At 37.4% G+C, this 288358-nt stretch overlaps 5 protein-coding genes across 7 annotated transcripts in view; 3 read left to right on the top strand and 2 right to left on the bottom strand.

Moving 5' to 3' along the window:
* SLC44A5 (solute carrier family 44 member 5) overlaps positions 1 to 42141 on the bottom strand; it is a 377555-nt gene extending 335414 nt beyond the window's left edge. The window contains exon 1 of one of the 2 annotated variants that reach the window (XM_082676569.1): positions 41940 to 42141. In XM_082676569.1, the coding sequence (XP_082532695.1) occupies positions 41940 to 41973 (34 nt within the window). In that variant the 5' untranslated portion in view covers positions 41974 to 42141. Of the gene's footprint in view, positions 1 to 40920; positions 41050 to 41939 lie in introns of those variants that run through there. The other variant, XM_082676570.1, reaches the window with a different exon arrangement.
* Positions 42142 to 82634: 40493 nt separating this feature from the next.
* On the top strand, positions 82635 to 131582 carry ACADM (acyl-CoA dehydrogenase medium chain). Its single transcript, XM_082680889.1, has 12 exons — positions 82635 to 82753; positions 92346 to 92433; positions 94620 to 94717; positions 94834 to 94903; positions 95535 to 95635; positions 96613 to 96693; positions 105631 to 105761; positions 108114 to 108222; positions 112319 to 112459; positions 113020 to 113115; positions 129257 to 129505; positions 130807 to 131582. The coding sequence occupies exons 1-12, from the start codon at positions 82724 to 82726 to the stop codon at positions 130876 to 130878; spliced, it is 1266 nt and encodes a 421-aa protein (XP_082537015.1). The 5' UTR covers positions 82635 to 82723; the 3' UTR covers positions 130879 to 131582.
* Positions 131583 to 146559: 14977 nt separating this feature from the next.
* Positions 146560 to 153852, top strand: RABGGTB (Rab geranylgeranyltransferase subunit beta). Of its 2 annotated transcripts, none has more exons than XM_082673570.1 (8): positions 146560 to 146664; positions 147306 to 147503; positions 148640 to 148745; positions 149591 to 149643; positions 149722 to 149832; positions 150397 to 150522; positions 152262 to 152415; positions 152820 to 153852. In XM_082673570.1, exons 2-8 carry the CDS (start codon positions 147315 to 147317, stop codon positions 152954 to 152956), a joined length of 876 nt encoding a protein of 291 aa, XP_082529696.1. In that variant the 5' UTR covers positions 146560 to 146664; positions 147306 to 147314; the 3' UTR covers positions 152957 to 153852. The 2 variants fall into 2 exon arrangements, with proteins under 2 accessions (XP_082529696.1, XP_082529695.1); XM_082673569.1 differs by having other exon boundaries at positions 146562 to 146664; positions 152262 to 152411; positions 152816 to 153849.
* A 4253-nt stretch (positions 153853 to 158105) lies between these two features.
* On the top strand, positions 158106 to 251744 carry MSH4 (mutS homolog 4). Its single transcript, XM_082668963.1, has 19 exons — positions 158106 to 158273; positions 164183 to 164343; positions 165639 to 165749; positions 168787 to 168902; positions 169795 to 169968; positions 174821 to 174993; positions 182152 to 182219; positions 199952 to 200026; positions 209288 to 209352; positions 210479 to 210648; positions 214484 to 214620; positions 215616 to 215719; positions 216968 to 217092; positions 218327 to 218527; positions 233394 to 233512; positions 234800 to 234928; positions 245723 to 245897; positions 247261 to 247349; positions 251548 to 251744. The coding sequence occupies exons 1-19, from the start codon at positions 158261 to 158263 to the stop codon at positions 251737 to 251739; spliced, it is 2397 nt and encodes a 798-aa protein (XP_082525089.1). The 5' UTR covers positions 158106 to 158260; the 3' UTR covers positions 251740 to 251744.
* Positions 251745 to 258802: 7058 nt separating this feature from the next.
* Positions 258803 to 275913, bottom strand: ASB17 (ankyrin repeat and SOCS box containing 17; the record flags this gene model as incomplete). Its single annotated transcript, XM_082665526.1, has 3 exons — positions 275288 to 275913; positions 262601 to 262880; positions 258803 to 259009 (listed from the first exon to the last, which is right to left on the bottom strand). Exons 1-3 carry the CDS (start codon positions 275686 to 275688, stop codon positions 258803 to 258805), a joined length of 888 nt encoding a protein of 295 aa, XP_082521652.1. The 5' UTR covers positions 275689 to 275913.
* Positions 275914 to 288358: the final 12445 nt, after the last annotated feature.

Raw genomic sequence — 288358 nt, 5'->3', positions numbered from 1 at the left:
CAGGTTGTAGGAGTTGGCTGGGTCACAAAAAGGACATCTCTGGCTTTCATGGTCAGTTAGCATCAAGCACTGGGTATGAAAATGTTGGACAATTAAGTTAGAGGCACTGAGTACTATTTTGAGAAGTCTGAATCTGATCTAGTGGACGGTAGGTAATTATTGGATGTAGTAAAGAAGAAATGAGCAGTCAATACACGGATGAAGACACCTAGAATAATAATAAATAGTGTATAATAATAAATAATAATAAGCCTCAAGTTTGAGGGGAAAGATACTAAAGCCTTGATGGACGTGAGAGAGTGGCCAAGATGTCAGTGAATTACAGAGAAGGGATAGGGATGATTTCCAGATAGCATGCAACTCACACGAGATTTGGGGGATCTATGACACACAGAGCACGAGAGAATGAGCAGGTTCCATGGGAAAGGGTTCTTTGGAAGAATCAGGTTTCTGAAACAGCAGGGAAATGGTAGAGGAAACACTCACAGGAGTGAGGAATTGGAAGAGTTGGTGGGATTTCAAGTGGGATCTTATGAAAACTAAATGAAGTAATTTATGACACATAAATGATTGAATGGCATATCCAGGGCCAGTGTTAAACCTCACCCTCACACCCTTACAGAGAAGTTCTCATTCTTTAAAAACCAAAAAACTCTTTATGAGTTTAAGTGGTGGGTGGGAAGAAGAGGAAGGAAATCTTCTTAGTCTTTCTAAAAAATACTACCTCATTGCATTTCCATCCATACTTCTGAGTGGCTTGATCAGGGTCCTTAAAATCACAGTAGTTTCATGAACATTTATCCCTTTACCATAAAACATCCTCTCAAATATAATGAAATTATTCATGATGGTTTATGATGTAACTTCAGAAAAGTTGCCAATCCCTGGACTCACAGAATGGGAGAAAATATTTGCAAACCATATATCTGATAAAGCACTTGTATCTAGAATATATAAAGAATTTTACAACTCTACAGTGAAAAGACATATAGCCTAATTAAAAAATGGACAAAGAGATCTGAAGAGATATTTCTCTAAATAAGATATACATATGACCAATAAACACATTAAAAGATGTTTGACATCATTAGTCATCACGGAAATGCAAATCAAAACCATAACGAGATACCACTTCAAGTCCACAGGGATAGCTATAATAAGAAGACAATAACAAGTGTTGGTGATAATATGGAAAAATTAGAACCCTTATAAATCGCTGATAGGAATGTAAAATGGTACAGCCATTTTGGAAAACAGTTTGACAGTTCCTTAACAAAGTAAATGCGGAGTTACCATATGACCCAGCAATTCCACTCTTAGGTATATTCCCAAGAAAAATAAAAATACAGTTCCACAGATAAACTTGTACACATATGCTTATAGAAGCATTATTCATAACAGTCAGAAAGTGGAAACTCAAATGTCCAGCAACTGATGAATGGGTAAACAAAATATGGCAAACATTTCTAAACAACTGAATTTTATTTGGCCATAACAAATCTGAATGAAATGTCCAGGATAGGCAAATCTATAGATATGGAAACTAAGTAAGTGGCTGCCTAGGATTTGAGGGGGTTGGATGAATGAGGAGTGACGGCTAATGGGATTGGAGTTTCTTTAATGGGGGACAAAATGTTCTAACGTTGGATTGTGATGATGGTTGAACATCCTGTGAATATACAAAAAAAATCTGGACACTTTAAATGGGTAAATGGTCTGGTATGTGAATTAAATCCTGAAAAAGAATATTTCACAAGAAGTTTTAAAATTTTGGCAGGTTTATGTTTTTCCCAACAAAGTTTTATCTATAGTGGATTGGGTCCTCTACCTTCCTGTGCCCCAAGACTGAGCAAAAGCCTTCAGGAATGCAGTAACCTCAGTTTCTGCTCAGTTCCTCAGAACAAGCTAGTCCCTCAAAAAATATTTATTTATCACCTACTGTGAATCACCTACTCTACTGACAAATGGGCTTACACTTTACTGAGATTTCTAACAGTTACATTTTAGATGTATGCATTCAGTGACCAAAACCTAAACCAGGTTCATAATAAATTAAGTACTCAATCCAATTTAGCTACATCTAATGTAAAAATTCTAAGAAGATTAAAAATCACCCCTGATTAAAACTGTTTTGCTCCAAGACTCCCATACATCTGTCCATGGGCTAATTCAACACTCTGCTAGCCATTTATTTGTGGCTTCTGGCAGCAAACAAGATGTCAGTGTCTATTTCCGTGGATCACTTTTGCCTGAAATCTTTTCTATGCATGATCCAAATTTACTGGAATCACAATCTGCTCTCTGTAATATGTGAAAAAGTGAAGAAACCAATTATGTGTAATTAGTCATGGCGTCTCACTGTACTATCAGAGTTTATTATTAGCAAATTCCTTGACAATAGAAAGGACAAGAATAGAAATATTTTATTTCAATGAAGCTAGGCTAGGGTAATTTGTTCAAATTATTCTTACCCTAAAAAAAATTACTCTTACCCTAAAAAAAATTACTCTTACCGTTCTTAATATTTCCTGATAGTAGTTAATGCAAATTGGTATACTTTACATGCATTTGTCATTTCTTTTTATTGTCCTTCTTCTCCCAGGGAATGTGGATGCTATGAGAACACTAACCTTGGTATTTTTCACTACATATCTCCAGCACCCATAACATCCAATACTGCAGGGCTTAATATTCCAATATTATAAATGATCAATAAATATTTAATGAATTTGTCACTTAGGAGGGAGTGAGAGAGTCTTATAATCCTTGGCTGAATAAAATTAAAAACAGAAAATCAAATGCTTTAAATTTTAACTATTTTATATCACGAAATCCCTCCAATTTCCTGAGGTTCCCTGATCTACTATAGGCAGAATAAGATCTGACATTTTCAACAAACACAGTGATCAAAAATGTTTGAGGTTATCATTTACTGTCATATTATGGTTATTTTTAATTTATTGATTATTTTTATAATTTACCATGAAGTGATGGCTATAATCTGATTTGCACTGGAATAAGGGAAATGCAAAAATTTTATTTGGAGATACAGGTTACATCTTATCAAGAGCCATGTTAATGTAATATTTTTCATTATAACAAACACAACTTTAGGATCTTTCAATAAAATTTTGATACTCTCCTAGTAGATAGTCATGTTAGGTTCTAATATTTCCCATTTTTTATTATTAATGTTTTCTTTCTCCTTTGCCCCACCCACATCATCACCCCAAACATCTTGTTTAGAAATAATTCCAAAAATTATATCACCATTTTCACATAATTTTCTTTATTATTTTATGACAGTATTTGAAAGTAATTGCTAAGATAATACTGTAACTTTTATTTTTCTCATCCTTATGAAAATTTCCCTTAATCTTTACCTTCAGCCAGCTCAGAATCTATATCCTCCCACAATCTCTTTCTCTATCAAATGAGTGACATCACCCACTTTTCTTAGCTAAGATTTTTTGCTCCTACGATTTCTTCTAGCTATCATGACACCACAGTAAGCCTCAATATGTGAAACAACTCAAGAAACAGCTCACAGGAAAACATGTGAAGTTTATCCAGATATATTTGTATATTATATTTCAAAAATTGTGTCTGCTTTGAGATTGTTTAGAGTTACTTTCAACTACTGAAACTTCTACATGTTATTTTTTTCTCTTTGACAGACAATAATTAGATTCTATGGAATTTTAAATATAGGTTACACATATATTAATATCATTAAGATAGTATAGTTTAACATAAGATAGTTTTATACAAGACCATTTCATAAAAGTATGAAAATATCATTATTCACAGTAGCAAGATATGGAAGCAATCTAAGTGCTCACTGATGGATAAATAGATAAAGATGTGGCAGGTACACACACATACACACACACACGAACATTACACAGCCATTAAAAAGAATGAAATCTTGCCATTTATGACAACGTGGATGGACCTAGAGGTATTATGTTAAGTGAAATAAGTCAGACAGAGAAAGACAAATACCATATGATTTCATTCATATGTAGAATCTAAAAAATAAATATAACAAAACAGAAACAGTCATAGATACAGAGAATGAACAGGTGATTGCCAGAGGGGCAGAAGGTGGGAGAATGAGTGAAATAGATGAGGGAAATTAAGGGTATAAACTTCCAGTTACAAATAAGTAAGTCAGGGGGAGGAAATGTACAGTGTAGGGAATACAGTCAATAACGTAATTAATAGGCTTCTCTGGTGACGCAGTGGTTAAGAATCTGCCTGCCAATGCAGGGGACACGGGTTCAAGCCCTGGTCCAGGAAGATCCCACATGCTGCAGAGCAACTACGCCCGTGAGCCACAACTACTGAGCCTGCGCTCTAGAGCCTGCGAGCCTCAGCTCCTGAAGCTCACACGCCTAGAGCCCATGCTGCGCAAGAAGAGAAGCCACCGCAATGAGAAGCCCACGCACCACACGAAGAGTAGCCCCCGCTTGCTCCAACTAGAGAAAGCCTATGCGCAGCAACAAAGACCCAACATAGCCAAAAATAAATAAATAAATTTATTTTAAAAAATAATGTAATTAACACTGTTGTATGTTATATATGAAAGTTGTTAAGAGTAAATCCTAAGAGTTCTCATCAAGGAAAAATTTCTTTTTCTTTTCCTTCTTTTTGGATCTCTATGAGATGTTGGATATTCACTAGAACTGTGGTCATCATTTCACAGTGTACGTAAGTAAAATCATTATGCTGTACACCTTAAACTTATACAGCGATGTACGTCAATTATACCTCAGTACAACTGGAAGAAAAAAAGTATGCAAATAACAGAATCCCTGCTTTGGTGGGAAAATAAAAGGATTTTGGATGTAAGTAGAGTTTCACAGTAAAATCTCAGGGATAGTTTTTCTGGGAGATGTAAAACTAAGTTAAGCAATTGCTGAGGTTAACAGTTTAAGACCAGTTTCCTTACCAAGTCACTAACACTGAAGAAAAGTATAAGATGATAAGTGTAAGTGAGTATTTTTTAAATACTCATGTGTATTTTAATGGCACACCTGAATAAGAAAGGGCCTTATTCAGAAACCATTCTGTAAAAGTAGTTTATCTATTGTACCTACTCTGAACTCCAAAATCTTGAAATTTTCTATCTTATCATCCCATTCAGATATGTTCTTTAATGGTCTTTGGAAAAAATTATTTTTATATAACAAATGATAGCCAAAAGGATTAGTTGAACGAATACCGTAAGATAAATCATATATATACATATATATATATACACAAATAACTTAAAATATGCTTTCATTCTCCATAAGACAAGCCAGGGTCATGGTCTTGGTATCAAATGTAAGAGAAATGGTTATATTTGTGTGAGCTCATCATCCTAAACCATATAATAACTGAAAATAACACAACTGTTCCATTACATTAGATATGGAAGCATTTGACTGTTTCAGTTTTCATAAAGGTGTCTGAAAATTACACAAGCAGCTTATGATTTCCAACTCTGCTTAAAACCAAATCACAAGAAGTTTCTTCAAAAAGTTTGATTGGAAAATATTCAGATTAGTAATACAGTACATAAGGCAAAAATCTGAATTATGCTGCTAAAATTTAAAATGTGTACCCTGTAGCATAAAGAAAAAAAAAAAGACTGGTTTATTTCCCATGTCTCTACATACTTAAATGATGTGAAACTATATGAAAAGATTCTTGCCATCAAAGTCATCAAAACATATTTTCACTTCATACAACAGCATACTACCAAATATACTCTGGCTTCTTGTTAAAAGTTATAATATGCCAATGAACTATCTTGACCCAGGAACTAATGTAATCTAACACTAAACCCAAAGAAGCAGTACTGATAGCGTCTACAGGAAAATTAGAGCTGTTTCTCCTTTTGGGAGAATTTGTTTCAAATTAAGCATTCTGATTTTATGCTGAAGTGATCCACTAGGGTGAGGGAAGAGCAAATTTGATTTTTGAGCATCAATCAATAGGCATTAAAGCACAAGCATCGAAAGCTTATCAATTTGGCTATGAAGATTTGTGAATGGATCACCTTCCTCTCATAATACCCCCAGAAGGAATTTCAGTATGTACAAGTGACCTGGAACCATTAATTTTGAGAATGAAAGAATAAATGACTAAAAGTTATTTATAAATTGTTGTCCATTTACAAACGTTTATCTGAAGTTTCTACCTCATATTAAACCTTAATGAGGTTGCCTACCCATCAGCATCACTAAGCGAGCCCATTTTCAGAGACCATGACTGGTGAGGGAGTCTTTCGATCTATTTCCATCTGAATAGTCTCACATTAAATTATGCTGAAGAAAAAGCATTCACATTATTAAAAGGATGCAAAACACTGATTAGCTCATCCTCAAAATGTTTAATAAGATCTCAGCAGGAAATTAAGGGAAGTCTAGAGAGAACAATCAAGCTCTAACTAAATAGGAAAATTCACCTAGCCTCACAAAATTGCCATTAATGTACAAAGTTACAGCAGCAGCAATTATGGCCAATGCTGTACCCTCATGGATGGGAACTCAGAACTAAAATGTATTTCAGAGTGTTTTGTAAGAGTGGGATCATTCAGTAAAGGGATTCAACTTTACGTTAATGTTTGCTATACTGAGGTCCAGCACTTTTCATATTAGAACTTGGCAGAACTGCCCTTCCAGATGGCGCTATTCATTTCCATACTTCACTACACACATTCCTTTCTTCTTCGCTCCAGGCAGTAGAGTGGAAAGGCAGACAGTCTTTAGTGTCAGGTCCAGATTCAAGTAAGTCCTTGCTTTGCACTTATTAGTTTTGCAAATCATTTTACTTCTTTGACTCTCAGTTCCCTCCTCTATAAAATGAGGGTAATAATTCCTACCTCTAGGAACAATTACGAGAATTACAATTACAGATACAATGTATCTGAAGTGTCTGGTACTGGAAAGCTACTAAATAAATATGAGATGCTTTCCCTACCTGGTACAGATAGAGTTTTATAGGTAGTAAAGTAACATTTGAGACACAAACTTTTGAAATTTTGTGCAATTCAATTTGGCTTCCAAAACTTAATATTGAAGGTACTATTTTTCACACTAATGTATTATTCAAATGTAAAAACAAACAAAAAAAAACTAAAAAGAAAAAAACTTTGCTGTCTTTAAATAGCATACATTCTACTTCAGGCTATCTGTTCATGACAATGAACCAGGAACATTATGCAGTAATGAGGCACTTCTGAAATCAGTGTTTGAAGCCTGTGTGAACTGGGAGAGAACAGAATGCCACAGCACCAGAAGTTATTGAGACTCAGTGCCCGATAATTAGAGTACCAATTCATAAAAAATTAAAAGGGGCAGAAGTTTATCCCAGTACTGTTCTATTATGATAAAAATACATGTGATTGTCACCTCAAGTCTACTTGTAACAACTAAAATTCTTCTATAAGATTCAGAAGTCATTTTGATAGAATCAAATTAGCAATAAAAATGCCTTTATTTTTCAAAGGTCTGAGACTGAGTCTATTTTTTTAAAAAAAGTCAATTCCAGCCACAGTTAAAGCAGAATATGTGTTGTCTTTCTTATTGTAATTTTTAACAGTCATGCAAAATAGCACTGTCCCAAAGCTCCAACATCAGCATGAAAATAAACCATCCTGCTAAAAGGTAAATATTTTTATGATCTCTAACAACCTTTTTATTAAAACCTTCCTGAAAATGTAGCTAGATTTTTTAAATAACTTAAACATGTGTATACATGTGAATGATGTGTAAACTATGTTACTAATTTAGTTTGATACAATGCAGAATACAACAGAAAAGATTCCATTCAAAAAGCTGGACAGACAGTGCATTTCTTTGACTAGAGCCAATAAAAGATTTTAGCACAAACTTAAAGAAATGGTCCTTACATATTCTGAAAGTAACAAATAACAACAGCTTACATTTATTTAATATTTAAGATAGTCCAGGACAGAACTTAATCGCAGTGATTCCATGGTGTAGGTATTAATATCCCTAGTTTACTGTTGAGAAGAGTAAAGCAAAAGAAGTTAATTAACCTGTCCAAAATTGGATTACAATTCATAATTTTAAGTGCAAAGTCTAGATTTCAATGTCTGACTCCACAGCCCACACTTTTAGCTACTATGTTAAGTTTCTCCATTTCTACCTCATATTTTCACTGGTCAAGTACTGGATGGGAATGTTGAATGGATGCAAAGGTGGATATTCAATCTCTACGGTCTCTTTCAGGCTCCTAAGCCTAATGATTATATGATCTTGGAAGTGGATAAATTTTGCAAAGTCATATAATTTCTGAGGTATTCAGGTATCCCTGGTTTCTTCAGGATGCTGCACTTTTTTCCACAGCTAGATGTGGAAGGAAAATGTGCTACCTTCTTAAGTGCAGCTCTACCCCATAAATAATAACCTCAGAAGTTCCCCCAGAAGATGTACCCCCTGTCCTGGCATTAGAACTTTTCATATAATTTGCTAAGCAGAAATATCTGACAGTAACCAAGCAGCAATATTCTAATTATATTACTGTAGATTATAAGCAATGATGTATTTTTTAAAAAGAATGGGTGAGATCCGAAAAAAGGTGTTCTTAAGTTACCTGGGGGCTTTTGAGGAATTGTTCGCTCTAAAATCCTAAGAGAGCAGAATTCCTATAGAGTAGCCTGCTTCCATATTGTTGGATGGCAAAAGAAAGGAAAAGAATCTTCAGGGTAAATGAGTAATAGGTAAAAATGTAGAAAACTAGAAGAGTGTGATAACATTTATAGCAGTTGCTAACAGAAGAGACAGTGGGAGGTGACCTTGAAGGGATGTGTGAAATTAAAAAAAAAAAAAGGCTTAAGATTTAGCGTCTGAAAGAGCAACTAACATGCTAGAATAATTCTATCAATAAATGCTGTTTAATAAGGGTGGGGAAGGGAGGCGAAGGCCAGTTATGAGGTAATTTAAGCTTTCCCACTTCTCGAAGATTGTTGTTTTCTGAATTAATTTTATTCCATACAGATATCCAAGGGAGAAGAAAAATAGAATATAGGCTACTTACTATTGGTAGAGTAATTTCTCTGAGATAGTAGCTCATAACTTATTAACGTGTGGCTACAGCTACCTTACAGTTGCAGCAATGAGCACAGTCTTTTCAGCATATAGTTAAATACAGGTAGCTAGACACAGGGTGTCCTTCCCCACTAATAATGCTAATTTCTGGCTTGGTACCTAAGAAATTGACATTGTGGGAAAGCATTAAATTTTGTTTTGTACTTTTTCTCCATACAGGAAGCCTTCACATGGAAGTCAGCAGATCAACTGCTACAGCAGTAAATCAGTTTAAATAGAAATTCTAATGTACAATTTGAAAGCTCTAAGAGTCTCACTTAAGCTCAAGACTTTATTATCAATGAAGGGTGTATTACTTTCTATTTTTTTAATTATTCCCATTGAAACCTCTTTAAGGACTAGAACCAAAAAAAAAAAAAAAAATTTTTTTTTTTTTTCCAAAATGAACCCAAAGCTTAACCTTCAATAGGTTTACACAGTTCCTCACCAACTCTTCTGAAGGACACAAATGATCAGAAATAGTGACAGGATAAGTAGATGATAAAGCAGAGTTCTTCCCAATAACCTATCTAGCTTACCCTCTCAATTCTAACTGGTCCAGATGCAGGCCTTTCTCTTTTTTACTCTGTCTAGTATCTTTCCTACTTTGAGAGATTCCTAAGAGCTTGATGTCTTTCTTAGAATTTTTCCTTGCTTCCCACTTCTCCATACTTCTATCTGCTTTTTCCTCCATATTTCTCAAATTAGCCCTTAGACTCCTAATCCCACAGTCTCCTACAGTAATGCAGACTGAAAAATGACACTCACCTGCAACTGCTTCTGCCTCATCTCCGTTCCATCTATCCCTCACAAAAATAAAACATCCTAAGTCACAACATTCTCCCTTAAATAAGTTTTTAATTTCCCTTCAGGATTCAGAGGAATCTGATGGCTCCCGTTTGTTTCCCACATCAAATCCAAACTCCTAATTATATAAATCAATTATCAGCAACCTCCATCAATATTCACGTGAACATCTTACAGTTTGAGTTAATGAACACACACACACACACACATCTGTGTTTTTATATGTACTCATGCTTGTTTTACATCATTTTGTCCTCTCTCAGGAATAGAAGGCTTCTCTCGAGTCAACCAGTCCTCCTCACATGCCTCTTGAGGAGCGTTTGTGTTCATTCCGTTTTCTCCGCTAGGAATGCCCAGCCCCAGCATTCTGTTTTCAAATTGATTTCTCCTTTACCCAGCTCTCATCTCACTCCCTTCCTGAAGCCATCCCTGATCACCCATCTGCAAATAACTTCTCATGCCTGCTAAGCCCCACGGCACGTACATCTCAGCCTCTCTTAAGAACACTTCAGGGACTTCCCTGGTGGCATAGTGGTAAAGAATCTGCCTGCCAATGCAGGGGACACGGGTTCAATCCCTGGTCCGGGAAGACCCCACATGCCACGGAGCAACAAAGCCCGTGCGCCACAACTACTGAGCCTACGCTCTAGAGCCCACAAGCCATAGCTACTGAGCCCACGTGCCACAACTAGTGAAGCCTGCACACCTAGAGCCCGTGCTCAGCAACAAGAGAAGCCACCACAAAGAGGAGCCCACGCACCGCAACGAAGAGTAGCCCCTGCTCGCCGCAACTAGAGAAAGCCCACACACAGCAACGAAGACCCAACGCAGCCAAAAATTAATTAATTATTTTAAAAAAAGAACTCTTCAAACATTCTACTGCATGGATTATCTACCCTGTAGAACACAAGCTCCTTGCAGGTTAGAATTCAAGGCTAATTCATGAGTCTATCCCCCACAGATAATGCCTGGCCCACGGTAAATACTCAATATAATATTGATTAATCAGATTCAGATTCAGTATAATAAAAGTACTCAAAGTTATCTGTTTCCTCTACCTGAGATTTAATTAAAATTATAATAAAGGGAAAAAAAACTAACCCATGATTATCTCCATTTTGGTTCCTCAGCAGCAGGCTCTTGATAAGCATTCGAATTCAACCAATTTATGTGAGAAGGAATCCAGGAACTTCAGTAGAGGAGGGAGAGCGTGAGTCACGTGAGTCACGGAACAAGGGAGAGCCAATAAAGGGTTCATTATCAAACAAGATACTGTAAGCACCTGGGGCTCAATCCTGCTCAGCAGCTCTGGAGCCTGGGGAGAACTCGCACCTCCGAGATACTCCAACAGAGGAGCAAGGAAGCTGGGGTATTTACCCACCAATTCCTGAAAGCCATCGGTTGAGGGCTGGTGGGAGGGGACATACCCTGGCTCTTCTAGCCGGCCTGCACGGGCCGGCAGCGCAAGCTCCTACAGCCAGACGGCCCCCTCACGCTAAGAGTTGCAGGTGCTGGCAGCTGAAAGATGGGATGGGTACTGGAAAACTGGAGGTGATGAGAGGATATAGGTACCAACTGCATATACCACAATAGCAAAACACAACAGGGAGGGAGCCATTAGTGGACATGAATTTGCAACAGATTCTTGGAAGACAGAAAGTAGATGGAAGGCTACTGACCAAGAAATCAGAGAAGAAAGAAACAGCCCAGAATACAAAGGGAGAAAGGCTGAAGATCAGGAGGGGGGTGGGAGGGGGCGGGATGCAGGGGAGCTCAAACTGCTTTATAAAATCCCAGTCCCAGACAGGATTGAGACTCAGAAATTGAGAGTGAAACATAGGGCAGAAAACAGGGATTAACAGCAGGTCTGTTTTGCAAGAGTTGGCAAACTGCAGGCCACCACCTATTTTTCACAGCCAGTTAGCTAAGGATGGTTTTTACATTTTAAAGCATTGTTTTAAAAAGACAGAAACGGGGCTTCCATGGTGGCGCAGTGGTTGAGAGTCCGCTTGCCGATGCAGGGGACACGGGTTCGTACCCCGGTCCCAGAAGATCCCACATGCCGCGGGGCGGCTAGGCCCGTGAGCCATGGCCGCTGAGCCTGCGCGTCCGGAGCCTGTGCTCCGCAACGGGAGAGGTCACAACAGTGAGAGGCCCGCGTACCACAAAATAAATAAATTAAAATAAAATAAAAAGACAGAAACTGTATGTGGCCCACAAATCCTAAATATTACTATCGCCCCTTTACAGAAAACATTTACTGATCCTTGGTTTAGAGAAGAGTCAAGCTGTACAAGCCCCTCCCCCATCCCAGGAAGGTCCCTCCCACATCCCAGGAAGTAAGACTGCCCGAGGCCAGGCAGGTAACCCAGCACAAAGATCTGAGCTATCTTCTCTGATCATACTAAGAAGTAAGGCATTAAGTCTAAGTGTTAGAGGGCTGATTAAAGCCTTCCTTGGCCTGGTCGTTAGGGATTCCCAAGCTTAATGGCTGGTACCCCAGCCACGAACCAAAAAGCAGAGGATGCCAGTCAGAAAAACATCTCATGTACCCAGAGCCCCCAGTCAGTTTCATTCTTCCACATAAACAGTCCACCAAAATCACCAGGCATTTGAGCAAAGCCTGTAATGTTAAATGAGAAAGATAGGGCTTCCCTGGTGGCGCAGTGGTTGAGAGTCCACCTGCCAATGCAGGGGACACGGGTTCGTGCCCCGGTCCGGGAAGATCCCACATGCCACTCGCCCGTGAGCCATGTCCGCTGAGCCTGCACGTCCGGAGCCTGTGCTCCGCAACGGGAGACGCCACAACAGTGAGAGGCCTGCGTACCGCAAAAAAAAAAAAGAAAGAAAAAAAAGAAAGATAAATATGAACTAGCAGGAAAAAATGACCCCACGAGAAGCAATGATAATCCAGGGGATTTAAGAGAACTTTTTAAAACGTCAAAATATTATTCTCAGATTCCAGAAAACATAAACAGGAAGAAGATATTATTTTAAAAAGTAAATAAGAAAGTGCTTTAGATGAATAATATAATTCAAGAGAAGTATTAGAAGATAAAACCAGGGAAATCTCCCAGGAAATAGAACAGTAGGACAAAGAAACAGAAAATACGGAATAAAGAAAAAAAGAGGATTAAATCCAGAATATTCAATACCCACTAATAAATTTTGGAGAAAAAGGGAGACAGTACATAGAAGGGAGAAGGTTATCAAAGAAATAATATAAGAAAATATCTTAGAGCTAAAGTAAATACATACATATATAAATTGTTTGATTGAAACACAAAGGATAAAGAAAAGGTCCTAAAAAATTCCAGAGTAAAAAACAGGAAATCAACAAATAATATTAGTCTGACATCAGATTTTTTTTCATCCACAAAACGAAGTGCTAGAAAACAATGAAGCAATACCTTCAAAGTTCTGAAAGCAAATGATTTTCAACCAAGGATTCTGATTTCCAGCTAAATGAATGGGGCAATTAAGCATGAAAGTAGGATAAAGACGTTTCTGGTTTACAAGATGTTTTCCTCCTGTGCATCCTTCCTTAGGAAGTTAACTTGAGGATGTAAGCTAGAAAAGAACATAAGATCCAAACAACAGAGAGTGCTGTTCAAGAGAGTGAAAGTTAAGTCTCAGGAGGACAGCTTTGGAAAGGCCCTAGAGAGGAGCCACTACAGACTGGACTCGGGGGATGCAGTGCCCCAGGAGGGAGGTCCCCAGGAGGAAAAGAAGGCAGGGTGACTGAATGGATTGAGAACTCTGAAAGAGGTAAGGATATGATAAAGTCTATTGGTGGGATGTTTAAATAGATAATCCATTGCAATTTGATGCTAGGTACATTCTCTACTGAGTGACAGAGAAGTCCTAACATTAGATCCATAGACAAGGAAGTGTAATACCAACATACTATATATGGCTTTGCAGTAAATATTAATGGAAATGTTGTTTTATTGACTTGGAAGATTGGGAAGTAGAAGATGAAAAGAAATGGAAGAAAGAATTAGAGTTATAATGTGTTCATCTTACAAAGTGGGTAGTTAAGAGTACTGCCCATGGTTAATGGAATAAGAAATGAAGATTTAATTATGTTTTTCAAGTACCAAAGGTAATCTGTATGGAAACAGACTACAGTTGTCCCTCGGTATCCACAGGGGATTGGTTCCAGGACCCCCTGGATACCAACATCCCCGGATACTCAAGTCCCTTATGGCAATGGTGTAGTACAGTCTGCACTCTGAATCTGCAGATTTGGAACCTGTGGATACAGAGGGCAGACTGTACTGATATAATTAATTATATGTAGATAAAGGGGAATGGGAACATGAACAGTGGTGCAAATAAATTCAGTCCTAATCTAACATATCAAGAAGAAAATTAAACTTTTAAAAATTAAATAAATCAAGGTATAGTGGTATGTGTATATATAGGCACAACATCCAGCCACACCCTTTCCTACCCCCAGAGGTGGCCAACCTTTAACAGTCTCTGTTTTGATTCTTCTATTAGTTACTGCTGTATCTCTAGGATATTGTAGCTTTTATTATAAATTGTTCTGTATTGCTAGACTTTTTTAACCAGTGAATTTATTATTTCAATAAAATTTAATGTTCATCAATGCATGGATAAATGAAAATATTCCTTAGCGTGTCCCCATCACAGGTAATGTGAAATGAATGTGTTTAAATGTTGCTGAGTGTGATTGACTCCTAAAGCTGGCAGTGACCATACATAAGTGAAGTGACTCCACCCCAGATAGGCCCTGCTGCCACCAAAAATGATGTAGGTTTATTTTATGAAACAAATAGAAGCTGCTCTAATAAATATCATGTAAATAAGTACAAGAATTAAATGGAGTATAATTCAAGTAATGAAGCCAGAAAAAATGTTTCCTTCCTCTTCCTATGAGAGTGTTTGCTGCTTTGAGAAATATGTACAATGTTTCCACCATACTGAGGTTCAAATATAGGGCTTGCATCTTCTACCTAGTTCTAATATTTATGGTAAATATAATTATGCACCCCAAGCACTGGTACACCCAGTTCATCAGCAAATATGGCTAGAGACCGTCAGCAAAAGTCTCAACTCATTTCAGTCTCAGCTGAATAAGCTTCATGAGAAACATTTGGAAAAAGAGAACATGCCAAGAAAGCAGAATACATCAAAGCCAACACCTTGAATTGCACCTAGGAGTAAACTGTGGAACTAGAGGACAAAAACAATGTTCTCCCTGCGGTTTATCAGGCCTCTCTCATTTTCTAAGTTGCATTTTCAAAAGTTTTTCCAGATAGACTACATTGCAGCAATCTAATCTCAAGGAAGCCTGCCCAGAAAATATACATTGATATTGTTTAGTAAATGATCTAAATAGTGCTACTTGGCTTCAGTCTATCTGACTTAAGCAAGAATACCCTAATAGTAAATTATTATCTGTCACTGAACTTGAGACCTTTTCTTCTTCTGTGTCAGCTGAAATTTTTGCAGTTTTAAATAACAGATAAATCTTGATGAACTATTTAAAATAATAAATATTCCTGGTACTAAACTGTAACCCAGCAGTGCTGATAAAGCAAATTGCTTAATAATGTAAGAGCAGAAGCAGATCTGGCTCTTAGGCAAAACTGTGGAGCAAGTAACCTTCAGTGACCCACCTCTATTGGAGCTTCACTCCTACAGTAAGCACCCCATAATCCAACACCTGCACCCTTCAAGATCAGTGCAATGCTATTTACCTTACAAAGCACATCCCTCCTAGATGTAGCTCTGTTCTCTCCTAGGTTCAGTCATTAGCAAAAGCCGTAAGCCCATATTGGAGGAATAAGTAATGCATGAAAATTATTTAAACAATGAAAGACACTAAAGGAAAAAATTTGATTTGCATTTATGAATAGTTATATGCCACATGCTGAAGAAATAATAGGAGTCAACACAAGAGAGCCTGTTGGGTCTTTAAGTGAATGGTAGCTCTACACATTCCTTCAAGGTCATAAACAAGGACAATGAAGAATGAGGAAGTCTTAGGGACAGGTACTCCGAAAAGCATAGTCCAGGGAAGAGGGGTATTATCGCTCCTATTTTCTAAAGAACACTTATAACACATTAAAATGCTTATTAAAGTTTACACAAGTAGAAATCCAAAAATCATTTTCTTTTCCTAAAACTACTTAATTTCTACATCCTCCACATTTTGAATAGTTAATCAAGCTTCTTAACTCCAAGTCATTCATTGTTTCAATGCACCCTAAGATTAAATTCCCTCAACAAATTATATTCTTTCACTAGCTGCTTCCAGCCACATGTATTATTATTTGTAAGTATGAAATATAATGAGTTCTGACTTTAACAATTTCGTTTAATCATGCAGCAACACAGCATATAATATAGGAAGGAAAAAATTTAGCTTTTATTATATCGTACTTACTCTGATGGGACCAACCACCAACTGACAAATGAATCATATTATTGACAGTGTGCTACATTTGTATTGATTTGGTGAATGTATTGCTGAATAGTTAATGGTATGTCAGCCATTCATTTACAAATACATATTTCTAGGGATGTCATGCCAAGATATAAAACATTTTCTATGAACTAGTAGGAAACTTAGCTCAGATCATAAGTAATTCTTTAAAAAATAAATTTTTTAACTCCACAGTTGTTTGGATGAACTATATAAAGGAGTCCACATTAATGCTATCCTACCTAATATAGAGAGTGTATATTTAAATTGCAATAATTTGTTTTGCTAAGTTATATACTATACAATGCAACACAAGTTATCTGGGCTGTGCTTATATGTGGAGATTAATTGACAAAGAATACCTAAACAGCTGCCATGTGGTAAGTTAAATTATAAGTACATTGAGCCAAATGGAACTGTAAAGATATACTAACCCTGAACAATGCCATAACCTATGGATTCCTAGGAAACAAGGATGTTGGTTCAACATTCAGGAAGTAATCAGGAAGCACAAGAACTGCTTTGAACCTAAGATACTGGAGCGCTTGAGATTAACAGTGCCAGAAATTTGTAGTGATCAAAATAGGAACTGTTTCCACAGCTACATAGAGTTATGTAGTATGGAAAACTCTTTCCCACTCCATCCAGGCAGGTATGGAGAAGTAGATCTCTAGGATAAAGGTGAAGAGGGAGAGAAATAGACACAGAGATAGAGATGGACATGGACATAGTGCTAACCACTTAAATTTTTATATATGGTCCTTTTAAAAGAGCCATTTTAACCTAAGCTGCCAGGTGTCCTAGATCTTACGGTTGGTAGGACTTTTCCATGTTATAATTCTACATAACTCAATACGACCATGCTCATTTCTAAATTCCTTAGATGTAGACCCCTCAGTGTCTAAAATCAGGAGCTGTGGTGTCAGAGTGCCTGGGTTTGAATCTTGCCTCTGTTACTTCCTGAGTGAATAAAGAGAAATTAACCTTTCTATACTCATACTTTGTCTGCACAAGAGGGACAATAATAGTAACTACCTCAGAGAGATGTAGCAAGGATTCATCTCTACTACCTAACAAGCATCTCAAATTCAAAATGTCCAAAACCAAATTGCTGATCTTCCCCTTCCAAACCTATTCTTTTCACAGTCTTCACATCTCCATCGTAATTTCCTCTTTCCATTGCCCAGGGCAAAAGCCTTGAGTCATAATTGATTCTACTCTTCCTCTACCTATTGGCCATATGTTCCAAACACAAACAGAATGCAACCACTTCTCACTACGCTCCACCACTCCACAACCCTGCTCCAAGAACCATAGTCTCTGCTTGGACTATTACAATACCTTCCTGATTGATCTCCTCTTCCAATCCTTGCCCCCACCCCCCACCCCAGTCTATTCTCAGAAGAGCAGTTCAAAGAATCCTGTTAGAATATAAGTCAGATTGTGTCACTTCTCTGCTCAAACCCTTCATTGGCTTTGCATTGCCTCAGAATAAAAGCCCAGGCCTACATGATCAGGTCCCTCATCACCTCCTTGACCTCATCTTCTCCTGCTACTCTCCTCCTCACTTGCTGGTTCCTGCCGCATGGGCTTCTCTGTCGCACCTAGAATGAATGTGTGCAGTTGCTCCCACCTCAGGGCCTTTGCACATGTTGCCCCTTTCTGGGCCTTTCTTCTTCTAGATGTCCAGATGTCTTTAGCACCTACTTCAGGTCTTTGCTCGAATGTCACAGTCTTAATGAGGACTTCCCTGACTAACCATTTTGAAATTAAAGAACCCCACATTCACTCACACACCCTTCCTTCCTTTGCTCCTTTATTTTTCATCATAAAACTTACCACCATAAAACACACTATGTTTTACTCATTAATTTTGATTATCATGGGTCTTCTCCCACTAGAATATAAATTGCCTGAGGGCAGAGGTTTTTTCTGTTTATTGTCCAGTTATATATCCCACAGAGCCTAAACTAATACCTGTCACTGACTAAGTACACAATAAATATTTATTAAGTAATTGAATTCAATAAATATAAAACATTTTAGTAAATATAAAACATTTTAAAATGCGTCTGACACATACTAAGTGTACAATAAGTGTTAGCTATTGTTTACTCAGGGTATTAGCCTATGTAGTCACTTCTAGTTTTTTAAGTCTTCTCAGTCTTTGATCATAGATCTTATCAGCTTCAAAATAGTTCATAGTTTCTTAATTTTTTGCTTTTGTTTTGTCTTCAATATGCAGTAAATCTAACATTAAAAACTCATGATCATAAAGCTCCAAAGACATTCTCTACAAGGATGATCTGTTAAAAACTAGTTTTCAGTAGCCTTTAAAGACATATTTTTATACTCTTTAAAGAGTCCCTAAATACGTTTTCCCTAAGTGCATTTTAAGTGAGGAGAATTATAAAATTCCTAGTGATATATAATTTGTATATATTTATCTATTCATTTTCTATGATTTCTTAAAGGTTATAAAGTTAAATGAGTTTAAACAATTAATTAAAACAATTTTACTCAATCTAATAAATTACTCAAATGGCAAAGAAAAAAATCTAGCATACCATGAGTTTCCTCTATCATTCTCTTTACCTCTTTTTAAATTCCATACATAATAGGATCCTAAGTCAAAAAAATGAGCAGTACTCAGGTGGCTCTCTGGAATCCAACACAAGTAGGGCTCTTCTTAATTAGCACTTCTCTATTATCTATGGCACAATGATAGCAAATGTTCATAGTAAGTATTCTGACTTACTGTTAGAAAGCCTTGATTGTTTTGCATAGTTTTAGAGTTGTAGGCATCTTATTGTATTATAATCTTTGCTAAATCAGTTATTAATTTACAATGTATATGTAATAATCTTCAATTAACACAAATATTTTATTTACCAAATGCCTCATTCTTCTACCTAACCAATAATGTAGGTATATTGTGCCACACATGTTTTTGTACAGTACTTTAGGTTTCCAAGAAAAAAAAAATCATCTATGTTGCCAAATTTCAGCATTTAAAATATAAAAATATTAGTATACAAAATCTATCATATGAATTAAAATGGTACATATTATTATAAATATTCTAATCGATAATAGTAGTATTGATTAAAAACTGGGATCTTTGGGCTTCAAATGTTCCTTATAAACCAAAGAATTAAAACACCCAGTTAAATTTCCCGAAGGCAGGGGTTTCAGTCAGGAAATGAAACAGACTCTGAATTATGACCATTAATTTACCAGGAAAAAGAGTTGGTTGTAATCAGGAAAGTGTTAAACATTTAGATGACTACTGAAGGCAAATCAGAATAAAGGAAAATGCCTCGAATAATCAGCTGGATTTGGGCAGAATACATAAATTTAAGTCAGAGGCTATAGGATAAGAATAAATTCTAGGTCCCTAAACAAAACTTTTAAAAGAATCTCCTTCACTCACTTCCCTACACTAATATATTCCTCTTCATCATGAATTCTAAATAGATACCCTTTTTTCATTGACCCAACGCGTTTAAGAGATGCGTTTCCTACTAATGACACTTCTTGTCAAGAGTCATAAATAGCGGGTTAAGACCTAGAAATGCTTTTGAAATGACAAGATAAAAATAGTTTCTCAGTAGATAGCGTTTGGAGAAGGCAGAATATATGAGAAAAAAATCTGAATTGACTCTATGGACTTTCCTTTAACAAAGAAAGAAAATTTTGAGAAGCCAAAATTCAATTACCTACACTAAAAAAAAAAAAAAGAGTAGTCAACCTATCTCAATCTGCCATCCAAGAGGGGGAAAAAAGGGAGGAATTCAGGGAGATTACACAAAAGGCTAGCTTTTAAGATCTCAGCTCAAGCTTTTGTACAATATGCTTTTTTTATTCATTTATTTTTGGCTGCTTTGGGTCTTCATTGCTGCTAGCGGGCTTTTTCTAGTTGTGGTGAGCAAGGGCTACTCTTTGTTGCAGTGCCTGGGCTTCTCATTGGGGTGGCTTCTCTTGTTGCGGAGCACAGGCTGTAGGTGCACGGGCTTCAGTAGTTGTGGCATGCGGGCTCTAGAGCGCACGCTCAGTAGTTGTGGCGCACGGGCCCAGTTGCTCCACGGCATGTGGGATCTTCCCAGACCAGGGCTCGAACCCATGTGCCCTGCATTGGCAGGCGGATTCTTAACCAATGCACCACTAGGGAAGCCCCCTGTACAATATGTTTTAATATTTCATCCTGTAAGGGGTGAGTACAGCATGTATATTTTTGCATGTCTATCTTTATTGGTTGAACTATAATGTAAAAGAATCTGAAAAAGAATATGTATACATATGTAATATAATTATATATGTATATATATATATAACTGAATCACTTTGCTGTACACCTAAAACAATGCAAATCAATTACACTTCAATTAAAAAAACAGTAGATAAACAATACTCTACTACCAAACATAGCCAGGTGGAATATATTTCCCCAAATCTTTACTTTTTCTTATATTACCATTGAACTTTAGAATAAAAATAAATATTAAAAAAAATTTTTAACAAAACAAATTTTTATTTGTTGAACATTGAAAACAATCTTTTGAGCATGTCTCTATGGTTGTACTCACATTATGTAAGCATCTATCAGTAAAACATTAAAAACAGGGAGTCTCTTATTCAGACACTTCCCAAAACAAACAAACAAACAAAAAAAACCCATCTATAGCATGAAGTAAAAAGACAACATTTCTAGGGTCAAAAGATGCAAATCTATGTCCCAGCTACAACACTAATATTATAAGAAGCAAAAAATAAAACAAAAAGGTGAAATCCTAAGTTAAGCTTTGAAGAATATTTACGGACAGTTGTAGGATCTATGAGCCTCAGCAGTAAGAAGCAAAATTTGCAGCATCCTGAATAGTGAATTGCCACCCTCTAAAACAGAAAAGGTGAGCTTCTCTTACGATTAGCTCTAAAACTTGTGATTTGAGGGCCATATGCAAATATTTGTGTTTTCTTATGTTGTCTCAACCACACGGTGCATAGTCCTTTGTTCATGGAGAGGAAATAGACTAAGCACTAGATAACCAGGCTTATAATCAGAAAGGGCCATGACACTAACTAAAGTTAGTTCTGCTAAAGGGTTTGTAGGACCTAGAGAGAATAATGAGTTAGAACCAGCACATTTAGAACATTGCACAAAGAATTTTTTTTAATCAAAACGTGCACGATAGGATTAGTGCCTGTGGAGAGGAAAGAATCTTCCTTAGATAGCTACTATCCATGATGTCCATCATGCCCAAGTACTTGTCAAAAAGTTAGAAATAGCCTAAGGCAATGAAAGTTTTTTAAACAAACGGCATTATTCAATTTTGCCCATTTAAAACCCATACAGGCCAGGGGCTTCCCTGGTGGCACAGTGGTTGAGAATCCGCCTGCTGATGCAGGCGACACAGGTTCAAGCCCTGGTCCGGGAAGATCTCACGTGCCGCGGAGCAACTAAGCCCGTGCGCCATAACTACTGAGCCTGCGTTCTAGAGCCCGCGAGCCACAACTACTGAGCCCGTGTGCCACAACTACTGAAGCCCGCACGCCTAGAGCCCGTGCTCCACAACAAGAAGAGCCACCGCAATGAGAAGCCCACGCACCACAACAAAGAGTAGCCCCCGCTCGCCGCAACTAGAGAAAGCCCGCGTGCAGCAACGAAGACCCAACACAGCCATAAATAAATAAATAAATAAATAAATAAAATTTTTTTTTAAATCTTAAAAAAATTCCATACAGGCCAGCCCCTGAAGGCTGATGAAAACAGCCAACTTCAACACATAATGACTCCAGTGATATAATTCTTTCATTACCTAAAGAGAGTCAAGGACCATTAGCCTTAGTAGACAAAGGCTTTTTTTAAATGGCGGGAGAAATCACTTTGCTGTACACCTGAAACTAATACAACATTGTAAATCAACTATACTCCAACATAAAATTAAAATTTTTATAAATAAATAAATAGAAATGGTGGAAGATCTAGCACTTATATTACAATATATAATCAAGCTTTATAAAAAACTAAAGCTCATTGTCTAAAAACTGATCATGGAGTCTACCTGTTAAAATTGTTCCACGTTGTATCTTGGCTTTAAAGAAATGATGGAGCTAGCTAACTGAACTGGCCTACATTCAAAAGGCTTGATCTACTGGCATAAAATAATAAAAATGCCAGCTAGTTAATACCACTATTAGGACCAACGATTTAAAAGCTGCACTGTCAGCAGTGAAGAATGTAATTTCAGAATTATAATGAAAACTCTCCTATCATAAACTCATAAAAATGATATATATGGATATGGTGGTGTGGGAAATTTAGACAGTATTCCAAAAATAATATTTGAGCCCCAGTTATGTACAAAAGCATATTGAGAGCTGACAAATTATCCTTGGCCACAGCTTACCGAAAAGGCACAGAACCCCCCCAAAAGGTATAGATTTTTAAAGTTTGAAGGTATCATAAAAATGATCTAATTTAGCCTCGTTTATATAAAAAAGCATTCCTGTACAGTATTCTAAATCGTTTATAATTCAGAAAGCAGAATTTGCTTCCATCTTTTTCTTTTCCTCACAATTTATCTGTTAAAGAAACTGGAACCTTTATTATTCATTATTGCTTGAACTGGACTCAGTGACAATCAGGAAAGAGCTTCATTTTTCTCCTATCACTTCATTAAAAATTCTGTCAGGTCTCCCCTCCTCTATCATTGACAGCATCTCTTTCAGATTTCTTCTCAAAACAGTTTTGCCATCAGGTATTAAAACGTTCAGTCTCGTCTAAATCAAAGCATTAATCTTACATTCGATTTAGAGCTTTTCCCCTCCCGCCAGTTCAGGAATGACTCCTGGTGTGTGGGAAGAGGAGAAGCAATAGCAAGATATGGAGGAGGGCTCTGCTTTGTTCTTTTATGCTCCTTTCTTCCCTCCCCACCCCCATATTTGCCCTTCGCATTTCTGGATCCTGGGAAATGGCAGGTATCAAAAAACGGACGTCTTGGTCTTCCCTGGTGGCGCAGTGGTTGAGAGTCCGCCTGCCGATACAGGGGACGCGGGTTCGTGCCCCGGTCCGGGAAGATCCCACATGCCGCGGAGTGGCTGGGCCCGTGAGCCATGGCCGCTGAGCCTGCGCGTCCGGAGCCTGTGCTCCGCAACGGGAGGGGCCACAACAGTGAGAGGCCTGCGTACCGCAAAGAAAAAAAAAAAAGGAAGTCTTCTTTATAATTCTCATTTGACTATTAAATGCACTCTGCATGGTGGGCTTCCAAATATTGGACCTCACAAGACGTATCTGTGGATCTGGGGGAGCCCTTCAGCAAGGTCCTATGACCTACGTGTTTCCTGCAACAGACAGTAAATGCTTCAACTAACCAGGTGTAATCATCATTACTGGCTCTCAGGCTCTAGTAGGCAGCCCTTTTTCATAGGGTCCACGTGGTTCCCAGGAATTACAATGGAAGTGCAGCTTCACAAACTGCTGACCCATTCCTCCTTGCCCTGCTGTCAAGGGCAGCTCCGCTTAGCTTCTTCTTTTTTGTCTTCCCCAGAGGAGCAGAGGAGACGGGCTCTTATCACACTTTGCTCCAAATTATGGGGGTCCACACATTAGGTTCTCTCAAGAAAATGCTCACACTCTGCTTCCGGAGAGGCCTGAGAAAAGCCTGCTAGATTCTGACATTTTGCAAAAGCAACTGGTCCGTGGCTGAGATGCAAATTCACCATTTCATAGACAACTCTAACTTTTATAAGCAGTACTTGTGGGCTCCCCAACAATTGAGTTAAGGGTGAGGGAAGCATCTCTCTTCCTTCCCTGTAAAAGAAGACAAAGAAATGCCACATTGCTTTCTACCCCTATGAATTCCTTTCAAAGAATCTTAATCGAATCTCACCTCCCCTAAATAGACCAGAGGCAGAGGACAGGACTGGTGATCTGACCAACTTTCAGTAATTCCTGTGGGGCTGAGTCTAGCACCTCTCTTTGAAGTGTAGAAGTAATTGTCACCTAATGTCCTAAGCTTTGAGGTCTCAGATTTTAAGACAACAGGACATCTTCCATTCCATATGTTGTTACAGATGTAAGGTGACTTTTGAATAAAGCTCTTTTAATGAGAATTTGTCTTTCTGTATTGCCATCCAACTACCCCAAAGGAGAGATCCAAAATAAAGAGCCGAAGGCCCTCACCCTAATGGCTCTGTTCCTTTAGAATGAAACTGTTCTTTTATTGAGCTTCACCTGTGGTCCAGCCTAGGTGGAAAGCCTAGGTGGAAAGGGCATAAGCAAAGGTAATTAAAAGGGTTAGGACAGCAAGAGCAGCAATATTATCCTAATTACATTCTTCCTGGTCTAAATAAATCTATCTGCTTCAGTTGCCACGCTAGCAAACTGGTCCAGGTACCAGATTACACTAGAATATAAAACCCCTATCATAGTAAAATTGGTAAATGTATTCTGAATTAGGAATGAATTAGGACACTATCAGTATATCTATTAATTAGAAAAGCTAGAGTCCTCATATTTAGAAGATGGATAATTCATTGACACTTTCTTTAAGCTTTAGGAAAATGAGATCCAACCATAGATACTACGTTAGCTTTGGTTTTTTTTACAATTTCTAAGTAAATTTAATTATCAGTAAGGTAATTAATCCTACAATGTCACATAACTAGCTTCCATGTTCTAATTCTATTCATAAATATACAGTTAAGTAATCATGAGAAAAGTTAACGTTCAGAGTCGAAAAACCTAGATCCACACTCTTGGCCCTAGGTCTTGCTGGCTGAGTAATTTTTGGCAAATCGCTTAATCTTACTCAGCCTTGGTTTCCTAATTTGTAGAACAGCAATGATAATAACATAGCAAAGTTGTATGCTTAGTAAAGGAACTGTAAATCACCTTGCAAATATTAGCTTTCTCTCTCTTTAAAAAAGCATTTTTTTCTGATAGATCCCATAAATAGAATTTAGCTGAATGATCAGGAGCACAGTCCTTGAAGTCAGACAGTCTCAGAAATCATTAAATGTCAATATGTATTTGCTGAGCAAATAATGAAATATTTGTTCAGCCTCTTCCTATGTCAGAACCCCCAGTCATGTATGTAAAATATACAAATACTTCAGTGCTTCTCAATCACAGTACATATTAGAAACCCTGTACAGTAATTTCTGATTCAGTAGGTCTGAGACAAGACCTGAACAAATGCATTTAAGCTTCACAGGTATTTGGAAACTACCCCAGGTCTGAGAACTATATACTAAGCTCCCTCTTAGGGCTGTTATTGGGATTAAATGAGATCATGTATAAAGGTACTGAGTACATGCTTAATTCATATAAGTATGTAGATTATATCCTGCTTGTTTAAAATATTAACATATCTATTTATAAAAGTTAGTTTATAAGACACGTTTAAGAAATAATCAATGGGGAATTCCCTGGAGGGCCAGTGTTTAGGACTTGGCACTTTCACTACCAGGCCCCGGGTTCGATCCCTGGTCGGGGAACTAAGATTTCGCAAGCTGCGTGGCGCAGCCAAATAAATAATAACAATAATAATAATCAGTGAATTATTAAAGTGGTGGTTCTCAAACTTCAGCATGATTTTAATGAGGGGTGGAAAACTTGTAAAAACAGATTGCTGGGCCCTAGCCCCATAATTTCTGATTCAGTAGGTCTGAGGCAGAGCCTAAGAATTTGCATTTCTAGCAAATTCCTAGGTGATGCTGATGATGCTGGTCCAAGGATAAAACTCCAGGAAACACTGCATTAGAAAAACATTAATCATATCTTAAAAATGATGTACATATAAAATAAAAAGAAACAATAGGCAGAAAATACAGTGTCAAAATTTTATAGTTTAGATGTCAGTGAGATTGATTTTGTTGGATGACTTGAAATATAGTCTCATATGGTTACTACTTTCTCAATGAAGCCTTAACTGACAACTTTCCCCTGGGCGGGGCGGGGGCGGGGGCAGGGGGAATGGGAAGGTATAGTCCTATTGCACCTTATATTGAGTTGAGATGTATCACTGCACTTAACAGTTTTGTATGGAAATGAACTGGTAAGGCATTACTTCCTCCCTTTAGTAGAAAGTAAGCTACACGAAGTTAGAGATCAAGACTTACTTATCTGTGTACCCACAGAGCCTAGCACAGTGCTGGCAGACATTCAACAAAATGGTCAAAAACTCAGTTTGGAATAAATTTTATTTATTTTTTTTAACTCTCATTGTAATTCCATGGACTTTCATGGGAAAGTCTAGAGGTATATAGACAACCATCTCCTTTTCACCTCTCTTTCATCAGAGCAGTGGTTCTCAAAAAGGGGGAGGAAGTACCTCCAGACGATGTTTGGCTATGTTAGGAGATATTTTTGTCTATCACAACTGGAGAAAATCCTACTATCCTTTAGTGGGTAGGGTTCAGGATGCTGCTAAACGTCCTACAGTGCTCAGGACAACCTCCATAACAAAGAATTATCCAGCCCAAAATGTCAAAAGTGACTACATTGAGAAACTCAGCATTAGAGAAATCCAAGTGAGCTGATTAGGCAGGGGTCCTAAATTCTCCCACCACCCTCCTAAACAAAAGTTTGGCCTTAAACCAAAGAAAGAGTATCAATAGCAACAATCTACAAGGAGATAACTGTTTCACAGACAGCATTTTGCAACCTAGGGCTCAAGGTCACTCAGCTAGTTAGAGAGATTAGAAATAACACACAGTCTCACTCTGAACCACTCTTGAAGACCTTCTTGACTCTGGGCCAGCCGATCCATTATCTAATCTGAACCTCACCAGTAGCTATTCACCACTGATTGCTCCTGATAGCTCACTTTCTGTGCCTACACAACATTGCCTGTGTCAGGATAACTCTCTCCTTCAGATATTGTTTTGATAATAATTTAACTTATTTTTATCATTTTCCTTCATTCAGTTATGTGGCTCAGCTCTTCTTTTTCAGACTAGGCCTGTTTAAATATTAATTCTAATCTTGGTTCGAAATATTTTGCAAAATAACATGATGGGAAGATAATGAAGCAGCATCCTTAACAGTTGGGAGCAAGAAAAATAAACAGCTGTGACCTTCCCCTTCTTTTTAAACGAGGCCTGAATGTCATCCCAAAGACTGCTCCTGGAACAACCATCTGCAATCAGCACAAACTCTTGGTGTTTTTACTGCCTCGGGCACTCCCAGATTTCCCTGTCCCTACCCACTCTCTTTTCTGCTACCTTGCTACTGAATGCATGTTGACCAACATAGCAGAATAATTGATTTCAGGCACGCCAACGTGGGAAACAGAAGGTAAACCTGGTCAGCTGTAGATACAAATGCGGCAGAGAAAAAGAAGTGTGAGAAAACAGAGGCTGACCTGGGGGCAAGCTTGATGCTGAGGGTAATTTACTGGGTAGAGCGAGCACCTTTGCTGTAAGAAAAAGCTAGCTTTGACTATGCTTCTAACTTTCAGTAGTTCTCAGTTCCAGAAAAGGGAAAGTAGGAGAAAGAAGGAAGGGAGGGAGGGAAGGAAGGAGAGAGGAAGGAAGGAAGGAGAGTGTGAAGAAGGAAAAGGGAAAGGGGAATGAAATGAGCATTTATTCAGTAACTACTACACAAACATGATGCTATATACTTTGCCATTTGTTATGTTATTTAATCCTCGCAGTAGTCCTGTAAGGTACTTACTTATAAGGTAAGATATTGTCTCTGTTTTTCAGATAAGGAAAGTGAAGTTCAAAAAGGTTAAGTAACCTGCCCAAGATCACAGAGCTGGCATTTGAACACATATTTCTGGCCTCAAAGTCCAGAAGAAAAGAAAGGGGGTAGGTTCTGGGAAGATATTGTTAAAAATGTTAAGAATATTCATGTTGCGAACATGTGACCAGGCATGATAGGAAACTGAATTGAGATATGAGGTTGTACTTTCTACAGTAGGATATCCAATCCCTATACCTACTCCATAATGTTTCCTTTTTATAAAATATTTATTCATTAACTTCCTCAACAAATAATTGTGGAGCACTAAGTGCGAGCAAGGCATTGTGCTAATCGCCATCAAAGGTACACCTGTGAACAAGGCATGATAGTTACTGTCTAGTGGGAAAGAAAGACATATATACGTGCAATTAAAATATAGCCTGATAAATGCTATAACAAGTGAAACCCCAAGGAGGTATAAGAACATGTAAGTACTGACAAGGAGGACTGTCAGACACAGTTTCAAGTTGAGACTCAAGGCATAAGTAAGAAAAATTAAAGCACTTTCTTCTATTAACACTAAGTTTGAAAGAACTGCACATGTGTGCACACACATACCACTCACACTCAAAACAATACTCTAATTCCAGGTCATAAATGGAAGACCTCTGTTGCTCCATCTGCCATGCCATCCATAGAAAATAGAGCCAATTTCAGAGCATGTGTTGAAAAGCAACATCGGACTAAAAGCCAGATCCGAATTTCAATCCAAGCTTGCCCAATTTCTGGCTGTGTAACTGTGGAAAAGTAATTTAACCTCTCTGAGCCTAAGTTTACTCATCTGCAAAAGGAATTAAGCTAAACCATTTCTAAAGTCTCTCCCACTTCTAACATATATAACATAGAGCTTTAACTCATAGTTTTAATTCTAATGACTTCTAACTACATATCACAGCTTGCTAATCAGAAATTGGTTGGAAACTATTCAATATCTCAGCATTTTAGACTTTTATAAGGATGACTATTTCAAGTTACATTATTTTTTTTAAACTGAACCCCAGTTGCACAAATTTCACAATCAATGCGAAAGGTAAGAAAAACTGACATCACAGATGGAAATATCAGCTTTTGAGAAATTGAAATAAAATAAAGTTCCAAAAGGGGAAAAAAACAACATGTTTAAATACGGCATTAGAGTCTTCTAAACCATATCCAAATGTCATTACTGTCTCCAAACGAAAAGACATGTTAAAAGATAGAATTTTTCTCATCTTGTAGCATAATACCTGACTGCCCAGGGTAGAAAAATAATAGGACTAAAGGTTAGAAAAGCTGAACTTCAGTCTTAATAGTATTTCATTCATAGGTCAATCTTTTAAAAGTGTCCATAGGTCAAATGTAAAATGACATTCAAAATTATAATGAAATGAGAGTTCCCTGGTGGTCTAGTGGTTAGGATCCGGCACTTTCACTGCCCTGGTCTGGGTTCAATCCCTGGTGGGGGAACTGAGATCCCGCAAGCTGCTCAGCACAGCCAAAATACTATAATGAAATGATCAAGTGATATGTAAACTGACAGTAAGCAACAAAGACTCTATGCTTCCTCATCTTTAGAAATGAGAAAAATTACATCTGCAAACCTTCCCTACCTCTTGAAGATTACTGAGTTAACAATTATAAAGGTTCTATACCTTGGAAGAAAGTTGTAATGCAACAGAAACAGGTAGAGGGACTGTGGTACCTTTTTCTTTTAAATCATTTTAGTAAAAAAGATGATTAAACTCACAATTTTAATAATAACCTAACAAGTTGGTTTTTCAAGGTATAATATTTGGCCCCAAATTTCAGTGAAACATATAAAGTGAACACAAATATATAAATTCATTTGCTAATCCTTACAATTATATTTGATATTAAATATCAGCAGTTTTTAATAAAATCATCTTTAATAAATTACTTTTTGTTAAACAAGACTCACCCAAAATCAGAAAATACTTATAACAAAGGAAGGAAGGGAGGGAGGGAAGAAGGGAGGGAGGAAAGAGAAAATATCTTTCCAGGTATATAATTCTAGAGTAATGAGATTTAAAGATTCTGAATGTATAAAAGTCATTTATTAGGAACTAACTAAAGACTATTTCTAGGTGAGAGTGATGTATCCTCTGGAAAAGACCCTGCCTAAGGGCAGCCTTTCAAACTTTATTCACCACCCATCCCATTGTCTATATTTTTCAATCACAATTTTCCTGTCCAAGCATACCAGATGTCAATATTTCAAAAGCATCTCAAAGGCTCTGACCCATAAGTTACTTATTCCCTGTGGATCATGGAACCAACTTGTTTCTATAATAAAATACATTCAATGAGTTGAGCCTTTCCCTACTTGAAATTTTGAAGTAAGACAAACAGTAATAGTCAATTCCTGATTATCCAGAAATATATTCATGTTATAGATTACTAAGATATGGTCTGGGGATTCTTCCTACTACAGGAAGAAGCAATACCTGCTCTAAGCTGTATCTATGGGTTTCAGTTCAGGGGGGCGCACCAGTACTCTCTTCTACTCATGTGCATAATTTTAGAAGAACTGCATCTTCAATTTCACCCATATATTCATTTGACAAATTATTATTGAACACTTACTAAGTGCTAGGCACCAAGAGAAAGATTTAGTAGTCTCTACTTTCAAGATGTTTACAGCTTAATTTCATATTCATGTGAAAAATTATAGACCTTAGGATTTCCAGTTAAAGGAAGATAATTTAGTATCACTTCGGTACCTTTTTTCTTAGAACTCGAGCAACTATTACATATCTGACCCGAGATTTAACTTTATAGATAACTTTCTGAGAGTTTATAATATTATTACAAGACAGTACTATTATGAGTTACAGCAAACCTCAAATCTTCTAATATCCAATCAGTACAAGTCCCTGGATGTACTAGTAACAAATTTACTTTCTCTTTCATGGGCCACACTTAACTTTTAGACTCAGATGCTACTGAGGCTCTTTAACATAAAGAGATAGTTCAACACAGTAAACATATACACACAAATGCTCATTAGACCATTATATTTGCAAAGAAAACCTAGAAAATTCAGTCAATTATGCTAGTTATATTAAAGCAATGCAATTAAATATTATCAAACATTAAAATTATAGAGAATGAATAAAAATATAGAGAAATATATATGCTTGATTCATTCAATAATATATTCATTTATACTAGACATTTTGGATTAAAGGATAAATATCACACAATCAGGACCCTTAAGACGCTCATAGCCTAGTGGTAGGTATCTATGAAGAGACCTATAGGACAGGACAACAATAGGCACATGGCAAACCCCTCCTTGCCTCAATCCCATAAAACCCAGGTCCAACTCCAGACACATGACAACCTACACAGAGCCAGGTTTGATCCAGGAAAATTAATCCAGGATGCAGAAAGACTGGAAGCAGTCCTAAGAAAAAACAGAAAGTTTCTAGCAGACTGGCTTGGGCATAGGGCACTGTTCTCTCAGGCAAGAAGCATAGACTGGCTGTCCTAAAGCTGAACTATAATTCACCAGAACAATGGGAGGCGGAGTAAACTACAGTGATACTTTGACCCTGGGATGTTAAGCCACTGACTGATTTCCTGTCAGGCTTTTCGCTCCTTTTGCTTCAGGGCAATGGTAGGACTAAAGACCCACAGGAGGACTGAGAAACGAGATGGACAAGTAAACTCAACATTTTAAATCAATATAGGGGCACTAATAGATGTATGTTGAAGATGTAACGGGAGCATCAAAGAGGAAGAGCTTAACTGTGCTCGTAGGGAGTGTCAGAGGGGAAGATGGTGATGAAAGTTTGAAAAAGAAAGTAGGGACATTTGTGCTGAGGTTTGAAGGATAAAAAGAAATTTTCAGCACTACACACACACACACACACACACACAGCATCACAAAGGCAGAGGAGCATAAAAGAATGTGTGTGGTCCCTAGTATCGGAATGGTAGGGTCATTAAGTTTAGGACGGATGTGAGAAGGGGTGAGAGATAAAGCAGGAAGGGTAACCATGGGTCAGATCCTAGAGAGTCCGGTACACCTTGCTATGGAATTTTGATTTTTATCCTGGGTAGAGTTAATGGAAAGCCATTACTTTATTTTAGGACTGTGAAATGATCAGATTCGCCTGTCGGGAGTATCATATTTGCAACAGTGTGAAAAATAAATTAGAGGTGATTTAGGCCTAACTCAAAGAGACCCTTTAGTGTATAGGTGGTTCTAATCCATACTAGACATGATGAGCGCTGAATTATATCTGTGGCAGTGGAGGTAAAGATTAGGATCAATATTAATGACTGACTTATTCAGGGTTGAGCAGAGGCCTGTAAAAGAGAGTCAAGGATAACTCCAGATTCTCCGCTTGTGCAACAGGTGGATAAAGGTGACGTTAAATAAAATCTCAACTATGGAAAATTACATATGAACAAAAAGTAGTGGTAACCTGCAAATGAGAAGTTGGGTTAGGAAAATAGGATCCTTCGTTTCAATGTTCTATTGTATGTTAAAAAAAAAGAACGATTGGGGCTACATCTAGGTTTAAATGCACGCTCTGCAAATTACTAGTTTATAACTTTGAGTAGATTATTTAATTTCTATAAATTTAGTCTTAGACTATATTAATTTGTTTACAATTCATCTTGTTTCAAAGAAGATTTAAAGTAGTTTATAAAACTACATACAATTCAACAAAACAAAGTGTATAAAGAGAGACAATGAGAGGAAAGAAGAATAAGGCTATGAAAAACAAAATTAATCCACAGATGCATAACTTATGATCCCATAGTCTTATGCAAGAAGTGGGCTCATTCCAATTTTGAGCTTCCTAACTGTCTACCCATATGGGAAACTCAGTGAGTTTCATGACTTACTCTGTCTATTGTTAGCTAGTGACATTTCAGAGAAACATCTTCATCAGGTACTCATAATGCAGATACGTCATAAAATAGTGATCAGCATGACAAATAACATCCTTGAACTTAATATGATGTCAAGTTTCTCAATGCCAGTCAGCGTTAGACAGCCAAACACAAATCAGCAAAAGCACTTCTACGTGGCCAAAATAACGACCTAGATAAAGAGCTATCTCAAGATAGCTTTTTCTTGATTACAAGAAAAATTTTAGCATATCTAAAGGAATGAAAAGACTACGTGTTTATTTAGGAAATCCCTCATAAAGAGCACCCCGCCTAAAGTTACTCAAGGACACAATCTAACCTCCTTCCCACCCCAATGGTCTTCTTGAGGATTCCTGAGCCACGGGTTTGCCAGTAGCAGTTCTCAAGGTTCTTCAGCCTCAATACAGACAAAAAACCCAGTTTTCAGAAATACAAGATGCAGCATAAAACAACACTAAATAGGACCAACTGAATGAAAGGAAGTCTAGATTCATGAATGTTCTAAATATTCAAAAGATATTCCAGTCCTTTAATACAATATAAGCAATGAGCTAAAAAATATTACCATTAGAATTCCTCAAAGCCTTGTTTTAGTTAGTTATTTTTAATTAATATACTTTTCTACCATTTAATGCTGCCAAAAACTTGAAAATGGTTTGTTTACCAAATAGTTTAAATAAGTTACATGCCTCTCTTGACCCATATAAACTTATGTATAATCTATTAATTTGCTTATTCTTCATCATACTTAAGGCATTGATTCAGAATCAGGCAGTGAGAATTTACAGAGGTTAAAACATAATCAATCTTGACCTTAGAATTAGGCATGTGAAGCCTGTCTTTTTGTCTTTGTGTTGTTTCTATAGATGACTAAATAAAGTTTATGTGTGATAAGTGTGATAATTATTCAATGCAGAATTACCATAAAGTTTTACAAAGTATACCTTTTAATGTAAGACTTTCTTAATGGTTAACAAGAATAAGGGAAGGGATGGATTCCAATTCTATTCTTTATAACGTCAAGTCTGTCCTACCTCACATAGCTAAGATATCCCTGGACACATTTATTTATGACCAAAGATTCTTTTAAACAACATAATGGTTCTTGTTTAGTCACAGATATTCTTTCACTACAGTAAAGGTGTTAAATCAGCAGAATCAATGTCACTGCCATGGGAAGAGAATGTGATGACATTTTTGTGCAGCCAAACAAAATAAGTGTGAATAAGAGGATGAGAACAGTGGCTAAAAAGAAAAAAAGAGCTTAACTCAAAGTGAAAGATACTGTTAATACCAGAATTTGTGAAGTATGAATGTCTATTAAGTAGCTTTTGCAGTTTTTGCTCATTCTATAACTCGATATTTTTAAACTAATACTTACAAAATGTATATAATCATAGGCTAATTTGAAAATGACTTTTGAAGTTTTTTGTAGGGCAAACCTAGAGTGACAATACATTTTTTATAAAATTTTAATGTCAATTTAAAAATCTTATTTTTGTCTCTGGATTTGGACAGTGAAACACAATCCAGTGAACTACAAAATGTACATAAAAAACCTGTCCTTCAAGTTTTTTAAATACATAAATTTTGAATTGCTTTTTATAAAACTGGATTTAAAATTTTTCACCCTACAGGAAAATTGTCACTCAACAAGTACTTAGGACCACTCCTGACTTTGTTCGGAGTCTTGTCAGGTAACACACACCTTGACAGTAGAGCTATTACGAGTGCAGCTCTCCTCTGAAGTCCTAATGGCCAAGAGAAGCCACAGAAAAGATGGCTGGGAGGCCACCCATCCTTTCTCATTAAAGAGCCAGAGCATAACAAATCATCCTATTCTTGATCTTTTCTTTCACAAAATTGTCAGACAGATGCAGAATAGGAATCAGCAAAGTGACATTGTGGTTCGTCAATTGAACTAGGGATTTTTACCATGACTTTAATGTGCCTCTAATGTCATGTTGCCCTCATGGGAAACAACCCAAGTTTATAAACACAGGAACATACGATGAGAACCAACAGAAGGGAGGAGAAGGGAGTGGGGAGAGAAAGCAAAGGCAAACAAAGGAACTGTCTTTATTTTGAACCCTAATTATTTGTTAGAAAGCTGTGCCTCGTCTAGACGTAGAACAATGGGATAGATAAAGCAGCCTCTTTTGGGTTCCTTTTTCAGAAGTAGCTTCCTAGCTTCTCTCTGGAAGAATAAAAAAATGATGGGGCTAGCCCAGAATTTCTCAACCTTGGCACTATTGACAATTTGAACCAGATAATTCTTTGTTGTGTGGGCCATCCTGAACACTATAGAATGTTTAGCAGCACCCTCTAGAAACCAATAGCATCACCCCAGTAATGACAATCAAAAATGTCTTCAGACACTGCAAAATTGCCTCTGGTCAAGAACCACTAGGCCAGCCCCTACACAAAATATTTTAAACTTTTCTTTAGTCCCTTCTGAGCTTTCTAGCTGACAGAATGGACTGCTATAGTCAGCAACATGATGACTGGCAAAATTTCCTCTCGTGGGAACTTTCTCCTATTGTGGTATATTTTATTAAATATTTTGTCAGGAAATCCATTAAAGAGAATATATTTAGAGAAATAAAATAAAGACAAAAAAGAAACATCTTATAACTAAGTGACTTAAAATCATTGTACACTAATTCCTCCTTACCTCCCCAGGAAACTGTTCTAGAAAGCAGCCAAAATCTAAAATAGTGAAAGAGAGGTTAAAGACCACCTCACGAAGCAAATGGTGACCAAAAACAAGGAACGAAAACTGCGTTTATTTTTCCCATCTTAAGAAAAATTTTTTTTTCAATGACTACGCCTGCTCGCAGCCACAGCACCATCACTTTGCTCCCTTTGGGGAAAAAACCCTCAAAAGAGTTGACTCTGCTGTCTCTAATTCTCCTCCTCCCATTCTCTTTAACCTATTCCAACTGCCCTTGTCAAGGTCTTCAGCAACCTGAAGGCTTAGCTGGGTTAGAGGGTCTGTTTCTAAGGTAGATCACACACAAGGCTGGCAAGCTGAAGCTGGCTCTTAGCGGGAGGCCTCAGCTCCTTCCCCCATGGGCCTCTCCACAGGAATGCTTGAGTGTTTTACCAAAAGTAAGCAATATAAGAAAGCACCAGATATACAAGAGCAAGGCAGAAGCCACAATGCCTTTACATACAACATAGCCTTCCACCATACTCTACAGGTCACACAGGTCAGCCCCAGTTCAGTGTGGGAGGGGAGTATGTAAGGGTGTGAACACCAGTAGGCAAAGAACATTGAAGCCATCTTAAAGGCAGGCTACCACAGCAGTCAAATGGCTTACCATGTGAACGGCAAAATAATTTGAATCTACCTCAGAGGTGACCCAGATGCATGTTTTCCCACTTACACCACTTCAAAAAATGAGAACATTTGTTCACCTTGTCTTGCCTCCCCATCTCTAGAAAGTCCTAAAACCTCTGTACAATATCATCTTAGCATCTGTGAGCAGCTAGCCTACTTTTTATTAGCAATGTATTTCTAATTTTAAAAGTGGATCACAAACAATAAAGTTGTGACACTTCTGAGGAAAGTATATCATCCTCTTGATTCAGCAGGAAAAAAAAGTTTATCTACCTTTCCACAGTAGACTTGACAGACCTTGAGGAAAGTGAACAGATATTAAAATGCTGAATGTAGGCAAAGGGGAGACAGTCATGGGGCTTGGTTATGCCTTTATCCACAGTACATAATTTATTCTTAGACCTCAAGAAAGTACCTAATGTCTTTGTGTCTCAGTTTCCTTATATGTAAAATGCAGATATGATCACGCTCACATGTATAGTGAAATCTGAATATAAATTGGGAACTGAGCTCTAGTTTAAATATATATCAAGATATGTCTATATATGTGTCTCTCTCTACATATATGTCTATATATATAGACATATCTTGACTTATATATAATATATATTACAAATAATAAACTTGACCAAATTCCTTAGATATAGACTATTCATATTTCGCAGCATCACTCACCTCTTCCTATAGCATTGCTCCACAAACTCTATAAACATTGAGCCTTCCTTCTAACATACTATGACTCTCAGTGCTATGAAAAAACTCTGATGTCATAAACACACTGTGTTACAGTATCACTAAGGACCAGATCCATTTTTAGTCACATAATCCCTGAAGTACTACCATTCTTGCTAGCCTCAACAGAGTCCCTTGGAGTACAAAGAAGGAGGGGGAGGGGACTATACAAAGTCCTGAAGCTACAAAAATTCTTAATATATTTTTTATTATTAATCGCTGGCAAAGAAGTAGACAGTTTGGAGGTGGGAGAGGCAGTGGAGGGCTTTAAAATTATTATTTACATCTCCCCTAAATATCATGGCACCTAGGCACAAATGCTTAGGGGGCAGAAAATCAGCCCACAGACCCCATTTCGCCCCCTGCCAACAACTCCACAGCAAGATAGAAATTCAAGAGTGTAATTTGCCTGCTAACTAGATGTCAAGCAGCTACCTCCGACAAATGGCAGTTTTTATCATTAAATTTTTTCATGCGTTTTCATCTGTGAGGTTTATAATCCATAAGAACAAGCTAATAATGAATGAGTAAAATCAAAGAGATCTTTTAAGAGCCTGTGTGCTTTTATTGTTATAAATGCTTCACAAGTAAAAATCAGTCAAAAGCATAAAGGTACCCTGATTTGAACTTCCTTTGTGTTTGAATTAGTGTTTCTCTTAGAACACTCTCACATCAGGCTTCCGCTTCTCTTGGCAAAACCACGAATTGGCTGATGTTGTCTTACAGGCTTTCTCACATCCCCTTTCCCAGCATCACTCCTCTTTCATGGACCCCTTTCCGTTACCTAGGAGCCCCTCATGCTGCCTTCCACATTCCGCCTACTGCACAGTAATGTTCCAGACTCTTTATACTCCTCCCTTCTACCATTACAATATGTTTTTCCTAAGATTTGCTTGCTTTGAGAGGCTTGCTGGCAGGGGGAATGGGGAGGATGACTACCCTAATAATCTTTACTAAAATGCTGAATTAGTCCTCATTCTCTTTAGAATTGTTTTCTTAAGCAGAGATTCCTCGAAATGCTATCAACATCCCAGCCCAAAATATTGCAGGCATTTTGGTGGATAATATGAGGGAATGCTTCAATATAACTAGACCTTTTAGAAAAATGAAGTCCATTAGGTAGCTTTACTTGGCCTAGGGAGCTGACGTAGGAAAGCTGCTCTCCCTGAAATCATCCTCAAGGATAGGAATGTAACCCTAAACATCTAATGAGTATCCAATTGGCTTCTCACTGAACTTAAAATAAAATCTATACTCCTGTTTAGGGCCAGAAAAAACCCTGGCCTCTCCCTACCCGTCTCTACCTCACCCACTACACTCCAGCCTAACTGGCCATCCTTCTGTATTTGAACGTGCCAAACTGCAACCTCCTTCCTGCCTTAAGGCCTGCAGTGCTATCTTCCAGTACTTGGCATGCAAATTACTCTTCATCACTTGGTTCCCAACTAAAATGTCATCTCTTCAGACAACCTAAAGTAACCTCACACTTTCTAGCATATCATCCTGTTTTATTTTATTCACGACATTAATCACTGTGAAATTTTCTTATTTATGTATTTGTTTACCTGGCCTTTCCAGCCCCCTCTTTCAATGTCCCCTTCATTGTCTATCATGTTCATCACTGCATCCCTAATATTTTGCACAGAACCTAGTACATATTCAGTGGCCAATAAATATTGCTGAATGAATGCATGAATAGATGAATCCAAGCATAACTTAACCTTTAAACTTAAGTAATTGAGTGAGAAATCCTTGTTGGACTAATACTGGAAGTCGGGGGGGTGGGGGTGTTAATAGCACTATAACCAATGTAACTAACTTGTGTTTCTATAACATTTATTGATAATGGACTACAGCATTTCTTTTCATTAAAACATTATAAATATTGGATTGATAAATATTCTATTTGCCTTTTCGAAAAGCTGTCCTTTAATGAGATGTCACAAATGAAAGCTAGTATCCCTTGAGAAATACTGCCAACTCATCTTATTCTTCTGTCAATGTTAAGAAACTGCATTTCCCTTTGGCCAATTTCTAGCTGTTCTAGATATGTAGGATCTATTGTTAGGATTTCAGAAGCCAATGAGCAACTTGCCTGTCACGGGGTCTAACAAATGATCTCTCCCCGCATGTAATGTAGCTAAGCAGAGAAACAACTCTCATAAAAGGATAACCAACACAGGCTGGAATGTTGCTAAACCTATAGTTTATTATAGAGCAAAGTTCACCCCAGCCCACCAAAGAAAAACAAAACAAACAAACAAAAAACCCCCGAACACTTAGCAATTTTGTTTTCTACCAGGCAGTCCCAGATTAGTCGGTTGTAACTTAGAAGCAGGCGTCTGAGAGCAGTTCAGCAAGGCTGCAGTTGGATGCTTTTGTAGAGCTCTCCTCTTAAAAGGTAAAATTGAGACAAGTTAATGGCTTCCAACTTCCTGGGCTTGCTTTTGTTATCTATAAACTATCACAGTTAATTGTGCTTTGCTAAAGGGAAACTCCAAGGATTTTTTTAAAGGTATCTTTCCGTCTAAGAAATATTAAGTAATCTGGTTAAAAAAAGAAAGAAACTCAACATTAGTCGAGAGAGAAAAAAACATAAGTCATTAAGCACCAAATAACATTACTTTTAAGTAAAACACGTAGTATGAGAAAACTTTATTTTTAAAGAACTACAATAAAATTTCTCGAGACCCCATTTCCTAGGAAAGCTTGATTATTAATTCCTCCAGAAGAACTCTTAACACTTAAATGACAAAACTCTATTAATTGCTGTTCTTCAATTATTTCACTGTCAAGTTAAGTTTAAGAAAATACACACAATCCTGTCCTGGCTTACAAATCAAAAACTTCTTAGTGTTTTTTTGGGGGGTGGTGTGGTTAGTAATGAGATATGTTTCATCAAACTGTTATACTAGTTCACGTCTCATTAATTTGGTCTCGTTTGTATCTTTTGGCACTTCTACCAAGATTAATCTCAGGTTAAGAATGTCTCAGGTAGCATGTACTGTAAAACTGTAAAATTTTTTTCCACTCTTCACGGACGATTTACAATCTGCAAGGTTTGGGGTGGGTATGTAATGTATTTCTGCCAATGGACAGCCACATCAGCAGTGCTGAAAACCAATCCTCCTGTTTCATTCATGGTGCCATATGGTTCCATAAAAAAGGAGCGAACCAAAAGTGCAGCTAATGCACCCTGTCAATCTGGATTCACACTGATTCTCTGACATTATGATAAGGAAACTGTTGGTAGATGAATATATTCTCTCGTTCTTTCTTTAGTCGTCTACCACTATAAACATGTACTGATTCATTGGGAGAGAAAAAATCAGGCTTAAGGCCTCTTCTATTTTACAGGAGATGTATTATTTTTAAGGAAATAAATTGTAATAAAATTATTATACATATATTATAGTTTCTAGCAGAAAATCCCGGGTGATTCGTAGTAACATCTTCCAAAAGATTGAGGATCATGGTTTGAAACCCTTTTCAATAGGTGATCTGAGTACTCCGGGGCAATGAAAAAGCAAGCTGAAGCACCAAGATAAAGTTGTGTCCCCCTAGTGACCTCTAGAGTGGAGCTAAGCTCCCACAAGCAAGACTTCGGGAAAAAAGGAAGAAGCAAGCCAAAGCCTGGCGCGCTCTGTAAACCAAGACGATATTTTCAATAGTACACCCCCTCGGATCTCAGAGTATGGTCCTATTTTATATAACCTCAAGGCGCAATAAATCTTCGCCTCTCGGGCCATGAGGCCCATTGGGTCGAAATCCAACTTCAAACGCCGCTCATTCCTCCTCCCCACCAAGCTCAGGTCCAGTTCCCCGGCACAGCCTTTCTCACCGCGCATGGTGTCGAGCTGGCTTCCACCTCTCTGCAGTGCTGCAAACAGCCTCTCGGCCACTGCTGGCTCCCCAGCTGGAGAGCCGAAGCGCTAGGAAGCCGGCGAGCGTCGACCTCTGCGAGTCCGCGCTGCGACCGCCGGCGGCCGCTGCACCTGCTCCCCGCGCGCCGCGCTGCGCTACGCGAGTCCTGGGGACGGCCGCACCCCCCGCCCCCCCCGACGCCGCCCAGGAGGCTCCCTCCCGAGTCCAGCTCCCGACAACGCCGCGACGCCTTAAGTCACCCCAGCAACAAGCTCTTCCTCGTTCTCCCTGCCAGCGCCTCTCCCGCCCCCCGCCCCGGAACTTTCCAACTTTAGAAGCCCTGGTTCCAAAGGAGCAACAGGGGCCCTGCTCAGCATGAGTCACTGCCCGCCTCCGCCTCGACAGGTCGGGAAGGGGGAAATAGCCTGCGGGGACCCAGCCCGTAGCGAGTCTCCTTGACCATTGGGGAAAAGGAGAGCCAGACAGCTCCTCTCTCCTCCTGAGGATGGAGGTTGGGAAAATGGATGCAGAACTTGTCACCCTGGGATGAAAGGACGGAGGGTGGAAGGAAGGAATAGCAGAGACCATGAAAAACTAACTCTCTCTCTACACACACACACACACACACACACACACACACACGGCCAGATTCCGAAAAGGTTAAGACCTTAGGAGCCGAGAGTCGCCTCTCTCCCCACTGCCCTGAGGGAGTAAGGTGCAACAGATACCCAAGCTTGTGGAGTAGGAAAGCGGTGGGGTGAGAGAGTCTTCTGGTTTCCCCGGGTTACAGAAAGGGGACAAACTCCTATCGGAGTCTCCCCGGAGGCAAAGGGAGGTGCAGCAGTGTTGAGGTCTCCCCACCTCCCGGAGAAGGAAAACTCTTCCCCAGCAGGCAGCTTTTCACTTGGCCGAGCCTGAGTGTAAACAGGCCAGCAAGAGGAACGGACCGCGGGTGGGAGGTGGGATGGGGCGAGGCGAGGATGGAGCAGAACTCACCCTTAATGCTGGGGGGCTTTCTCTTCTTGGCCATCTTCTGCCCCCTCCCCTCCCCCGGAGCCTTTCCTCCTGCTGCCGCCCAGCTCCGGGAGCCGGCGCCGTGGCTTCCTGGCGAGCTCTCGCCGCGGCTCTCAGATCAGCAAGCTCTTTGTTGCTGTGATGGCATCTGCGAGGCGGCGGCGGCGGCGGCGGCCCGGCTGCGCTCTCGGCTCGGCTCGGCTCGTCTGGGGCCGGCGCCGCCGCCCCTCTGCTCTCTGCCGCGCCGCGCCGCGCTGCGAGGCTCGCGCTCGCGCTGCTGCGGCCGCTGTGGCGGCGGCAGCGGCGGCTGTGGATGCTGCTGTGCTGCCCCTGCTGCTGGAGGGGGGCAGCGCTGGGCTCCCCGAGTGCCCGCCCAGCGCTGACCTCCCTCTTTCCTGCACCCTCCCTCCCCCACTCCCTACCCCGGGTGTCCCGTCTGAGCCGCCAGCTCCAATCCAACCAGTGACGGCGCTGTCATCCGGCAGCCGCTGCTGGGGAAGGCGGCTGTGGCGGCAGCGGGGGGCTGCTGGAGGAAGTGGGGGGCCCGCAGCCATCTGCGGTCCGGGAGGAGAAAGCCAGGCAGCCCGACTCTTAACGGCGCCCGCGTTCTGCCTGCCTCCAGGCCAGGCCTCCGAAGCCCCCGCCCCCACCCCCACCCCCACCCCAGGCGGCAGGGCGCGCTGTGGGCGGCTGCGTGGGCCGGCGAAAGACACCGGTCTCCGTAAGCCAACGAGAACTCAGGCCAACTGCAGGAGTGCCGGCGCCCGCACTCGCGACCCGGCCCCGCCGCCGTCCTCCGCTCAAAGCTGGTCTCGTGCACCGAGCCCGAATTCCAAGCGGGCGATAAGCCCCGGGACGCGCCGATGCCTCTGCCCCTCCGGAACCGAGAAGGGAAGAGGGAAACTGGTAGAGAGGAGAGAAATTAAGTTCCACAGGCAGCCCAGCGATAGTCACCTGGAAGAATGACCTAGTTCAGGCCCTAAACCTCTTATTTATTTATTTATTTTATTCATTTATTTGTGGCTGCAATTGGGTCTTGGTTGCTGCACGTGGGCTTTCTCTGGTTGTGGCGATTGGGGGGGTGGGGGGGACACTCTTGGCTGCGGTGCTCGCGCTTCTCATTGCGGCGGCTTCTCTTGTTGCCAAGCACAGGCCCTACAGTGTGAGGGCTTCAGTAGTTGTGGCTCGCGGGCTCCAGAGCGCAGGCTCAGTAAGCTGTGGCGCTGGGGCTTAGTTGCTCCGCGGCATGTGGGATCCTCCCAGACTAGGGATCGAACGCGTGTCCCCTGCACTGGCAGGCGGACTTTTAACCACTGTGCTACCAGGGAAGCCCCAGGCCCTAAACCTCTTAATAGAGAAGACTCAGGACAGGTCCCTTGGGGCTGTGGAAAAACAGGAAAGAAAGTTCAAGTCGGAGGAATTAGGAGGGGGAGGAGTGACTTCTTGGCCTCCCGTAGAAACTTTTGTTCCAGTGGCCGCGTTCTTTCTTGCTCTGATTGTGAGTTTGGAAAGTTTTCATTATCCGGGAGGAGCTGTCCTCCTCTAGCGTGCTGATCAGAGAAGGAATCTCACCAGTGTCCCGGGACAGCAAGGTCATGCAAAAGTTTGACCCGTCTGAGAATGTAAAGGTAGTAACCGGGCTTTAAAAGAAAGGCGGAAGGGGTAGTGTGGGGAGGAGGTTACCAGTATGTATGCGGGAAGGTGCCAATTGATTTTTTTTCTTTACAGGAGCTGAGGTTTCCCCAAAACCCGCTTTCTAATTCACAGCGATCTTATCAACACGTCTCCTTTCCTCCGCCTACGTTCCCAACCTAATCTGATTATCTAAACATCCAGTGATTCAATTCAGTATCATTAGCCAGAAATTGCCCCCACGTTGATGCGGTGCCCCAGTAAGAACACTGGAGTCCAAAGCCCTGGGTTTGAGTTCTAGCCCTGCATCTTCATAGCTCTGAGAACTTACACAAGTCATTTAATCCCTCTGTTCTTCTGCTTCCTGATTTGTAAAATATCATCTCAAAGATTCCTTCCAGCTCTAATAAATATCCTGAGATTTTTTAGTCACAAAATCATCACGTTATTTTTTGCACTCTTTCTAAATTTAACTTTATACAATGTATTATATTGAAGTAATCTGAAGAAAATGTGAAATACCCAAATCCTCTTACAACAAAGGTGTGCAAGTAGCAAGCTTATATTAATTAGCAAAATAGGCCCATTCTCAGTTGCATAGCTAGAAATAAGACTCAATTTCCTCTTCTGAAAATCTGTCTCTGATTTAATTCAAAACCTTTTCAAACTCTTAAGATGTGTAAATAGTAGGCTTGTAAACATTCTTAGTTTATTTTATGCGTTCATATTTTATCACGAAGTACTAATTATTGCCTATATTAAGATAATGTCTTACAGTTTATTCATTACTTTCACATACTTTATTTCATTTGATCCTGACCACAAACCTGTGAGTTCAGAGGGCAGGTCCTGTCTTCCACGTTTTATAGATGGGGACATGAGGTTCCTGGAGGTGCAATTATTTGTGCACAGCTTCCAGGACTTCTGTGCAGCTCTTCTAACTCAACACCAGCCTCATCCCATGACACCAGCTGCCTATGAAATGGAATATTTCTGCCTCAGGCCAGAGATAGTTTCCTTTCTTCTATTTATTCCTTCCAGGATGCCAATACTATTCTCAGCAGAGGGAACTCAAAATTTTAGTTGACAAACTATGTCTATTTTTTGTACATGGATGTGATTAACTTGTAGAACTTCAAAGTATTTTTATGTGCATTTTCTTAATTGAAGGTCACAACTATCACAGAAAACCGTCAAAAGAGATTTATTGAGCCCAACGGAACAGATGAGGAAACCGACCCAGAGACACTGCAGTCACAACTACTCAGGCCCTGGGTAGCCCACAGTGCATGCTTTTGTTTAAGGATTCAAATAGAATGCCTGTAGGGATCAGTAAGGCAAAATACATCACACAAGCAGTATAAATATGTAAGCTTTATTGAGTAAGGGGTAGGGACTTCGGGGAGTTGAGAGCACATGAGAGCTGCAGGCTGCCTTGTGGGAATGGAAACCTCAGGTTATAAGGATTCTGATTTTTTAAGAGTCAGGAATCCATATTCCCAGGTAAAATATCCTTTTTGATATTGGTTAACATAAAACAAAGCAAAACAACGCAGGCTTAACAGAACAAAACTGCCAGTAATATACAGCTTATGGGCTGTGTATCTGTTTTCACATCCCATCAACCAACTTTTATCACCAAAGAACAGGTACTGAACCGAATCCTTGGATCTAATCTGATTCTGTTGGTGTCTACATACCCTTAGAATTAGAGGTTATCAAGGCTTTTTGTCCACTTAATCATGATTTCTAAAGATAGATTGCAGAGATTGGTGTTTCTAAATTTCTGGCTGTCCTTAGAGCCATCAATGAGAATGACCACAGCAAATCAAATAATTTTTAAGTCACATGTAATTCTGCTGGGCATGAGGAAATTTATACATTTTATTTGATGATGATGAAAAAGTATTGATGATGATGATGGTGACAAGGACAAAACTGGCCTAAACTCTATTTCCCTTTATAGGAAGGTTTTGAATGAATCCTTTCAAAAATTAGTTACAGTGCTAAAATGGTAACTTTAGTTATATGTAGTATAATCATTCTTCTTAGATTATTCCAGCCCTGTCTAGACTGCTTATAGATTAAGGTAATCAGAATGGAGGTAAGGAATACATATTCCTTGTGTGGAAGTATCAAGTGAGCTCAACAGGGAAAATGAACTTGTCATACAAATTATACTAAAGACCAAAGTGAAAATATAATTCATACTACAAAAGTATGGTTGTCATTAATTGTGTGTTACTGCAATTGCAGTAAAAATGTTGAAATTATAACCCTCAGAAGAGTATTTTTGGCTGAAATATTTTATACTGAATGCCTATCCATAAATTAACTACCGTAGTTTAGGGAAAATGAAAAGGGGAAACAAAAGCCCCATGGGTTTTAATCATGTTAACACCAAAGAATATCAAAAGAATCCAAACTTGCCCCATTATTGAAAAAAAAAAAACTAGTATTTTAAAACTTTACATACCATAAAAGAATCATAATACTCACCTCAGCTAAGGTTTTAAGGGAACCTGCCATTACGTGACTAGAGCTAAAGAAAGGTAAAAAGAGAAATGATGGTGGGAACAGAGGGGGATGGTTCAACTGGTGCACTAAAAAAAATTCCTATAGTGCTTATATACTCAAAATCAACATGTGAAAAAAAAAAATCAACATGTGAAGGAGTGGGAAAACTGAGGCTGGCTTCCTACGCCATCTCACACACCATTATGGATACGTGAGACCTTAAATAACACTTCTTCCCTTTCTCTCTGATCATTATAATAGATATATGATATTCACTATATATACAATAGATATATAGATATTCATTAAATAAAATTTCACCTGAATTTAGATGGAGAGTCCTGGAGTGAGAGTTTATAGAATCTTTGTCCCTTTACCTCATTCTAATTCTTCCATTGATGACCCTGACCTTAAGAAATGTGATTTCAGTTATGTATGTTTGAATTGCACAGAAAGACATGAAATTCAGAGATCATTTTGGCAGTTAAATGTAAATTCTAGGTTTCTCAGACAAAACCTTCTCAAAAAGATCCCTTAACACTTTACTACTTTCAGACCAAACCTGTCCGACAGAGATACCCGCCTTACCCATAATACTGCTGTCACAACTAGCAATTGAAGATATCATGCTATATCTATGCAGAAGAAAATTTAATTTTGCTAAGTTCAATTTCCCAATTGTCACCTAACCTCTAGAACTATGTCCTTCTGAAAGGGAGTTAATTAACAGGGAGCTTTATTGTACCCACAATGAAGTGTATACTTAAGAGAGTTCAACCCCACAGAAAGCCACAAGAAACAAAAGAAGGCATTTGGGAAGGCTAAGAAATCCTAAAGCTAGGTCTCTGCCCAAATTACCCAGAAGTTCCTCTGGGGGAAATGGCACAGACCTGGCCTGAGTAAAGCAGTGCATGGACGGCAGGATAGTCAGACATGACATAGAGATAGTCTGCTATGTATGATCCACACTCAAACTCTCAAGATTTTATGCAATATATATAAACAACTAAAATTGTTTTCTTTGATACTCTTTGATACTCCAGTTGGCCTGTTCAAGGACAGAATGTTCAGTTTGACCTCTGCTAGCTTCCAAGTAATCACTTTACCCCCAAAATATTCTCAAGTTGTCTGCAGTAACCCCCTCCATTATAATTCTGTTTATAACATTTTTCCTTTACTGAGTCTACCAGTCTACCAACGGATTCCTCCATATGCAAGTGAACAGTTTGCATGCAAAATAAATGGCATACAAAATAAATAAATGTTTTAGAGAGATTTTTGACAATGAACCAAATTGTATTTTCCATTCTTTTCTATTTCTGTTTATTCTCTCTGACATTTGTATATGTATTGAGTAATATTATGTGCCAGTCATGTTCTAGGTGATTGGGTATACAATGGAGAAATAAAACAACATGGTCCATGCATTCATGGTATTTACAGAGGAGACAGAATTAACCCGTAAATTCCTCATGGAAACAGCACATCCAAAGATGCCAGTAGGAAATTCTGGATTATAGCAGTGGTTCCCAAATTCCAAACTGATAGGCATCTCATCAATTATTGATTAAAAAAAATTGCTCGCCCACCTCCAACTATATTTATTGGGTTATATTTACATTGTGTGTACTATTGTAATAATACATATATACATTATAAAATATACACAAAATTTTGAAAGTTTTAAAGGGTCAGATTTTTGAAAATGGCCCATCTTGATCACCTCCAGACACTACTGCATTAGAGGAACTAAAGGAAGATCAATTTAAGCCAGGGAAAATATGATCTAATTTACCTTTTAAAATAACACTCTCATTCCTGTGTGGGTAATTGGAATAAGTCTAATAAGTTAATTATATGGCTATTGGGTTGGATGAGAGTTAAATTTTCACACCAACACTCAGACATGTTCTGGAACTCCTTATAGGGCCTAGAAGCAGTGCACTCTATAGCAATGCACACAATTGTCACCCAGATCTTGGTTTCTAAATACCATTGTCCACAAGACAGAGACAGAGATCTTTGGAGAAACAACTCCAGGTCTATAGCAGACAAAGTACTAGGTGAACCTGGAACATCTTGATGTGCCAGAACGCAAGGAAGTGCTCAGAGACCAGTGAGGTCATGACAAAAGGACAAATGAGCCAGCTTGAAGTGGTTGCCTACTGCTTAAATACATGAAAATTTGAGCTTCAAAATATATATATAAGGATGATAATGGATTATAATACATTGAATAAAATAGAATAAAATTTAGGAATCCGTAGTGATATCCAAAAGAGAGAGAATTTTAGCTTTTTTTTTTTTTCAGAAGAATTGAGCTAGTGAGTGTAGAAGAAATGATAGAATTAGAAAATCATCATTTGGCAAACTTCCCATATAATAACTAAGGATCATCAATGGACGCCAAAGTCTTTGGATAAAAATTTGTTGGGAACATGATATTCTTATATATTATCCTGTATATTAGTTATTGATTGAAAAGGGGAAAATGTATCTTTATAATGGAGAGTTTGTGTGGTCACCACATTAATCAACGAAATAATCAAACTTAGCATCACATAGTTGAACTATGTGTCATGTGCCTCCTGATGGGACTCAATAAGAAGTACACAACATCACCTATGTAGTTTTCTTGTAAAAAATGTTTAACCTAAATCTAATCATAAGGAAACAAGTCAGATAAAACCAAACTGTGCAATTCTATAAGACATTGTCCTAAACTTTTTTTTTTTTAATATAAAAGTCAATGTCATGAAAAGACAAGGGGACTAAAGAGGCATAAATACCAAATGCAACTGGATCCTGGATCAGGGTGGGGAAAGTGAATCACCTATAATAGACATTTTGGACAAGTAAAAAGTTAAATATGGACGTATATTAGATATTACTGAATTAATGTGATTTGCTTATGTGTGTTGGTAGTATTGTTGTTATATAGGAGAACGTCCTTATTCTTAGGAGATGCATACTGAAGTATTAAGTTGAAAATACAAAAATGACTAAGTATTAGGAATTTCATAAGGTTAAACCCAATATTTAGATATGAATGCCATGATGTCTGCAACTTGCTTTCAAATGCTTAGGCAAAAAAATGAATACATAATAGATAAGTATGTAGGTACGTAGGTAGATCAATCAATTAAGACAAAATGTTAAAAATTGATAAATGTTGGTGAAAGAATAGGAATGTTCATTGTAAAAATCTTTCAACCTCTTTGCTGGTTTGAGATTTTTCAAAATACAAAATAGAAAAAGGGAGGGAAGTGAAAAACTCAGGTTTTCCCAATTAATGGTAAAACAGTTTAAGATAAACCCAGTCTCTTGGGAGATTAATGCTCAATTGTTCAAGGTTTTTCTCCTCTTATTCTTTCTCTTCCCCTCTCATCTTTCAAGATCTGGGCACAGAAGTTTATATAATATCTCAGCAATAGCACAGTGGGGGTATCATCTGGTCTACACATTGTCCTTCTTTCCTGGCACCCACATAATGTGTGGTTGACGCATAACTTGCCTCACCTGAGCACTGGGCATTGGTCCATATGTTTACTGTGATCACTGCTAAAACTGGTTTTTTGTCTGATCTCTTGGCACGGGCAATGCAGGATGATGGCTCTCAAGAAGCTCAGCCATCTCCTTTTGCTGACCAGGCTACCTACACTGATTTTCACTGATGCTGCAAATCCTCTGAACTTTAGCAATATCCTCCATCTGGATCTTGACTTGGAGTTGCCCACTCACAGCTACCACTATTATGTTCCTTTGAACAGAGACCTCTACTGAGATCTCCTCCGCTGTGACTTCCTGGCAAGTATCAATATATTAAAGCTTATCTCTAAATTACCCTTTCATCTCCTCAGAGTTCCTCAGGAACTTCTATATCTCTTCTACCATATGCACCAGCTACTATTCTGCCTAAAACACCATGAGACAATTTTTCTGCTTCTGTGGTCACCCCCTGTTAGCACAGGGTTTTTCTCAGAGGCTTTCAACCTCTTGGCCAGTGAAGTTCCCAAATTTCTCCCCAACTATCAAGCCACAGAGTTGTGCTGTGAGTAAATGACACTGTCTCATCTCTTGCTCACTTCTCTCTCACACACACCCCTTAACTCTTTCCCCAGCACTTCCTACTTTTCATACAATGGGACTTCTCTTGGATCATATCCTCCATCCTTTCTCCATTGTGTTCCTTTTTTAATAGAGGATTAACTTTATTTTCAAATAACTAAAATTTCCCCTTGGTTTATAAAGAGACACTTTTGAAACTTTTTTTTTAAGTTTTTTTTTTTTTTTTTTTTTGTCTGCGTTGGGTGTTAGTTGCGGCACGCGGGATCTCTCATTGCAGCGGGTGGGCTCTTCATTGTGGTGTACGGGCTTCTCTCTAGCTGTGGCATGCGGATTTTCTCTCTCTAGTTGTGGCGCACAGGCTCCAGGGCGCGTGGGTTCTGTAGTTCGCAGCACGTGGGCTCTAGTTGAGGCAGGCAAGCTCAGTAGTTGTGGCATGTAGGATCAGCTGCCCCGTGGCATGTGGGATCTTGGTTCCCTGACCAGGGATGGAACCCGCATCTCCTGCATTGTAAGGCAGATTCTTTACCACTGGACACCAGGGAAGTCCCCACTTTTGAAATTTAGATGCCTCCTTTCCCTTTCAAAAGCCTGAATTTCAAGACAATCGTCTTACAAGGGACTCAAGAAAGTTCACTGTGAGATTCCAAACTGAGCGAAGATCCTTTTCTCTAGGTCGATTATGCCTTCCCAGAAGCAATGATTGCCACTGATTCAATGTGCAAGGAGCCACAGGGAAAATGGTTTATGAGGAATTAAATATTCACTGGTTTCCTAAGCCAAAAGCATTATCCTCATTAGGGTTGTCAAAGCATATTAGATCAGGAAATCTGAGTTCTAGTCACAACTTGTCTACTGATACTTTATGACTTTGGACTACTCCGATGATAAAAAATAATAATAATAATAGCAGCAGCAACTACTGAGCTCCTGTTATGATGGCCAGTGAAGCTTTTATTTATTTATTTTCTGTACTCCTGTCCCAGCCTCCCAATTACTATACTGAATCCTCATCATTCACCTCTAGTCTCTGGCCCCAAGCTTTTTATGTGAGAAAATACAAACTCTTATAGTTTAAACTGCTGTTGTGCTTTCTGGCATTTGCAGTTTCTTAACTGATACAAGTTGGTGTGGGTGCAGGTAAGTTTGTAGATAGTGGTGGCAGAAAGTTGAGAAAGTTTCTGTCTAACGGCTTCTATTTTTCTCTTTGAAGTAAGAGATAAAGTTATCTGCTTAGTTTGAAGGAGTAAATTGTGGGGAAGAACATCTGAGAAGAATAGAATAATTTGACATACGCATTGTGGAGAATAAGAGAAAGAGATAACAAAGAAAACACTGAAAGAATCCTGAGCATTGTTACAGCAAGGTGGTGTTGAAGACAATGGATTTATAGGAGAATCAAGCTGGTAATTACTTTATTTTACTCAGTCAGTGCATAGGACCGGTTAGTGGATGCTTTGTAGGAAGGATTTGAGAGAAGGATAACAAGTTGAAGAGAAAGTAATGTATTATGGAATCTAGCCAGAATAGGGATGGATAGGATGAAGGGAGGAGGCCGATCATCTCACTCTCCTGCTAAAATCCTTGCAATGGGCTTCCACTGCTTATAGAAAAACATCCCAAATCCTCAACATGCCTACATGGGAATGATCTGACCCATGACCATTTCCAGCCTCCTCTGGTGTCGCTCTTCCCTTTGCTCTCTACACTGAAGCCCTGCACAAAGTGGGCCAGAAGAAAGTAATCCAAGTGTATACTTTTCAATGAATTTTATCCCCTTCCCATGTGCATCCCCCCTGCCTGGCTTTATAGTCAAATCTTTTTGGCTTCTGTAAGCTTATTTTTCATTAACCAGGCCCCTTTTCTCTGTTACTAGCAACAGAGCTAATTTTTCTTCTTTTCTTTTCTTCTTCTTGAAGCTTAATTGGTCTCTCTGCCTCCATTCTCTCATCTCTCTAATTCATCTGCACATTCACAAATGCCTTGGTTATCTTCCTCTTACACAGAGCAAAGCATATTACTCTTCTACTCCAAAAGCTTATATAATATAGTACAAGCTCCCTAGGTTATGCAAAATTCTCTAGTATCTGGCCTCAGAGATGGGGGACTAGAATAGGGAGACCCTGAAGACACTTATGAAGAAGAAAGGACATTAGTATATAATAGACATTTAATAAATGCTTTTTAATTGAAGGATTGTTAATAACCCACCTAACTTCCTTTTCATTTGACAGATTCTAACAGGTTTTCCCATTTGCACAGAAAAGGAAAGCTTTCCTTTATTCTTTAGAATATCATTCATTTATTTAATTTTTCTTGAGTGTCTACTATGTTGAATAAGAGTGGTGAGAGTGAGCAACCTTGTCTTGTTCCTGATCTTAGAGGAAAAGCTTTCAGCCTTTGACCATTGAGTATGATGTTAACTGTGGGTTTGTCATATATGGCCTTTATTATGTTGAGGTATGTTCCTTCTATACCAAATTTGTTGAGGGTTTTTATCATGAAACAATGTTGTACTTTGTCAAGTGGTTTTTTAATCTCCTCCAACTATTTAGGAGATTATATGATTTTTACCTTTCATTTCATTAATGTGATTCACTGATTTGCACATGTTGAACCATCTCTGCAGCCCAGGGATAAATCCCACTTGATCATGTTGCATGATGTTTTTAATGTGTTGCTGAATTTGGATTGCTACTATTTTGTTGAGAATTTCATCAGGGATATTGGTCTATAGTTTTCTTTTCTTGTAGTGTCCTTATTTGGCTTTGGTATCAGGGTAATTTTGGCATCATAAAATGAGTTTGGGAGTGTTTCCTCCTATTCAGTATTTTGGAAGAGTTTGAGAAGAGTTGGTATTAAGCCTTGTTTATGTGTTTAGTAGAATTCACCAGTGAAGCCATCTGGTCCTGGGTATTCTGTATTGGGAGGTTTTTGATTATTGATTCAATCTCCTTACTACTAATTGTTCTGTTCAGATTTTCTGTTTCTTCATGATTCAGTCTTAGTAGGTTGTAGGTTTCTAGGAATTTATTCATTTATTCTAGGTTATCTAATTTGTTGGCTTATAATTTTATAGTAGTCTCTTACGATCCTGTGTACCTGTGTGGTATCAGTTGTAATGTCTCCTCTTTCATTTCTGATTTTGATTCTTCACTTTTTTTCTTAGTTTAGCCAATGATTTGTCAATTTTCTTTATCTTTTCAAAAAAAAAAACAACAGCTCTTACTCTTCTTGATCTTTTCTATTTTTTTATCATCTTTATTTCATTTATTTCCACTCTGATCTTTGTTGTTTCCTTCCTTCTGTTAACTTTAGGTTTAGATAGGTTTTTTTCTAGTTCCTTGAGGTATAAAGCTATGTTATTTGAGATATATTTTGTTAATGTACTCAGTTATTACTATGAACTTCTTTCTCACAACTACTTTTGCAGTGTCTCATAGGTTTTGATGTGTTGTTTCCATTTTTATATATCAAAAACCCTGCAGAAAGTAGGCATAGAGGGAACTTTCCTCAACATAATAAAGGCCATATATGACAAACCCACAGCCAACATCGTCCTCAATGGTGAAAAACTGAAAGCATTTCCACTAAGATCAGGAACAAGACAAGGTTGCCCACTCTCACCACTCTTATTCAACATAGTTCTGGAAGTTTTAGCCACAGCAATCAGAGAAGAAAAGGAAATAAAAGGAATCCAAATCGGAAAAGAAGAAGTAAAGCTGTCACTGTTTGCAGATGACATGATCCTATACATAGAGAATCCTAAAGATGCTACCAGAAAACTACTAGAGCTAATCAATGAATTTGGTAAAGTAGCAGGATACAAAATTAATGCACAGAAATCTCTGGCATTCCTATACACTAAGGTTGAAAAATCTGAAAGTGAAATCAAGAAAACACTCCCGTTTACCATTGCAACAAAAAGAATAAAATACCTAGGAATAAACCTACCTAAGGAGACAAAAGACCTGTATGCAGAAAATTATAAGACACTGATGAAAGAAATTAAAAATGATACAAATAGATGGAGAGATATACCATGTTCTTGGATTGGAAGAATCAACATTGTGAAAATGACTCTACTACTCAAAGCAATCTACAGATTCAATGCAATCCCTATCAAACTACCACTGGCATTTTTCACAGAACTAGAACAAAAAATTTCACAATTTGTATGGAAACACAAAAGACCCCGAATAGCCAAAGCAATCTTGAGAACGAAAAATGAAGCTGGAGGAATCAGGCTTCCTGACTTCAGACTATACTACAAAGCTACAGTAATCAAGACAGTATGGTACTGGCACAAAAACAGAAATATAGATCAATGGAACAGGATAGAAAGCCCGGAGATAAACCCACACACATATGGTCACCTTATCTTTGACAAAGGAGGCAGAAATGTACAGTGGAGAAAGGACAGCCTATTCAATAAGTGGTGCTGGGAAAACTGGACAGCTACATGTAAAAGTATGAGATTAGATCACTCCCTAACACCATACACAAAAATAAGCTCAAAATGGATTAAAGACCTAAATGTAAGGCCAGAAACTATCAAACTCTTAGAGGAAAACATAGGCAGAACACTCTATGACATAAATCACAGCAAGGTCCTTTTTGACCCACCTCCTAGAGAAATGGAAATAAAAACAAAAGTAAACAAATGGGACCTAATGAAACTTAAAAGCTTTTGCACAGCAAAGGAAACCATAAAGAAGACCAAAAGACAACTCTCAGAATGGGAGAAAATATTTGCAAATGAAGCAACTGACAAAGGATTAATCTCCAAAATTTATAAGCAGCTCATGCAGCTTAATAACAAAAAAACAAACAACCCAATCCAAAAATGGGCAGAAGACCTAAATAGACATTTCTCCAAAGAAGATATACAGAGTGCCAACAAACACATGAAAGAATGCTCAACATCACTAATCATTAGAGAAATGCAAATCAAAACGACAATGAGATATCATCTCACACCAGTCAGAATGGCCATCATCAAAAAATCTAGAAACAATAAATGCTGGAAAGGGTGTGGAGAAAAGGGAACCCTCTTACACTGTTGGTGGGAATGTAAATTGATACAGCCACTGTGGAGAACAGTATGGAGGTTCCTTAAAAAGCTACAAATAGAACTACCATATGACCCAGCAATCCCACTACTGGGCATATACCCTGAGAAAACCATAATTCAAAAAGAGTCATGTACCAAAATGTTCATTGCAGCTCTATTTACAATAGCCCAGAGATGGAACCAACCTAAGTGTCCATCATCGGATGAATGGATAAAGAAGATGTGGCACATATATACAATGGAATATTACTCAGCCATAAAAAGAGACGAAATTGAGCTATTTGTAATGAGGTGGATAGACCTAGAGTCTGTCATACAGAGTGAAGTAAGTCAGAAAGAGAGAGACAAATACCGTATGCTAACACATATATATGGAATTTAAGAAAAAAAAAATGTCATGAAAAACCTAGGGGTGAAACAGGAATAAAGACACAGACTTACTAGAGAATGGACTTGAGGCTATGGGGAGGGGGAAGGGTAAACGGTGACAAAGCGATAAAGAGGCATGGACATATATACACTACCAAACGTAAGGTAGATAGCTAGTGGGAAGCAGCCGCATAGCACAGGGAGATCAGCTCGGTGCTTTGTGACCGCCTGGAGGGGTGGGATAGGGAGGGTGGGAGGGAGGGAGACGCAAGCGGGAAGAGATATGGGAACATATGTATATATATAACTGATTCATTTTGTTGTGAAGCTGAAACTAACATACCATTGAAAAGCAATTATACTCCAATAAAGATGTTTTAAAAAAAAAAAAAAAGATTTTTTATTTCCCTTTTGATTTTTTTTTGACCCACTGGTTTTTTTGGGAGTGTGTGTAGTTTCTGCCTGATTGTAGATTTTCCAGCTTTCCTCTTGTTTTTAGTTTCATACCAATTGTGGTTGGAAAAGATACTTGATATGACTTCAGTCTTCTTAAATTTGATGAGACTTATTTTGTGGCCTTTCATATGATCTACCCTGAGAATATTCTATGTGCACTTGAGAAGAATGTGTATTCTGCTGCTGTTCAATAGAATGTCCAGTATATGTCTGTTAGGTCCATTTGTTAAGGTATGGTTCAAGTCCAATGTTTCACTGTTTATTTTCTTACTGGATGATCTATCCATATTGATAGATCAACCCCTATTATTGTTGTATTGTTATCTATTTCTCCCTTCAGAAGTGTTAGTATTTGCTTAATATATCTAGCAATATGTGTGCACAAATGTAAGATGTGTATGTATATATTTTTTTATTGGGGTATAGTTGCTTTAAAATGTGTTAATTTCTGCTGTACAATGAAGTGGATCAGTGATATGTATACATATATCCCCTCCCCCTTGGACCTGCCTCCCACCCACCCCCCATCCCACCCATCTAGGTCACCACAGAGCACTGAACTGAGCTCCCTGTGCTGTACAGCAGGTTCCCACTAGCTATCTGTTTTACACATGGTAGTGCATATATGTCAATCCCAATCTCCCAATTCATCCCACCCCCCTTACCCCCCCCTCCATGTCCACACATCTGTTCTCTACGTCTGCATCTCTATTCCTGCCCTGCAAATAGGTTACATGTGTATATATTTGTGATTGTTACATCTTCTTGATGAATTGACCCCTTTATCATTACACAATGATCTTCTTTGTCTCTTATTACCATTTTTGGCTTAAAGTCTATTTTGTCTGATATAAGTATAGCTACTCTCACCTTTTTTTGGTTTCCACTTACCTGGAGTATCTTTTTGCATCCCTCTACTTCGAGCCCATGTCTGTCCTTAAAGCTTAAGTGAGTCTCTTGTAGGCAGCATATATTCGGGTCTTGGGGGGTTTTTAGCATCCAGCTACTCTGTGCTTTTTTTTAATATATATATATTTATTTATTTAGCTGCACCAGGTCTTCATTGCAGCACATGGGACCTTTGTTGCAGCATGCGGAATCTTTGGTTGTGGCATGCAAACTCTTTTTTTTTTTTTTTTTTTTTTTTTTTCATGCAAACTCTTAGTTGCAGCGTGTGGGATCCAGCTCCCTGACCAGGGATCGAACCTGGGCCCCCTGCATCAGCAGCATGGAGTCTTAGCCACTGGACCACCAGGGACGTCCCTGCTCTGTGCTTTTTGATTGGTGAGTTCAATCCATTTACTTTTAGAGTAATTATTGATATTTAAGGACTCACTCATGCTGTCTTATTAATTGCTTTCTCACTATTTTGTTTCTTGGTTTTTGTTTTTTTTTCAAAGGATGTTCCAGCCATCCAACCACTAAAGCCCCCCGTATGTCCCTACAGTGAGCCCTGAGGGAACTCAGGATGGAGATAAATGGACTGAGAATTATGTTTTACAGGGCAGACTTGCTAAGGGCTCACGCCCAGGACACAGCCTCTCAGATAGCTCTGACAGACTGCTCCTAAGAGGTAAGGGAGGAGCCAGGATATATAGGAGTTTTTGCAACAAAAACCAGGCAGTAGGAACATCAAAAGATTACTGTCAGTTAAAGAAAACCAGACATCTCAAGTTAAGGAATTTAGCGCTTTTTTATGTATGGGAAGATGCAAGAGTCTGAACGCACTGAAATCATTCCTTTGATATGCACCTCAGCTATCTGGGGCCAGTATCCTGTATTTTCTCATCCTGAGTCTCCCTCTGGGTACACTGTTGGGGGTGGCTGCAGCCCATTTGTCTCCATCCTGAGTCACCTCAGGCCTTACCTTCTGGGTGGCTGCAGTGGCTGGATGGCCACAACATCCCCTGTTTACGGATAAAGCAGTGTTAGACCTTCGTGGTCTCCTAGGAGTTTCGACTCGCCCAGGAAACAACAAGAGTCGGAAGCCGATGCAAAACGCAAGAGGTTTATTGAAGTCCGGTGCACCGGGGTTCCTTGGTCCTCACGCAGGAGGCCGAAGAAGGAACCCCCCCAGGGCGTGAACATGCATTTTTATAGGTCTTAATTTCCTGTTATGCAAAGTGTGGATTCAATTGTGATTTTTAATGATAGGTTCTTAGCTTCTGTTCGGACCAGAGAGGGAACCTGTCCCAGGCTTCCTGATTGGTTCTTTGACAGATACCTTTTTTACATTTTGTTTATCTCCCTCCTTCTCGGAAGGGGGCCGGACATCCTGGAAATTCACCCATTGTCTAAGAAGCCCTTATTGTCTGGAGAGTTCTTAATCATTAGCTGGAACAATGTCCCTCGAGTCCCACAGCAGCAACATTTTTCATTCACAACCCCACGAACATAGTGCTGTACCAGGGAGGTGAGATGCTAAGGACAAAGCATTTGTTGCCAGTGTTGTCCAGGTCTTTGCTCAAAACCTGTTAACCCCCAGCTTTAGCTGGAGTGAACATAAATCTTTAAGTTAAAGGGTCCAGAGATAAGAAAGGAAGTTACAAACAAACAAACAGAAAAACAGATGGAACTGTTGCAGGAAAGAGCGGGGTGTGAGAGGATGTTCATATCCCAGGTCTCAGGCGAGTCCCTGGGAAGGCCACCGAGTGTGGGTTCTTGGCTTCACGCAGGAAAGAATTCAAGAGCGAGCCACAGTAAAGTGAAAGCGGGTTTATTCAGAGAGATACACATTCCATAGACAGAATGAGGTCCATCTCAGAAAATGAGAGCAGCCCTGGGAGAAACACACTCCACAGATAGAGTGTGGGCCATCTCAGAAGGCGAGAGGCCACTTTCTGACTATTTTGTATTTCTTCTTTTTTTTTTTCTTCTCCCTACCTTTGTGATTTGGTGATTTTCCATGGCGGTATGTCTAATTCTCCTCTCTCTATCTGGTATGAATTCTCTGTAGGTTTTTCCCTTTTGTTTACCATGAGGCTTATCCAAAACATCCTATAGATAAAACAACCCATTTTAACCTGATAGCAACTTAATTTTGATTGCATAGAGAAACTCCACTCTTTTACTTCCCCTCTTTTATGATTTTGATGTCACAATTTACCTCTTTTTATATTGTGTATTTGTTAAGTTACAGTGGCTATAGTTATTTTTAATACTTGTGTTTAACATTTATACTACAGTTAAATGGTTAACACACCCTCATATTACAGAATTAGTCTTCTAAATCTGACTCTATACTTATCCACCAGTATGCTATGTATTTTTGTATGGTTTCATGTTACTAATTAAAATCTTTTCATTTCTGCTGGAAGAACTCCTTTCAGCATTTCTTGCAAGGCAAGTCTAATGATGATAAATTCTCTCAGCATTTTTTTGTCTGGAAAAGTTATTTTTCTCTTTCATGTCTGAAGGATATCTTTGCTGGATAAAGTATTCTTGGCTGTCAGTTTTTTTCTTTTAAAACTTTGAATATATCACTCCACTTTCTCCTGGCCTATAGGGTTTCTGCTGAGAAATTCACTGATAGCCTAATGGGTGCTCCTTTGGAGGTTACAATAATTTTTTCTCTTGCTGCTTTTAGGATTCTACTTGTCTTTGATTTTTGACAGTTTCTTTATAATGTGTCCTGGAGAAAGTCTTTTTGCATTGAGATAATGGAGTAATCTATTCGCTTTGTGAACTTGTATGTCTAAGTCTCTCCCCAGGCTTGGGAAATTCTCAGCTATTTTTTTCTTTAAATAGACTTTCTGCCCCTTTCTCCTCTCTTCTCCAACGGGAACTTCAATTATTCTAATATTTGTACATTTAGTGATGTCCCATAGATTACGCAGGCTTTCTTCTCTCTTTTTCATTCTGAGAACCATACAACACTATTTAGAACTAAAAAATTAGAAAGCATAGAAACAGCTCTATTGAATGTAATTTCAAACTCCAAACCCATTCTAATTTAAATTCCTTCTATCCTCTAACCTATGTGGAGTAGGGGGCCAAAATTAGCTTATCTTCTTTCCTGGCTCCATCTCCCCAATTTGCTAGTCACTGTTTCTAATATCTGGAGGGTAGGAGGGTAGGCATTAGGCAAGTGGCGTACAGTTTTTGTGGCAGGTACAGTTGTAATCCACCGGCAGGGCCCTCTAGGTGGCAGTAGTCAATTGCTGATTCTATGGGGTATCTCTGTGGGTTCCTCATGAATACCATAGTTGGCTGGTCTGTCTTTTTTCTGTCTGGCTCCTGGATTTCTGGGATCCACCCTCTGTATCTGCTCCTCAGGCAGCACGCCTGGTTAAGATTATTTCCACAGGGTCCTTATCAAGCCTCAAAAACATGCACCTTTAACCTGGCATGGGAGGAAGGACAGCCCAGTCTCAAAGTAGTCACATGTGTGTTCAGCCACCAGATGGGGCAGTTCCAGCCACAGCATCTCACTTTTAGAATAGTCCTCGGTAAGACCCTCATGTTCCTAGAGACATGCATAAAGCTCTCCAAGTAGCCCCCAGGAGAAACCTCTCCTTGACTTGAGAAGAGGAGGTACTATCATATTCTGTACCTTTTTTTTTTTTTTTTTTTTTTTTTTTTGCGGTACACGGGCCTCTCACTGTCGTGGCCTCTCCCGTTGCAGAGCACAGGCTCCAGGCGCGCAGGCCCAGCGGCCATGGCTCACGGGTCCAGCCGCTCCACGGCATGTGGGATCCTCCCGGACCGGGGCACAAACCCATGTCCCCTGTATCGGCAGGTGGACTCCCAACCACTGCGCCACCAGGGAAACCCCTATTCTGTTCCTTTTAATAGTAGTAGTAGTAGCAGCAGCAGCAATCATACTGGGCAGTTTGTCAGGTCCAAGTTCAAGGACAGGTGAAAAGACAGCTTGACCTCTATTCAAGGTTTCTTTCTTTTTTGTTATTAAAGGTTTCTTTTACTTCTGTTTACTCTCAAAGCAGTAAATACATTGCCATTGATGAAAATAAAATAAGAAGAGGTCAGTGGATACAGCTCCCCATGCTTTAAGTACATTCCACAGAAGCCCATCCAAAGTTCATTGGAAGTGGCAGCCTACCAATTTTCCAGGTCAGAGAAGGATATGGACTTCATACCAGCTACATTAACACCCAGAAACAACTTAGAACACCAACAGAAGGCAATAACTCTGCTGTGCAGGCAGCCATATTCTCCAGGCTCTGAAATTCTTGCTGTACCAGTGCTGGGCAAACTCCTCTTCTCTGAGCAAGCTCTGCAGTGCCTAGAAGTTTCCATTTGTGTCTATTTAGGGAATTTCTACCTTAGAGGAACACATTCTTCTCCTTCCCCTTCAGAAGAGAGTAGTAAGGTGAGTGAAATGCAAAGTACTCTGTCACCTCCTCTCCAAAGAAATCTCTTTCTCTTCAGCTGTTACCGAGTCCAAGCTCTCTCTGCTTGCCGCACAGCAGGCCAATAAATCAGGAGACAAGGTGTTGAGGCAAGGAATAGTGCCTTTATTGGGGAAGCCAGGCATCCAAGAAGATGGCAGACTAGCATCCTAGAGTACCATCTTATAGGGGTCTGGATGCTAGTTTCTTTTATAGGACAGAGAGGGGGAGGAGGTGAGGAAGTAAAGTACAAAAGCCATAAGTCTTGCAAAACATCTCCTGGAATGGCCAGCCTCAGGGAGGGGATGTGTTAATTTCTTCTTTCTTGCAGCCATTCACAGGTGGGCAGGGTCAGAATGTTTCCCTGTGAGCTGAACAAAGGAACTTTAGTATAACATTTAGGCAGAGGGGCAGGGTCCCCCGAGGGAGGCCATTATGTATGCCAATAGCTATAGACAACATTGTTTTAGTGATTATAGTAATAAAAAGCAACAGAGAGCAAAGTTTAAAGTAAAAATAACAGATCCAACATGGAGTCAGATTTTGTTCTTCCCTGTTATACAACCTCAGCTTTGTACGTAGGCTGGAGGTGAGTAAACAGCTAAAACTGGCAGAACTAGTTTAGCACCATACACTTAGAATGTTCTACATGAATGGTCTGGTACCTATCTTTAAAATGAGAGGCACATATCATTTTGTTGTCAGCTTTGGGGGCCTTCAATAGAGCATCTTGTTATTTGTCTACCACAGCCTATTATTTGTCTACATTATCCTGACTTACATTATTACTGATGGTGTATTCGTGATTTCCTTCAGGCAGAGACTGTATCACCCATTCTTACCTTCTCTGCAGTGCCTAGGAATGGTGTCTCACTCACTGAAGACAGCTCATAAATGCTTGAGAGATTGAATTTAATTTTAAGGAATTAAAAAATTTCTCCCGTCCTCCTTTCTACCTATGCACATACTAATCACCTTTCAGTACAGGAACAAGACTACTTTTTCCATGAAGTAGTTCAGTTCCATTTCAGTCCCATTAATTTCTCCTTGTCTCTGAACTCCTCTAAAACTTTGTTAATATGATGTTTGATATCACCATTCAAATTTTTGTTTATCTTACTTCTTCAGTGAGACCCTGAGCTCCTCAAGGATATGGATCATCTGACATTTCTTTAGAGAAGGTCTTAACTAACATTTAACAAATATTCAAATAAATACCATGTTAAATCAGATAAATATCATCTTCCCTACATATATTTGAGAAGTGACCACTCCTTTTTTTGCTTGTGTTTTACATTGCACTGATCTAATGAAATTCAGACAAGTATCATCAGAGAATGTTAGAGCAAGAGGGACTTCAGAGAGTCCCAGTTCTGCACAGTGTACCCTGTTGTAATGTAACAGTACATTACAGAAGCTGCCTCCCTTCACCCTCTGCTGACCATTCTAGTAACTGCACCTTCTTGAATCTCATTTCAGACTGACCATCATTTCTCTAAGTTCCTGAAATTGTCTAAAGCCAGGTTTTAATTCTACTATATATAATACCACTTGTTTATACTCCAGAAAAATTGAAATTCTATTACTCATAGGGAATATTCATTTAGTCACTTTGGTTCTGGAGCCAGATTGCCTGTGTTCATAAGTCAGTTCTTCCACTACATTGCTTGGATTTAACATCCTAACATCTCTGGTCCCAGTTTCCTGATCTAAAAAAATAGAAGAGAACATCCCTGGTGTCACAGTGGTTAAGAATCCACCTGCCAGTGCAGGGGACATGGGTTTGAGCCCTGGTCCAGGAAGATCCCACGTCATGGAGCAACTAAGCCAGTGTGCCACAACTAATGAGGCTGAGCTCTAGAGCCCATGAGCCAAAACTACTGAAGCCCTCGTGCCTAAAGCCCATGCTCTGCAACAAGAGAAGCCACCACAATGAGAAGACTGTGCACCGCAACAAAGAGTAGCCCCCGCTCACCGCAACTAGAGAAAGCCCACACGCAGCAATGAAGACTCAACGCAGCCAAAAATTAAATAAGTGAATAAATAAATAAATGAGAAGAAGAATAATAATGACCTTGCAAGATTGTTGTGAGGCTAAGTGAATTAATGCCAACAAAATACTTAGAACAATACCTGGGAAAAAACAAGTTCTCATTATTCTTATTGTTTTGTAGTGGCGGTAGTTGTGTTTAATAACTTTCATGCCAAAGACAAAAGTTTCTTATTTGTTTATTCTAGTACACTAAGTTCCTAAAAATGACACACACACTTCTCTATCTTTAAATCCCTAGCACTGTGCTTGGCACATAGTAATCACTCAGCAAATGTTTGTTAAATGCAATGTATAAATAATATGAATATTAAGAATACAGGTTTTGTGTGGCAGGAGGTAGATGAGCCCCCCCTCAGAGTAAGCAATTGGAGATTCGTTCCCTGTGGACCGATATTCCAAGACAAGAATAGCAGGACAATTGAGAGAGGAGGCTGAGTCCTGGCCAGATAGAAGATAAGAGACCACATATTAGTCATTCTCAAAGTCAAGGAGACCTTCCCAACTAACAGCTCCTTGGAGGTCAAAAAGGGAGGGGGCGCCACCCCATAGTAAGTGATGCCAACTACCCTTAGGCCTCTTCGGTGGAATCCATCTTGGCTGAGAGATGCATGTGCACACTCAGGAGGATCCTGAGATAAACCAAATACAGACTCTGAACCAGGCAAATCAAAATGACTGGCCAAAGGAAACCTGGAAGAAATGCCTCATATAAGTGATTTAAACTACCATGAGGGCACGACTCTCTCTCTGAGTTCCCCTGTGTGTCTAGCCACACATACTCTACTCCTTTTTTTCTCCTAATAAACACTTCACTTGTTTCACTACTTTCCGTCTTTGTGGGAATTCTTTTCTGCAAAGCCGAAGGGCCAGGGCCTTGTCACTGACCACTGGTCTGGTGGCTAGGATTTGGTGCTCTCACTGCCACGACCCAACCTCAATCTCTGGCCAGGAACCGAAATCCTGCTTCAAGCTGCTGCAGGCCGAGGCCACTCAAGATCATCTGGACTCAGACTACTTGAGTTCAAATTCTAGCTCTGCCAGTTGAGACTGAACTTTCTGTACTATTATCACATACACAAAATGATGGTGATTATAGCTCCTTCTTCATAAGATGGTTGCAAGAATTAAATTATTGTATTCATGGAAAACACATTAAGCTCTGACACACTGTAAATAATCCATAAATGTTAGATAATCCTATTTGTAAAGGTTTCCCAAAGTAATGTGCGCAAAGAATGTCACCTGCCATTTCAGTAACCAAAGAATGTTGCAGTCATAAAGCTGTCAGGCACTGCAGCCCTCCTGGTGCACCCTGAGGAGATTCAGGATGGAAAAACACCATATTGGTCCTAGAAAGTTAACGTGCATATCAAAGGAATCATTTCAATAAGCCCAGACTCTTTCATCTTCCCATACATAGAAAAGCACAAAAGTCATTAACCTGAGATGTCTGGGTTTTTTTTTTTTCCTGTAATTATCAGTAATCTTTTGATATTCAACTACCTGTTGTTGTTGTTTTTTAAGATGTTGGGGGGTAGGAGTTTATTTATTTATTTATTTATTTTTGCTGTGTTGCGTCTTCGTTTCTGTGCGAGGGCTTTCTCTAGTTGTGGCAAACGGGGGCCACTCTTCTTCGCGGTGCGCAGGCCTCTCACTATTGTGGCCTCTCTTGTTGCGGAGCACAGGCTCCAGATGCACAGGCTCAGTAGTTGTGGCTCATGGGCCTAGTTGCTCCACAGCATGTGGGATCCTCCCAGACCAGGGCTCAAACCCATGTCCCCTGCATTAGCAGGCAGATTCTCAACCACTGCACCACCAGGGAAGCCCATGTTTTTATTTATTTCTTATCTGATCTTTATGATTTCTTTCCTTCTGATAACTTTGAGGTTTTTTTGTTCTTCTTTCTCTAATTGCTTTAGGTGTAAGTTTAGGTTGTTTATTTGAGATTTTTCTTCTTTCTTGAGGTAGGATTGTATTGCTGTAAAACTCCCTCTTAGAACTGCTTTTGCTGCATCCCATAGGTTTTGGGTTATTGTGTTTTCATTGTCATTTGTTTCTAGGTACTTTTTAATTTCTTCTTTGATTTCTTCAGTGATCTCTTGGTTATTTTGTAGCGTATTGTTTAGCCTCCATGTGTTTGTATTTTTTACAGTTTTTTTTCCTGTAATTGACATCTAGTATTATAGTGTTGTGGTCGGAAAAGATGCTTGATACAATTTCAGTTTTCTTAAATTTACCAAGGCTTGATTTGTGACCCAAGATATGGTCTCTCCTGGAGAATGTTCCATGAGCACTTGAGAGTAAGTGTATTCTGTTGGTTTTGGATGGAATGTCCTATAAATAGCAATTAGCAGGCAGATTCTCAACCACTGCACCACCAGGGAAGCCCACCTGTTGTTTTTTTGTTTTTTGTGCAAAAACTCCTGTATATCCTGGCTCTTCCTTTACCTCTTCGAAACAGTTCCTCAGAGCTGTGAGGCTGTTTCCGGGCTATAATCCTCAGTAATGCCCTGAATAAAACATAATCCTCAATGTTAGGTTGTGCTTTTTTTTTTAGTCGACAGTTTTGTTCATAAAGTAATATAAGCAGACACATAAGAGCATTTGACAGACCTGAGTTTGAATTCTGATTCATTAGAAATATGGTCTTGAACACATTACTTAGCTTCTAAGCCCTATGTCCTGATCTAGAATTCAGATATTACCTCCTTTCCTAGGTTGGTTGTAAGGATTAAATGAAATGGAGTGGGTAAAATGACTTACACTGTGCCTGAGGCATTGTAATCATATAATAAATGGCTTGCTTTATTTTGCTGATATAGTTCTTGTTTCTATTATTAATATCTTTGACACTAAGGAATTTAAAATCTAGATAAGAAACTAAGAAATATGTATATATAAATAACTATATGCAAAGTAAATGTAGTAGAAATTAAAAGTTAACAAACGTGAAAGCAAGCAGGGGTCTCCAGAGCCCTCCTGGGTACAAAAGCCCTTCCTTGTCCCCTGTTTCTTATTTGTAGAAAAAGTCTTCAACCTCCTAGACCTTTCCTGAATTCCAAAAGGCAGATTCAAATAATTACTAATCAAGGAAGGGAGGGGATGCAGAAACAAAGAAAAAGCAGTCAAGAAAGGATAGTGCAGCAGTAAAGCAGAGTCCTAGTTACTCCTCAGGGGAGATACACAACAGTGTATCTTTGAGTTCTTCTATAGGAACTAAGGCCCCACACAGGTGGAAGCTGGTAACTTCAGGCTGAGCACAAGATTCCTGGAAGACCACCTTGTTATCTCACCACCAACCAACCATCTGGGAGTTCAAGTCTTCTGAGCATGAGTTGTATTGTACTCCTTGCTGGGCCCTTCAATAACACCATACTTTCCTTCACCACAACCCAGTGTCAGTAAGTTGGCTTTTCTGATTGGCAGGTGAGCAGACCGAAGTTTGGTTTGGTAACAAATGCTTTGATTATTTGAGTAGAAGAGATCAATGTGGGCTACAGCAATAACATTTCCTGAAAGAGATTGTAGGGGAGCAGAATTTGCCACCCTAAAATATGTCTCTTTGGCATATTAATTGTTTTAAGCTGGTTATTTTCTGAGTAACAGCAGACAGGGGAAGGAACCTGAAAACCAAGTAGGAGTTGCCTTTTTGTAAGAAACATTTACATTTGTAAAAGAAATCTCCATTTGTAAGGGTATCTCCCTCCCAGTACCTGTAAGAGGAGGATGACCAAATCTCTAGAAACTTGTATCAATGGAGAAGGCAAGGATGTAACTCTGCATCACAATCATCCTTGTTTACTGTGTTTTCCCTGGTAATCTCCCATAACTGACTCTCCCCTCACTCAGCATCCTCTTTTGTCTTGTGCTGAGGATGGTATTTAAGGTGAGGACATCAGCCATTTTGGAAAGTGCATTAGTTTTCTGGGTCTCTCTCATGTATACTTTTTAAAAAATTTTTATTTATTTATTTTTGGCTGAGTTGGGTCTTCATTGCTGCATGCGGGCTTTCTCTAGTTGCGGCGAGAGGGAGCTACTCTTCGTTGCAGTGCATGAGCTTCTCATTGCGGTGGCTTCTCTTGTTGTGGAGCACGGGCTCTAGGCATGCGAGCTTCAGTAGTTGTGGCATGTGGGCTCAGTAGTTGTGGCACATGGGTTCTAGAGCACAGGCTCAGTAGTTGTGGTGCATGGGCTTAGTAGCTCTGTGGCATGTGGGATCTTCCCAGACCAGGGCTCAAACCTGTGTTGAGGTTTGAGCATTGGCAGGTGGATTCTTAACCACTGTGCCACCAGGGAAGTCGTCATGTATACATGTTATTAAGCTTCATTTGATTTTCTCCTGTTAATCTGCCTCATGTGAATTTGGTTCTTAGACTAGTCAGAAGAACCTAAAAGCACAGAGGAAAATTTCTTCCTCCCTAAGAAAATAAAATTTCCATGAGGAAAAAATAGGAAATAGGTGGATACTCCAGGCAAAAAGAATTACCACACAAGGAAAGGTGAACAAAAGCACAAGAGCAGTAAACACAAGGCTTATTAAAGCAGTAGAGAGAGGCACAATTGGTCGTGTCACCCGAAAACTGGGTTTGCCTCTTGGTGGGTGTTGAGCCAAAGACACAACCTAGCCAAAGATCAGGAGAAGGAAAGATTTATTACTTGTGAAACCTAGCAGGACCCTGTGGGGCTCCTGGGCACAGAAGTCTTTCTGTGTGTCCCTCATTTCTTGTTTGTAGGGAATAGAGCCCAGCCTCCATGACCTTCCTTGAGTTCCAAAGGGCAGATTCGAACAGTTGCTAATTGGGGAAGGAGGGGATACAAAGACAAGGGAGGAGCAGTCAAGAAACAATAGTGCAGGCTTCCCTGGTGGCACAGTGGTTAAGAATCCACCTGCCAATGCAGGGGACATGGGTTCGAGTCCTGGTCTGGGAAGATCCCACGTGCCACGGAGCAACTAAGCCTGTGCACCACAACTACTGAGTCTGCACTCTAGAGCCCATGAGCCACTACTGAGCCTGCGTGCCACAACTACTGAGCATGTGAGCCTAGAGCCTGTGCTCCGCAACAAGAGAAGTCACTGCAATGAGAAGCCTGAGCACCACAATGAAGAGTAGCCCCTGCTCGCCGCAACTAGAGAAAGCCTGCACGCAGCAACGAAGACCCAACGTAGCCAAAAATAAAAAAACAAATAAATTAATTTTTTTTAAATTAAGAAGAAAAAAAGAAACAATAGTGCAGCCTTGGGGCAGGGTCCTGGTTCTGATCTAGGGTGGCCTTGGCCTGCAGTGGCTTGAAGCAGGATTTCAGTTCCCAGCTAGAGATTGAGGTTGGGTCATGGCAGTGAGAGCACCAAATCCTAGCCACTAGACCAGTGGTCAGTGACAAGGCTCTGGCCCTTCAGCTTTGCAGAAAAGAATTCCCACAAAGACAGCAAGTAGTGAAACAAGTTAAGTGTTTATTAGGAGGAAAAAGAGTACAGTATGTGTGGCTAGACACACAGGTGAACTCAGAGACAGAGTTACTTCCTCATAGTAGTTTAAATGACTTATATGGGGCATTTCTTCCGGGTTTCCTTTGGCCAGTCATTTTGATTTGACTGGTTCAGAGTCCGTATTTGGTATATCTCAGGATCCTCCCGTGTGTGTGCACGTATCTCAGCCAAGATGGATTCCACCAAAGAGGCCTATGGGTAGCTTGGCATCACTCCCCTTTTGACTTCCAAGGAGCTTTCTAGCTGGGAAGGTCTCCTTGACTTTGAGAACGAGAAATATGTGGTCTCTTATACTCTATCTGGGCAGGGCCCAGCCTCCTCTCTCAATTGTCCTGCTATTCTCATCTTGGAGTATCTGTCCACAGGGAATGAATTTCTAATTGCTTACCCTGTGAGGGCCCATCTACCTCCTGCTTTAGTTCCACCTGAAGGGATACACATAACTATATCTTTAAGCTCTTCTGCAGAACTAAAACCCACACCAAATGGAAGATGTTAGTGTTCTTCATTCCAGAGAAGGTCACAGTTTGATAACCTTGAGAAACTCATGAGGAGACCACTTGAGGCAAGATTAAAGGAACCAGAGAAGCTCATTAGGAGACCACCTGAAGCCAGATTAAAGGAATGCAGGCCCTGCACACACCTTGATCCTTATCAACAACTCTGCCCTTGAACCATTGCTATAAAACCCCTCACCAAATCCTTCCTGGTTGGGACACACAGTTTTGAGAGTCATGAGCCTGCTGTGTCCCGCTTTGCCTGGCAAAGAAATAAAGCTATTCTTTTTCTACTTTACCCAAAACTCTGTCTCTGAGATTCAGTTCAGCACTGGTGCACACTGCCCGAGTTGTCAGCATCACTTGCAACAAGTAAGGAGAACACCAGGGATAGTTCCCAAAGCCGTGTCTCCAGGAACAGCAAAATTGGGGAAGTTTTAAGCTAAGGGTGCATGTGAAGGAGCTTAAGCAAAGGAGAATTCGCATAAAATTGGGGCAAATGTTGGCAGGCTCTAGTGAACTGAAGTCACGAGGGTGAGCCAAGGTCAACATCATCTTTTCTTAGTCACTAGTTAGTCTGGTGGTTGAGTGCTCAAGGGGGTTTGGATTCTGCAAAATCCAAAATCCAGTTTTTGCTACATTGCGTACGATGTTATTGCTGTATGATAGTGTGTGGACCAAGCACATGTATAATTTCTAGTATTATACATGATGCCGAATCTGGCCTCTGTACCCCAACACCGAATCAAATCTCAAAGACAGAGTTTTGGGTGAAGTATAAAAGGACAGCTTTATTGCTTTGCCAGGCAAAGGGGCCACAGAGGGCTAATGCCCTCAAAACTGTATGTCCTAACCCAGGGAACCCTGTAAGGAGTCTTATAGTCCGGGGGGGGGGGCGGGGGTTGTTGCTGATAAGGATCAGTGTGTGTGCAGGGCCTGCATTCCTTCAATCTAGAGATCTTCTGGTGTCAGGTGGTCCCATGATCTGTGGTTCTTGAGGTTATTGAACTGTGACCTTCTTTCTGGATCACCTTCCATTTGGTGGGGGTTTTAGTTCTGCAGAAGAGCTCAAAGATATTATGTATAACTCTCAAGGAGGAACCAGGACCCTGCCCCAAGGCTGCACTATTGCTTCTTGACTGTTCCTCCCTTGTTTCCACATCCCCTCCCTTCCCTGACTAGTAACTGTTTGAACCTGCCCTTTGGAACTCAGGGAAGGGGACACAGAAAAGCTCTTGTGCCCAGGAGCCCCATAGGGTTCTGCTCAGTTTCAGATATAAATATATCACCAATTGTGATGGTTAATTTTATGTATCAACTTGACTGGGCCATGGATCAAACATTTGGTGAAATATTATTCTGGTTATGTCTGTGAGGGTTTCTAGATAAGATTAACATTTGAATTGGTAAATTAAGTAAAACAGATTGCCCTCCTGAATGTGGGCTTTATCCAACCCACTAAAGACCTGACTAGATCATAAAGGTTGAAAAAAATTCCTTCTACCTGACTGTTTAAGCTGGGACATTGGCCTCAGACTTAGATTGGAATTTACACCATCAACTCTTCTGGTTCTCAGGGCTTTCAACTCGGTCTGGAACTATACCATCAGCTCTCCTGGGTCTCCAGCTTGCAAACTGCAGATCTTGGTACTTAACAGCCTCCATAATCAAATGAGCCAATTCCTTAGAGTGAATCAGTCTCTCTCCCTCTCTCCGTATTTATGATATATATATATAATATATATATAAAAATATATATAGACTACCCATTTAGTCAGTATCAATGGATTGATTTGGTTCAATAAGTTTTTTCTAGGTGTCAACATAACACCATAATGTGTCTATCTGATTATATTATGCATACAGCACAAGTTATAGTGATACCTAAATAAATCATAATTGGTAAATAAATTGAAATACTTATAATTTTGAAATTATACTGTAATTATGTTACTTTATAATTTAAAAACATAAGAATGGACATATTTTAAATTTTGTTTGAAAGCATAATACAATGTAGAATCAAATAGAGATAAAGAAACTAGTAATATTACTGGAATGGTAAAGAAAAAACAGACTGGAAGAAGGTATATTGCAAATATCACCATAACTGGTAATTGAAATTTGCTGCAGCAGAGCAAAATTTAAAAGCTGTTCTTTGTGTAAGAAAATCTATAAATAATAAAGTAGACCATATTGGGGCATAATTTCAGGAATTACATAAAGAATTTGGAAAAAAAATTTCCTCTCAAGAAAAAGAAATCTATGAAATCAACCACTTAGAATCAAGTGTCCAACAAATATGGTTTTAAAGATTTATAACAGGATCTGAGCTTATAACTTTGGCTGGTCATAAATTAGCTTGGATTTTTGCTCATACACAAATAAAATTATGTGGAGAGATGACAAAAGAATAATTATTTTAGTCATGGAAATTGGGAATTTTTGAGAAAAAGACTAAAAATGAAAATGAAATGTCAGAAAAAGTAAAAGATCTACAATTAAGCCACCAAACAATTGTTTCCAGAATGCAAGACCTTTCAAACAATATCAAATACCATAGATTCAAATGTTTAAAAATTGCAAACACTTTTCCTTGGCTTTAGATTAGATATGCAATATGAGACAGTTACAACTGGAAATCCACATGCAAAAGAATGAAGTTGGACTACTTCACACTGTACACAAAAATTAACTCAAAATGGGTCATAGACCTAAATGTAAGAAGTGAAACTATAAAACTCTTAGAAGAAAACATTAAACTTTCATGACCTTGGGTTAGGCAAAACCTTCTTAGATATAACAAAAACACAAGTGACAAAAGAAAAACAGAGAAGTTGGACTTCACCAAAATTAAAAACATTTTTATTCAAAAGACACCCATCTGGGCTTCCCTGGTGGTGCAGTGGTTGAGAGTCCGCCTGCCAATGCAGGGTATATGGGTTCGTGCTCCGGTCCGGGAGGATCTCACATGCTGCGGAGCGGCTGGGCCCATGAGCCATGGCTGCTGAGCCTGCGCATCCGGAGCCTGTGCTCTGCCGCGGGAGAGGCCACAACAGAGAGGCCCGCGTAATGCAAAAAAAAAAAAAAAAAGACACCCATCCAAAAAGAGAAAAAATAGCCCACAGAATGGGAGAAAATATTTGTAAATAATATATCTAACGTGGGATTTATATATAAATTCTTTCAAATCAATAATAAAAAGATAACCAAATTTTAAACTGAGCAAAGGATTTGAGTTGCCATTTCTCCAAAGAAGATATACAAATGATCAGTAAGCACATGAACAGGTGCTGGATAACCTTAGACATCAGGGAAATGCAAATCAAAACCACAGTGAAATGCCATTTCACAGCCCCTAGAATGGCTGTAATCAAAAGGACAGATAATAAATGTTGAGGATGATATAAAGAAATTGGAACCTTCATACGTTGCTGGTGGGAATGTAAAATGATGCAGCTTTTTTGGACAACAGTTTGACAGCTCCTCAGATGCTAAACATAGAGTTATCATATGATCCAACAATTCCACTCCTAGTTATATACCCAAGAGAAATAAACACATACATCCACATGTACATAAATGTGTACATAAATGTTCATAGCAGCATTATTCCTAATAGCCAAAAAAGTGGAAAAAAACGAAATGTCCATCAACTGATGAATGCATAAGTAAAATGTGATATACAACCACACAATGGAATATTATTCAGCTGTAAAGAACAATGAAGTACTGACACATGCAACGTGGGTAAACCTTGAAAACATGATGCTAAGTGAAAGAAACCAGTCACAAAAGACCACGTATTCCAATTCCATTTATATGAAATCTCTAGATTAGGGAAATCTTTGGAAACAGAAAGTAAATGGGAGAAGGTGGAAATGTGGAATGACTGCTAATGGGTATGGGGTTTCTTTCAGGGATGTTGAAATGCTTTAACATTAGGTGGTTGTGACCGTCACATAATCCTGTGAGTATACTAGAAAACCATTACATTGTGCACTTTAAAAGTGTGAATTTTAACGTGTATGAATTATACCTCAGTGAAGCCACAAAGAAAAAAAAAGAAAGAGAGAGAAGGGTAGGGGAAGAAAGGGAATGGAAGAGAGGAAGGTAGTGTCGAAAAGAGGAGAGGAAAGAAGATGAAAAAATGAGAAAAGCAAGAGCTGCTGTTGTGGGTTTTCTCCTCAATAAGAAATGAAGAATAAAGGAGGGGATAGAGAGAGATTTGGTTGTGGTTTTGGAATGGAAGATAATAAATCAATAGAACAAAGAGAAAGGGATTTAATAGACCACAACCATGGATTATAAATTGAATGTCTACAGTTTTTCTGGAGGGATAGTAAAAGATTACAATTCCTTTTATTTAATACTTTTATTTTTATACTATGTGTATACAACTCTGTAGAGACTGGGCCATGTAGGGCCTAACTCTTTATTAACATTATATTATAAAAGAGGTTTGTACAAAGAACACTCAAGAAAAATTACTTGATTTGACAGATAGCTTCAGGAATTTCACCAAAGGTGACATTTGAGCTGCCTCTCATAGGACAAATAAAAATCAGATGGAGATCCAAGAGGCAGGGTATTATGTGCTGAGGGATCTATTCATGTGAAAAAGCATAGCATAGCAGAGAAATATGAGGGAAATGAGGTGGAGAAATTGCACGGGGCAAGGAAGTAAAAGTTCTTTTCTATTATGCAATGAAGTTTTAACTTTATCCTATAAATAATAAGCCAGGGAATGTGTTAAAATGAGATATAATCAGATTTTCATTTTAGAAAGGTAAACAAGGCCTTTATGATGAGGTACATTCCCTCTACACACAGTTTGTTGAGAGATTTTATCATGAAAAGATGTCGAATTTAGTCAAATGCGTTTTCTGCACCTATTGCAATAATCACATGATTTTTATCTTTCATTTTGCTATGTGGTATATTACATTGATTGGTTTACAGATGGTGAACCATTCATACATATCAGGGATAAATCCTGCTTGATCACAGTACATGAGCCTTTTAGCATACTGTTGAATTCAGTTTGCTAATATTTTGTTGAGGATTTTTGCACCTATGTTAATCAGGGATATTGGCCTGTAATTTTCTCTTCTTGAAGACTCCTTGCCTGGTTTTGGTATCAAGGTAATGCTGGATTTGTAAAATGATCATGGAAGTGTCCCCTCCTCTTTATCTTTTGGGAGAGTTTGAGAAAAATAGGTATTAATTCTCTTTTAAATGTTTTTAGAATTCACCAGTGAAGCCATCTGGTCTTGGAATTTTGTTAGGAGGCTTTTGATACTGATGCAGTCTCCTTACAAGTAATTGGTCTGTTCAGATTTTCTGTCTTCATGATTCAGTCTTGGCATGTTGCATGTTTCTAGAAAAGTATCCATTTCTTCTAGGTTGTCCAAATTATTGGCATATAATTGTTCACAGTTATTTCTTATGATCCCATGAATTTCTGTGGTATCAGTTGTGATATCTCCTCTTCTTTCATTTATAATTTTGAGTCCTCTTTCTCAGTTTTAAAAATTGTCTTTTTAGTATATATTTCATTTATTTTCACCCTGGTCTTGGTTTTTTTCTTCCCTTTTCTGACTTCAGGCTTAGGTTTTTCATTTTCTTTCCCTCGAGGTGTAAAGTCAGGTTGAGATCTTCATTTTTTCTTAATGTAGGTATTTATTGCTGTGAACTTCCCTCTTACAACTGCTTATGTTGCATTCCGTAAGTTTTGGTATGTTGTGTTTCCATTGTCATTTATATCAAGATATTTTTCTCTTTTGATTTCTTCTTTGACCCATTGGTTGTTCAGTAGCATGTTATTTAATATCCACATATTTGTGAATTTTCCAGTTTTCTTCTTGTGATTAATTTCTAGTTTTATACCATTGTAATAGTTGGAAAAGATGCTTGATATTTTAATCTTCTTAAATTTACCAAAATTTTTGTGGCCCAGCATGTGATCAACCCTGGAGAATGTTCCATGTGCACTTGAGAAGAATGTATATTCTTGCTGTTGTATGCAATGTTCTGTAAAAGTCTATTAAGTCTGTTAATTCCATCTGATCTAACATGTAGTTTAAGTTGAATGCTTTCTTATTGATTTTCTGCCTGGATGATCTATCCATTGTTGAAAGTGAGTATTGAATTATCCAGCTATTATTATATTGCTGTCTATTTCTCCATTCAGAAGTTTTATTTGCTTTATATTTTTGGGTGCTCCTATGTCGTACGCATAAATATTTACAAATGATATATCCTCTTGATGAATTGACTACTTTATCATTATATAATGACCTTATTTGTCTCATTACAGTCTTCGGTTTAAAATTATGTTGTCTGATATAAGTATAGCTATCCCTGCTTTCTTTTGGTTCTATTTGTATAGAATATCTTATTCCATCCCTTCACTTTCAATGTACATGTGTCCTTAAAGCTGAAGTGAACCCCTTGTAGGCAGCATATAGTGTGGTCTTATATTTTTTAGCATCTTTATGGGAGTATAATTGCTTTACAGTGTTGTGTTAGCTTCCGATGTACAACAACGTGAATCAGCTATATGTATACATATATCCCCATATCCCCTCCCTCTTGCGTCTCCCTCCCACCCTCCGTATCCACCCTTCTAGGTGGTCACAAAGCACAGAGCTGATCTCCCTGTTCTATGCGACTGCTTCCCACTAGCTATCTATTTTACATTTGGTAGTGTATACATGTCAATGTCACTCTCTCACTTCGTCTCAGCTTACCCTTCCCCCTCCCCATGTCCTCAAGTCCATTCTCTACATCTGTGTCTTTATTCTTGTCCTGCCCCTAGGTTCTTCAGAACCTTTTTTTTTTTTTAGAGTCCATATATATGTGTTAGCATACGGTATTTGCTTTTCTCTGTCTGACTTACTTCACTCTGTATGACAGACTCTAGGTCCATCCACCTCACTACAAACAACTCAGTTTCGCTTCTCTTTATGGCTGAGTAATAATCCATTGTATATATGTGCCACATCTTCTTTATCCATTCATCTGTTGATGGACACTTATGTTGCTTCCATGTCCTGGCTATTGTAAATAGTGCTGCAATGAACATTGCAGTACATGACTCTTTTTGAATTATGGTTTTCTCAGGGTATATGCCCAGTAGGGGGATTGCTGGGTCATTTAGTAGTTTTATTTTTATTTTTATAAGGAACCCCCATACTGTTCTCCATAGTGGCTGTATCAATTTACATTCCCACCAACAGTGTAGGAGGGTTCCCTTTCCTCCACACCCTCTCCAGCATTTATTGTTTGTAGATTTTTTGATGATGGCCATTCTGACTGGTGTGAGGTGATATCTCATTGTCGTTTTGATTTGCATTTCTCTAATGATTAGTGATGTTGAGTATTCTTTCATGTGTTTGTTGGCAATCTGTATATCTTCTCTGGAGAAATGTCTATTTAGGTCTTCTGCCCATTTTTGAATTGGGTTGTTGCTTTTTTGATTTTGAGCTGCATGAGCTGCTTGTAAATTTTGGAGATTAATCCTTTGTCACTTGCTTCATTTGCAAATATTTTCTCCCATTCTGAGGGCTGTCTTTTCGTCTTGTTTATGGTTCTTTCATTTATGATTTTATTTAGTTGAGTCTTGTTTTTTTCTTGGTAAGTCTAGCTAAAGATTTGCCAATCTTGTTTATCTTTTCAGAGAACCAGTTCTGAGTTTTCCTGACCTCTTCTGTTGTCTTTTTAGTCTTCATTTCACTTATTTCTCCACTCATTTTTGTTATTTCCTTCCTTCTACTGATTTTGGGCTTCATTTGTTCTTTTTCCAGCTCCTTGAGGTGTAAATTTAGGTTTCATAAAATCATTTTCTATGAATCATTTTTCATAATAATGTAATGTAGTATTCCTGGCTCTATTACTAATGCTAGAGAAGACAGAACTAGAGTACTATTTGAAAAAGGAATGGAAGAAAAAAAAATCAGGTACCAAAAAGATTAATGTTGTTTTGTACCAAATTTATCAGCTTAAAATTACAATTCTATCATCATTTTTTCCCCTATTTAACTGAGAGAAAAATATGGATGCTACCAAGAGTTTTGAACTTGACTCAAAGTTACTTTATCTCAAACTATGGTCATGATTCTTAGTAACCTCAATATCCACAGAAATGATCCTTCCATTAACCTGGCCTCTCAGTCTTTGTCTTCCTTCCCCACAATAATATTGTTTTCCACTCTGCTTCAAGTGCTTATTCCCACGATGATGCCCTAGAGCTTGTCTTTATTTTCCTGCATTCTTCCACCTGACTACTACTCTCTTTTTGGCTCATTCTTTCCAATATTCTAGTTCCATTAATTTTTCAAACTCACTAGATATGCCAACGCATTAGAACGAGTACCTCTGCAGGGTCCCTCATACCTTCACAATCTCACTCCCAGGAAGTTTGAGAAAAAAGAAGATAGTCTATGTTCTTCCCTGGTGGTGCAGTGGTTAAGACTCCACGCTCCCAACACAGGGGCCCTGGGTTCGATCCCTGGTCAGGGAACTAGATCCCACATGCATGTCACAACTAAGAGTCCGCATGCCACAACTAAGGGGCCTGCCTGACACAACTAAGACCAAATAAATAAACAAATATTAAAAAAGAAAGAAAGAAAGAAAATATTCTATACTTGTAAGAGATAGGGTAGGGGATTCCTGGAGAAAGAGAACCAGGCATGGCTTTCTTGACATAGAGAAGCCATTTTTGGCCTAAGCCATTTTGTGACCTAAGCCTGATTACAATACTTATCCTTGAACAGATCTCAGTAATTAATGATCTTAAGGGGACAAAAGAATGCAGAAGCAAATGACTTACTGGGCAAAAGAAGTAACCATAGCAAAGATAATATATCAGTTGCAAAGACTCCCATTTCTGTTTCAGTGGTAAAGATTAGCCTGAAGAGCTCAACAACAGATCAACTGGAACCTAAGGGAGGATGATGTTGACCTTTTCTGACTCCTGTGACTTTAACCAACGAAAGCTTGGACTCTGTTGACCACCCAATCCCCTTCATGTATATGCATGTACTCTTAGCTTAAAAATTCCCCAATTTTGCTGTTTGGGGAGACACTGTTGTGGGAAAGATCCCTGGTGTTCCCCTACTTGCTGCAGGTAAGAAATCCTTCCTTCTCCTGAGCTTTGGCTTGGTTGTGTCTTTTGGCTCAACACCCACCAAAAGGCGAACCCAGTTTTGGGGTAACATACTTACAAAATAATTTTTCATTCTTTTCTCAAATTTCCAATATCCCCTCACTCTCTGTTGATAATCTTACTTCCCATTTCATTGGGAAATAGAAACAATCAGCAGAAAATCTCCAACTATTCCCTCCATCACATCTACCAAATTATCAGCATCTGAACTTACATACTCTTACCTTCTTACCTGTGTGAGTATCTTTTCCTCAGAAATGTATGAAGGAATATAAAATTTTTTCCCTCAACTCCAAAGGAATCTCTGGTCTACCTTCAGCTTATTCAAGGGCCCCAGGTTAAGAACCACTAACCTAAAGAATGGCCTGTCATTTATGTCATATTCCCATGAGTTAGGGGGAGATGGCAGGGAACAAAGGAACATTGGGGAGAGATATTTGAACTGTTGTACCTAAAAATGTAGTAAAAGGTTTGTGGAACAGTGCCCAATTAATATAAAGGTATTTATTAAGAGCCGATTCTGGAACCACACAACCCAGATTGGGACTTGAACCCATGTGCTGGGACTCAAACCCAGCCAAAACCCAGAATGGGACTTGAACCCACAGTCTTTTAATTGAGATCACACACCTGGTCTCAGGACTTAATGAAGCTCAGGTTCTTTTTTTTGTGTGTGGTACACAGGCCTCTCACTGTTGTGGCCTCTCCCGTTGCAGAGCACAGGCTCTGGACGCGCAGGCTCAGCGGCCATGGCTCACGGGCCCAGCCGCTCCGCGGCATGTGGGATCTTCCCGGACCGGGGCATGAACCCGTGTCCCCTGCATCAGCAGGCGGACTCTCAACTACTGTGCCACCAGGGAAGCCCGAAGCTCAGGTTCTTGATGTCTCATCACAGAGAGGACTTCAGTGACAGACAAAGTGATAAGCAAGAAGTGGATTTATCTAGAGAACCACACTCCACAGACAGAGTGTGGGCCATCTCAGAAGGCAAGAGTGGGCCTCTGGGTATGGGGTTGTCAGTTTTTATAGGGGTGGGTAGTTTCATAGGCTAATGAGTGGGAGGAGTATTCCAGCTATTTTGGGGAAGGGGTGGGGATTTCCAGGAACTGGGCCACTGTCCACTTTTTGACTTTTATAGTTGGCCTTGGAACTCTCATGGTGCCTGTGGGTGTGTCATTTAGCTTGCTGATGTGTTATACTGAGGCTCAAGGTCTAGTGGAAGTCGATTAGTCTGTCATCTTGGACCTATTTGGTTCTAATCAGTTTATGTCATGTCCTCGGGCTATGTCATTCTTTTAAAGGTTGTGCCCTGCCCCTTCCCTCCTGTTTCAATTCCATGTCTACCAAGGGGCAAAATTTAGTAGAAAGATTGTTTAGCATAACACCACATATCACTGAAACGGAGGACTCTGATACAAAAGCCTTTCCATGTCCCCCATTTCCTGTTTGTAGGAAAAAGGTTTCAGCTCCTAGCCCTTCCCTGAATTCCAAAAGGCAGATTCAAACAGTTACTAATTAGAAGAGTGAGAGAATGCAGAAACAAAAGAAAGGCAGTTAAGAAACACTGCAGAGATGGAGCAGGGTCCTGGTTCCTGTTCAAGGGATATACATAGCAATCTGATACAAACTCTGAGTTCTTCTAGGGGAACTAAGTGCCCTCGCCCAGGTGGAAGATGGTAACCTCATGCTTAGCACAAGCACATGGACCCCAGACTGGCTGAAACCAAAAGGCTGATAATTGAGATTCCTGGAACACCACCCTGTTACCTCACCACCAACCAATCAGAGGAAGATCACACATAGTGCAGACCTCCCCTCAAACTTTGCCTATAAAAACTCTTCCCCAGAAACCATTGGGGAGTTCAGGCCTTTTGAGCACAAGCCACCCATTTTCCTTGCTCAGCCCTGCAATGAGCATTTCTCTGTTCCAAACTATGATGACGTTTTGGTTTGTTTGGCCTCACTGTGTCTTGGGTACATGAACTTGGGTTCAATAACATCACCCTATAGATTGCTCCTTAATTACAAAGGGAAAAATATACCTTTACCATAGAAAGAAATGACCTTAATTGGTCAGCACGTTAATCAGTCAAACTTACCATCACAAATAATGGGACAAACCTAACATTAAACACCTCCTAATGTGATACAACATGAATTACACAGTATGACAAAAAGTATCCTTGCCAAATATATTTAACCTTAACTACTCGAGCCTCTCATAACTAGCAGTTTATAGGAAATACAAGGTCTAGAAGCAAAAATAAGTACAATCAGACAACTCAGAATTAGGCCATTCTTCAAGACAACTGGTTGGTTTCTTAAGGAAAAAATCAAAATTACTGGATTACAAGTTTTTGGTTAAAAGAAATCAAAGAAAGTTAAAACCTAACTGCAACAGGCAATCACTGATATGATCTTAGTTCAAAAACAAACAGCATACAAAAGTCATTTTGCAGACAACCAGGGAAATCTAAGTATTAACTGGATATTAACTTAGAGAATAACTATTAATTTTCTTCCATGTGATAAAGGTTTTGTGGTTATGTAGGACAATGTCCTCATAGAAGATATATAGCAAAAATACTCAGAGGTGAAGTGCCTTAATGTCTACAGCTTATGGTTCTCACAAAAACAAAAACAACCAGCAAACACAAACACACACACACATATATGTACATACAAACATATAAATAAAACATGACATATAATAACAATTTTTAAATTTAGTGATGGGCATATGTGTGATTTTGTATTTTTTGTTCATCTTTTCTGTGTTTAAAATGCTCACAATAAGAAATTGGAAAAAAGAAGTCAAATCCTACCCATCTTTAACAGTCCATTTTGTGTTTTACCTACCTCTTCGAGAGCTTCCTTGCTGATTCCAGGACAAGTTGCATTCTCCCTTTACTGAATTTCCCTGGTACTTTTAATTTAGCTCTTAATTAATGTTCTGTCTTGTACTCAGTCTGCAATAAATACATCTTAAATTTCCAGAAGACAAAGTGGAAGGTTCTTGTAGGGGAGTACAGTAACAGGATATAGAAGGTAAACAATTGACTTAGAATTAGATTATGGTCAGCCTCTACTAGGCAAGAAAAGTTAAGTTAGTGACAAGATTTAGGGGTGAGTGCTGAGGGCCTAAAATTAGGATGGTACAATAAAAATGAAAAGTCCTGGGAATTACGGGAAACATTTATACTCTCGACTTGCACTGGGCTTTTACTAGCTTTCACAAAGAGCCACCAAACCTTGACAGCTTTAAAAATCCCCCGGCTTTGAAACACCACAGTTATCTCAGAACTCAGGGTCTAACTGGAAAGGGTGACTTTAAATATAATTCTTCAGGCAGACATTGACTTCCAACATTAATTCGCTGAGTCAGAAGCTTTAGATAGGCTCACCTTGCACCCTTATTTCTACACACGTGTACAGTAATAAGTAGCCTTGGAAATATGCCGGAAGATCAAATTTACTTCGTTGATTAAATTCCCTTTGTTTAAATTTTCTTCAACACAAAACATCGTTTAGCTTTGTGTCCAGCGTTTGAGAGTAAAGTATACTTTGAATCGTCAAGGCAGAAATGATTTGGGTTTGATAGGTTTCTCCGGGTTAAAAGTCAAGGTCGAAAGCCAGGGAGACGTCTTTTCGCCAGGCTCCTCACCTCGCCCTCTCACCCAGATTCTCCGCCAGCCCGGTGCCCCGCCAGTTCCCCGCTTGGCGCCAGCAGCCCGCCCAGTTCCCGCCCCCCTCGCCATTGCCGCCCTCCCGGTTTCTTCTCCACACCGCTGTCAGCCTCAGCTTCCCCCCAAGAGGGCGCATCGTCTAAAATCAAAGGACAAGCGGGAAGCGAACCCTTTTCAGGGACCACCCCTCGCGGCTCTTCAGGCACCAAGGCCGCCAAGATGGCGCTGAAGGCGCAGGCGAGGTCACCTATTGAGCGTTCGGAGGCCCCGCCCCCTGGGCCCCGCCCACACCCTGGAGGGTGGTCTGTGCCAGACATGGGCGGGGCCAGACGGGTCCAGCGTCCTACGTGTCAGCGGTCTTGGCACAAACTGGTAGATTAGAGACTGAGTAGCCGGACGGAGAGTCAACATGGCAGCGCTGTTTAGGCGAAGCTGCGGGGTGAGAGGAAGAGCAGAGCTCGGCGCGGGTGGGAAATGGAGCTTGTGGTGTTTGGCGAGGGGGACCTGGACCGGAAATAGGTGTGGCGGGGGGGGCGGTGTGGGAAGCGGTGATAAGGAAGGAGTCCGCTTCGGGGCGCCTTAGCCCTCCTTACCCCACCTCTGGCAGTAGCCTGGATTCCGGACCCTGACTTTCACGCCCACCCCCTCCTCTCCTTGTGGGACGGAATGCTTCCTGCGTTTTCACTTTCCTCTATCCCCTCGGCAACTGCCCCCGATATAGGCGGCGTCCACTTTTGAGAATATCGCTTATCTTTCTCTGGCCCGAGACCCTTCCAAAGGTTTTCCGGAGGAATCCCATCCTATCTCGAAGTAAATCCATCTCTGAATTGGCCGGTGCCTCAGAATTACAACCCTGAACTAACTAGTTTTTGCTGAACTAGTATGTCTTGGGGAAAACTCTCTACTGGCGTTCTATCCCCAGCCTAAGAAGAAGGTCATAAAGTAAATTTTATTCTGCAATTGATGTATACTACAACAGCGGTCCCCAACCTTTTTTTCGCACAAGGGACCGGTTTCATGGAAGACGAATTTTTTCCATGGGGGTGGGGGGATGGTTCAGGAGGTAATGCGAGCGATGCAGAGCCCAGGTGAAGATTCGCTCGCTAGCCCACCACGCACCTCCTGTTGTGCGTCTTGGTTCGTAACAGGCTGCGGCCTGGTATCCTGCGGCCCCGGGGGTTGAGGACCCCTGTACTACAAATTGCAGCCTGCCAAGTCACGGGGAAAAGGAAAACGGAGCAGCTGCTCATTAGGATACTTAAAAAGTTTAATATGCTTTTGCTTTCGTAATATGGAGGGAGACGCCTCCACGTCGTGTACGTTAAAAAAAGAGGAAAGTAAATCATACGGCACAATTTTCTTTGAAGCTTTTTTGTATATTCTAGTGTTGTCTCACAGATTTTAAATTGTCTCAGTCACTAGATATATTTTGCTAGCTTTATTATTTATATAGTCACACAAGACTGCCATTTAAATGTCATTTATAATTAAGAACGTTATGCCCTGTACCAAAATAGTAGCAGATTTAGAATTTAGAGTAATTCTAATGGATTTTTGCCCAATATTTGTCATTGTTATGCAGGTTAATGGACTCTGAATGCAGAGATTGGGGGATTTAAAAAATGATTTTAAACTCTGACACCAGAAAAAAGGAGGGATTTCTCAATCTTGCAAAAAAAGGAAATAGAAAAACCTATCCAGAAAACTTATACCCCTGTATCTCTTGACACTCCCATAAAACTAAGACTAATTCCTAAGAAATATGCAAAAGTCTTTAATTATATCTGTGCTGTTATTGCAGAGTTAATGCTTGATTAAAGTTGCTGCCTTTTGGAGGTTTGGAATTCCATTGTTCTGATCAGAGAGCTCACAGTAGTAACCAATATTTATATAGCATTACGCTTCCAAGATATTATCTTATTTTAATCATCTCTGCAATTACCCAGTAAGATTAGCCTCATTTTCCAGGTTTGAAAAGTTAATTAACAGGGCTTTGGGCATTGTTCCCTGGCTGTAGCTACCTTTGTACTTTGTTTTACATAACATGTTTTCCTGAAAAATCATATGTAAACTTTTTGTAAATTATTTTAGATACACTAATAATTCCCTATTTAAAGTCTCCCAGCAGACCATTTTACCTGTATTGTGAGGTCTAATTTTGTGCAATGCTGTCAAAACACATTTAGAAGGGTCAAGTTTTTTGGTCTGATTTTTGTGGGGGTTTTTTTGTTTGTTTGTTTTTTGGAATCTAATAACCAATTAGGATACTTAAATTGAAAGCGCAGTATAGCAAGGTGGTTGATGGCATGAGTTCATGATAGTAAATGTTAGAATAATAATCCTGGTTCCTAATAGTAAGTAGAGTGACCTTGGCCAATTTTACTTGACTTTTCTGAGCCTCAGTTTCTACATATGCAACATAAGAATAAAAATAGTTCCTTAATCTTAGGATTGACCGAAAGATTCAGTGCATTAATATGTGGAATGTGACTAAAGAAGAATAGGTTTGGTCTATGATGACTGGACAATGAGTATCAGAGAAACCATGTTTTACTTCCAAAATAAAATTAATGAAAATTGCAAAGAAGATATGAATTTTTGTACTCTATTTTTTTCAAAATTGTAGTATAAAGTATGTTATCACTTTGAAAGGGTTATTTAAATTAAGATATTTGACAGTCTTCATTGTCACCTTAAATGTAGATAATTCTGTTTACAAGTTCAAGTTGTCATCTACAAAGTGGACACTTTCTTTTCACAGATTTTGAAAAACATAAGCAAGTTCAATTCTTGATCTTTTAGTATATTGTTGAGTTGCTCTTTTCTTTCAATGTCTAGCTTACTAGAATTTAGTTCCATCAAATTCCTTGAAGTATAAATTGTGTAATTTTGGCTGTCCTCAAACATTTACTTGGGAGTTCCAGTATGATTTCCAGTTTGATAACTTTAATAAATGCGAGTGGTTACTTTTTGTGTACATTGAACTGTTGTGAGTATAAAAATGGATTGCAAAGGAATAATATCTGCTTATATTTTTTATATATATTTTTTGAAGAAATATGCATGTATTTCAGGTATTAAGACAAGTAGTATATTAATGGTTTAGAATAGGGTTGACACTGTAAAGAGACAGTAAATATTTCTGGCTTTGTGGACCTTATGGTTTCACAACTCTGCTGTGAAAGCAGCAATAGACAATATGGTATGGCTGTGTTCCTACAGAATTTTATTTACAAAACTGGTGGGTACCATAGTGTGCTTACCCTTGGCTTAGAATATTCTAAGAATACTTACAGACAACAGCAGAAAATATAGAAAATTGTTTTAGGCTAATTTGTTTTATTAAATAAAGTGAGGTATCGTAGAAAATGGGATCCTCCAAGGGGAAGATTCCCAGAGGCATTCCTGGGAGGCTCTCCAGAGACAGGGTATCAAAGTTGATGGACTAGGCAACTCTTGAATGTATGGTACCATACTATTGTTGCCCCCCCCACCCCCGTTCCAACTCCCCAATCACAAATGTTCTAGAACTTGTAGATGAGATTTCTCGAATAGTGGTTCTAAGTCTACCACTACCCCTGATTGGTATTTGTCTTGGAAACACTCCATGTTAGTAGTGCAAATACTACTAATCAGTTTTAGTTGCATTGCATTTTCTTTTCTTTTCTTTTTTTTTTTTGCGGTACGCGGGCCTCTCACTGTTGTGGCCTTTCCGGTTGCGGAGCACAGCCTCCAGACGTGCAGGCTCAGCGGCCATGGCTCACGGGCCCAGCCACTCCGCGGCATGTGGGATCTTCCCGGACCGGGGCACGAACCCGCGTCCCCCGCATCGGCAAGCGGACTCTCAACCACTGCGCCACCAGGGAAGCCCTGCATTACATTTTTTAAAAATTTTATTTTATTTATTTATTTTTTATACAGCAGTTTCTTATTAGTTATCTATTTCATACATATTAGTGTATACATGTCAATCCCAGTCTCTCAATTCATCCCCCCCCACAGCATTCCCCCCTTGGTGTCCATACGTTTGTTCTCTACGTCTGTGTCTCTATTTCTGCCTTGCAAATGGTTCATCTGTACCATTTTTCTAGATTTTCCATATATGTGTTAATATACAATATTTGTTTTTCTCTTTCTGACTTACTTCACTCTGTATGACAGTCTCTAGGTCCATCCATGTCTCTACAAATGACCCAATTTTGTTCCTTTTTATGGCCGAGTAATATTCCATTGTATATATGTACCACATCTTCTTTATTCATTCATCCGTCAGTGAGCATTTAGGTTGCTTCCATGACCTGGCTATTGTAAATAGTGCTGCAGTGAACATTGGGGTGCTTGTGTCTTTTTGAATTGTTTTCTCTGGCTGTGTGCCCAGCAGTGGGGTTGCTGGGTCATGTGGTAATTCTATTTTTAGTTTTTTTAAGGAACCTCCATACTGCTCTCCATAGTGGCTGTATCAATTTGCATTCCCACCAGCAGTGCAAGAGGGTTCCCTTTTCTCCACACCCTCTCCAGCATTTGTTGTCTGTAGATTTTCAGATGATGCCCATTCTAACGGGTGTGAGGTGATACCTCATTGTAGTTTTGATTTGCATTGCTCTAATAATTAGTGATGTTAAGCAGCTTTTCATGTGCCTCTTGGCCATCTGTATGTCTTCTTTGGAGAAATGTCTATTTAGGTCTTCTGCCCATTTTTGGATTGGGTTGTTTTTTTAATATTGAGCTGCATGAGCTGTTTATATATTTTGGAGATTAATCCTTTGCCTATTGATTCATTTGCAAATATTTTCTCCCATTCTGAGGGTTGTCTTTTTGTCTTGTTTATGGTTTCCTTTGCTGTGCAAAAGCTTTTAAGTTTCATTAGGTCCCATTTGTTTGTTTTTATTTCCATTACTCTAGGAGGAGGGTCAAAAAACATCTTGCTGTGATTTATGTCAGAGTGTTCTTCCTATGTTTTCCTCTAAGAGTTTTATAGTGTTCGGTCTTACATTTAGGTCTTTAATCCATTTTGAGTTTATTTTTATGTATGGTGTTAGGGAGTGTTCTAATTTCATTCTGCTACATGTAGCTGTCCAGTTTTCCCAGCACCACTTACTGAAGAGACTGTCTTTTCTCCATTGTATATCCTTGCCTCCATTGTCATAGATTAGTTGACCATATTTGTGTGTCTGTCTCAGGGTTTTGTATCCTGTTCCATTGATCTGTATTTCTGTTTTTGTGCCAGTATCATACTGTCTTGATTACTGGAGCTTTGTATTATAGTCTGAAGTCAGGGAGTCTGATTCCTCCAGCTCCATTTTTTTTTCCTCAAGAGTACTTTGGCTATTGGGGGTCTTTTGTGTCTCCATACAAATTTTACGATTTTTGTTCTAGTTCTGTAAAAAATGCCATTGGTAATTTGATAGGGATTGCATTGAATCTGTAGATTCCTTTGGGTAGTAGAGTTATTTTCACAATATTGATTCTTCCAATCTAAGAACATGGTATATCTCTCCATCTGTTTGTGTTTGTGTCATCTTTGTGTCATCTTTGATTTCTTTCATCAGTGTCTTATAGTTTTCCAAGTACAGGTCTTTTGCCTCCTTAGGTAGGTTTATTCTTAGGTATTTTATTCTTTTTGTTGCAATGGTTAATGGGATTCTTTCCTTAATTTCTCTTTCTGATCTTTCGTTGTTAGTATATAGGAATGCAAGAGATTTCTGTGCATTAATTTTATATCCTGCAACTTTACTGAATTCATTGATTAGCTCTAGTAGTTTTCTGGTGGCATTTTTAGGATTATCTATTTATAGTATCATGTCATCTGCAAACAGTGACAGTTTTACTTCTTTTCTGATTTGTATTCCTTTTATTTCTTTTTCTTCTCTGATTGCTGTGGCTAGGACTGCCAAAACTATGTTGAATAAGAGTGGAGAGAGTGGATATCCTTGTCTTGTTCCTGATCTTAGAGGAAATGCTTTCAGCTTTTCACCATTGAGAATGATGTTTGCTGTGGGTTTGTCATACATGGCCTTTATTTTGTTGAGGTAGTTTCCCTCTGTGCCCGCTTTCTGGAGAGTTTTTGTTGTAAATGTGTGTTGAATTTTGTCAAAAGCTTTTTCTGCATCTATGGAGATGATCATATGGTTTTCATTCTTCAGTTTGTTAATACGGTATATCACATTGATTGATTTGCATATATTGAAGAATCTTTGCATCTCTCGGAAAAATCCCACTTGATCATGGTGTATGATTCTTTTAATGTGTTTTTGGACTCTGTTTGCTAGTATTTTGTTGAGGATTTTTGCATCTATATTCATCAGTGATATTGGTCTGCAATTTTCTTTTTTTGTAGTATCTTTGTCTGGTTTTGGTATCAGGGTGATGGTGGCTTCATAGAATGAGTTTGGGAGTGTTCCTTCCTCTGCACTTTTGTGGAGGAGTTTGAGAAGGATAGGTGTTAGCTCTTCTCTAAATGTTTGATAGAATTCACCTGTGAAGCCATCTGGTCCTGAACTTTTGTTTGTTGGAAGATTTTTAATCACAGTTTCAATTTCATTACTTGTGATTGGTCTGTTCATATTTTCTATTTCTTCCTGGTTCAGTCTTAGAAGGTTATACCTTTCTAACAATTTGTCCATTTCTTCCAGATTGTCCATTTTATTGGCATAGAGTTTCTTGTAGTAGTCTCTTATGTTGCTTTGTATTTCTGTGGTGTCTGTTGTAACTTCTCCTTTTTCATTTCTAATTTTATTGATTTGACTCCTCACTCTTTTTCTTGATGAGTCTGGCTAAAGGTTTATCAATTTTGTTTATCTTCTCAAAGAACCAGCTTTTAGTTTTATTGATCTTTGCTATTGTTTTCTTTGTTTCTATTTCATTTATTTCTGCTCTGATCTTTATGATTTCTTTCCTTCTATTAACTTAGGGTTTTCTTTGTTCTTCTTTCTCTAGTTTCTTTAGGTGTAAGGTTAGATTGTTTATTTGAAATTTTTCTTGTTTCTTGAGGTAGGGTTGTATTGCTATAAACTTCCCTCTTAGAACTGCTTTTGCTGCATCCCATAGGTTTTGGTTCGTCATGTGTTCATTGTCATTTGTCCCTAGGTGTTTTTTGATTTCCTATTTGATTTCTTCAGTGATCTCTTGGTTATTTAGTAATGTATTGTTTTGCCTCCATGTGTTTGTGTTTTTTACTTTTTTTTTCCCCTGTAATTTATTTCTAATCTCATACTGTTGTGGTCGGAAAACATGCTTGATGTGATTTCAGTTTTCTTAAATTTACCGAGGCTTGATTTGTGACCCAAGATGTGATCTGTCCTGGAGAATGTTTCATGTGCACTTGAGAAGAAAGTGTAATCTGTTGTTTTCAGATGGTCCTTTAAATATCAATTGAATCTATCTGGTCTATGGTGTCTTTTAAATCTTGTGTTTCCTTATTTTCTGGATGATCTGTCCATTGGTGTAAGTGAGGTGTTAAAGTTCCCTATTATTGTGTTACTGTGGATTTTCTCTTTTATAGGTGTTAGCATTTGCCTTATGTGTTGAGGTGCTCCTATGTTAGGTGCATATATATTTATAATTGTTATATCTTCTTCTTGGATTGATCCCTTGATCATTATGTAGTGTCCTTTCTTGTCTCTTGTAACATTCTTTATTTTAAAGTCTATTTTATCTGATATGATTGTTGCTACTCCAGCTTTCTTTTGATTTCCATTTGCATGGAATATCTTTTTCCATCCCCTCACTTTCAGTCTGTATGCATCCCTAGTTCTGAACTGAGTCTCTTGCAGACAGCATATACATGGGCCTTGTTTTTGTATCTATTCAACAAGCCTGTGTCTTTTGGTTGGAGCATTAAATCCATTCACATTTAAGGTGATTATTGAAATGTATGTTCCTATCACCATTTTCTTAATTGTTTTGAGTTTGTTTTTGTAGGACCTTTTCTTTTGTGTTTCCCACTTAGAGAAGTTCCTTCAGCATTTGTTGTAGAGCTGGTTTGGTGCTGCTGAATTCTCTTAGCTTTTGCTTGTCTGAAGCTTTTGTTTTCTCCATTGAATCTGAATGAGATCCTTGCTGGGTAGAGTAATCTTGGTTATAGGTGCTTCCCTTTCATCACTTTAAATATATCATGCCACTCCCTTTTGGCTTGTAGAGTTTATGCTAAGAAATCAGCTGTTAAGCTTATGGGAGTTCCCTTGTATATTGTTTGTCCTTTTTCCCTTGTTCCTTTTAATAATTTTTCTTTGTCTTTAATTTTTGTCAGTTTGATTACTGTGTGTCTTGGCGTGTTTCTCCTTAGGTTTATCCTACCTGGGACTTGGGTGCTCCCTGGACTTGGGTGGCTATTTCCTGGACTTGGGTGGCTTCCTGGACTTGGGTGGCTATTTCCTTTCCCATGTTAGGGAAGTTTTCGACTATAATCTCTTCAAATATTTTCTCGGGTCCTTTCTCTGTCTCTTCTCCTTCTCGTACCCCTATAATATGAATGTTGTTGCGTTTAATGTTGTCCCAGAGGTCTCTAAGGCTGTCTTCATTTCTTTTCATTCTTTTTTTTAATTCTTTCCGCTGCAGTGAATTCCACCATTCTGTTTTTCAGGTCACTTATCCGTTCTTCTGCCTCAGTTATTCTGCTATTGATTCCTTCTAGTGTAGTTTTCATTTCAGTTATTGTATTGTTCATCTCTGTTTATTTGTTCTTTAATTCTCCTAGGTGTTTGTTTTTTAATTCTTCTAGGTCTTTGCTAAACATTTCTTGCATCTTCTTGATCTTTGCTGCCATTATTTTTCCGAGGTCCTAGATCATCTTCACTATCATTATTCTGAATTCTTTTTCTGGAAGGTTGCCTATCTCCACTTCATTTAGTTGTTTTTCTGGGGTTTTGTCTTGTTCCTTTATCTGGTACATAGTCTTCTGCCTTTTCATTTTGTCTGTCTTTCTGTGAATGTGGTTTTTGTTCCACAGGCTACAGAATTGTAGTTTTTCTTGCTTCTCCTGTCTGCCCTCTGATGGATGAGTCTATCTAAGAGGCTTGTGCCAGCTTTCTGATGGGAGGGACTGGTGGTGGGTAGAGCTGGCTGTTGCTCTGTTGGGCAGAGCTCAGTAAAACTTTAATCCACTTGTCTGCTGATGGGTGTGGCTGAGTTCCCTCCCTGTTGGGTGTTTGGCCTGAGGCGACTCAGCACTTGCACCTACCCGGCTCTTTGGTGGGGCTAATGGCAGACTCTGGGAGGGCTCACACCAAGGTGTACTTCCCAGAACTGCTGCCAGTGTCCTTGTCCCCGTGGTGAGCCACAACCACCCCCCACCTCTGCAGGAGACCCTCCAACACTAGCAGGTAGGTCTGGTTCAGTCTGCTACAGGGTCACTGCTCCTTCCCCTGGGTCCCGATGTGCACACTACTTTGTGCCCTCCAAGAGTGGAGTCTCTGTTTCACCCAGTCCTGTTGAAATCTTGCAATCAAATCCCACTAGCCTTCAAAGTCTGATTCTCTGGGAATTCCTCCTCCCATTGCTGGACTCCCAGGTTGGGAAGCCTGACATGGGGCTCAGAACCTTCACTCCAGTGGGTGGACTTCTGAGGTATAATTGTTCTCCAGTTTGTGAGTCACCCACCCAGTGGTTATGGGATTTGATTTTATTGTGCTTGCGCCCCTCCTCCCATCTTATTGCGGCTTCTCCTTTGTCTTTGGTAGTGGGCTATCTTTTTTGGTGAGTTCCAGTGTCTTCCTGTCGATGATTGTTCAGCAGTTGTGATTCTGGTGCTCTCACAAGAGGGAGTAAGCGCACATCCTTCTACTTCGCCATCTTGAACCAATCTCTCCACATTGCATTTTTTTAAAAAAGAATTTCCTTTATGATAGGTGTTCAAATATCTGATAATTGGCTTAGTACAGAAGTCAAATTATGGTTGAGAGCATTTAAGTAATGACTTAAACTGTTTTCTTGAATATGGTCAAAGAAGCTGTTCTACTCACTTGTGTTGTCAGTATTCTATTTGACTCATGTTTAATTTATCAAATTTATTGTAATAAAATTGTTCTTTGTAGGTACTGAGAAGTCTTTCTCGCTTTGACTGGAGATCACAACATACGAAAGCTGTCCAACACCGTGAACCTGGATCAGGATTTAGTTTTGGTATATGTTTTGTTCTGTGTTTTGATTTTAAACTTTTGTTTGTTGTATGTATGCAGCTTTCTATATGTATTTATCTGAAACATGTTTGTAAACAAACTTAGTAATGTCTGTCAGTGAATAGAACCAATCACCATCCACAGGTTGTTCACAGTTAGTCATACCCATTCTTCCTGATCTTGTTTTCTTCTCCATCATAATACCCTATACATAAATCTGTATTAGCAGCATACATATATATTTCTGCCATTTTTCTTAAGTATATATCCCCAAATAAATAACAAATTCACTGCTACATATGACTAGTCTTCAACTTAGAAATGAATGCAACAAATACTTCTTAAACACTTATTAGTTACAAAGTGCTAGGTGCCTGCTAATAAGCCAGAGCCTGGTTTGTCCATAATATATCTGAACTGCAGTTTGGTGCTAGTACATATGGTTCTCAGTTTGGGGATCAGGGAGCCATGTGGTGTCGGAGGGAAAAGGAATAAAATTTTGCTTCCCTTTTCTCTCTAAAATGAAGAGCCCCACCCAGGCAAAAAATTTGAAAAATAATCCCTTTCTTCAGCATCCTTTGCCCCCTAAAGTGCTTTTTGCTTCAAAATTATTACGTTTCCTCTAGTTGAAAACCCATTTTCTCAGTTCACTTGGTCTCAGAAAATAGTTAAAAGGCAGCTGAGCTAATTAACTCACACCCAGGTAGAAATAACAAACTCAAAACTCCCTAGGGTTATCATTTTTGGTTTTTATTTTATTTTTTAAGATTGTTAACATCTTTATAAAGTTTTTTTTTTTTTTAACAGAATTAAGTGAAAATTTTGAAACAGCATGAGGATAGCAGTTTGGGACACTGGATCTTATTTTCTTATTGAGATGTTAGCATAGGTTTGGTATGGTTGCTCCTTAGTTTCAGTTTGTCACGTACAGATTCATACTCAATAGTAAGAGACTAGCAGGAGAAATCTATGGTGGTTCGCTGACTGACAGAAGATGAGGTAGATACAAGTGTTTAGGAGGGAGATTGTGGAGCTCAAGAAAAGGAATAGGGATAACACCTATGACCAGTTGCACCTGGTTGTTTAGCTATAAAATGGGGATAATATCTACAACAGAGGATTTATTTGAAGATTAAATTATATGACATATGTGAAGTCCTAGCACATAGTAACTGGATCAAAGTAGATTCTCAAATAATACGTAATAGATCCTTGCCTTCCCTCCCCTTTACCCACTCACAATTTTGATACGAATTGGCCCCAATTTTACAAGTAAAGTTGTGATGTAGAGAACACTAGACTGAAATGCTAAGTATACTTTTATTGCTAATTCATTGTAAGACTCTGGAGCTATCGTTTCCTTAGTCTGGGCTTTTGTTTCCTTATTTATACAATGAGAGATTCAACACCGAATTTCTAATGTCTTTTATATTTTATTTCATACATCCCTATAGAAATGATTACTATACTCCTAAACATTCATGCTCATTCTTGCCTTTCTACCTTTTTTCTCATGCTTCTTACCTGAAATACCCTATATCTTTTTAAAATTTTACCTATCCTTTGATAGTATGGATTTTTAAAAGTATGGTGGTAATTGGCTTCTGTCCTCGGTCCAGTCACCCTATTCACTTCATTAATTTGAGAAGCTTTCCCACCACTTTTGCCAGTTGCTTTGTGCTAATTTATAAGCTTAAATTATCTGAGTTTAAAGGAGGAGTAAAATTGAAATTATGATATTAGTATTATATGATATTTTGGAACAAGTTTTATTGGTTTGTGGTCACTGGTCATATCTTATCTCCCTAATTAGATTGATTCTTGAGATCAGGGCATTGTCATATGTATTAGTTTTATTTCAGTGTTAGTCAAAGTTTGATGAGTCTGCTTTGGAACTAATAATAAGTAAGAAAAATTGTTTTTACCTTAACACTTGGAAGAGGAAAACTCAAGTTTATATCTGTTACTCATTTGTAAAAGCTAGAAATCTTACCTACTTTTTTGGCATGAGTATCGATATAGATTTATTCATATAGCACAGTGAAATCTTGATTAGTCTGAAGGCACATTGCAGTCTGACTTTCTTGTTATCCTGGTTTAAATTCTCCATTATAAATATAAATTTCCACATACTTCATTTCCCTCAACTCATTGTCCTATTTTAATGTTTTCTAAATAACTTTCCCTTAGCGTTCACTGAACAGCAGAAAGAATTTCAAGCTACTGCTCGTAAATTTGCCAGGGAGGAAATAATCCCAGTTGCTGCAGAATACGATAAGACTGGCGAGGTAGGTTTATGCATTTTAAGGAGAGAAAAGTCTTTGACATATTTTACAAGATTTTAAATATAAATAGATTTTAAATATAACTGGCTTTTATCTTTATTATTATTTTTTTCTTTCAGTACCCTGTCCCACTAATTAAAAGAGCCTGGGAACTTGGTTTATTGAATACACACATTCCAGAAAGTTGTGGTAAGCTTTCTTTACATTTTTAATTCTAGAATGCCTATGTACAAGAAGAATTTTGAAATTCTATTCAGTCATTCTTTCAGATATTTGTTGCCATTAAATGGCTTTCTACCTTTGTGCCACTGTTCAGACTTCAGTACTTGTCAGCTTTTAGAAGCCTTGTACTCAACACTTAGAGGCATTCTTCCTTCTTTATAACTGGTTCTGATGTTAACTTGATCCTAATCCTTGGTAACTTCTATCTCTACAGTTAGTTGATTTGTTGCATTTTAATTCTACCTTTGATTTTACATTTTATTGAGACTTTCCTTTCACTCCTTTCGTCAGTCAAAAGGTTAAAATTTTAGCAGAGTTGAATCAAGTTTTTACAAAATCAAGCTGAAACAGGAAGACAGGTCCAGATTACAAATAGTAAGAGAATTTTTTGAAATTTTAAAACTTATTTTAGAGAAGTATACTTTGTTACTGTACTAGCCAGAAAACTTTTAGTTTCTAGTGTTATAGATACTGTTTTTGCAAATTTGCTGTTAAAATCAATTAGGTTATATTGGAAGTAATTTAAATAGTTGACCCTTATTTCTATTGAGGTGTGCTATATGTTATAATGGGCTCTTAAAACATTTTGATACTGTAGGAGGTCTTGGACTTGGAACTTTTGATAGCTGTCTAATTACTGAAGAAATGGCTTATGGATGTACAGGGGTTCAGACTGCTATTGAAGGAAATTCTCTGGGGGTAAGTTACCTAGAAAATGAATTGCTTAACTGAGCTGTTGTTAATGAAACAGTACTAAGTTAGGTTAGCTGGTGGAACACAGTTTTCTTTAAAAAGGAACACGAGATTCTGCAGTGAAGCCTGGAGTTCTTTTCCATGAGTTGATCATTTTGGCTGTTGTATTTAGTACTTGGAGTCCTAGCTGTCTCTGTGGGAAACTGTACACTTTGGCTGTGGCTTCAGTGGCAATTCTTAGGTAAGGGCATTCAGGAGAAGGATTGGGATGGCTTGCTGCCACTGCTGGCAATGCTGAAATGTAGTGAGTAATTCTTAGGACACCTGATCATATATACCATGTCATTTATTGTAAATTTAATTCTTTTTTTGTTTGTTTATTTTTGTCTGCATTGGGTCTTCGTTGCTGTGGGCAGGCTTTCTCTAGTTGCAGTGAGTGGGGGCTGCTCTTCATTGCAGTGCGCAGGCTTCTCATTGCGCGGCTTCTCTTGTTGCGGAACACGGGCTCTAGGCACGTGGGCTTCAGTAGTTGTGGTGCACGGGCTCAGTAGTTGTGACTCACGAGCTCTAGAGCGCAGGGTCAGTAGTTGTGGCACACGGGCTTAGTTGCTCCGTGGCATGTCAGATCTTCCCGGACCAGGGCTCGAACCCGTGTCCCCTGCATTGGCAGGCGGATTCTTAACCACTGTGCCACCAGGGAAGTCCATAAATTTAATTCTCTACTTGTGTATCTTATTACAGTAGATTTTTATATATTATATTACCAACAAGTCCTATATAACTTTGTTTTATGAAAATACTTGGATTAATAGATTTATATCCTTGTGGTTTTAGCTCTCTAACTTAGAAGCAGAATAAAGGCCAATTCTTTGGACTTACCCTTGGGGAAAAATAGTTCTCATGTTTTGAATTAAGTATTTCAATTTACATACCTAATTTTAAAATATCTTGCTTTTTTAATATCACTTTTCTTTGGTTGATAGCAAATGCCTGTTATTATTGCTGGAAATGATCAACAACAAAAGAAATATTTGGGGAGACTGACTGAGGAGCCAATGATGTGTGTGAGTATGTGTAGCTGCTGCTTTATTTCACATTTAAAGAAGTGAATAAGTGTGCTCTTTTTCCCTTTCAGTCTGTATGTATACACTGGGCTACAGCACATTAAGGCAAAAGCAACATATTTAGGTACAGTGATGTTTCTGGGATGCCAGAAAGTGTCCTAAAATAATCCTCTTGCTTATTTCCAGAAGAAAGATACCTACTTATAATGTTTCTGGGATGCCAGAAGAGTATCATAACAATCCTCTAGCTTATTTCCAGGAAAGTAATAGCTACTTAATGGAGCACTCCAGAGCTCTAGAACTGAGCAGTTGTGTCAGGAAGTTCAGATGGAATACATGACAGTAGGTGTTTGAACTAGTAGTTTTTTGAACTAATAAGAAATTAATATGACTGAAAAGATAACAGTTTGTTTGTTGAATCACTGAGTGACTTCAGGAGGATATTTATAGATTTTATTTAATTTTCTGAGAACTACTCAACAATTTTTTTTTTTTTTTTTTTTCGGTATGGGGGCCTCTCACTGTTGTGGCCTCTCCTGTTGCAGAGCACAGGGTCAGGACGCACAGGCTCAGCGGCCATGGCTCACGGTCCCAGACGCTCCGCAGCATGTGGGATCTTCCCGGACCGGGGCATGAACCTATGTCCCCTGCATCGGCAGGCGGACTCTCAACCACTGCACCACCAGGGAAGCCCTCAACAAATTTTTAAATTGGAATTAATTTTGGCTGTGCCATGAGGCATGCGGGATCTTAGTTCCCCAACCAGGGATCAAATCTGTGCCCCTTGCAGTAGAAGCACAGAGTCTTAACCACTGGACTGCCAGGGAAGTCCCTAAATTGGATTTTTTTATGAAAGATATTCTTATACATTTTACACACATGCATGCTGCAGTTCTATACTGAAAGTGACTTTACATAGGATTTTTCTTTCTTTTGGTTATTAGTCAAACAGATTTCAGTCTAGGGTGTGATTGTGATACCAAAATATAGTAAATTGTTATCATTTTGAGCTGTGAGAATTGGTCTGAAAGAGTAGAAATTAGTATTTGAAAATAAATGTTTTTTATTTATTTCAGGTACCTAAATTTCAGGTAAACTTATGAAGACATTTATATGTATTTCCTACTTAGTTGTCAATTTGTTTTAACAGGTGAGAGTTACTTAGTAGGCTAATTCTCAATATTGTCTAAGAATTGTGTGAAACATCCAGATTCTTTTCTTGTAATGTATATAATATTAGAAATAGGCTAAAAAAATGTAGCATAGAGATGCTTTGGAGAACCTAACTTATACACTGATATGAATATTTGTAATTATCTTAACTGTTTATAAATAGGTATTTCTAAAATATTAGAGTCTTTAAAAGTAGTTCAAGTATTTTAAACATTTCTTTGGCAGTTTTGTTATTAATATCTTCAGTATATGTAAAAATACATTCACTCTAGTCCCTAAATTATTCTAACTTCTGAATTAATAAAGGTTTACTGTACATTTTCCCCCTTCTAGTGCATAATATTATTCAAATATGTATCTAGTGCAATTGATGTACTCAAAATATGAAGCCAAGGGTGAAAATGAAAATAGTCAATAGGTATATTAATGAAAAATATTGATTAATTTCTACTGAGAGTCAGTTAACTCTCAATAATATTTATAAAATTATACTACATATAATATGTTTTATTTAAACTTTTTAGAATTAATATTTTAAAAACTTTCAGATTGTAAAAATAGTATAGAAGATTTAGAAAGGTATGAAGAAGAACAAAAACGTCTGTAATCCCTCAGATATGAAGTTAACTGCTATAACTGTCTTATTGTATACTCTATTAGATTTTTTAATACATATAAATGTATTTTTCACAATTAAGGTCATATTATATATGCAGTTTTACATCCTTTTTAACATAACGAGCATTTTCTTATGCTCTACTTCTTTTTAAATACTGTGATATTTATGACTACATAATATGCTATCTAATTGATGTACTATATATTATTTCACTATTCCCTATTGTTGAATATTTAAATTCCTTAGATTTTTGCTTTTAAAAATAATGTCGGACTTCCCTGCGTGGTGCAGTGGTTAGGAATCTGCCTGCCAATGCAGGGGACATGGGTTCGAGCCCTGGTTTGGGAAGATTCCACATGCTGCGGTACAGCTAAGCCCGTGCGCCACAACTACTGAACCTGCGCTCTAGAGCCCACGAGCCAAATACTGAGCCCGTGCATCACAACTACTGAAGCCCATGTGCCTAGAGCCCGTGCTCCGCAGCAAGAGAAGCCACTGCGATGAGAAGCCCATGCACCGCAACGAAGAGTAGCCCCTCCTCGACGCAACTAGAGAAAAGCCCACACGTAGCAACGAAGACCCAATGCAGCCAAAAATAAATAAATAAATTTATTAAAAAAAAATAATAATGTCATGGTAGGGGACTTCCCTGGTGGTCCAGTGGTAAAGAATCCACCTTACAATGCAGGGGACGTGGGTTTGATCCCCGGTCAGGGAACTAAGATCCCACGTGCTGCAGGGTAACTGAGCCTGTGCGACATAACTACTGAGCTCATGTGCCTCAACTAGAGAGCCTGCGTGCTGCAAACTACAGAGCCCATGTGCCCTGGAACCCACGTGCCTCAACGACAGAGCCCAGACGTCCTGGGGCCTGTGCTCCACAACTAGAGAAGAGAAAACCTGCACGCCACACAAGAGAGAAGCCCGTGTGCCATAATGAAAGATCCTGCGTGCCTCAACGAAGATCCCACATACCACAACTAAGACCTGAAGCACCCAATAAAAAAAATTAATAATAATAATAATGTCATGGTAAAAATTGATACAGAAAAAGATGATGAGTTTTTGGAGTTAATTTACAGTTACAGTGTTAGTGCATGTTCGTAAGACTTAATCTCTTACCAGATCATGTGATCAGTTATACTCTTGCTGAGGAAAGTGAGTACAGAAATAAATCAGGATGATACTATAATTATTTTTTAATACCACTTAGTGCAAAAACATTTTCTAAAGATCAAAACTAATTATATTATTGCATATATATTACACATATAGTATTAAAATATCAATAATAAGTTAGAAATCATATTTATTTTTCAAAGATTGGATTAAATCTTTCAAAAAGTATATACCTAAAATATAGTATATATTTTAAAAAGTATATACCTAAAATATATGCAGTATTAGACAACTGGAAACAAGTATTAGACTACTAGGACAAGCTTGTTATGGGCAAGACATTCAGTAAACTTACTTGTCCAAACATGGTCTAAGAACTCATAAGTGTCTGAAAAAGCATAACATGATAAAGAAAACTCTTGTCATAAAACCATGTATTTCCAGTGGAACTGAGAAGTAGCTGAAATGTAACTGAACACTGAACTTGGGGTCCTAAGACCTGGCTTCAAGCCATATAATAGCAATATGATCTTATATAGTTACTTAGCCTCAAAGTCTCTTCTGTATTTTCTTCTGTATTGTTATACACACCTATTTTGGTCGTATAACATCTAAAAAGATATAGTAAACATAAAACAAAATGCTTATGTTTTTATAAGAATATCTTCACATAGTGTCCCTTTTGCAAAAATATAGTAATTTCTTTCATACCTCATGGCCAGGGGATACTTTGTTTTTCTTTAACTGCCATTCATTCATCCATTCATTTACTCAATATCTGAGTTCCCTGCTATATGCCAGACTTCAGCTTATAGGCAGTTTACACTTGTAACTACAGTATAGTATTTTTTTTTGTTTTGGTAAGTAGGAAGCACAGAGCCAGTTTTATAGTCCTCCATTAGTAATTATTTGAACCTCGAAGCATGTGTTGTAGTATATTATTCTTTCCGGTTTATCTTTATTTTCACTTCATTCCTGATTTTTTAAAAAGCATGCATTATATGAACTACCTCCAATCACTTTAGAGTGTAAGGCAAAAAAGAAAAAATTAGTAGAGAATGAATGCAAAATTGTTTAGTAAACTATACAAAGATAAGGTGGTGATATCATCACTAATAAAGAAAAGTATAATGTTGTACTCATTTTAAATATTTGAATACTGTGTACCAGGTGGACTTGGAATAAAACAATGAATAAAATTGGGCTCTTGGGACTTCCCTGGCAGCACAGTGGTTAAGAATCTGCCTGCCAATGCAGGGGACACGGGTTCGAGCCCTGGTCTGGGAAGATCCCACATGCCATGGAGCAGCTAAGCCTGTGTGCCACAACTACTGAGCCTGCGCTCTAGAGCCAGTGAGCCACACCTACTGAGCCCGCATGCCACAACTACTGCAGCCCATGTGCCTAGGGCCTGTGCTCCACAAGAAAGAGAAGCCACTGCAATGAGAAGCCCGCACACTGCAACAAAGAGTAGCCCCCCTCGCTGCAACTGGAGAAAGCCCGTGCACAGCAACGAAGACCCAACACAGCCCCCCCCCACAAAAAAATAAATAAATAAAAACCCCACCAAAACTGGGTTCCTGCTCATAGGTTAACAACCTGGTAGACCCTTAGATCCTTACCCAAAATGTATTATTCATAGAATTATAGAATTCATAGAATTATGCAAATTAAGTAAATAATAAATTCTTCATAAATAATTATGCATAAAAGAATGTTATTAATTTGCTTGACTTAAGAGAACAAGTTGCACTGGAAACAAAAATGGCTTCTGCTGAAAGAGCATTATAAAGTTAATTTTACTTACTAGGAAACAATCAAATAAGACAAGAGCAACTCTGAAGAACCAGCCATTGTGCATGGCAACACACAAACTCATACACTTCATAAGTTCTAAAAACTATGCCTTGGGCTTCACTGGTGGCACATTGGTTAAGAATCCACCTGCCAACGCACGGGACAGGAGTTTGAGCCGTGGTCTGGGAAGATCCCACATGCCGTGGAACAGTTAAGCCCGTGCGCCGCAACTACTGAGCCTGCACTCTCGAGCCTGCAAGCCACAACTACTGAAGCCCTCGTGCCTAGAGCCCGTGCTCCGCAACAAGAGAAGCCACCGCAATGAGAAGCCCGCGCACTGCAGCGAAGAGGAGCCCCCGCTTGCCGCAACTAGAGAAAGCCCGCGTGCAGCAACAAAGACCCAACACAGCCCAAAATAAGTAAGAATAAAATAAATTTATGAAAAAGTTAAAAAAAATAAAAACTATGCCTTATTATAAAGCAGAGGAATGTCTAATAGCATATTTCAGAGGAAAAGAAATTCCCAAAGTTACTTAAAATATAATTTTGGTACTTTAAAGAGTTATCTTTTCTGGGCAGTTCATTTGTATAATACTTTTTTTGTTGTGATGCTGAAAACATCTTTGAACATCTAGGTAGAAGAGTAATGCAGTTAACCTACATGACACCTGAATCTCCTCTATAGCACACCTGTGAAAAGGCCATCTAGCTCATGTTTTCATGTCTAGGAGCCTCAACTTCCTGAAGCAGCTCCATTTGGGAGTGTCCCTGACTGTTAGAAAGCTCTTCTAGATTGCATGCTTCTGAGGGAAAGGATTGTGTCATTTCCTTTTATAACTTCACCACCTGATACCATAATAGGTGTTCAATAAGTTTGAATAATTTCACACTAGTTTTCTCCTATCAGTTCAAATCCTCTCCCTTGGCTGTATAGCCCTTCAGGTATTTTAATATGGCTGTCATGTGGCTCTTACTTTTTTCTAAGCAAATTAGCCCCAATTTTTTCATCTTTTCTTCATACAACACAGTAAAGTCCCACCGCCTTCTTAGTAATCATTGACTCAAAAATATTATTATAGAGCTAAATATAGTACTCTAGTATGGTCTGATGAGTACAGAGTAGCATGGTTCCATCACTCTTATTTTAGATACTTTTTTTTTTTTTAATATCCCCTCCTGGCCTTGCCCCCACCCCCCACCTTCATTTTAAACTGGAGCTGATTCAAACCTGCTGCTCTTGGAAATAGGCCATCAGTATAGTCTGCAACAGAAAGATGATCTGCAAGGGGATGTGAGTGTGAGAGAGCAGGGCAATCAGAAAGAATGAGAAAATGAGACAGGTGAATGGAAAAGGTGAATAAACAGAGGATGATGAAGGAGGGAGAAAGACTGAAAGATTAAAATGTTGGGCTGAGTGGGGAGCTTGAAGAGAAGGGAGTTACTGAAAGCCTCGAGTTGGAGCAAGTCTGGAGCTGATCCTTCTGGGCCCTGTTCTCTCTCACAGATCCAGAGGGTTGCAATAAAGATGTGTCTCTTTGAGATTTTCCAGGTCTCTTTCTCATAAATCCGTATTTTCTTCTTAATTAAGGTCTTCTGGACCAAAGGTGTCATCCAAGAATTGTGTAAAGAGCACAAAGATAGGAAGAGGTAGATACTATTCTTTTGTAAATATAGCTTATAGCATTAGCACTGTTGATTTACATAAAGCTTACTCTTGACTTAAGTTGGCAAATCAGTCTCCCTGTCTCGTGTTAAGTTTTGGTATATTCACTGAGTAGTCTATTAAGTCTCCAGTTCCAGCCCTTATCTCTCGCCTGACCTTTACCCTCCTATATGAACTTATCTATTAGACATTTCTTCCTAGCTAGACTCAAATATGTTTTTTTTCCAACTTGTATTTTTATTTATTTATTTATTTTATTTACTTATTTTTGGCTGTGTTGGGTCTTCGTTTCTATGCGAGGGCTTCCTCTAGTTGCGGTGAGTGAGCGCCACTCTTCATCGCGGTGTGCGGGTCTCTCACTGTCGCAGCCTCTCGTTGTGGAGCACAAGCTCCAGACGCACAGGCTCAGTAGTGTGGCTCACGGCCCTAGTTGCTCCGCGGCATGTGGGATCTTCCCAAACCAGGGCTTGAACCCATGTCCCCTGCATTGGCAGGCAGATTCTCAACCACTGCGCCACCAGGGAAGCCCTAGACTCAAATATCTTAAGTGAAGTGTGTCCCAAACCAAATTATTTTCTTCCCACTCTATAGTACTGCTTCTCTTTGAGATTATCCCTAATTAGAAGCTTCCTAAACTAAAAAATTGAGTCATCATAACATCCTCTTTAGCTCTCCAACATCCTATTCAGTCATTGTGTCCTGTGGATTTCACACCACAATTCTAAACTTCATCTTATCTTCTTGCCTTATCTTGCTTCTTAGTTTAAGCTTTCTTTCTTGCATAATTTGTGTCCCTAACTCCACTCTTATGTAGGTATTTATGCCACTTACTAGATCTGTGAACTTGGGAAAATTACTTAACCTCACTGTCTCAGTTTCCTTATTTATAAAATGTAGACACCTAGTACTTGTGTCATAAGAATTATTGTGAGGTTTAAATGAGTCAAGTACTTAGGACAGCACCTGGAAGATAGTAAAAAGTTATTATTATTATCTCCCCTTAAATCTGTCCTTTATACTTCTGTAATAATAAACTATCTAAAATGTAAATCTGTCACTTTCCTGCATTTACAAAAACATTGTGTTTCCATTTCATCAATAGCAGTGGTATCTAATATTTTTTTTTAGTTTGTGAACGCGTTTTAGAATCTGACATCCTCAGAAAAATGCATGTATATTCCTCACTTTTCCGCACTAGGCTGCTCTGGATTTCCCTGAAGCCCAGGTTCTGTGGCACAATAGCAAGTGTTTGATAAACTTCTGTTGAATGCATAAAAGTCTGCTCTCCTTAGCATGGCATACACCTCAGCCTCCAGGACCAGGTCCCTGGCTGCCTTTTTAGCCTGTTTTCATGGCTTTCACTTTCATACTTTACATTCCAGTACTGAACTGCTAGTACTTTGCCTTGTACAACTGCTGTTTCATTCTTCCATGCCTAGATCTGCTTGCCTCACTTATTTGTCCTTCAAGACTTATCTCCTTCAACGAGTATTACTTATTATTCTTCTTTTCATCTTACTTACCACTTATCACCTCCCACCCTCTACAGGTCTAAGTAGTCATTTCTAATGTCCCTATGTACCCTTACTACTTTGAATTAAAATTAACTGTTAAGGTTTCTCTCTTTGGACTATAAGTACCTTAAGGGTAAGGAACTTGTGTCTTTAGGCCTTGTATTCCCAGTACCTGTCACTCAGTAAACTTGAATGAACTTCAGCTACCCATTGCTTGCCTTCCACCACTCCCTTTATCCATTCTGCTTACATCTTGTCACACATCTGTTGAAGAGCCTTAATTAAGAGGCTTCCCTTTTTCCACCAGATAAAATTTTAACTTCTTAGTGTAATATAAAGTGTTCTTTGTCATCTGTTCCCTTCTTTTCTTTCCAGACTAATTTCTACCATTCCCTTACATGCACAGAATGCATAGAATCTGGTACTTTTGTATCACAAACACTGAGTAACCCTGCTTCTTATCTCGGTATCATTGCATATGTATTACTTCTTCCTGGAATACACATTCCCCCTTTTCCTTACCGCCTAAGAATTCCTTTTCCTTTTTGAGACCTAATTTAAACATCACCTCTGGGAAGCTTTCTGACACCCTAAAGCTAAGATAGTTTCTTAAGCCCATTGTGTGTGACTTTAATACTTAGATATATAATTACAATATAATATTCATCTCCACTGCTACATTGTAAAAATCTTGAAGACAGGATGTCTTTCATCTCTGGCTCTTCCATCTCCTCCTTCATAACCTGGTAAATGGTAGATACTACTCAATAAATGTTTGGATGAATGAGTTCGTGTGAAATTTATTTAACTTGGTTGAAGATACCTAACAATGTAATTTTTGATATGGTTTATTGGTATCCTACATCTAGTTTTAAATTACATATTAAATGTTTTTACATTTGAGTAGTTTGATTCTGTAAGAACATTTTATTGTTAAGTATTTTAAAGTATTTAAAATACTGACTTAAAAAATAAAATACCCTCCTGGTTCTAAATGTTCATAATTTAATAATTAACATATAATTATTTTCTCTTATTTCCATATATTCAAGGCCTACTGTGTAACAGAACCTGGAGCAGGCTCTGATGTAGCTGCTATAAAGACCAAAGCAGAAAAAAAAGGAGATGAGTATATTATTAATGGTCAGAAGATGTGGATAACCAATGGAGGAAAAGCTAATTGGTATGTTGTTTAAAACCTCTCTATATTGATTCTTAAATGCTTTATATTCAGAATCTCCCCCTCTCTCCTTCCTTTATTATTAAACTACCACAATTAAGACAAGTTTTATTCATGGAACTGGAGGGTCCATAAAGGATTATAAATAGTTCAGTGATTTTCACAAACTATTCTTAAGTCCTGAACTATTTCTTCAAATTGTATCAGAAGTTTAATTTGTAAAATAAAATAAAACAAAAACACCTGCTCTGGTTGAATCTGATTAGGAAAGCTAGAGTTCCCTCTACTTGGCTTACTACCCCCACTCTCCCTAGCCCATACCAGGATCCTTGGAACCATTCCCCTAAGATTCTGAGGAAAAAGGAAAGCCATTGGTATAGCACATTTCTCTGCTTCTGAGCAATAAGTTTAGAGAGGACAGAATTTTACTTTAATAAAATCTAAGAGGTCCAAATATATAGGTCCAAAAATAATGACATGCAGTTCAACAAAGGATCATAAAATCCTTTGTATTAATATAAAATTTTGAAGGAAAACATATTTGATAGCATTATTTGTGGAAAAAAGATGAAGAAAGGTTCTATAGGAATGAACAGTGTGATGTATCTGCCTTTAAGAAGCGAATGTAATTTCTTGCTGAAGTAATAGAAGTATAGCATCAAACAAGCAGGAAAAAAAATGGTAACATTTCTGGGCAACATTTTTTAAGACATGCATTGACAAAATGAAATAAATTCAGAAGCAAGTAAATGTCCTTCATTAGGGTGAGCACAGAAAACATGTCCTATGAAGAGTAAAGGAATTAGATTTGGTTGTGTAGGAAGAATTTAAAAATTTTTAAAATAATGTCTCATACATGGAAGAATAGGCTTGTATGTTTGCTCCAAAAGTCAGTTTAGAATAAATGTGTGAAAGTGAGAAAAATGTAAAGTATAGCTCAACATAAACACAAGAATTTCAACAACAGTTCTATCTAGTGTGTGTTAAGTGGTCATGGGAAAAATGTATTTACTCATCACTACAAGTATATAAATAGAAACTTATAGAAGAAGGACCTTCTGGTGATTGGTATAATGAACTAAAAATGGGCTATCTTTCCTTGTCTGCAAAAATTCTGATTATATATGTGTGCTCTTCGGTGCTATTTTTTGTCAAGAAAAGCATTATTCCTGAGAGTGAGTTTACTGTTTATTTTAAATATGTCAATCACTTTATGAGTGTCCAGTATTACGGAGTGCTATATCATTATCTTTAAGTAAGTTATCATAATATCACAAGTAATAAAAAAGTGAAGAAACGATTAAAATGTAACAAGTTGAGGGAAATCCAACAATGCAAGTAGAAGCTTTCACAATTTTAATAATTGATTAAGTACAGCGCATCATGTAGTAAGACAAATTAGGTAATATATGAAACTAGAAAACAATTTTTACTATTTTTTAAACTATTAAGTGAAACTGTAGAGTAGATGATAGTTTATTAGTTTTTTTTTTTTTTTTTTTCGGTACGCGGGCCTCTCACTGTTGTGGCCTCTCCCATTGCGGGGCACAGGCTCCGGACGCACAGGCCCAGCCGCCATGGCTCACAGGCCCAGCCGCTTAGCGGCATGTGGGATCCTCCCGGACCGGGGCACGAACCTGTGTCCCCTGCATTGGCAGACGGACTGTAAACCACTGTGCCACCAGGGAAGCCCAGTTTATTACTTTTAAGCATAGAAAATAAATTAGTTGTTTAAGAAATTAAAAAAAAAAATTCTCCTATACCAGGCTATTTAGAACATGGGTTACATGGATATTTGGATGTTTTGCCTTTTTTCCTCATGTTTTATTTTTAAATCTTCCTGGGAAGAATTCTTCTGGAGAGAAAACCCAGGAGATATTCATAATTCAGCTGTAACACAAACTCTGATTTTGCTGCATGAAGAGGACAGTAGTCAGAACATAGGGGTCACTATCTCATTTCTTTTCACAGGCAGCCCCATTTACCCTCCTTTTCCAGATAACTTGTCCCTTAAATACTTAAACTAGTTTTGGGAAAGAAAAAGTGACAGTTCCAACACACACATACTTTATTTTATGTCATCTTGATACAAGGAATTTTTACTTGTCAATCAAACTACAAAAAAGTTAGATACCATATTAGTTAAGAAGTAAATGTGGGGTGAAATACTAGCTCTGCCATGTTGTAAGTATGTGACCTGGGTGAGCTTTTAAACCTCTCTGATTCTTCATTTCTTCATCTATAAAATGGGGGTAATAATAATTGGGACTGTTGGGAGGATTAACTGAGATGGGAGTCACCATATGCTATCTGCTGATACCATTCTCTATCATCATGTATGTATATGTGTATTAGGTATTTTTTATTGGCTCGTTCTGATCTGGATCCTAAGGCTCCTGCTAGTAAAGCCTTTACTGGATTTATTGTGGAAGCAGACACCCCAGGAGTACAGATTGGAAGAAAGGTAAAGTATGTATTTATCAGTGATTAAGGCCTCCAATATTATTATTATTATTTTTTTTTTGCTGTACGTGGGCCTCTCACTGTTGTGGCCTCTCCCGTTGCGGAGCACAGGCTCCGGACGCGCAGGCTCAGCGGCCATGGCTCACGGGCCTAGTCGCTCCGAGGCATGTGGGATCTTCCTGGACCGGGGCACGAACCCGTGTCCCCTGCATCGGCAGGCGGACTCTCAACCACTGCGCCACCAGGGAAGCCCTCCAATATTATTTTAACTATAAATTTCAAAATTACTAATTTCAGTTTCCTTTATTGAAAACATTTTGGTTGTATTAAGTTGCAATGAAAATAAATCTGCTTTTGATATTATTGGGTGAAATAGTCCTTGCTAAAGATTTTTAAGTTGAGAATAGTCGTGTCAAGTAATTATTTGAAAGAGTAGCCATTCTTGGTGCCAGTCTATGGAGAATGCCAATAACAGCTGTGAGGGATAATGAAGCAGAAATCAAACTATCATTTGTATGGCCTGCCCAGTAATAGAGTTTTAGATATTTCAAAACATTTCCCCATTCTTTTTCTTTGCTCACAGCAACGTTTCATGTAGGATAAGTGGCATTATGCCCATTTTATGGATTAAAACAATGTGACATAAGTTGATTACCCAAGTTCATACAACACTAAGAGAAAAATCTTTTCCTGAGAAAGTGTAGAAATGGCAAAGAGCCTTGAATGTGAGAAGGCAAGAAAAATTTTATTTGAACAAGAAAAGGTAATTTAACATATTTGAAAAGGATAGTAATATGGGGAACTTCCCTGGTGGCGCAGTGCTTAAGAATCCACCTGCCAATGCAGGAGACATGGGTTCGATCCCTGGTCCAGGAAGATCCCATGTGCCACGGAGCAACTAAGCCCGTGTGCCACAACTACTGAGCCTGCGCTCTAGAGCCCACGTGCCGGAACTACTGAGCCCACATGCTCTAGGGCCCGCGTGCTGCAACTACTGAGCCCATGTGCTGCACCTGCTGAAGCCAGTGCGCCTACAGCCCATGCTGCGCAACAAGAGAAGCCACCGCAATGAGAAGCCTATGCACCGCAACGAAGAGTAGCCCCTGCTCGCTACAACTAGAGAAAGTCTGCGTGCAGCAATGAAGACCCAACACAGCCCAAAGTAAAAATAATATATTAAAAAAAAAGAAACAAAAGCATAGTAATCTGAATGCATGGATATAATTTAAGCAGTAGCATTTAAAGTAGACTAAAGAGAAAAGAGTTTAAAATTTAGTAAATCAAAGAAGGAAAGAAATGAAGTCATTAAAGTAGTCCTAGTGAGAGCTAAGGAAGCATGATTTAAGATTATAACTCTGAGAAAAGGAAGAGGAGATGCAGTTTTACAAATGTAAAACTCTTTTTTTTCAAAGTGAATTTGTAAAAAAGAAAACCTATTAATGACTAAATGATGTCTATATCTAAGGCAAAGGAGGGATTATGGAAGTTAATTAAGAGTTACATCAATTTTCTTCCAAATGGGTAAAGGTTCAGATTATCTTGTCAGATATTAGACTAAGGGTGACATAACCTGAACTGGAAAGGCTACTTTGAGTTGACCAAGTTATGCAAACTTCTAAACCAATCATATGTATTTGTATGTTTTATTAAAAGCCATGAGAATCTCTCTTTTGTACCAAAGCCTCTTCAAAATGGAAGCATGTTGCTAATGTATGTAAGAGAGGTACTTTCCCTTTTAGGCCATAGAATGTTAAAAGTGGAAGATACCCTACACATTTTTTGTGGTCTGTTTGCTGAACACTGAAACTGAAATCCAAGTGAAATGATTTGCTCAAGGTTACATACTTAAGAGGCAGAGTTGAGATCAGTGCTAATGTGTCCTAGAAACTTGCCTAGTGCAGTTTCCTACGCTGTATTATTCTATACTTTCTTTTAAGATAGATATTAAAGGTAGACTGCACTTTACAAATAAAAATATAATGAGATTATTGTATATAACAAAATAGAAGTACTAAGAATTGTTGTGCTTCTTCCAAGCAATTGGTTTGTTTTTATTCATGTTTCATTCGTTTTTCCTTTTAGGGATGGTTGCTAGAAAACTCAGGGCCAAATTTATGGCCGTCTCTAGAAAATGTAAAGGTCCTGACAGATTATATTTTATTACATAGTAAACCGATTTCTGATTTTATCTTGCTATGTCTAGTCTCACTTTCCTTTTTCCCATATTCTAACTTTAAAAAAAATCTCTAATTCAATAACTATTTATTATTGAGTTCATACTATATGCTAGGCATTATTCAAGGTATTGAGATACTGTATTGATCAATACAGAAAAAAATTAGATCCTGCCCTTGAGGATCTAATTTTCTAGTGAGAGAGATAGATAGTTATATTGTATATATTTAAATCTCCTTAAGTCTTTTTTGAAATTATCAGAATTTTACAAATTTGTGAAATCTGATGTTTTTCAAAATGTTTTGTGTTTTAGAAATTATATGGCTTGAGATGAGTCCAGGAAGCATTTTGGTTTTAAATGTTCTGGTGTTTGGGATGAGTCTGGGAAACAGGATAGAGTAAAACTGTTTTCATAAACAGTGTTTTCTCATTATGTCTGAGTGAGGGTCTAAGGTACTAGAGTTTATCAACTTATAAAGACAAAGAGATGTTGGTTTTTTCCTCAGTCAAACTATATATTACTGTCACTATTTTTTCAAGCCTGGAATCAGATTATTAATATTAAATCAAGTAAATTAAAGAATTTGTTTACAGCTCTATGTTCCCATTGCCCCTGCTTCTCACGCTGCTTATGAAAAACAAGATTAAATTGTTAAGATGGGTCATGGTATCTGCAACTTCCTCTCAAATAATTCAGCAAATAATGCTAATAGTTATACACACCCACAAAACACAGAAATAAAGGAAATGTGCCAAAATTGGCAAATCTAGGTAAAGATGAGGTATTCATTTTACTACTCTTGCAGTTCTTCTGTTGGTTTGAAAATATTTTAAATGAAATGTTGAGGGGATATAGCTACCTTGGCAATTTCTTTTTTCATATATATATATATTTTATTGAAGTGTAGTTGATTTATAATGTGTTAATTTCTGCTGTACAGAAAGGTGATTCAGTTATACATATATATATTCTTTTCCATTATGTTTTATCACAGGATATTGAATATAGTTCCCTGTGCTATACAGTAGGACCTTGTTGTTTATCCATTTTATATATATATATATATATATATATATATATATATATATATATGAGTTTGCATCTGTTAATCCCAAACTCCCAATCCTTCCCTCGCCCACCTCCACCCCCTCCTTGGCAACCACAGGTTTGTTCTCTATGTCTGTGAATCTGTTTCTGTTTTGTAGATACGTTCATTTGTCATATATTTTAGATTCCACATATAAGTGATATCATATTTGCCTTTCTGTTTCTGACTTACTTCACTTAGTATGCTAATCTCTAGGTCCATCCATGTTACTGAAAATGGTATTATTTCATTCTTTTTTATGGCTGAGAAATATTCCATTGTGTGTGTGTATTATATATGTATATATGTGTATATATATATATATATATACATATATAATACACACACACACACACACACACACACACACACACACACACCTTTATCCATTCATCTGTCAATGGACATTTAGGTTGTTTCCATGCCTTGGCTATTGTGAATAGTGCTGCTCTTAACATAGGGGTGCATGTATCTTTTCGAATTATAGTTTTGTCTGGGTATATGCCCAGGAGTGGAATTGCTGGATCATATGGTAACCCTATTTTTTGTTTTTTGAGGAACCTCCATACTGTTTTCTATAGTGGCTGCACCAATTTACATTCCTACCAACACCTCGTCTCTGATTCATTGGCCTGTCGTGCGGCGAGCAGAGTGAGCTTGGACTCAGTAACAACTGTAGTCCAATAAAGCTATCTTTACAAAACAGGCATTGCAGGCCATAGTTTGTCCACCTCTGTTTAAGACAATTGCAGAAAAGTCATAAAACAGTGGTTAAAGCAAGAATACGTGCTAGCTCAAAAAATGTTCCTTAATATATATTGTTTTCCTTATTAGGAATTAAATATGGGCCAGCGATGTTCAGATACAAGAGGAATTGTCTTTGAAGATGTGAGAGTACCTAAGGAAAATGTTTTAATTGGTGAGGGAGCTGGTTTCAAAATTGCAATGGGAGCTTTTGATAAAACCAGACCTCTAGTAAGTAATATGACTTAATAACCTTTATACGATTTTTCATTTATTACACTGAGTAGTTTTATTTTAACACTGTATTCTTGGTCTGTATTTATTTTTTAATATCTGCTTCTTTTATAAGGAAGGAGGGATATTGTTTTTTGTTTGTTTTAGAATTCTTCAACACTCTTGCTATTACAGAAGTTATTTTAGTAAATACAGAATTACTATAGCTGTTTGATTTACAAAGAAGCATTTCACACTAATCATTCCTGCTGATGTGTACTCATTCCTCTTCCCTCACTCATTTGGAGTATTTCCCCCGAGAAGCTTTCCCTTGTTAAACAGAAAGAATGACTTGTCTCTAGGCTATGGTCCTGTGCCTTACAAATGCCTTCCATTAACCTTTAATTCATAAATAATATAAATTTAAATGCTTGTTATCTCCCCCACCCTTTATTGCCTTAAGGTATAGGTCAGCTTCTCTTTGTATAATCCTTAACTTAGATTTTAGGCAAATAGACATTATACGTGTGTTTTAAAGACAACATGAACTTTTGCTTTGTAAAATGTTAAAATACTAGGTAGCAGCTGGTGCTGTGGGACTAGCACAAAGAGCTTTGGATGAAGCTACTAAGTATGCCCTGGAGAGGAAAACTTTTGGAAAGCTGCTTGTAGAGGTAATTTTAATACTGTACTTGCTTTGTTCAAATGTAAAGACATTCATTTTCATCTAAATATTTGAAAATTATCTTTTAAGTACAAAATAATTTATTTCTGCTTTGGTAGCAAGAAGATAATGTGAACTGTCAGGGTGGGTTTTAATTTATTTATTTGTTTATTTATTTAAAATATTTATTTATTTATTTGGTTGCGCCGGGTCTTCATTCTGGCAGGCGGGCTCCTTAGTTGCGGCAGGTGGGCTCCTTAGCTGTGGCATGCGAACTCTTAGTTGCGGCATGCATGTGGGATCTAGTTCCCAGACCAGGGATCCAACCCAGGCCCCCTGTATTGGGAGCGTGGAGTGTTAACCACTGTGCCACCAGGGAAATCCCCAGGGTGGGTTTTAAGAATAGATTTTCTTTAGACTCTGCTACTAACTATTGTCCACTTTGGGGATTCTGTTAATTAAGAAGAAAAAGAACAGCTAATATTTGAGTGCCTGTGGTGTACCTGACACTGTGCTACACATTTAAAATATATTGTGCATTTCCCCCATTACACTCTTGTTTTGGTAGTACTATAATTTCTATTAAAGATCAGGAAACAGCAACTCAGAGAGAATAACTTGTCCAAGGACACACAATTTAGAAGTCATAGGTCCAGGATTCCATTTCATGCTCTTAATTCATGTTACTTCTCATGTCTTCTTGAGTATCAAATAATTTTAGTACTATTTATTATTTTTTTATTATTATTATTTTTTGGCTGCACCACACGGCCTATAGGATCTTAGTTCCCCAACCAGGGATTGAACCCGGGCCCTTGGGGCAGTGAAAGCTCAGAGTCCTAACCACTGGACCGTCAGGTAATTCCCAGGAAATTTTTAATCTTATCTTTTCAAATGTTGATGCTCCCCCATTGTCTATATTCTCTCCTATAACTCCTGTTAACTATAGGTTGTACAGTGAACACTCCCTATTTCTACCTCTGTGTGTCAGTGGTTCTCAAACGATCTGTGGTGAAAGATTGTCACAATAATATCAAATTGTTGCAAATGCTTACTCTCACTTTCTGTATCATGAACTAGTCCAGTAACAATTTGTGGACTGGCAGGGATCCACAGATCAAACTTGGATTAGTACTGCTCTGTATCTCTTAACCTCAATTTCGTAATTTATCTTTGCTGTATTCTAGATAATTTTCTCAGATTTGCTTTTCAGTTTTTCTTACGCTGTGTCTAATCTGCTACTTAATCCATTTAATGACTTTTTTCATTTCTAGAATTTATGTTTGGTTCTTTTTCATCTCCACCCTTTCTTTTAAGGTAGCCTGTTTTTTTAACATAGCTTCTTATTCTCCTTTTATCTCCTTAATTATATAATACTTAAGTTATAGTCACTTTCTGATATTTTTCTGTTATCTCAAGTTATTAGGGTGATTATTTTTTGGTCTGTTGCATGTGTTCTCTCTGTCATGACCAGTTATTTCCTCTCTTAATTTTTGCTTGTTAAGTTTATCTGCAGCAGGTATTATTTTCCTTCAATGCATTGTGGAAGCATCCAGGGGAATTGGTTTTTGTACTTTTATCAGGTAGTCCAGAGGTTTCAGCATTCTAAGAGCTGTTTTTAAATCAAGTATTTCTTTGTGTTTGTCACCAAAAAGAGACTCTACATTAGCTCATTTATGTTGCCAGAACTATATGTATACAGATTAGTGGAATGTATATTTATTACTAAATATTAGTTTAGTTTAATTGTAAACAGATAACATAATTTCCAGGTCCTCCCCACCAAGTATCTGATGATAACTCTTCTGGCTATTTTCAACTCAATATGGAATCTTTTATGTTCCACTTCTTACAGACTCTGAAGTTGATATTTTTTCCTCATGGCTCTTACTGTTAAGTGTAGAAAAATCTTTGTTTTTGCTTACTACTTTCCTAGGCTAAACAAAGGTAACACTAAAGGGCTGATTTATATATAGCTTTGGTCTGTTATTTCCAAAAAGAAAGAATAGATTTTTTTTGTTTTGTTTTAAGAGACATTATAGAGTATAATACTCTAATCACAGCTCTCCTATTCACTACCATGTTTATTATTGTTGTTAATATCACTTCTCTCTTTAAGAGAACACTATGTCACTACTTATCCTCACAGTGCTTAACTTGATGTGGCTAAAGAAAGCTGCCAAAAACAGAGAATGGTACTTTTTTTAACCAATGAGTAGAACTAGGAACATTGATAACAAATTACGGGATGGTAGAATCTCTTAATGGCAATAACTGCCTACTCCTTTGTCTAGTCAAAACCCTCCATCCAGGTGAAGTTGGAGTGGTTTGGTATGATATGAAAAGAATCTGTTGAGAATAACTCCCATTTGTATTGATTATTATTGCTAGTTAGCAGTAACTTTTCTTGAGGGGAAAATGGATGAGGGAAAATGTTATTTGGGACTTAAGACTGAAATAAGATATACTTAGAAAGAAATATACTTATATCTCCCTGTTACTTAATCATTTTATGCTCAGAATTCTTTCATATCTTCTCATCACACTCAGATTAAAATCCAGACTCCTTAAAATGGTCATCTGTCATCCACAGTGACCTTTTGTTGTTGTTTTTAACTTTACTCTTCCCGCTAGATATCCACTTGCTCATTCATTTCACTAAAGAATGTACCCTTGATTACCCTGTGTAAAAAACCACCTCCAACATTCTATATAGTATTCCCACTTTTTTTCTTCGTCTTAGCACTGCCCAACATTATACCAGGTATGTGTTTGTTTATTGTCTTTCTTTACTGCCTCACTAGAATGTAATATCCATAAAAGTAGTAAATTTCTGTGTTGGAAAACTTTAGATTTCTAGCACTTATGATATATTTTGTAGTGTGAACTTCTCAACAAATAGTAGTAATTGAACTACTACTATATTAAAATATTAATAAGTAGCTGCTTTCTTTGTTCTAGGCACTATCCTAAGTGCTCTACATGTATTAATTAATTTAATCCACACAATACTATAGAGTAAGTACTGGTAGTCTTATTTATTGTATGTAAGAACATCAGTTAATGATGAAATCAAGATTTGAACCCGGGGAGGAACTTCAAGATGGTGGAGGACTGAGACGTGGAGATTGCCTTCCTCCCCACAAATACATCAGAAATACATCTACTTGTGGAACAACTCCTACAGAACACCTCCTGAATGCTTGCAGAAGACCTCAGACTTTCCAAAAGGCAAGAAACTCCCCACGTACCTGGGTGGGGCAAAAGAAAAAAGAAAAAACAGAGACAAAAGAATAGGGATGGGACCTGCACCTCTGGGAGGGAGCTGTGAAGGAGGAAAGGTTTCCATACACTAGGAAGCCCCTTCACTGGTGGAGACAGGGCATGGCGGGCGGGGGAAGCTTCGGAGCCATGGAGGAGAGTGCAGCAACAGGGGTGCAGAGGACAAAGCGGAGAGATTCCCGCACAGAGCATCAGTGCCGACCAGCACCCACCAGCCTGAGAGGCTTGTTTGCTCACCTGCTGGCGTGGGCGGAGGCTGAGAGCTGAGGCTCGGGCTTCGGTCGGATCCCAGGGAGAGGACTGGGGTCGGCTGAGTGAACACAGCCTGAAGGGGGCTAGTGCGCCACAGCTAGCCGAGAGGGAGTCCGGGAAAAAGTCTGGACCTGCCTAAGAGGCAAGAGACCATTATTCCGGGGTGCGTGAGGAGAGGAGATTCAGAGCACCGCCTAAATGAGCTACAGACATGGGCACGAGCCGTGGCTATTAGCGCAGACACCAAGACGGGCATGAGACGCTAAGGCTGCTGCTGCAGCCACCAAGAAGCCTGTGTGCAAGCACAGGTCACTATCCACACCTCCCCTCCCGGGAGCCTGTGCAGCCCACCACTGCCAGGGTCCCGTGATCCAGGGACACCTTCCCTGGGAGAACACATGACACACCTCACGCTGTTGCAATGTCATGCCGGCCTCTGCCAATGCAGGCTCGCCCCTCATTCCGTACCCCTCCCTCCCCCCGGCCTGAGTGAGCCAGAGCCCCCTAATCAGCTGGTACTTTAACCCCCTCCTGTCTGAGCGAAGAACAGACGCTCTCAGGTGACCTACATGTGGAGGCGGGGCCAAATCCAAAGCTGAACCCCAGGAGCTGTGTGAACAAAGAAGAGAAAGGGAAATCTCTCCCAGTAGCCTCTGGAGCAGTGGATTAAATCTCCACAATCAACTTGATGTACCCTGCATCTGTGGAATACCTGAACAGACAACGAATAATCCCAAAATTGAGGAGGTAGACTTTGGGAGCAACGATATATATTTTTTTACTTTTTCTCTTTTTGTGAGTGTGCATGTGTATGCTTCTTTGTGTGCTTTTGTCTGTATTGCTTTGCTTTTACCATTTATCCTAGGGTTCTGTCCGTTTGGTTTATTTATTTTTATTTTTTTTTTAGTATAGTTTTTAGTGTCTGTTATCATTAGTGGATTTGTTTTTTGGTTTGGTTGCTCTCTTCTTTCTTTGTTTCTTATCACTTTTTAATTTTTAATAATTTTAATTTTTTATTTTAATAACTTTATTTTATTTTATTTTTTCTTTCTTTCTTTTTTTCTCCCTTTTCTTCTGAGCCGTGTGGCTGACAGGGTCTTGGTGCTCTGGCCGGGTGTCACGCCTGTACCTCTGAGGTGGGAGAGCCGAGTTCAGGACATTGGTCCACCAGAGGTCTCTCGGCTCCATGTAATATTAAATGGCGAAAGCTCTCCCAGAGATCTCCATCTCAACGCTAAGGCCCAGCTCCACTTAACAACCAGCAAGCTGCAGTGCTGGACACCCTATGCCAAACAACTACAAGACAGGAACACAACCCCACCCATTAGCAGAGATGCTGCCTAAAATCATAATAAAGTCACAGACACCCCAAAACACACACCGGATGCGGTCCTGCCTACCAGAAAGACAAGATCCAGCCTCATCCTCCAGAACACAGGCACCAGTCCCCTCCACAAGGAAGCCTACACAACCCACTGAACCAGACTTAGCCACTGGGGGCAGACACCACAAACAACAGGAACTACGAACCTACAGCCTGTGAAAAGGAGACCCCAAACACAGTAAGTTAAGCAAAATGAGAAGACAGAGAAACACACAGCAGATGAAAGAGCAAGGCAAAAACCCACCAGACCAAACAAATGAGGAAATAGGCAGTCTACCTGAAAAAGAATTCAGAGTAATAATAGTAAAGATGATCCAAAATCTTGGAAATAGAATGGAGAGAAAACAAGAAACGTTTAACAAGGACCTAGAAGAACTAAAGAGCAAACAAACAGTGATGAACAACACAATAAATGAAATTAAAATTTCTCTAGAAGGAATCAAGAGCAGAATAACTGAGGCAGAAGAACGGATAAGTGACCTGGAAGATAAAATAGTGGAAATACCTACTGCAGAGCAGAATAAAGAGAAAAGAATGAAAAGAATTTAGGATAGTCTTAGAGACCTCTGGGACAACATTAAATGCACCAACATTTGAATTATAGGGGTCCCAGAAGAAGAAGAGAAAAAGAACGGGACTGGGAAGATATTTGAAGAGATTATAGTTGAAAACTTCCCTAATATGGGAAAGGAAATAGTTAATCAAGCCCAGAAAGCACAGAGAGTCCCATATAGGAAAATCCAAGAAGAAACACACCAAGACACATATTAATCAAACTATCAAAAATCAAATACAAACGGCTTCCCTGGTGGCGCAGTGGTTGGGAGTTCGCCTGCCAATGCAGGGGTCACGGGTTCGTGGCCCAGTCCAGGAAGATCCCACATGCCGCGGAGCGGCTGGGCCCGTGAGCCATGACCGCTGAGCCTGCGCGTCCGGAGCCTGTGCTCCGCAACAGGAGAGGCCACAGCAGTGAGAGGCCCGCGTACCAGGAAAAAAAAATCAAATACAAAGAAAAAATATTAAAAGCCGCAAGGGAAAAGCAACAAATAAAATACAAGGGAATCCTCATAAGGTTAACAGCTGATCTTTCAGCAGAAACTCTCCAAGCCAGAAGGGAGTGGCAGGACATATTTAAAGTGATGAAAGGGAAAAACCTAAAACCAAGATTACTCTACCCAGGAAGGATCTCATTCAGATTCGACAGAGAAATTAAAACCTTTATAGACAAGCAAGAGCTAAGAGAATTCAGCACCACCAAACCAGCTTTACAACAAATGCTAAAGGAACTTCTCTAGGCAGGAGACACAAGAGAAGGAAAAGAGCTACACTAACAAACCCAAAACAATTAAGAAAATGGTAATAGGAACATATCGATAATTACCTTAAATGTAAATGGATTAAATGCTTCAAGCAAAAGACATAGACTGGCTGAATGGATACAAAAACAAGACCCATTAAAATATGCTGTATACCAGAGACCCACTTCAGACCTAGGGATACATATGGACTGAAAGTGAGGGGATGGAAAAAGATATTCCATGCAAATGGAAATCAAAAGAAAGCTGCAGTAGCAATTCTCATATCAGACGAAACAGACTTTAAAATAAAGACTATTACAAGAGACAAAGACACTACATAATGATCAAGGGACCAATCCAAGAATAAAATATAACAATTGTAAATATTTATGCACCCAACATAGAAGCATCTCAATACATAACACAAATGCTAACAACCATAAAAGGGGAAATTGACAGTAACACAATAATAGTAGGGGAATTGAACACGCCACTTTAACCAATGGACAGATCATCCAAAATGAAAATAAATAAGAAAACACAAGCTTTAAATGATACATTTAAAGATGGACTTAACTGATATTTATAAGACATTCCATCCAAAAATAACAGAATATACTTTCTTCTCACGTACTCATGGAACATTCTCCAGGATAGATCATATCTTGGGTCACAAATCAAGCCTTGGTAAATTTAAGAAAATTGAAATCATATCAGGTATCTTTTCCTGCCACAATGCTATGAGATTAGATATGAATCATGGGAAAAAATCTGTAAAAAATACAAATACATGGAGGCTAAACAATACACTATTTAATAACCAAGAGATCACTGAAGAAATCAGATAAGAAATCAAAAAATACCTAGAGACAAATGACAATGAAAACACAACTACCCAAAACCTATGGGATGCAGCAAAAGCAGTTCTAAGAGGGAAGTTTATAGCAATACACTCCTACCTCAAGAAACATCTCAAATAAACAACCTAACCTTACACCTAAAGCAATTAGAGAAAGAAGAATAAAAAAACCCCAAAGTTAATAGAAGGAAAGAACTCATAAAGATCAGTTCAGAAATAAATGAAAAATAAATGAAGGAAATAGTAGCAAAGATCAGTAAAACTAAAAGCTGGTTCTTGGAGAAGATAAACAAAATTGATAAGCCATTAGCCAGACTCATCAAGAAAAAAAGGGGAAAGAGTCATCAATAGAATAAGAAATGAAAAAGGAGAAGTAACTACTGACACTGCAGAAATACCAAGGATCATGAGAGATTACTACAAGCAGCTGTATTACAATAAAATGGACAACCTGGAAGAAATGGACAAATTCTTAGAAAAGCACAACCTTCTGAGACTGAAGCAGGAAGAAATAGAAAATATAAACAGACCAATCACAAGCACTAAAATTGAAATTGTGATTAAAAACTTTCCAACAACCAAAGCCCAGGACCAGATAGATTCACAGGCAAATTCTGTCAAACATTTAGAGAAGAGCTAACACCTGTCCTTCTCAAACTCTTCCAAAATATAGCAGAGGGAGGAACATTCTGAAACTCATTCTACGAGACCACCATCACCCTGATACCAAAACCAGACAAAGATGTCACAAAGAAAGAAAACTACAGGCCAATATCACTGATGAACATAGGTGCAAAAATCCTCAACAAAATACTAGTAAACAGAATCCAACAGCAAATTAAAAGGATCATACACCATGATCAAGTGGGGTTTATCCCAGGAATGCAAGGATTCTTCAATATATGCAAATCAATCAATGTGATACACCATATTAACAAATTGAAGGAGAAAAACCATATGATCATCTCAACAGATGCAGAAAAAGCTTTCGACAAAATTCAATACCCATTTATCTTAAAAACCCTGCAGAAAGTAGGCATAGAGGGAACTTACCTCAACATAATAAAGGCCATATATGACAAACCCATAGCCAACATCGTTCTCAATGTTAAAAAACTGAAACCATTTCCACTAAGATCAGGAACAAGACACGGTTTCCCACTCTCAGCACTCTTATTCAACATAGTTTTGGAAGTTTTAGCCACAGCAATCAGAAAAGAAAAAGAAATAAAAGGAATACAAATCAGAAAAGAAGTAAAGCTGTCACTGTTTGCAGATGACATGATTCTATACACAGAGAATCCTAAAGATGCTACCAGAAAACTACTAGAGCTAATCAATGAATTTGGTAAAGTAGCAGGATACAAATTAATACACAGAAATCTCTTGTATTCCTATACACTAATGATGTAAAATCTGAAAGAGAAATTAAGGAAACACTCCCATTTACCATTGCAACAAAAGGAATAAAATACCTAGGAATAAACCTACCTAAGGAGACGAAAAACCTGTATGCAGAAAATTATAAGACACTGATGAAAGAAATTAAAGATGATACAAACAGATGGAGAGATATACCATGTTATTGGATTGGAAGAATCAACATTGTGAAAATGACTCTACTACCCAAAGCAATCTACAAATTCAGTGCAATCCCTAACAAATTACCAGTGGAATTTTTTACAGAACTAGAACAAAACATCTTAAAATTCGTATGGAGACACATAAGACCCCGAATAGCCAAAGCAATCTCGAGAAAGACAAACAAAGTTGGACGAATCAGGCTCACTGACTTCAGAGTCTACTACAGAGCTACAGTAATCAAGACACTATGGTACTGGCACAAAAAGGGAAATATAGATCAGTGGAACAGGATAGAATGCCCAGAGATAAACCCACACACATATGGTCACGTTATCTTTGATAAAGGATGCAAGAATATACAATGGAGAAAAGACAGCCTCTTGAATACATGGTGCTGGGAGAACTGTACAGCTACATGTAAAAGAATGAAATTAGAACACTGCCTAACACCATACACAACAATAAACTCAAAATGTATTAAAGACCTAAATGTAAATCCAGACACTATAAAACTCTTAGAGGAAAACATAGGCAGTACACTCTATGACATAAATCACAGCAAGATCCTTTTTGACCCACCTCCTAGAGAAATGGAAATAAAAACAAAAATAAACAAATGGACCTAATGGAACTTAAATGTGTTTGCACAGCAAAGGAAACCATAAAAAAGATGAAAAGAAAACCCGCAGAATGGGAGAAAATATTTGCAATTGGAGCAACTGACGAAGGATTAATCTCCAAAATATACAAGCAGCTCATTCAGCTCAATATCAGAAAAGCAAACAACACAATCCATAAATGGGCAGAAGACCTAAATAGACATTTCTTCAAAGAAAATATACAGTTTGCCAACAAGCACCTGAAAGGTTGCTCAACATCACTAATCATTAGAGAAATGCATATCAAAACTACAATGAGGTGTCACCTCACACCAGTCAGAATGGCCCTCATCAAAAAATCTACAAACAATAAATGCTGGAGAGGGTTTGGCGAAAAGGAAACCCTCTTGCACTGTTGGTGGGAATGTAAATTGATATAACCACTATGGAGAACAGTATGGAGGTTCCTTAAAAAAGTAAAAATAGAACTACCATACAACCCAGCAATGTCACTACTGGGCATATACACTGAGAAAACCATAATTCAAAAAGAGTCATGTACCACAATGTTCATTGGAGCTTTATGTACAATAGGCAGGACATGGAAGCAACCTAAATGTCCATTGACAGATGAATGGATAAAGAAGATGTGGCGCATATATACAGTGGAATATTACTCATCCATAAGAAGAAACGAACTTGAGTTATTCGTAGTGAGGTGGATGGACCTAGAGTCTGTCATACAGAGTGAAGTAAGTCAGAAAGAAAAACAAATACCGTATGCTAACACATATATATGGAATATATAAAATTAATGGTTCTGAAGAATCTAGGGTCAGGACAGAAATAAAGATGCAGGTGTAGAGAATGGACTTGAGGACACAGGGTAGGGGGAAGGGTAAGCTGGGAGGAAGTGAGAGAGTGGCATCATTAATATATACTACCAAATGTAAAATAGATAGCTAGTGGGAAGCAGCTGCATAGCACAGGGAGATCAGCTTGTTGCTTTTTGACCCCCTAGAGGGGTGGGGGGTGGGAGGGAGATGCAAGAGGGAGGAGATATGGGGACATAAGTGTAACTGGTTCACTTTTTTATAAAGCAGAAACTAACACACCATTGTGAAGCAATTATATTCCAATAATGATGTTTAAGAAAAGAAAAAAAGATGTGAACCCAAGTAGTCACTTATTAAAGAGTTTGTCCTCTTTGCACACTCTACATGTGCTATTTCCAGAGATATAAAAGAAGTTTGATATAGCCTCTGCCCTCAGGAGCCTTTGACTTTGGAGATAAGATACATATCAGAAAAGAAATATTAAGAAATAATATAGAGCAGTATAACATTAAGTCCCAAAATGAGAGCTACAGACAGGGTTACAAAACCAAAAGGAGAGAGACTGTCTTGGGCTAGATGCATTACAGGGAATCTGAGCTGGATTTACAACAGAGTTTCTCAAAGCATGGGCTGAAATGGAAGTGAATGAGACTCTTTGGGAGTATTAATTAAAAACGTAAACTGGGTACCACCCTAGATTTTTAAATCAAAATCTTTCAAGAGAAGCATGGGCATGTTATACCAGGTTGCTGAGGCTGTATTGAAATAAGTGATTCTGCCTAATGCCAATGGGAATATAAATTGGTATAACTTTTATGAACCACATTTTGGCAATATATATCTAAAGTACCTACCTTTGGGCCCACATTGCAATGGTTATCCTTCAGCTATATTTCATATAATATTTATCTTTCAGATATATTCCCATTATGTGCATCATGACATATTTATAGGTTGTTTATTTCAGCATTGTGTGGAAACAGCCTAATACTAGAAACAGCCAAGATTTTGATCATCAATACAGTGGAATATCCTGCAGTTCTAAAAAAGAATAAAGAAGTTCTCTATGTATTGATATATACAGTGCTTAGATTTATTGATAAGTAAGAAAAGCAAAATGAAAACCCATCAACATGGTAGGCTACCATATGTGTAAAAAAGGGAGAGACAGTGGGGGGGGCGGGAAAAAAATGAGGGATAGACAATAGATGTATTTGCTTACGTGGGTATATAATATCTCTGAGAGAATGAAAAACAAACTGTTAACCTGATTACCTCCAGGAGGGGGAATTAAATGGGGTGGGGAAGGGCAGGGATGATACAAGTAGGAAGAAAATTTGAACTTTGACCTGGTAGTTGTATTACCTATTCAAAAATGAAACCAAAAACAAAAAACTGAAAGAATCATTGACTTAGAAGAATGGACACAATTCAGGCAGATAGTAATAAGGGAAGATATTACTTTCTTTATCCTACATAGGAATTATTCACATTGGTTAATAATGCCTCCTCTAAGACTTAATTACCACGCCAGTCTCAAGCAACTTGTCACGTTCTAAAGTACTAAATAGAGTAAATATATGAAATTGAACACCTCAGTTTTTTCTTTTATTTTTTGTGACTTTTAGTTCCTATTAGTTTGTACACAGTCATAGAATGTGTGGGGTCTTTGTTATAACCAATCGGTCTTCAAAACCCATTTTGGTGTTGCATAGTACACAAAGCACCTTTCTAATAATCTTAGTATTCTTGTTTCTGAATGTCTTTATGACTTCTTTGAATGTATATTAAAGGATATGTTCCATTCCACGTCCATTGTAGAATAATTTATGTGATACAATATAAGTAAAATTAAGTAAGAAAAGTTATTCATAATCCCATTGTCCAGAGAAAATTACTGTGATTTTTTAAATTTTGCTCTATATTCCCTTTATCCAAAAAAAAAAAAAAAAATATATATATATATAGTGCATGTGTCTGTGTTTTTTTAATTGATGTATAGTTGACATATAATATATTGGTTTCAGGTGTACAACATAGTGATTGACAGGCAAACACATTAAGAAATGATCATCTGGGCTTCCCTGGTGGCACAGTGGTTGAGAGTCCGCCTGCCGATTCAGGGGACACGGGTTGATGTCCCGGTCCGGGAGGATCCCACATGCCACGGAGCAGCTGGGCCCGTGAGCCACGGCCACTGGGCCTGCACGACCGGAGCCTGTGCTCCGCTGCGGGAGAGGCCGCAACAGTGAGAGGCCCGCGTACCACAAAAGAAAAAAAAAAAAGAAATGATCACCACTATAAATCTAGTAACCATCTTTCAACATACTAAATTACTGTAGTATTATTGATTATATTCCTTATGCTGTATATAACATCCCTATGACTTATTTATTTATATAACATGGGAGTGCATATATCTTTTTGAATTAGTGTTTTTCTTTTCTTCAGGTAAACCCAGAAGTGGAATTGCTGGATCATATGATAGTACTATTTTTAATTTTTTGAGGAACCTATATACTGTTTTCCATAGTGGCTGCACCAATTTACATTCCCACCAGCAGTACACGAGGGTTTCATTTTCTCCACATTGTTGCCAACACTTGTTATTGGTTGTCTTTTTGATAACAGCCTTTCTGACAGGTGTGAGGCAATATTTCATTGTGGTTTTGATTTGCATTTTCCTGATGATTAGTGACTTTGAGCATCTTTTCATGTGTCTACTGGCCATCTTTGTGTTTTTGGAAAAATATCTAATCAAGTCCTCTGCCCATTTTTTATTGGATTTCTTTTTTTGATAAGTTGCATTTTTTAATGTAATTTGGATATTAACCCTTATCAAATATATCATTTACAAATATCTTCTCCCATTCAGTAGGTTGCTTTTTCATTTTGTTGATGATTTCCTTCACTGTGCAAAAGCTTTTCAGTTTTTACTTTTATCTACTCCCATTTGTTTATTTTTGCTTTTGTTGCCCTTGCCTGAGGAGACAGATCCAAAAAATATTGATAAGACCAATGTAAAAAAGCATACTGCCTCTGTTTCCTTCTAGGAGTTCTATGGTTTTTGGTCTTACTTTTAATTCTTTAATCCATTTTGAGTTTATTTTTGTATATGGTGTAAAGAAATGGTCCAGTTTTGTGTTTTGTCTTTTTTTTAAACTGGCTGTCTTTTCCCCATTGTATATTCTTACCTTCTTTGTTGAAGATTAATGGATTGTATAAGTGTGCATTTATTTCTGGGCTTTCTATTCTGTTCCATTGATCTATGTGTCTGTTTTTGTGCCAGTATCATACTGTTTTGATTCCTATGGCTTTGTAGTATAATTTGAAATCAGGAAGCATGATACCTCCAGCTTTGTTCTTTCTCAAGATTTCTTTGGTTATTCAGCATCTTTTTGGTTCCATACAAATTATAGGATTATTTGTTCTAGTTCTGTGAAAAATTCTGTTGGTATTTTGATATTCATATTGTTATGAATCTGTAGATTGCTTTGGATAGTATGGGTATTTTAACAATATTAATTCTTCCAATCCATTAGCATGGACTCTCTATTTGTATCATCTTTTGTTTCTTTCATCAGTGTCTCACAGTTTTCAGAGTACAGGTCTTTTACCTCCTTGATTACTTTTATTCCTAGGTGTTCTTTTTGATGCAGTTGTAAATGGGATCGTTTTCTTTTCTCTGACAGATCATTATTAGTGTATGAAAATGCTACAGCATTCTGATAGCTTTTTTGTGGAGTCTATAGGGTTTTCTATATCATCATCTGCAAACAGTGACAGTTTTACTTCTTCCTTTCTAGTGTGGATGCTTTTTACCTCTTTTTCTTGTCTGATTGTTGTGGATAGGACTCCCAATTCTATGTTGAATAAAAGTGGTGGGAGTGGGCATCCTTATCTTGTTCCTGATCTTTGAGGAAATGCTTTCAGCTTTTTGCCATTGAGTATGATGTTAGCTGTGGTTTTTGTCATTTATGTCCTTAATTATGTTGAGGTATGTTCCCTTTGCACACACTTAGTTGAGTGTTTTTATCATAAATGGGTGTTGAATTTTGTCAAAAGCTTTTTCTGCATCTATTGAAATGTTTATATGTTTTTTATCCTTCATTTCGTTAATGTGGTTTATCACGTTGACTGACTTGCGGCTATTTAACCATGCTTGCATCCCTGGGGTAAATCCCTTTTGATCTCATGGTATATGATCTTTTTAAGATATTAATGAATTTGGTTTGCTATTATTTGTTGAGGATTTTAGCATCTATGTTCATCTGGGATATTGGCCTGTTATTTTTATGTATTTTTACTTTTTGTTTTTGGTAGTGATTTGGTTTTGGTATCAGAGTAATGCTGTCTTTGTAGAGTGAGTTTGGGAGCATTCCTTTCTCAATTTTTTGGAATAGTTTGAGAAGGATAGGTGTTAAGTCTTTGTTAAATGTCTGGTAGAATTCACCTGTGAAGCTGTCTGGTCCTGGACTTTCATTTCTTGGGAGTTTTTCATTACTGATTCAATTTCACTACTAGTAATTGGTCTGTTCAAATTTCTTTTTCTTCCTTATTTAGTCTTCTTAGGTTGTATGTCTAAATGAATTTACCCATTTCTTCTAGGTTGTCTAATTTGTTGGCATGTAATTTTTGTAGTAATCTCTCATGATATTTTGTGTGTCTGTGATATTGGTTGCATCTTGTCCTCTTTTGTTTCTGATTTTATTTGTTTGGGTCCTGTCTTTTTTTTATGAGTCTGGCTAAAGATTTATCAATTTTTTTTAATCTTTTCAAAGAATCAGCTCTTAGTTTCATTGATCTCTTTTGTATTTTTTTGTCTTGATTTCATTTATTTCCACTCTGAGCTGTATTATTTCCTTTGTTCTATTAACTTTGGACTTATTTTTCTTTTTAAGTTTCTTTATGTGTAAGGTTAATTGTCTATTTGAGATTTTTTTTGTTTCTTGAGGAAGGCCTATATTGCTATAAACTTCTTAGAACTGCCTTTGTTATGTCCCATAGATTTTAGAACATTGTGCTTCCATTTTCATTTGTCTCCAGGTATTTTTAAATTTCCTCTTTGATTTCTTCAGTGAACCATTGGGTTTTTTAGTAGCATGTTGTTTAGATTCCACATGTTTGTGTTTTTTGCAGGAGTTTTTTGTTTTTGTAGTTGATTTATAGTCTCTACCGTTGTGGTCAAAAAAGATGTTTGACATGATTTCAACCCTGTTACACTTATTGAGACTTTTTTTGGTGGCCTAACATGTTATCTATCCTGCAGAATGTTCCATGTGCTCTTTAACAGAATGTGTGTTCTGCTCTTTTGGGGTCATGAATATATTTTTCCAAAGCTGTAAGCATACTACATATTTGAAATTTTCACATATCAAGGTATGGTGAACGTATTTCCATCTTATAACATATCTTGGCCATATAACTCATAGAAAACTTACTGTCTCCTCTTGAAAGTATTTGTCTAAGTCTCCTATTTAATTATGAACCTGTAGAGGATAAGAAACATCTTTTATTTGTCTTTGTCACTTTCCCATCAGCACCTGATACAGTGCCACATTATTTTTCACTATCTATGGCAATTTTCTTTAAAAAGTCCCAGGAGATACTCTGAAGGATCCATATAATTTTTGTGGTATTTTTGTCAAAAATTATAACCTCATTCCACTCCTGAGAAAACATCAGGCAAACCCAAATTGAGGGACATTCTACAAAAAAATAACCAATCAGTATTATTCAAAAGTACACCATGGTCATGAAAGAGAAGGAAAGACTAGGAAGAAATAGCAGTTTAATTCAGTTGGAATCCTGGATGGGATCTTTCAACAGAAAAAGGACATTGGTGGAAAACTTGGCCAAATTTGAATAAAGTATATAGTTTAGCTGACAACATTTTACCAATGTTTATTATACTATGGTTTTGTAATATGTTACCACTGGAGGAAGCAGAATGTAACTTTTTAAGTCTAAAATTAGTTTTAAAAGTTAAAAAAAAAGTTCCAGGGAAAAAACTTTTAGTCAATAAATATCCTTAAACTTTTTTCTGTTTAATTCTAGCACCAAGGAATATCATTTTTGCTGGCTGACATGGCAATGAAAGTTGAACTAGCTAGATTGAGTTACCAGAGAGCAGCTTGGGAGGTTGATTCTGGTCGCCGAAATACCTATTTTGCCTCTATTGCAAAGGCATATGCTGGAGATATTGCAAATCAGGTAGCTACTGATGCTGTTCAGATTTTCGGAGGCAACGGATATAATACAGAATATCCTGTAGAAAAACTAATGAGGGATGCCAAGATCTATCAGGTAATGTTAAAAATGATTTTTATTTATTTTTAAGGAACATAATATTCATAAATGACATAGTAGATTTCTGATTGTTTATAGATTTTTATGTCACAGGTAATAATAAATCATTATAATAAATGGCTGTGAGCCTAAATTTTTGGAACTAATTAACACAAGGAAGAATGTTACATTGAAGTGTATTCCTTGAGAGAGAACAGGCTAACAGAGTAAATGGTGCAGACATGTACAGGATGTCTGGATCAGCCTTCTTTGATTCTTAACATCCTAGCTAATTGTAACTCACTCTTTGCTCTCCTAAAAGTATGTGTATCATTTAAATTAATTAAGTTATTTTATTTTGAATCTTACCTGACAACTCTTGAAGTCATATTTGGGAGATAAAAAAAACAACATGAGGAGAAAGTGATATAGATGACTCTGTCTTATAAATTAAATTGATGGTTAGAAAAACTTAGAGATAGGAGTAATTTAGTGAATAAGGTATAAATGCTCATGTCCACATGTAGTTTAAGTAATTATAAGCCATGATTCTCAATATCTCTTCCCTTGCTTTCCTCAACCCCCAGCAAATTATTTGACAAATCCAGTCATTTGAAATCCAGAGGTAGAATCATAGAATGTTAGAGAAAGAAATTTAGACAGTGCAGCCCCTCAATTTAAACTTGAAAAAACTGAGAACCAGAATTTGTGCCTTATCCAAAGTTACGGGTTTATCTGGTAATACTCTCCCTTCCCTGGAGCTTGTAATTATTACGTTTTAGCTTTTCTCTGCCATCTGAACTAATAAATGGTTAGAAGTTTAAACTGGAAGTGAGGGCTGGCTACTAGGGCTACCTAAATGAACAAAAACAAATCCTTCCATCATCTTTTTCTTTAGCAACTGTGTTCCTTAGGCAACAAGAGATAGAAATCAGGTTTAAGAGTAAGAACAGAAAATGACTGAAGTCGACAACTAGCTAAAAACAGTTCAAAAAAGTTGGTTAAAATATTTTAGCAACATTGAACTTAGATTTCCCAAACACTTTTTGAAATGTTAATATCCTTTTTTTTGATGTTTTAAGACTGTCCTCCAAAATTTTGGTAAATGAGTTTTTATAATAATGTTAACTAATCTTTAGAGAATTTATGTATTTTCATGGGGTTCAGAAAATCAAGTTTCAGAATCACTGTAGACTACAGACCTTATATATGGTTTGATTCAGTTTGGTATTGCAGTGGAGCTTAGGGTACTGTCCAAAATACTGGCTGTTTACATACGGAAGATATTTAACCTACATGTATTTTCTTATTTTTTGCAGATTTATGAAGGTACAGCACAAATTCAAAGGATTATTATAGCCCGTGAACACATTGGCAGGTATAAAAATTAACCAGATCACCATGTTCGTAATTGTTGAGTATTTAGAACATGATCTACTACTTAAACTCCAGGAAAGAGAAAGAGTGGGCTTTAAGGTTTTTTCCAGTAAAAATTTTAAAATAAGTACTCTTATACTAAACCTATGCAACTGATGCTAATAGTAGTTTTCTATTTTTGTTTAGCTTTATGACTTGCCTTTTCTATAATAGATTTGGTTTTATTAAAATTATGTGTTGTCCTTTAGTGCCACTGTACCTGAATCACATTAACCTAGAAAGATACATTTGGCTTGTTGTTTTGACCTCTTATAATTAAAGTAACAGAAATTTCTTGGAATTTCAGTGTTTTCCCAATGACAGGAAGGAGGGTTTATAAAAGTATTCAGAATGTTCCAAAATTTACACTCAGAAAATATTCTGGGATTTAAATAACTTGCCAGTGACTTTGTAGACTTAGTGGTATTTGTGTTAGAGGAGTTAATTTTACTGCAATTTGGAAAGCATTTGTTTTCCATTTTGTACAGTAATAACCAAAAATTTGATGTTCATATTCTCCCTTTATACAATGACCAAAAGTTACTTGAAAATCTTGTTTAATTCTGAGCCCACATTTCACTTGCCTTATTTAAAATAAATCAATAAAATTTCCCTTAAATTATTTTTATATGACTCTGTTGGTCTCTGGTTAACCTTTGGTCCACTGTACAGTCTCATTCCGTGCATATATATTCTAAAAATAAACTTAACTAAAATTGTTCAGTGTTGTGTATCTGTTCAATTTGTGTATCTGTATTCTTTTCATGCAATAGTGTGTACTTGGTTTATTTACTGTGATAGAAAAAAATTCATGTTTTGATTTTGAACTGCATAGTTACCTGTCCATTTGTTCATTAGATTGCATTATTAGATACTTCAGAAAATATCAGTATGAAATAATGAAAGAACCAAATGTAAATTTACTATTTCTTTGTAATTCTAAACATCAAATACTGCTCAATATGTTATACTAAATGGTGTTTCTGACATCACTTATGATTTTCCAATTCTGATACCAACTGGGAATCCATAGTTCAATCCTATTCTGACAGTAACTCAGAATAGTTAGCATCAGACTCCACAGGTGTAAGGGCTCCGCCCACTCCGTCTGAAGTGGTATCTCACTTCAGAAACACCACTATAAGTCCTGGATCCCCAGGCTACCCACACTTCTGACCACTTTGGCTACAAATTCAGGTATTCCCATGACCTTGCCCTTGGGTTTGATAATTTGCTAGAATGGCTCACAGAACTCAGGTAAAATACATTTACTGGTTTATTACAAAGGAGGAGGTGCAAAGGGCAAGGTATAAGGAGAGACACCGAGCTTTCATAACTTCTCCCAATGTACCACCCTCCCAGTACCTCAGTGTGTTCACTAATCTGGAAACTCCTGAATCTCATCGTTCAAGTTTCGGTAGAGAATTTACAGCCTCCCTCTCCTGCCCAGATGTCAAGGGTGGGGTTGAAGTTCCCACCTGCATTAGTCAGCTAAGGTTGCCATAAGAAAATGCCACAAACTGGGTGGCTTAAACAACAGACATTTATTTTTTCATAGTTCTGGAGGCTAGAAGTCCCAAGATCAAGGTACCATCTGGGTTGGTTTCTGGTGAGGCCTCTCATCCTGGCTCGTAGACAGCTACATTCTCACTCTGTTCTCACATGGCCTCTTGTCTGTGCACATGCATAGGGAGAGAGTGAGCTCTGGTGTCTCTTCTTCTTACAAAGACACCAGTTTTATTAGATTAGAGCCATACCCTTATGACCTCATTTAATTCAATTACTTCTCTTAAGTCCCTATCTTCAAACATGGTCACATGGGAATGGTTAGGGCTTCAACATATGAATTTGGGGCGGGGGTTTGGGGCAGTTTAGACCACAACACTACCCTCTAATTACTTGGTCTTTCTGGTGATTGGCCCCAACCTGAGCCTCTTTAGGGGCTCCACGCTAAGTCACCTCATTAGCACAAAGTCTACTATGATCTTTTGAAAGGGGCTCATTATGAATAATAAAAGAGGGACTTCCCTGGTTGTCCAGCAGTTAAGACTCCACGCTCCCAGTGCAGGCCTGGGTTCGATCCCTGGTCAGGGAACTTGATCCCACATGGCACAAAAAAAATCCCACACGCTGCAACTAAAGATCCCACATGCTGCAATGAAGATCCTGTGCGCTGCAACTAAGACCTGGTGCAGCCAAATAAGTAAATTTTTAAAATTTTTATTTTATTATTTATTTATTTATTTATTCATTTATTTTTTGGCTGCGTTGGGTCTTTGTTGCTGCGCTCTCGTTGTGGCGGTCGGGGGCTACTCTTTGTTGTGCTGCGCCGGCTTCTTATTGTAGTGCCTTCTCTTGTTGTGGAGCACGGGCTTCTAGGAGCACAGGCTTCAGCAGTTGTGGCGTGTGGGCTCAGTAGTTGTGGCTTGCAGGCTCTAGAGCGCAGGCTCAGTAGTTGTGGTGCATGGGCTTAGTTGCTCTACAGCATGTGGGATCTTCCCGGACCAGGGCTTCAACCCGTGTCCCCTGCATTGGCAGGTGGATTCTTAACCACTGCGCCACCAGGGAAGTCCCTAAAATTTATTTTTTAAAAATAATAAAAGATACTCCTGTTGCTCAGGAAATTCCAAGGACTGGATGAGCTTGAAACAGAGCAGGACCCTATGATCCTTCTTCCCCAACCCCATGTCCTTCACCTGCCTTTTGTCTGTGGAAAAACTTTAGCCAAAGAATAAGTTTAATCAGAGAAGTGAGAAAATGCAGAAGCAAAGAAAAGTCAAACAGGACAAAACAATATAGTTTAGTCAGTAAGCAAAGTCAAGGACCTTTAGCTCCTCCTCAAGGGCTATAGATAATATTCTGGGCCATATCGTGTGAGCTGTCTTACAGACACTGAAAGCCCCACCAGGTGGAAGAAGTTAACTACATGATGACCAGACTGTAGCCATGACATAAGCTGCTACAATTCTGAGAACTGGCCTCAAGGAAATGGGAACAAACTGACCCTGGAACTGAAGATTAACTGTACTTAAAACAATCAGGATGACACTGGTCAGACCACTACATGACCAATTTCAAGATGACTGTCAGAGCTGACTATGCCATTTCTGCATGTAGCCCCCTCCCTCTGTATAAAAGCTCTTGCCTCCTGACTGTCAGGCTGCGGGGGGAGCCAGCCTTTGGACAGGCATCTGCCCTTCCTCCCCTGCCCCCGCCCCCCGTTGCCGGCATCCAAAATAAAGCAAACTTTCTTTTCCACCAACCTTGCCTCTTTATTAGCTTTTGAGGGGCAAGCAGCCAGACCCCACTTTCACTTACAGGCTCACCCAGGGACTGGGGACAAAAACCAAATCCATTTCCTCTTACACCTCACTAAATTATGAAAATAAAAATCTAATCTTTTACCAAGAAAGTTTAAATGGCTTTTTCATGCTCAATTATGAAACTGTGTTTTAATGGTACAGCTCAAGATTGGTAGGAGATTTCTAAATAAATTGGATATTACATAGAAATTACAAGTTAAATGGAATATATACATTCCAAATGCAAATTTGAATTTACACAAGTTCAAAAATTCACCTACATATTGTAAATATAAAGCTTCTAGACATGTAACTGTATTCCAAAGCCACATAATGAGAATATTAAAGTACCTTTGATAAGTATTAAGCAATTATATAACTATCAATTAAGAGCTTTTAGTCACAAGTAACACAAATGAACTTAAGCTACTTAAGCAAAATATGGACAAATATATTTTAAGTATATTGAAGTGCCTCATGGATCTGAAGGCTGGAACAGAGTCAGTTTTAGGAAGGATCTAGAACCCAAATAGTCTTTAGGAGCCCATGAAATAGTACCTTTCTATCTATTTTCCCTGTCATGTTTCATTCTTTCTTGTTCTATAGCCTAGCTTCTTCCTCTGCTTCTTTGATCCCATGATAGAATAAGACCTAATATATTAGATTTCCCGCCACTTATAAAAGCTGACTGGCAAGGGCCATTACAGCCAGGAGGATAGGTAGAGTCAGACTACAAACATGATTGTTAGTTGCCTACATCTGTGACTTGATGGTTCCTGGAAAAGACATAATTTTATAAAAGATCTGGTATGTTTATGGCAAGTTTATTGAATGTTTAAGGAATCTACCAGAGTCATCAATTTGCATATAGGGAGAAGAGTTTATTCCAAGACTCCTCTGAATTAAAAAAAAAAAAAAAAGCTGTTTACATGGCTTCTAGAATGACACCCATTGATTTGAATATATACCCTGTAACCAGATAATACAAAAGTTCTTTGGAGATTGAAGATTGAACTCTATAGGCAACAGGTTTTTTTTTTTTAAAGGTTTCATATAACTAATGAATGAATGAGAGAACTAACAAGATGTTAAAACTAGTATAAGGGAGAATTTGAAGAACAGACATATCGGCAGTTAGAAACGCTTAAAAGAATTTGCTAATAGATGTAAAACTGGCAGGGCAAAAAACCTAAAGAGGGGGTCATCTTCTCTTTTTTTTTTAGGCCACACTGTGCGGCTTGCAGGATCTTATTTCCCTGACCAGGGACCGAACCCATGCCCTCTGCATTGGGAGTACAGAGTCTTAACCACTGGACAGCCTGGGAAGTCCCGGGGTCATCTTTTCTATACAGGAGAAACCACTTGTAGTTCATGGCTCATTTTCATTACTCTCCATTTTCTATAATTTAACTTTTAACAGAGTTGTAAAACAGTTTAGCCAGCCAATAGACAATCACAGGTATATACCTCTTCAGAGGATCCATGAGATAATACCTAGCAGTCCACTAAAAGGACACTCAGTAATTTCTTTTATACATTTCCAAGTCTTTGACAATGTGTTTTGACAGTCTCTTTTCATGTGAGCATAAATAATCTGCCAAGATTACTCTTGATACAAAAAGACAGGTTTCATTAGGTTTGGCCTGATTACCTTTGTACAGTAAGGGTGTTAACTATGTAGGCCTCCTCAGATTTACTTTGCAAATCCAGAGATGTGCAATACTGAACAATTATTAAAGCTGCAGGATTAACCTCTGTATGAAAGTTTTCATAAGGACACTGAAATTGGACTTCTAAAAGCCTCTGGAACCAAGCTCAAGAAACTCTCTACCAGATTTCTCCAGTAGTACCTAAGACTTTAGGTAAATTTCTTCCTCAGCATCTCTAAAATTTACTATAGAAGGGACCTTCCTTACCATCTGTAAGACTGGAACCTTGTAAGCCAGGTACCATTCCAGTTTTACTGGGGCAGCTTTGTAGGCACTGACTCTACGTATAAAGTCAACTTGTTTTTTTAATAATGGGTTTGTCATACATGAGTAAATGTGAATTGGTCTCAATTATGACACTCCAGGTATGGCTTTGGTTACACAATCAATTTGTTCAATTATATCCTGGTAAACACGAGTAAAGATTCCTTTTGATATTGCCATGAAATGTAAGGAGACTCAGTAAATGTTTCTAAATTCTGGGGACACAGTGAGAATCATACCATTTTAAAATTCCAGTTTACAAAAGCAGAATCTACTAAATTGAAGACTAGAGATAGCCTAAGAATTAAAAAGGGCTTCCTTACATATCCATAAATATAGAACATAACAACTGCATAAACAATATTCCAAACAAGTAACCATGATTACATTTCCCTCATTGGTCCCTTCAGTTGTCTGTAATTGCTCTGTTGGATCTTGGATCAGTAAACTACGTTCAAGAAGCTGTGTGCTTCTAGTGGTTAAGAATCCGCCTGCCAATGCAAGGGACACAGTTTCAAGCCCTGGTCTGGGAAGATCCCACATGCCATGGAGCAACTAAGCCCATGCACCACAACTACTGAGCCTGTGCTCTAGAGCCAGCAAGCCACAACTACTGAAGCCCACGTGCCTAGAGCCTGTGCTCCACAACAAGAGAAGCCACCGCAGTGAGAAGCCCGCGCACTGCAACGAAGAGTAGCCCCCACTGGCCGCAACTAGAGAAAGCCCATGCACAGCAACAAAGACCCAACGCAGCCAAAAAAAAATAAATTTAAATAAATTTAAAAGTAAATAAATAAGATAATAGAAAGTTGAACCAAAATTGATTTAAAAAAAATAAAAGAACTGTCTGCTTCTAGACAAAAGAGTTCTAGAAATCCTGACTCAGTCCACTGGTATGGTGTGATGTGTCTAAGCTATGTCAGTTTGGAAATGTGTACCCACAAAACTATTCTTTGACGTCTCTATTGACAGTTCAAAGCACCTGATTCTTCCCATGAGGCTCTGAGACTGTCCGTTCCTGAATGCACAAACTTTGGCCTGTAAATCTATAGGCAGAGCCCTCAAGCTAGCATCAGAGTAAAACAGAAACTATCTGTAGATAACCGTTTTAGTTCAGGCTGCTACAACAATACCATTGCCAACTAAAGAATGTTACTTACCATCCAGTTCTGTTAAGAATTAAGCTATTAGCCCCTGCAGTCACTGACCTTCAACACAGCCTGAAAGGAATTCAGGGCAGAATGAGGCATTCTATGCTCTGGGAAAACTGACAGAACAGACCTTCAGGAAAAATAGGTATTTTCAGGAGAAATTTTTTTATGAACCTGGATTCTTGCATCTTCCCATACTTAGAAAAGCACTAAAACCATTAATTAAGATATCTGTTCTTCATGTCTAGCAGCAACCTTCTACAGAGATGTGTGCTGGGTTGCACATACCCCCTTCACCACAATCACATGTATACTGACCTCCCCCGTTACCTCTTCAGAACAGTTTCTCAGAGCTATTTGAGAGTCTGTCTCCTGGGCTATAGTCCTCAGTGAGACACTGAATAAACACAACTCGCAGTTTTTCTGTTGTACATTTTTTTTTCAGTTGACACCATAGACTGAGTGGTTTAAACAACAATGTATTTCTCACGGTTCTAGAGGCTAGGAAGTCTAAGATCAAGATGCCTGCCCTCTTCTGTGTTGCAGACTTCTAACTTCTTTTACACTAACGTGGCAAAAATAGGGTGAGAGCTCTCTGGGGTCCCTTTTATAAGGGCACTAATCCCATTCATGAGGACTGTACCCTTATGACCTAATTACCTCCTAAAGGCCCCACTTACTAATACCATCACACTGGGGATTCGGATTTCAACATATGAATTTGTGGGGGGACAGAAACATTCAGTCCATTGTAATGACCAAGACTGAAATAATATCAGAATGGAAGTGAGTTCAAATCTCTATTACAGCATAGTGCATAATTATTTCATAAGAATTTAACCATTATTTCCCCTGAGGGAAACAAAGAGAATTGACAAATCTCCAGGGCCTTCTCATAAAGTATACAATTTTGGACATATTTATATTAACATTTTACCTATACAAATTTAAGCTATGGAAGGCTGAGTCGATCTGAAATATTTACCAAATTTTTCTATAAAGCTCCCACAGTAGTAGTAGTAGTAGTAGTAGTAGTAGTAGTTGGTAAATAAGAAATATGGGGCACATGAAATAAACTTAATTATTTCTAATATCTTTCTTTTTATGAGGTGAAAGAATAGATTTTTTATTTTCCAGCCTCCCAATCCCTCTCCTCCAGGAAATTTCAAAGATACATTTAGATGTAAAATATATCGTGAAATTTTTATTTTTCTGAATTCAAGATTTAACCTTGAGAAGGCAAAATCAAGAGATGTCAGATGATCTGATCACTTGATTAAGATAGGATTATAGGTACCTGAGAAAGAACACTTGTTTACCTATTTAATTAAAGGGACAATAAATAAAAATAAACACAGAAAAATATAACATAATTATACAGAACTTTGTTTCTCAAATGAGGAAACTTTGTTCCTTTTTTTAAAATAATTAAGGGTATTAAAATTTCAACACATAGAACACAGAAAATTTATTCTGTAAGACAAAATCTCTGGTATGTAGGCAGACGGTAAAGAGTAACCTTTTACCTTTGGTGAAGGGGTCAATCAGTAAACCAAGTAAGCAAGCCCCATAAAACTGAGTGAACTTTGCCAAAATTTTAGTACCTTCCAGTGTTTTTTTCAGATTCAGGTATTACACACCAAGGCAAATAAAATTCACTTTCCTAAAGTTTTGTCCTTCACAATGCTTTTTCATAATCTAGAAAAAGCTGATACTTGGAACGAAACTACTCATTTTCTCTTGAAAAATAAAAACACATACATAGTTGTATTTCTCTATCACTACTGGTCCAACTCTAGTGATATAATAATCCTTATTATTATGACTTAATTGTAGAAACTAACTTCTACTTCAGAGAAAGCTGGGAAGCAGGTCATTGGAACTGTTTTTCACACACGAACATTTTAGCAAAGTTCATGAATATTAACACAACTTTATATATCTATGCATATCCCTTTGCCACTTTGAAGTGGCGAAAAGAAACATATTTATTAACTTGACCCACATGTAATTTATTCCATAGCATATCAAAGTAAGAAACAAAAGTATATAAGCTTAAAATTATGTTCAATAATCAATGATTTAATATTCTATCCAAGAAACAATCCAGGCATATTTGATTATTCATTAATTAATTCAATATCAGTCCAAGGTTTTACATTTCCTAAAGATCATGGAAATTATCTATAATCTGACATAATTCAAAACATAATTACTGTTGGAATAAACAAATTTTGTTAGACTTATGATTCAATATGGTGGAACCCAAAATTACATTTTCAAAAATCTTAAACTTCATTTAGGTGTTAGGTTAGCTAATTTGACCAATAAATCATTATAAAAAGTTCAGGAAATCCAGACTAATTAGTCTCTTCATTTAAAAATAAACTGCACTTAAACATATAGTACTATACTTGTATTATACTGATAATTAGAGAAAAAGACACATAGCTGTTTTTCTCTTTAACCCAAATTACAAACCTCTCTAATTTGTCCACAGATTCATCTTACTATGTGAACTTGAATTTTTAAAAATGTTTTTTGAGCTAGTAGTTTTTATCAGAATGACTGTTTTCCTTTAAAGTCTAGCTCATTCAAAGTATTAGAAGTTAATTTTTATAATTTTTCTGTTAATTTGGGGACTAACCCATTTATATAAGTGCCTATTTATCTCTATAAACTAATCAGAACAGAGTTCCTTAATATGAAGCATAATCTGATTTATTAGTTTACACTGCTCAGAAGTGGGAAAGTATTTCATAGATGTGCAATAAGAGGGCAAAGCCTTCCTCAATTTTAGACAAACAGACACACTGAGAACTTAAAAGTTTCAGATCTACAACAACTTCAGTCACAGGCCAAAAATAAACTCAACAGTCCAGATCTCAAAGCTGTTTTTCTTTTCAGTGGGCTTTAAATTCTTAACTGATTAGAGCTCTCACACATAGACAAGAGTGAATAAACCAGATTCTCTGTCATTTCTCACCCATGAGAGAAATAGACTTCTATAGCAGACAGAGATCACCAAATGGGTCATAAAAACATAGTCTTAATCATTGCCACCAATGAGATTAAATTATGAACTGTGCCTGAAGCAGAAACAATAACAAGACACAAAATCAGTAACGAGGTGAAAAAAAAAAAAAATCAGTAAGGAGGGCAAAACCTACATAAATAGAGTCCAAAAAAGTTAAGGCTGTGGAGTGGCTGTGAGAGCCAAGAAAAGACCTGCCTTGGCTTGGGTAGATCTTGAGGTGCCATTCTCAAGCAATGCAGTTTACTTAGCTCTATCTGTTGAGTGTACTTGGGTATCTAAGGAAATGTATAATTTTCAAAATGGTAAAATCATGACGCATATAAATATAAAGTGAATACATGTCAAAAGTTTTATTTAACTCATTATAAAAGGAGGGAACCAATAATATATTAAAACCAATTTCTAGCAACCAATTTAAATCTTATAACCTAGATGTCTCAATGTATCTTTTTTTTAAAGCTTTAAGCTCTTTTTTATAGTTCATAATTAAAGGACAGGATTTTACATTTTATTTATTTATTTGTTTTAAATATTTATTTACATGGCTGCACGGGGTATTAGACGTGGCACGCAGGATCTTTGTTGCCACATGCGGGATCTTTTAGGTGTGGCATGAGGGATCTAGTTCCCTGATCAGGGATCGAACCCAGGTCCCCTGCACTGGGAGCATGGAGTCTTAGCCATTGGACCACCAGGGAGGTCCCTTGGACAGGATTTTACATTTTAAAATGTTTTTTATCTACAACTTTGTTTAGAAAGTTTCTCTTAAATCGCTCCAGAATTCTAGTCCTTATATACCTGAATCTTTCCTATCAGAGTTCCTTTTATTATTGGAACTAGTTAGTTAAGAAGGCCTGCAATTCTAAGACTTTAGACAAGATTTCATTTGCTTGAAGTGAATCCAAAAATGGAGGAATAAAAAAAATCAGGGATGTCCTAAAATATATAGAAGGTTATAATATAATTTTACAAGTGTAATATGCAGCATGGAGCATGTAATATTCTGCTTCTACATTTGCTATTTCAGAAATAAATGACTCATAGTGAAGACGTGGAAGCAACCTAAATGTCTATTGACAGATGAATGGATCAAGAAAATGTATATGTGTGTGTGTGTGTGTGTGTGTGTACACACACACACACTGGAATATTACTCAGCCATATAAAAGACTGAAATAATGCTATTTGCAGCAACATGGATGGACCTAGAGATTATCGTATTAAGTGAAGTGAGTCAAAGACAAATATCATATGATATCACTTATATGTGGAATCTAAAAAGATGATACAAATGAACTTATTTACAAAACAGAATTAGACATAGAAAACAAACTTATGGTTACCAAAGGTTATAGCAGGGGGAGGGGGGTGGAGATAAATTAGGAGTTCAGCATTAACAAATACACACTACTATATATGAAATAGGTAAACAAAAAGGACCTACTTTATAGCATAGGGAACTATACTCAATATCTTGTAATCACCTATAATTGAAAAGAATCTGAAAAATAATATATATATATAAAACTGAAACACTTTGCTGTAAATTTGAAACATTGTAAATAAGATACACTTCATTTAAAAAAATGACTCAGTTACTATGTTTCATTGATTCCAAAATGCATATTTCTTCTTATTTAACATCTCAGAAATCTGGGTAAGTTTTATGTTAATAGCCATTGGCTATTTTTTTCTACCTTTGATGTTTTTGCAATTGGGATGTGTCTTATAGTTAGTGGCATCTTAGGTAAAATATGATACTGTTGTCCCCTGGAAATGCTATTCCGTGACATAATAAAGATGTTAAACCAGAGTAGAAACAGTTTAGATATTGAATGTTAATGAAACTATGTTCATAGTTGTAGTCAGTCACAATATGGTCTTTGAACAAAACTGTAGGTAAAGAGGAATCCTTTTATTTACAAAATGATATGTGTAATATATGAAATGGTGAACAAAGCAGACACTACAGCTCTTATAAAGCTTATAGGCTACAGCAGCATTGTCCAGTGGAAACATAAGGTGATCTACATGTGTAATTTAAAATTTTCTAATAGTCACATTAAAAAAGTAAAAAGTAACAGATGAAATTAAGTTTAAGAAAATACTTTAACCCAATATATCCAAAATATTTCAGCAATCAATACTTTTAAATTATTAATGAGATACTTCTATTTATCTTACTAAGTCTTTGAAATGGGGTGTGTATTTTATACTTACAACACATCTCAAATCAGAGTGGTCACATTTCAAGTGCTCCATGTGGCTATATTGGACACTGGAGGTCTAGAGGCAGAGATGAACTTGTTTTATATATATATATATATATGTATGTAGCTACTTTTCTTTGGAGGGGAGATATTTTTATTTTTTTGAAGAGGTAAAACATACCAAGTTTCAAAAGTATCAGAGTACTCAGTGAGAAGCTTTCCTTAAATCCCGTCCACAGCCACCCATTTCTCCTCCAGTAGGTAACTGCTTTGGTTCTGTGCATTCCCAAATACATCCATATATTTTTTTCCCTTTGTTTCCCACACAAATAGTAGTAGCATATGGCACATCGGTACATCGTTTGGTACATTCTGTTTTTGTTTTCACTTAACATATTTTGTAAATCTTTCCACACAATGTTTGCAGAGTTTCCTCATTCTTTTTAATGGCTGCATAATGAATACACCATAGTTTATTTCACCTTTTTTTTTTTTGCGGTACGCGGGCCTCTCACTGTTGCGGCCTCTCCCATTGCAGAGCACAGGCTCCGGACGCGCAGGCTCAGCGGCCATGGCTCACGGGCCTAGCCGCTCCGTGGCATGTGGGATCTTCCCGGACCGGGGCACGCACTCGTGTCCCCTGCATCGGCAGGCGGACTCTCAACCACTGTGCCACCAGGGAAACCCTATTTCACCTTTTCAAGGTTAAAATGTTTGTTATTTTTTGCTATTATGAAGACTGCTGCTATGAATATTCTGGCACATGTCACTTCATAGCCAAGGGAGTATATTTGTAGGATAAATAGCTAGAAATAGAATTGCTGAATGTGATTACAAGAATTGCTAGAACAGATACTCCCTATAAATATTTCCATTTTGCTCACCATCGTACCCCCAAAACCTAGAATAAATAATATTTGGCACATTATAGGCATCCAATACATATCTGATGAATGAATTAATAAAGTAGGAAGAGAGGCTTACTTTTCATTACTTCAGCAGTTATTGCCTCGACCTGAATGTTATATTTTGGATCGGATGCTTGTCTTATTCTTATTTTGAGTATTACTTTTCCCAGGAGACATGACCTCTCTCTCTCTCTCTCTCTCTCTCTCTCTCTCTCTCTGTCTGCCTTGGTTTTTCTCACTCTACAACACTCCTCTCCCATCTGATTTAGAGGCAAAAGAAAGCTGGGAAATTACATTACTATTGTGAAATAAAATTCATATTTTAAGGCAAGACAAGAAAATTTTAAACATAAAGATATTCTTCTCTGTCCTTTGGCCTCCGCTGTGCCCCCACTGTGCATTGTGTATCTGCATTATGCATCAACCAAACCTCCCCCATCAGCAGGAATACCTGCTCAACCATAAAGAGCAACATTCTCCCAGCATCAACAAGACAGCTCCTTAAAAGATAACATTCTTTCCTGATCTTGTAAGGGGTCACACGACCTACCACGATGACACTTATATCTGGATTATGTAAACTGTCAATAATATGTCATTTGATGTACAGCCCCTTGTCTCAAAAAACATATAACTGTACCTTCACTTGTAACCCGCGGAACAGTCCTCAGAGCTTTCTGAGATGCTCTTCCCAGGTTATAATCCTCAAATTTGGCTCGGATAAAAATTTCCATTTCTTTCTGGCAGCAACGGATTAATTTTTCATCAACACTATTTAACAAGGCAGACTTTTTAAAATAAAAATTATTAGGGCTAGAGACAATCATCACGTAATGATAAAAGGCTCAACTCAGCAGAAATAGATAATTCTAAACTTATATGCATTTAATAAAGTGGCCTCAAGCTAGAAATGCGAATATCAACAGAACTACAGGGCGAAATAATGAAATCTATCATCACAGTAGATCCAACATTCTCTCAATTACTGATAACCCACATAAGTCACTGTGTCAGGAACCCTTCTCCAAATCGTAACGGAATGCAAGGATGTGTGGTGCCATTATTTTCTAATGGGTGCTCAAAAATGCTTAAGTATGACAGTCCTAAAGAAAGCACAATTGAAAACAGCTGTGTTAACACACCTAGTAAATCCGATTTCTGTGGAAAGCTCATAAAAGGCACATTGGTGTTTCTTTGTTGAAAATTCAGTTCCAAATATTTCAGATATTAGTACTTCCTAAAGAAGTGGGGGGAGTAGGTGAGGGAGTCGGTCGTAATGGCCAAGGCAAACAGGAGGGGAATGTGAACACTTCATTAACATTCACTCAAAAACATTTATTGAACACTTAACTACGTGCAACTCTATTAATTACCAGCCATTTCAGATCTTCGAAGTTCAAAGAGTCTCAAGAATAAACGATTTCTTAGAAGTTATTCAGGGGCTTCCCTGGTGGCGCGGTGGTTGAGAATCTGCCTGCCAATACAAGGGACACGGGTTCGAGCCCTGGTCTAGGAAGATCCCACATGCCGCGGAGCAACTGGGCCCATGAGCGACAATTACTGAGCCTGCGCGTCTGGAGCCTGTGCTCCGCAACAGAGGCCGCGATAGTGAGAGGCCCGCGCACCGCGATGAAGAGTGACCCCCGCTTGCGACAACTAGAGAAAGCCCTTGCACAGAAACGAAGACCCAACACGGCCATAAATAAATAAATAAATACATTAAAAAAAAAGGTTATTCAGGTATTTACACATTACTTAAAACCCTTGTAGACAAAACCGCGGACCTTACGAGACGAGAAAATTGGCGCCAGAGACTTTAGGCGCAGGCAGCGAAGACAGCTATGAGCAGTCGGTGGGGTCCTAGGGCAGCCATGGCACTGCTCCTTCCTTCAGGCGGGAGTGTGGTCAGCTATGTCGGCGCGGGGGTGGGGGTGGGGCCTGAAGGACGCCTCTGCGCAGGCGCTTGCCACCTAAATCCGCCCAGCGACGAGCCTAGTTCTCTTTTCGGTCTCAGACATGGTGAGTGTGGTAGTGTTTTGGGTTGCTGTGTAGATGAGTCGGGAGGAGACTGGGTAGGCTAATGTTTAAGCAGATCAGGCACCAGTGGGTTGTTTTCTAGGTATTAGAGAATGGTTGAGTTAAGACACAGGCCTTGGAAGGTTTTTTGAGGAGTCAGAGACAGGGTGAAGTATTACTTAGCGTTTTCTGCAGATCTCGCGGCTGCACATGCGGCCAGACTTCCTCCTATCCGGCGGGCCTCAGGGTTCAACGACCCGGTTACTTAATCTCTCAAAAAGCCGGCTAGTTCTCTTTTCCTTCTATATATACATGTACATATATATTTCCTTCCATTTGGCCATGAATATATGGTTCAGAATCTTTATAATTATTAATAGTATGGTCTTGATCTAGTAAATATTAATGGGATGTGAAGGAAATTAACTGCTTTGTTCCTTTTGGTAGTGATCGTGACCTACTTAAAATAAGAACTAGAGCAGCATCCTCATCACCTGGGGGCTTGTAGAAACTAAGACTAAAGCTGGAGAAGATTAGGCTAAAGGGACTGCTTGCTTGATAAATAACTTTCGGGGAACGTGGAAGGTGCTTTGAAACCTGAGTTTCTAGGATTAATAAAATCTCATTAAAGAACTTAACTGAAAATTATGGGCTAGCAAGATTTTTATTTTAATGCTTCAACTTTTTGCCACATGTAAGCCATACGTTGTCTTAAATTCGTAAAGTTTGATAGTGTATGTTTATTTTACTTAACTGTTTAAGTGAAAGATAAGCAAAGAGTGATGAAGACGGAGGTGATTTTTTGGGTCGATGATGAGCTGGCATGTATTCTGAATCTAAAGTTGATTATTACTGCTTTAGCTCTAGAATTACGCTGAGACCTGAAAAATACCTGCATCTTTATGAGGGCTTTAGTTATTTTTTAGTCAGATACTTTTAAAATTGAAAGTTTTTATATGGCAAGATGAAATCAGAATTCAAATGTGTATTGAATATATGCTCCGGGGTCAAACGTTAAAAGATAAAAAATTTATGAAATCACTTTTTGTGTGAAAGGGCACACCGCAGAAGGATGTTATTATCAAGTCAGATGCACCCGACACCCTATTAGTGGAGAAGCATGCAGATTATATAGCATCCTATGGCTCAAAGAAAGATGATTACGTATGTATACTTTTATGTTGAAAAGTTTATTTTTAAAGGTGTTGGCCATTCTGCATAAGCAGGTTAGTATGGCCCATGTTTCTTAAAAATGGTATCCAACTCCTGTGTGACAAGGACTGGTATGTGTGGTTGAGGGGCAATGGAATTAACCATGGTCCTTACCAACACTTATTTAGAGGCTTTGGCAGACAAAGTAGATTTCCCTTCCTGCCCAGATTTGTAAGAATTTTGAGGCATGGAATAGATTTACTTCTGTAGTTGAGGTAATGCTTTCAAGGTCAATGATGTGTTGGCATGTATTACCTGAGTTTACGGTGATGTGGGATAACACTTAAGCTCTAGAATTACGCTGAGACCTTGAAAAAGTTTAACCTTGAAGAATGGTGTTCCCAGTTTTTCTCTGTGGGAAAATCTTAGAAAAAATTAAATGAACAACTTAATTGGAAGTAAATATTTTCCCCTGTAGGATACAAAGAGCTGAAATTTACCATGTTGGGAAATAATCTAGTATTGATGAATTCCCATAACCTTGTAGCTATGGAGTTAGGGCCATGTAACACCATGACTATTTAGCTTCATGTGTTCAGTATCTAACCTCGCATCAATTCAAACTGACGCATTAAAGTAATTCTGTATTTTAGGAATACTGTATGTCTGAATATTTGAGAATGAGTGGCATCTATTGGGGTCTGACTGTAATGGATCTCATGGGACAGCTACATCGCATGAATAGAGAAGAGATTCTGACATTTATTAAGTCTTGTCAACACGAGTGTGGTGGAATAAGTGCTAGTATTGGACATGATCCTCATCTTTTGTACACTCTTAGTGCTGTCCAGGTAAATACTAATAAAAATTCAGCAGTCTTGGTGATGTATTCTCTTCCGTGAGAGTGGGGAAATTGAAACTAGGTATCAGGGACGTGACAAAATCAGTATCTATGTTAAAAAGTTACCTTTTCAAATGAAATGTATGTTGTACAAGGTCAATGATGTGATGGCATGTATTAGCTGAATCCAAAGTTGATGTAAATTCTAAAATTACACTGAGACCTTGGATGGTAATTATGTTTATCTTCAGTATATGTAAATATTTGAAAATCACTCAGTGGAGTTAGGTTTGTTTGTTTTGAGCAAGAAAAATCCTTTGAAGTTAAGCCACTGAAATCTTTTATTTATTAGACAGCATGACCTATCCAAATAGATTACGTTACATAAGTCTTGTCTGATAATAGAAATGTCATGTGGAACGTTATTCAGAGAACAGCAAATAGCATAATGGATTACATAAACTGCTCAAAGCCTGTTTACCACATGTGTAGAAGCCTCCTTCATCTGTTTCTTGTATTGGTCAAACTTCTGCATGGCATTTGCTTTTCTCCATGGCCTGGCCATTTCCTCCCTTTTGTCTCATCTTGCTTTTCATCTAATATCTGGAAATACTAAGCTGCTTGTGGTTCCCTGTTTATACTCTGTCATTTCACAACTCTGCTGTTTTCCGTGGAGTTTTTAAATTTTTATTTATTTTTACATTTTTGGACGAACTGTGCTTGCGGTATCTTAGTTCCCTGACCAGGGATTGAACCCAGGCCCGTGGCAGTGAAAGCGCCAAGTCCTAACCACTGGACCGTCAGGGAATTCCCTCCTTGGAGTTAGCTTTGATTTTGATATTAGTGAAAATCCACAAATAAGGGTTTAAAGTCTATGTAAGTTTAGTATATATGAGTCATAGAGTGCTAAGTTAACAATTTATAAATGGAAAAATAATGCTTTGTGGTTAAAGGTTTGTGTTTGTTGGTAATATCTATAATTTGAATACATAGTAGAAGTGCACATTTGAGAAAAGTTCACAATGTACATAAACAAAAGGACATGCTTGCTTGACAACTTAAAAGGTAGTTGAGGAAGAACATTGTTAGGACAACCTTACCAGTGTTGAAGAGGTATTTACTTACCATGGTTTGTTTTTGTTACAGATTCTTACCCTCTATGATAGTATTAATGTTATTGATGTAAATAAAGTTGTGGAATATGTTCAGAGTCTACAGAAAGAAGATGGTTCTTTCGCTGGAGATATTTGGGGTAATGTCCCTTTAATCCATGGCACCCAAAATACCAATCCAAAAATGTTCTGCTTTGGTATTTATTGTAGTGATAAGCTTTGTTGCAAATTTTAAAGTTCAGCGAATTGGGGGCTTTGCTAATAACTTACCAGGAGATTTTTAAGTTTTTCATCTTTTCAGGTCCCACTAAGCAGCTGGTCTAACTGGAGTTAATGGTCTGCTGGAAGTTCCAGCATGCACTGTGCTAGTTATATCAGCATACAGGAGTACTGGAACAGAGGGGGCCAGTCTAAAAGATAAGGTAGGTGAAACTTTTTTCCCCAATATTTGGTGGCTTTGTAAAGTTTTTTAAAAACTTTCTGGCAAGGGGAAAATATTCAAAAAACTTTACAAACTTACTGAATATTTGAGTGGAGGGAGGGAATAGTATTTGACTTGATAAATGTAGATAATCTCTGCTTTAGGGCTGAATACAGTGCAGGCAGGAGAGACCAGCTGCTTCATGGGATGTGAAAATCTACTTTTATATAATAGGGTAAGTTTATTATCATTCTGAGAAATTGACTAGTCTTTTTCTTTCTGTTACCTTTCTGGGGCTTTGAAAGCAATTTATTTGCTTATATTTTTCACAAAGCAGTTTTCTAGTTCTTAGTTTCCTTCGAAATAAAGTAAGTGATTATGGATCACTTTTTAAAGATTTAACTTTCCTCCTGGTGACTAACATGTACTTACATGTTAAGCCTGAACTCTTGGAAATTTAACCATGGTAGTTGTACAGAGGTTGTTTTTAATTAACTTTTACTACATAATATGATCAGAAGCCTCTGATAACAAAATGTTTTGGCTTGGTCCCTTTATTTTTAGGAGAAATCGACACAAGATTCTCTTTTTGTGCGGTGGCAACTTTGGCTCTATTGGTAAGTTTTAAATGTTGTATTGGAATGATTAAGCTTCCATGATTATTCTGGAATTTAATAGGTATATTTTGTTTACAGGGGAAGCTGGATGCTATTAATGTGGAAAAGGCAATCGAATTTGTTCTATCATGTATGAACTTTGATGGTGGATTTGGTTGCAGGCCAGGTTCTGAATCCCATGCTGGGCAGGTAATTTATCAATCTAGATTAAAATGTAGTGTCAGTTTTGAAGGGATAACCCGTGTAATTGGGAAAATAACAAGTTAATTTGACTGAATGTAATATAATGTGGGATGTTATATAAGAATTAATTGCTGATTAAGGAAGGCGTTTTTACAGTAGTGTACTTTGTATGCAGTCCCCTGTTGGTGAAATCCTCTGGCCCAGGTAAACGTAAGTAGTTTTGTAATTACCAAAAATATATTTTGATTTTCAATTAGTTTTTAACTAGGTGAAAACATTCCCTACCTATCCCCAAGACCTGTTTGCTTGTGCCAGAGGATGTTGTATATGTAAATGGTTGTCAAATAAAGCTTGCTTTTAGCCATGAAGAAATTGTGACAGTAGTCTTGCATTGCAAAGTTGCATCCTAGTAGTGTTGGATTTGTTCAAATAATTGTGTTCTTGTTTGCAATTCTTACTGTCAGCAAATTTTTAGATAGAAAATGGAGCTTTAATGATTTAAGTAGTTTTTATCACCATGTTACTGTTGAAAAACTATTATACACATGTACTTTATGTCTGTAATTTTAGATCTATTGTTGCACAGGATTCCTGGCTATTACTAGTCAGTTGCATCGAGTAAATTCTGATTTACTTGGTTGGTGGCTTTGTGAACGACAGCTTCCATCAGGTGGACTCAATGGAAGGCCAGAGAAGGTATCTATCGTTTCATAAGATTAACTTTTTTTTTTTTTTTTTGGCGGTATGCGGACCTCTCACTGTTGTGGCATATAAAACTTAACTTTTTAAGTTTTATAACCTGGATTGAGGACTTAAATTTTTGTCTTATATATCTCGGTATTGCTCTTGTAAATTGATAATGAGCTTTTCACCTTAACTACTTTGCATTATGTATATCTGGGAGTCAAAGGCTTCTATTAACACATGCATCTTGTACAGAAATCTCCATGCCCACTTATGGGGGGTGGGGAAGGACAGTGGATTTGCCAAAGGAAAGATTTTTTTTAAAAAATTGGATTACATGGGCTTCCCTGGTGGCGCAGTGGTTGGGAGTCCGCCTGCCGATGCAGGGGACGTGGGTTCGTGCCCCGGTCTGCGAGGATCCCACATGCCGCGGAGCGGCTGGGCCCGTGAGCCATGGCCGCTGAGCCTGCGCGTCCGGAGCCTGTGCTCCGCAACGGGAGAGGCCACAGCGGTGAGGCCCGCGTACCGCAAAAAAAAAAAAAAAAAAATTGGATTACAACATTTTTATTTAAAATCTTTGTTAATTTTTAAAGAAAAACCCAATTTGTTTAGCTCTCACACACTCTGAATTGGGTCTGTAACGACCAGGTAGTAAATATTTTTAGCTTTGACCTATAGAGATCTTTATTGTTACACATATGAATTTCATAATTTTCCCATCGCAAAACTATTATTTTAAAAAATCATTTACACATACTAAAAGCTATTCCTGTGGTCTAGATTTGACTCAGTGGCTGTAGCCTGCTGAGCCCGTGACCTAAAATATGATAGAGCATGGTGATGCTTTTATCTGGGTCGTTGTATTTTTGTTTAATTTTGCTGGCTCAGTATTTCTGAATAAGTTAATGGGTAGGAAAATAACCACAAGTGGTTTCTAGTTAAGATCCAATGAAAAACCTGGGCAGCTTTTCAATAAGTAGAAGATGGTTGGGGGTGAGGATTGCACTTAAAATCTAGAACAGCTTTTTTTTTTTTTTTTTTTTTTTTTTTTTTGCCGTTCACGGGCCTCTCACTGCTGTGGCCTCTCCCGTTGCGGAGCACAGGCTCCGGACGCGCAGGCTCAGTGGCCATGGCTCATGGGCCCAGCCGCTCCGCGGCATGTGGGATCTTCCCGCACCGGGGTGCGAACCCGAGTCCCCTGCATCGGCAGGCGGACTCAACCACTGGGCCACCAGGGAAGCCCTAGGACAGCTTTTAATGTGCCTGTGAATCACCTAAGGATCTTGTTGAAATTCGGTCTGAGGTGGGAACTTCTGCATTTCTTAAGTTACCATGATTTGAGGAGCCAGGGTGATTTTTTTTTTTTTTAAGCAGGTTGTGTACTGCTTGGACAGCACTTACTGAAAATGCTGTACCTAAGGCAGTGGAACATATAGTACCATAGATCTCACGAGCCTGACCACCAGATTCTTGGATTAAGGGGCTTATTTAGGTATTCATTGCAAATAGAAGATAAGGTAGATGGATGGTTATCACTGAGTACTGAAACTGAAACATTCAGCGTGGTCTTCTATGGAATGGAGTGTTTGGTCTTCTCTTTTCCAGTGATTATCTTTAATCCTAAGCAATTGTGTTTATGGACTTCAGTGTTTCAAACACTGCATTGTCAATATATCCCTTGATTCCCTTCCCACCCCCAATATTTGGGCCAGAAAGTAAAATTGAGGCAACTTGTGGCTTTTTCCTCCTAGTTACCAGATGTGTGCTATTCTTGGTGGGTGTTGGCTTCCCTAAAGATAATTGGAAGGCTTCACTGGATTGACAGAGAGAAACTGCGCAGTTTCATTTTAGCATGTCAAGATGAAGAAACGGGAGGATTTGCGGACAGGCCAGGAGATATGGCAAGTATATTTGTGACTGTTTATGTAACAGTTAAAATTTTCAGTGTTGCTTTGTGTTTTAAGGGTTCTAAGTTTCCAGAATTAGGAATGGGGGGTGGGGGGAAAGGATGGTATTTCCAAGTGTTGCTTTGAAGGGATGCTTTTTAAATAATTGTCGTTTAAGAATATATGAAAGATCTAAAACAAGTTTACAGAAATTTCTGGTCACTTATTGCCAAGAAATGAGTGTGTGGACCAGGTTCTGTGTTTAAAAACACAATTTGAAACCATCATTATTTCAGAAAACTTTAAGCATATGTTCAAATAAAGGGAATACAATAGGCTCCAGTATAATCATTGTTCAGAAGCAGGGTTTTAGAAGTTTTCATTTTGTAATACTCTATAAATTCTTATTTTTTTAATAGGTAGATCCTTTTCATACTCTATTTGGAATTGCTGGATTGTCACTTTTGGGAGAAGAACAGATTAAACCTGTTAGCCCTGTTTTTTGCATGCCTGAAGAAATACTTCGGAGAGTGAATGTTCAGCCTGAACTAGTGAGCTAGATTAGATCCCTTGATGCAAAAGTTGCTTAGTGTAGTTTTACTGTCCTAACATTTCAGTATTTGAAGTGCTTAACAAACTTAATGGCTGCCATGTTAATATTTTGTACATGAATTGTGTTGATTTTAATAAATTATATAATTATACATACTGTAAATTAGAGATCTTTATTGTACCTTCAGCTTTCCGTTTTCTTCTGGAATGCTGTTATTCGGAGCGTAATATTTTGTTTATGCTTCAATGATTTATCTTGTTTGTCTCCGTAACAGCAACCTGAGTTGAACTCTAGCTGATGAAGTCTTGTGTTCTGATTTTCCCATGTACTCCCTTGATATGTTATATATAACTATAGTTAATATAAATTGGTCTTTGTCAATGAGAATGTTAACTGATGAAGAATTGATGAACCCCATAGAAATTAAAAGATGAAAAAAAATAAATGGCTGAAATTTGGGAATATTTCATGTTTGTGGTTACTGAGCTGGTTACAAAGTGATTTAAGTAAGTGACAATTCACCATCTTGGAATAGGATTGCAATCTGGACTATAGTCTCACTTTCTAATATTTTATGTCAGAATGCCAAGGGAGATTGTTGGCTTTTTTCCCTGCGGATTAAGGAAACACAAGTTGATAGTTGCCACAGTATTTTTTTGTTACCTGTATTTTCAGAAAGATGAGACCACAGCTAATCTCTTATAAGAGTTTTATGTTCTTGGTGAAAATGAAGAATTTTAATGAACATTTTTCTTGATGGAAGTTGAAATTTGCTCAAGTGTCTTTGCAATACCCTGTGTAAGAGTTAGAGAATCTTCTTACATGTGTATAGTGATGATTCTCAACACTTGGCCAATGTGAGATTGAAATGTCTAGCATTGTTTTTTGTTTTTTTTTGTTTTTTTTGCGGTACGCGGGCCTCTCACTGTTGTGGCCTCTCCCGTTGCGGAGCACAGGCTCCGGACATGTAGACTCAGCGGCCATGGCTCACGAGCCTAGTCACTCCGTGGCATGTGGGATCTTCCCGGACCCGGTGGACCGGGGCACGAACCCATGTCCCCTGCATCGGCAGGCGGACTCTCAACCACTGTGCCACCAGGGAAGCCCTAGCATTGTTTTTTAACAGTTCACTAATTTGAAGGGTTTGAGTTGCATTGCCAGTATTTTGTTTCTGAAGGTTCGAAAGTCATTGGATGGAACATAATTTTATTTAAGTGCTGTCATTGGAAGTTGGAGTTTTGAGGACTGCAGTCATTGCATGTGGATGAACTGTTCTATGAATACCTGATTTATTGACATATTAACAATTGCATGAATTGAGTAATGCATTTCTTCTAATAGTATCCAGAGTATTCTGTTTTCAATCCTGGCATCTCTACGAAATTGGTATTACTGTGTATTCAAGAAAAGTAAGCAGGCACAAAATTTCCCAAAGGTCATTTGTTGTAAAGCTAGTTTGAGTTTTTGTAGTCTGCTCTTAACCAGTTCATACCTATGTGTGAAAACCCAGTACTAGAAATTGAGAGAGAGGAAACTGTCCAAGAGATAACTCTTCTTAACCTGGTTCCTCCTATACTGTGCACACAGCCATATGCTTACTGGGTGAAGGGCAATCTTGCAGTGATAACAGCCCTGTGAATATTTAAGCTGTAAGGGGTTAGTGGCTCTTTAGCCAGGAAACCAATGTTAAATGGTTTGTACTACTGTGTGAGCATTAAATTTGTTTCCACTATCACAGGCACTGCGTGCACAGTGATGGCAGTTTATGTAATTAAAAAGAAACTAGTGTATTTGGAGGTATGTGTGGAATGTTAGCCCCAAACACCTTGTGATAAGGAAATAAGGTGCCGTGCGAATAATGGGCCTGCCAAGTTGGATTGATGGGCCCAGAATTCCTTTCAGCTGAGGAGGTCTGTACCTTACATTTAGCTCGACCAAATCCTGTGGGAGGTGACGGGACCGGAACGCCTGGAAGTACATTCCTCGGTGTGGATGGGGGGGAGGGGCGGGGAAGGTGGGCGGTTGCAGAAGGGGCTCTGCGCCTGCGCCATGCGGCTTCGTGCGCCTGCGCACCATACTCGCACTTTTCCCGGCGTCGCTTATGCCTTTGGGCCCTGCGGAGCGGTGTTCTGAGAGGGCTTGTGAGCATGCTGAGGCCTGAGATCCCACCAACTTCGCCTTCTGTCCCTGCGGTTTCCCCTTCCTCGGTAGAGGCTCGGTCGCAGGGTCCCCGCTACAATTTCGGACTCCAGGAGACTCCTCAGAGATGTCCTTCAGCCCAGGCCGCCTCTTCGTCCTCCCCTCCAGGCACGTCTGGAGCGGCGGGCGACCGGAGCGGCAGCAGCAGCCTCCCTCGGCACCCGCCCAGCGCGCGGCCAGCTCAAGGCAAGGAGCGGTTGTGTGAATTCCCGGAGGCTCAGGGAGCTGTGGTTGGTGGTTGCCACAGAGAAGTTATCAGTTGGGGTTTGTTTGGAACATGAGAATGGAATGCTCCGGGAATTTAGTGTTTCTGAGTGGCTAAAGGGCTGGACTCTTCAAATTAGTTTCATTACTAGGCTGTGATGGCGGGTGTCTCGGTTCTGAGGCGGGTTGCATTAACATCCGGTGTGATGTCCCAGCTCTCTGCCCCTAATGACAGATGCCTGAATTTGTGCATGAGTTTGGTGATAGAAATGGTGAACTTCTCGGCTCCTGAGCTTAACTCACCAAGTCCTTCTAGGATGCCGTGAAACAGACCAGATTTAACATTTTATCTAATTGAGGTGAATGATATGTTTAGTCTGAAAAATGTCTTTCAAGGAGAGTTCAACTCGTTTATTTTATATTCAGTCACTCTCCATGGCAAAACCATCACCTTTTTTTCCAGACAGCATTGCAAGTCAATGATAAGGTAACAAATGCCAAATTCAGTGGTCACTTTTCAGTTCATCTTGTGTGACCTTTCCACTGTGTTTAATGTTCTTGACCGGTCTTCTCTTAAACCGTCTTAATTTGCTTTCGTTGATTCCACTCCCCTGTTTTTCTCCTGCCTTCCAGAGAACTATGCTTACCTTTGTTAGTTCCCGAATTATCGGTTTGTTCTTGGAGGTTTTTTCCTAGGCCACTTCTGTCTGGATGTGACTATCACCACAGCCCAGATCTCATCTATGCTCCAGATTCCTATTTCAGACTGTTCTGAAGTTTCTGGTGAGGAACCAGTGGAAATCCTCAGACTCACTATATGATTAATTTAATTCATCTCTCTGCAGCTCCTCAACCTGTTTCTCTTACTTATCTCAGTCATTGGGTTTCCTAAATCTTAAACCTAGGAGACCAATAATTCGAGTATTCCCTCACTCATAACATCCAAATAGTTAAATTCTATCTAACTTTATCTTTTAAATAATTATGTACTTTTCTATCTCTGTGCCATTACAGGCCCTTATGATTTTATGTCGGACTTATTGCCTCATACTCCTAAGTATTCTTTCTTTCAAGCTTACTTACAGTGTCGCTAGAGTTATATCGAAAATGAAAATCTTTTTTTAATTCTCTCTTTTTTAAAATTAATTAATTTATTTTTGGCTGCATTGGGTCTTCGTTGCTGCGCGCCAGATTTTCTCTAGTTGTGGCGAGCAGGGGCTACTCTTCGTTGAGGTGTGCAGGCTTCTCATTGCAGTGGCTTCTCTTGTGGAGCACAGGCTCTAGGCATACAAGCTTCAGTAGTTGCAGTACGCGGGCTCAGTAGTTGCGGCTCATGGGCTCTAGAGCACAGGCTCAGTAGTTGTGGTACACGGGCTTAGTTGTTCCGCGGCATGTGAGATCTTCTTGGACCAGGGCTTGAACCTGTGTCCCCTGCCTTGGCAGGTGGATCCTTAACCACTGCACCACCAGGGAGGTCCCGGAAAATGAAAATCTTATGTCCCTTGGCACTTCAGTCCGTGACTCTGTATTTGCAGTTAAAAAAATCATACTTTTTTTTTTAATCATATTCTTTATCAGGACATCCAAGGCCATTTGGGATCTGTTTTCAATTTTTGCAGTCTTATCTCTTACCATTTCTTAATAATTACCCTACTTTCTAACCTAACTGACCTACTTGCGGTTCCTCCAAGGCAACATACATGTTTACGTTGTCAGTATAATCCCCCCTTCCTGAAATGCTTTTTCAACAGTAATAACATCCACTAATTAACGAGCACTACTCTGTTCTAGCTTCTTACTTGGCATTTTGTATCTCTGATCCTAACAATTCTGCAAGGTAGATTTTTCTTTTGTCCCAATTTTACAGAGGGAGTTTGCCACCCCATGGTTTATAGTGTTGGAGAGGAGTTAGGGCTGTATGTGAAGGTTTGAGAATTGTCAGGAAATGATATTAATAGAAACCAAAATAATAGATGAGATGCCCAGAGAAAATGTATAATTTTGATTTTGAGAGAAAGTGAAAAAGTATGGAACCTTGGGAAGCCAACAGTCAAGAGTCAGACAGAGGGAAAAAGGACCTGGCAAAGGAAACTAAAAAGAAGTGGTTTAAGGAGAATCAAGATAGAGAGTTGTCATGCAAATCAAGGGGAAGAGGAGAAAAGAGACCCAATATATACTTTTAAGAACTTCTGCGTGTGCCCACAACATTGTAAATCAACTATACTTCAAGTAAAAAACAAACAAAAAAAACTCCTATGTGCCAAGACACTATGCTAGGCTGTTTATGTACATTCCTTCATATTTTATGACAACCCTATAAAATAGGTAATGTCTTATATCAGCAGGTAAGTAACTAAACAAGGAACTGAATCGAAGTGAGCCTAAAACTACACCAGTTACCTGGGAGGAGACAGTTTCAATGAAGAGGTCAACAGAGGAAAAGATGTGTTATAATTACTATACAAAGAAAATATATCTGGTATATTTGAAGATTAGAAGGTAGTTTGTGATTTTAGCAAGAATAGTCTCAGTCAACTTGTATAAGAAAAAGACATATTAGCAAGCACTTTTCATTATACTTTAGTACAAGATTATTTATCAGTAATGTTAAACTTGTCATAATTTGTTACACTAAAAAATCATTATCAGATGAAGTTTTATAGAGATTATAAGAATTAGTACAACATTGCATAATTTGGAATCTTTAAGAACTGATATTTAATTTTTTTTGAATTTAGATTCATACTTTACAAACAAAAGATCTTATGCAGAAAACACACTTGCATCACATTTTACTCTCGGTACAAGCTCATCCTCTGCGCGAGATAGTAATTATCCTCAAATACTAAAAACTCCATTATCTGCTGGAAATCCCCAGAGACCAGGTTATAAAAGTTGGACACTGCAAATGGAATATTCAGGTAAAGTGAGTGGAATATTGGCCTAATTGATCTTTTGAAACTTTTAAAAATTATATATTAGGGTAGTTAAGTTAATATGAAGTTACTTATAGCTAATATGGAAGACTGAATGATAAATACATCAGTTTAGCCATATCTACAATTTGAAGCTGGATTAATAAGTCTACATAGTTTGTGATATTGTTTGTTAAAAAATGCAGGTCTACATTATTTTATCATTCTGACAAAAAAGGCACAAGAAAGAGAAAGCCCTTCCTTCTATATGTTTGCTTAAATCTAAAAGTTGATCCTGATAATACTATTGAATGACTTTTTAATACTTAAATTTTAGAATTTATCTAAATGTAGATTTTCTTGAGGGGAAAATGGGTGAAATAGGTCTACATGTGTAAACATCTCTTGGTTCAAAGATATATGAATGTATACATTTGCAAAATAATGACAAATTGTTTTTCTGAGTGATTCTACCAACATACACTCTTACTAGCAATATATGAGCGTTCTTGTTGATCTGTATCCTATCCAGCATTTGGTACTGTCAGACTCCTTAATATTTACCAGTCTAGCAGTTGTAAAATATTACCTAACTATAGTCTGAATTTGCATTTTCCTGGTTATAAATGAGGTTGATTATCTTTTTTAAGTTGTCCATCTTCTTTGCTGGACTATAAACTCCATGAAGACAGAGACTGTAGCAGTGAAGATACAATCTGAAGTAGAACCATACAATAATTTAAACAGGGAAGATTTAATATAAAGAATTATTAAACTCATAAAAGAGTAACTATAGGATATAAGGAAACTCTATGAGGCACCCTAGGGCCAAGGGGACTCCTAAGAGGTCCTACTTGGAAGTGGCCCCCTTCTGGGTCCCATTTCCAACGCTGGGGTACTGACCTCTTTGGAGAAGGTGAATACTGAATGGCAATTTCAATAGTGACCGCAGATTTGCCAGGCCAGGCAAACAGGAAGCGGGCAGGGTGGGTGAACTACAGCTGATGGCTAGAACATGGCTGTGCAATGGGAGTGGGCTCTGGTGTGGGTTGGAGGCCTGGAGCACACAGTCTCCCTGTTGGGAGGGGTGGTGGCATCAAGAGGACTATGGGAGACAGACTGAATAGAGAGTGAAAAAGCCAAAGGAATTAGTATGGGCAGGAGGCCTGGAATGCAGGATATCTCTGTTGAGAGGGCTGTAAGGTGATTGTTACCGTGCCATGCTGCGGCTGTGTGATTGCCAGAGGACAGCACATTCTGGGTATGTAGCTGGGCACATCACCACCAGATGTCCTCATACCTACACTGCTGACCCAGTGGAAACTGCCAGAGAGCCCTTCATCATGCAAGGTCCCTCCAGTGCCCTCAATTGAGAAAACTTAACATTATGCACACTTTTCTTTTAAACATCTTTATTGGAGTATACATTATGCACACTTTAAAGGAGAAATATACAGCAATTCTGTCCACTGTTGCAGAGCTTACATTGAAGTGTGAATTTGGAGCCGAGTGACAATAAATTGATAACTGGCGTAACTCCTTTGGCTATTCAATGTCCATATATGTCATTCTACACACATTTGGATTCCTTTACAACAACAAAATAACTCTGTGTTTCTACCTAACAGGATGTATACATCTGTACTTAAAAGTGAGGGGGTTCTCACTCTTTCCCAAAATGAGAAGATTCATAGTCCCAACAGTCATTGCATATTAATTATCTCAAATTCAGTCGTGGACCCACTGAATATTGTGTTACTTAAAGACTAAGTTGTAAAGTTAACCTCCAATAACTTATGCATAAATTTTTTAAAAGTGAAAAGAGAGAAAAATGGTTAGTTTATACAAATAAACATGCATATAACAAAGCATAGAGAAAATATCCAAAGCTACTGCAGTTTGTATTTCTTTTTTTTTTTTTTTGCGGGGGCGGATACACGGGCCCCTCACCGTTGTGGCCTCTCCCGCTGCGGAGCACAGGCCCCGGGCGTGCAGGCTCAGCGGCCGTGGCTCACGGGCCCAGCCGCTCCGCGGCACGTGGGATCTTCCTGGGCTGGGGCACGAACCCGTGTCCCCCGCATTGGCAGGCGGACTCTCAACCACTGCACCACCAGGGAAGCCCTGCAGTTTGTATTTCTGTAATTGGTCACGAGGTTATAGTTGATATCTATGGCTTCCTTCTTCCACTACCCATTCTATATTTCCCTTACCTGCAGCAATACGGGTGGAATGATCCAGACCTTCATTCCTGAAGGGTCTGAGTCCTTGGTCATTCTGCCTCTTATTGGTTGCTGTAGTTTTCCATTAACATTTACTATTGGAAATACTAAGGGGTGCCTTAGAGCAGGGGTTCCCATCTCCCGGGTCGTGGATCAGTACCTGTCCATGTCCTGTTAGGAACCGGGCCGCACAGCAAGAAGTGAGCGGCAGGTGAGCGAGCGAAGCTTCATGTATATTTACAGCCGCTCCCCATCACTCCCCATCGCTTGCATTACCGCCTGAACCTACCCCCTCCCCCATCCATGGAAAAATTGTCTTCCACGAAACCGGTCCCCAGTGCCAAAAGAGGTTGGGGACCGCTGCCTTAGAGAACCCCCTGGGCTCCATATATAGTCCACTTTGCCTCCATTGTGTATAGCGACATGATATCCCCTTGGCAGTTAGGAGCAACCACCCCATCCATAGATAACCCCTCCCCCCCTTTTTTTTGCCTATTGGTTCAGTAGCATAAATAAGGAGCCTAAAATGGACAGTTGGCAATCTCATCTTCCAATTCAGTGGAATCATTGCTGTGTCACTTGGTGGAACCAATAACCTTGTGGAGACTAAGATCTCCAAATCAGCAGAGCTCAAAGTTGCCAGAATGGGAAGCAAAAATTCTTTGGGTGGGTTGATCGGGATAATAGTGAAGTGAGAATAGCCACTCCTATTTCCTCCTCTTGATTCTTGGACCTGTGTATTCTGGTTATGAGGAATACAGCATCTATGATTCAAAGTATAAACTGCATCCTGTAAGACAGAGCCCCATTCTTTTAGGATATTGTCTTCCAATTGGCATTAAGTCTTCAGTAAGTCATTCTGCCTTTCAGCTAAGCCAGGCATTTCTGTGTGACGGGGTATGTGGTAAAACCAGTTGTTTCAATGGGCCAGAGTCCATTGATGCATTTTTTTCTTTTGCTATGAAGTGAGTTCCTTGATCAGATGCAATACTGTGTGAAATGCCATGATGGTGGATAAGGCACTCTGTAAGTTCATAGATCATGATGCTGGCAGAGGCACTGTGGGCAAGGAAGGCAAATCTGCACCTAAAATGTGTGTTTTTTCCAGTGGGGACAAATATCTGCTCCCTCCTTGATGGAAGAAATCCAGTGTAATCAACCTACCATCAGGTGGTACGTTGTCCCTCTGGGGAATGGTACTGTATGGGGCATTTATGTTGATCTCTGCTGCTGGCCAGCAGAGGGGTTAACCAGGTCAGCCTTCGTAAGAGGAAGTTCACGTTGTTGAGCTGATGCATAGTTTCCATTCTTGCCACCATGGCCACCATGCCACCATGGCCGATTTGTTCATGGGTCTATTAAGGAAACACTGGTGGCTGGGAAAAGAGACTAATTGACATCATAGGGTGTATCATTTTGTCCACTGTTATCAAGAGTCTCCTTTACAGTGGATGCCCTTTGGTGAGCATTCACATGAGACAAATATTTTCAAAGTCTATGCCCGTTCTAAGAGATCCATCCACATACCTCTTCCCCAACTTTCCTTGTCACTATCTTCCAGTTCTGTTCCTTCCAAGTCCCTGACCATTCAGCTAAACCATTAGCAACTGCTTATGAATGAGTCTGAGTCTGTACTTCTGGTTATCTTTCATTCCAGACAAGCCAGACAAGGTGGAGAACCAAATGTACTGCTCAAAGTTCTGCCCAAATGAGATCAAAATGAACTAAACAACTCAAAAAGTTAGAAGAAAATAGTAGTGAATATCAAATGTCTCAATGAAGGAGGAGTTTCGTAGCAGAAAAGTAATGGAAGAAATTATAAAGGAAAAGACTTTCTATACAAAAACAAAAATCTTTGTGACACCAAAAATAGCAAGATTAGTAGCAACTATAAGTTGTTGTCATTGATTTACAAGATTCTCAAAGAAACAGGTTGAAAAACATTCAGACCTAGTAAAAATTGTGCAAAAAGGATGTAAACATCTAAAATATAGAAAACAAATGGATATATTAAGTGAAGTTCAATTTTGATAGTAATTTAAAAAAATACACATTTAAAGCACCAGTCCATTAAACTAGCTAATAACAACAATAATAATACATTGCAGAAGTTAGTAATGGTAAGGATTCAGTAAGATTGGTTTTTCTCATATACTGATGATGGAATTAAAAGTTGGTACAATCCTGAAAAGAAATGTGGGAATATATGTGAGATCCTTTAAAAGTGATGGTTTTCCTTTTGTCAGTAATTTGACTTATAAGGAGCCAATTTAGGGAAATAATAAGAGACCCAGAAAAAAGCTTTATGTACTATGATGCTTATTTTAGTATTACTTATAACAGAGGGATAACAGTGTAAATGTTCTTTTAAAGTTTAAGGGAGATGTCTCCTGTGTGTACTGAACTTCCAAGTACTGAAACTTGATATTAAGTTTCCAGTTAAGAATGGGAAGGTCATATTCAATTGCAGAACTTAAATTGACTTCTATAGATCTAATATAAACTCAATCACCATGTATAACAAGGCTTTAATGGCAAAAAACATTCTGAGATCTAGACACAATAGATTTTTAAATGAACTCTTTAAGTTGACTACTGACTAAAATAGCATAAATGTAAAAATAATTTTGTAGGTGTTACAACAGAATAGAAAAGAAAAGAGGATTCTAGATTAGGGAGGGTGAGGAGGGGAGAAAAGGTGTATTGAAAGGTTGCAAAGGGGATAAAAGACAATTTTGCTTCTTTGAAAATAAAATTTTAGGTATGTTTAGTAGTCTGACTTTTTGTTATCCATGAATAATGCCTTATAATTTCAAATACTTTATAAAACCCTTCTATATTATGTTTACTTCTTATATAACAACTTTGTTAAAAAGGTTTGGTATTTCCACTTTACAGATAAAGAAATGGTAAAGTTAGAAAGGTTAAACTACTTACCTGAATATTTATGGTTTGTCAGGCATAGATCTCAAAATCACTAATATATGTAGTGGTTAAGAGCACCAGGTCTGGAAACAGGCTGCCTGTATACAAGTTCTACCAGTTCCATTCATGCTTCAGTCTCCTGAAAAGCAAATGGAGAAAATAATGATGTCTGTTGATAGAATCATGAGAAGTAAAGTTAATTCAAGTAAAGAACTTGGAACATTCTTGGCACATTAATAAAATATCCAACATTACACAGATATCTCATAAATGGAGTTTATAGTCATATAATGTTTTATACTTTATAAAATGCATTAATATATATTATTATCCCATTTGAGCGTTTCAGCTACCTCTTGAGTTAGGTAGGGCAGGTATTAACATTATATTTTGTGATATATGATTATTTATTATGAAATAATTTGCTCAAATTCATATAGCTCTCAAATGACAAGGTAAGATAAATAATATGTTTTCTGATCACAAATTTAGTGTTTCTTTATGACTTCATTCCATTCCAATAAAATGCAAAATAAGACAATGTATAAGTTTATTATTTCTAAATGTGAAGTTAAGTTTTGGCAAAATAGAGAATTAACATTTTTATTTGGTCTGGATATATGGAAAGATATATTTTGATGAGCAAAACGAGACTTTTTTTCTTGGATAGTAATAGCTGTATCCTAGACTTGGTGCTTTGAGATTTTATGAGAAAGAACTAGAAAGTATTGTTAATGTTTATACATTTTTAAAAAAATTTTTTTTTAATAGCTACATCCTCATCTGCAGTTTCTGCACACTCTCCATCAGTTATTGTAGCTGTTGTAGAAGGGAGAGGACTTGCCAGAGGTGAAATAGGAATGGCAAGTATTGATTTAAAAAGCCCACAAATTATATTATCTCAGTTTGCAGACAACACAACATATGCAAAGGTAAGTATTTATACTCCTAGAAAATGGTTCATCTAGAGGGCACTTTGCAGATTTTCAAGTCAGTGCTTTCCTAATTGATTTACTTTTTGGTAGAATAATGGTTATTCATTATTGCACCAATGTAGGTTACTCTGAATTACAATAAAGTTTTACATCTGATTTTAATTTTTTAATATTATTTTGTTCTAAAATAACATGTTTTGGTGTTACTTAAATATTCCAAATTACTATTAATATTAGTTTCTAAAATTAATATCTTCAAATTAATAAATCTTGGACTCATTCCAAAGATAAAATATGTAATAATGCTATCTCCAGAAGGTTGTTTCCACTGAACTGTATTTGAATTTTATTTTCTAGAGCTAAGGGAGACTGGTGTCTTAGACCAGTCATAATTTAAGTCTCTCAACTTCTTGCCTTCACTTCCTATCACTCATCATTAACTTGGGCCACTGGCCTGTTGTTATGGGAATTTGTGTGACTTATCAGGTAGAGGTAGTCTACTCCTAATTCAAAAAAGGTATTTGACCCCATTACTATTATTAAAACATATTAAATGCTATGTTATTTTTAATGTTTTATTCTTTATTTCTTTCCCTAATTCCCCTTTATGGTTCCCAGTATGTAGACTTCCTTTCCCTACCTAATAATTAATTTTTTAATATACCTAACAACCTAAATGATATTAGTACTGCATATCTGGGTATTTCACATTTCTATGCAATTTAAAAAGAATAGGATAAAAGTTTTTTTAAAAAACGGGAATGTTCAGTATATTGATAAAGTATTTCTGTGTCTAGAATAGTTCTAAGAAATGCATCTTAGACTGTGAAAAGCATCAGTCATAAAGCAGATGTTTCTCATCTGTGTTTCTGTACTTTTCAACTTCTGAGCTGTACCCGTGTGGCCATATTGATTGAATCACCATAGTTATGCTATTGAATGTTTATGTTTTTCATGGAGATGAATAAAATACCGAGTAGATGAATTTATTAAAAAAAATTTTTTTAGGAATACATATTTGATATGTTCAAATTATTTGGGGGCTTAGAGCTGATACAAACTATTATGAGTAAAATATAGCCTATGCTTATGATAATATTTTGTATTTATAATTTTATAGGATGTATGTTTGACATATTACCATTAGAAGTATATTTAATTGAAACATATAATTAGAACAGTTGTGATTTTGTATGTCTCTGACTTAATTTTATCTCTCAGAAAAATACGAAACTTTTTTGGTTTTAGAGAATCCTAAGCTTACATTTAAGAAATTATTCAAACAATTTTAGGTGATCACTAAACTCAAAATTTTATCACCTTTGGAAATAATAATGTCAAATACTGCTTGTGTTGTGGGGAATTCAACCAAGTTGTTTACTCTCATCACAGAAAATTTCAAGGTAAGTGATTTTTATTCTCAGTAGTAACATTCAAGATTGTCTTATTTAAAATCCATTTTATAATATCATCCTAAAGAACAATAAATTGGGTATCTTTACCCTAAAGTACTCACTAAGTACAAATCCTAAGCTTAGGGACTATTAATACATACAATAAAAATGACAAGGAATTCACTTATTTGATTTGGTACCCTTGATATACTTTGCAAAAAAGGAAAATCTTTTAGGTAATAAGGAGGTTTCCCAGAGTATACAGGAAGCAGACACTTAGAGAAAGCATGGATTTCCTTAGGTATAGCTTCCTGGAAAGTACTTATTGTGCTGCCAGACTGGTTGAAAGTGAAGTTCTTATTCTTCTAGGGGATAGCAACTATCAGCAAGTACTTTTTCTTTTGGAGAATTTGATTTATATTATAGAATTGTTACAGCTTCCCCTGGCAACACATACTGTCTCACCGTCTGTGGGACTGTGACAGGGAAGTGCTCTGGAACCTTATCCAGCCAACACTCTCCCTCTCAGTAAGGGCCTGTCTACCATGTGGTTTATTTCTTCCCTTTAGCACATCTCCCTGCTTTGTGGAATGGAGGCTGTGGTTCTGAACCAAGTAGGCAGCATTGCAGTTAGAATAGTTCTTGAGGAGTGCAAATTATTTTCAGAATATTATATTTCATTGTAGACTTAATCTTTAACACATTTGAAACCAAGTTGAGATTATGGTCCAATGAGTTCTTTATAGTTCTTAATATATTCAGCATCTACAGTCATATAAGATTTCTTGTGCTCTTAGAGATCCATTGTAGCTCAACTGTCTTTGACTCATTGCCAGAAATGGTTCCTATTGTAAACCTATTGTCTCTTTTAGACAGGACTCTTTATCTCTTTCATTCATGACTTTAGACTTCTTTTCATCACCCTTATTTATGTATACCTTTCCATATACCTTCATTATTTTGTATTGATTAAGCATTCTAAGTCCTTTGGTTGTGAATAACAGAAATTCAACTTAAAGTAGCTTAAGTGAAAAGGTACATTTGTTGGCTTATGTAACTGGGAAGCCAAATGGTTGGATAGATCCTATCCTTACTCTCATCTCTACTGCCATCTTTCTGTGAGGTTTAATAAAATGATTGCTCATGGCTCCAGGCTGATGTCAACTCAGCTTAGTCAACTGAGAGTAAAAACTAACTTCTTCCTTCCAGTGTCCACATATGAATTCAAGAGAAGGACCCTGACTGTTCCTGCTTTGTTCATGTTCCCACATGTTAGATTAATCACTGTTTCTGGGGGTAAAAGCACTATGATTGATTAATCCCAGGTCATTTGCTTTTTGCTGTGGGGCACAGAGTACTGTAATTGACAGTCCTACATGGACAGAACAACATAGAATGTGGGATAGATGAATCCTCCAAAGGCGAAAACAACCTACATTTACTACGCTTGAGATGTAAGGCAATATAGCATAGTGCTTAAGAGTAAAGGAGCCAGGGACTTCCCTGGTGGCGCAGTGGTTAAGAATCCGCCTGCCAGTGCAGGAGACACAGGTTTGAGCCCTGGTCCGGGAACATCCCACATGCCATGGAGCAGCTAAGCCCGTGCGCCACAACTACTGAACCTGCGCTCTAGAGCCTGCACGCCGAAACTGCTGAGCCCGCGTGCTACAACTACTGAAGCCCGCGTGCCTACTACCCGTGCTCCACAGTAAGAGAATCCACCGCAATGAGAAGCCAGCGCACCACAACGAAGAGTAGCCCCCGCTCGCCACAACTAGGGGAAGCACGAGGGCGGCAACGAAGACCCAGCGCAGCCCAAAATAAATAAATACATAAATAAATAAATTAAAAAAAGAAAAAGAATAGAGGAGCTATACTGTTGTGGTCTCAAATCCTGATTCTAAATGACTGTGTGCAAATTAAGTTAACCTCTCTAAGCTTCAGTTTTTATTCATCAGTAAAATAGGGACAATAATAGTATCTACCTCCTAGAGAATTAATATATAAGGTAATCAGAAATGGTCTCACTGATGAGGTTACATTTGGGCAAAGTCCTGATAGGAGTGAGAGAGAGAGCCATAGAAATATTTGATATAAAAGCATTATAAACAGGGGAAAATCAATGTTATTGTTATCATTATTATCACACTTACCATAAAAAGACCTCAGTTAAATAAGAAGCAATATGAAGTGTAAGGAACATGGACTTTTTAGTCAAAGAAATCCAAATTCAAGTCTCAGCTCTGGAACATATCAATTGTATATTAGAAAAATTGCTTGACTTCTCAGAATTTGACTTAGAGGAAGATTGTACTTAATATTGATACAAAACTTACATCATACGGTTATTGGGAGGATTAAATGAGATAACTCTTCAAACAATCTTGGCACATAACAAATTCCCTACCTGTTTATGACTTTTTTTTGCAGCCTTGCAGCTCTTTCACGGTCCATTGTTATTATATTATTAATACCTTTCTTACCTATTACTTTTATTCAAAGTAGGCAGACCTTGTACTCTGCAGCTGCATGCATTTTTTTTTTTGCTCTTTTAAAAAAAGTTCCATTATCTGCTTTTCTTTATTCTATAAATTAAATTCACCTTATGTAGATAGCATTTCATAGATTTGATAGCTGGAATTGGTATTTTTGGCTTCCCCAGCTAGTGTATTACAAAGATTTACCCTCTCTAAATTATGATAGTGTATATGAGGCTGAATGTAAAACCTTTGTTGCTGTTGTTGCTGTAGAATAAAATTAGTAGAAGTCAGAGACTCTCATGTTTATTTTTTATTTACTTAAATTTCATGTAAATATGGCTTAATAAGAGCTACAGACTGCTATAATTCACTTAGCAAGACAGACCATCATTCTTTTTGTAAATAAGAAAACTTCTTATTTAACTCTAGAAAATAATAAATAATGAAAAATAAACTTTATTCAATATTTAAGTCATCTACCCATGTATGAGCATGTATTTAAGAAAGCAGCTTTGGGCAAGTGCATGAAACTTAAAATTTATTTTGAAATTAAAAATTCTTTTCAGAACGTTAATTTCACTACTATCCAAAGGAAATACTTCAATGAAACAAAAGGATTAGAGTACATTGAACAATTATGCATAACAGAATTCAGCACTGTCCTAATGGAGGTTCAATCCAAGTAAGTTAAAATTTAGGGGAAGTAGTAAATCTCTGGTGTGTATTCCAGGACGGAAAGGTCTTTTGTGTGTTTTATTCTTTGCTATATTCCCTACCACCTAGAAAAGTGCCTGGCTTATAAAATATACTCAGTAATTATTGAAATAGTAAAATAGTTAACTAAAATTTATATACAAGGCATATCTTGCTAACTAAACTTTTATGGAATTTCTCCAAATTAGTCATAATCTACTGCCTTAATGGTTCCTGCTCACTTTACTTTGAATTGAAAAGCTCAAGTAGCTACAGCAAACTAGGAAGTGTGAGGGTACAGAAGTGAAACACAAAGCTGTGTTCCTGTTACTTCATACCTTTACTCCTTCAGAATGAGACAGGGAATGATATTTTTGGAATGGATATTTCTTATAACATGCTGAACAGATACTTACTTTGAGCCAGGTTGGACAACTTGTTCGCTCAGTTAATCATGACGACTACTGTCACCGAGATCAAAACAGGCTTTCCTATACATTGGGACCTCCTGACTGTACCTTTACAACTCTCAGACTTTTTCAACATTATTTGAATGTGTACTTAGAATGGTACATCAAAAATTGACACAAATTACCATTGAATGTTGACTTCTAACATGTGACCTATTGGGAGTCTAATATCCCTTAAGTCTCAGACTTTAGAAAATTGTCTCTTTTTATCAACTTTTATGTTTTAGAGGTAATTTAACTAGTTATCAAAAATCAGGAACACTTGGTGTGCTTTTTCCCTTTGATTTTAAGCAATGCTATGCAAATATTTACAATTTTGCTAATATTAAAGTGAAATAAATGTTTTCTTTTATAGCAATACTTTTTTTTATTCCAAAGATTTATAGTGATGTATCTTCGGTCACTTTACAGGTATTACTGCCTTGCAGCTGTTGCAGCTTTATTAAAATATGTTGAATTTATTCAAAATTCAGTTTATGCACCAAAATCGCTGAAGATTTGTTTCCAGGGTAGTGAACAGACAGCTATGATAGATTCATCATCAACCCAAAACCTTGAATTAATAATTAATAATCAAGACTCTAGGTAAGATCATCTATTTTTTTCTTAGAAAATGTATCAGTATATTATGTCATATTTTTCTATGAATAGTTACTTTACATTTCTTTAAATTGTTCGATGGAGAAATATTGAATAAACATATTTTTAATCCTTATACCATTGTTGGTGAGCTGCTCAGATGTTTCACCAAAATCAGGTTTTAAAAATATATTTGTACTAAACAAGAAAAAAAAAGTAACAACCCATTTCAAAACTAGGTAGAAGACTTGAGCAGACATTTCTCCAAAGAAGATATACAGAGGTTCAATAAGCACTTAAGAAGTTGCTCAACGTCACTAGTCATTAGGGAAATGCAAATCAAAACCACAATTACCACTTCACACCCATTAGGATGGTTATTATTAAGTAAATGGAAAATAATTGTTGGTGAGGCTATGGAGAAATTAGAATCCTAATCCATTTATGGTGGGAATGTACAATGGTGCATTCACTTTGGAAAACCACATGGTGGTTCCTCAAAAAGTTAAACATAGCATTACCATATGATCCAGACATTCTACTTCTTGGTATATACCTAAAAGAATTGAGAATGGGGACTCAAACAGATACTTGCACACAAATATTCATAGCAGCATTATTCATAGTAGCCAAAATGTGGAAACAAACCAGATGTCCATCGATGAGTGACTGATAAAATAAGATGTATACAGATAAGGTGTATACAAACAGTGGAATATCATTCGGCCTTAAAAAGGAATGAAATTCTGATACATGCCACGAGATGTATGAACCTTGAAAGCATCATGTTAAGTGAAATATGCCAGACACAAAAGGAAGAATATTTTATGATTCCATTATATGAAGTACCTAGAATAGGCAAATTTATAGAGACAGAAAGTAGGTTACCAGGGGCTGGGGGAAGTGGGGAATGGGAGAGTTATTGTTTAATGGATTCAGAGTTTCTGTTTGGGATGATGAGAAATGAATGATGGTAATGGTTGCACAATATTGCAAGTGTACCTAGTGACACTGACTTGTGTGCTTAATATGGTTAAAATGCTAAAGTTTGTGTTTTATATGTTTTACCATAATAAAAAAAATTGTGTGCAGAATACTACAAAGTTAAAATAACAAGTTTTAAAAGCATTAAATACAGGAAATTCAAGGGGGCTACATAATCATTTGAGAAGATGAAAATAGTTGAATCAACTTGGTCTTTGTGTATGACTAGATTGCTCGTTTTATTGGTTTATTGTTAGCTTTAGAGGAATATTTATGGTAAGCATGAATAAGAGCGAGAGTGGGAGATTGCCCATGTGTGTGCACACACACACACCAACAGACAGTGTTTATAAGATTTCATAGTGGTTGGGATACCTAAACTAGAATCAAAATGTTATTAGAAGATAATGTAATCAACCTGTGGTGGTGCTTATAGTAGGCATAAACCTATATAGTTTAATATGGGTTCAATTTGGTACAAAGAATTAGTGAGTAATGGTTTTTCTCCTTGAGGAATTAGTCTAAAGGAGGAGATGCATAGTATCATAGTATCATTAACATGTACTAAGTACATCAGGCCCTCCGTAGCCTAGGGACCCACAGTTGGTTGAATCCACAGATATGGAACCTGTGGATATGGAGGGCCCACTGTAGTAGGCCACTTTATATAAGGGACTTAAGCATCCTCGGATTTTGGTATCCGCTAGAGGTCTTAGAATCAATCCCCTACAGGTACCAAGGGACAACTGTATAGTGATATGAAAGTTTGCATAAAAAAATGATGGGATCATAGCAGAGAAAGAAAGTTAACTGGGCTTAGTTAAGGAGTAAAAGGGGAGTAATTAGAAAAGGCTTTCTAGAGAAGATAATACCTGACATGAGGGTTTTTTTTCCCTGATATGAGGTTTGAAGTATAAATAGAAGTTATCCATGGGCTTCCCTGGTGGCACAGTGGTTAAGAATCCACCTGCCAATGCAGGGGACACAGGTTCAAGCGCTGGCCCGGGAAGATCCCACATGCTGTGGAGCAACTAAGCCCGTGCGCCACAACTACTGAGCCAGCGCTCTAAAGCCCACGAGCCACAACTACTGAAGCCCACGTTCCTCGAGCCCATGCTCCACAACAAGAGAAGCCACTGCAACGAGAAGCCCGTGCACCACAACGAAGAGTAGCCCCCGCTTGCCGCAACTAGAGAAAAGCCCACACGCAGCAACGAAGACCCAATGCAGCCAAAAATAAATAAATAAATAATTTTTTAAAAAAGAAGTTATCCAGATTAAGAAGTAGAAAAGGTAGTAAGACAGTGAATAACAAAGTCTTGAAAGCATGATTTTCAATATAGCAATATGGTATGTGCAAGGAAACCATAAGCTATTTACTTTGGTAAAGTACAAGTTGGGAGTAAGTAAGCTTGGAGTAAAATCTCAGCTTTCAGTACTTAAATATAACTTTGGATATCAATGAAACGGATAAACTTAAAATAATCATAAATTTTAGTATTAAGAGTACTGAACAGAATAAAGAGTACTTTATACCATTGAAACCCTAAGGTGCTCACTGCCAATTTCAGAGCCATAGTGTTTAAGTATTTCGGTCACTTTGTGTGCTCTTATCTTGGCTTCACTTTTAATTATGTGAAATCTCCAGACATTATTTACAGTTACAAACTTAGAAACCTATAATATCTAATTTTTTTAATTATTTACTTTAATCATCAAGAACAGTTTAGATCTATCTAGGTACTGTTGGCACTACTTTTAGTAAAGGTAAGAATAGTACTGTGTATACTATTTGTCATTGTCAGTTTAGTGACCTCAACACTTTTGTAGTTCCACTGAATAATGATGGTCTAAAATTATAACGTTTTAAAGGAGTTTATAATTAATTGTAATTATTCCTTTTCAGCTTAGTGAATAAATAATATTTTTTCTATTGCTAGGAAAAAAGGGATAAAATAATATCTGGTTAAAGTACTCTGTCATTGACTTTCTAAATTAAAATAACGTGGGGTAACGTAGACAGTCAATAACCAAGGCTGGTAATTATTACAAAGGGTTTCGTACTCAGTTTTACTTTGTCACATTTCACAGTTAATCATTGTTTACCATTATCATTGTCAAACATTGCTTGAGTTCCTGCTATATATTAAATGATAGGATATTTGACCTCCAAGAGTTCATATTATAGTTGAAAGAAGAAATTGAGGTCTTTTCACAGACTTGAACCAAAGAATATTAGGTTAAAAGATGGGCATGCTATCTACTGAACTGTCTGAATAGCTCTAATGCGTCTATGGATTTGTTACTTGTTCAGCATACTGTTTCACCCATTGATTTCTATAGCAAATGGCAGATTTAGGTATGCTCCCCACCTCCTTTGTTCCTGCAGAAGACAAGTTCTCAAAATTATGCCTGTGACTTACCTATGATGACCCCCACTCCCAGCCAGGACTTGATTTGAATAGTTCCCTAAAAATTTGTTTAAATTGATATACCAAAAATTTGGCAGTCTGATTACTTGAGTCATTTTTATTTCCTTTCCTCTCTTAACCCAGATTCAATATGTCAGTAAATCCTCCTGACTCAACCTTTAGAGTACATACATATTCTGGATCACTTCTTAGCATTTCCGGTGCTACAACCCTAACCCATACCTCCATCATTTTAGCCTAGACTACTGTATAGTGTAATAGCCCCTAACTCGTCTCTCTGCTTTCTTCCCCTCCTGCAATTAGTCTATTCTCAACCTAGTGGCCAGAGTGTGATCCTTTTAAACCAGAAATTAGATCTTAGAACTTTCCTGCTTAAAATCTTCCAGAGCTCCTTTTATATTTAGAATATAATTCAGACTCTTTACCGTGGCCTACAAGGACTTATGTGTTCTGGTCTCTTTCAACTTCTTCATTCATCTCCCTTAATTCTTACCCTCACTTGCAGTGCTCCACCAACTTTGGTCTTCTTTCTGGTTCTGGAGCCAGAAAGACTACCTGGGCTTAAATTGCTGTTCTGTTTTGCCCTTTTAAACAGTAACTCTTTTCTTGTTCACTTATTTGGAAACCTTGGGCAAGTTACTTAATTTCTTTGTGTTTCAGTTTCTTCCCTTGTAAAATGTTAATAATAGCATCTATCTCATACCATCATTGTTAGAATTAAGTAAGTCAATATATGTAAGGTGCTTAGAATAAGGCCTGGCACATACTTTGTGTTCACTATATGTTAGCTATACTCACCATCAATTGTCATCATTATTCCCATCTCATCATCATCTTGGCATGGATGCCTTCTTAACTCAACTGCCGAATATACATACAGGTCTTTCTCAACCAACCTAACTAAATCAACCCTCCTGGTCATTCTCTGTACAGTTCTGTTTGTTTGTTTGTTTTTAACAGTTTCTGTACCTGATATTATTTTCTTTCTTTCTCTTTTACTTATAATTCTCTAACTTCTTAAGTTAGAACAGAGTGATTATATTACTCATTTTATCAGTGTAAAAGTTCTCCCCTTAAGGATGTGTTGTTGATATCTTGCTATTATTGATGGAATGCCATGGACTAGAATATTTGATATTAGTCTGAGTATTGTTAACTGATCTATGAAAAAAGCCATTAACTAAATGCAAGAAGATTCTGTCGATCTTGTTAATCAAAGTGTGCTTCACTGACTGACAGCACACCTGAGAGTGTATTTGAAACGTAGATTCTCAAGCCTCATCCCAGACCTACTGAATCAGAATCCTCATGTGATTTGTATGCATATTAAAGTTTGAGAATCACTACCGTAGATTATAGGATTATTTTAAAAGTTAAATTACAGTTTTATTGGATTTTCCTTAATATACTTAATGAAATTTTCCTAACTTGTGTTTTTAAAGGAGCAGTCACACACTCTTTGGTGTTCTAAATTACACTAAGACTCCTGGAGGAAGTAGAAGACTTCGTTCTAATATATTAGAACCTCTAATTGATGTTGAAACCATTAACATGAGGTTAGATTGTGTTCAAGAACTGCTTCAAGATGAGGAACTCTTTTTTGGACTTCAGTCAGGTAAATGAATATCATCTACTTTTACAAATACAATTTTTTTTTTTGTGGTACGCGGGCCTCTCACTGCTGCGGCCTCTCCTGTTGCGGAGCACAGGCTCCGGACACGCAGGCTCAGCGGACATGGCTCACAGGCCCAGCCACTCCGCGGCATGTGGAATCCTCCCAGACCGGGGCACGAACCCTTGTCCCCTGCATCTGCAGGTGGACTCCCAACCACTGCGCCACCAGGGAAGCCCAAATACAAATTTTTTAACAAAATACATTGTCTTCTTAAAAGGATACCAGTCCTGTTGGATTAAGGCTCATCCTAATGACCTTATCTTAACTTGATGATATCAGCAAAGGTCTAATTTCCAAGTGATATCACATTCAGATACTAGGGTTTAGGATTTCAAAGTTTCTTTTTGGGGGATACAATCCAACTCATAACATGAGGAAGAGAATTGCCCTTGGCATCTGTTCACTGGCATGGCAGTGCAATTTTCTTTTTAAATCTGTAGGTGGAGGGGCAGTTTATATGCACTGATCCGAGTCCAATTCCTGGTTTCTAGCAACTTGATCTGTCTTCCATAACCTCACTTCCCCAACCTCCCCTCCTGTTGCTCTGGAGGTCTAAACGGAAGTGGTACTTGAAAATCTAGAAGGCATTTACAGCCTTTAGGTTTTCCTAAGTCCAATTCTAAATACCTTTTAATTAGTATAATTTCTTCAAAATTCTGACATTATACTGACTGTGACTCTGCATTTCCAATGTTGTTTTGTATATTCATTTTTTTCTATATATTCCTGTGTATTTTGTGAGGCTTTGGGAAAGGTACAAAAAGGCCACTTTTTAACTGGTCAGCCTTGTTCACAGCAACACCTTATCTCTCTTCTTCCATTAAACATCTTGTTGAAAACAAATTTTCTGCACACACTATCTTCTGTTCATCACTACGTCTTAATCAATCAGTCTTGTTTCTGTGCTCACTCCTGCACTGAGACTGCTCTTGTCAAGGTCACTATAGCAGATATTGTTGGTTCTCTGTCCAGATCTTCTTGGGTCTCTTTTACCTTTCTTTGTGCCCCTTTTCCCTGCTATGTGTGCTTTTGCTTCTAATGGCCTGTACCTGGACTCTCTTTAGAGGCCTGCCCTCAGGCTATTTGAGGGCTTTGCTCTCAGGCACGGAGTGCCAAAAGTGCCTTGTGGACCTTAAATGACTGAATGTTGTGGGGGTATGAAAGCCCAGCTGTCTCACACTGTTTTGGCAAAAACCATGAATGTAACTTAAAGTCCACAAGCCTTCTACAGGATCGGTTGAAGTTACCTTCCATAGGACTTTGCCTGAAATTATACTTTTGTTTGGCTTTTTTTCTCTTTCCTGTCCTTCTTGTCTTCTTTATTGGTTTCTCGTGGAAGCAAATTCTTAATATATTACTTGCACATGAATCTTCATCTCAGCCTCTGCTTCTGGAGCACCCAGCCTAAAACATTCACCCATAGTCTCATTGTTTTTAAATTTAATGGACACATATTAGTTCTCCTATTTGAAATCCAACTTCTTTGGTGCTGCCAAAAATCTCTCCTTATTGAATTACTGCCTTTCTTTGCTTCTGTGATTATACAGTTTCCTAGTTTTCTTCCTATTTCTTTGGAGTTTCCTTTTTCTAAAGCTCTGTCACTCATTTCTTTAACAAGTTTATGACTATCCAGTCAAAACCAATGGGGTATCTCCCTTGTAATGTTATCTTTACTATTTCCAAATAGACTACAGGACTGTATACTGTCTTGGAATGTCTTCAGAAAGCTCTGTCATTGATCGGGTAACAGAGTAAAAACCCCAGAGTCCTTTCTTTCAAATGGAAGTGAGAATGACTTCTGAGTCTTCTTTTTAGGCTTGTTTTCCTTTGCTCATTCCCTAAATGCTATGGCTCTTCAAAGGTATGTCCTGGGTTGTCTTTTTACCCCGTATATTCTTATTATATGATTTACCCACCTTCTTGGTCTTATAATTATCATTCACGTATTCGTAACTTCCAAATTTACATCTCATGTGCAGATATCTCTATAGACCTTCAGCCCCATATATCTTATTGCCTACTGAGCACTTATTAGATGTTCCTTAATCACCTCACATTTAATGTGTCCAAACTGTGCCATCTTCCCTTCTAAATCAATCCCTTCTGATTTCAGAGAATAGCTCTACATCCAAGCTGTTTACCAAACCAGATACCTGGAAGTCATTCTTGACACTTCCCTTCCCTGAAATTAATCATCAAATTTTGCAAAGTCTCTTTTCTATATATCTCTTGCATGTTTAGCTTCTATTCCCAATGCTGCTGCTCCAGCCTGGGGTACCATTTATCTATAATCTGATTTATTGCAGCAGCCTTCTGTTTGGCTTCTTCCTCCAGTCTTGTTCTTTACAGTCTCTTCTCTATATGAGAGCCTGAGAGATGTTTTGAAAATATAAATCTGAGCATATTACTCTTCATTAGTTTCTTGTTGTTGATGTAACAAAGTACCACAAATTTAGTGGCTTAAAACAACATGAATTTATTATCTTACAGTTCTGGAAGTCAGAAATCAGTTTTGCTGGGCTAAAATCAATGTGTTAGCAGGTCCACCGTTTCTTCTGGAGGCTCTAGGGGCAAAACTGTTTCCTTGCCTTTCCAGTTTCTAGAGGTCATCTACATTCCTTGGCTTATGGCCCTTCCTCCATCTTCAAAGCCAGCAGAATAGTTTCTTCTCTACTTTCTGACCTCTGCTTTTGTCCTTATATCTTCTCTCTTTGACTGATCCTCCTACCTCCCTCTTTTTTTTTTTTTTTCTTTTTTGGCCACGCAGCTTGTGGGATCTTAGTTCCCTGACCAGGGATAGAACCTGGGCCCCCGGCTGTGAGAGCACAGAGCCCTAACCACTGGACTGCCAGGGAATTTCCCTGCCTCCCTCTTATAAGGACCCTTGTGATTACTTTGGAACTAACAAATAATCCAGAATAATCTCTCCATTTCAAGATGCTTAACTTAATCCCATCTTCAAAGTCCCCTTTACCAGATAACATATTCAAAGGTTCCAGGGATTAAGATGGGGACATCTTTGTGGGGCTACCACATATCCACTTGCATAAAATCCTTCATTCTCTTCTCATTACTTTTAGGATAAAATCCAAACTCTTCTGGATGGCTATTTCTTTATCACCTCCCACAGCATCTCTTGTTACTCGTCGCTTGTCATTCTGCCTTCTAGTATAATTGAACTTCTTTTAGTTACTTGAACATATCCTGTCTCATGTTCTGGCTTTTAAAATTTTTTTAATTTAATTTATTTCCATTGGGGTATAGTTGATTTACAATATTAGTGTCAGTTGTACAACATAATGATTCAAAATTTGTATAGATTATACTCCATTTAAAGTTATTACAAAATAATGACTATATTCCTTATGCTGTATAATATATCCTTGTAGCTCACTTATTTTATACATAGTAATTTGTACCGCTTAATCCCCTATCCCTTTCTTGACCCTCCTCCCTACCCTCTCCCCATTGTTAACCACTAGGTGGTTCTCTGTATCTGTGAGTCTGTTTCTGTTTTGCTATACTCTTTCGTTTGTTTTATTTTTTAGATTCCATGTATAAGTGTTTGTCTTTCTCTGCCTGACTTATTTCACTAAGCATAATACCCTCCAGGACCCATCCATGTTTTCGCAAATGGCAAAATTTCATCCTTCTTTTATGGCTGAGTAGTATTCCATATATATGTACACACACATATGCCACATCTTCTTTATTCACTCATCTGTTGATGGACACTTAAGTTGCTTCCATATCTTGGCAATTGTCAGTAATGCTGCTGTGAACATTGGGGTGCATGCATCTTTTCAAATTAGTGTTTTTGTTTTTTTCAGATATATACCTAGGAGTAGAATTGCTGAGTCATATGGTAGTTCTATTTTTAGTTTTTTGAGAAACCTCCATATTGTTTTCTACAGTGACTGCACCAATTTACATTCCCACCATCAGTGTATGAAGGTTCCCTCTTCTTGACAACCTTGCCAACATTTGTTATTTGTGGTCTTTTTGATGATAGCCATTCTGACAGGTGTCAGGTGATATCTCATTATGGTTTTGATTTGTGCTTCTCTGATGATTAGCAGTGTTGAGCATCTTTTCGTGTACCTGTTGGCCATCTGTATGTCTTCTTTGGAAAAATGTCTATTCAGGTCTTCTGCCTATTTTTTAATTGGATTATTTGTTTTTTTGATATTGAATTATTTGAGCTGTTTATATATTTTGGATATTAACCCCTTCCCGGGTATATCATTTGCAAATATTTTCTCCCATTCAGTAGACTGTCTTTTCATTTTGTCAGTGGTTTCCTTTGCTGTGCAAAAGCTTTTAAGTTTCATTAGGTCTTATTTGTTTATTTTTATTTCCTTTGCCTTAGGAAACAGATCCAAAAAAATATTGACCATTCATGTCAAAGAGTGTTCTGTCTATGTTATCTTCTAGGAGTTCTATGGTGTCAGGTCTTACATTTAGGTGTTTAATCTATTTTGCGTTTATTTTTGTATATGGTGTGAGAAAATATTCTAATTTCATTCTTTTACATGTAGCTGTCCAGTTTTCCCAGCACCATTTATTGAAGAGACTGTCTTTTCCCCATGGTGTATTCTTGCCTCCTTTGTCATAGATTAATTGATCATATGTGCATGGGTTTATTTCTGTTCCATTGATCTGTGGGTCTGTTTTAGTGCGTATCATGTTCTGGCTTTTGTACTCTGTAATATTTGTCTAGAATCTTTTATCTTTCTTCTCTGTAACCTCTTCTCCCAAGCTACTCTTTAGCCAACTACAGTTCATAATTTACCATCCTAGTTTAGATGTCACTTCTTCTAGAAGCCTCTCTGGCTCCCCAAGTCTATATTAGGTATCTTTTCTATATGTTGTCTATAGTATCTTGTTATGGCACTTATCTTACAGTATTGTAAGTGAATGTTTTGTTGGATGATTCCCATATGAGTCTAGAACATAATGGGTGTTCATATTTGTTAAGCTATTGATTTATTATTAAACATGTTGAAAATTGTATTCTGTTGTTCCAAAGATTATAATGTTCTATATGATGAGATTTTAATGAAAAACTTGGATTTTATTTGAAGCTTTAGTTTTCATATATTTTAAGTTTTATAATTCCTTATAATAGAAAGTTTTAAATTGGCATCTACAAATGTTAAATATTTCTATATTTTCTTTATCTTGACAGTTTATAATTTATTTTAACATGTAATAAAGTAGGAGAGCAGGAATACAGAACAAGGGTAATTTTTATAGTTTATTAAAATATGAGAATGTGAACCTCATAAAAAGTACAGTACGTACTTTCTTGTAGGCATTCTACAATAGGGATGAAAAAATGAAGATTAAGTTATAAGTTTTTGTCCTCAGGGATCTTACATTCATGTTAGAGACACAGAACTCTAAATAAATAAATATGATACAGTGTGAAAAACACAATAATAATTTAATATTTTGTGGAAACATAGAGGAGGGAGCTGGGATAAATATAGAATCCAGGATTCACAGAGATAATATTTTAGCTCTGTCTTAAGGGAATGAGTAGGATTTTGACAACAGGATAATTCTAGAAATGATACTCAAGACAAAGGGAACATGCCTGAGCAAGGTATGTTGATGTGCATAGGGGTAACAAAAATGTGTTTTGGATGCAGTGGCTGGGATAAAGATCAGGTATGGGTGCTGCTGACTGTGATCCTGCGCAGTCATTACTTTCTAGGGTACACTTCTTTTTCTGGGAAGTTGAGGAAGATAGAGTTAACATAAGCTTCTGCAGTTATACTTACATTGCTATAAAAGAACTTGCTGTATTTAAGGCATGGCCAGTAGTTATTTATGACTTGAAGCCTTGGGGAATGGCAGGAAATGAGAATTGAGGCTGGTTTATGAAAAGCCTTTATATAATGCTAAGAAGTTTGGATTTTATCCTGAAATCAATAGGGAGGTGATGATTCTAAACCAAGAGAGTAATATATATGGTCAAATCCTTATTTTAGAAACATTGTTTGTTTGTTACAGTAGATTTGGGGAGAGGAAGAAGGAAGAGACTGAAAAAGAGAAAGGCCAATCTATGTGAGGGCTTAAGAGAGTCTGACTAGTGGACTCACATATAAAATGTCATGGTAGTATAATATAATAGTATAACAGTATAATAGTATACTCAGCCTATTTACTCTAATTTTTTAACCACAGTTTTAACATAATTACCATAGAAGTGGTAATTTAGAAAGAGGCACAGCTCTAGAGGTAGGCAAACTGAAGAACATCAAAAATTTGAACAAGAAAGAAGTGACATAAAATTTTTGTATTTAGTTCTTTTTTTTAAAAGATAACAATTTGGGGCCACTTTGTGAAAGTATCAATAAGTTTACACAAAAACTTTTGAGATCACACATTACAATGATGATAATAACCATGAGTCATTAAGAAATAGTTACTATAGTTTAAGGTAAAGAAAAAAACACTTGGGGACATTTAAAAGGGATAGATTCCAGTTATCTATACATATACTTTTATAGTGTACTTGAAGCTGGAAAATGAGTTGAGAAGAATAAAATAACAGTTTTGAGCTCTGGTATGTGCAAGGTACCCCTATGCACATATTATTGCACTTAATCCTCACTACAACCCTAGGAGGAAGATGTTATTATCCACATTTAAAAGATGAGAACAACTAAAGTTCAGAGAAGTTATGTAACTTTTGGAAGGTTATATGGTTAGTGGTTGAACTATGCTTTCAAACTAATCTTCTCTGATCTTTTAAGTATCATGTAGAAAAGTTAGAAGTCAAAAAGGTGGGAAGAAAATTATGATAAGCAACATCTAAAAGTCAGAGAAGTAGAGTTTCAAGAAGGAAGGGGTGATCAACAGTGGCAAAATTTGAAGACAAGTTCTGAGTAATCAAAATTAGGAAAAGACCACTAGAATTTATTAGTTTACTCCTGGTAAATGTAAGATAGATGAAGATAATTCAAACAAGTAATATTTTCAGGTAAAACTGTTCTGTTCTATTACTTGAGGATAATATTTTACATAGTGTATATTTTAAAAATGTAACATAAAGTTTAACTGCTCATAGTTTCTGTTTGTTTGTTTCAGTTTTAGCAAGATTTCTTGATACAGAGCAGCTTCTTTCTGTTTTAGTCCAAATTCCAAAGCAAGACACGGTATGTTTATGTATAAATTATATGTTATATTGTTATACCTTATGTGATATAACTTGTCTTAATATGATGTAACAATTGGAAAATATGAAAATCTTTTGGAAATGTACGTCATTATTAATATCTGGAGTATTATAACTTTTTAAAGGAAACTTTTTTCCTCAATGTATTATCATATATGATATACTTAAAATTAAAAGTTTCTTAGGTGAGGAATTGGTATATTTTCATTTATCAAATATTTACTTAAAGAATTTGGATATAGTTTTCAAAAACCTTAGATGGCAATAATTTGCTTAATAAATAGAGAAAAATTGTTTTAGTTCCAAAGGTCCTTTAAAAGGTAATCATTATGTGAAGTTTGATTAGTTTTCAAATATGCTTAGCATTTAGGAATGAAACAAAGTCTTTGGATATTTTACAAATTTAAATACTTAGTGCCATATATACACTGGAATATTACTCAGCCATAAAAAGAAACGAAATTGAGTTATTTGTAGTGAGGTGGATGGACCTAGAGTCTGTCATACAGAGTGAAGTAAGTCAGAAAGAGAGAAACAAATACTGTATGCTAACACATATATGTGGAATCTAAAAAAAAAAAAGTGGTACTGATGAACCTAGTGGCAGGGTAGGAATTAAGAGGTAGACATAGAGAATGGACTTGAGAACATGGTGGGGGAAGGGTAAGCTGGGATGAAGTGAGAGAAGCATCGACATATATACACTACCAAATGTAAAATAGTTAGCTAGTGGGAAGCTGCTGCATAGCACAGGGAGATCAGCTTGGTGCTTTGCGATGACCTAGAGGGGTGGGATAGGGAGGGTGAGAGGGAGGCTCAAGAGGGAGGGGATATGGGGATATACGTATGCATATGGCTGATTCACTTTATTGTACAACAGAAACTAACACAGTATTGTGAAGCAATTATATTCCAATAAAGATCTATTAAAAAAATAATAAGTAAATACTTAGTGCCTATAGGCACATTCTATAAAGAAAGTAATAGATGGTTTTCATTCTTCCATTTAAGGTGAATTGAAAAATATTTACTTTAATGAAATACATGTACAGTTGATTGTTGAACAATGCAGGGTTTGGAGTGTCCCCCTCCCCGCCCCCCATACAGTTGAAAACCCACGCAGGTGTGTAACATTACAGTCAGCCCTCTGCATAGGAGGGTTCTGCAACTGGATTGTGTCATACTGTATTTTTTGAATAAAATCCACCTATGAGTGGACCCGCACCATTCAAACCCATGTTGTTCAAGGGTCACCTGTATATTTTTGCTCGTGTGCTTAAAAAGGAAAGACGTCTTGTACATCAGTAAAATTTGATTTAAAATTTGATTTCTTTGCAAATCCATTGAAGGCTTATCTATGTTTAAGAAGCCTTTCCATATTGTAGAGATAATTGCTCTTAAGGTTCATTTACAATAAAAACATTATATGGAAAAGTTTTGGCTGTTGGGCAGGCAGAGAATTGGAAGTTTCCTTAAATAATTGAAACACCTTAAAATTCAATATATACAAATGAGAGGTAACCTAGAACAACTGATGTCTGGAACAAAATTAGTTGGTTTCATACAATGAGGTTAGAAGCATTCCTTCCTCTTCAATTTTCTCATAGTGTTTGTGTAGAACTGGTACTATTTCTTCCTTAAATGTTCGGTAGAATTCACAAATGAAGCCATTAAAACTTGGAATTTTCTTTGTAGGAATGGTTTTGACTCTAAATTCAACTTCTTAAATATTTAATAGATATGATGCTATTAAGGTTACCTGTTTCTTCTTCTTCTTTTTTTTTTTTTTTTTGGCCACGCAGCTTGTGGGATCTTAGTTCCCTGACCAGGGATTTGAACCTACAACCTCAGAAGTGAAAGTGCAGAGTCCTAACCACTGAACCACCAGGGAATTCCCAGAATATCTTACTTTTAATTAGGGTGTTTATTTCATTTGTACTTAATGAGATTATTGATATGTTTTGATTTAAATCTGCCATCATGGTACTTTTTTTCTATTTGCTTTCTTTTCCTTTTCTTCTGCCTTCTTTTGGATTAATTGAATATTTTTTATGATCCCATTTTACTCCTCTGTTGATTTATTGGATAGAACTCATTGTTTTGTTATTTTAATGGTTGCTTTCAGGTTTATTGATTACATCTTTAGCTGAATTCAGTCTACCTTCAAATAATATTATGTCACTTCACATGTGGTATAAGAACCATAGAGTAGTGGCAACAGAAGCAAAAATAATACAAGTTGGGAGTATATCCAACTAAAAAACTTCTGCACAGCAAAAGAAATAACAAATAAAATTAAAATGTAACTTCAGAATTGGAGAAAATATTTGCAAATCATATATCTGATAAGGAGTTAATATTCAAAATATATAAAGAACTCATATAACTCAATAGCAAAAAAATAAACAATCTGATTAAAAAATGGTCAGAGGAACCAAATAGATATTTTTCCAAAGAAGACATATGAATGACTAGCAGGTGCGTGAAAAGGTGTTCAGCATCACTAATCATCAGGGAAATGCAAATCAAAACCACAATGAGATATCACTTTTTTAGAATGCCTGTCATCAAAAGGATGTAAGATAGCAAGTGTTGGTGAGAATGTGGAGAAAAAGGAACCCTTGTGCATTATTGATGGAATGTAAATTAGTGCAGCTAAATTTATGGAAAAGAGTATATAGCAGTTCCTCAAAAAATTAAAAAAATAGAACTACCATATGATCTAGCAATCCCACTTCTAAGTATATATCCAAATGAAATAGAAGCAGGATGTCAAAGAGATATCTGCACTCCCATGTTCCTTGCAGCATTATTCACAATAGCCAAGATACAGACACAAATACACAGACACACACTGGAATATTATGCAGTCATGAGAAAGAAGGAAATACTTCCATTTGTGGCAACAGGGGTAGCATTGAGGGCATTATGCTAAGTGAAATAAGCCAGACAGAAAAAGATAAATACTGCATGGTTTCGTGTATGAGAAATGTAAAAAAAAAAAAAAAAAAAAAAAAAAAGCAAACTCACAGAAAGACAGAGTAGAAAAGTTGTTGCCAGGGCTTGCAGATCAGGGAAATAGGAAGAGGTTGGTTAAAGGGTACAAACTTTCAACTATAAGATGAATAAGATCTGCAGATCAAATATAAAACATGGTGACTATAGTTTATAACACTGTATTGTATAATTGAAATTTGCCAAGTGAGTAAATCTTAAATGTTCTCACATACAAAAAGAAAGATAAATATGTGAGGTGATGGATGCATTAATTAACTAGATGGGGGGATCCTTTTGCAATGTGTATGTACATCAAATCACCACAATGTACACTTTAAATATCTTACAATTTTATATGTCAGTTATACCTCAGTAAAGCTGAAAAAGAAAACCTTATGGTAGTATGCTGCCATTCCCCCCATTCCTCCCACTGGGCTATTGTCATATATTTTATTTCTACATATATCACACAGTTTATTTTTTAAAATATAACAGCTTTATCAAGGTAGAATTCACAAAGCATACACTTCACCCATTTGAAGTATACAATTTAACCATGTTTTGTATATTCATCGTTGTACAACAAACACTACAGTCAATTTTAGAACGTATTCATCACCCCAAAAAGCAGTGCTGTACCCGTTAGCAATCACTTTCCATCCCTTCCAATCCTCTTCCCCCCAGTGCTTGGCATTTCTAATCTATCTGTTCCTTTAGATTTGCCTATTCTTGACATTTCATATAAATAGAATCACACAATATGTAGTCTCTTATGTTTGCCTTTTTTCACTTAGCATAATGTTTCAGGTTAATTCATATTGTAGCATACATCAATATTTGATTCTTCTTTTTTTCTTTTTCTTTGTGGTACGCGGACCTCTCCCTGTTGTGGCCTCTCCCGTTGCGGAGCACAGGCTCCGGACGCGCAGGCTCAGCGGCCACGGCTCACGGGCCCAGCCGCTCCACGGCATGTGGGATCTTCCCGGACCAGGGCACGAACCCATGTACCCTGCATTGGCAGGTGGACTCTCAACCACTGCGCCACCAGGGAAGCCCTGATTCTTTTTATTGATAAATAATATTCCATTGTATAGATATAGCACATTTTGTTTATCTGTTCATCAGTTGATGAACATTTGAGTTGTTTGCACTTTTGATTATTAATAATGCTGCTATGAATATTTATATACAAGTTTTTGTGTAGATGTAAGTTTTTGTTTATCTTGCATCTATACCTAGAGTGGAATTTCTGGCTCATATGGTAACTCTATGTTTAATTGTTTGAAAAACTGCCAGACTGTTTTCCAAAGTGACTATCGTTCTACATTTCCACCAGCAGTCTATGAGGGTCCCAATTTCTCCACATCCTTGCCAACATTTGTTATTATCTGACTTTTTGATTCTAGTCATCCTCGTGGGTATGAAGTAGTCTCTTGTGGTTTTTATTTGCATTTCACTGATATGACTAATGATGTTGAGCACCTTTTCTTGTGCTTATTGGCCATTTGTATATCTTCCTTGCAGAAATGTTTACTCATATCCTTTGCTAATTTTTGATTGGATTGTCGTTTTATTATTGAGTTGTAAGAGTTCTTTATATATTCTGGATATAAGTCCCTTATTGTATATATGATTTACAAATATTTTCTACCATTTATTGGGTTGTCTTTTCATTTTCTTCATATATCCTTTGATATTACATGTTAATTCCCTTCCAGAAGGATGACTATTTAGTTTTCTTTCCTTTTCCTTCTATAAACATGGACACTTCCCTACTTCCCCTCACCCCGTAAGGTTATAACATAATTTTAGTTAGATAAAAATGATTATGACTATCCATGCTACACAGAACTGAGCATGCACAACTTTTTACATTTTTTCCCCAGAATTAATAACTTTTTTTGTGTGTGGTTTACCTTGTACTTTCACTAATTCAAGCATAGACGTTTTCACCAATTATATAAATATCCTTTCAGTATATTCTAAATATCCTCTCAGTATTCATTCATTCACTTCAGGTACTCAGTCAATTTCAACCTCTGGAAGATGTCTCTCCCACAGGTTTCAAACTTGTTCCAATCTGGATTGGTTACCTCTCTTTCGCTAGTATACAGCTATGACCCCAGATTTCTCTTCATCATCATTGTTTGTCTTTCCTGTGTTGGATCTCTCTTTTTTTAAAAAAATGTTTGTTTATTTATTTTATTTTTGGCTGCATTGGGTCTTAGCTGCGGCACGCAGAATCCTCCGCTGTGGCGTGTGGGCTCCTTGTTGCAGCACATGGGCTTCTCTCTAGTTGTGGCCCACATGGTCAGTAGTTGTGGCGCATGGGCTTAGTTGCCTCTCAGCATGTGGGATCTTAGTTCCCCGACCAGGGATCCAACTCACATCCCCTGCATTGGAGGGTGGATTCTTAACCACTGGACCATCAGGGAAGTCCTGGATCTCTTGTTTTTCATATCCCAAGTCTTCCTCTGTTTTCACTTACTCTCTTCTTTTCATGGAGCACAGTTTTTAGTAACTTTTTGAGAAAGAGTGAGACTTTATATGTCTAAACTGTTTTCTCATTTCCTCATGATTGATTGATAGTTTTGCTGAAAATAGAATTCGTCAGGAAGTAATTTTCCTTCAGAATTTAGGAGGCATTTCCCCACTGTCTTGTAGCTTATAATGTTCCTATTGAGAAGTTGAAACCATTGAGACTCCTGAATTTTGGATATGACTGACATATTTTCCCCCTCCATTCTCTGGAAGCATGTAAGACCTTTTGGTTTCAGCATCTTTAGAAAGTGACAATAAAAATTAAATAAAATCTCAAATCTTCAGAAAATTTTCAAGTACATTACAAAGAACTTATTTTCCTGAAAATTTTAAGAGTTAGTTGCTGACATGATGCTCTGTCACTCTCAAATACATTAGTATTTCTTACAACAAGGATATTCTCCTATTCAACCACAGTAAACCTTCAAAATAAGGAAATTAACGATAATACCATTTAATAACATTTAATCCTCAGACCCCATTCAAGTTTTTCCAATTTTGTCAATAATATCCCTTATTATTATTTTTTAAGATGTATTTATTATTTATTTATTTTTTAAATTTTTGGTTGCATTGCGTCTTAGTTGTGGCATGTGGGATCTTTGTTGAGGCATGCGGAATCTTTTGTTGCGGCGCACAGGCTGTTGCGATGTGCAGGCTTCTCTCTAGTTGTGGCAGGCAGGCTCCAGGGCGTGTGGGCTCTGTAGTTATGGCACGCGAGTTCCAGAGCGTGTGGGCTCTGTAGTTTGCAGCATGCAGGTTCTCTAGTTGAGGCATGCACGAGCTTAGTTGCCCTGCGGCATGTGGGATCTTAGTTCCCTGACCAGGGATCGAACTGGCATCCCCTGCATTGTAAGGTGGATTCTTTACGACTAGACCACCAGGGAAGTCCCGCCAACAATGCCCTTTATAGAAAAAGGATTCGGTTAAGAATCAAGCATTGCCTTTAGTTTTTGTATCTATTTAGTCTTCAGTCATGACCATGACACTTGAAAATTACGGGTGTGTATTTTCACTCAATTTGGGTTTGTCTGATGTTTCCTCATCATTAGATTCAGGTAATATTTTATTATAGGAAAGAATTAATTATCAGATTATACCTGAGAGCAGTCTCTTTGTTGTCACTTTGTGTAATGTGTAGTATTACACAGTCATACATATTCATGATTTAGTTTCTCTGGCTATAAGAATTAGTAATATACCATTGACCCTTGAACGACATGAGGCTGAAGGGTGCTGACCCCCTGCAAATTGAAAATCCTCATATAATTTTTGACTTCCTCCAAACTTAACTATTGATAGCCTACTGTTGACTGGAGTCCTTACTGATAACATAAACAGCTGATTAATACATATTTTGTATGTTATATATTTTTATATGGTATTCATACAATAAAGTAAGCTAGAGAAAAGAAAACATTGTTAAGAAAATCATAAGGAAGAGAAAATACATCTCCAGTACATATGTGCATTTATTGAAAAAAATCTGCATTTAAGTGGACCCATGCAGTTCAGACCTGTGTTGTTCAAGGATCAGCTGTACATGTTTTTGCATTAGACTGTTTCTGGTTATATTAAGAAAGGAATATCAATTTAGCCAACTAGCTCTCTGGGAAATATCTGTGATTAAATAACCAGCTGCTGTAATCAGTTTGACTGTCAGATTTTAGAAAAGCCCAGTGGGCTAAGTGTAAGGTAATTCTATAAACTGAGAATCTGGAATCTTTTTTCCAGTCTAGAAAAGGCAATCTGTAACTAGCTCCATAAGGTTTTTATGGGCCAGTGTTACTTCCCACCCTTTTTAGTTTTGGAGGGATCAGTCATAGCTGTACATTTTTTACTTAACCAGCACATCTGTCCTTTGTGGAGGCTTTTTAAAAAATACTTTCCACACCTGAAGCTAACACAACGTTGTAAATCAACTATACTCCAATAAAACATTTTAAAAAAAGGAAAAATATAAAGTAAAAAAAGTACTTTTCAGATGAGATGTACTAACTTTTAAGGAAACTTAAGCAATATATTGACTTGATACATAATTCATGAATTTCACTATTCCTTATACTGTTTCTCAGTTGCTATTTCCTTAACCATCTGGAGATATATTTTAAATGAGGCTTTTCCTTCATTTAATATAAGCATATATATATATATATCTTAATTAAATATGATATTTACTAAATTAGTTCAGACTTGTGCTGGTTAAATTGCATTATTTGCTTAAGCTTGTGGATGAACTAAATGTTCTTTTGGCTGAATTTTATGATTGGCTTAAACTTCTGAATGAACTAAATGTTCTCTGAAAATTTCCAGTATGGAATTGTTTGCCTAAGGTGAATTCTCATATTTTCTCTTTAAGAATATTGATTTTATAAAATGCATATTTTCTGATCATAAGTTTCATTGAGAATAAAATTTAAATTTATTATTTTAATTAATCCAAATGTCTTTTCTTTTTATGCAGTGTTTATAACCTTACAATTTAATGTATTGCATTAAGAATGTTTGTGTTTTCCATTATAAACATCCAAAATACTTCCTGCAACATTTGAAAACTTTGATATCAAAGAATTTTTTTCAACTTTTTACCCAAGTTTCTTTGCTTTGTTTTGAATAACTTTTAATTTTTTCCAATTGATTTCAGACTGCCATATAGAGTATGTAGTACATGGCTCCTTCTTTAATTAATTCAACAAGTTATTTTACCAAGCATTGTAATGAGTGCTAGGGATACAGTAAGAAGTGAATCTCTAATCCAAAGGAATTTATAATTCATTTTGAGATTTTGGTTAAAAAAAAGCAATTACAGCATAGTATTATCAGGAACTGTAAGGTATCTGATATTCTACCCTACTTGCAAGCTAACAAGTTAGCCTGCCACAGTTTCATAAATGCTGACAGAAGACACAGACTCCTAGATCAGAGAGAAAGGACTTTATACCCACAATAGCAATATCCAGAGTATCAACATTTTCTTGCACTGATTCCCCAAGCTCCTTTTCCCACAGGGCGATGTGAAGAGGGCTAGGTGATACCTGCACATACAGAGTTTTACAGGAGAGAATTGCTGATCTTAGGGAACCTGAATGTTTTATAATGGGCGGTAAGCATATTTGCCTGCTTTTATGCAGGGAGGCACCATCTTTATCTTCTGAGACTGTAAGCAAACCTGCCCTTTGCTGTAGAAGGAGACACTATATCTTTCAAGGCTATTCACTATATAAACATCCTTGAAAAGTCTGTCCAGAACAAAGGCAGTCAGTGCCTTTGCTCATAAGATATGCAAAAGGCCAGTAGAGAATTGTCTCCCAGTTCTCCACGAAGAAACTCTTTTCTTGGCTTTGAAGAAGCAAGCTGTAAAGAGACTGTATTAGTGTTCTATTGCTGCATAACAAATGACCTCAACTATAGCAGCTTAAAACTACACATATTTATTATCTCACAGTTTCTGTCAGTTAGGAGTCTATGCATATCTTAGCTTGGTTCTCTGCTTAGGGTCTTACAAACTACAGTTAAGGTGTCATTCAGGGCTGGATACTCATCTGGAGTACTCACCAGGGAAGGGTCTACCTCTCTGCTCATGTGGTATGGGCAACACTTAGTACCTTGCAACTGTAAGATTCATTGCTGTTTACTTTTTCAAAGCCATTAAGGTAGGAAGAGATTGGAAGGAGAGACAGAGAAAGAAGAAACAGGAAATCACTAGTGATATAAGAGGTTAAGAGAGTACCTGTGTAAATATAGTAAGACAACTCCTCCACAGCAGGATTTCTCAAACTTGTCACTGTTGACATGTTAGGATGGATAATTCTTTTACTGTTCTGTGCATTCTGAAATGTTTAGCAGTATTCATAGCTTCTACCCACTAGATGCCAGTAGAATCCAATTGTTATACCCAATTATTACAGCCAGAAATGTATTCAGGCATTACAACAGTGAACACCCATGTGATGACCACTCAGGTAAAGGAACAGATATTGCCAGTACTTCAGAACTCCCCTTCTGTTCCTTCCTGTTCATTATTCTCTACCTCCCTCCAAAAAGAAACCACTTTTTATTAATTACTTTTTTGTTTTTCTTTATAACTTAGTTTTACCTGTTCTTTTAAAAACTTTAAGGAATCATTCAGTGTGTATTTTTTATATCTGGCTTCTTCTATCCAACATTGTGTTTGTAAGATTATTCATGTTGTTGCATATAGCTATAGCTTATTTATTTCCATTGCTATATAATATTCCACTGTATGAGTATGCCATTATTCAGTTCACTGTTGTTGGACTTCTGAGTTGTGGGCAGGTTTTGGCAGTTAGAAATAATACTGCTTAATCATTTCATACCTGCTTCTTAATAAAAGTTTAGACATATTTTTATTGGGTACATAGGAATGGAACTTCTGAGTCTTGAGGTGTATCTTCAACTTTAGTTGAACTTTTGGCAAACATGATGTTTGCCAAAATGTTTTTCAAAATGATTGTACTAATTTACAGTCCCATCAGGAGGGTATGAGAAGTCCCATTGCTCTTATCCAAAACCTGATACTGTCAGTTTAAAAATCTTAGCCATAGTGGTTGGTAGATAGTAGTATTTCATTGTGGTTTTAATTTGCATTTTCCTGTTAATGAGGTTGAACACCCTTTCTTATGTATATTGACCATTTGACTATCTTCTTTTGTGAAGGTCTTGCCCATTTTTCTATTGAGTTATCTTTTATGATTTGTAGAGCTGTTTATATAAGCCCTTCGTTTCTTCTGTGTTACGAATATCTTCTCCCACTTTGTAATTGGCTTTTTTTGCTCAGTATTGTGGGGTAGACATTGTTGGTGTGCCACCCACATCCCCTTGGCATTCACTTTTGTGTATGTATGGCATCTCACTGCAAGCAAGCTGAAACTTTCTGCCTGAGGACTTTCTCTGGCCACAGGAGAGACTAGAGAGTAATCAGGGAGTTGCTGACCCAGTGATAGGTCTTGACGAATACTGAACTGAAGTTGGTGAATAAATGCCCCATTTTCCTTACCTCTGGAAGTAGTTTCTGAAGCTTACTTTACACTGTCTCTGAGAGGTCTCCAGCAGGATTGAGCCACGGTACCATACACTGGTAACCGGATCATCATTACATCCTATATTGGTGTTCTTCCCTTGCCTTCTTACTTCCCCACTCTTCTTGCCTATACTTCCTGGAATTACTTTTCAAATAAATTATTTGGTTTCTAAAAATTGGTTTTTGGAGAACCTATCCTGCATCAGTGGTGTCTTTTGATGAATAGAAATTCTTTTTTTATGATTCATTATTTTGTATATATTATGAAACAATCACCACAGTAAGTCTAGTTAACATCCATCCCCATGCATAGTTTTAAATATTTTTCTCGTGACGAGGACTTTAAGATCTACACTCTTAGTAACTTTCAAATATGCAATACAGTGTCATTAACTATAGTCACCATGCTGTATATTACATCCCCACGACTTATTTATTTTATAGCTGGAAGTTTGTACCTTTTGACCTTCTTCTCCCATTTTGCCTCTCCCCCACATCCTAACTCTGGCAACCACCAATCTGTTCCCTGTATTTATGAGTTTGGTTTTTTGTTTGTTTTTAGATCCATGTATAAGTGAGATCATGTGGTATTTGTCTCTGTCTGACTTATTAGAAGTCTTTAATTTAAATGTAGTCTACTTTATTTTTTTCCTGTATAGTTAGTGTTTGTTGTATTCTGCTTAAGAAGTCTTTACCTACCCCAGTGTCTTGATTGTACCCATGGGATTTTAATTTATGGAGATCACTGAGTGATGACATGGAGAGGCTAATGCCATTTAAAGGCTATATGTATATATATATATATTTTTTTTTTAATCTAAATTAATTTATTTATTTTTGGTTGCATTGCATCTTTGTTGCTGTGCGCGGGCTTTCTCTAGTTGTGGTGAGTGGAGGCTACTCTTTGTTGTGGTGTGCGGGCTTCTCATTGCAGTGGCTTCTCCTGTTGTGGAGCACAGGCTCAGTAGTTGTGGCACATGGACTTAGTTGCTCCGCAGCATGTGGGATCTTCCTGGACCAGGGCTCGAACCCATGTCCTCTGTGTTGGCAGGTGGGTTCTTAACCACTGCACCACCAGGGAAGTCCAAAGGATATTCTTATTACTTACAGTTCCTGAGAGAAAGAAGTACGTCATACAGAATTACATGGGGAGGTACCAGGATTACTCAGGAGGTGGAGGACTGGGGGGGAAATATTGCAAAACCCCAAATTACTGCAGTAGTAGGAACTTGTTAGGTGAAAACGTCCCTTATTTAGTAAGAAGCAAAACACAGATGGTGGGATTTGTGGTTGGAGTATTTGTAATGTGATTTTTGTGTGCCCACAAAAACCAGACCATGGGGGAGATGTAAACAACTTAGCCATTAGTTTGAACCTGTGATTAATGTGTGCTAAATCATCAATTATGAAACTTATAAAGGTTTGGTTAGAATATCCAAGGTAATGAAGATATTCCTCTTTGTTATATTCCAGATGCTTTATTGTTTTATGTTTAGATTTACAGTCCACCTGGAATTGATATTTGTATGTGGTGTGAAGAAGGGGCCATATTTAATTTTTTCTTGTACAGATTCATAATCATATTGGTACCATTTATGGAGAAGACTTTCCTTTGCCTACTGCTCCACAGTCAACCTTTGTCATAAATCAAGTGCCCATATATGATCTTCTTTCTAGACTCTATTCTATACCATTGGTCTGTCTGTCTGCTCTTGTGCTGATACCACAGTTTCTTAATTACGCTATTATAAGTTGATATTCATTAGAGTTAGTCGTTCCATGCTGTTCTTCTTCAAGAGTATCTTGGCTGTTTTTGGAAGATGTTCTCCTTTAGTAATAGTGATGATAATTGTCTTATGTTCAGTGAATTTTATTTATTTTTAATATTCCAGTTTCAGAAATTCATTATAAGAGAGCATGAGATAACTTGTTTTGGGGCTAATAACGTTCATTTGAGTATTTCTTCTAAATTGATCCATATAGTCTTGGAAAAGTCCAGGTATTGTGCAATGGGGATATAGGTTAGGAGGCTTCAAAGAGAAATCACTCATAGCAATACAAGCTTACCTCAGGAAACAAGAAAAATCTCAAATAAATAACCTAACATTACACCTAGAGCAACTAGAGAAAGAAGAACAAACAAAACCCAAAGTTAATGGAAGAGCAGAAATAAATGAAATAGAGACTAAAAAAACAGTAGAAAAGATCAAACTAAAAGCTGGTTCTTTGAAAAGATAAACAAAATTGATAAATCTTTAGCCAGACTCATCAAGAAAAAAAGGGAGAGGGCTCAAATCAATAAAATTAGAAATGAAAAAGAAGTTACAACCGACACCACAGAAATACAAAGGGCCATAAGAGACTACTACAAGCAACTATATGCCAATAAAATGGACAACCTAGAAGAAATGGACAAATTCTTAGAAAGATAAGAAATGGACAAATTCTTAGAAAGATACAATCTTCCAAGACTGTACCAGCAAGAAGTAGAAAACATTAACAGACCAGTTACAAGTACTGAAATTGGGCTTCCCTGGTGGTGCAGTGGTTGAGGGTCTGCCTGCCGATGCAGGGGACACGGGTTCGTGCCCCGGTCCGGGAAGATCCCACACGCCGCGGAGCGGCTGGGCCCGTGGGCCATGGCCACTGGGCCTGTGCGTCCAGAGCCTGTGCTCCGCAGCGGGAGAGGCCGCAGTGGTGGGAGGCCCGCATACCGCAAAAAACAAAAAAACCCCAGAAAAACCCAGAAAGTACTGAAATTGAATCAGATTAAAAAACTCTGCTCAAGGGCTTCCCTGGTGGCACAGTGGTTGAGAGTCTGCCTGCTGATGCAGAGGACACGGGTTCGTGCCCCGGTCTGGGAGGATCCCACATGCCGCGGAGCGGCTGGGCCCGTGAGCCATGGCCGCTGAGCCTGCGCGTCCGGAGCCTGTGCTCTGCAACGGGAGCGGCCGCAACGGTGAGAGGCCCGTGTACTGCAAAAAAAGAAAAAAAAGAACTCTGCTCAAACAAAAGTCCAGGACCAGATGGCTTCACAGGGGAATTCTATCAAACATTTAGAGAAGAGTTAACAGCTGTCCTTCTGAAACTATTCCAAAAAATTTCAGAGGAAGGAACACTTCCAAACTCATTCTATAAAGCCACCATCACCCTGATATCAAAACCAGACAACAATACCGTAAAGAAAGAAAATTACAGGCCAATATCACTTATGAACATAGATGCAAAAATCCTCAACAAAATTCTAGCACACTGAATCCAACAATACATTAAAAGGATCATACACCATATTCAAGTGGGATTTATCCCAGGGATGCAAGGATTTTTCAGTATCCACAAATCATTCAGTATGAGCTACCACATTAACAAAATGAAGAATAAAAACCATGTGATCATCTCAATAGATGCAGAAAAAGCTTTTGATAAAATTCAACATCCATTTATGATAGAAATTCTCCAGAAAATGGGCATAGAGAGAATCTACCTCAACATATTATAAAGGCCATATATGACAAATCCACAGCTGTTGAAAAGCTGAAAGCATTTCCTCTAAGATCAGGAACAAGACAAGGATGTCAACTCTCACCACTTCTGTTCAACATCATTTTGGAAGTCCTAGCCATGGCAATCAGAGAAGAAAAAGAAATGAATCCAAATTAGAAAAGAAGAAGTACAACTGTCACTGTTTGCAGATGACATGATAGCAGACATAGAAAATCCTGAAGATACTAGAGCTCATCAATGAATTTGTTAAAGTTGTAGTATACAAAAGTAATACACAGAAATCTGTTGCATTTCTATACACTAACAATGAAAGTTCAGAAAGAGAAATTAAGGAAACAGTCCCATTTACCATCACATCAAAAAGGATAAAATACCAGGAATAAACCTTTCTAAGGAGGCAACAGACCTGTACTCCAAAAACTATGAGACACTGATGAAAGAAACTGAAGATGACACAAACAGATGGAAAGATATCCATGTTCTTGGATTGGAAAAATCAATATTGTCAAAATACCTATACTACCCAAGGCAATCTACAAATGCAGTGCAATCCTTATCATATTACCAATGGCATTTTTCACAGAACTAGAACAAAATTTTTAAAATTTTGTATGGAAACACAAAAGACCCTGAATAGCCAAAGCAATCTTTGAGAAAGAAAAGTGGAGCTGGAGAAATCAGGTTCCGTGACTTCAGACTATACTACAAAGCTACAGTAATCAAAACAGTGTGGTACTGGTACAAAAATAGAGATATATAGATCAATGGAACAGGATAGAAAGCCCAGAGGTAAACCCACGCACTTATGGTCAATTAATCTATGACAGAGGAGGCAGGAATATGTAATGTACAAAAGACAGTTTCTTCTGTCTTTTAATAATAAGTGGTGCTGGGAAAACTGGACACCTACATGTAAAAGAATGAAATTAGAATATTCTCTAACACCATATAGAAAAATAAACTCAAAATGGATTAAAGACCTAAATGTAAGACCAGGTACTATAAAACTCTTAGAGGAAAACATAGGCAGAACACACTTTGACATAAATCACAGCAGTATCTTTGTGGATCCATCTCCTAGAGTAATGGAAGTAAAACCAAAAATAAATAAATGGGACCTAATTAAATTTAAAAGTTTTTGTGCAGTAAAGGGAACCATAAAAAAAAAAAAGACAACTTACAGAATGGAAGAAAAATATTTGCAAATGATGCGACTGACAAGGGATTAATCTCCAAAATATACAAACAGCTTATACAGCTCAATATCAAAAAACAAACAGTTCAATCAAAAAATGGGCAGAATGGGACTTCCCTGGTGGTCCAGTGGTTAAGAATCCACCTTGCAATGCAGGGGATGCCAGTTTGATCCCTGGTCAGGGAACTAAGATCGCACACGCTGCAGGGCAACTAGGCTTGCACGCCACACCTAGAGAGCCCGTGTGCCGCAACTACAGAGCCCATGCTCTCTGGAGCCCATGCACCACAACTACAGAGCCCACATGCTCTGGAGCCCGCACGCCACAACTAGAGAGAAGCCTGTGCACTGCAATGAAGAACCTGCATGCTGCAATGAAATATCCTGCATGCCGCAACTAACACCCAACACAGACTAAATAAATAAATAAATATATTTTTTAAAAATGGGCAGAAGATCTAAAAAGACATTTTCTCAAAGAAGACATACAGATGGCCAAAAAGCACGTGAACATTGCTAATTACATTGCTAATTAGAGAAATGGAAATCAAAACTTCAATGAGGTATCACCTCACACCAGTCAGAATGGCCATGATTGAAAGTCTACAAATAATAAATGCTGGAGAGGGTGTGGAGGAAAGGGAACCCTCCTACACAGTTGGTGGGAATGTGAATTGGTACAGCTGCTATGGAGAACAGTATGGTGGTTCCTTAAAAAACTAAAAATAGAGCTACCATATGATCCTGCAATCCCACTACTAGGCATATATCTGGAGAAAAACAATTCAAAAAAGATACATGCACCAAGGGACTTCCCTGGTGGCACAGTGGTTAAGAATCCACCTGCCAGTGCAGAGGACATGGGTTCGAGCCCTGGTCCGGGAAGATCCCACATGCCGCAGAGCAACTAAGCCTGTGCGCCACAACTACTGAGCCTGTGCTCTAGAGCCTGCAAGCCACAACTACTGAAGCCCGCGCACCTAGGGCCCGTGCTCTGCAACAAGATAAACCACTGCAATGAGAAGCCCATGCACCGCAACAGAGTTACCCCTACTCGCTGCAGCTAGAGAGAGCCCACGTGCAGCAGTGAAGACCCAATGCAGCCAAAAATAAATAAATAAATATTTTAAAGAAAAAAAAAAAACAGTAACCAAGACATGGAAGCAACCTAAGTGTCCATTGACAGATGAATGGATAAAGAAGATGTCATGTATACACACGCATACACACACACACACACACACACACACACACGCAATGGAATATTAGCCATAAAAAAGAATGAAATTACGCCATTTGCGACATGGTTGGACCTAGAGATTATCAAGATAAGTGAAGTAAGCAAGACAGAGAAAGAGAAATACCATATGATATCGCTTATGTGGAATCCAAAGAATGACACAATGAACTTATTTACAAAACAGAAATGGACTCACAAACATAGAAAACAAACTTGTGGTTACTCAGTGGGAGAGGGAGAGGGATAAATTAGGAGTTTGGGATTAAAATATACACATTAATATATATAAAATAGAAAACCAGCAAGGGCCTACTTATAATAGCACACGGAACTATACTCAATATCTTGTAATAACCTATAATGGAAGAGAATGTAAAAAAAGAATATGTATTACATATTATTTAATCTTTATATATTCTTGATATATTTATATATATGTAAAACTGAATCACTTTGCTGTATACTTGAAACTAGTACAACATTATAAATCAACTATATTTCAATAAAAATAACAAAACAGCTCTATATCAAGCATATTACATCATAATTGTAATATCCTAAAACTCCTTGTCAGTATTGGTAAATTAGTCCATTCACAAACATTCCTCATTTCCCCAGGTTTAGTACCAGTGTTTGGCTTTGGAGATGGTATGATTTGATTTTCAAAAAATTTATTTATAAAATTTAGAATGTTGATGTTGCTTTATTTTGAAAAACTATAATTAGTTTGGACCACTGGAATTATGAAAATTGTTTTACTTGCATAAACAGGAACCGATGAGGGAAATTTATGTTCTATAACTATCTGGGAGGTTTGGATTCAGTTTTTCAAGTATCATCCATTTATCAGTGTCTTTTCTGCCTTTTAAAATTAATCTTAGTCTCTTAGTGCTGGTCAGTATTGAATTGTATCTCCTGTTGCTACTGTGGGTTAAGCTGGACACAAAGCGTTTTATATAGAAATGAAAGTTGGGTACAGTGAGGTGAACTCTTCTCACTGTCAGACTCACGGGAGACTAGTGCATTAGGCTTATCATGATGGGTCAGTAATTTGTAATCATTGTCTAGGCTGTTATCCTGCCGAGGTTGATAAATAAAAATGTATGGGAAATGTAAGTGTAGAATGTTCAAGAGGAAAACCCATTAATGTGTTAAATATTTATGGTGTCCACATTTGGATTTTTATCTTAATAGATTACTGCAGCTGAATCAAAGATAACAAATTTAATATACCTAAAACATACCTTGGAACTCGTGGATCCTTTAAAGGTAATTTTTATGTGTATATGTTGTTTAAAACATGTCTAGCATCAGGTTTTTAAACTTTTTGTTTTGAAAAAATTTCAAACAGTAAGTTGCAAGAATAGTATAATAAATTCTCATATTCTCTCTCTTTCCACACACACCACACACACATATTATTGTCCTTATTATTACCTTACTGAACCATTTGAGAATAAGTTGCAGTACCTAAATACTAAAGTGCATATCTCCTAAGAAAAAAGATGTTCTCTTGCATAACCACAATATGATTTAAAAATTCAGGATATTTAACATTGGTAAAATACTATTAAGTTGACCCTTGAACAACATGGGGGTCAGGAACACCAACCCTGCGTGTAGTGGAAATTCTGCATATAACTTATTGTTGGCCCTTTGAATATTCAGTTCCTCCACATCCACAGTTCCTCTGTATCTGCAGTTCCATATCTGCAGATTCAACTAACTGCAGATCACGTAGTATTGTGGTATTTATTGTACTATTGAAAAAAATCCACCCATAACTGGACCCTCACAGTTCAAACCCATGTTGTTCAAGGATCAACTGCATATTATATATAGCCTATATTCACATTTTTTCAGTTGTCCTAATACTGTTCTTTATGGTATTTTTGTTTTTCCTGGTACATGATCCAGTCAAGGACCATGCATTGTATTTAATGTCAAGTTTCTTTACACTTTTTTTTTTTTTTGCGGTATGTGGGCCTCTCACTGTTGTGGCCTCTCCCGTTGCGGAGCACAGGCTCCGGACGCGCAGGCTCAGTGACCATGGCTCACGGGCCCAGCCGCTCCGTGGCGTGTGGGACTTCCCGGACTTCCCGGACTGGGGCACGAACCCATGTCCCCTGCATCGGCAGGCGGACTCTCAACCACTGTGCCACCAGGGAAGCCCCTTTACACTTTTTTAAAGTGAAAAGTTTCTCAGCCTTTCTTTGCCTTTTGTGATATTGACATCTTGAAGAGTAAGGGTCAGGTTTTTTTTTAAATATCTTTATTGGAATATAATTGCTTTCCAGTGTTGTGTTAGCTTCTGTTGTGCAACAAAGTGAGTCAGCTATAAGTGTACATATATCCCCATACCCCCTCCCTCTTGTGCCTCCCTCCCACTCTCCCTATCTCACCCCTCTAGATGGTCACAAAGCATCGAGCTGATCTCCCTGTGCTATGCAGCAGCTTCCCGCTAGCCATCCATTATATACATTTGGTAGTGTATATATGTCAGTGATACTCCCTCTCTTCGTCTCAGCTTCCCCTTCCCCCTCTCTGTCCTCAAGTCCATTCTCTACATTTGCACCTTTATTCCTGCCCTGCCTCTAGTTTCATCAGTACCATTTATTTAGATCCCATATATGTGTGTTAGCATACAATATTTCTTGTTTTCTTACTAACTTGCTTTACTCTGTATGACACTCTAGGTCCATCCACCTCAGTACACATAACTCAATTTTGCTCCTTTTTATGGCTGAGTAATATTCCATTGTGTATATGTGCCACATCATCTTTATCCATTCATGTGTTGATGGACATTTAGCTTGCTTCCATGTCCTGGCAATTGTAAACAATGCTGCAGTGAACATTGTGGTACGTGTATCTTTTTGAATTATGGTTTTCTCAGGGTATATGCCCAGTAGTGGGATTTCTGGGTCATATGGTAGTTCTATTTTTAGCTTTCTAAGGGACCTCCATATTGTCCTCCATAGTGGCTGTATCAATTTACATTCCCACCAACAGTGTAGGAGGAAACCTTTTTCTCCACACCCTCTCTAGCATTTATTGTTTGTACATTTTTTGATGATGACCATTGTGACCAGTGTGAAGAGATACCTCATTGTGGTTGTTTGCACTTCTCTAGTGATTAGTGATGTTGAGCATCTTTTCATGTGTTTCTTGGCAATCTGTATGTCTTCTTTGGAGAAATGTCTATTTAGTCTTCTGCTCATTTTTGGATTGGGTTCTTTCTTTTTCTGACATTGAGCTACAGAGCTGCTTGTATATTTTGGAGATTAATCCTTTGTCACTTGCTTCATCTGCAAATATTTTCTCCCATTCTGAGGGTTATCTTTTCATCTTGTTATGGTTTCCTTTGCTGTGCAAAGCTTGAAGTTTAATTAGGTCCCATTTGTTTACTTTTGATTTTATTTCCATTACTCCAGGAGATGGGTCAAGAAAGATCTTGCTGTGATTTATGTCATAGAGTGTTCTGCCTATGTTTTCCTCTAAGAGTTTTATAGTGTCTGGCCTTACATTTAGGTCTTTAATCCATTTTGAGTTTTTTTTTGTGTATGGTGTTAGGGAGTGTTCTAATTTCATTCTTTTACATGTAGCTGTCCACTTTTCCTAGCACCACTTATTGAAGAGCCTATCTTTTCTACATTGTAGTTTCTTGCCTCCTTTGCCAAAGATAAGGTGACTGTATGTCCGTGGGTTTACCTCAGGGCTTTTGGTCCTGTTCCATTGATCTATATTTCTGTTTCGTGCCAGTACCATACTGTCTTGATTACTATAGCTTTGTAGTATATCTGAAGTCAAGGAGACTGATTCCTACAGTTCCGTTTTTCTTCCTCAGTATTGCTTTGGCTATTCAAGGTCTTTTGCGTTTCCATACAAATTGTCAAATTTTTTGTTCTAGTTCTGTGAAAAATGCCATTGGTAATTTGACAGGGATTGCACTGAATCTGTAGATGCTTTGGGTAGTATAGTCACTTTCACAATATTGATTCTTCCAATCCAAGAACATGGTATATCTTTCCATCTGTTTGTATCATCTTTGATTTCATTCATCAGTGTCATATAGTTTTGTACGTACAAGTCTTTGGCCTCCTTAGGTAAGTTTATTCCTAGGTATTTTATTCTTTTTGTTGCAATGGTAAATGGGAGTGTTTCCTTGATTTCTCTTTCTGATTTTTTGTTGTTAGTGTATAGGAATGCAAGAGGTTTCTGTGCATTAATTTTGTATCCTGCTACTTTACCAAATTCATTGATTAGCTATAGTAGTTTTCTGGTGGCATCTTTAGGATTTTCTATGTATAGTATCATGTCATCTGTAAACAGTGACAGTTTTACTTCTTTTCATCCTATTTGGATTCATTTCATTTTTTTTTCTTCTCTGATTGTTGTGGCTAAAACTTCCAAAACTGTGTTGAATAATAGTGGTGAGAGTGGGCAACCTTGTCTTGTTCCTGATCTTAGAGGAAATGCTTTCAGTTTTTCACCATTGAGAATGATGTTGGCTGTAGGTTTGTCATATATGGCTTTTATCATGTTGAGGTAGGTTCCCTCTATGCCCACTTTCTGGAGAGTTTTTATCGTAAATGGGTGCTGAATGTTGTCAAAAGCTTTTCTTGCATCTATTGAGATTATCATATGGTTTTTATACTTCATTTTCTTAATATGGTATATCACATTGATTGATTTGCATATATTGAAGAGTCCTTGCATTCCAGGGATAAACCCCACTTGATCATGGTGTATGATCCTTTTAATGTGCTGTTGGATTCTGTTTGCTAGCATTTTGTTGAGGATTTTTGCATCTATGTTCCTCAGTGATACTGGCCTGTAGTTTTCTCTCTTTGTGACATCTTTTTCTGGTTTTGGTATCAGGGTGATGGTGGCCTCATAGAATGAGTTTGGGAGTGTTCCTCCCTCTGCTATATTTTGGAAGAGTTTGAGAGGGATACGTGTTAGCTCTTCTCTAAATGTTTGATAGAATTTGCCTGTGAAGCCATCTGGTCCTGGACTTTTGTTTGTTGGAAGATTTTTAATCACAGTTTCAATTTCAGTGCTTGTGATTGGCTTGTTCATGTTTTCTATTTCTTCCTGGTTCAGTCTTGAAAGTTTGTGCATTTCTAAGAATTTGTCCATTTCTTCCAGGTTGTCCCATTTATTGACATATAGTTTCTTGTAGTAGTCTCTCATGATCCTTTGTATTTCTGCAGTTTCAGTTGTTACTTCTCCTTTTTCATTTCTAATTCTGTTGATTTGAGTCTTCTCCCTTTTTTTCCTGATGAGTCTGGCTAATGGTTTATCAAGTTTGGTTATCTTCTCCCAGAACCGGCTTTTATTTTTATTGGTCTTTGCTATTGTTTCCTTCATTTCTTTTTCATTTATTTCTATTCTGATCTTTATGATTTCTTTCCTTCTGCTAACTTTGAGTTTTTTTGGTTCTTCTTTCTCTAATTGCTTTAGGTGTAAGGTTAGGTTGTTTGTTTGAGATTTTTCTTGTTTCTTGAGGTAGGATTGTATTGCTATAAACTTCCCTCTTAGAACAGCTTTTGCTGCATCCCATTGGTTTTGGGTCGTCATGTTTTCATTGTCATTTGTTTCCAGGTATTTTTTGATTTTGATTTCTTCAGTGATCTCTTGGTCGTTTAGTAACATATTGCTTAGCCTCCATGTCTTTGTATTTTTTACAGATTTTTTCCCTGTAATTGATATCTAGTCTCATAGCGTTGTGGTTGGAAAAGATACTTGATGCGATTTCAATTTTCTAAATTTACCAAGGCTTGATTTGTGACCCAAGATACGGTTTATCCTGGAGAATGTTCCATGAGCACTTGAGAAGAAAGTGTATTCTATTGTGTTTGGATGGAATGTCCTATAAATATCAATTAAGTCCATCTTGTTTAATGTGTCATTTAAAGCTTTTTTTTCCTTATTTATTTTCTGTTTGGATGATCTGTCCATTGGTGAAAGTGGGGTGTTAAAGTCACCTACTATGATTGTGTTACTGTCGATTTCCCCTTTTATGGCTGTTAGCATTTGCTTTATGTATCAAGGTGCTGCTATGTTGGGTTCTTAGATATTTGCAATTGTTAAATCTTCTTCTTGGATTGGTCCCTTGATCATTATGTAGTGTCCTTCCTTGTCTCTTGTAATAGTCTTTATTTTAAAGTTTATTTTGTCTGATATGAGTATTGCTACTCCAGCTATCTTTTGATTTCCATTTTCATGGAATATCTTTTTTCCATCCCTTTACTTTCAGTTTGTATGTGTCCCTTGTTCTGAAGTGTGTCTCTTGTAGACAGCATATATATGGGTCTCGTTTTTGTATCCTTTCAGCAAGTCTGGGTCCTTTGGTTGAGGCATTTAATCCATTTACATTTAAGGTAATTATTGAAATGTTTGTTCCTAGTACCATTATCTTAATTGTTCTGGGTTTGTTTTTGTAAGTCATTTCCTCCTCTTGTGTTTCTTGCCTAGAGAAATTCCTTTAGCATTTGTTGTAAAGCTGGTTTGATGTTGCTGAATTCTCTTAACTTGCTTGTCTGTAAAGCTTTTGATTTCTCCATCGATTCTGAATGTGATCCTTGCTGGGTAGAGTAATCTTGGTTGTAGGTTTTTCCCTTTCACCACTTTAAATATATCTTCCCACTGCCTTCTGGTCTGTAGAGTTTCTGCTGAAATATCAGCTGTTAATCTTATGAGGATTCCCTTGTATGTTTTTTGTTGCTTTTCCCTTGTTGCTTTTAATATTTTTTCTTTGTGTTTAATTTTTGTTAGCTCGATTAATATGTGTCTCAGCATGTTTCTCCTTGGGTTTATCCTGTATGGGACTCTCTGTGCTTCCTGTACTTGGGTGGCTATTTCCTGTCCCATGTTGGGGAATTTTTCAACTATAATCTCTTCAAATATTTTCAGCCCCATTTCTTTTTTCTTCTTCTTCTGGGACGCCTATAATTTGAATGTTGGTGTGCTTAATGTTGTCCCAGAGGTCTTGGAGACTGTCCTCCATTCTCTTCATTCTTTTTTCTTTACTCTGCTCTGTGACATTTATTTCCACCATTTTATCTTCCAGCTCTCTAGTCCGTTCTTCTCCCTCAGTTATTCTGTTATTGATTCCTTCTAGAGTGTATTTTATTTCAGTTTTTGTGTTGTTCATTAATGTTTGTTTGCTCTTTAGTTCTTCTAGGTCCTTGTTAAACATTTCTTGTATTTTCTGTCTTCTATTTTCAAGATTTTGGATCATGTTTACTATCATTACTCTGAATTCTTTTTCAGTTAGTTTGCCTATTTCCCCTTCATTTACTTGGTCTTGTGCATATTTATCTTGCTCCTTTGTCTGTAATATATTTCTCTGTCTTCTTATTTTGTCTAATATACAGTATTTAAGGTCTCTTTTCCCTAGGCTACAGGGTCACAGTTCCTCTTATTTCTGTTCTCTGCCCCCAGTGGTGGTGTTGGTCCAGTGTCTTGTGTAGGCTTCCTGATGGGAGGGACTGGTGCTTGCATTCTAGTGGGTGGAGCTGAGTCTTTTCCCTCTGATGAGCAGGGCCACGTCAGATGATTTGTTTTGGGCTGTCTGTTAGCTTAGTATGACTTGATGTAGTCTGTGTGCTGATGGGTGGGTTTGTGTTCCTGTCTTGTTTGTTGTTTGGTATGACATGTCCAGTGCTGGGAGCTGCTGGCACTTGGGTGGACCTGGGTCTTGGATTCAGATAGAGACCTCAGTGAGAGCTCTTGGCAGTTAATCTTCCCTGGGACCGGGAATTCTCTCATGGTCCAGCATCCTGGACTCGGTGCTGCTACTCCAGAGCCTCAGGCCCATCTTCTGGTCGAGGAACCAGGACACTGCAAGTCTCTCATCCTGGCAATAAAGGGGATAAAAAGAAAAAAAGACTAACAAAACCCCAGACAAATGGTAAAAAGTAAAATCAAACAAATGGAAACAGAAACAAGGAAACATGCCGCACACACAGAAAAGAAACAAAAACAGAACCAAATAAATCAAATAGCAAGAGAACAACCAGACAAACAGAAGAACCAAAGAATGAAATCAAACAAGAGGAAAGCTGACAAAAACCCAAAACCAAAAAATAAAACCAAAGCAGAATTCTAAAGGAAGAATGAAGCAAAGAAACAAAACAAGCTGACAAAAATGATGTAAAAAAAAAATGAAAAAGAGAAAAGGGAAAAAAGACAGAACAACAGAAAAGTAATGTAGAAATAAAAATATATTTTAACAAATAGAAAATGTATTAAAGAAAAAAAGGCAAACAGAACCCTGGAGAAATTGTAAAAACAAAATCAAACAAACAAAAACAGAAACAAGAAAACACACACACACACGTGCAAGAAACAAAACAGAGCCAAATAAAACAAAAATCAAGAGAACAACCAGAAAAATACAAGAACTCAAAAATGAAATCAAACAATTAGGATTAAAACTAACATAAACACATAACCTAAAAACAAAAACAAAACAGTGTGCCAATGAAGAATAAAGCAAGGAAACAGAATAAACTGATAAAAACGATTTAAAAATAATAAAAAGGGAAAAAACAGGCAACAGAAAAGCAAAGTAGAAATGGAAATATAAAAAAAAGAAAAACAGAAAAATATATTAAAGAAAAGAAGAAGAAAAAAATAAGGGAAAAGAACACAGAACAACATAAAAGCAAAGTAAAAATAGAAATGTATAAAAAAATAAAAATATTTTATAAACCATGGAGATCCCAGAAGACTGAATTTAAAAAAAAAAAACTAAAACAACAACAAACAAAATGAAAGAAAGACAAAAAAGCTAGAGCCAACAACAGAATGAATCAAAATGTAATAAAATTAATAGTAATAATTATGTTTCCCTGGAGTCTCCGCTGTTAGTGTCCTTACATGCCGTGAGCCGCAGCTCACCTCCGCCTCCCCAAGAGGCCCTCCTCTGCCTCTGGGCTGGTCTCTGGACCTGCTGTGTGCCCTGTGGGGACCACTCAGTCTCTGATCTGGCCCAGTTCCTGCGTGTGCTTGCCCCCAAAGTCCACAGCTGCCAGAGCTAGACCGTTTTCATTTGTGGGAACACTCATTGTCTACTCAGATATTCCATAAAAACAGGGTCTTCCTAGCTGATTGTGGGGGTTTGATCTGCAGCTTGTACAGCTGATGGAAAGATTTTAGATCTTCTTCTTTAGTCACCCCATCCCTGGGATTCAGCTTTGGTTTTATCCCCACCTCTGCATGTGGTCCACCCACAGGAGTCTGGTCCTGAGGCTGCCTTGGAGCTCTTGGTCTGCCCCTGTGAGGACTAGGTGCAGAGGTGGTATGACTGCTTGGATCACGAGAGCCCTGGCGGTGCCAAATGTGCAGGGAAACCAGCGGCCACAGGTGCCGGGTCAGTTGTTTAATAAGATATTCCTCAGTTTGCGTGATCGTTTCCTCATGATTAAATTCTGCTTACCCATATTTGGCAATAATACTCTATGAGCAATGTTGTATCTTTCTCAGTGTATTACATCAGGAGGCACATGATGTCATTTTTCTTTCCCTTCTTGGTGATAATAACTTTGATTAATTACTTCACTATAAATTTATAAGTAATCTGTGGAGAGATGCCGTGAGACTGTGTAAATATACTGTTTCTTGTCAAACTTTCACCCATTGATTTTGTTAGTTATTAATGACTTTTACCTGAAGTAACTCCAATGGTTACAGAATGGTGATTTTTTTCATCTATTTTTAAATAGATGGGGGAGAAAAGGAGCATGTAATGATATAAATTTTTTGATTTGAAAAAGGGACAGGAAATATGTCATAATACTTAAGAGTATTTATCTTTGGAAGGGTGGTAGAATAATGAGTGATTTAAATGTTTTTCTTTATGCTCTTATGCATTTCTAGTTTTTATTGGTATGTAAGTATTATTTTTCTATTAATAAGCAAAAAAGTTACTGCCATTGCCTCATAACAAAACTAAAATAGGAGGTAAAAGTCAGGTTACCTATGTTTTCTCTCTTTTCTGTTTATTCAAATAGTGATCACTCATAGTTTCAATTAAGCAAAATAAAATCCCTACTTTTGCCGTATAAGAATGGATAAGTTGCTCTATTTACAAATATACAAAACACTTTCTTAGTTTAATGTATTAATACATTTAACCCAAATTTTGGAGTTATATGTAGAGTACTCTGAATGTACAATGATAACTGTTTAACTGCATTAATAAGTAGTTAATTAAACTAGTTAAACTACATTAATAAGTAGTTTAATGTTAATGTTAGTTGGGCAGCAAGAAAAATAAAAGTCATAGTAGTAAAGCAGTGGATGCCACTGTTTAGCCATGTGCTCTTTATCTGAAAAATGGTCCAGATACAATCTGTCTTCACCTGCATACCTAAAATTTCTGTTATGAGTATATAAATGAGAAGATGAAGCAAGAAAATACTTGGTAAAATGTAAAGTACCAAACAAGTCTAAAATGCTTTGTTTGAATAATGTCATAATTTATTATCCTTAATTATCTTTTTCTTTATTCTTTAATAGATTACTCTGAAGAACTGTAACACACCTTTATTAAGAGCTTACTATGGTTCCTTGGAAGATAAGAGGTCTTTGTCATTCAACTGTTAATAAAACAGCAGATTATTTCTTTCTTCCTGATCATAACTGATTTTAAGAACTCTAATTATATTCTATAGAACAATTAATTGAGCTTTGGTTAACAGAAATTTTAAACTGTTCATTAAAAATTTATTTATATATTATATTTTATAAATACCAATAAATATGGTAACAGCACATTGAGGGTTTGTGTTAATGGACAATTATAATAGCATTAAAAGTTGAAATCATACAAAATTTTAATATTTCTTTTTCTTTTTAACTATTCTCCATGGAAAGACTTGCAAATATAAAAATACATTATTCTTTTGTGTTAAATCATGAAGGACTTAATGTAACCAAAGAATAGTCTATATGAATACTGAATAAGATCTAATTACAGTTTAATTTTAGTATTGCTTTTAGCAGTGGCACCTTGGTTCTTGAACAAAATGGCTTGTGATACTTAAAAGCTGTTATTTTATTGATTCAAGATTCACACCTTATGTGAGGTCACAAAATGAGGTTAATAAAACCGAATTTTTACAGATAAATACAGGACAGAATACTGTAAAATAAAAGGTTAGGAAAATAGGTGTTACCAGACTTCTGGTCTGCATGATCACTGCACTTAGACACTGATGATTGAAAGGTTCCTGTTATACTGTCTCATAATATGCTTAATCTCCCTTGCACCAACTGAGGGCAAGGACCATATGTTAATCCTTCTTTGAATCCCTGCACCTAACACAGTGATTGCTACATGGTATAAGTAAATGTTTATTGAGTCAATGAGCATGAAGCCAGAATTTTTATAAAGTGCTTCAAGGATATATTTTATATTCACAGACACAGTTGATATGTGTAATTTGGGAGATCTGTTTATCATCAGTTGTAGGATTGTTTTTGGTGGTCTCATGTTATTTTAGGAGAGTAGTTATGACTGATGAAATAGTTTACAATTGATGTAGTCACAGTCCTAATTTATGTAATTTTATATATATTGTTTATTTATTTGCAAAATAATTTTCAGCAATAATTTTAAGAAAATATGTTATTTGCTATCGTTAACTGTTGTTCAAATTATCAATTAACATAACTGTTTGACTTATTGCCTATAATGTTCTTTTTTAGGTTTGTAATCATACTTGACAAGATTAAAACAGTAATTAATGATGATGCAAGATACATGAAAGGATGCCTGAACATGAGGACTCAGAAGTGCTATGCAGTGAGGTCTAACATAAATGAATTTCTTGACATAGCCAGAAGAACATATACAGAGATTGTAGATGACATAGCAGGTAATGTAATTACTTGAACATATTTATTCTGTTTTTTAGAAATTAAACAAAATTTTTTAGGACATGTTGTGCTTTTTTTGCTGATTATATTAACGATGCATATTTTAAATTTATTTTTTGTTACCAAAACAAATAACAGATAATGTTAACAGATATTATCATTTAAGGAGCCTTAAAAAAAAAAAAGATCTCACAGTGTTATAATGTGTCCCTTCTTTTCTACAAACTTAAATTTAGAGTTCCTTCAAATTTAAATATAGGGTTACATGAAGGCTAGGAGAGTAGTTTACCTTCATACAATGTTGAGTATAAATTGCATGAAAAATACTGGCTATCAGTGCTAAAGGGTTTCATTGGAGGAAGAGATATCATTTTTGTCTAGAAGAGATAGCATTTCAGCTAGTACAGTAATTCATTTTGTGAATTTACTAATCTCCTAGTTAATATAGACACTGTCCTAGGTACTGGGAATACATAGTGAACAGAACAAAGTCCCTGTCCTCATGGAGCTATAATAGTAGTAGAGACAGCTAATAAACATACACACATATGTATGTGTGTGTGTATATATATATGGATATATACATATCCATATTGATATATAAAGTACATCAATCATATATAGTACATAATTTCACATGGATTTAAGATATATGAAGAAAAAAATAGTAGGTCAGAGGGGTCAGAGTGTGACTGGGTGTGGAGGCATAGAGGATGGGAATATTTTTAGTAGAATAGCCTAAAAAGGAATTCTGCCCTCTGGCAGTGGTACATACTGAAGCACAATGGCCTGAGGAAACCTTAAGGAAATTTGTTAGGATGGTATAGGGCATTTCCTTACAGAGCTACTAAGAGATAAGGTCAGAAATGTAGACTGGGGATCAGAATTTAGTTTTCGAAGGCCAGATTGGAGATGTTTCCCAAGGAGAATGAAGAGGCACTGAGATGTTTTTGCTCTATGGAGTGAAATTGATCAAGAAGATATGTTGAATGAATTTGAGTGGCGCAATGGAAAGAGGAACTATTTTAAGCTATTACAAGTTAACAAAGCATTATTTAGGGTGTATATGAGAAGAGAGAGATGCAGAGGTTGAAGGAAGAATTGATAAGAATTAATCATTGAACTCAAAATGGATTAAAGACCTAAATGTTAAGGCCAGACACTATAAAACTCTTACAGGAAAACATAGGCAGAACACTCTTTGACATAAATCACAGCAAGATCTTTTTTGACTCACCTCTTAGAGTAATGAAAATAAAAACAAAACCAAATGGGACCTAATGAAACTTAAAAGCCTTTGCATAGCAAAGGAAACAAAAAACAAGATGAAAAGACAACCCTCAGAATGTGAGAAAATATTTGCAAATGAAGCAATTGACAAAGGTTTAATCTCCAAAATATACAAGCAGCTCATGCCACTCAATATCAAAGAAACGAACAACCCAAACAAAAAATGGACAGAAGACCTAAACAGACATTTCTCCAGGAAAACATACAGATGGCCAAGAGACACATGAAAAGATGCTCAGCGTCACTAATTATTAGAGAACTGTGAATCAAAACTACAATGAGGGGCTTCCCTGGTGGCGCAGTGGTTGAGAGTCCACCTGCCGATGCAGGGGACACGGGTTCGTGCCCTGGTCTGGGAAGATCCCACGTGCTGCGGAGCGGCTGGGCCCATGAGCCATGGCCGCTGAGCCTGCGCGTCCGGAGCCTGTGCTCTGCAACGGGAGAGGCCACAACAGTGAGAGGCCCGCGTACTGCAAAAAAAAAAAAAAAAAAACTACAATGAGATCACCTCACACAGGTCAGAATGGCCATCACCAAAAAATCTATAAAAAAATAAATGCTGGAGAGGGTGTGGAGAAAAGGGAACCCTCTTGCACTGTTGGTGGGAATGTAAATTGATACAGCCACTATGGAAAACAGTATGGCTGTTGCTTAAAAAATGAAAAATAGAGCCACTGTATGACCCAGCAATCCCACTATAGGGCATATACCCAGAGAAAACAATAATTCAAAAAGACACATGCACCCCAATGTTCACTGCAGCACTATTTACAATAGCAAGGACATGGAAGCAGCCGAAATGTCCATCAACAGAGGAATGGGTGAAGAAGGTGTGGTCCATATATACAACAGAATATTACTCAGCCATAAAAAGGAACAAAATTGGGTCATTTGTAGAGATGTGGTTGGACCTAGAGTGGAGTAAGTCAGAAAGAGAAACAAATACTGTATATTAATGCATATACATAGAATCTAGAAAATGGTATAGATGATTTTATTTGCAAAGCAGAAATAGAGACACTGATGTAGAGAACAAACGTAGGGATACCAAGAGGGAGAGTGGGGGTGGTGGGATGATTAGTAGATTGGGATTGACACTATACACTATTGATACTATATGTAAAATAGATAATTAATGAGAACATACTGTGTAGCACAGGGAACTCTACTTAATGCACTGTGGTGACCTAAATGGGAAGGAAATCCAAAAAAGGGGATATATGTGTATGTATAGCTGATTCATTTTGCTGTACAGTAGAAACTTACACAACATTGTAAAGCAACTGTACTACAATAAAAATTAACTTAAAAAAATATTGGGAGGGAGAATGGGCTACAGTGAGAGCTGGCTGTCTCTCTGTTTTCCAATCTGCCAAGCAGCCAGGCCTGGCTGGTTGAAATGTGGCTCATTCCTCCTCATCCCATCAGAGCTTCTTTACCAACAGCAGCTGCCTTCCACTTACTCACGCCCAGTTATCTAGGGCTTGTCTCTCTTTGGAATTCCATTCATTTAGACTTGTGTCTGGATCTCTTTCAGTATCTTTTATGACAGAAGATTTCTAAATTTATTGTTTTCTCATGGTTACAGTGGCACTGATGGTTTTTTGTGACTTTTTAATATCCTAGCTGAAAGTGGAACCTTCTATAATTTCTTTGATTTTCTGGTTTTGTTTTTATTGGCCTTTTTTTTAAAAAAAAAACTAGTTTTTTACTTTTTTAACTTTTTTAAACTTTTTTACTTTTTAGTAAGCTATTTATTTTTATTCTAGGACCAGGTCCTTCTCAGTTAATTTGGAAGTAAGCACCATCTAAATGATCAGAAGGAGAACCTGGCTAAGGCTCTAAGTTTTTCTCATTCACTTTTTCGTTTATTCAGTCATTTATTAAATTGGCAGACATTGGTAGAACACCAACCAGCCCTGGACAGAGCAGTGGGCTCGACACCACGGTGGGGCAAACACAGATGAATGACACAGTTGTGACCACAAGTTAGTGGCTTAAGTTGAGTTTTAATTGGACTCACAAGTGTCTTCTCTTAGGAGACACAGAGATATCCAGGAGTAGACAATGGGTCTCTTGTATTAAATGTCATTAAAAAAATCTTTCCTGCCTTCAAAGTTGAAAAAAATAAAAAATAATACAAATGAATCTATATACAAAATGGGAACAGATTCACATAGAACACAAACTCATGGTTACCACAGGAGAGAGGGAGGGAGGGACAAATTAAGAGTATGGAATTAACAGATACAAACTAGTATACATAAAATAGATAAGTGATAAGGATTTACTATATAACATGGAATTATATTCAATATCTTGTAATAACCTATAATGTGCAAAAAAATCCCACTGGATCACTACGTTGCACACATGAAACAAATGCAATGTTGTAAAACAACTATACTTCAAAAAAAAAGAAAAAGGTAACAAGGCCTTCCTACTTATATATAAAATAACAAGAAAAAGTTATATGATTTTTTTAAACATGAAGAGTAATTTTTCTCATTAAATTTCTTTGTTTTTCTTGTTTCTGGTCACTAGGAATGATATCGCAGCTTGCAGAAAAATATAGTCTTCCTTTAAGGACAAGTTTTAGCTCTGCTCGAGGATTTTTCATTCAGATGACTACAGACTGTACAGCCCTACCCAATGATCAGCTTCCTTCAGAGTTTATTAAGGTTCATTCTAGAGTTTTGGTTAGGAAATTATTGTTTCTGATTTTACAGAATTGCATTTACATATTTTCAGGCACTTCTTGAGTATTACATGACAAATTTCTGAATGTTTTGTGTATTGCTTCTCTTACTACTACTCACCCACCTAATAGCTTTACTAATCGAAAAGCAATTGAGAAGATTTTTTAGAAAAATACCAAACACAGTGTTTCCCACAGTTCTGGGAGCTTGATATGGCTAAAAAAAGGAAAATGAAGAAAGAAAGTCCAAAAGGAAGTTTTGATCAAAGACGTTTGGAAAGTACTGTACTACCTCTTCTCAATGCACATCTGCCTATTAAAGGTTTAATAGAAGTCCTAGAGTAGAGAAATTTGCTTGATTTTTTAAAATCTCGTATTGCCAAACCTTTGGGCCAGGGTGATATTTTTTTCTATAAACATGTTAACTCCTCCACAATATACCAGTTTGGGAAAGTCTAACCCACTTTGTTTTCTCTGCCCCCAGGGAGTACCTTTTGACAAAAACAAACCATTCAACTTTTGGGTCTTTAAAATACCTATTGTATTACCAAGTAATGAGGGATGGATGAAGTGAAGAATGGGCTGAGAGTTAGTAATGGGGTTAGAGATTGAGTGAGGTTTGGATATGGGCCAAGGGCTAAGACAGGGAGGGATCAGAGAGGGAGTGAGGATTACTATCTACCATGCATATTATTACTTGGTAATAAGATGTAGTGTTTTAACATTTCTACATGGCTACTTTAAGGCCTGTAAAAATAGTCATGTCAGATGGACCAGGTTAAAAAATTCTGCTTTAACTTTAGAAGTGATCTTCCTTTTCTCTTTCACAAACATTATTTGGGATTTTTTGTGAGATTATTACCTGAAAAATTAAAGTGATTAACTGAAGTACCTATACTTCTATTGTTTTAAATCTGTATGTTTTATTTCATAAGAGTATATATGTATCTTGACATTTATTTTTTAATCTCCTAGCAGATTTCTAAAGTGAAAAATTCTTACAGTTTTACATCAGCAGATTTAATTAAAATGAATGAAAGATGCCAAGAGTCTTTGAGAGAAATCTATCACATGACTTACATGTAAGAGCACTTGAAATTTTTGAATACTGAATTAAACTCGTTTAATTTGAGGTACTATAAGTTTCATTAATTGACTTTTTGTCTGGTTGTGGAAAATTGTAGTTACAAATGTTAGCAAGGAAAGACCATTTTCTGGAAAACCATTTAAAACTTTAAAGTCTGTCACTGTGATTGGGATCACTGAGCCTCACAGAACATTCAGGGCAAATCTTAATTACAAAACCAAACCAAACAAACACATTATACTGTGTTATAGAAAAAGTTTGATACACAACCAAATTTCTACATTTCAGCAGTACTTCATTCATTCTTTTCATAAAGTTTTAAGAAATGTCATAATGACATGAGCTTGAAATACCTGTAGTACCACTGATACTTTTGTAGTATATATTCCACCATGATGTAGAACTTGGCACATCTGGGCTTATCTTGGGCCCAGATAAGTTTCATTAGGTTTATTCTTTTTCTTTAGTATGTAAGCCCTCAAATTCTCATGCCTTAGTACTTACATAACAATATCACAATAATGCCAGTCTTTTGCTGTTCATGAAACGGTAGCAATGTGTCTAGAAATAAGAACTAGGACATTGGTAAGCTGAGATGATAAAGATAAATGTTGGGCTTTCAAAACAATTTCAGAGCATAGACCAAAAAGATTATAAGATATAGTAAGCTGGGGAACATATTTCTCCACGTAAGGGAAAAACTTTTATATTATGTCACAATATGATAACTGCCACATAAAAGCTTAAATAATTATGTTAGAATATGTGTGTGTGTGTGTGTGTGAGAGAGAGAGAGAGAGAGAGGAGAGAGAGAGAGGAAGAGAGAGAATGGGTGAGAGAAAATACATAATAGCTTTTGTGTTGAATTTAACATTGCAAAAACAAAATTATTAGCAGATGGGATCTGTTGAAGTATAGTGAGGGCTTGCTTTGACCTATATAAAATATTTCTATTAATAAAAATTTATTTTATTAATATTTAATAAAAGGAGTTATTTTAAAAACTTGGTGTTAACACACTAGAAGATGGATTCTTTGCTACTAAGTAACTGTGACCTTGAGTATAAGCTTCAATTTCCTCATCTCTAAAATGAGGCAATAGAACAATAGACTTTACCTGTAGTGTACAACTCAAATGTGAATGTTATTTTACCTCAGACAATGAATTTAATATTGTTTTACAATTGCATTGTATGTGTCTCCGTAAAAGGCACTACTTGTCTTACCAAACATGTACTTTCAGGATAGTGTGCAAACTGCTTAGTGAGATTTATGAACATATTCATTGCTTACATAAACTGTCTGACACTGTGTCAATGCTGGATATGCTACTGTCATTTGCTCATGCCTGCACTCTTTCTGACTATGGTAAGTTACTTTCTTTGGGATAAATACGTTGCGTACTGAAATTTGTATTCCGTTCAAGCAATTTTATGTAACAATTATGAATGGTTTACATTTTTTCTTTTTACCTGAAATACAATGTCTTGCTTATGGTCCTAGACTAAGACTCAAAATACAGAAAGTGAAATTATCCTTAAATTTTCTTTTAAAAGTCAGAAAATTATTTACTGAGAAATTGAGAAATCACAAAGAAAAAAAAACAGCAAGAAACTTTAAAGTTTCCCCAAATAAGAAAGACTGTATGATGAGAAAAGGTATTTTACAAAGATTTTTTTCATTTTTGATATTTCTGTATTTCTTATGGAAATGTTAAATTTTTCAATTGGTATTATATAGGCCAAAACTTTTCAATCTTTTATGTCTCTTTTGGGGTTAAAACCTTACATTAGAGATCAGCTATTTTAATAGTAGTTTTCTTAACTATTAAGATATTTGATGTTGCTCCATTTTGAGAGGGACCATTCTAAAACTCAGAACTTATAAATAGTGAATTTTTGATGTTAAGAATGATTTAAAAATAGTAAAAAAAATTTCTAATCAGCCTCACTTTTATAATGAATACTTTCAAGTTTATCCATGTGTTTCATCTAGAAGCATGTAGCATTTTAATTTTTACTTGTCCTCCCACCCTCTTCACCTCAGAAATTATCTATACAGACCTGATCATTGTTTCTTGATATAAATTAACAAATCTTTTGTGTCTGTTTTCTTTACCCTCTGAGATTTCTTTTTACACAAAATTTCTATAACTTTGGACATAAAATTGTTTTTATTTGGTTTTACTCTATTTTTAGACCTCATTCAGAAAGCTAAGTATATCAAATTTGAAGTAATGCTTAAGACAAGGATTAAGTAAACGTGCAATTTTAGAGTACTTGTAAATTAATTATTTTAAAAGTGTTATCAATGGCTGATTGATTCATTTTAATTTATGCAAATCTGAAAAAGTTATGAACTCTTTTGGAGCCCAGCACAATGACACGGAGCTAAGTCTTAGATTTTTCTGGAAATGAATAAAAGTTGTGATGTGATTAGACTATGTCAATTATAATTTAGAAGGATTGGAGATAAAATGATACCTTAATGATATTGTTCCAAATTGACCCAGGTAAAATCACTGAAGTATAAACAGTATGTACATACCACAAAATCTTTAAGTATAAATATATTAATCTTTCAAAAACATTTTTCTCTTTAGTTCGGCCAGAGTTTACTGATACTTTAGCAATCAAACATGGATGGCACCCCATACTTGAAAAAATATCTGTGGAAAAACCTGTTGCCAACAATACCTATATTACAGAAGGGAGTAATTTTTTTATCATAACTGGACCAAATATGAGTGGGAAATCCACATATTTGAAACAGATTGCTCTTTGTCAGATTATGGCCCAGATTGGTAAGTTGTGGATTTACTTTATAATTACCAATTCTGCTCCCTATTTAAAACATTTTGTGCCCACTGTTTTATTTTTATTTTTTTAACATCTTTATTGGAGTATAATTGCTTTACAATGTTTTGTTAGTTTCTGCTGTATAAAAAGTGAATCAGCTGTTTGCTTACATATATCTCCATATCCACTCCCTCTTGCATCTCCCTTGCACCCTCCCTATCCACCCTTCTGGGTGGTCACAAAGCACCAAGCTGATCTTCCTGTGCTATGCAGCTGCTTCCCACTAGCTATCTGTTTTACATTTGTTAGTGTGTATATGTCAGTGCTACTTTCTCACTTTGTCCCAGCTTACCCTTCCCCCTCCCCGTGTCCTCAAGTCCATTCTCTACGTCTGCACCTTTATTCCTGTCCTGCCCCTAGGTTCATCAGAACCATTTTTTTTTTTTTTAGATTCCATATATATGTGTTAGCATACAGTATTTGTTTTTCTCTTTCTGAATTACTTCACTCTGCATGACAGACTCTAGGTTCATCCACCTCACTACAAATAACTCAATTTTGTTTCTTTTTATGGCTCAATAATATTCCATTGTATATATGTGTCACATCTTCTTTATCCACTCATCTGTGAATGGACACTTAGGTTGCTTCCATGTCCTGGCTATTGTAAATAGTGCTGCAATGAACATTGTGGTACATGACTCTTTTTGAATTATGGTTTTCTCAGGGTATGTGCCCAGTAGTGGGATTGCTGGGTCATTTGGTAGTTCTATTTTTAGTTTTTTAAGGAACCTCCATACTGTTCTCCATTGTGGCTGTATCAATTTACATGCCCACAAACAGTGTAGGAGGGTTCCCTTTTCTCCACACTCTCTCCAGCATTTATTGTTTGTACATTTTTTGATGATGGCCATTATGACCAGAGTGAGGTAATACCTCATTGTAGTTTTGATTTGCATTTCTCTAATGATTAGTGATGTTGAGCATCCTTTCATGTGTTTGTTGGCAATCTGTATAACTTCTTTGGAGAAATGTCTATTTAGGTCTTCTGCCCATTTTCAATTGGGTTGTTTGTTTTTTTGATATTGAGCTGCATGAGTTCCTTGTATATTCTGGAGGTTAATCCTTTGTCAGTTGCTTTGTTTGCAAATATTTTATTTGACCCATTTGAAGTTTATTTTTGTGTATGGTGTTAGGGAGTATTCTAATTTCATTCTTTTACATGTAGCTGTCCAGTTTTCCCAGGTCCACTTATTGAAGAGGCTGTCTTTTCTACATTGTATATTCTTGCCTCCTTTGTCAAAGATAAGGTGACTATATGTGCGTGGGTTTATCTCTGGGCTTTCTGTCCTGTTCCATTGATCTATATTTCTGTTTTTGTGCCAGTACCATACTGTCTTGATTACTATAGCTTTGTAGTATGTCTGAAGTCAGGGAGCCTGATTCCTCCAGTTCCATTTTTCTTTCTCAAGATCGCTTTGGCTATTTGAGGTCTTTTGTGTTTCCATACAAATTGTCAAATTTTTTGTTCTAGTTCTGTGAAAAATGCCACTGGTAATTTGATGGGGATTACTTTGAATCTGTAGCTGCTTTGGGTAATATAGTCACTTTCACAATATTGATTCTTCCAATCCAAGAACATGGTATATCTTTCCATCTGTTTGTATCATCTTTGATTTCTTTCATCAGTGTCTTGTAGTTTTCTGCATGCAGGTCTTTTGCCTCCTTAGGTATGTTTATTCCTAGGTATTTTATGTTTTTGTTGTTATGGTAAATGGGAGTGTTTCCTTAATTTCTCATTCTGTTTTTTTGTTGTTAGTGTATAGGAATGCAAGAGATTTCTGTGCATTAATTTTATATCCTGCTACTTTACCAAATTCATTGATTAGCTCTAGTAGTTTCCTGGTGGCATCTTTAGGATTTTCTATGTATAGTATCATGTCACCTGTAAACAGTGACAGTTTTACTTCTTCTTATCCTACTTGGATTCACTTCATTTTGTTGTTTTCTCTGACAGCAGTGGCTAAAACCTCCAAAAGTATGTTGAGTAATAGTGGTGAGAGTGGGCAACCTTGTCTTGTTCCTGATCTTAGAGGAAATGCTTTCAGTTTTTCACCATTGAGAATGATGTTGGCTGTAGGTTTGTCATATATGGCTTTTATCATGTTGAGGTAGGTTCCCTCTATGCCCACTTTCTGGAGAGTTTTTATCGTAAATGGGTGCTGAGTGTTGTCAAAAGCTTTTCCTGCATCTATTGAGATTATCATATGGTTTTTAATACTTCAGTTTCTTAATATGGTATATCACATTGATTGATTTGCATATATTGAATATATATTGCATATATCCCTTGCATTCCAGGGATAAACCCCACTTGATCATGGTGTATGATCCTTTTAATGTGCTGTTGGATTCTGTTTGCTAGCATTTTGTTGAGGATTTTTGCATCTATGTTCCTCAGTGATATTGGCCTGTAGTTTTCTCTCTTTGTGACATCTTTTTCTGGTTTTGGTATCAGGGTGATGGTGGCCTCGTAGAATGAGTTAGGGAGTGTTCCTCCCTCTGCTATATTTTGGAAGAGTTTGAGAGGGATACGTGTTAGCTCTTCTCTAAATGTTTGATAGAATTTGCCTGTGAAGCCATCTGGTCCTGGACTTTTGTTTGTTGGAAGATATTTAATCACAATTTCAATTTCAGTGCTTGTGATTGGCTTGTTCATGTTTTCTGTTTCTTCCTGGTTCAGTCTTGAAAGTTTGTGCATTTCTAAGAATTTGTCCATTTCTTCCAGGTTGTCCCATTTATTGACATATAGCTGCTTGTAGTAGTCTCTCATGATCCTTTGTATTTCTGCAGTTTCAGTTGTTACTTCTCCTTTTTCATTTCTAATTCTATTGATTTGAGTCTTCTCCCTTTGTTTCCTGATGAGTCTGGCTAATGGTTTATCAATTTTGTGTATCTTCTCACAGAACCAGCTTTTATTTTTATTGGTCTTTGCTGTTGTTTCCTTCATGTCTTTTTCGTTTATTTCTGATCTGATCTTTATGATTTCTTTCCTTCTGCTAACTTTGGGGTTTTTTGTTCTTCTTTCTCTAATTGCTTTAGGTGTAAGGTTAGGTTGTTTATTTGAGATTTTTCTTGTTTCTTGAGGTAGGATTGTATTGCTATAAACTTTCCTCTTAGAACTGCTTTTGCTGCATCCCATAGGTTTTGGGTCGTCATGTTTTCATTGTCATTTGTTTCTAGATATTTTTTGATTTCTTCTTTGATTTCTTCAGTGATCTCTTGGTTGTTTAGTAGCGTATTGCTTAGCCTCCACGTGTTTGGCTTTTTTTTATTTTTTTTCCCGTAATTGATATCTAGTCTCATAGCGTTGTGATTGGGAAAGATACTTGATATGATTTCAATTTTCTTAAATATACCAAGGCTTGATTTGTGACCCAAGATATGGTCTTTCCTGGAGAATGTTCCATGAGCACTTGAGAAGAAAGTGTATTCTGTGGTTTTTGGATGGAATGTCCTATAAATATCAGTTAGGTCCATCTTGTTTAATGTGTCATTTAAAACTTTTGTTTCCTTATTTATTTTCTGTTTGGATGATTTGTTGATTGGTGTAAGTGGGGTGTTAAAGTCACCAACTATTATTGTGTTACTCTTGATTTCCCTGTTTAAGGCTGTTAGCATTTGCCTTATGTATTGAGGTGCTCCTATGTTGGGTGGGTAAATATTTACAGTTGTTATATCTCATTCTTGGATTGATCCTTTGGTCATTATGTAGTGTCCTTTGTCTCTTACAATAGTCTTTATTTTAAAGTCTATTTTTCTGATATGAGAATTGCTACTCCAGCTTTCTTTTGTTTTCCATTTGCATGGAATATCTTTTTCCCATCCCCTCATTTTCAGTCTGTATGTGTCCCTAGATCTGAAGTGGGTCTCTTGTAGAGAGCATATGTACAGGTCTTGTTTTTGTACCCATTAAGCCAATCTGTATCTTTTGGTTGGAGCACTTAACCCATTTATATTTAAGGTAATTATCGATATGTATGGTCCTATTACCATTTTCTTAATTGTTTTGGCTTTGTTTTTGTAGGTCTTTTCCTTCTCTTGTGTTTCCTGCCAAGAGAAGTTCCTTTAGCGTTTGTTGTAAAGCTGGTTTGGTGGTGCTGAATTCTCTTATCTTTTGCTATCTATAAAGGTGTTTTTTTTAAAGATTATTTTAAAAATTTATTTGTTTTTGGCTGTGTTGGATCTTCATTGCTGTGCGCAGGGGTTTCTCTATTTATGGCGAGCAGGGGCTACTCTTCATTGTGGTGCGCGGCTTGTCATTGTGGTGGCTTCTATTGTTGTGAGCACGGGCTCTAGGTGTGTGGGCTTCAGTAGTTGTGGCACATGGGTTCAGTAGTTGTGGCTCTAAAGCACAGGCTCAGTAGTTGTGGCGCACTGGCTTAGTTGCTGCACAACATGTGGATCTTCCCAGACCAGGGCTCAAACCCATGTCCCCTGCCTTGGCAGGTGGATTCTTAACCACTGCACTACCAGGGAAATCCCTTGTCTGTAAAGGTTTTAATTTCTCCATCGAATCTGAATGAGATCCTTGCTGGGTAGAGAAATCTTGGTTGTAGGTTTTTCCCTTTCATCACTTTAAATTCGTCCTGCCACTCCCTTCTGGCTTGCAGAGTTTCTTCTGAAAGATCAGCTGTTAACCTGATGGGGAATCCCTTGTATATTATTTGTTGCTTTTCCCTTGCTGCTTTTAATATTTTTTCTTTGTATTTAATTTTTGGTAGTTTGATTAATATTTGTCTTGGTGTGTTTCTCTTTGGGTTTATCCTGTATGGGACTCTCTGCACTTCCTGGACTTGATTGACTATTTCCTTTACCATGTTATCGAAATTTTCGACTATAATCTCTTCAGACATTTTCTCAGACCCTTTCTTTTTGTCTTCTTCTGGGACCCCTGTAATTCGAATGTTCCCATGTTTAATGTTGTCCCAGAGGCCTCTGAGCCTGTCCTGAATTCTTCTCATTCTTTTTCTTTATTCTGCTCCCTGGCAATTATTTCCACCATTTTATCTTCTAGCTCACTTATCTGTACTTCTGCCTCAGTTATTCTGCTATTGATTCCTTCTAGAGTATTTTTAATTTCAATTATTGTGTTGTTCATCACTGCTTGTTTGCTCTTTAGTTCTTCTAGATCCTTTTTAAATGTTCTTGTATTTTCTCCATTCTGTTTCCAAGAGTTTGGATCATCTTTACTATCATTACTCTGAATTCTTTTTCAGGTAGTTTGCGTATTTCGGCTGCATTTGTTTGGGCTTAATGGTTTTTACTTTGCTCCTTCGTCTGTAACATACTTTTTTGTCATTTCATTTTCTATTTTTTTGGTGGGTTGTGCTGCATTCCTGTCTTACTGGTTTTTTGGCCTGAGGCGTCTAGCACCAGAGTTTGCAGGCAGTTGGATAGAGCTGGGTCTTGGTGCTGATATGAGGACCTCCAGGAGGCCTCACTCCAATTGATATTCGCTGGGGTCTGAGGTTCTCTGTTAGTCCAGTGATTTGGATTTGGAGCTCCCACCACAGGAGCTCAGGCCTGACCTCCAGCCTGGGAACCAAGATTCCGCTAGCTGCATGGCGCGGAAAAAAAAGAAAGAAAAGAAAGGAGCAGTACAATATCAAAGAATAATAAACAAAATAAAGTTAGAAAGATAAAAAATATATTAGGAAAAATAAAAATATAATTGAAACAACTGCAACAAGGTAAAATAAAACCACAACAGAAAAAAAAAAGGAGGGCCTCCGGGGGGAACAGGCCAAAAGGAGAGAACAATAACAAAGTATAAAGAATAAAAGAAAATTAGAAAAATAAAATATTTATTAGGAAAAATAAAAATATAAATGAATGAACAACAATGAATCAACAAGGTAAAACAGAACCCGAATCTAAAAGAGGGGGAAAAAAAGTCTTGGCTTTGGGGGTGGAGTTGAGGGGGGCGAACTTAACAAGGGGTGGGGTTTAGGGCAGGGCAGCACCTAGGCGGGTGGGGGGGTGACGTTTGAGCATGGGGCGGTGACTAGGCTGAGGACCCATGCAGCCAGAAAAGGCCTTGGTGGTGGGGCCTAGGTAGGGTGACATTCAGATGTGGGGTGGAGCCTCTACTTAGGACCTGTGCTGAAGGGGAGAGGCAGCACGTGGAAAGGAGGGCCTCTGGAGTGTGGGGTTCTGGAGTTTGGAGATAAGGCCCTGAGGGAGGGTGTGTGGGTGGGGTTTAGGCCCAGCGCATTGGAGGGTGTCTCCAAGTGTAGAGGTAGGGCCCTGGGTGGGAGTGTAGGGGCGGGGCTTGGGCTCTGCACGTCAGGAGGGAGCCTCTGAAGGCAGAGGATTAGTCCTGGGAACCCAACAGGCTCCCCGGTGCCTAAGTGGACAGGGAATTCCCAGCACTGACTGTGTTCCCTTCCTCCTCTGCATGCCCCACCCCACTGTGTCTTCCAGTGTCTCCTCCAGGGTCTCCCCCATCCCTGCTGGACCCCTAACCGTGGGTGGGTCCCACTGGGTGTAGGAATACCTGTCCTCCCCCAGCCACCCCTCAGGGGTGCCAGTCTCGGAGGTCCGGCCTTTACTTTTGCTCTCCTCCCTCCCTCCCACTCCCTCAGGACCCACCAGGCTGGAGGGGGCCTTGGTGGGCAGAGGATCAGGCCTTGGATCTCAGCAGGGTCCCGGGGGCCCAAGTGGGCAGGGGAAACCTGGCCACACTCCCTTTTGATTCTCTGCCCTCCCAATGGTTCCCCAATTTCCCCCTTCGGGTGTGGGATCCCTTCCCCTCCCCCAGCTGCCCCTAAGGAACACCAGTCCCATCCCACCTCCACTTCTCCTCCCGCTTCACTCCCCACATGCCCCACGTCCTACCCGGTTGCTGGGGGTTCCTCCCATCCCCTTAGGTGTCCGTGGCCCTCCAGTGGTGCCTGGTAGGAACACGAATTCTACATCCTCCTAGTTCACCATCTTGACTCCGCCTGTGTCCAGTATTTTAGATCTAGGTGCGTAATTAACCCAAGAACAGTTTGGAGTAGATTTTCTTACCTAAAAGTATAATAGTGTCTAATATATATGTATACCATAAGTTTTACTATTTGGTATTTATTAAGCTCCATCCAGTTTGGATTACATTGTACTGAAAATTTTGTGGGATATAACAAAAGTAGAAATTGCCTTACAATAGCTATTAATGTTGCATCAATTACTGCTAAACTGAATCATATAATTATCTGAGATTCAAAAAGTTTGTTGGGAGGAAAAGTGAAATAAGTAGGATAAACTGCTGCTTCTAATAACCCATGTAAGACTTTCCCCAAATTATAACATTGGACACAGAAACATTTCCCTTACTTAATTTAAGGGGTACCAATAACTTGGCTACAGCAACTGATATATTACACACATGTGTGTATACACACACATGTAAATGGCTATCACTGGCCCAACATTGTTACATATTTCTTGTCATAGAGGCATACTCACCACTTATCTCTGAAAACTGGGTTCCTTGAGGACTATATGAATCAGAGATGAGATGATTGGTCCTAATGCAGTGGTTCTCAAGCAGGGATGATTTTGGTTCCCCTCATCCCCTGGAATTTGGCAATGTCTGGAGACATTTTTAATTGTAACAACTGAGGGGAGTATAAAATCCAGAGATGCTGCTAAATATCCTGCAATGCACAGAACAGCCACCTTCTCCATTTCACCCACCCCACCCCAGTCCACACACATACACAAGAAAGATTTATCCAGCCCAAGATGTGGTTGAAAAACCTTGGTCTAGTGTAATGGATTGTAAGAGAAATACAGCAATAGCAATATTGATCATACAGTGCAAATTTACCCTTAACTACCGGGAAAGAAAATTAGAGATGAACGAATGAATGAATAAAGAGTAAATATTTTATTGAGTTTATAGTTTAAAAGGCCATCTTAGATAACTTCCCTCCCCTTATAAGAATACTGATTCATACATTACATGATAATCTTACTTCTGTTTGAATTGTTATAAGAAGTTCTATCCTTTAAAAAAAAAGACTATCTAATTGTTGGATAGTTGTAATTGTTAGAACATTCATTATACTGATTTGAAATTTAACTTCCTATAACTTCTGCTCATTAGTCCTAATTCTTATCATCTATGCACTTCAGAATCATCTAGTATCTCCTGAGAATAGCCTCTCAAATATTTGAAGAAAATTACTATTACTATACTTCTCTTGTCACTGTCCATCTTCAGCCTCTGAAATACCTAAAAGTATATATATGATCTGATCATAAAGGAAACAGTAGGACTTGAAAGGCACCAAAGTTAAGAATACAGGCTTTGGAGCTAGACCTAGCTTGTCTAGTTACTGGTTGTATGATCTTAGGCAAATTATTTAACCTCCTTAGTTTTTCTATCTGTAAATAAAAATTATAATAGTACCTATGTCTAAGAAGTGTTGTAAAGATTAAGCGAGATAATATATATAAAATCCTGTGGACTTAAGGGAAGGGTATGAGAAAGAAGGAGACTTTCCAGATAGAGGTAAGAGAATGTTCCAAAGCACAGAAGCAAAAAACAGTATGATGTTCCCAAGGAACCACAAGGAAACCAGAGGCTTAGTGGTTCTTTTGCTTTGTAGAACAGAGTGGCTGTGAGAAGTGGCAGGCTTAAAGCTGGAGACATGGGCAGGAGTCAGATTGTGAAGGGCCTTAGATACTTAATGGAAGAGATAGAACTTTATCCAGAAATCTGTAGGGAGCTATAGAAATTTAAGTAGGAGAATGGCATAATTGGATTTGAGTTTTAGGTAGCTCACTCTGGTTAATGTACGGTTAGAAGAGAGCCAGATTAGAAGCAAAATAGCAGCCAGTAGGTTTCTTTGATATGATGATAAGTTGAGAACCTTTTAGGGGGCGATAGCAGAGAAGGGAAAATATTAACATATACCATATACGCGATATTCTATACTTGATATTTTCACATTTATTTTCACATTTAATCCTTTTGGCAATCCTATGAGAAAGTTGTATTTAAGATATCTGCTTTCTGAGGTGCGATAATTATAATTGCCACTATTATTATTATTACTTTTATTTTTATTAGTATTATCCTGACTTTTGCTTTCTCTTCCTGCTGGCACTTATTATTCAGAGATAGATCCTATTCTTCACCTTTGCCTTTCTTTTATTTTATTTTGTTTGTTTTTTGTTTTTTTGTGGTACGCGGGCCTCTCACTGTTGTGGCCTCTTCCGTTGCGGAGCACAGGCTCCGGATGTGCAGGCTCAGTGGCCATGGCTCACTGGCCCAGCCGCTCCGCGGCATGTTGGATCTTCCCGGACCAGGGCACGAACCCATGTCCCCTGCATTGGCAGGCGGACTCTCAACCACTGTGCCACCAGTGAAGCCCTGCCTTTGTTTTAAATCCTGGACTAATCTGGCTTTGTTTGTTCGCCCCCATTATTTCACCATTTTGTCTGTACAGAGTTCTGTGTACTTCATACTTTTCCCATTCAACTATTTGCATATTTTTATCTGCCTATGGTTTTAGAATGCCTTTTATATCCCACTTTGTAGAGAGGTATATTAATCAGATTGATTTGTTTTCAAAAGATGAGTATTTTAGATTAGTTAGCCTGATAATTTCTCAGACAGAAACAGTCTTGTGGATGAAAATTTACCTTATTAAAAAAAGGACATATTTAAAGTGATGAAGGAGAAAAACCTACAACCAAGATCTGATTCAGCAAGGATCTGATTCAGAGTTGAGGGAGAAATTAAAACCTTTACAGACAAGCAAAAGCTGAGAGAGTTCACCCCACCAAACCAGATTTACAACAACTGCTAAAGGATCTTCTCTAGTCAAGAAACACAAGAGAAGGAAAAGACCAACAATAACAAACCCAAAACAATTAAGAAAATGGGAATAGGAACATACATATCGATAATTACCTTAAATGTAAATGGTCTAAATGGTCTAAATGCTCCCACCAAAAGACACAGATTGGCTGAATGGATACAAAAACGAGACCCATATATATGCTGTCTACAAGAGACCCACTTCAGACCTAGAGACACATACAGACTGAAAGTGAGGGGATGGAAAAAGATATTCCATGCAAATGGAAACCAAAAGAAAGCTGCAGGAGCAATTCTCGTATCAGACAAAATAGACTGTAAAATAAAGACTATTAGAAGAGACAAAGAAGGACACTACATAATGATCAAGGGATCAATCCAAGAAGATATAACAATGGTAAATATTTCTGCACCCAACATAGGAGCACCTCAAAATGTAAGGCAAATACTAACAGCCATAAAAGGGGAAATCGACAGTAAAACGTTCATAGTAGGGGACTTTAACACCCCACTTTCACCAATGGACAGATCATCCAAACAGAAAATAAATAAGGAAAAAAAAGCTTTAAATGACACATTAAACAAGATGGACTTAATTGATATTTATAGGACATTCCATCCAAAAACAACAGAATACACATTTTTCTCAAGTGCTCATGGAACATTCTCCAGGATAGATCATATCTTGGGTCACAAATCAAGCCATGGTAAATATAAGAAAATTGAAATTTTATCAAGTATCTTTTCCGACCACAATGCTATGAGACTAGATATCAATTACAGTACAAGATATGTAAAAAATACAAACACATGGAGGCTAAACAATACACTACTTAATAACAAAGTGATAACTGAAGAAATCAAAGAGGAAATCAAAAAATACCTAGAAACAAATGGAGACACAATGACCCAAAACCTATGGGATGCAGCAAAAGCAGTTCTAAGAGGGAAGTTTATAGCAATACATTCCTACCTTAAGAAACAGGAAGCATCTCGAAAAAACAACCTAGCCTTGCACCTAAAGCAATTAGAGAAAGAAGAACAAAAAACCCCAAAGTTAGCAGAAGGAAAGAAATCATAAAGATCAGATCAGAAATAAATAAAAAAGAAATGAAAGGAACGATAGCAAATATCAATAAAACTAAAAGCTGGTTCTTTGAGAAGATAAATATAATTGGTAAACCATTAGCCAGACTCATCAAGAAAAAAAGGGAGAAGACTCAAATCAATAGAATTAGAAATGAAAAAGGAGAAATAACAACTGACACTGCAGAAATACAAAAGACCATGAGAGATTACTACAAGCAACTCTATGCCAATAAAATGGACAACCTGGGAGAAATGGACAAATTCTTAGAAATGCACAACCTGCCAAGACTGAATTAGGAAGAAATAGAAAATATGAACACACCAATCACAAGTAATGAAATTGAAACTGTGATTAAAAATCTTCCAACAAACAGAAGTCCAGGACCAGATGGCTTCACAGGCAAATTCTGTCAAACATTTAGAGAAGCGCTAACACGTATCCCTCTCAAACTCTTCCAAAATATAGCAGAGGGAGGAACACTCCTAACCTCATTCTACGAGGCCACCATCACCCTGATACCAAAACCAGACAAGGATGTCATAAAGAAAGAAAACTACAGACCAATATCACTGAGGAACATAGATGCAAAAATCCTCAACAAAATGCTAGCAAACAGAATCCAACAGCACATTAAAAGGATCATACACCATGATCAAGTGGGGTTTACCCCAGGAATGTAAGGATTCTTCAATATATGCAAATCTATCAATGTGATACACCATATTAACAAATTGAAGGAGAAAGACCATATGATCATCTCAGTAGATGCAGAGAAAGCTTTTGACAAAATTCAACACCAATTTATGATAAAAACCTTGTAGAAAGTAGGCATAGAGGGAACTTTCCTCAACATAATAAAGGCCATATATAACAAATCCACAGGCAACATCATCCTCAATGGTGAAAAACTGAAAGCATTTCCACTAAGATCAGGAAGAAGACAAGGTTGCCCACTCTCACCACTCTTATTCAACATAGTTTTGGAAGTTTTAGCCACAGCAATCAGAGAAGAAAAGGAAATAAAAAGGAATCCAAATCGTGAAAGAAGAAGTATAGCTGTCACTGTTTGCAGATGACATGATACTATACATAGAGAATCCTAAAGATGCTACCAGAAAACTACTAGAGCTAATCAATGAATTTGGTAAAGTAGCAGGATATAAAATTAATGCACAGAAATCTTTGGCATTCCTATACACTAATGATGAAAAATCTGAATGTGAAATCAAGAAAACACTCCCATTTACCATTGCAGCAAAAAGAATAAAATATCTAGGAATAAACCTACCTAAGGAGACAAAAGACCTGTATGCAGAAAATTATAAGACACTGATGAAAGAAATTAAAGATGATACAAATAGATGGAGAGATATACCATGTTCTTGGATTGGAAGAATCAATATTGTGAAAATGCCTCTACTACCCAAAGCAATCTATGGATTCAGTGCAATCCCTATCAAACTACCAATGGCAATTTTCACAGAACTAGAACAAAAAATTTCAGAATTTATATGGAAACACAAAATACCCCGAATAGCCAAGTTAATCTTGAGAACAAAAAACGGAGCTGGAGGAATCAGACTCCCTGACTTCAGCCTATACTACAAAGCTACAGTAATCAAGACAGTATGGTACTGGCATAAAAACAGAAATATAGATCAATGGGACAGGATAGAAAGCCCAGAGATAAACCCACACACATATGGTCACCTTATCTTTTCTAAAGGAGGCAGGAATGTACAGTGGAGAAAGGACAGCCTCTTCAATAAGTGGTGCTGGGAAAACTGGACAGCTACATGTAAAAGTATGAGTTTAGAACACTCCCTAACACCATACACAAAAATAAGCTCAAAATGGATTAAAGACCTAAATGTAAGGCCAGAAACTATCAAACTCTTAGAGGAAAACATAGGCCGAGCACTCTATGACAAAAATCACAGCAAAATCCTTTTAGACCCTCCTCCTAGAGAAATGGAAATAAAAATAAAAATAAACAAATGGGACCTAATGAAACTTCAAAGCTTTTGCACAGCAAAGGAAACCAAAAGACCAAAAGACAACCCTGAGAATTGTAGAAAATATTTGCAAATGAACCAACTGGCAAAGGATTAATCTCCAAAATTTACAAGCAGCTTATGCAGCTCAATAACAGAAAAACAAACAACCCAATCCAAAAATGGGCAGAAGACCTAAATAGACATTTCTCCAAAGAAGATATACAGAGTGCCCACAAACACATGAAAGAATGCTCAACATCATTAATCATTAGAGAAATGCAAATCAAAACTACCATGAGATATCATCTCACACTGGTCAGAATGTCCATCATCAAAAAATCTAGAAACAATAAATACTGGAGAGGGTGTGGAGAAAAGGGAACACTCTTGCACTGCTGGTGGGAACGTAGGTTGATACAGCCACTATGGAGAACAGTATGGAGGTTCCTTAAAAAACTACAAATAGAACTACCATATGACCCAGCAATCCCACTACTGGGCATATACCCTGAGAAAACCATAATTCAAAAATAGTCATGTACCAAAATGTTCATTGCAGCTCTATTTACAATAACCAGGAGATGGAAACAATCTAAGTGTTCATCATCGGATGAATGGATAAAGAAGATGTGGCACCTATATACAATGGAATATTACTCAGCCATAAAAAGAAACAAAATTGGGGTTTCTCTGGTGGTGCAGTGGTTGAGAGTCCGCCTGCTAATGTAGGGGGCGCGGGTTCGTGCCCCGGTCCGGGAAGATCCCACATACCGTGGAGCGGCTGGGCCTGTGAGCCATGGCTGCTGAGCCTGCGCATCCGGAGCTTGTGCTCGGCAACGGGAGAGCCCAAAACAGTGAGAACCCGTGTACCGCAAAAAAAAAAGAAATAATGAAATTGAGTTATTTGTAGTGAGATGGATGGACCTAGAGTCTGTCATACAGAGTGAAGTAAATCAGAAAGAGAAAGACAAATACCGTTTGCTAACACATATATATGGAATCTAAGGGAAAAAAAATGTCATGAAGAACCTAGGGGTAAGACAGGAATAAAGACACAGACCTACTAGAGAATGGACTTGAGGATATATGGAGGGGAAAGCGTAAGCTGTGACAAAGTGAGAGAGTGTCATGGACATATATACACTACCAAACATAAAATAGATAGCTAGTGGAAGCAGGCGCATAGCACAGGGAGATCAGCTCGGTGCTTTGTGACCACCTAGAGGGGTGGGATAGGGAGGGTGGGAGGGAGGGAGACGCAAGAGGGAAGAGATATGGGAACATATGTATATGTATAACTGATTCACTTTGGTATAAAGCAGAAACTGACACACCATTGTAAAGCAATTATACTCCAATAATGATGTAAAAAATAAATAAGAAATAAAGATCAGCTGTTAACCTTAAAAAACAAAATTAAGTGTTTTGCATTTATTCTAATTGTGGGTATTTCTGTGCTCTTCTAATAACAGATATTTCCTAATATGTCTTTCTATAATGATTTTATCAACTTGAGCTTCATAACCATTTCCTTCAGATTTACATATTTTGAGTATTCTTTATCATCTAAATATATAAAATTTTTATCAAGTTTATAACATATTTCTAATATACTTGAATATATATTATCTATTTTCAACTTTCAAATAACTGTACAATAGGTAGGATAAGTATTTCCATTTTTTATGTGAGGAAGATGAAGCTGGGAGAATTAAGTGCTGTCCAAGGTTGTACAGTAAATGACAGAGCTGGGGCCACATCTTCTAGTTCCATATCCAGTGATCTTTCCACCACATTAATTCTTAGACAGGCTAGTAAGTAATCTGAGTTGGTGGAAAGTGCAAAATGTTAGTAGTACTTATGTTTTATAAAAGCATCTCAGTTTACTTTGACCTTATATTTTATAGGATCATATGTTCCAGCAGAATATGCTTCCTTTAGAATTGCTGAACAGATTTTTACAAGAATAAGTACTGATGATGATATTGAAACAAATTCATCAACATTTATGAAGGAAATGAAAGAGGTACCCAAGCTCAACTTTTCTTCTGTTAAAAGCATATTGAATTCTCCTATTAATGGTCAGTTATAACATAAGAAAGTAGTCTTATACTAAAGCATGCCAGATGTGTTTATACTCCTCTACAAGAGCCAGAGGGCAGTCAAAGACAGCTTCCTAATTTCTGTCTTATGTGGAAATGGAAGCAAATGTTTTAATGAAAAATACAGCTTTAAAGAAAAAGCTAGTATTATTGAGTGATAAAAATGCGCATTCATGTTTTTGTGTGAAATATATAAAAGACTTCAGAAAACAATGACCTATTCAGGAACACTTTGCATAATATCTATTGTTCCTGTTAAGCTTGGTTTTAAAATAAAAGATCACTGTGTTAAAAGGCTTTTAAAAATCATCCACTTCTGTGCTCTTGTAGAATTTTCACTTCCTCTAACAAAGTACGTATCATCACCTATTTTTGATCTGAGCAAATGTCAAGTAAGCTTGAAGGGCTAAAGGAATTCAGTACAGCTCTTGGGCTATCTTTAGTAGGTAGGAGTTATTGGATCACTATGCAGATAACTTTTTTTCTTTAGATAGCAGGAGAATAAAGTTATTTGCCCACAGTATATGATATTTATATAATTATGTAGTATGTGTTGACTATATATGGGAGAATATAGCAATATACTAGGTGTTTGAGGTGTATTTTTAAGTGGTCCTAGCTCTCAAGAAGCTTAGTTCTATGGAAAGGTAAAATGGCCATGAAGGTTACTATTGTGTCATGTCATATGTCTTTATTGGGCATGGATTTAAGTTTCTTTAATTGGGAATCAATGGACTTGGATGCTTTTCCCTAAATTTTTCTTTTCATTTTTACTGGTTATAGAGATGGTAAAATAAATTTGAGAGATAGTTCCGTGCATTTTATGACAACAATTGATTAATCATTTGTAGAGAAGAAAATGACCATCTTTGTGCTTTATTTAAACATTTAATTCATTGGTTTATTTCACTGTATCTGAAATACCAATATTTTAGATAATGTTTATTTACCCTGTTGTCTCATACACATATGCATATGACTATTTATGTACACTCCAAAAATGTATTCTGTTAATACATTTATTCTATTGGAATTACTAAGTAATGAGATTTTTAGAAAGAAAAGCAATGCGTTAGTTTCTGCTCAGCAGGATTTCTCTGTAAAAATATACTTCAAATGAACTAATTATGAGACTGGATTTTTCCTCATTTTTTCCTATAATAGTGACAGCTGTTTGGTCACAATGAATAATACTGAAATTATATTTTCAGATAGCATATATTCTACATAATGCTAATGACAAATCACTCATATTAATTGATGAACTTGGCAGAGGTACTAATACAGAAGAAGGTATTGGCATTTGTTACGCTGTTTGTGAATATCTGCTGAGCTTAAAGGTATTCTTCTCTATTTATTTTAAGTACATTAATTTTGAGCCTTTATTAAAATTTCTTTTATTGAATGAAAGATTTTTAAAATTGTACAGTGCCTTACAATTTTCAAAAGTTTCACCCAGATAATTTCATATAATCCCATAATAACCCTTTTTCTTTTTTCCCCTGCCCATATATTGCCTCTGCCTCCTTCCCTCTCCCCACTGGTAGCCACTAGTTTGTTCTCTATATCTGTGAGTCTGTTTCTTTTTGTTTTATTCACTTTGTGTTGTAGTTTTAGATTCTACATATAAGTGATACCATACAGTATTTGTCTTTCTCTGTCTGACTTATTTCACTTAGCATAATGCCCTCCAAGTCCATCCATGTGGCTGCAAATGGCAAAATGTCATTCTTTTTTCAGACATGGAAAACAAACATAAGGTTACCAAGGAAAAGTGGGGAGGGGTAAACTAGGGATTAACAGATACACACTATTGTATACAAAATAGATAAACAACAAGGACCTACCGTAGCACGGGGAACTATATTTAATATCTTGCAATAACCTATAATGGAAAAGAATCTGAAAAATAATATATATATATTCTTTTGCTGTACATCTGAAACATTGTAAATCAACTATACTTCAATTAAAGAATTTTTCATTCTTATTAATGGCTGAGTAGTTTTCCACTGTGTGTGTATGTGTGATATATATATGTATATATATATACCACATCTTCTTTATCCACATATCTGTTTTTATAAATTTATTTTATTTTATTTATTTTGTTTTTGGCTGCACTGGGTCTTCATTGCTTCGCGTGGGCTTTTCTCTGCTTGCAGTGAGCGGGGGCTACTCTTGGTTGTGGTGCACGGGCTTCTCATTGCGGTGGCTTCCCTTTTTGGGAGCACGGGCTCTAGGTGTGTGGGCTTCAGTAGTTGTGGCACATATGCTCAGTAGTTGTGGCCCACAGGCTCTAGAGTGCAGGCTCAGTAGTTGTGGTGCACGAGCTTAGTTGCTCCATGGCATGTGGGATCTTCCCGGACCAGGGCTTGAACCCGTGTCTCCTGCATTGGCCGGTGGATTCTTAACCACTGCGCCACCAGGGAAGCCCTCCATATACCTGTTGATGGACACTTAGGTTGCTTCCATACCTTGGCTATTGTAAATAATGTGTTGAGTCCTTTTTTGATGTATCCTTTATACATTCATTACAATTGGATTTTACAGGCACCTACAAAATGGCTCATTAAACAATTTTAGTTAATAAAAACATACCATAGCATTTATAGTTTCTTCATTTCTGATGGAAGCAAGAACAGTTAATATGATAGTCATGATGTACAAAATGAAAGGAGGAAATCAAGAAATAAAAATAATGTCAAAACTAGTCACTTGGCTTTAATTTAATCAAATTAAATAGCAAAACATGAAAACATTTCAATAATTGACTCTGTGTAATAACATTGACTGTGATGTCACAACATGAAGTAAACTATGTATCTGAGTCACTTTATGGAAAATCTACTTAGCTGAGATTTCACTTCTTTAAAGGAAATGTTTTTTCATAAATCAACTATGTTAAACAAACTATGATTTTTGCTCTATTATTAAGGTAACTTGTAAAATATTTTTAGATAATCACTCAAAATATATACTGGTATGAAAAAACTTAAATAAAAATATTTTTCTATATTTAAAGTACCTTAAAATATCCCTAAGATGAGGTTCTATACCTTAAATGAGTCCACAGTGATTTATTATATATAGAATAAGAAAAATCTTTTTTTCTTTTTTTTCTTTTTTTTATATTTTTCATGTTTTTCTTTTCTTTTTTGAGAAAAATCTTATTTTATACTTAAAGAAGGATATGTGATGAATCAGAACTAATGTTAATAGATAACATTAGTCTTTGTAATTCTGAATCTATTTCAGTCGATAAGAATTTCTCATATAAATAAGATGCATATATTACTTATTGGGATTAAAAGCTAATTAGTAACAGTGTTGCTAAATTTTATATGTCAGCTTGACTGGTCTATGGAGTACCCAGACATGTGGTCAAACATTTTCTGGGTGTATCTGTGAGGGTGTTTCTGAATGAGATTAGAATTTGAATTGGTAGAATGAGTAAAGCAGATTGCCCTTTCTAATGTGGGTGAGCCTTAGCCAGTCACTTTTGAGTGGGGCCCAGTTGAAGGCCTGAATAGAATGAAAAGATTGACCCCTTGGAGTAGGAGGAAACTCCTGCCTGACTACCTTCAGTCTTGAACATCGGTTCTTTCCTGCCTTTAGTCTGGAACTGAAACATCAGCTCTTTCTGGGTCTTGCGCCTGCTAACATTTAGACTAGAACTACACCGTTGACCCTCCTGGTTCTCAGGCCTTTGGACTTGGAGTGGAACTACAGCATTAGCTTTCCTGGGTCTGCAGCTTGATGATTGCAGATTTGGGGACTTGTCAGTCTCCATAATCATGTGAGCCAATTCCTTATAATAAATCTTATTCTTTCTCTCTACAGACAGACAGAGACACAGACATACACCCACGTACACACACACACAAATATATCCTATTAATTGGTTTCTCTGGAGAGCCCTGACTAATACAGATTTTAATATCAAGAGTGGTTCTAGGGGAACAGAATTTTAAGGATGAATGTTTTGAGTTAGTTCTGGAGTTTCTAGACTCGATTTTCTAAGCTAATTAGATTTAAAGATACTAATGACTCTATTTCCAGTAGTAAAGAAAGCACTGGTAGTCCATAGTGTGATCTAGCAATAGAAATATGCAAGATATCACCATTGGATATTCTTTTTTTTTAATTTTTTAAATTATTTATTTATTTATTTTTGGCTGCATTGGGTCTTTGTTGCTGCACACAGGCTTTCTCTAGTTGCAGCAAGTGGGGGCTACTCTTCACTGTGGTGTGCAGGCTTCTCATTGTGGTGGCTTCTCTTGTTGTGGAGCACGGGCTTTAGGCGCGCGGGCTTCAGTAGTTGTGGCACGCAGGCTCGGTAGTTGTGGCTCACGGGCTCTAGAGCACAGGCTTAGTAGTTGTGGTGCACAGGCTTAGTTGATCCGTGGCATGTGGGATCTTCCTAGACCAGGGCTCAAACCCGTGTCGCCTGCATTGCCAGGTGGATTCTTAACTACTGTGCCACCACAAAAGTCCCACCATTGGATATTCTTAATCAACCACTTATAAGAAGCAAGGAGCTGGGTAACTGTGTATATGATACTTTCAAACGTTTTTGGCAAACTAACAAATATAATGAGATTGGCTGGTTGCTTCTAATTTGCTGAACAAAGTGGGGAAAGAAAAGATGAGTTCAGGAATTCAAATTCCTGAGTAAATCCGTGCCTAAATGACCTGAAAGCTTCTATGTACGTCCTGAAGGAGACTCTTATCTCCTATAGCCTGAGGTTACTGAAAATCAAACCCAGAGTCTCATTCTTTGACTGGCTGAATTACAGTGCAAGTTGAACTCCCAGCCACATAGTAGCGACTCTATTTTTAAAGTCAAAACATTGATTGGCAAGGAATAGGATCCTGAAGGTTGGAGTGGAGACATGTGGGAAGACTCTAATAAAGCTGGGGACATTGAACCTCTAAGTTCTAATGAGTCTTCTTTGCCAGTGGAAGAGGCTTCTCTACCCTCAGTGTGAGTAGCATCCCCAGCCCATATGAGGGGAATAAGTCTGCTTTGTCTGAAGAAACTGTAATGACTTCCCCTAAGGCAGTTGCCATGTAAAACAATGCTAATTCTCCTCAGGATCCACCCTTACCATCCTTCTATGCTTCTAAACTATAAATAGACTCAGGTCCCAGCAGGCCCGTAAAGGTGAGGTATGAAGTGTGGCCCATGAGGAGGTACACTACACTTCAAAAGAACTACTTGAGTTTTCTAATAAATACAGATAGAAATCTGGGGAACATGTATGGAACTGAATATTAAGGATGTGGGATAATGATGGAAGGAACATGAAGTTGGATAAGGCCAAATTTATTGATATGTACTCACTAAGCAGAGGTTTTGAATTTCATGTTGCAGCTCAGGATGTTTGGTTCGTTAGTTGAAACATGAACCAAAATGTAGCCCATAGTGAGTGACTTGCAAATGCTGTATCTGCCTTGGTTTAATGTAAAGGAAAAGATTCAGAGGATTAGGGAGATTGGAATGTTATGGATTTGTCATTTAAGACCTACTCACCTACTCTGCAAGGGTCCAGAAGACATACCTTTCACCGTGACGGTGAGAAATAAATTTGTGAGGAGAGCCCCAACATCCTTAAAGAGCTCTGTGATCACTCTTCTCTGTAGGTCATATCTTACAGTGGAAACTGCAGTCACTGAATTAGGAAACCTGAATACAGTGGGAGTAATTGGATCTTGCCATAGCAGGATGTACCAATGGATGGTACTCTACTACCAAAGGCAAGACAGGCATGGTTACCAAAACAGACATCAGAGTCCAAGCAGCAATCAGACTAGTCTTGACTTGGGCAGTCATATGGCATTTGCTGGTTGATTGTGGTGTCCCTAGAAGTGAAATAGAAAGGAAGCTTATTAAATTCGTACGTGATCTGTATAAGCAGAAAAGTTTTAGGTCAGGTGAACAAAAGTCTAGCCTGAACCATAAAAAAGAGAGTCAGGGCCCCTCAGCCAGTTTCTAGATCTGAGCCATTTTACAGATCTAGAAGTTCTTAAATGAAGGGGAAGCCAGGACCCCAGGAGAAGGGACTCTGGTACACTCCAAAAATGTTTTATGTTAATTTTTCTCCCAGCCTTCTCCAAAGGGACCTACAGCCTTTTACCAGGGTAACTGTGCATTGGGGAAAGAGGAAATAATCAGGCTTTTTGAGGGCTACTAGACACTGGCTCTGAACTGACTCTAATTACAGAGACCCAAAACATCACTGTGGTTTACCAGTCAGGGTAGGGCTTATGGAAGTCAGATGATCAATGGAGTTTTAGCTCAGGTCTATCTTACAGTGAGCCCAATGGGTATGCAACCCATCTTGTGATTATTTTCCCAGTTCTAGAATGTATAATTGGGATATGTGTATTCAGCAGCTGGTTAAATCCCCACATTGGTTCCCTGACCTGTGGAGTGAGGACTGTTATGGTAGGAGAGAGCAAATGGAAGCCACTAGAACTGTTTCTTGGTAGGAAAATAGTAACCTAAAGCAGTACCCCATTCCTAGAGAGACTGGAGATATTAGTGCCACCATCAAGGACTTGAAAGTCGCAGGGGTGGTGATTCCCATCACATTCCCATTTAACTCATCTATTTTGCCTGTGCAGAGGACAGATGGACCTTGGAGAATGACAATGAATAATTGTAACCTTAACCAGGTGGTGACTGCAATTGCAGCTATTTGTAGCAGATGAGATTTCATTGCTTGAGCATATTAACATATCCCGTGGTACCTGGTATGTGGCTAATTAATCTAGCCAATGCATTTTTCTCCATACCTGTCAATAAAGATCACCAGAAGCAGTTTGCTTTCAGCTGGCAAGGTCAGCAGTACCCCTTCACTGTCCAACTTCAGGGGTATATCAGCTCTCCAACTCCGTCATAATCTAGTTTGTAAGGATCTTGATTCCTTTCGACAGGATATCACACTGGTCCATTACATTGATAACATTATGCTGATTGGACCTAGTGAGAACAAAGTAGCAACTACTCTAGACTTATTGGTAAGACATCTGTGTATCAGAAAGGGGAGATAAATCCAACAAGAGTACAGGGGCCTAAAGACCTGTACTCTGAAAACTTAGAAGATGATGAAAGAAATTGAAGACAACACAAACAGATGGAAAGATATACCCTGTTTTTGGATTGGATGAATCAATATTGTTAAAATGACTGTACTCCAAGGCAATCTACAGATTCAGTGCAGTCCCTATCAAATTACCAATAGCATCTTTTACATAAGTAGAACAAAGAATTTTTTAATTTGTATGGAAACACAAAAGACCCCAAATAGCCAAAGTAATCTTGAGAAAGGAGAACGAAGCTGGAGGAATCAACCTCCCTGACTTTGGACTATACTACAAAGCTGCAGTAATTAAAACAGTATGGTACTGGCACAAAAAAACAATCAATGGAACAGGATAGAAAGCCCAGAAATAAACCCACACACCTATGGTCAAGTAATCTATGACAAAGGAAGCAAGAATATATAATGGAGAAAAGACAGTCTCTTCAATAAGTGGTACTGGGAAAATTGGACAGCTACATGTAAAAGAATGAAATTGGACCATTCTCTAACACCATACACAAAAATAAATTCAAAATGGATTAAAGACATAAATGTAAGACTATAAAACTCCTAGAGGAAAATATAGGCAGAATACTCTCTGACATAAATTGCAGCAATATCTTTTTGGATCTGTCTCCTAGAGTAATAGAAATAAAACCAAAAATAAACAAATGGGACCTAATTAAATTTAAAAGTTTTTGCACAGCAAAGGAAATCGTAAACAAAACAAAAAGACAATCTACAGAATGGGAGAAAATATTTGCAAATGATGCTACATACAAGGGCTTAATTTCCAAAATATACAAACAGCTCATACAGCTTAATATCTAAAAAACAAACAACCCAATCAAAAAATGGGCAGAAGATCTAAATAGACACTTCCCCAAAGAAGACATATAGATGGCCAACAGGCATCTATGAAAAGATGCTCAGTATCACCAATTATTAGAGAAATGCAAATCAAAACTAAAATGAGATATTACCTCTCACCAGTCAGAATGGCCATCATTAAAAAGTCTACAAATAATAAATGCTAGAGAGGGTGTGGAGAAAAAGGAGCCCTCCTACACTGTTGGTGGGAATATAAATTGGTGCAGCCACTCTGGAGAACAGTATGGAGGTTCCTTAAAAAACCAAAAATAGAGCTACTGTATGATCCACCAAATCCCACTCCTGGGCATATATCCAGAGAAAACTATAATTTGAAAAGATACATGCACCCCAGTATTCATAGCAGCACTATATACAATAGCCAAGGCATGGGAGCAACCTAGATGTCCATAGACAGATGAATGGCTAGAGAAGATGTGGTATGTGTGTGTGTGTGTGTGTGTGTGTGTGTGTGTGTGTGTGTGTACACACACACACACACACACACACAGTGGAATACTACTCAACCATAAAAAAGAATGAAATAATGCCATTTGCAGCAACATGGATGGACCTAGAGATTATCATATTAAGTGAAGTAAGTCAGAGAAAGACAAGTATCATATGATATCACTCACATGTGGAATCTAAACAAAATGATACAAATGAACTTATTTACAAAACAGAAATAGACTCACAGACATAGAAAACAAACTTATGGTTACCAAAGGGATAGCAGGGGTTGGGGGAGACATAAATCAGGAGTTTAGGATTAACATATATATGCTACTGTATATAAAATAGGTAAACAACAAGGACCTCCTGCATAGCACAGGGAAGTATACTCAATATCTTATAATAACCTATAATAGAAAACAATCTGGAAAAGAATATACATATATGTATAACTCAATCACTTTGCTATACAATTAAAACTAACACAATATTGTAAATTAACTATACTTCAATTTTTAAAAAATGTAAAAGGAAAAAGTATAGGGGCCTTCTACCTCAGTGAAATTTCTAGGAGTCCAGTGACATGGGGCATGTTGAGTTATCCCTTCTAAGGTGAAATATAAGTTGCTACACCTGGCCTGTCCTACAGCTAAAAAGAGGCAAAATATATCGTTGGCTTCTTTGGATTTTAGAAACAACCTATTTCTCATTTGGATGTGTTACTCCAGCCCATTTACCAAGTGACCTGAATACTGCTAGTTTTGCATGGGGCTCAGAGCGGGAGGAGGCTCTGCAACAGGTTCAGCATTGCAAGCTGCTCTGCTACTTAGACCATATGATCAAGCAGGTCCAATAGCGTTTGAAGTATCAGTGACAGATAAGAGATGCTATTTGGCCCCTTTGGCAGGCCCTTTGTAGGTGACTTGTAGCACAGGGCATTAGGATTTTGGAGGAAAGCCCAAAGCCCTGCCATCCTCTGTAGATAACTACTGTCCTTTTGAGAAACAGCTCATGGCCTGCTACTGTGCCTTAGTAGAGACACAATGATTAACCACGGGCCACCAAGTTATCATGTGACCTGAGCTGCCCATCATGAGCTGGGTGTTATCTGATCCACCAGCCATAACGTTGGGCATGCACAGCAGCACTCCATCATCAAATGGAAGGGGTATATACATGATTGGGCCTGAGAAGTCCCTGAAGGCACAAGTAAGTTACATGAAGGCATGGCCCAAGTACTCATGGTCCCCACTCCTACTAAACTACTTTCTTTCACCTTGTACCTGTGGCCTTATAGCGAGTTGACAGGGGAAGAGAAGACTTACCTTGTTTACAGATCGTTTTGTATGATATTCAGGTGCTACCCAAAAGTGGACAGCTCTAGCACTATAGTCCCTTTATAGTCCCTGAAGAACACTGGTGAAGGAAAATTGTCTGACTGGGCAGAACTTGAAGCATTGTACCTGGTTGTTATTTTGCTTGTGAGGAGAAATGGCCGGTTGTGTGATTATATATCAATTCATGGGCTGTAGCCAATGGTATGGCTGAGACTTGGAAGGAATATTTTTGGAAAATTGGTGACAAGGATGTTTGGGGAAGAGGGATGTGGATAAATCTCTCTGAATAAGCAAAAAAATGGAAATATATTTGTGTCCCATGTGAATACTTACCAAAGAGTGGCCTCAGGAGAGGAGGATTTTAATAATCAACTGGATAGGATGACCTGTTCTGTGGATATCAGTCGGCCTCTTTCCCCAGCCACCCCTGCCATCACCCACGGGGCTCATGAACAAAGTGGCCATGGTAGCATGGATGGAGGTTGTGTATGGGCTCAGCAAAATAAATTTCCACTCACCATGGCCAACCTGCCCAGTCTGCACTGAGCCTCTGATACAGCACCATTCCCCAAGATGATTAGCCAGCTGCCTGGTGGCAGGTTGATTATGTTGGACCACTTCCATCACGAAAAGGGCAGCAACTTGTTCTTACTGGACTAGATACTTACTGTGGATACAGAGTTGCCTTCCCTGCATATGTGGCTTCTGCAAAAACTACCACCCATGAACTTAACAGAATGCTTTATCCACCATCACAGCATTCCACACAGAATTGTAGAATTGCTTCTGATTAAGGAACTCACTTCCTAACAAATGCAATGCAGCAGTGGGCCCGTGTTCATGGAATTCACTTGTCTTATCATGTTCCCCACCATCCTGAAGCAGCTGGCTTGATAGTAAAAATATAATTATTGCTACTTACTTTTTTTTTTTTTTTTTTGCGGTACGCGGGCCTCTCACTATTGTGGCCTCTCCCATTGCGGAGCACAGGCTCTGGACGCGCAGGCTCCGGACGCGCAGGCTCAGCGGCCATGGCTCACGGGCCCAGCCGCTCCGCGTCACGTGGGATCTGCCTGGACCGGGGCATGAACCCGCGTCCCCTGCATCGGCAGGAGAACTCTCAACCACTGCGCCACCAGGGAAGCCCGCTACTTACTTTTAAGGAGCCTAATTTCTAATCTAGTATCTTTAGTGCCTAGCACAATCCTTGCAATATAAAGATCCTGAATAATTATTCGTTAAGTCTAATTAACCCGAAATAGAGTTTACAGAGTTACTAGAATAGATTGATTTGATATATAAAATTTGAGCATGTTATTGTTATTATGAACATGGTCTCTAAATATTGATAGTTTACTGGGTTTCTAAATATTTTCCTGTTGCTTTGTAAATTTGGTTTGTTTTATACCACCTTTTGGTTTGTTTAGTAGTTTTTGAGATTTATTATTTTTCTGTCATATACAAAACCATTCCTCCCTCTGCTACCCCCTTTCCATAGTTGATAGCCATTTGCCAGTCAGATATTTTCTTTTTAATGTCTTAATATTTAAAATTTCCACTAATCACCTATTTAGTTTCTCACTTGTATCTTAAAACATAACGAGTTAGAGTCATATCTCCTTCTGCTTCAGTAACTCTGGGCAGGAAGCCACTGCGCTGGTCAAAAGTCACTTGAACCATCTCTATCAAAATCACCTAAAGTACTTAGGGAAAATGCAGTTCCCTGGGGCCCTAAATTACACTGCTGATTGTTAGAATGTGAGCGGGATAAGCACCAAGAATTTGCATCTTTAACAAGCTCTCCAGGGGATTACTAAAGTTTAAGAATCATTGTACTAAGCAGTGTCCTCAACCTTTTTTCCCCTTAAGTACCTATCCCAAACACAATGCAAATATAAAAGCAAAAACCTTTGCAATTTCAAATACCTAAGACAATCCATTGATTTCACTTTCCCAAAACTACTTATATGGAAGGAAGCTAGTTTTAAAGTAAAGGTTTTTAAAAGTTGAGGGAAATTTTATTATTTCATTTGTGGATTACTTCTCTAATAAATGATTACCTCAGTTAGTAGCTTTATTTCTGGTAAACTTCATCCTTTCAATATCTTCAGGTTTCTTTTTTTAGGATTTTTGCATTTGTTCTCTTTCCCATAGCGTAACATACGTGTGTGTGTAATCATAATAAATAGTTTTTCTTCATTGAATATAAAATTTCAAAACATTTTAAGATGAATTGACCATGTTAGCGTCAAAGTTCGTTTCATTTCTACATTTCTGCTAAGCTACTTAGAAGGTTAAACTAAAAATTTATGTTTAAATAGTTAAAATAAAATTTTCTAGTTCATTTAAAAATACTGATATTCACTGTTGTATATTCTAGGCGTTTACACTGTTCGCTACACATTTCCTGGAACTATGCCATATAGATGTTCTATATCCTAATGTAGAAAACGTGCATTTTGAAGTTCAACATGTAAAGAACACCTCAAGAAATAAAGAAGCAATCTTGTATACCTACAAACTTTCTAAGGGACTTACAGAAGAAAAAAATTATGGTATTGCATATAGAAATTATATATATATATACACTGAAACACTACATATTCTTGTAAGACAAACTTTCTTCTCTTTACTTGACTGTCAGTCTAAGCAACTTTCCTTTTCATTCTTTTGAGTGCTTATATGATCTAAGACTGTATTTTCTATGTCAAACTCACATTTTACATATATTAAGCTTATTTTAAAACATATTAACAGTAACTATGTAGAATTATAATACATGAAAGTCCCAGAAGTATAGTTTCTATCCTTAGAAAAATGTAATTAGTTTATATTTGCAAGTTATATAATGAATTGAAAATTATGTATTTCTTAGATACTCTTTCAGTAACAGCATCCCTCTGTTTTCTTCAGATTCAGGGAACTTGATAACTAACTCTTAAGTCTTAAAATGGAATGTATTACCAAATTATGTGTGTTCATAAACTTGGTTAGATATTTTCTATCTAAATCATTTTGTGACATGTAAAGTGGCACAGATTGAGGGAATTTTCAGTTGAATTTTACACATAAAGTTCCAAAACTTATTTTAGCTATGAATGTGACATTTGTGAGGGTAAAAATAGCATCTTTGTTTTGCTATTTGAAATGGGAAAATCAAATGGGTAACTTAATTTGTATCAGATGTTTAATCTTTATAAGCCTCAGTTTCATCTATTAAATGGTGATATATGTGGATTTCTGAAGATTAAATGAATTATCAAATACAAACTGCCTAGCATAGTGCCTAGCAATTAGTAACTTCTAAATAAATGTTAGTGTTGCTTCTGTTGCCTCTAAAGCAATAAATAAACTATTAGCACATAGTAGAAAGTCTGTAAGGCATTTACACAATAAAAATCTGGGAACATGAGAATACTAGTTGGTATTTGAATTTGCATGAAGAGTAGTCACCTACCATTATGTCTTCAGAGAAATTTTCCCTCGTTGATCCGCTAGACAGATGAATATTCAGCTGTAGGCTTATCTCTGACTACACTTTCTTCTACCCTGAAAAACCTGTTATTTCCTTTGACCTATAAACCAACTGAATTTGTAGTTGGAATTTCAATGTTATTACTACCATTTGATTTTTTTATTACCTCTTTTCCTTTCCCTATCATGTTTTCTGCTATCTCAGAGGTATCTTCAGAGGTAATTGATATTCTAATTTGTCTTACATGTCTTAGCAAGTAATTAAATCTCATAATTGGTAAGTTGTCATCCAGAACTTAGGGAAACTTAATTTTGAGAATTAAGTAGTTCATAAATACCTAAGAAAGGAAATTTAAGTCTGTGAAGAAAAGATTCATACTGATTAAAACAAACTTAACAAAACCAGCAATAATAATATTGAAGCCCCATTCTTGATAATTTTAGGATTAAAAGCTGCAGAGGTGTCATCACTCCCACCATCAATTGTCTTGGATGCCAAAGAAATCACAAGTCAAATAACCAGACAAATTTTGGTAAGAAACTCTTTAGCAATAAGAATTGTTTTTCAAATTCAAGAAAATACTTTTAGTGTACATTTTTATTATGGCCTCGGATCTAAATATATATAATTAATAATTAAAATATTTAAAACAAAAACCTAATTCCTAAATAAAGAAAATCCTTTTTACTTCTCAAAACTTTTTTGGTTTGATCTATTATAACATTTCCCAGCATACCTACTAATAAGATAGGAGACAAAAGTTAAACAGTTCAGTTCCTACTTGTTACTACATTGACTTTATGATAAGAAAAGAAATCTCTATAAAGTAAGCATTAAAAATAAAAATCACTATGCACAACATTTTCATGTCTTTTTAAATAGTTTTCAAAACTCTTCTATCCATTATCATATATAAGCCTCATAACTCTTCTTGAAGCAGTTAGGTCTAATAAAAGATAAATAATAAAGGTATTATTTTTATGTGCATTTTTACAGCTGAGGTTCATAGAGCTTAAGTGATTTGCTAGGAAGCAGTAGATCCAACACTGAATTCACATCTGTTAACTGAAAATTTGGAAATCCTTTTTCAGGTTTTTACATCAAGTTGCCTTATATTGTTTTAAGAATCCAGTGTGTTCAGTAAACTATGCTAGGTGCAGTATGAAATTTTCTTCAGTATTAACAGTTTCCTGTGTCTTTCACTCTTTCTTAACCTGCATTCAATTTTTCTTTCGCATTCCTCAGTCTTTTGACCTCCTAGACTGCTTTTATGACTTTCCTTGCCTAACTACTCCATTGGAATTCCTTAGTCAGTAATTTTGGCAGTGCTTCACTTCTAAAGAACCTCTCATTACCTAGTTCTTCAGAATTCCTCTTGCCAAATTCCAATTATGGGCAACCTCTCCAGTAGCCTTCTAGGTTTTGGATTTCCTGGTGCTGCTCAAAATATATTCAGGCTAATTTTAGCCACTGCAAATTTGTATATACTAACTTTGGTTGAATATTTTACTGAATAGTTTTTTCTTCTGTCCCATTAATCTATGTGGTTTCTTATAGTAACTCTTTCAAAATGTTTCTACTCTTCCTGAGCCCTCAATAACCTTACTCTCTACAAAAAAATTTACCTCCTATACTTTTTGAGAGACTTGAGGTCATCCTGGTGAGTCCTTGAACCTTTTCCTCCTTCAGAATTCTATTTTGGAATTCGTTTTTCACCTATTTCTCTTCCTTCCTATTTCAGAGGAAGAGATTACCTTTCAACCTTTTTTTTTTTTTTTTTGCGGTACGCGGGCCTCTCACTGTTGTGGCCTCTCCAGTGTTGTGGAGCACAGGCTCCGGACACGCAGGCTCAGCGGCCATGGCTCATGGGCCCAGCCGCTCCGCGGCATGTGGGATCTTACCGGACCGGGGCACGAACTTGCGTCCCCTGCATCAGCAGGCGTACGCTCAACCACTGCGCCACCAGGGAAGCCCCTTTCAACCTTTTTAAGGTTAACTTTTCTACCTTCTTTCCATCTCGATTAAGATCAGTTTCTTTTCTTCTTAGTGTTTTTTTCAGTGGCTTTTTTTTCCCCCTATGAATATGGTTAAGTTTTTCCCAATAAATCTTTTTTTTTTTACCTTCTCAAATTATATTTCTCTTCCTTTTACTGCCAATTTCCCAAGAGTAATCTATACTTGCTTCTTCCATTTTCCACTTGCAAACTGGATCTTGTCATCACTCCACAGAAAGTTTCCTCTTAAAAACTAACTATTCATAAAATCGTATGGCCTTTTTTTCACTTCTCATCTTCCCTGTTCCCTCTACGGCATTTGCCACTACCCTTCTTTCCCTTTTCATAATTCTTCCCTGTCTTGGCTACTGTGGAATTGTCCTCTCCTGGATGTTCTTATTCTCCTACCCCTTTGATTATTACTTCTTTCCTTTCTTCACTAGTGCTTTATATTATTCCACCTACCAAACAGAAGTATTACCATCGTTTCTTTGTTTAAAATTCTATACTCTTGGGCTTCCCTGGTGGCGCAGTGGTTGAGAGTCCACTTGCCGATGCAGGGGACACGGGTTTGTGCCCCGATCCAGGAGGATCCCACATGCCGCGGAGCGGCTGGGCCCGTGAGCCATGGCTGCTGAGCCTGTGTGTCCGGAGCCTGTGCTCCGCAACAGGAGAGGTCACAACAGTAAGAGGCCCGCGTACCACAAAAAAAAAAAAAAAAAAAAAAAAAAACTATACTGTTGCTGATCTCACCTTTCCTCAGCCTCCACTTTCATTTCTTTTTGACTCTGAATCTATATATTTTTATCCATATTTCTTCTTGAAATCTTAATTTATGTTTTCACTCTTCAGTAGGTTCGAAATTAAATTTATCATCTTTTGAAAAATCTTCTCATCTCTTCACTTTCAGATCTCCCAGTGACCCATCAGAGCTATGAGTCCTTCTTCTTAATTACCTCTCATTAGGACTAAGCAGTAGGTTCTCTCTCTTTTCCAACCCATTCTACATACTTCTACAAGATTGTCTTCTAATGCATAGTTCTTATGTTGTTTCCTGCTCGGAAATTTTCAGTTGTGTCTTACCAAATAAAAGTTGAACTCCTTAGCCTAATGTTGAAAGTCTTCTATGGTTATTTCTCAAAATGTAATCTGAGGATTACCTACGTTAGAATCACCTGGGATACTGGGTACCATCCCAGATTTTCAAGGGTCTCCTGTGGCTCAAGGATTTACATTTTTCACCAGTCTTCAGATGATTTTGAAGCAAACTAAAGTTTGTTAACTACTGCTTTATGATCTCCCTTTGTTTACTACCTCAGTGTTGTATAACATTACTCAATTTAACTATAATGTACATTTCTGCCACATTGAATTACTTGTCATTCCATCATTTTGACCTGATTGTGTACCATACTTTCTAATGTGTTTGCTCTCTGTTTCTTCCATCTGGAATGCCCTCCCTTCTAGGCTCTTCTATCCATCAAGATTCATTTCAAGTACTCCATCCTATTTAAGCTTTTCTTGACACAAGCTGGAAGTGAACTTTCTTTCCTCTGAACATTTTATATCCCTCTTATGGGACTTTTCATGATTAATCAGTTGCTTGTAAACATGTGTGTTTCACTGTAAGACTGAGCCTTTTGACTTCCATTATCATGTCAGGATGACATTTTTGTATGCCCCCATAGTCATGAATGCAAGTTATAGGGTCTGGAATATAGATAATAATAGATATTCAATAACTGTCATTTAAATAATAAACTGATAGTTGATCAATCAGTGTATCAAATAGATGGATGGATCAATATATGATAATCTTATTCTACCTCACGGAGTCGTATTCATTTTTCCTATAGTGAAAGTAGAGAAATATCTGGAATTCTTGGCTATTGAGGAGTTGAAGGGATTGTATTTCCTTTAGTGAATGGAAGCTAAGTCTTTACATAAATAGTTAAGACTGAAAATGCTGCTTCCTCTTTCTAGCTCAGGCAAAGAAATGAATGTAGAATTTTCTAGCTATACTCCCAACCCTGAAGGGAGGACTGAATTCTAAAGGTCTTCCAAAGTATTAGAAGATTCCCATTTTAAACATTATTTCTTGGGTATCCTTAAGTATAGTTTGTAAGTATAATTAAGACATAATTTCAACTAGCAATTTATGTTGCTTATTTTAAAAATGTAATTTACCCCTCAGGCAGTATTTTCTTTTAGGCTCTAGCAATCCTATATATGAACTGTTTTGAGGGACAAGCAGTTTACTGATGACCCATTCTGTCCACTAGTTTATCTGTTGGGGAATTAAAGTAGGAGATACAGAGTAGTACTCTGAGTGACATTTAAAATTATGAATACTGCATAGCAATGAGCAGAGTGCTGTTTTCCCATACCTTTTTGATGAGAAAGTTATGTTTGTAGAACATAACTCTGTGGATTTTCTATTACTCTTTGGTGTTGTGTTGAGATATTTGACCATTTAGCAGATTTTTTTTTCATTGAGAAGTGGTTTTCAAGGATTAAGGATCTGTCATAAAGTAGTAAATACTCATGAGAAATGTTATTCTCAAAATAGTATTTATTTCTTCTGGTACATGATTAGCTAGTTGGATGGGGCTGACTTATTCAAAGGGATTGGTTAACCATTGAGTTCTTATTTCTATGAAAGGAGATAGAATATTGCCAAAATAAAAAATGATAGTATTCATATTTTAATTTTTATCTATATTTTTTCAATAACAGCAAAGCCAAAGGAGTACCCCTGAGATGGAAAGACAGAGAGCTGTGTACCATCTAGCTACTAGGCTCGTTCAAACTGCTCGAAACTCTCAGTTGGATCCAGACAGTTTACGAACATATTTAAGTAATCTCAAAAAGAAATATGAAGCAGATTTTCCCAGGGCTGAACAAGTTTCAGGAATCACTGAAGAATAATAACAACTCACATCTTATACTAATGAAATAATATGTCTTAATATGAGGAACCTAGAATTCATTTTTCCCAAGAGCAAAAGAAAGTAATATTTGCTAAATTTTGTATTTTAATTGAAAATTACATTATATTAACCTCAGAATTATCATCTATATGTTCTATATAAGAAAATATTTGTTATATAACTTAAAAAATGAGAACTATTTAAAGAACTGATTTCTATGTTAGAAAAAAGTGTAACATGACTCTTTTTTCTTATTTATGAAACTTCATGTTAAGTTTATTTATATTTACAAGTTATGGTTTAAAATGTTATCATAAATAGTTTAGCTAAAAGAAATCTTTCTTTGCAGGTCTGAAAACTTAGGCGAGGTTTTCTTTTACACTGTTATTCAGAAGGAATATTTCTTTTACATTCTTATTATGACTCAATGATGTCTTAATTAATACCCCCAACTTCCAACACTGGATGCTTCTGAAGTTTGTTAGAATGATACCGAGAATTTTAAAGTATACTTTTTGGCATTCAGTATAGTTCTAAAAGGTGAAATTCAGCAAATAGATATTTTGTAATGCAGAGAGTGTTTCTGCGAGGAGTAGTTACCAAATAGCCAGGTGTTCCATTTTCTACTCACCAACTTCTTCTCTTTTCCCTTTTCCAAATTTTCATTTTTGACCATCTTTTTTAGGTGAGTAAACAAGGCAGCAGAAAGGTAATATTGATATGTTTGCCTTAATTCTTGGTTCACAAGGGAGCATTTTATAAAATTGTGTTTCCACAGGCATGTGGCTCACACCACCTTTTAGAGTTAACCCAAAGGTGATTATGGTTTTATAAATGGACAAAAGAAAATGGAAGACCATCAGTTGTTCAGTAACTGCAAAGAGCTGTTGTCTTCTCAAACACCTTATTTCTATAGTTCCGTCTCAGTAGAAGACTTACTCACATAATCTCAGCCCAAAGGCCTAAGGTAGGGAAATTACTCTTGGAAACTTAAGTGTCTGGAACTCAGGGTATACATTCAGTAAGCTGCAAGATTCATAGTTATTTGTATTACTGTGAATTACTATTACAAAAAATTGTTCACAGACTGATGAGGGCCCTATTTTTTGTTAATATATACACATTTTATTTTATAAAATGTAATACTAATATTTTTTACTTTATTCAGCATTCCAAGTACACATTAGTTGCCAGATATATTGAAAAAGTTATAATTTGAAATACACACATAATTTTTTTGAAAAATAATTGTAAATTAGTGTTAATAATTACATTAGATATATACTAAATGTCTTATTAGACTACTTCTATTTCCTATTCTCATGTTTTAGAAATAGAGCACCACAGTATTTGAATTTGACCATTAGTCACATTTAAATTCACGGCCTTTGAAATGAATTATATTTTATGCAGTCATTCCTAAAAGCAGTTAGATAATTTAGGTTTGTGGCAAATTTCTAGAAGGTACTGAGGAGGAAAAGGGAATGGCACATTGTTTGGGAGGGCAGGGAAGAAAAGGGAGGAAGCAATAACAGGGAGAAGGGGGCTGGCTGCGGAAGAAAAACAGGCAAGCAGAGACAGGTGTGAAGTATTAAATATGCTGAATATCATTTACTCAAATGTATTAACTTCCCTTTACATTTAACCCTAATATTAAATTCCACTAGACTTTTAAGAAATTCTTCATCATCATTCTGCAGCTTTTGATGCAAAAATGGCAGCCAACCAATTAATCCCTTTTATTTTAGATTTGGAATACTGAAATAAAAATGGGTTTATATCTTCTTAAAATTAAATACTTTTTCTTCAGTCATTTTGTGTGTTGCCGAAACATATGGAAAAGCAAATCAAATGCAGATATAATTATAAAGTCGTGGTACTATAGGATGGAGGTGAATGCTAGGAAGACAATCCATCCTTTAATTTTCAGGTCTATTTGCTCTACTCTTCAGTACCTCTTTGCCTTTGCCTTTCTCTAAAATTATAGATCATTATCTTATAATTCAGTCTTTTAAGATAAATGTCCATAATGTTTTAGCAAACTCCTTGAATTTCCATCTCAAAGCCATTCTTTTAGTCTGTTCCACCTTTCTCCTCACATAAAGTAATCTTCAAGTCTAGGGGTAAGGTATATGGGAGTACAGGAAAAGGGCAGCTTATCCTCATGCCTAGGAAGTAATACATTTGTTTATTTTAAAATTTGCATAACAGTAAAATCTTTTTTGGTCTACAATTTTATGAATTTTGGCACATTTATGGATTCGTGGTACTACCACATTCAAGATGCAGAACAGTTCTGTCACCACCAGATGATTCCCTTAGTACTGTCCCTTTGTAGCCAGATTCTTCCCTGACTCCTAACTTTAACCCAGCAATCACTGAGTATGGTTAAGCATTCCTTCCCTATAGTTTTGTTTTTACCAGTCATATAGCATGTAACCTTTTGAGACTGGCTTCTTTTACTGAGCATAATGTACTTTAGAATTTATCCATTTGCTTGTGCCTTTTAATTGCTGCCTGGTATTCCATTGTTTGTATGTACCACAGTTTATCCATTCACTCACCGAAGGACATTTAGGTTTCTAGTTTTTGGTGATTATGAATAAAGCTGTTATAAACATTTGTGTACAGATTTTTGTGTGAGTGTTAAGTTTTAATTTATCTAGGTTACATAGGAGTGGAATGGCCCTGTCATATTGTAAGTGTATATTTAACTTCATGAGAAACCTGCAGACTCTTTTCCAGAGGGCTTATACCATTTTGCATTCCTGTCAGCCATGTATGAGAGGTCCAGTTTTCCCACATGTTCTTTAGTACTTGGTATATTGTCAGTTTTTAAATTTTTTTCAGCCATTCTAATAGATGTGTGGTGAGTAATGCATTTAAAATATTTTAAAGCTATTCTGATCATTCTTTAGCAAGCAGTGATTTTTAAAAATCTTTCTTTTTCCTAAATTATTTTTTAGCTGCTTTTTAGTTTAACCTCTCTGGTAGCACATTTTTAAATCTTTCACTTCAAGCAAAAGTTTCAGAGTTTGGTAAAAAACTACCAAAAATATAATTCAATAATATTTATTATGGAACAGACTATGTACTAGGTGCTAGGCGCACAAAAGATGTCTGACCTTGAGGTAGGCTTTTCAGGTGTAGTTAAGAAAAAAACGCATGGAGTAGGGTTGAAACACCATGTGATAAGTATGATAATAGAGGAACATAAGAAATGTTAGCACAAAAAATGTTTACAGTTCTTTGTGGGTCAAGGGAGTTTAAAAGGTAGTAAAATATGTCAAGTGTTCAGGAAGGGAAGAGCATTTTAGATAAGGATCAGCATATGTAAAAGCAAGGAGATGTGAAACAGTAAGCAGCTTGGTTTAGCTGGGGGATAGAGTGCATATGAGAGAGTGGCAAAAAGATGAAGTAAGGGCTTTATATCGGTTTCTCCTTTAGATGACTGAAGAGTTTTAAGGTCTGTTGCTGGAGAGTGGAAGAGGGTGGTGGTGGTGGTAGAGGAATAACATGATAAGATTTCTATTTTAGAAAGATCATCTGGGTGGTAGCATAAATGGTTTTGGGATGTGTGGTTGAAACCAAGGAGACGAGATAGTTTAAGAAACTTTCAGTAGTGCAGAAGAGAATTGATGATTAAGGGTAGAAACAGTGAGAATGGAACAGGGTTTGTGTGTGTGTGTGTGTGTGTGTGTGTGTGTAAAGGAGGAGAATGGAGAGGATGGAGTGGCTGGTGGAGGAGAGAAGACGTTGATTTGAAAGATATTAAGGAGATTTAGTGCTGATTAACCAGATTTAGCGATTCATGACTTATCCGATTTTTTAGTGAGGGGAAGGTGTTATGGATTGAATTGTGTCCCTTTGAAAAAGATTCGTTAAGTCCTAACCCCCTGTACTTCAGTATGTGACCTTATTTGGAAATAGGATCATTTCAAATGTATTGATAATTAGTTAAGATGAGGTCATACTGGAGTAGGGTGGGCCCCTGATCCAATATGACTGGTGTCCTTATAAGAAGATTGCCATGTGAAGACACAGAGACTCAGGGAGAATGCCATGTGAAGATAGAGGATTGGAGTGATACATCTACAAGCCAAGGAATGCCAAAGATTGCTGGAAAACCACCAGAAATTAGGAAGGATTCCCCTACAGTTTTCAGAGGGGGTGTGGTTCTGCTAACACCTCAGTTTTAGGCTTCTGGGCTCCAGAACTCTGAGACAATAAATTACTGTTGTTTTAGCCTCCTAATTTTTGTACTTTGTTATGGCAACCCTAGCAAATTAATACAGAAGGGAAGAGTTAAATATGATTCTAGGTGGTGATACCATCAACCATGTTGAGAAATATGGAAATAAGTAGAAGGAAGTTTCAGAGAATTCCCTGACGGTCCAGTGGTTAGGACTCGGCACTCTCACTGCCAGGTTCCCGGGTTTGATCCCTGGTCCGGGAACTAAAATCCCACAAACCATGTGACATGGCGCCCCGCCCCCCCCCAAAAAAAAGAAGAAGAAAGAAGTTCCAGAAATTTAGGTGCTGCTTGTTGCCCACTCTCTAGCATAGGTATGAGCCATGTTCAGTAGAAGTGATGACTAGATAAAATTCATTAAGCTCTGTTAGAGTGGATGGAAATTAGGGAATAAATGTAAAAAGATTTGCTAAAATATTTGCCCAGAAGAACCACTTCATCTGGATGAGCAATCTAGTTTTTCTTTATAAGCTAGATTAAGATTTTTTTTTTAACTTTCTTCATGTTAACACATATTTCCAACTAAAATAATTATCATATGCTACTGGTCAAATATTCAAATATTAATACATTGTGTGTTGTTTGAACTTCCTATATACTTATTTATGAGCTTAAAATATGCTCAATCATAATTAAATGTAGTTTAAGTGTAATAAATAAGCATTTCTATAATCCAACCCTGTAATGCAGTTAAGGGAACGAATGTGGAAGGAGAGGAAAAGCAAGTGATCTAGTTATATTGTTACTTGGCTATTTCCATTCTGTTCTTTAGAAAGTTAAATCACACAATTGTTTTGTCTTACTATAGGACCAAAATGAATACCCTTTTCATATGAATTGTCAAATTTTGATAGTCCCCAGATTGCAGATAGTGAGGATGGATACTGTCTACCATAATCTACTGAAATCGATCTAAATGCCGTGATGAGGTGGGGAACAGATTCTCGTTGTCAAGGACTGTGAAGTGTCTAAGATTTTTACCTTAACTTGCAAACTAGCAGTTTAGCTTACCATACTGTTTTCTGTCAGAAGACAAAAGACTGAGTCAGAAACGAAGAACTTTATTACTAATGGCACAGCATGCAAGATGAGCTTCTTGTTTGTGTTGATTCCACGTACTCCCATCCTCTAAGATGTGTAGTTGTCCAGGTAGATGTGCACACAGTGGATTGGTGTTATAGCTGAAGAATCCCAAGCTTGGGAAACTCCAGGCTTTTAAAATGAGCTTCAAGCAAACTTCCTTGACCACTTCCCCAGAGGAAGACATTGCCTTTATTATATTAGATATTGAGCAAACCTGCCCTCTGCTCAGAGGGAGCCACTCTCTCTATCTTCTAAGGCTGCTCACTGTACAAACATCCTTAAAAAGATAGTCAAGAGTAAGACAGTTCCTCTGCTCATAAGACAGGTGGAAACACGAGAGACCCATGGAGAATTATCTTCCAGTTCTCATCTTTATGTTGCAACAGTTTGACCACATAGTTATATAGAGAACAGTCTAATATCCTAGATATTCAAAAAGCAAAGAGCTAAAAAATTGTTGTAGAATACATTCTAATTTTTTTAAGATAAGTTTCTTTGTAACCAAAGGATATGCAGATTTAACTGATAATAGTTTCATTTTGATGTGATGTTGGGTCAAAACTGTTTCTTTTTTTGTATTAAAATGCATATAGGGCTTCCCTGGTGTCGCAGTGGTTGGGGGTCCACCTGCTAATGCAGGGGACGCAGGTTCGTGCCCCGGTCCGGGAGGATCCCGCGTGCCTTGGAGCGGTTGGACCCGTGAGCCATGGCCGCTGAGCCGGCGCGTCTGGAGCCTGTGCTCTGCGACGGGAGAGGTCACAGCAGTGAGAGGCCCGCATACCGGAAAAAAAACAAACAAACATATAATTTGGGGTAGATGAAATGGGTGAAGGTGATCAAAATGTACAAACTTTCAGTTATAAATAAGTCCTGGGCATGTAATGTACAGCATGGTGACTATAGTTAATAATATTGTTATTATATATTTGAAAGTTACTAAGAGAGTAGATCTTGAGTTCTCATCACAAGAAAAAAAACTTGTAACTATGTGTGATGATGGGTGTTAACTAGACTTATTGTGGTGATTATTTCACAGTATACAAATTTATTGAATCATTCTGTTATATATCTGAAACTATTTTGTTTTACACAATTATATCTCATTAAAAAAATACTGCTGGGCTAGTAGTTAGGGGTATCACATACCAAAACACCCAAGCTCCACGTTGTAACTTAAGGCTAATTATGTCCAAATATAATCCATTTCTGTCATCCTATTCCCAACACTTTAGTTGACTAATTCTTTACCTTGTGTTATTTGTGACCACGGATGCTACAGAATTATAAATTCTTCTCTCAAGGAAGGGATCACCTCTTAATTTCATTAATTATTCCCTACTACCAAACACTGTTTTATTTGCAAAATAACTCAATAAACATTTGTTATTATGGATACAAAATATAAAATAATATTTACCTAACTTAGGACATACTAAAAATAAGAGCTTCAGAGTTCAGAATATTAATATGACCAGATTTTCCACAAGTAACAAGAATGCTCTAAGGCTGAAAACAACTTTTAAAAATAGAATAAAAGCATAAATCTAAAATATTTTAAAAATGCATATAATTTGTTACACTGTATAGAAAGTTAATGGGTAGAGCCATATGTTAATTTAAAAGTGATGCATTTAGGGTGTCATGTGATTGTGTGAAGTTAATAGTTTATTAACTTCTAAACCATACAACAGTGAGCATCCTTAAAGAATGAAGAAAAAGATGTGCATTAGCATTCTAAATTCAGGTAGTTCTGTAGACGAACAGGAATTAGAAGTGAAAATATTCCATTTGGGAGCATATTGTTGGTCAGTAGTTGAGCCCTGATGGTTATTCTGCAAAGATGTAATAGTTCACATGGATCTTTGTATCTTGTTGAAGGAATGTAGTCCAGCCAATTTGAAATAATTGGACGTCTTCCTAAACTTAGCTGCGTCTAAAGGAAAGGGAAAAGGGAAATTATAAACAGTTTAATTGTTTTATTTGAATTCACAAAATGTATCTTAAATTTATTTAACCCTTATAATATTTTTTCTAAAACGTTTTGAGGCAAGAATTTTTACTCCCATTTTATTCTCACAATCATATATAAGGTTTAATGTGTCTAAGGACACAAAACATTATTTCTTACAACAGTGAATCTGTATGTTTTTAATTTTAGACAGATCATACATACACTTATGGTTTATTAGCTTCTTCTAGAGTAGTGTTGCCAATTTGACCAGTTTGACTGGAATTATCTAGGAGACTTTAGAAAATATTAATGCTGAGGTTCTACTCCAGAATTTCTGATTTAGTTAGTGTGGGTTGGGCACAGACAACATAAATCCTAAAAGTTCCACCAGGTGATTCCAACCATTGTAGAGTAAAACTACATACTGCTGAATCATGAGAAGACCTAACAAGAGGCCCATACACATGAAGATAACTTTTTACGTTTTAGTTAAGCTACCCTTTTAAAGATTTAGTTCTAGAAGCCAAATGTTATTAGGCTGATTTAGAAGTAAAAGACATTACTGTGTTATAGAGGTACTTCTCCAGAAGAACCTGCACTCTACAGACTACATGACACTTTAACTTAAATGATATATAATTTTTCATTGTTCAGTAAACAATTATTTAAAGAATATCTCATGTATACTCAGCATTGACCTTGGTGCTTGGGATAATTGCTAGGCTACGCAAAATAGACATAGCCTCTGCAATCACAGAACTGTGGTCTAGAAGTAAAGATATCTAAATGTATATTTACAGTAAAACTGGCAAATGTGGAAATGAAAAGCAGGGTTATTTAGAGTTCTTTAAGCTGGTTTTTATGCCATTTTTCACCTTATTGCTCAATGCTACTTCACTTATTAAGCTGAAATTCATTGGAATCCAGCTTTAACTTCTTTGCCACTTAGGTGATTTTGATCAACTCATTCTCTCCTAGTACTCTTCTATTTTGAGGGTACCTCAGCAATAGCATTCATGAACCTGGTTGAGAATCGATATGTCCTATAAAAATTGTGCAGGACTAACACTGGACAAGGACAAGCAAATTACTAAAGAAGCAAAAAAAAAATTTTTTTAACATTTTTATTGGAGTATAATTGCGGTGTGTCAGTTTCTGCTGTATAACAAAGTGAATCAGCTATACGTATATGTACATCCCCCTTTCTCCTCTCTCTTGTGTCTCCCTCCCTCCCTCCCTATCCCACCCCTCTAGGTGGTCACAAAGCACCAAGCTGGTCTCCCTGTGCTATGTGGCTGCTTCCCACTAGCTATCTATTTTACATTTGGTAGTGTATATATGTCCATGCCACTCTCTCACTTCGTCCCAGCTTACCCTTCCCCCTCCTCGTGTCCTCAAGTCCATTCTCTATGTCTGCATCTTTATTCCTGTCCTGCCCCTAGGTTCTTCAGAACCATTACTTTTTTTTTCAGATTCCATATATATGTGTTAGCATACGGTATTTGTTTTTCTCTTTCTGACTTACTTCACTCTATATGACAGTCTCTAGGTCCATCCACCTCACTACAAATAACTCAATTTTTTTTCTTTTTATGGCTGAGTAATATTCCATTGTATATATAAAGAAGCAAAAAAATTTTTTTTATTTTTTTGTTTTAAAAATTAGTTGCCAAGGACTTCTCTGGTGGTCCAGTGGTTAAGAGTCTGCGCTTCCAGTACAGGTGGCGTGGGTTCAATCCCTGGTCAGCGAACTAAACTAAGATTCCACATGCCATGTGGTACAGCCATAAAAACAAAAACAAAAAATAGCAACAAAAATTGGTGCCAGGGCTTCCCTCATGGCACAGTGGTTAAGAATCTGCCTGCCAATGCAGGGGACACAGTTTCGAGCCCTGGTCCGGGAAGATCCCACATGCCGCAGAGCAACTAAGCCCGTGTGCCACAACTACTGAGCCTGCGCTGTATAGCCTGTGAGTCACAACTACTGAGCCCATGAGCCGCAATTACTGAAGCCCACATGCCCAGAGCCCGTGCTGCACAACAAGAGAAGCCACCGCAATAAGTCCGCAGACCACAACCAAGAGTAGCCCCCGCTCGCCACAACTAGAGAAAGCCCATGCACAGCAACGAAGACCCAATGCAGACAAAAATAGATAAATAAAATAAATTTTTTTTTTAAATGCTTAAAAAGAAATTTGGTTGCCAAAATAATTTGACGAATTTGCTGTCCTTACAATTGGCCCAGGCATGGTTGATTGATATGCATTGTTAAAGCTTAAAAAACTTAAAGACCCAACAGAACTATATTTCTTAGGAGTTTATTTCTGAAGTCACACCTTTAAAGATAAGGGGAACTGCTAGATTCCTTGGTACTTTGACTGGTTTAAATTTATAGGGGTAGCTTTCTTTACCTTATGCAGACATTTCTTTTTTTTAAATTAATTTTTATTGGAGTATAGTTGCTTTACAATGTTGTGTTAGCTTCTACTGCACAGCAAAATGAAACAGTTATACATGTACATATATCCCCTCCATTTAGGACACTACAGTGCATTAAAATGTAGAGTTCCCTGTGCTGTACAGTATGTTCCCATCAGTTGTCTATCTTATACTTATTTCTTGATACTAATAGACATGATACAATTTGATGCTGAAACTTGCAGTTCATTTTGACAGGATAAACATGCCCTTCATGTGGTTGTTTTTTTTTTAAACCTTATCAAGGAGAAACTTCACATTTCTGAGGGATAGATATTTTCAATTGAGCAAATATTTAAAGCCTTTATATTTTCATGCTTAAAATTGTTCAGGAATTTTGAAAAGGAAAATATGTTTCTTGATATGTGATTATAGTGGGGAGAAATGTAACTTTCATTTTACAATATTCTATTGGAAAAGAAGTCTGTTAAAAGTTTAATTTGTTCTGTTTTGTTTTTGTTTTTAAATTTATTTAATTTATTTATTTTTGCCTGTGTTGGGTCTTTGTTGCTGCGCGTGGGCTTTCTCTAGTTGCGGTGAGTGGGGGCTACTCTTCATTGCAGTACATGGGCTTCTCATCACGGTGGCTTCTCTTGTTTCGGAGCATGGACTCTAGGCTCGTGGGCTCAGTAGTTGTGGCTCGCGGGCTCAGTAGTTGTGCACAGGCTTAGTTGCTCCGCGGCATGTGGGATCTTCCCGGACCAGGGCTCAAACCCGTGTCCCCTGCATTGGCAGGCAGATTCTTAACCACTGAGCCACCAGGGAAGCCCTGTTCTGTTTTTGAGACATAGAAATCCTAATAAACAGGTTATTATGTAATTAGAATATAATAATAACATACATCTACTTAATAACTACTAAAATAAACTATACTAACTTTAAAAAAATTATTTTATATTTAGAAGACATAAAATTATGAAATAAAAGAGCTAATGCTCAAGATAATTAGAATTTTGCCTATTTTTAATTTATAAGCATATACTTAGTGATTCACTGGATTGATAGATGAAAAATTAACTTTATTCTTGCCTCACAATTTTATCTTAAAATTGATCGATATTTGAGGCCACACCCAAAGTACAGTATTTTGCTTACCTCTATTTCCCTGGTTGAAATGACAGAAAGCACTCTGGAACAAAGCACTAAACATGTTTTGGCATCTTCCTGGATGTCTACCAGTTCATGATCAACCATTATTCTCACTCTTGAGGGGTAGAGCAATATTGTTAACACAATGTTGATAGGGTTTTTTTCTCTTTCTATGATTCCATATTGCAGGAGTATTTTTAAGATATTGGATTGTCTCATCTGAGCTACGTAAAGTAGAGGTGTGATTCCACTTAATGGGCTTGGACTGTATACTGGTGTGAAAGTTCTGTGAATCAGACAAACAAGAAAAACCTCATTGAATATAGAGTTAAGAAATGTGGTAAAAACTTTGTCTTAACAGTAAAGGGAAAATAATAGTATTATCTTAAATAACATTAATATAACTTCTCCTTTATATATAGTATGTCTTAAAAAGAGTTTTCCACTCCAAATCTAGGCCAACCTGAAGGCCAAAAAGTAAGAAAACTGTACTACACACTTAAATCCCGTTTACACTTGTAAAAACAAACAAACAAAAAGATTTACAATGTATGGAAAGTGTTTAGTTTTAGTAATAGCAATTCTGTTTCTCATTTGAGAAATCCATAGTTATTGGAACTAATATTATGAAACTGATATAGCTCTGGAAAATCTAAAATGGAAAAGAGGGACAGACTTTTTTATTTCGCTTTATTAATAGAACAGAATTCTGTGACCCTTTTGTTTTTGTTGTTCTTGATCATGTATCAGGCTTGAGATTGAATTGAGTTTGAAAATTAGACTGAAAAGGAATAAGTTCAACTACCTTAATTCTATTTTTTCACTTTAATAAAATCAGAGTTGGTATTTTCAGGTTGAAGAAATGTAAATTATGATGAGGGTCATATCAGGTCCCTCAAGGACAGAATTTAATTTGCCTTCTTCAGTAGAGTTTTGAGAGTTCTCTGAAATCTTGTTTTTCCTGGAGTGCTATATGATGACTGGACTTGAAAATTTCTCCTCCCTTATGACAGAAATGAAAATGTTATTTTTTTCTAATTGTGTATAGTTCTTGCAATTGTTTCATTTAATAGACATTTATGTTTGCTATTGAATTGGTTACTATATGTAGATAGGACATGGTAGAATCAGCCACAGGGAATTTTGTATTAATTATCAAGCTTTGATTTGGCCAAGTAGACATGGTTTTTAGGACTAAAGGTCCTTGTCTCTGGAATTCTCTTGATTGATCTAATAAAATACTAATATATTCTGCAGAACAGCATACAAACTATAAATATTAGTTTCGGACAATTATGCCTAGCAAGAAAAGCATTATTCAAAAAGAACTTTAAGATTTAAAATAATTAAGATGGAAGGCAACATGGTATAGTGTTAAAAACAATAGAGATTTAAAGGTTCTAGATTCTAGGTTTTAGTTCTCCTAACTAATAAGTCAGCTTCTTTGAGTCTCCATTTCCTCATGCATTTATGTATTCATTTGCTCATCCATTCATTAACTAATTTATTTAACACTGGCTTGTCCAGAGTGTACTGAGTACTAGATATGCAAAGATGAAAGATGTAATCCTTGATCTCAAGATGCTTATTATAGTCTAGTAAGGGAAACAAACAAGTAATTCAGTAAATACAGTACAAGGTGATAATTGCTACGATAGAAACATGCTTGGGGAACTGTAGAAACACCAAGGAGGGACACCTAACTCTACCTGGGTTAGTCATTGCCTGTAGGTTATCCTGGATCTAAGACCTGAAGGTCATAGTAGGTGTGTGGCAATAAAAAGATTGGAAAGAATGTTTCATTTACAAACATAAACCAACACTGGAATATTGTTATGCAAGAACTAGCTATATAAAATACATCTTTTGTATTAGATAAGTTCTCTGGTTGAAGTGTATTTGGGGTCCTAGAGACCTCCCATATGGTGATTCTCTTGTCAAGAGCTCCAAAAAGTACAGTTTGAAAATTACTAGACCAACTAGTTTATCTCCAAAGCTTCACTGAGCTCTGAAATGCCAAGATTTTGTGATTAAAAAAAAATAGTGTGGTGCAGTGCAGAATAGTGTTTTAGAAATTAAGAAGTGGGATTTTTGTCATCACTCTACCAGTGGCACTATATCTATCCTTCTAACTCTGTATAAAGTATATATACACTCTCTCCTAGAGTCATCTCCAGATCAATATTGTCCTGAACATCTCATCTTTTTCACAAATACTTCCAACACATATCCAAAATTGAACTTCTAAACTACTTCTACATTCCCTCTCCTGATTCTTGGTATTCACTTTCCCAAACCACCACTGCATTCAACTCTTTCACATTTCTTTGATTTGTATATGTTCTTCCCTTCCATTTTCAATTCTGGGACAAGTCTTGCTCATCGTATAAGACCCTGTCTAATAAACTCTATGGCACTTTGTACATAGCTCCATTAAGCTCTTATCATTTTGGACAACTTGCTTAATGTCTCTAATCTTTCATTTTCTTATGTTCAAAATCAATGCGTGGGCAAGATAAACTATAAAATTTTAAGTTCTACAGGGCAATACTCTTTGTCTGTTTAATACACTTTTATATCCCTAAATGCCTAGAACAATGCTTGGCCCATCGTACATACTCAAATATATGTTAATTGATTTTTTTTTACCATTACCCTGAAAATTATTATTTTAAAGTTATTCTGTAGCTTTCGGGCCTAGTCAGAATTTTAGTGAAGCGCAATCATTTAACATTTTCAAAAGCAGTCTAATTTATTCATCTTGCTAACTCTTAAGAAGATATTTGCCTTAAGAGACTTATAAGTATGGGAATTCACGGGACTTAGGGGACAAAAAATACTGTAAGTGGCGCTTGTTAAGATTTAGAGATATTAGTTGATTTTAAGATATTAAGATTGACATTACTGTAGAAGATATTTTGGACCAAAAATGTTGAAAACATAACTAAAACTCAAATAGGTTTAAAATGAGATTCAAAAGTCTAGTCTGTACCCAAATGACATATAATTAATCCTCATGTTTAAAGATCATGTTATTGTAAACCAAAATTTGCTTAATCTGTCCTGACAGTTAATTATTACAGTACTTATATGGATAGAATGAGACAAGCAAAGCAAGAATCAATTTTTAAATGTGAGGTTAATGAACTGAACCCTCTGTATCTGAAAACCTGTCATATATGCACTTATGAAATGGGACATAATATTTCCATATAGACATGCAGGGAATGATTCCGTTTTGTAGCTATAATAATTATTTCTAAAAATTTTCCTAGCATTTCTCTTCTGGTTTCCAGCTGCCAATTTAATAGACCTTTCTTCATAATAATTTTGTCTTTGATATTTGACAGTTGACTTTCTTGAGATGTTTTCCCATGACTCCGTGGGACCATTCTCTTCAAGTTATGCATCTACCTCTTTGACTATTCATTCTCAACCCTCTTTCACTGATTCCTCTTCCTCTGCCCTCAACATCTAGGTAAAGTAGATGTGGCGTTTTGACTAATTTTCATCTGATTAATTGTTCTCAGGCAATTTCATCTATGACCATAACATGATAACTACTGTCTGTTAATTTATTCAACAAATACTTACTGAATGCATACTGTATGCCAGGCACCCTTTTGGGTACTTGGGATATATGAGTGAACAAAACAAAGATGCCGCTTCTTGCTAATATAGTAGTGAGGGATAACAGACAATATATAGCAGGAGGAACATAGCAAACAAGCCAATTTCATAATATGTTAGAAGGTTTGATAAGTATTCTGGGAAAAAGAAAAAGTAGTGCAGGATAAGAAGTATGGAAGTGCTGGGAAGGTGCAGTGAGGGCATTTCTCAATTTTATTTTATTTATTTTTTTAATTTAAATGCAGTTGACATGCAATATTATATTGGTTTCAGGTGTATAACATAGTGATTTGATATTTATACAATTATACATATTCAATATGAATTGATCACCACAATGATCTATCACCGTACAAAGTTATTACAATATTATTGACTATATTCCCTATGCTGTAAATTACATCCCCATGACCTATTTATTTTATAACTAGAAGTTTGTACCTCTTAATCTCCTTCACCTATTTTTCCCAATTCCATACTACCCCTGCCGTGAAACCAACAGTGTGTATCTACGAGTCGGTTTCCTTTTTGTTTTTTGTTTTGTTTTTTAGATTCCACATGTAAGTGAAATCATACAGTATTAGTTTTTCTCTATCTGACTTATTTCACTTAGCATAATACCCTCTAAATCTGTCCATGTTGTCACAAATAGCAAGATTTTATTCTTTTGTATGGCTGAGTAATAATACATTATATATATGTATATATGCACAAACACCACTTCTTTATCCATTCATCTATTGATGGACACTTAGGTTGCTTCCATATCTTGGCTATTGTAAATAATGCTGCAAGGAACATAGGGGTGCATGTATCTTTTTTAATTAGTATTTTCATTTTCTTCACATAAATACCCAGAAGTAGAATTGCTGGATCATATGGTAACTCTATTTTTAATTTTTTTGAGGAAACTACATACTATTTTCCATAGTGGCTGCACCAATTTACATTCCCACCAACAGTGCACAAGGGTTCCCTTTTCTCTATATCTTCACTAACACTTATTGGTGGTCTTTTTGATAATACGTGTTCTGACGGGGGAAGGTGATATCTCATTGTGCTTTTATAAATTTAGTTATTTATCTATTTATTTATCTATTTATGGCTGAGTTGGATCTTTGTTGCTGCACATGGGCTTTCTCTAGTTGTGGTGAGTGGGGGCTACTCTTGGTCGTGGTGCACAGGCTTCTCATTGCAGTGGCTTCTCTTGTTGTGGAGTGCAGGCTCTAGGCATGCGGGCTTCAGTAGTTGTGGCACACATGCTCAGTAGTTGTGGCTTGTGAGCTCTAGAGCGCAGGCTCAGTAGTTGTGGTGCAGGAGCTTAGTTGCTCCACAGCATGTGGGGCCTTCCCGGACCAGGGCTGAAACCCATGTCCCTTGCATTGGCAGGTGGATTCTCAACTGCTGCGCCACCAGGGAAGCCCCCTCAATATGGTTTTAATTTGCAGTTCTCTGGTGATTAGTGATGTTGAGCATCTTTTCACATATCTATAGGCCATCTGTATGTCTTCCTTGGAAAAAAGTACCTATTCAGGTCCCCTGCACCTCTTTAAATTTGATTTTTATAATATTGAGTTGTATGAGTTCTTTATATGTTTTAGATTTTTTTTTTTTTTTCAGTATGCAGGCCTCTCACTGTTGTGGCCTCTCCCGTTGCGGAGCACAGGCTCCAGACACGCAGGCTCAGCAGCCATGGCTCATGGGCCCAGCCGCTCCGCGGCATGTGGAATCTTCCCGGACCGGGGCACGAACCTGTGTCCCCTGCATCGGCAGGCGGACTCTCAACCACTTGCGCCACCAGGGAAGCCCTATATGTTTTAGATATTAACCACTGGTTGGATATATTGTTTGCACATAACTCTCCCCACTCAATAGGTTGCCTTTTCATTTTTTTGATGGTTTCTTTTGCTATCCAAAAGCTTTTTAGTTTGATGTAGTCCCATTCGTTTAGTTTTGCTTTTGTTGCCCTTGCCTGAGGATACATATCCTAAAAAATATTGCAAAGACTGATGTAAAATTGCATACTGCCTATGTTTTCATCTAGAAGTTTTATGGTTTCAGGTCTTATATTTAGATCTGTAACCATTTTGAGTGTATTTTTGTATATGGTGTAACAAAGTGGTCCAGGTTGATTCTCTCGTGTGTAGCTGTCCAGTTTTCCCAACACCATTTATTGAAGATGTTGTTTTTTCCCCATTGTATATTCTTGCCTCCTTTGTTATAGATTGATTGACCATATAAGCATGGGTTTATTTTTGGACTGTCTATTCTGTTCCATTGATCTATGTGTCTGTTTTTGTGCCAGTACTATACACTTTTGATGACTATAGCTTTGAAGTATAGCTTGAAATCAGGGAGCATGATACCTCCAGCTTTGTTCTTCTTTATAAAGGTTGCTTTGGCTGTTCATGGTCTTTCAAGATTCCATACAAATTTTAGGATTATTGGTTTCAGTTTCATGAAAAATACCATTGTTATTCTGATAGGGATTGCATTGAATCTGTAGATTGCTTTGCGTAGTTTGGACATTTTAACTGTTAATTCTTTGAATCCATGAGCATGATATATCTTTCCATTTATTTGATCAATACCTTCAATTTCTTTCATCAATATCTTATAGGGTTTTTTGTGGTAAGTTTATTTATTTATTTTGGCTGCATTGGGTCTTTGTTGCTGTACACAGGCTTTCTCTAGTTGCAGCAAGAGGGAGCTACTATTCGTTGCAGTGTGCGGACTTCTCATTGCAGTGGCTTCTCTTGTTGCAGAGCATGGGCTCTAGGTGCTCGGGCTTCAGTAGTTGTGGCTTGCGGGCTCAGTAGTTGTGACTCGCAGGCTCAGTAGTTGTGGCGCACAGGCTTAGTTGCTCCGCAGCATGTGGGATCTTCCCAGACCAGGGCTCAAACCCGTGTCCCCTGCATTGGCAGGCGGATTCTTAACCACTGCACCACCAGAGAAGTCCCAATATCTTATAGTTTTCAGAGTACAGGTTTTTCACCTCCTTGGTTAAATTTATTGCGAGATGTTTTATTCTTTTGACACAATTATAGATGGGATTGTTTTCTTAATTTCTCTTTCTGATAGTTGGTAACATTTAGAAATGCAATAGATTTCTTTATTGATTTTGTATCCTGCAACTTTACTGGATTTGTTTATTAGTTCTAATAAATTTTTTATGGACTCTTTAGGGTTTTCTCTATACAGTATCATGTCATCTGCAAATACTGACAGTTTTACTTTTTTCTTTCCAATTTTTCCAATTTTGTCTCTTTTTCTTGTTTGATTTGCTCTGGCTAGGACTTCCAATACTATGTTGAATAAAAGTGGTGATAGTGGGCATCCTTTTCTTGTTCCTGATCTTAGAGGAAAAGCTTGCAGGTTTTCAACTGAATAATATGTTAACAATGAGTTTATTATATATAGCCTTTATTATGTTGAGGTATGTTCCCTCTATACCCACTTTGTTGAGAGTTTATATCATAAATGGATGTTGAATTTTGTCAAATGTTTTTTTCTGCCTCTATTGAGATGATTATATGGTGTTATTCTTTGTTTTGTTAATGTGGTGTATCAGGTTGATTGATTTACACATATCGAACCATTCTTGCATCCCTGGAATAAATTCTACTTGATCATGGTGTATATCCTTTTAATGTATTGTTGAATTTGGTTTGTTATTCTTTTGTTGAGGATGTTTGCATCTGTGTTCATCAGGGATATTGGCCTGTAATTTTATTTTATTTTATTATTTTTTTCAAAGTGCGTTTATCTGCTTTTGGTATCAGGCTAATGTGGGCCTCATAGAATGAGTTTGGGAGCATTCCTTCCTTTTCAATTTTTTGGATGGTTTGAGAAGGATTAAGTCCTTTTTGAATGTTTGGTAGAATGCATGAAAGTGTCTGGTCCTGAACTTTTGGCATTTTCCAATTTTAAATAGGATTATAGGAGAGGGCTGTACTGAAATGTGACATTAGATAAAGAAGAAGGAGATGGAGAAGTTAGCCATTTGGACATTTAAGAACCCTAAGGCAGGAGAGTGTGCCTGGGGTGGTGGAGGAAGAGTAAGGGAGCCTGTGTGGCTAAAAGTGTGAAAAGGGTGAGGGATAGTAGGAAATGAGGACAGAGGTAATGGGATGTCACATCGTGTAAAGCCTTGCAGATCACTATAAGAACTTCATCTTTTACTCTAAATGGAATGGAAGAGCCACTGGAGATTTTGAGTAAAAAAAAGCAGCACGATCTCACCTTTATTGAGAATTTGTTATGGAATAGAAGGAGAGAAATCACTTAACTTAGGTGATAACAGTGGAGATGATCAAATTCTGTATATTGTTTAAAGGTAGACTCAACAGATGTCCTGACAGACTAAGATGTGCAATGTAAAAGAGAGACATCAAGGATGACACTACATAATAGCTACCTACTGCACATCTTTACCTGGATATCCCTTAGGCAATGCAAACACATGCATCCAAAACTGACTTTGTAGTCTCTTGTAATAATTTTGATAGATTTGTGGCATGACCATTGTGGTAGACTGAAATAGCCTCTCAATATGGCAAAAGGGATTTTGCAGATATAATTAGGATAAGGATCTTGAGGTGTGAGATTATCCAGGGGGGCCCAGTATAATCGCAAGAGTCCTTATAAGAGATGTCAGAGAATGACAGAAGCAGAGCCAGTGAAGGAGATAGGACTACAGTGTTGGCTTTGAAGATGGAGGAAGAGACCATGAACCAAGGAATGTAGGCAGCTCTAGAAGCTGGCAAAGGCAGCTAGAGTATCTAGCTAGAGCCCTCTAAGGCTCTCCCTTAGAACCTCCAGAAGGAACCCACCCTGTGACATCTTGATTTTAGCCCTTGTAGCCTCATTTTGGACTCTGACCTTCAGAACTATAAAATAATAAATTTATATTATTTTAAGCCACTAAGTTTGTGGCAGCTTTGTTACAGCAGCAAAAGGAAGCTAATACAATCATCAACGAGTCTCAAAATTTAGAAATTTGAGGAGTAACTCTTCTCTTTCATTTTCTACTTCTAATCACCTACTGTAATGCCTGGTTATTCTATTTAGTAATATCTCTTCTTTTCCCTATTGCTATTGTTTTTAGTTTAAGTCCTCATTATGATTTACCTAGGGATTCGGGGGGGGATGGTGGCAGAGCAGATTAGTTCTTCCCCCAAAACTATTATAAGTACACATGTAATCTTAGTTAGCACACTGGGCATGCTATGCAAATTCAGTTTCAAGCACCTCCTCTAACCACCTCCCTCTTTTCAATCAGATTGCTTCCCTCAACCCTTCCTCTACAGAAATTCTGGACCTGCCATTCTACCTGGAGTGTTTGAGCAGTCTACTAACTAGCCTCCCTAATTCTAGCTGCACCCTCCCTTACCACAGTCCAGTCTTCAAATGGGAGCTGATGAATCTTTTCATACTTCAAGTCTGAAAAGACCTTCACTGATTGGGCATCACCCATGGTATAAATTTCAAATTCCTTGGTATGGCCTCCAAAGTCCTTCAAGGGCTCTCTTTTAGGCCTTATCTGTCACTATTACCTGATTTCCATCTCACTCTCTAGCAATTGCTGAATTGCCTGTAGTCACTGTATACAACGTGTTTGTATCTCTCTTGGCTTTAGTCAGCCTCTCTCTGCCTAGATTACATTTCTTCAAGGGAAAGACAGGGAAAACTCCTTTTTACATTTTAAAAATAAATTTAAGACATCACCTCTTCTAAAGTGCCTTCTCCGATACCAGCTCCTCCCCAATATTAACGATGTCCTCTGTTCTTTCTACCTCTATATGCTTCTATTTTTGAACTTATAGTATAATTATAATTTTTTATGGCTTATGTACTAGTCTGTGAGCTCTCCAAAATCAGGAAATATGTCTACTTTGTTTTTGTATCCTCAGCAAATAACACAGTGCCTGGTACTTAGAAAATGCTTAATAAATGATTATTGTTATTTTAACTGAATGATGTCATCTCTCTTTATCCACTTACAGTCTTCCATACTGTAGCATTTATTTTTGCAGGTTTATTGCAAAAATGAACAAACTTAAGTTCCTTTCTCTCATTAATTCTGTCTCTTCTCCTCCAGAGACCTATTTAGACACCTCATTATTGGGTTAGCGAAATTATCAAACTGGAGTGTATACAGGGGAAGGTGACCAAAGAATGATGCTGCTATGGAAATAAAGAACAACAGATAATAGGAAACGTAAGGTATTTATTATGGGAACATAATAGCTATGTTCAAATATTTGAGAGGTTTTCATACAGGACAGAGAATGAGTAGACTTTGTATTCTATATCTCTGGGGGTAGAGTTGGAGAAATGGAGACAGAATTCAGTGCACTATGAGGAAGAAGAATCTAATAAAACTGTATAAAAATTCATTTTTTCATCCAACACAATCTTCATTAACCACTTACTATGCATCTGCATAGTTCTAGACGTGAGGATTCAAAGCTGAAGCAATAGTCAAAGTTCCTCCTTTCATGGAGCTTACTTTTAGCAAGAGTAGACAGTGGACAACAAATGTGTGGTTGGAATATAGTGTTCAAGGGGGAGAATGACATGAGATTAGAATTTGGGAGATTGGATTTGGGGACATATCATATGGGAGGTGTTTTTTTTGTTTTTTTTTTTTTAATTTTTGGCTGCGTTGGGTCTTTGTTGCTGCACGTGGGCTTTCTCTAGTTGTGGCGAGCCAGGGCTACTCCTCGTTGGGGTGTGCAGGCCTCTCACTGTGGTGGCCTCTCCCGCTGCAGAGCATGGGCCCTAGGCGCGTGGGCTTTGGTAGCTGTGGCCCACGGGCCCAGTTGCCCTGTGGCACGTGGGACCTCCCCGACCAGGACTCAAACCCGTGTCCCCTGCATTGGCAGGCGGACTCTCAACCACTGCACCATCACAGAAGTCCCCATATGGGAGTTTTAAAAAATGGTTATTGAGTTGGAATTTTATTTCACCTGTAGTAGGAAAACTTTGGATGATTTTAAGCGTGGGTGGTATGGCCTATTTTACATTTTTATAAGGTCACTCAGGCTTCTGAGTCAAGAATCGATTGTAAGAGGGAAGAGTGGAAGCTGGAAGACTCTTTAGGAGTCCATTGGAGTTGTCTAGGCAAGAGACAATGGTGGCTTCACCTACGTTAGAAACTGAGAAGATGAAAAGTATAACTAATTGTTACATATTTTAGAGATTAAATAAAAAAGATTTGCTGATGTGTTGTGAAAGAAAGAGAAGAAGCAAACATAAATCCTAGATTTTTGGCCTGAGCAACAGAGGCCATTAATCAAGTGCAGAATTCAGGGGAAGGAGCAAGTTGGCAGGTATAGTGTGAGTAAGATCAGTATTCTGTTTTGATTCTGTTAAATTTGAGATGCTTTGTGGAGATGTTGAGCAGACAGCCTCATATAGGAGGAGTCTGGAGCTCAGAAGAGTGGTCATGGCTGGAGATAAAGATTTGGGAGTCATTGGCATATCGTAATATTTAAAGTCGTGGGACTGGGTAAAATCTTTGAGGGAAAATGAGTGGCTAGGAAAGAGAAGGGTCCCTGGCAAAGGAATGATTTACCTCAGGAAATAGTTAACTCACTACTACTAGAGTTGTTCAAGCAGAGACCAGATGAGCACCAACCAGAGATGCACTCTGGGAGTTGCTGCCCAGGAAGAGGGGTTAGGGGAGGTTTGCTAATGAATTGTTAGGTTCCATCTGAATTTAAAATTCTGTGAATCTGAAAGATCCTAAAGATATTGTGGTACTTAGAATTGGCCTGTAATGTGTTTTACCTTGTGGATGCATCTAAGTCAAAATCTGTTAATCTTCAAACAGTTTATTAAGACAGTTGTTAATGGCACTCTATCATGTCCCACCATATGTTTTTCTTTCATTTTCCTTTCTTTCCTTTCAGTTTTCCCTTCTTGCCCCTCATTAATCTTTTTTTTAACTTATTCTCTCTTCCTTTGTTTTACTTCATTTTTCTTTCCCATGGGCCTGCCAGGGATACACATAGGTACTACTTAACCCAGCTAGTGACACTCAGTGTTAGAAGCTGCTGATCTCTGCTATAGTTACAAATATAATGGTCGTAAAACAACCAAAAAGTACTACTTGGAGTTTTATTTATTGATATTGAAGACTTCAGCTCTCAGTTTTTGTACTTGGGTTATCATTAAGGAAAGTAATCCAGTGGTTCTCCATCACCACAGTGATACACAATCAAGAAAACAACTCTGCTTCAGGCAGAATCTAAATTGGTTTAGTCTTAAACTGATCTTATCTGTCTTGTTTTTCATTGAATACATGGTTCTATCATCATGCCTAGTACAGTGCCTCATGCATAGTAAGGTGGATGAATGAATAAATGCACATCTGTTCTAATCAAATTAATACCTAAAACCAAAGACTAAATTGCAGTTAGTGCAAACTAAGTAACTTTAAAATCTGTATTACAGACTACAACGAGGTCATATTGGACATTTTATTCTAAGATCCTCAGTAGTATTCATTAGCTAGATTGACATGTTGAGACAATGTGAAAATTTGGTTCTATAGCAGATTGAATCGGGTATTTGACGTTCACTGTGTTCAATTCTGGAGAATTTGGAGTCAAATTTATAATGTTTAACATAAAAATAAGGAATTATTATGTTTAACAAGTATGACTAAGTGAATATGTGTGTATATCCTGAATTATACTTTGAAAGACAATTTAGATAGTATATAGATAAACATTCTCAGTATTCTCAAAAAGAAGAGGTCACAGTATTACAAAAAAACAATGTCTTTGACTAGTTACAGAAATCTAGGTTGTGTAACACTTACATATAAGCTTTATAGAGCAAACCACTAGTAATTTATTGGTACATAATAATTTACATATAGGTAAAATTTTATTGAATAAATAATGAAGGAATGAACAAATGAATGAGCAATCAAGTCAGGATTCTTTATCCATATGTAGTCACTATGCATATACATTTTAGAAAAAGAGAAGTAGTATATCCTCCTAAAGAGAAATTTTCTCCTTTTATGTTGAAAAAATATGAGATTATTACCTCCATATCAGTGCCAGGTTACAACTTCTGTCTTGAACATAGTCTTTTGCCCTCTTGAGGAGCAATTCCACAAAGTCAGGATTACCTTTTCTGGCGAAAACCCAGTACAGAATTGTATTCACACATATTTCAGTAAATTCAAGATTAAAATTTAGTTCAAAACAGTATCTTGATTTTTCCACAAATGCAATATAATCTGTGAGTAGTATGTCAAACTGATGCAAGTCTCCGTACCTCAGAATTTTTGCCAGTGTTCTGTAAATCCTGGGTTCATAACAGTGATATCCCCGCTGACTCAAAAACTGCAAGGATGGTCTTTTAACAATTTTGTCAATGAGATCGCAGAATATATTGCTTTGTGGACAAGAAGTCTTTCGACATAATTTAGAAGATTTACTCATTGCTACTTAAGGCAACGATATAGAAATAAAATCACAGGAAGTCATACTGTAATCCTTGAGTTACTCTACAAACAGGAATTGCTCTTTAAACTGTAGCCAGAAATAAATATCATGTGAAATATTACCATTAAGTACTGGATGACATCACAATAGATGGAGATCTGTCATCAGCATAGGTCAGAAATTTGGGATCTTATATGTAACTGGTGACCTTTGAGAAAGACATATTGGACAGAAATGGCACATGAGAGAGCTATATAATATTAATATATATATATATAATATATATTGTATATTATATATAATATATATATAATATATATTTTTAACTTTCTAAGAATTCAACTCAAGCTAATATGTATGTTTATCAAGTGCTAAAATTACAGTCTATACATTAGACAAAATAGTATTAATAATCAGACTGATTATTCTTTTTAGGCTATCATATAACAAAGAGGTAATGATAGAGTGAAAAAGTTCAAGTACTGTTGTTCTCATGTTCTGCATGAGGACTGCACGTTCTCACTTAATCTTCATAGGATATTTTCCCTATGTTATAGTTGAGGAAACTAAGGCTTAGATAGGTTAATAAACCTACCAATAGGCACTGTATTAATTCTCAGAGAGAAAAGATGTCATACAATATTAAACAAAATTTGGAAACTTTGTTTTAGAATTGTAAGTTTTGTAGAGATTATTCCTCTCTATATTAGGCAGAATATATACAGTGGGGTCATTAAAAGTACTTCAAGCTGGGGCTTCCCTGGTGGTGCAGTGGTTAAGAATCCGCCTGCCAATGCAGGGGACACAGTTTCAAGCCCTGGTCCGGGAAGATCCCACATGCCATGGAGCAACTAAGCCCATGCGCCACAACTACTGACCCTGCTCTCTAGAGCCTACGAGCCACAACTACTGAAGCCCACTTGCCTAAAGCCCGTGCTCTGCAATGAGAAGCCACCTCAATGAGAAGGCCACGCACTGCAATGAACAGTAGCCCCTGCTCACCGCAGCTAGAGAAAACCCACACACAGCAACAAAAACCCAATGCAGCCGAAAATTAATTAATTAATTAATTTTTAGAAAAGTACTTCAAGCTTATTATGGCATCCTTGTCTCAGTAAAATAAAGCAGAAATATGTTAAGATTGTTTTATCATTATTTTGTAGTTAATGCTTCAGCCAACTTTCTGTTAAATTTAACAACCTTGAGTGTATTTATTAGCAATTTTAAAGGTATTTAAGTATTTTCTTTTTCCTTTTGCATATTTTTCTTTACATAATATGAATGATGTCTCTTTAGTAAAGGGAAGTTATAACTTTAGGTTTACTGTAATATACTTCCAGTAATATTGTATTTTATAAAATCCAAACTCTCTTTTAGCATAAAAACCTAATAAATACTGTCATCTTTGTAAAAACTAAGAATTTTGTTGTTTTCCTCTACTTTCTTTTTCTTCTTTTCCCTAATTCAAAAAATACATTTTTAATTGAACTATTTTTATTGATTTCTTAATAATACCAAATATAAAGGTTGTAAAAAATTGAAACATAATAGAACCAGTGAAAATCCCTCCTTAAGATAAACACATTAATCCTAAGCATAGGCCATGCCCACCGCCCAAACCCCACCCCTGCTTAGGCCCCACCCTCCACAACCAAGGACTTTCCACCTATTTTTTTTTTTTTCTTCTACTCCTCTGTTTAACTACTGTGGTTCTGTTTTACCTTCTGGTTGTTGTTTCATCTATATTTTTATTTTTGTATTCTTTCTAACATATCTGTTAATTTCCTAGTCTAATTTTATTTCTTTACTTTGTTATTGTTCTCCTTTTTTTTTTTTTTTTTTTTTGCCGCCCTGCACAGCTTGCAGGATCTAGGTTCATGAACCAGGGGTCAGGCTGAAGCTCCTGTGGTGGGAGCTCCGAGTCCGAACCACTGGACTAACAGAGAACCTCAGACCCCAGGGAATATTCATTGGAGTGAGGTCTCCTGGAGGTCTTCATCTCAGCACCAAGACCCAGCTCTACCCAATAGCCTACAAGCCCCACTGTTGGAAGCCTCAGGCCAAACAACCAGTAAGACAGGAACACAGTCCCACTCATCAAAAAAAAAAGGGGGGGGGGTGACAAAAACATATCTCACAGATGAAGGAGCAAGGTAAAATCCTACAAGACCAAATAAATGAAGGGGAAATAGGCAATCTACCTGAAAAATAATTCAGAGTAATGATAGTAGAGATGATCCAAAGTCTCAGAAATAGAATGGCGGCATGGATTGAGACAATACAAGAAATGTTTAACAAAGATCTAGAAGAACTAAAGAAAAAACAGAGATGAACAACACAATAACTGAAATGAAAAATACACTAGAAGGAAACAATAACAGAATAACTGAGGCAGGAGAATGAATAAGTGAGCTATAAGATGAAATGGTGGAAATAACTGCCGAGAAGCAGAATAAAGAAAAAAGAATGAAGATAATTGAAGACAATCTCAGAGATATCTGGGCAACACTAAACACACCAACATTCAAAGTATAGGGTCCCCGAAGAAGAAGAGAAAAAGAAATGGTCTGAGAAAATATTTGAAGAGATTATAGTGTAAAAACTTCCCCAACATGGGAAAGAAAAGAGTCACCCAAGTCCAGGGAGCCCATAGAGTCCCATACAGGATAAACCCTAGGAGAAACATCCATGATACATATTAATCAAACTAACAAAAATTAAATTCAAAGAAAAAAATATAAAAGCATTAAGGGAAAAACAAAAAATAACATATAAAGGAATTCCCATAACGTTATCAGCTGATTTTTCAGCAGAAACTGCAGGCCAGAAGGGAGTGGCAGTATATACTTAAAGTGATGAAAGAGAAAAACCTACAACCAAGATTACTGTACCCAGCAAGTATCTAATTTGATTTGAGAAATCAAAGGCTTTTCAGAGAAGCAAAAGCTAACAGAATTAAGCACCACCAAAGCAGCTTTACAACAAATGCTAAAGAAACTTATTCTAGGTGGTAAACACAAGAGATGAAAAAGACCCACAAAAACAAACCCAAAACAATTAAGAAAGTGGTGATAGGAACATACATATCGATAATAACCTTGAATATAAATGGATTAAATGTCCCAAGCAAAAGACACGGGCTCGCTGAATGAATACAAAAACATGACCCATATATATGCTGTCTACAAGAGACCCACTTCAGACCTAGGGACACATACAGACTGAAAGTGAAGGGATGGAAAAAGATATTCCATGCAAATGGAAACCAAAAGAAAGCTGGAATAGCAATACTCGTATCAGATAAAATAGACTTTAAAATAAAGACTCTTACAACAGATAAGGAAGGACACTACATAATGATCAAGGGATCAATCCAAGAAGAAGATACAACAATTGTAAATATTTACACACCCAACATAGGAGCACCTAAATACATAAGGCAAATGCTAACAATCATGAAAGGGGAAATCGGCAGTAACACAATAAAAGTAGGGGACTTGAACACCCCACTTACACCAATGGACAGATCATCCAAACAGAACATCAATAAGGAAACACAAGCTTTAAATGGCACAATAGGCCAGATAGATTTATAGAACATTCCACCTGAAAGTGGCAGAATACACTTTCTTCTCAAGTGCACATGGAACATTCTCCAGGATAGATCACATCTTGGGTCACAAATCAAGCCTCAGAAAATTTAAGAAAATTGGAATCATATCAAGCATCTTTTCTGACCACAACGCTGTGAGATTGGAAATCAGTTACAGGAAAAAAACTGAGAGAAACACAAATACATGGAGGCTAAATGGTGCTCTACTAATTAACCAAGATATCACTGAAGAAATCAAAGAAGAAATTTAAAAATACACAGAAACAAGTGACAACGAAAACATGATGCCCCAAAACCTATGGGATGCAGCAAAAGCAGTTCTAAGAAGGGAATTTATAGCAATTCAATCTCACCTCAAGAAACAAGGAGAATCTCAAATAAACAATCTAACCCTGCACCTAATGCAACCAGAGAAAAAGAACAAAGAAAACCCATAGTCAGTAGAAGGAAAGTAATCATAAAGATCAGAACAGAAATAAATGAAATAGAAACAAAGAAAACAATAGCAAAGATCAATAAAACTAAAACCGGTTCTTTAAGAAGATAAACAAAATTGATAAACCCTTAGCCAGACTCACCAAGAAAAGAAGGGAGCAGATGCAAATCAATAAAATTAGAAATGAAAAAGTAGAAATCACAACAAACACCACAGAAATACAAAGGATTATAAGCGACTACTACAAACAATTATACACTAATAAAATGGACAACCACGAAGAAATGGACAAATTCTTAGAAAGGTACAATTTTCCAAGACTGAACCAGGAAGAATTAGAAAATATAAACAGACCTATCACAAGTAATGAAATTGAGACTGTAATTAAAAATCTTCCAACAGGGCTTCCCTGGTGGCACAGTGGTTGAGAGTCCGCCTGCTGATGCAGGGGATACAGGTTCGTGCCCTGGCCTGGGAAGATCCCACATGCCACGGAGCAGCTAGGCCCGTGAGCCATGGTGTTGAGCCTGTGCATCTGGAGCTTGTGCTCTGCAACGGGAGAGGCCACAACAGTGAGAGGCCCGTGTACCGCAAAAAAAAAAAAAATCTTCCAACAAAAGTTCCAAAAAGTTCCAAAAATTCCAAAAAGTCCAGGAATGGATGGCTTCAGAGGCGAATTCTATCAAACATTTAGAGAAGAGCTAACACTGATCCTTCTCAAACTTAAACAAATTGCAGAGGGAGGAACACTCCCAAATTCATTATATGAAGTCACCATCACCCTGATACCAAAACCAAAAAAAGATATCACAAAGAAAGAACATTATAGACCAATATCACTGATGAACATAGATGCAAAAATCCTGAACAAAATACTAGCAAACAGAATCCAACAACATATTAAAAGGATCATACACCATGATCAAGTGGGGTTTATCCCAGGAATGCAAGGATTCTTCAATATATACAAATCAATCAATGTGATACACCATATCAACAAATTAAGGAATAAAACCCATATGATCATCTCAATAGATGCAGAAAAAGCTTTTGACAAAATTCAACACCGATTTATGATAAAAACTCTACAGAAAATGGGCATAGAGGGAAACTACCTCAACATAATAAAGGCCATGTATGACAAACCCACAGCAAACATCATACTCAATGGTGAAAAACTGAAAGCATTTCCACTAAGATCAGGAACAAGACAAGGATGTCCACTCTAGCCACTCTTATTCAACATACTTTTGGAAGTCCTAGCCACGGCAATCAGAGAAGAAAAAGAAATAAAAGGAATCCAAATCAGAAAAGAAGAAGTAAAACTGTCACTGTTTGCCAATGACATGATCCTATACATAGAAAATCCTAAAGATGCCACCAGAAAACTACTAGAGCTAATCAATGAATTTGGTAAAGTTGCAGGATACAAAATTAATGCACAGAAATCTCTGGCATTCCTATACACTAGGAACAAAAAATCAGAAAGAGAAATTAAGGAAACAATCCCATTTACCATTGCAAAAAAAATGAATAAAATACCTAGGAATAAACCTACCTAAGGAGGCAAAAGACTTGTACCTAGAAAACTATAAAACACTGATGAAAGAAATCAAAGATGGCATAAACAGATGGGGAAATATGCCATGCTCTTAGATTGGAAGAATCAATATTGTGAAAATGACTATACTACCCAAAGCAATCTGCAGCTTCAATGCAATCCCTATCAAGCTACCAATGGCATTCTTCACAGAATTAGAACAAGAAATTTACAATTCATATGGAAACACAAAAGACCCTGAATAGCCAAAGTAGTCAGAAGAAAAATGGAGCTGAAGGAACAGGCTCTCAGACATCAAACTATACTACAAAGTTACAGTAATCAAGACAGTATGGTACTGGCACAAAAATAGAAATATAGATCAATATTTACAGGATAGAAAGCCCAGAGATAGACCCACGCATATATGGTCACCTAACTTATGACAAAGGAAGGAGAACATACAATGGAGAAAGACAGCCTCTTCAATAAGTGGTGCTGGGAAAACTGGACAGCTACATGTAAAAGAATGAAATTAGAACACTACCTAACACCATACACAAAAATAAGCTCCAAATGGATTAAAGATCTAAATGTAAAACGAGACACTATAAAACTCTTAGAGGAAAACATAGGAAAAACACTCTTTGACATAAACCACAGCAAGATCTTTTTTGACCCACCTCCTAGAGTAATGAAAATAGAAGCAAAAATAAACAAATGGGACCTAATGAAACTTAAAAGCTTTTTCACAGCAAAGGAAACCATAAGCAAGATTAAAAGACAATCCTCAGAATGGGAAAAAATATTTGCAAATGAACCAAGGGCCAAAGGATTAATATCTAAAATATGCAAACAGCTCATGGAGTTCAATATCAAAAAAACAAACAATCCAATTAAAAAATGGGCAGAAGACCTAAATAGACATTTCTCCAAAGGAGACATACAGATGGCCAAGAGGCACATGAAAAGATGCTCAGCATCACTAATTATTAGAGAAATGCAAATCAAAATTACAGTGAGGTATCACCTCACACTGGTCAAAATGGCCATTATCAAAATTCTGGAAACAATAAATGCTGGAAAGGGTGTGGTGAAAAGGGAACCCTCTTGCACTGTTGGTGGGAATGTAAACTGGTACAACCACTATGGAGAACAGTATGGAGGTTCCTTAAAAAACTAAAATTAGAACTACCATATGACCCAGCAATCCCACTACTGGGCATATACCCTGAGAAAACCATAATTCAAAAAGAGACATGTACCACAATGTTCATTTCACCACTATTTACAATAGCCAGGACATAGACATGGAAGCAACCTAAATGTCAAACGACAGATGAAAAGATAAAGAAGATGTGGCACATGTATACAATGGAATATTACTCAGCCATAAAAAGAAACGAAAATGAGTTATTTGTAGTGAGGTGGATGGACCTAGAGTCTGTCATATAGAGTGAAGTAAGTCAGAAAAAGAAAAAAAATACCGTATGCTAACGCATATATATGGAATCTAAAAAAGAAAAGTGGTTCTGAAGAACCTAGGGACAGGACAGGAATAAAGACATAGACATAAAGAATGGACTTGAAGGTCCGGGGTGTGGAGTGGGAAGCTGGGGTGAAGTGAGAGTAGCATGGACATATATACACTAACAAGTATAAAATAGCTAGTGGGAAGCAGCAGCATAGGACAGGGAGGTCAGCTTGGTGCTTTGCAATGACCTAGAGACGTGGGATAGGGAGGGTGGGAGGGAGGCTCAGGAACAAGGGGATATGGGGATATATGTATGCATATGGCTGATTCATTTTGTCGTACAACAGAAACTAAACAGTATGGTGAAGAAATTATAGTCCAATAAAGATCTATTAAAAATTTAGATTAGTAAAAAGCATTATTTTTAAATTTAGAGGGAATGTTGGAGTTTGATATTATTGCAATCAGAGGACTCTGTAGAATATAAAATATTGAGTACCTGTCATTAGGGCTGGGAAATTTGTTTGCTTTCCTAATAATTATTCCAATTTTATATAAAGATTAAAAGCAGATTTTTTCATAAACACAAACCTATTTTTGCAGCATTTTTGGTGATAAGATTGAAACATCAGTCGATAGGACACGGATTGAATAAATCAAGTGCATCCTCCTAAGAGAGCACTGGGCAGCTGTGACATAAGGAGTAACTTCTTTTAACTATGCAGACCTAAATTGTCAGTGACTATCAGAATAATTTGTGCAGTTAGCTTTATTTTGGCAAGGAAGTGAATATAATTCATATAGTTTATGCACTTCTATATATTTATGCATTTATATCTTAATGGAAAAATTAAAACTATGCAAGTGGGCAACTGTGAGGTGGGGAGAAGGAAGAGGATAGAGGAGAAAGGAGGAAACTATATTTCTCAGAAAGTACTTGTTTTGTTTTGTTTTAGAATTATATAATTATTGTGCCTGAATAGATGTAATAAAATAGTTTGATATAGTCAAATAAAACAAAACTAAAAAAAAAAGATAATCACATTAGCAGTTGTATATAGAGACTTTAAAATATTTTTATGCTTATGTATATAAATAGATGTATTATTATATACTTTGTTCTTTTTATACAAATGGGAAATATTTTATATAACTTGTTCTATGAGCTGATTTTTGTTTGTATAACAATATATCATAGGTACATTTGAATGACCATATATAATAATAGTTAACTCCTATATACTTCTTACTATGTACCAGGCACTACTTTAAGCACTTTCTGTATTAACTCCTTTAATCCTTCCAATAACTCCATTTCACAGATAAGGAAGCTGAGATGCAGCACTTAAGTGACTTACCCACAATGCTATGTCTAGTAAGTAGTAAAGCTGGAATTTGAACCCAGGCAGGATGGTACCAGAGGCTTCACTTCTCTCTCCTGCTTCTCCAAAAAGAGAGGCTACCTTTCCATTTTCATGGTTAGTTTATGAATAGAAATCAAGAAACAAGAGCTCTACGATTATATCTCAAAAACAGAAACAGATGGTAGATTAATCCTGTTTTGGCAAAAAATATTATTAAAGTAATAATGAGGTATATCTCTACATGTATAAATTTGAGTGATTTTTTCCTTTATAATTTTCTTTGTTATTCGAATGTCTGATTAGGTGTTTTTTAATCGAAAAAACTAGTAAAGTCATTTTCATTTTGAATATAATAACCAGAATATATTAAGTCAAAATTGGTGCTGCATTAGTTTAAAAAAATATTTTTAAATTATAGCCACTATGAATGGTAAACATCAAAAACATATTCAGTACACAATCTGCTGATTAATAATAATAACTAATATATATTGAGTTCTTATGTACTTCGACTATACTAGATGAGTGCTTTACATGCATTTTATCATTTAATCCTCAAAATTCTCTATTATTTAATCTCTGTTTTATGGTTGAGGAACCTGAGGTTTAGATTGGTTAAGCCACTTGCCAGAGGTCATATAGTCACTGAGTAGCAATGATTTGAACCAAAGATGAGTCCACAGTCCATATCCTTTGTCTGTGTGCTCAGCTGCCTTCAGACTTGAGTATAACATCTTTGCCAGAGTGTAGTTTATACATTCTTATGTTCATGGAAAATCCCTCAGTAAAATCACTTGAAGTCTAATGGCACTGAAAATATATTCAACAGCTTTTATAAATGTCCTGATTTAAAGAAAAATGTTCTATACATTATACACTAATAATTGAAAAAGTATGAGTTTCAAATAAATATCTTACTGCTCTTCATAGTACCCTAGACATAGATTGCATGTTGACCTCTATGTGTTGTGAGTAGGCCAAAGGCTTATAGGTCTCAAATGCTGCCTAAAATTCCCACTCAGATTTTCCTTTAAGTTTGTGCATTTCAGGCCTAAGTGTTATCTGGAAGGCTTATGCTTGAAACTACTGATATTATCAGTCATAAATCTTTTAAGTAAATTCATTTTTATTAGATGCCTAAGTCTGTAATCTGGCTGGGCTCAGGGCAGCTACATTTTGTTAAGGAGGAAGCTTATCTAGAAAAATCCTAGAGCAATGGCTTAAGGATTGGGGAAGTACAAAGGATGTAACACAGCAGTACTGGACGGCCGAGAGGTGAGTAAGGGGAGGCGCCAAGGACAAACTTGGCCTGCTAAGCAGTTTCACCAGAGATAAATTCTACAGGTAAGTCACTGGTGAGGGACATGTTTGTATAATCCCAGTAAACAGTCAAACAGATGTCATTCGATGAGAATGGCCTTTTTGATGGTTTCAAAAGTACAGTTTCTACATAATTATATTAAATTACTGTTTGTAAAAATTCTATCTACTCTATAAAGTTTATAGTGGCCCTTTTGCCAGGCTTTACCATTCTCAGTACCATTGATCTTTAATACTGACTTACACATTAAGAGAAAAGTAAAAGCAAAATTGAGAGAAGAGGGCTTTCCTGACTTTTAAATATGGATAGGAACTGTATGTATTTCCAAAAGAAGAATGAAAAGTATGTGTATATATTGTATGATGCCTTTTGTATAAGTGTGAATACAATAGCTCTATGTCAGTTTTAGGGGATATCCTAAAAGATATGGCAAACTGAATTTTTTATTCTTCTATCTATGACTGAGGCAACCCTCCAGAAACACTTAGACTCATAATTCTGGTTCCCTCAGAACTTTGGCTTGCACAGAGCTACAGTTGGTTAGACTTCTCTCTACCTCATGGCATCCAGTCAAAAATTTGACTCAATTTTTTTTAATTAATTAATTTATTTTTGGCTGTGTTGGGTCTTCGTTGCTGAGTGCAGGCTTTCGCTAGTTGTGGTGAGCGGGGACTACTCGTTGCTGTGGTTCGCAGGCTTCTCCTTGTGGTGGCTTCTCTTGCTGCGGAGCACGGGCTCTAGAGCACAGTCTCAGTAGTTGTGGCACACGGGGCATGCCACATGCTCCGGGGCATGTGGGATCTTCCCGGACCAGGGCTCCAACCCATGTCCCCTGCATTGGCAGGGAGATTCTTAACCACTGCGCCACCAGGGAAGTCCCTTAACTCAGTTTTTAACCTGAGTTTTAAACTAAGTTATTTTAAGTTGTAGATCCCTGGCCAGTTTGTATGTGAGTTGTCCTGGGACAACGTCTCCCACTCAGGCTAGTCAGGTGTGGCTATAGGGGAGGCAGACACTACAGAATATCTAGTATTACAATTAAAAATCTTAAATAAACATACAGGTCATTTATATTAAGCATATTAGAAATACAGTTATTTACAGAAGAATAGTAAGCACATCTATGAAATTTTTTAGACATTTAAAAACTAAAGTGTAATGTCTAATCTCTCTAATTTATACTTAAAAGTTTCACCGTGATAGATGTTCTAGAATGATTAGGACCTGAGAGCTACCAGGGGATTCTTATCTGTCATTCTTCTGTTCAGCTATGCAAGGCTCCTTCAGATGAACATATCTAACAGAAGTACATTAAAATCAAAAGTACCCTAAAATCCAGACTTCACTCTTCTGTGCGGCAATCACCTGACCTTTCATTCCTAAGAATGCAGGTAAGGTTCTTAACTTCCCCTTCTGCAATGGAATGTCACTTCTGCCACTTCTGTGTCTTTCTGTTTGTTTGTTTGTTTTCCTAGTACATATTTATCTTATAACTGAAAGTTTGTACTTTTTGACTGCCTTCATCCAATTCCTTGTTCTCTTACCCGCTGCCTCTGGCAACCACAAATCTGATCTGTTTTTCTATGAGTCAGTTAGTTTTTGAAGTATAATTGACCCACAGTGCTATGCCAGTTCCTGTTACACAGCACAGTGATTCAGTATTTCAGTACATTTCAAAATGATCACCACAATAAGTCTAGTTTTGATCTCTCACCACAGAAAGATATTACATAGTTATTGACTATGTTCCCCACGCTGTACATTTCGTACCCATGACTCATTGATTTTGCAAGTGGGATTTTGTACCTCTTAATCTCCCTTTCCTATTTCTCTTTCCCCCACCTCCCTCCCCTCTGGTAACCACCTGTTTGTTCCGTATCTATAACTTTCTGTTTTGTTATGTTTGATCATTTGTTTTGTTTTTTAGATTGCACATGTAAGTGAAATCATACAGTATTTGTCTTTCTCTGTCTGACTTATTTCACTTAGTTTAATTCCCTCTAGGTTCATGCACACTGTGGCAAATGGCAAGATTTCATTCTTTTTTATGACTAATATTCCATTGTGTATAAATATATACATATACCACTTCTTCCTTATTCATTCATCTTTTGATTGGCACTTAGGTTCGTTTCATATCTTGGCTATTGTAAATAATGCTGCAATGAACATAGGGGTGCATATATCTTTTCTAATTAGTGTATTTGTTTTCTTTGGACAAATACCAGGAGTGGAATTGCCAGATTGTATGGTAGTTTTATTTTTAGTTTTTTGAGGAAGCTTCATACTGTTTTCTGTAGTAGCTGCACCAATTTATATTCCTACCAATAGTGTACAAGGTTTCCCTTTTCTCCATATCCTTACCAACACTTGTTATTTGTTGTCTTTTTGACAATAGTCATTCTTACAGGTGTGAGGTGATATCTCACTGTGGTTTTAATTTGCATTTCTGTGATATTGAGCATCTTTTCATGTACCTGTTGGCTATCTGTATATCTTCTTTGGAAGAATGTCTATTCATATCCTCTGCCCATTTTTTAATCAGGTTTTTTGTTTTATTGATGTTGAGTTATATGAGTTTTTGCACATTTTGCATATTAACCCTTATTGGATATGTTGTTTGCAAAATCTTCTCCCATTCAGTAGGCAGCCTTTTCATTTTGTTGATAGTTTACTTTGCTGTTCAAAAGCTTTTTAGTTTGATGTAGTCTCATTTGTTTATTTTTGCTTTTATTTCCCTTGCCTGAGGAGACATATCCAAAAATACATTACTAAAACAGATGTCAAAGAGTGTGCTCCCTATATTTTATTCTAGAAATTTATGGTTTCAGGTTTTAAATTTAAGTCTTTAATCAATTCTGAATTTATTTTTGTGCATGGTGTGAAAAACTAGTCCAATTTGATTCTTTTGCATGTAGC

The sequence above is a fragment of the Grampus griseus genome, assembly GCF_964374135.1.
Source record: "Grampus griseus genome assembly, chromosome: 1".
In the NCBI taxonomy this organism is placed as follows: domain Eukaryota; kingdom Metazoa; phylum Chordata; class Mammalia; order Artiodactyla; family Delphinidae; genus Grampus; species Grampus griseus.
The sequence above is the reverse complement of the archived record's forward strand: the minus strand, read 5'-3'. Positions and strand labels throughout refer to the sequence as shown.

Coding starts and splice junctions, on each gene's coding strand:
- ACADM (XM_082680889.1), top strand. CDS start 82,724: ATGGCAGCGCTGTTTAGGCGAAGCTGCGGG. Junction 95,636..96,612: donor TTGAAGGAAATTCTCTGGGG/GTAAGTTACCTA, acceptor TTTGGTTGATAG/CAAATGCCTGTTATTATTGC. Junction 108,223..112,318: donor GAGTACAGATTGGAAGAAAG/GTAAAGTATGTA, acceptor TTTCCTTATTAG/GAATTAAATATGGGCCAGCG.
- RABGGTB (XM_082673570.1), top strand. CDS start 147,315: ATGTCTGAATATTTGAGAATGAGTGGCATCTATTGGGGTCTGACTGTA. Junction 149,833..150,396: donor CTGAATCCCATGCTGGGCAG/GTAATTTATCAA, acceptor CTGTAATTTTAG/ATCTATTGTTGCACAGGATT. Junction 152,416..152,819: donor CAGGCCAGGAGATATGGCAA/GTATATTTGTGA, acceptor TTTAATAGGTAG/ATCCTTTTCATACTCTATTT.
- MSH4 (XM_082668963.1), top strand. Junction 164,344..165,638: donor ACAACACAACATATGCAAAG/GTAAGTATTTAT, acceptor AAACAATTTTAG/GTGATCACTAAACTCAAAAT. Junction 209,353..210,478: donor GGTTCCTTGGAAGATAAGAG/GTCTTTGTCATT, acceptor GTTCTTTTTTAG/GTTTGTAATCATACTTGACA.